Source organism: Loxodonta africana, chromosome 22, assembly GCF_030014295.1.
Source record: "Loxodonta africana isolate mLoxAfr1 chromosome 22, mLoxAfr1.hap2, whole genome shotgun sequence".
Lineage (NCBI taxonomy): Eukaryota > Metazoa > Chordata > Mammalia > Proboscidea > Elephantidae > Loxodonta > Loxodonta africana.
This window is the reverse complement of record NC_087363.1, coordinates 24,075,610-24,347,993: the sequence shown is the minus strand read 5'-3', so window position 1 is coordinate 24,347,993 and position 272,384 is coordinate 24,075,610. Positions and strand designations below refer to the sequence as shown.

The window sequence follows — 272,384 nt, the reverse complement described above, 5'->3', positions numbered from 1 at the left end:
GGCCCCCAGGCCCTCTGTTAGCCCAAGACTAGAACAATTCGTTAAGCCAACTCTTCAGACAAGGATTGGACTGGACTGTAAGACAAAAATGATACCGGTGAGGAATGAGCTTCTTGGCTCAAGTAGGCACATGAGACTATGTGGGGGATTCCTGTCTGGAGGTAAGATGGTAAGGCAGAGGGGGACAGGAGCTGATTGAGTGGACATGGGGAATATAGGGTGGAGAGAAGGAGTGTGCTGTTACATTAGGGGGAGAACAGCTAGGGTTACATTTCAAGGTGTGTGTAAGTTTTTGCACGAGAGACTGACATGATTTGTAAAGTTTCACTTAAAGCACAATTTTAAAAAAAGTCTTTCTCAATGTATCGTTAAGTGAGAAAACAGACACAGAGAAGTGGACATGATTCCATTTTAATAAAAAGTGTTTTAAAAACAAAACAAAAAGTCTGTGCCCGGATATATAGTAAGATGTGTTCTCAAGAACCAAAACTATATATGGGTGGCTCGTTAGTTAAGAGATCGGCTGCTAACCAAAAGGTCAGCAGTTCAAATCTACTAGCTGCTCCTTGGAAACCCTATGGGGCAGTTCTACTCTGTCCTATAGGATCGCTATGAGTCGGTATCAATGCGACAGCAATGACTTTGGTATATGCTTCACTGGTTTTGGTCCTCTGTAGAACCCAGCCTAAGACTTTTGGTACCGAGAGTGGGGTGCTGCTCTAACAAACACCTACAATGTGGAAGTGGTTTTTTAATTGGATAATGAGAGGCTGGAAGAGTTTTAAGGTGCCTAAATGGGTTTAATAGTAAGAGCCTAGATTGCCTTGAAGAGACTGTTGGTAGAACTATGAACATCAAAGGCAATTCTGGCAAGGGCTCAGAAGGAAGTGAGGAGACCCACAGAGAAAATCCCTATCATCGTAAAGAATATATATGGCTCCAGCAAGAGAAAGTTTATAGAAATGTGGGTGTTAAATGTGCTTCTGGGGAGGCTTTAAAGGGAAATGATGAACATGTGATTAGGCAATGGAGGAAGGGTGACGCTTGTCAGAGAACAGAGGGGCCCCCAAATCTGCAAATAAAGTAACAGGAAATGGGCCAGGGCACAGAAACAAAGCCAGTCCCCAGAACAATGGGGCAGGGTATCAGAAAACAGCCCACAAACTTCTTTAAAGTTCCCTTTCAGAAGCAGCTGGAAAAAACCAGCCCCAGAGACACGCGCAGAATATCCACCTGTGACCGCTGTGTGACCTTCCACCAGGGGCAGTGAGGGGCTGCAACTGCAGCCGGGGAACCAAACTTGGGGAGCGGGAGACTGCGCAGGCACAACACCCCATAATAAGTCCTGCTATGAATCCCAGAGACCTCCAGGACAGGAGCCATCTTAGAAAGCTGCTGCACGTGCACCATAGTTAACATATCCCTGCCTAAGCCTATGAATAAACATGAATCTTTCCCCCCTCAAAAAACTTTTAAAAACTCAGACAAGTCTTTTGTTCTGTGAGACTGGGGTATACGTTGCTTAGGCCCTCCTCATTTCCGCTTGCAAGCCTCTTCAGTAAAGCTTTGCTTGTGTGGAAAATTCTGCGTGCCTTACCTGTTCATTCTCGACCAGTGAGAGGCAAGAACCTTATTCAATTCTGGCAATAGTTTTTCATGTGATAGCACAGGACTTGTTTGAATTATGTTTGGTCAAAGGTAGAACTTGTAAGTAATGAACTTAGATATTTTGCTGAGGAAATTTCTAAGCAAGATCTTAAAGGGCCATGTGGTTTCTCCCTGCCCCTTACAGTAAAATATAAGAGGAAAGAGACGGACTTAACAATGAACTGTGCAAAATGAAAGCAGAGCTTAAAGATTTGGAGAATTCTGTCGTACAAACTAAGGACTTGTGTCCTACAATGTTCACCAAGGATGTGGCTACATAATCTTTTCTTAAAGAGATTAATCCTACGACTGATAGATCTAACCAACTAACACAGTTAAAAAACGACTGAAGGAGACAAAGAATGGCAGGAAAGAATGCTGTCTGTCTCTTGGAATTCTACAGGCAGGAACACGTCAAAAAATCTGCATCTGTTGTCCTCCAAGAAAAGAAAAGAACAATCCCTGGAGCAGCTCAGAGATCAGCAGAATTGTTGGAAGGAGCACAGGAAGCAAGGCCTTCTCAGTTTCAAAGAGCGGGACTGCAGTCTCCTGGATCTCAAAGGGTGGGGCCACAGCCTCCCAGGTTTCAGAGTCGGATCTTCACCAACTTAGCTCCAGAGTGTGGGGCTGCTGTTAAGGTGTGCCGGGGGATGGGGCCACCATCCAAAGCTGAGGGGTGGGGCTGCCATGCCGAAGGGGCAGAGGAACAGGGCCTGCTGGGGCCGCAGGGGTGGGATTGCCAGTCAGATGCACTAGGAGAATAGGGCTGCCTAAAGCTGAGGGAGCGGAGTTGCTGTCCCAAAGGGCCTGGAAGATGGAGCTGAAGCCCAGGGCCAAGGGGTCTGCACCCAGAATCCCGAGGCCGTGTCCAACACCCAGAGTTTGGATGACAGGGTCATTGCCCAGATGTTTACAGAGAACAGAGGATTATTTTCAAGCCTTGAGAGCTAATGTAATTTGTTCCGCTGAGTTTTGGACTTGCTTGGTGCCTGTTATCCTTTCTTTCTCTCCAATTTCTCCCATTTGTAATGGAAATGTCTACCTTGTGCCTGTCCCACCATTGTACTTTGGAAGCAGATAACTTGTAGTCTAGATTTCACAGGTTCACAGGTGAAGAGAAACTTTGCCCCAGGATGGAATACACTGAAAGTCTCACTCACATTTTAGATGATTCAGAAGATGAGACTTTGGACTTGGAGTTGGTTTAAGACTTTTGGGATGATGCGATGGAGTGAATGTGTTTTGCATGTGAGCAGGACATGAATTTTGGGGGGCTAAAGGGTGGAATGTTATGGATTGCACTGTGTCCACCAGAAATATGTGTTGTAAATCCTAACCTCTACTCCTGTGGTTATAATCACTTTTGGTAATGGGTTGTCTTTGTTATGTTACTGAGGCAAGATTAGTGTAGGGTATATTTTGAATCAATCTATTTTGAGATTTAAAAGCAAGCTGGCAAGAAGAGATGGGTGGCAAGAAGAATAAGCTAGTAAGATAGATGCCAAGACACATGGAGAATCTCCAAGGAACCAGAAAGCAGAAGCTGAAGAGACAAGGACGTCCCTCCAAAGCCGGTGGAAAGAGAAAGCCTTTGCCTAGAGCCAGCACTATGAATTCAGACTTCTAGTCTCCTAAGCTGTGAGAAAATTTCTGTTTGTTAAAACCATTCACTTGTAATATTTCTGTTACAGCAGCGGTAGATAACAAAGACAGTGGACTTGAACCTCCAACCTTTCAGTTAGCAGCCTAGTGTGTTAACACTTTGCAGCACCCAGTGGCTCTGTGCTAGCCACTAGGGATACAGAAAAAGCCTGAGCTCCCTTCAGCCATCACTATATGCCAGACGCAGTGCTGAGTGTTTTACCTACATCCCTCACTTAATTCTCACGCAGGTCTTTGAGGCTGGTTTTCTTATTTTACTCATTTTACAGATGAGGAGACTGAGGCTTAGGATGGCTAAGTACCTGCCCAAATCCCCAGCTTGTAATCGGTGGAGATGCAGTTTGGAGTCCTTGCTGCCTGTCTGAATGAGAGATGCTCACTGTCTGCAAGGTGGGTAAAGAGAGAGCTAATAATACTTGTCAAATACAACAATGTAAAGCTAGAAAGATGCTGGTTTCTTTGCCTTCCCCACTGGCTGGAATGCCCTCAGGTGATGGCTATCCTGGGACTTCTTACTTTAGGACTGTTGCATGAGGGGAAATATAATTTTATATTTTTAAGATACCATTATTTGAATATTTTTGTAGCAATCAAATTTTGTTCTAACTCAGTGTTCCCCAAGGTTTTTCCCATCTTGGATGATGTGAAAAATGACAGAATATTGTCTATATAACATATTAGGGTAAACTCAAGACTTGAGGATATTTTCATAGGGCTTGGTGAACATACTAATTGTATTTTTATATGACATAATATAAAAAGAAATAAAATACAAAGTATTTAGGAAGATAGTAAATAGTGAATTTGAATAAAACTTCCGAATAGTGTCTTTTTTAAATTTTTGCAAAGAAATTAGCTGGCTTCCATGAACACATTTTTTTAAAATGTGGTAAAAATATATATAACAAAACATTTGCCAATTTAGCAATTTTTATATGTGTGATTCAGTGACAACATACTTTTTTTGTATTAGACTTTATACCTGAAATGGCCATAAAATTCCTAATAATGTTTTTCTAATTATGTTCTCTTTCAATTCATGATCATCACCACTGACAAGAAACTTTGCACCAGTAGATGGTGTGAATGACAGCAATATCCTTCTTTTTTCCATCCGATTGTCAGAAAAGCCTTTCTTGCTTATTAAATCAGGATCCTTGGAATCTTATTTTAACAATGCAATTATTCTCTAAATCTAACAGTTGTGCCTTTTCTTTCATTGACAAAAATGTAATGGTGAAATTTCTTGTAATAATATAAAGGGCTTTCAAATACAATAGTATTTTTTCATGCCAAGTCTTAGTCACCTAGTGCTGCCATAACAGAAATACCACAAGTGGATGGCTTTAACAGAGAAATTTTTTTTTCTTGCAGTCTAGTAGGTTCAGGGCGTCGGGTCAAGGGGAAGGCTTTCTCTCTCTTGGCTCTGGAGGAAGGTCCTTGTCCTCAAATCTTCCCCTGGTCAAAGAGCTTCTCAGGCACAGGGACCCGGTATCCAAAGGACACACTCTGCTCCTGGTGCTGCTTTCTTGGTGGTACGAAGTCCCCAACTCTCTGCTTGCTTCCCTTTCCTTTTATCTCTTGAGAGATAAAAGGTGGTGCAGGTTCCCACTTTGAAGAGTGGCATCTGGGGTCTTAAACGCTAGCAAGCAGCCATCTAAGATGCATCAATTGGTCTCAACCCACCTGGATCAAAGGAGAATGAAGAACACTAAGGACACAAGGCGATCACGAGCCCAAGAGACAGAAAGGGCCACATGAACCAGAGACTACATCATCCTGAGACCAGAAGAACTAGATAGTGCCCAGCTACAACCGATGACTGCCCTGACAGGGAACACAACAGAGAACACCTGAGAGAGCAGGAGAGCAGTGGGATGCAGACCCCAAATTCTCATATGACCAGACTTAATGGTCTGACTGAGACTGGAAGGACCCCCGTGATCGTGGTCCCCAGACATTCTGTTGGCCCAGGACAGGAACCATTCCCGAAGCCAACTCTTCAGACATGGATTGGACTGGACAATGGGTTGGAGAGGGATGCTGGTGAGGAGTGACCTTCTTGGATCAGGTGGACACTTGAGACTATGTTGGCATCTCCTGCCTGGAGGGGAGATGAGAGGGTGGAGGGGGTTAGAAGCCGGTGAAAAGAACATGAAAAGAGAGAGTGGAGGGAGAGAGTGGGCTGTCTCGTTAGAGGGAGAATAATTGGGAGTGTGTAGCAAGGTGTATATGGGTTTTTGTGTTAGAGACTGACTTGATTTGTAAACTTTCACTTAAAGCACAATAAAAATTATAAAACAAAAAAAGGTGGTGCAGGTCACACCCCAGGGAAACTCCCTTTACCTTGGATCAGGGAGGTGTTAAAATACCACCCTAATCCTCTCAACATAAAATTACAATCATAAAATGGAGGACAATCACACATGGTCTTAACCAAGTTGATACACATTTTTGGGGGGACACAATTTAATCCATTGAGACAGATAGGGTTAACTGTGCACCAGCAGAACAAAAGAGCTGTTAAAAGTTTGCCATCTAGATAGAAGTTGGGTAAACAGGAACCCACCCTGTCAACATAAGATAAGATTAAAACAACCCATGAATTACTGTCTCCTTCTTAGTGTTTTTCTTCTCCCCTTCTCCTTCACAGGCTCCACGTGTGCAGAAGAACAAACTGTGACCACTGTTTAACCTTCCTTAGCCCTCCGAGGAAACCCTGGTGGCATAGTGGTTAAGTGCTACGACTGCTAACCAAAGGGTCGGCAGTTCAAATCCACCAGGCGCTCCTTGGAAGCTCTATGGGGCAGTTCTACTCTGTCCTACGGGGCCGCTATGGGGTCGCTATGAGTCGGAATCAACTCGATGGCACTGGGTTTGGTTTTCTGGGTTTAGCCCTCCGAAGATGCCAATGTAGTGCCGAAGATCGAGTGTGCTTGCTCTGTATCCCATAATAAGTGATGCCAAGGGCTACCGAGAGGACTCCATCTTGAATATCAGCGGGTTCCATCTTAGATTCCAGATGCGGGCACAACCTACACCACAATTCTGAGAAGTACCCGCCCCTTGAAAGAAGACCACTAAATATTCATTACTCTTTTGTCTCCACTGAACTGGTACAAGCCCTAGCCTTCCTTCCCTTTTTGAGTCAGTCTTTTTGAGAGGCTTAGATCCCCGCTGACTCCTTTTGCTTGACTCAAGCAAAATAAAGCTTGCTGTAGATAAAGTTTGTCTTCCGCGTGTATTCTTACTCGTGAAAAGACAAGGACCCTTTCTGTCAGGTTGGCAACTGGTAACACCATGACACCAAGTACTTTAAAGTTATGATGAAATTTCCTTCCAGCATAAATAGATGTTGCTCTATTCATCTTAATTTTTCTTTGGGATTCAAATGATAGTTCCAACTGGATTCACTGGTAAACCATTTGTATTTTCACTTCTCCAAAGGTGAATTTTTTTCGTTGAATCCATATATGTTGTTAGCATATATTAATATACTTTCATGTGATTCTTAGTTTTTGATCAAGTTCATTCAGATTCAAAAATGTCAATTAAGTAAATCAGATTTTGAAGTCAATTGCTGTCCTTCAGCAAATTGCAAAGTGAGACTGATTCACAATTTATAAATTCTATTTTTATTATTTTTTAAGCTCATGAACTCTTTTTTCTTCGACAATTTCTACATGTGTAATTCAGTGACGTTGATTACGTTCAAGCTCAGCAACTCTTGCCAAACTCTTCCTTTGGAGAGCCAATCCATTACTGTATGAAACTGCAAAGAGTAGTTTTCTTTTCCTATTTCTTCACAGGAAACTGAAAACATACAGAACGGAGAGACTTGGGTTTAATTCACCATTTTGATCACATCATTTTTTGTGGAGTTCAGATCTTCAAGGAGACTTTTACATACGAAGCAAGGTGGCCAGGCCATTTCTACCTGCGCCTAAAAGCAAATTATTCAGCTTCTGCAGGAAAATATTTAACCCTTGGTAAATGTCTGTAATTGCAAAACAAGAAACAATGTTTTTTTTTTTTAACGAGATCTGTTACAACACTTTCAAGCACAGCTCAAGAAACTGTTCGTAAGGTCTTGCATTAAATAGCCAAAGCCAAAAATCTCACGCAAATGCAGAATTGCTCTTTTTACTAGTCCATGTGAAAATCAACACCAAGTTTGGGAACAAAGAAGCAAAAGAAAAGCAGTTACTTTCAAAGACTCCCGTGAATACATTGAAAACATCTTAGATGACGTAGAACCAAAGCTAATCTAGAAGCTGAAGAAAACTTTCGTGGATGAATCTACAAATATCACTTACTATGGTCAGCTAGAAGCACCTGGAAGGAGCCCCAGCGGCCCAGTGTTTAATCACTACGGTCCTAACTGAAAGGCTTTAGTTTGAACCCACCAGCCGCTCGGAGGGAGAAAAATATGGCAGTCTGCTTCCGTAAAGATTACAGCCTTGGAAACCCTAGGGGGCAGTTCCACTCTGTCCTGTAGGGTTGTTAGGAGTCGGAATGGACTCCGTTGCAATGCGTTTAGAAACATAAGCAGAAATCTCGAAGACCAGTGAGGAGGAGGATCCTTGGTGGTGAAACAGATAAATGCTCTGTTAACCAAAAGGTCAGCGGTTCAAACCCACCAAGTGGTTCCTTGGGAGAAAGACGTGCTGATCTGCTTCTGTAAAGATTAGAGTCAGGAAAACCCTATAGGGCAGTCCTACTCTGTCACATGGGGTATCTATGAGTCAGAATTGACTTGACAGTACCCAACATCAGCAACAACAGTGAAGAGGAAAGAGAGATACATGAACACCCTAAATCGACTAAGGTATGTTACAACACTGGGTCTTTTCCATGACATAAGATTTATGGGCCAAAGGATAGAACTGGGAGGGCCCCAGAGTCCAAATGTGAGGACACCCTTGGTATATTTATTGCTTGCTGATATATAACAATTTATTTATTCATTCATCTGTTGATGGACATTTGGGTTGCTTCTAGTTTGGGGCTATAATCAATAAAGCTGCTACGAACATGCTTGTATATGTCTTCTTGTAGACATACAAACTCACTTCTATTGGGTAAATAAATACCTAGTGCAAATGGTTAACAAGCTCAGCTGCTAACCAAAAGTTTGGTGGTTTGAATCCACCCAGGGGTGCCTCAGAAGAAAGGCTTGGCAATCTACTTCCAAAACATCAGCCACTGAAAACCCTGTGGAGCACAGTCCTGCTCTGGCACACGTTGGGCTGCCCTAAGTTGGGATCCACTGGACGGCAACTGGTTTTAGAAACTCTGGGTCATAGAGTTCATATTTTAACTTTAGAAAGATTTTCTTATTTTTCAAAGCTAACAGTAACTCATTCTGAAATCCCATCAAGAATCAAACTATGTTAAATGTTAACGTTAAAAATCAAAAGTTGCTCACTCAATCAGAAATGACAATTGAGAAAATGAGCTACATAAATTATTTTCTATATGGAAACACTTAACATTAAGTAATAATAATACTACTAATATTCATACTTCTCTGTTAGAAAAGGAAACCCTGGTGGTGCAGTGGTTAAGAGCTACAGTTGCTAACCAAAAAAGGCGGCAATTCAAATCCCCCAGGCGCTCCTTGGACACAGTATGGGACAGTTTTACTCTGTCCTATAGGGTCACTCTGAGTCGGAATTGACTCGATGACAATGGGATTAATGTTAGAAAGAATGTGAAAAATAAGAGAGAATTAAGTTAAAGGAAAACCAATATTTTACATGTACTTGAAAAATAGACTGTCATAGATGGTAAATAAATCATAATTAGGCTAATAATCAAATTACTTGGACTGATCTGATGGGCACCTCTGGGTCGTGTTACATTCTGTGGCCACAACAGAGCCTTTCTGGTAGTTAGTGCCTTGCATAAAATCTTAGCCACCAAAATAATTATTACCAAATTCAAGAAGTTTACAGAGGGAATATACAATAGTGCTCAAATGTATTTTCAGCTGTGATAAATTTTTGAGTGTTGAACAGGTCAATATACCTATAGCCCATTCATGGTACACCAGTTAGGAAGCTCTTTCCTAATCAACAGAAATAGGGATTCCAAGACAAACCACGTTCTATGGTCAGATAATTTTTGAGGCTTCTGTGCTGTTGTCACTGTGGTTAGGTGTTAGGCTGCTAATCAAAAGGTCGGCAGTTTGAATCCACCAGCCGCTCCTTGGAAACCGTATGGGGCAGTTCTACCCTGTCCTTATAGTGTCGCTATGAGTTGGAATCAACTCGACAGCAATGGGTTTGGGTTTCTTTGTTTGTTTGTTTTGTTTTGTTTTCTGTGCTAAAGCTAAACTGCAGGTTTGATACTATAGGAATTCTTGGAACTTTTAAAATGCCAATACTCATCGTGAATTTTTTTTGGCCCCCAAACGAAAATAGGCAAAGCACAGAAACCAGTAGTTCTCATAAACTAAACACAAACATTCAGTAAACATATAAAAATGGTCAATCTCAATCGTAACTAAATAAATGCACAATAAAACAAGATAGAATTTGTCACACAAAATTGGCAAACCTGATAAAGCTTTATAACATCCAGTGAACTTGGGTGGGCACAGGTGCTCTCATATATGGTGGGAGGTTGGGTAGATCCCTAAAGACCTGAAGGAGTATCCGTTAGAGATCATGCCCGGCTGCTGTAACAGAAAGCCAGTGACTTCATTGATAGGGACTTATTATCTTACCCAAAACTAAGTCCGGAGATAGGCATTCCAGGTTGGGGCAGCTCTCCACGACATCACCAAGGCCTCAGGCCCTTTCTGTCTTTCTACTCCACCATCCTTAGCATGAGACTATTTGTCTCATACTTGCCTCATTGTGACCTCATGGTTACCTTATGGCTGCTTTACCTCCTTCCTCAAGTTCACATTCCAGGCAAGAAGAAGGGGCATTAAGGAGGAAAAGGTGGTGACTCTATTAGGAAATTGACACTTTCTCAGAACCCCCCAGCAGACTTTTCTTTTTGAAATGTATAACATACTGTTATTTTTTTTTAATTGTGGTGAAAATATACACACCAGAACATTCACCAATACGACAATTTTTACAGTTACAATTCAACAACATTAATTACATTTTTCATCTTGTGCAACCACTCCTGACATCCTTTACAAAGTATTCCACCACCATGAACATAAACTCAATGCCCCAGAAGCAAAAACTTTCCCTTTCCACCCCATGACAATTATCTTAGGTTTCCACATATTTGCTTATTTCGTATAAGTGAGATCATACAGTATTTGTTCCTTTGCAACCGATTTATTTCCCTCAGCATAGTGTTTTCAAGGTTCGTACATGTTGTAGCATGCATCCTAACTTCATTTCTCTTTATGGCTGAGTAGTATTCCATTGTGTGTATACACCACGTTTTGTTTATTCATTCATCTGTTGATGGACATTTTGGTTGTTTCCACCTCCTAGCAGACTTTTACTTACATCTCTTTGTCTAGAACTGGCCACCCCCAGATGCAAGGAAGATTGGGAAATGTAGGTTTTTAGCTTGGCACATTGCCTCTTTGAGCAACATCAGATGATTGGTTTCCCTGACCTGGCCTCCCTGGCTCTCTAATCTCATCTCTCTCATTTCTTAGGATTCTGCCCCTTGGCTTCTGCTCTTCAGCCCCATTGACTCTAAAGGATGATGTTAATGCCCCACCCAGATGCCTTCAGGCTCACCTTACCCCCCATGTTTTGTGAGTTCCCCAGCTTTGTTATACTTTTGCTTCCAACACCCAGAACCGGTAGCTCTTTTTCCGGGGGGCTGCTTTCAGGCTACTGGAGACCACTTTGCCCACATGACCAGATCCAGAAGTGCCTGAGAATTTACATCTCCCTGGCGTGGCCCTTAACCAGAGATCAGTGGCACGGAGAATATGACAAACACTGGGGTGTAACTTCCACTCCAGAGCTCCCCTGCAGGATCAGGCTGAGATCACTGTCTGAAGGATCTTGCCTGAAATCACGCCCTTGCTTGGCTTGCTCCCTTTCCCTGCCCTGCTTGCCTTACTCCTTTACCAGTTACCCCTACTCCCCTGACCAAGGAAGCAGTGCCTTTATAAATCACTTGCACGCGAATCCTCATCTGAGTCTGCTTCTGGGTTCCCTGACCTAATACGCTGAACTTCTTGCTGTTCCTAGAATATGACAAGCATGCTCCTGCTCCAGGATCTTTGCATACTCTTAGGAATGCCTTCCCCCAGTGCTACGGATTTGGTTGTGTCCCCCCAAAATATATGTTGAAATCTTGGTCCCTACCTGTAGAGCCACTATGAGTTGGAACTGACTTGATGGCAACGGGTTTTATACCTGTAAATATGATCCCATCTGGAAATAGGGTTTTCTTTGTTATCTTAATTAGGTCATACCTGAGTAGGGTGAATTCTAAATCTAATTGCTTTTGAGTTATAAAAGAGCAGAATGGACACACACACACACACACGCAGACAGGTGGTATGTGGGGATTGTCTACAAAGGAACGCCTAGGATCACCGGCAAACTCCAGAACTAGGACAGAGGTCCGCAGAAGGAATCGATATGGCTGAGACTCTGATATGGACGTTTATCCTCCTTCAGAACTGTGAGAAAATTAATTTCCATTCTTTACTTTTCTTTCTCTTTTTTTAAAACTTTCTTTTCCATTCTGGGTTAACAGTGTATATGGGGGCCATCGTGTCAGGGATTCCTCTGGCCTCTGTCAGACCATTAAGTCTGGTCTTTTTATGTGAATTTGAGTTCTGTGCCATACTTCTCTCCTGCTCTGTCCAGGACTCTCTGTTGTGTTCCCTGTCAGGGCAGTCATTGGTGGTAGCTCAGGGTCTTAGGCTGGTAGAGTCTCTGGTTCATGTGGTTAAATTTCCATCCTTTAAAGCCACCCACTGGTGGTATTTCTGTTACAGCAGCACTAGGAGACTAAGACACCCAGATATATGCATGGTTCACATCTTCAGTTTGTTCAGATCTTTGTTCAAATGTCACCTCAACTATGAGCATTTTATCAACCACGTTGCTGAAAACAAACCCCTCTGTCAATTTTTATTCCCTTAACCTGTTTAATTTTCTTTAGCTCACTTATCACTACTTAACATTATATAATATACTTATATTTTATGTATTATCTTTCTCCCCCACTAGAATGTAAGCTCAAGGACTAGAAACTTATTTTATTCCGTCTGTGTTCCCTGTATTAGAAATAGTGCCTCCCAGAAGGAAGGTCTCAAATGATCTCTAAAGATCTGTTCAGTCTTAGATATTAGAGAGTATTTTTCAGCTTTGAAAGCATTTTTTTTTTTTTTGGAGGGAGGACCCAGCTTTTTAGATTTCATAAGCATTTATCGAGACACCAAAGCTGAGTCAGGAGCCTCCCAGATCTCATGGTCTCAAGGAAGACCCTGACTTCCCAAACAAGCATCTACATACAGTGTGGGGTCTCTGCAGTGGTCTGTGCACAGGGCTATACAGACACAGAGGAAGAAACAAATTCTGCCTGAGAGAGTTCAGGAAGGCTTTATGGAAGAGGTTGCATTTGACATTAAAGGAAGAAAGTTTCTCAGAGGGAGCAGTTGGGGTTGCAGGTGAGTTAGGAGGAGCAATATATGGGAAGGCATGAAAGTGCACGGCCCTAAATGCGTGGATAAAACCGAGGGTGCCCAAGGAGAGCAGCAGGATACTGAGGGGCAGGTGACAAGAGAGATCATAGAGGCTGGGCAGTAAAGGACCTTGAATGCGGGACTTTGTCCAGAAAGCAGTGGAGAGCCACTGGTGGGATTTAAGATGGGGTGGAACAAAGGTGAGTATGGTAAGAACTCTGGGTTTTGTCAGGTTATGTCTGTTGGTGACATGGACCAGGTTGAGAGGGAAAGACTAAGTGCCCCGAAGTCAGCTGGGGAGCTCCCTTCCTGTCACCATGTCCACTTACAGCTCCAGGTGCAGAGCTGAGATATTGGCACTAGGTGGCGCTATGACGTAGGACATGGGCCTCCTACCTTTGTTGACCCCTTCAAGCTTCGCTGGGCATCTCAGCTCCAACTTCAGCTCTCAGAAACCTTTTGGACTTCCAGCCAGGCACACAGAGCCTTGTGCAATCTTTTGTACAGTATGGCATCTTATTTAACTTTATCCTTCCGTGTAATAATAGCTGAGACTGCAGTGCTACTGGGGATGCAGAGAAGAACAAACAGCTAAGATTCTTGCTGTCTTTGTGCACTTGACAAACCAGCGGTTCTCAGAGTGTGGTCCTGGGGCCAGTAGAATCCACATCTCCTGGGAACTGTGAGAAATGCACATTCTCAGGCCCCAATCCAGACCTACTGAACCAGATTCTTTGAAGGAAGAGTGGGCCCAGCAATCTTTGTTTTTTTAACAATCCTTCTGGATGATTCTGATGCACACTCAAGGCTGAGGATCACTGGTCTAAGAAAGCACAGTACAATGTAATGAGTGCCCTCAAAGGGATGAGCCTAGCCAGGCAGAAGGGCCCTGTTATGGAATGAATTGTGTCACCTAAAAATGTGTATCAACTTGGCTAGGTCGTGATTCCCAGTATTGCTATCATTTTGTCATCTGATGTGATGATCCTATGTGCTGTAAATCCTAACCTCTATGATGTTAATGGGGCAGGATTAGAAGCAGTTATGTTAATGAGGCAGGACTCAATCTACAGGATTAGGTTGTATCTTGAGTCAATCTCTTTTGAGATATAAAAGGCAGAATCAAGCAGAGAGGAGAGGGATGTCATGTCACCATTAAATAAGAACCAGAAGGGGAGTGTGTCCTTTGGACCCAGAGTCCCTGTACTGAGAAGCTCCTAGACAAGGGGAAAATTGATGACAAGGACCTTCCCCCAGAGCTGACAGAGAGAGAAAGCCTTCCCCTGAAGCTGGCACCCTGAATTTGGATAGTCTCCTAGACCGTGAGAGAATAAACTTCTCCTTGTTAAAGCCATCCACTTGTGGTATTTCTGTTATAGCAGCACTAACTAGATAGCTAAGACAGGCCCCAACTCAGACTAGGGGACCAGGGAAGGCTTCCTGAAGATGTCACAGTAGAAATCAGCCAGGCAGAGAGGGGAGAGAAAACCATTCCCAGCAGAGAGAATGGTACCAAGGTCCAGAAGAGAGAGTTCAGTTTCTCATTTAGCTCTAGCTCTCAGGGCCTGGTACAGAGGGGCTAAACTTTTGTCCCACCAAGAAACTCTTAGTATTTCTCCACAGTGGGTCTCATGTTTTGAAAGATGATGTCTTCCAAACAAGCTGCTCTGAATAATGAATAATTCATTCGTTTCCTGTTTATTAATCAATATTCACAGATCCAATCAGAGCTTCTGATTAGCACAAGATGTCCAAACTTCCTACTCTGAATTAATAATGATGGTTACTACCACTTGAGGAGGACTGACTCTGGGCCAGGCTAGGTGCCAAGCGCATTACTAGCTCTCTCAGTCTCCACCATAGACCTCTGAGTGAGGTACTCTTAGCACTCCCATTTTACTGAGGAGGAAACTGACACTCAAGTGAGGTTAAGTCACTTGTCCAAAAGAATATGACTGGGTTTGGTGGGGCTGAGATTCTAACTCTGGCCAGTCGCCTCCAGAGCTGATGCTCTTGATCAAATGCTTTCCTGTTCTTGGGAGTGATAGAGGCCCAGCCCCAGAGAAAGATACTTGGCCTGGTAGCACATAGTCCTATCTGCAGCAGATGCATTATTCCCATTATGCGCTTTGAAGTATTAAAATAGATCATGGTACCCGTTTCTATCTCAAGAGTTTCCTGGGGTTCTGGGACTCCAGGGTAGAACCACTGAGCTAGCCCAACATTCTCTCTCTCCTCCCCCAACACTTTCACCCACACACACACACCCACTACCTAGACAAGAATGTGGAAGCCCAAGGAGGGGCAGTGAAGTGGAGGCAACCTTCCTTCCGGGAACCCCTCAAAGCATCTTCTGACACCATGAAACTAGAAAAAGCTCAGTGGTCCTTGGTTCATTGTCCTCAGCTTCTGCCTTCCATTTCCCTCCCTGCCTCCCTCCCTTGTGTTCATCCTTCTACAAGCACCTACTGAGCCCCTGCGCTGTGCCAGCCCCCAGGCAGTTGGGATACAGGAACAAATAAGTACTTCAGGCCATTCTTTCTATTTGTCGTGGATGAAAACATGTTGCTGCTACTTTTTTTTTTTTTTTTAAGCTATCTCCATTGGTGAACGGACATCATAAACGCAGCTTTTCCTGGAGTTCACTGCAGATGTAGGCAGCACCAGCACACACTATATCCTGACCCACTGACTTTGGAGGACAGAGTGCACCTTCCCGACTCCATCGCACCTACCTCTCTACCCTCTGTTCCTAAGGTGAGCAAGCTCCATGGCCCTTTTCCCTACCTGAGACGTTTAAGGCATGCTGGCCTCTTCCCTCTCTCAAAAGGAGCCATCTGGTAAATTGCTTTACAGTAGCTGACCTTTCTCCCTTCTGCCTTCCTGTCTTTGATGGTTTGTTGCTAATCTCTTTTCTAACTTCCTTATGCCAGTTTTATAGCCAGACTTCACCATCTGCCTGATGGGTGAATTCTCTTAATCTATGTTTGTGTTTGGTGGTTTTGTGAACCCTGGGCGGTTCAAATGGATAATGTGCTCCACTGCTAACCAAAAGGTTGGAGGTTCCAATCTACCCAGAGGCAGCTGGAAGAAAGACTTGGTGATCTACTTCCAGAAAATCAGTCATTGAAAACCCTGTGGAGCACAGATGTACTCTGACACACATGTTCATCATGAATCAGAGCTGACTCCTCGGCAGCTGACTTCTTATGTTGGTGTTAATGAATTAGTTCAAGTGACCTTCTATGTGCTGGGCTCTGCGCTGCCTCCTAAAGATACAGAAGACAGCTGAACATGCGTCTGTCCTGGGGAAGCTCACAGCCGGGGGTGGGAAGAGGAAGCTGTAATTACCACACTCTGTGAAAGGGTATTATGAATTTAGTTTTCCTCGAATAAGGTATATTGAAGTCTTAAACACCTCCCCCCGCCCCCCCATAAATGTAACTTGTTTGGAAAATAGGGTCTTTGAAAATGTTATCAGTTAACATAAGGGTGCATGGTAATCCAAAGTAAATGATGTCCTTATAAAAGAGGACAACAGAACAGAGGGAAGACAACACCAAGAGAGAGGCATGGAACAAATTCTCCTCAGAGCCCTCGGAAAGAATCAACTTGGTCGATACCCTGATCCCAAACTCCTAGCTTTCAGAACTGTGAGACATTAAATTTCTGCTCTTACAAGCCACCTACTTTGTGGTACTTCATTACTGCAGCCCTAAGAAACTAGACAAAGGGTTATTGAACAAGGTAGCTTAATTGTTCACCCCAACCGCACTAAGAAATAGTAGGCAAACACAAGAGGCCTCCCTGGTTCTCTCAGAAAAGGGACTAGTCCTTGCAAACTCTAGCTTCAAAAGGAAACCAGGAGTCTTGATGGGAAGTCTTCAATAGCCAGGGGAGGGAAATATGGTCCAGTTGAAAACCCTCTTTGTTAGCAGCCTGGGAATCATTTGTCCTTAGGGGCAGACTTCTAATAACCAGTCACAAACACTGATATATAAACCAAGATATCAGTTAAAATATTTTTAATAAAAAATATTTTTAAATTGTTATAAAAGTAACATGTGTGTCTTAGTTATCTAGTGCTACTATAACAGAAATACCACAAGTGGATGGCTTTAACAAGGGGAAATTTATTCTCTCACAGGCTAAGAGGCTAGAAGTCCAAATTCAGTGTGCCAGCTCCAAGGGAAGGCTTTCTCTGTCAGCTCTGGCGGATGGTCCTTGTCGTCAATCTTCCCCTGGTCTAGAAGTTTCTCAGTGCAGGCACCCTGGATCCAAAGGATGTGCTCCCCTCCTGCTTCTTCATTCTTGGTGGCATGACATCCCTCTCCTCTCTGCTTGATTCTGCCTTTTATATCTCAAAAGAGATTGACTCAAGATATAACCTAATCCTGTAGATTAAGTCCTGCCTCATTAACATAACTGCATTTAATCCTGCCTCATTAACATCATAGAGGTAGGATTTACAACACATAGGCAAATCCCATAAGATGACAAAATGGTAGACAATCACACAATACTGGGAATCATGGCCTAGCCAAGTTGACAGATATTTTGGGGGACATAGTTCAATCCGTGACACTACTCAAACTCTCTGTGCCCCAGTTTCTTCACATTTAAAACCAAACAAACTAACCCAGTTGCCCTGGAGTCAATTCCAACTCATGGTGACCTCCATGTGTTGCAGAGTAGAACTACACTCCATGGGGTTTTTAAGGCTGTGATTTTTGGAAGCAGATTGCTAGGCCTTTCTTCTGAGGTGCTTCTGGGTGGGTTTGAGGGTCCTAGGATCCACGTCATAGGGTTAAATGAGTTAATACTGAGAACACTTAAGAGCAGCTATTAGATGTCAAGTGCCTTTCTATCAGCTACTAGTGGGGAACATAGGCAGAAAAAGTAAGGGACCCTGGGAATAGATAATAGAGGTAAATCAACTAGCTGGAGGCTTCAAAGAAGGCTTCTTGGAAGTAAAAGTGGAAGGAACAGCATGTACAAAGTTCCTGAGGCTGAAGTATTCAAGAAATTACAAGCCAGTACCATTAGAGTCTGAAAACCGAAGGAATAAGAAGAGTGATGAGACTAGAGAAGCAGCAATTTAGATGGTGCAGAGTCTTAGAGGACAGGATTAAGAGTCTGGTCTTTATTCAGGTGCCAATGGGGAAAACTTAAGGGATTCAAGTAGGGGTGTGATGAGATGTGAGTTTAGAAGACTCGTGTGGCTAGTGCCTGGAGAATGGGGACTTGAATGGAAGTGGGCAAGAAGTTGGCAGGTTACTGGAGTTGTCCATATGGAAGATGATGGTGATGATGGTGACCTGGACAAGGGTGGCTGCCTCACTCATCACCTAATTGGTGGCGGTGAAAGGTGTGGAAGAAATGAGACTAGAGTTGACTGAGTATAGCAGATGGAAAAGTCTGGGCAGCCTCCCATAAATGTGAGCAACCGGGCAATTGGTGTTGCCAGCAACTGCGTCGGGTCAGCTGATGGTGTTTTTTGTTTGATTTGCCAAGTGGTGGAGGAGACCATTGGAGCAGCTGAGTTCCTCTTGCACACCTGAGTAAAAAGATTTGAGCCCAGTGCTAATGGAAGGGGCAGAGGTCTTTGCAAGCAGGTGGCTGGGCTCCCTGAGTTGGGGAAAGTCTAGGCACCAAAAATCTGATTTCAGGAAACTATAGTGATAATAAATCAATGTTTCCCAAACTTTGCTGCACATTGGAGTTTTTAAAAACACAGATACTTGGCTCTCATCCCCAGACATTCTCATTTAATTTGCATGAGGTGCGATCTGGGCTTTGGGACCTTCTAACGCTCCTGGGGTAATTCTAATGGGCCTCAAAGTTTGCGAACCACTGTAGTAAATACTCACGTGTTAGCTATGGGCCAGGTATTGTGCTAAATAGATGATGTACCTTAATTTTCATCTTCACGACCTCCTCTCTGATAGTCTGTTGACTCGTCTGTACCACAGAGATGCACTGGGCAAATCTGCTGCAAAAGACCTCTTTAAAGTGCTAAAAAGCAAAGATGTCACTTTGAGGACTAAGGTGTGCCTGACCCAAGCCATGTTATTTTCAATCACTTCATATGCATGTGAAAGCTGGACAATGAATAAAGAAGACCAGAGAAGAACTAATGCCTTTGAACTGTGGTGTTGGTGAAGAATATTGAATATACATGGACTGCCAGAAGAATGAACAAATCTGTTTTGGACGAAGTAGAGCCAGAATGCTCCTTCAAAGCAAGGATGGCGAGCCTTCATCTCACCTACTTTGTATATGTTATCAGGAATGACCAATTCCTGAGGAAGACATGATGCTTGGTAAAGTAGAAGGTGAGCGAAAAAGGAAGACCTTCAACGAGATGGACTGACACAGTGGCTGCAACAATGGGCTCAAGCACAACAACGATGGGAAAGATGGCCCAGGACCTAGCGATGGTTCCTTCTTTTGTACACGGGGTTGCTGTGAGCTAGAATCAACTTGACAGCAGCTAACAACAATCATAGAGAGGTGAGAAACTACTTTGTAAAGTGATGTAACTTGGCCAAAATGACACCTTAGATACATAGATCACGTTTCATATTGAATCGTCTGACTCCAGATGCAAGGTTCACAACCATGATGCTATACTGCCTTCCCACTTTGGGAGAGAGCAGTCCACAGTCAGGTTTTGAAGGGAGAGAGAGAGTGAGAGAGTGTGTGTGTGTGTGTGTGTGTGTGTGTGTTTGTGTGTGTGTGTGTGCGTGTGTGTGCATATGGAGGGAGAGGTTTACTAAGGCTTGCTAGAAGAGGCAGCTCAAGGGCCACCTTGATTAAAGTGTGGGCTATCCTCATAGCAGTCACCCTTACATCTTCATTTTCTGTCTGCTAGTCCATCAACCAGGAATAAAATTCTAACTGGATCATATTCAAAAGAAAGGATAGAATAAACCCAATTAAAGAGAGAAAGGAAAATAGAAAAGGCTAAAATAACAGAATTAGCATAAGAAACTCTCTTAACTATGTGAGGACCCCTAGCTATATGCTCTCAAAGCCCCCTTGCTAGAGCTTCTCCAATAGTCATTGATATTCACTTGAGAACTCTCACAGGTGTATGGGAGAAAGAGTAAAGATGGCTTCTGCCTTATTCAGGACTATATCCCTAGCACCTAGCACAGTGCTGAACACACAGTATGTGCTCAGACCAAAAAAATATACAAACTCATTGCCTTCAAGTTGATTCCAATTGCCCCATAGGGTTTCCAAGGAGCTCCTGGTGGATTTGAACTGCCAACCTTTTTCAGTGGTAGCTCTTAACCACCGAGCCACTAGGGCTCCAGTGTGTGCTCACTAAGTATTTTTCCTCTCCTTGCTTACAATTTTATTCAGCAAAACCCCTAAAACTAAAAATCTCAAATGAAGGGATAAGGTAAACCTTAAAAGCCTGCATAAACCAGAGGCTAAGATGGTAGCCTGGCTCCAGAAGGAAGAAACTTGTCTTTTTTAAGAGCAATTTTATTTATTTATTTTGTTGTTACTGTTGAAAACTTATACAGCAAAACTTATACAAATGCAACAATTTCTACATGTACAGTTCGATAACATTGCTTACCTTCTTCAAGTTGTACATTATCACCCTTCTCTTTCAAATTGTTTCTCCACCATTAACATAAACTCACTGCCCCCTAAGCTTCCTATCTAGCCTTAGAGTTGCTGTTGTCAGTTTGATCCCATATAGACAGTTCTTTATTTATTTTAAAATTTTTTATTGTGCTTTAAGCGGAAGTTTACAAACCAAGTCAGTCTCTCACACAAAAACTTATATACACCTTGGTATATACTCTTGGAAACCCTGGTGGCATAGTGGTTAATGCTACGGCTGCTAACCAAGAGGTCGGCAGTTGAATCCGCTAGGTGCTCCTTGGAAAGTCTATCGGGCAGTTCTACTCTGTCCTACAGAGTTGCTATGAGTTGGAACCCACTCGACGGCAGTGGGGTTTTTATATACCCATAGTTGCTCTCCCTCTAATAAGACAGCACACTCCTTCCCTCCACTCTCTATTTTCGAGTCCATTCAGCCAGTTTCTGACCCTTCTGCCCTCTCCTCTCCTCTCCAGACAGGAGACGCCCACATAGTCTCATATGTCTACTTGATGCAAGAAGCTCACTCTTCACCAGTACCATTTTCTATCCCATAGTCCAGTCCAATCCCTGTTGAAGTGTTGGCTTTGGGAATGGCTTCTGCCTTGGGCTAACAGAAGGTCTGGGGACCATGACCTCTGAGTAGACAGTTCTTTAAAAGAGCACAATAATCAAGGCAGATATTCTTTACTAATTAAGCTAAACTATTATTTGGTTTAAAGAAGACTTAAGAGAATATTGGTTTAAGGTTTAAAGATTATCTCAGGGCAATAGTTTTGGGTTTTATCTAGCCTCTATGGCTCTAGAAAGTCTGGATTCCATGAGAATTTTAAATTCAGTTCCACATTTTCCCCACTTTTCGTCAGGATTTGAAGGAAGAAACTTTTGCTTATCTGGCCTCCTCAAGATTGGAATTCTTAGCCAGAGGCCACTGAGCAGACTTTCTCCTAACTTCCAACCAAGCAGGACCCTTACACCACCCTTACCTCATGCCCCCAGGTGAACTTAGGTGCCCAGCAAGCTAGGTTTGACTTCTCTTGGCAAATTTCTCTCCAACAACCAACCAACAAACAAAACAGGCTTGTTCCCGAGCACAGTTTTCTTGTTGCAATCTCCCTTTTGGAAAATCTCTTCCCTCCTTCCTGGCTTAGGTGGTGGCAGCCTGTTATACCTATTCCTTATTATTCCAGGGCTATCTTCCACTTGAACCAGTTTGTACCAGCCTCAAAATACCCCCAACATTTTCTAGGGGAACATTGGTAGAGGGTGTCTGGACTGGTCAGGGCAGAAAGAAAGGAAGAAAGATGAGTTGGCACTTGACGTCACAGGTCGGTTGCATTTGAACACCCAGAATCATTCATCTATATGCATCAGATGACCCCACTGGAAAAAAGACCCACATATACACAACAATTTATTTTCTCACAGTTCCGGAGGCTAGAAGTCTAAATTCAGGGTGTTGGCAGAGCCATCCACTTTCTGAAGGCACTAGGTGAGTGTCCTTCTTTGTCTCCGATAAGGATGAAGAGAGGTGAATTCTGAACCTTAAACTAATCCTAATGCCTTTGAAAGATCACCCAGCTAGGATGGCGTCCTGCTGGTGACAGACCGCAGGATCAGCCAGCCAAAAGAAGAGGGAAGACTCAGGATCAGGAGCCAATGAAACCAAAGTCAGGGCAGCCAAAGAGGGTGTCTTAGCCTCCTGGTGTTGCTATAACACAAAAACTACAAGTGGGTGGCTTTGAAGAACAGAAATGTATTTTCTCACAGTTCTGGAGGCTAGAAGTCCAGATTAGGGTCTCAGCCATGTGGATTTCTTCCTTGTAGGTTGTTGTTGTACGCCATGGAGTCGATTTCAACTCTTAGTGACTCCACAGGACAGAGTAGAACTGCCCCATAGGGTTTACTACTGGGCTGTAATCTTTATGGGAGCAAATTGCCAGGTCTTTCTTCTGCACAGTCACAGGTGGGTTCAAAACACCAACCTTCCAGTTTGCATTTAACCACTGTGCCGCCAGGGCTTCTCGTAGGTAGCCCTGGGCATTCCTTGGTTCCTGGGCATATATACAGTTCTCAAATGGCGTCCGTCTTCCTCCGTGTAGGCATTCATCTGTGTCTATTCTGCTTTTTTTATAACTCAGAAGTGATTAGATTCAGAACTCACCCTACTTGGGTATAATCTAATCGACAAAGAAAACCTATTTCCAAACAAGATCACATCCACAGGTATAGGGGTTAGAATTGAGCATATATTTTGGGGGGCACATTTAATCCATAACAGGATATCCTTCCCAGCAGGTAAGCAGCCACAAGGAGATGAGGGTCCCCTAAGAAGCTGGAAGTTCAGCAAGTGCCTTTTGAGCACCTACTATGTGCATGTACTGAGAATAGTTTCAAGGGGACTCACTGTCTCAACCGGGAGCAAACCACTGTCTAGTGGGAAGTCAGCATGCAACAAGGACTCCATCTCCGGAGGCTGGGCTTGTGATCTCTCAATGGAAACTCACAGGTGGGACATGGTTCTAGAGTTCTGTTGACCTCTCTGGGGAGCACTCCTTTTCCTGGGGACCTGCATGAGTCACAACCTTCATCAGCTTATAGATGTGCACAAGCTCCCCCTAGTGTTGGACAAGGCCGTCAGGGCTGGGGTACCCGTCTTCCAGCTCCCCTGCCAGAAGAATGAACAAATTCGTCTTGGAAGAAGTACAGCTAGAATGCTCCTTAGAAGCAAGGATGGCAAGGCTTGTCTTACGTACTTTGCACATGTTATCAGGAGGGACTAGTCCCTGGAGAAGGACATCATGCTTGGTAAAGTAGAGGGTCAGTGAAAAAGAGGAAGACCTTCAACAAGATGGATTGACACAGCGGCTGCAACGATGCGCTCAAATATAGCAACTATTGTGAGGATGCTGCAGGACCAGGCAGTGTTTCATTCTGTTGTATATAGGGTCCCTATGAGTCAGAAACGGCTCAATGGCACCTAACGACAACAATGGCTAGCAAAAGAAGCCCTGGGTAAAGTGCTCAGCTGCTAACCAAAAGGTCATAGTTCGAACCCACCAGCTGCTTCTTGGAAGAAAGATGTCCAAGTCTGCTTCCATAAAGATTACAACCTTGGAAACCCTATGGGGCGGTTCTACTCTGCCTTTTAGGGTCGCTAAGAGTTGGAATCAACTCAATGGCAGTGGGTTTTTTTTTTTTCTTGGTTAATGACTAGTGATGATGAACATCATTTCATGTATTTGCCATCTGTATATCCTCTTCACTGAAACATCTATTCATGTCTTTTGCCCGTTTTCTAATTGAATCGTTTCTTACTGTTGATTTTTGAGGTGTCTTTACATAGATATGAGTGGTTTGCAAATATGTGACTTGCAAATATTTTCTCTCATTCTGTAGCTGGTCTTTTCACCCTCTTTTAGCAAGGTCTTTCGTAGAGCAAAAATTCTAAATTTTGAAGAGGTCTAATGAGTTTTTTCTTTTGTGGGTAGTGTTTCTGGTGTCACATCTAAGAACTCTTCACCTACTAGGCGAAGGTATTGTCCTATAAGACATTTATAGTTTTATGCTTTACATTTAAATCTATGGTCATTTTGAGTTTATTTTTGTATAAAGTGTCAGGGTTTAGGTCAAAGTGTCTTTTTTTTTTTGGCCTGTGGATATCCAGTTGTTACAGTACCATTTGTTGAAAAGACTATTTTTCCTTCATTGAGTTATGTTTGCACCTTTGTAAAAAAAAATCAGCTACCATATTTGTGTACGTCTATTCTTTCCCTTGATCTATACGTCTGTCCCTCCACCAACAGCACACTGTCTCGGTTGCTACAGTGACACAAGCCTTAACATTGGGTACAGAGATCTCTTCCATTTTATTCTTACTTTTCAGAATGATTTTAGCTATTCTAGGTTCTTCACTTTTTCATGTAAGTTTTAGAATAAGCTTGCATATGTCTACAGAAATCCCTGCTGATATTTTAACAGAAATTGCACTAAATTTATATATCGATTCAGGGAAAATTCACATCTTTACTATGTTGAGCCTTCCAATCAATAAACATGGCATGTATCTACTATTTTCTCTCTGTTTCTAAGATGTCTGATACATCGTACTCTCTAGTTCTTTCCCTTATACTTACACTGGTGTACCATCCTTGTTCACCACAGTGGAATGTTGTAACCGTTGCACTTCTGCCTTGTGCTAAGGGCAGAGAGTGCTCCACCTGCCAGCGGTGAGGGTTCTTTACTGCCGTCTGGACAGCAGGTGACTCAGCTCCAAACTCCAATCTTAGCATCCAATTCTCTAGGTCACTCACTGTGCCAGCTGTTGCATGTCACGCTCCCCAGTATGGAGTTTAGTTTGGAAGAAGTTTATTAGGAAGTGCTCTCAGTATTAACACCTTTGAAGGGTTGGAAGGAAGCGGTATGTGACAGAGGGAGAAGCTGGGCTGTGGTGCAGTCATGACAAAGGCCTCAGCTAACTCCCTGGCGAGCTTGAAGCTAGGATGGCCAAGTTGGGATATGGGGTGGAAATTTATACCCCTGCATCACCCAGTCACTGGATGTAAGTTGTACTTAGGAAGGGGCAAGACAGCTCTGTTAAGCCAAGGGTATTTCCTGAAGAAGGAGCCCTGGTGGCGCAAACAGTTAAGTGCTCAGGTGCTAACCAAAAAGTTCAGCGGTTCAAATCCACCCAGCAGCTCCGCTGGAGAAAGACCTGGCAATCTTCTTCTGTAACGATTATAGCCTAGAAAACCCTATGAGGCAGTTCTACTCTGTCACATGGAATCACCATGAGTAGGAATTGACTTGAGGACACCTAACAATCGCAACAACATTTCCTGAACAGGACTGTTAGCTGAGGGCTGTCAGCAGACAGCACTCCCGGTAGCTGGGGAATAAGAACTTCAGCCCTGAAAGGGCCTCTAGGTTGGGCAGCATAGTGTCCGCCCCATTCTCTTTATGGTGAATTTTTCATTAGTAAGGTATAATCTACTTGCAGAAAAATCCACCTTACTGTACAGCTCAGTGAGTTTTGCCAGCACATACAGTTTGTAACCATCACCATAATCAAGATATAGAGCAGTTCCGTTATGTATCAATTCCTCAGTACCAAAAAAAATTCCCCAGTGTCCCTCTGTGGTGACTTTTGATAAACAGAAGTTCTTACTTTAATGAAATCCAATTTATGGATCTCTTCTTTAATGGACTGTGCTTTTCCTATTTCAGATACACTCGCCTACCACAGTTAAGATATTATCCTGTACTTTTCATTTGAATATTTGTTGTTTTGACCTTTCGTATTCAAGTCTGTGATTGTTGCAAATTAATTTTTCTGTATGAATATCCAGCTGACGCAGCGCCATATGTTGAAAAGTTCATTCTTTCTCAATTCAATTTCACTGGCATCTCTGTCGAAAATCAGGTATTAATATATGTTGGTCTGTTTCTGCATTCTCTTTTATGTTCCATTGATCTATGTACATAATAAATTTATTCACTTCTGTATCCAGATAGGGAGAAGATTATCTTAATCAGATAATGGACCAAAATGCCAGGATGCAGATTTTTTGTGTTTTAAGATTCCATCTACTTCTGGATCCCCTTTGTGTTACTTCCAGTATGCACCTTGCGATGTCCCAGCCGAAAGTACAGTGGGTTTACCAGGGAGTCCCTCTACTTTGTTGGGTCTTGAAATTCAAGGTTTTCCTCTTCAGTGCTAAAAAATTGTGAGACACTTCACCACATCTTTTAGAGGCTTTCTACCCAGCTTCTCATTTCCCTACTCCAGGACAGTCCAAGAATTTGGCAAATGCTTCAAGAGGAAGGGGAAACAAATCAAACGTTAAGTCACGTCCTCCACTGGAATATTGGTCCTCCAAATCTGGCTCCGTTGTCGTCCATAAACTTTCACTTTACCACTCCATTTTGCTCACTTCTGTCTCTTAGCAACAATTCTGCCCAGACCTCTTGCCTGGATTTTCAGACTCCCATTCCATTCTATTAGTGGCCAGATGCCCTTAGAAAAAATTAAGATGAAGAATTTTGGCTCACCACTCTGTTTCACTTCCTTTCAGCATCCTGTCCACTCAAACCCTAGTTGCCTAGGCAGCACTCTGATGACGTCATACAGATTGATTTTTTTTTTTTTTCTCATCTCCTTTTTATCTGTTCTTCATGGGAGCACGAGTCTTCCACAAACCACTCCATCATCATTAGGAAAGGAAGTCTGGATTCCTGGCTTTAAAGGCTCTCTGTATACTAATGGCACCCATATTTATATGTCCTTCTCCGATTTTGTGTTAAAAACTATGTAACCTGTTGTCTCCTTACCATCTATACTTTGATGCCTAAAAGGCATCTCAAGTTTCACATGTTTAAAGTAGAATTCTTTCTGGTCTCACAAATGTATATTTCCCCTGTTCCCACTTTCAGTGAATGTCACTTATATTCATTCGCTTGCTCAGGCTAAAAATCTAAATGTTTTCCTTGAGCTCTCTTTGCTTGTGATACTACTTCCTCTCATCTTCACTTGCAGTCCTCCGTCACTTTCTTAACCTCTCAGCTCAAGTGCCATCTCCACATAACATTTTTCCAAAAACAGCACTCCACCTCAAACTTGGCCCTTTGTGGTATTTTATTTGTCCTCATTACCCCTATCTGTACCTGTATTTAAGTTGTAAATAAATTTATTTACTTATCTGTTCATTGTCTGTTTCCCTCTATGGAATATAGTTTCTCTGATGAAAGGAATCTGTTTCCCTGATTCGCGTCTGAATCAACATAGTCCAGACTTATTTCTGGCACGTAAAATCGAATTATAAGCTGATAAATGAAGGAATGACTTCTACGCTGATGAGAATTACAACAAATACTCTAAACGCCAAGGTTACTAACAGTCGCCGCTAACACAGGAAAGCTTCTGCCTGACAAGGTAGGAAAAATGACTTCTCTTGAGGCTACATGAATTTTAGACATATTCGAAACATGCTCATTTGTCCCAGAAGCAATCTTCTAAAGGGAAAGATAAACATGAGTCTTACTCCACATAATGAAGATGAAGTAAGAACAAGAGATCCAGATACATGAGTTGGAAGAGGTTTAGTTGGGTTTTATAGTTTCCCACTCTTTCATGAGGAAAAACATTGTAGAATTAGAATTTTTGCTCAATAGATTGTGATATAATATCATATATATATATATATATATATATGCATTGCTACACAATCTCAACCCACATCCTACCTTTTTCTGAACAGATCATTTTTCAGGTAAATATTTGACAAGTCCCTGGAATTAAGGGTGAAGCCTCCATGGGACTTTCTCCAGTCACATCAGTAGTTAATGAACAACTTTATAAAGAGAATGGGCTTTTGCTCTTCTGGGAGAAGATATGCAAATTAGGAAAGGGCTTACTTCTAGACAATTGCTAAAAATCTGACTGTTCATGGGTAGTTGTTTCTAGGGAGAGAAGGAGAAAACTCCAGATTTGTGGTAGGTTGCAAAAATAGGCACAGTTTATCCATGCCTACTTGTAAGCATGCTCCTTTACAAGGAAGTCTTTGTAGCTCCTCCCATCAAGATGAGGTCTATTTCTCTACTCCTTGAATCAGGTCTAGCCTTGTGACTTTCTCTGCCCAACAGAAAGGATTAAAAGTGACATTGTGCCATCTCAGAGCCTATGCCTCAAGAGGACATGCCTCCTCCCTGCCCCCACCATGGAAGCCATGCCCATCCAACCCTGGGCTAGCCTGTTGGATGATAGAGACACATAGCCTCTTTACTGCCATCACATGGGCAGGTGGACTGTCACCCATCCTTCAGAAATATGAGTGCTTCCACTCAGGACAAGCAGCCTCCAAGTGACTTGCCACCTAGCTGTAGGTGCATGTGAGCCCAGCTGAGATGGAGCAGTGCCATAAAGTGATTAGGAGAACAGCCCAGCTGAGCCAAGCCCAAATTGCCAACCCATAAAAACATGAGCTAAATAAACGGTTATTTAAAGCTGGAACATTTTGGGGTGGTTTGTATGCACCATTATATAGCTGATAAAATAACGTTAGACACTGGTATGCCTCTGGAATAAATTTCATATTTAAATTTACCTTCTAAGTGTTCGCTATGATTTCAAAAACTTTTTTTTAATTCATTGTTTTCAAAATAAAAATAAAAACTTGCTGTGAGTTTGCATGTCCAATATTTAAGAAGAGAGAAAATATCCTCTGCTGACTAGAACATGAAAATAAACAAGAACTTGCAAAACAGCAGGAAAATTATGTCCTATCTAAAGCATAATCATTCCAATATGATACAATATCTGACGTTTCTCTTGCTTTCCTCTGCACATTTCCATGAGGTGAGATGTGGGGACCACATGGACCTTATTGAATCAGACAGTCATATCCCAAGAGCCATTATTTCAGTTGAGAGTTATTTCCTGTGTCCGTGAGGGTTATTCTAGTTTCTGAAAATATGAGCACCACACTTCAGTGAGGTAACATAAGAAAAGTTTATCTCCCACTGGCATAGCAGTCTGATGTGGTTCCACCATTCTATATAGCCTCAGAGTCCACTATATGCTGGTGGGGTAGAAAGAAACACTGAAGAACACACAACCACTCCTCAACCACTCAGGTCCAGCAGTCACTGTGGTGACTTGTGTCTTAGTTATCCAGTGTTGCTATAACAGAATAACCACAAGCGGATGGTTTTAACAAACAGAAATTTGTTTTCTCACTGTTTAAGACTCTGGAAGTCCGAATTCAGAGCAGCAGCTCTAGGGGAAGGCTTGATCTCTCTCTGTCAGCTCTGAGGGAAGGTTCTTGCCTCTTCAGCCTCTGTTTCCTGGTTCCATGGAAATCTCCATGTGGCTTGGCATCTGTCTTCCCCCATCTCTGCTTTGCTTGCTTGTTTGTTTAATCTCTTTTATATCTCAAAAGAGATTGACTCAAAACACACCCTATAACTAACCCTGCCTCATTTAACGTAACAAAGACAATCCATTCCCAAATGGGATTATAACCACAGGCATAGAGGTTAGGATTTACAACGCTTACTTTTGGGATACATAATTCAATCCGTGACAACTTGGTTTCACAACCTATGGGTGGTCACTACTCACATGGCCCCACTTAGATGCAAGGAGGATTGAAAAATATGATTCCGGCCTAGGCAGCTGTGTGATGATGACTCTAGTCTCCAAGCAGCATCTGTTGAAACTATTTCATTTTTTTTCTGGTGGAAAATTCTGCCTCTCTATTGCAAATTTGTACTCAAATTGTCCCTCAGAACTATACCTATGATTTCCCAAAGTATTTTTTCTTAATATCAGTGCTTTTTTAACTGTAATTCTACTTATAACTGATATACAACCTCTCCTATAGAAAAATAATTTAGGAAAATTCACAATTCCTCCCCACAAGTAGGCATTTCAGCCTGTCTCAGTTTGGTCTGCCTCATCCTCCTAGTGAAAGTAAATCAACAACTCTGACCCCACGTGAGTGTAGGTTGCCCATGGCTAACATATACAATTGCATAATCTTGAGGAACCCTATTAAATGCCTTCCATGGACAAAATGTCTTTGCCTGAAATGAATAAAGATTTGGAGAAAATATGATTCTCTGAATTTGCTCCATTCTTTGAGCAAATTTATAAGCAATAGGGCAAATTTCTTAGGTCCACAATTAAGAGGAACAGAGTGGTTCCATTGATCCTCCTTTTAGGAATGCAATCTCTGATTTTAGGAATGCAATCATTAGATTGTATCCAGGCGACGTAGGGGACACTGCTGATGTTCCCTCTACATTCCCTGGGTCCACCCAAGTTCACCAACAGCTGTAAGGTAAAAAAGCTTCCCAGTGTGCTGTTATACTTGCACATCCCAGGGATGAATGTTCCTTTGCTGCCTGAAGTTTTCTTTGTCACCACATGTGCTTGCTTGACCACACACAGACAGGTACCAGGTTGAGGGCGTAAAAGTTTCTGGGGGCCCCCTCTAACAATGGAGCATAGAAATTGGTGGATAGATGCCACAGCCTCACATACTCAGCTAGGAAGATTCTTAGCTTGTTCCACACAGTTTCTCTGAGATTTCGCCAGTGGGAATGAGTCGTAACCTTCTCATTAATGTCATCTTGGATGGCTTTTCTATCTTCCTTGTCTTATTTTCCTACATCCTCACTTTTGTTTCTTGGGATCATTTCCTAATAAAGTCTTTGTCTCAGGATCTTCTCTGGGAAGCCGAATTTAAGACCATTGGTACAGTAAGCCGTCAACTGTAAATCAGATGAGAATAAAAACTGCTTTGCTGGATATAAGTGCCATGCTGGAACACTGGAAAGTCCTGTGGTGCATTAAGATAAGGTATAGATTGGGGTTGGGGGGGTGGGGGGGATGTGAAACAGCGTTTCAAATTCTCAATGGAATTCAGACTTTCTGGAGCCATTGAGGCTAGATGAACCCCTAAAACTATTGCCCTGAAATAATCTTTAAACCTTAAACCTCAAACCAAAACTATCTCCTGAGGTCTTCTTTGAACCAAACAATAGTTTACCTTCATTACCAAAGTATGTCTGCCTTGAGCATTGTGGTCTTTTAAAGAATTACACATATGGGATCAAACTGACAACAGCAACTGGAAAGGTTAGATGAGAAGCTTAAGGGGCAGTGAGTTTATGTTAATAGTAGTGAAGTAATTTGGAAAGGGATAGTAAGAATCGTTACACAGCTTGAATGTGATCTATGTCATTGAATGGTACATGTAGAAATTGTTGAAATGAAATAACTTGCTGTTTATATTTTCATCAATAATAATAAAAATTAAAAATTTTAAAGACTAAAAGAAAAAAAAGATGAATGTAGATGGAAATGGAAGCACTAGTTTATGTAGCACTTCTAGCATTTGAAATATATGGGGCTAAGAGTTAGTTAAAAAAAAAAAGAAATTTTTTAATTTTTTTAAGAGTTATAAGAAGGATCTTGGAGTTGGGTGTTTGGCCAACCACAACCTAAGGGCATGCTATAAAAGCCAGAATCCCTCCACAGGCCCATTTAAATAGACTCTCATCTCTTGTATCAAGAAGGTAAACTGCGCTAATTGTAAGTACGGCAGAGTTAAAAAAAAAAAAAAAAGATGCTGTATGCACAGATCTTACCAGTCTTCTCCGCTAAATCAGGACCCTAAATTTAAAGGAGCAAGACCTTGATACCAAAGATGGGGACATATATATGTGGATTTTCTTGAGAACAATGAACCTCCAGAATTCGCTAAAAAGAAAAAAACCTTCAGGCCTATAGAAGTAACTCCCTTCCAAAGGCCTCCTGAAGAGGTTGCCTCACGAAATGATGTGTGCCCAAGTCAAATTCCACATTTGCTCCTCCTCGTGGCCTCTAGACCAATAACTAGGTTTAGGTTTTAGCAGAGCTTTGTTGAGGAAATACAATCACTGCCACAGGTGGAAATAATCCCTTTACCAGATAAGCTGCACAATGTGTATTGCAGGAATCGGGGGAACAGGTGCAGAAGTGGATTGTGAGGGTTTTCATCCGCTGTGGAATATAAGGCTGTGTACGGAAGTGTTTATTGATATGACTTAGGATTTAACATTCTGTGAAGACACAGGAAGCTGGCTGTAAACCCTGCTGGGAGGGCTCTTTGAAGATTTAGCATGATGGCGCCACAAGAAATGATGCGGAGATGCTGCAACTATCTTGGCAAATACTGAGGGAGGGGTCAGGAGTTTCAGCAAAGGGACATGTAAGAATTGAATTATTATGTGATTCCAGAGAACCCACTAACTGATAATGCTCTTCTAGAGGGCCCAGAGGATAGTGCCCTCACAAAAGCAATATGGAACACACGAGTAAGGCGGGCGTCAGCGTCATCGAGAAGCTTAGTGGTGAGCTTCTGTCCTCTAAGGTGCTGGGTGAGAGAAAAAGATGCCGCTAAGAAAGTGAGTTCCATAGTGTCAGTGTGGATAGTAGAATTCCATATAACAGGGGTCAGGTGGTAACACTTCAGTGTCAGAAGCAAACTGGGTTCAATTGCTTTAAAGGGAGACAAGGCTGGCAATTGCAACCTAGGAAGCTTGATCCACAAGGATTTGTGTCACTGGCAAATAGCCTTGTGGTTCCTAGGGATGAGATTACATGGTCAGCCAGTGATGGTATTGCTCATTTTCTAGAACAAAAAAGGTTGAAGAGCGGGAATCCAGAAGACTCCTGTCAGCCACCAAGCAGAAAATCATGATCTCTAATACAATTTTGATATCGGAACCAGATCCCAGACACAGAACACATTGTTTGAACAAGAACATGGGTGTCCTTGAGCATGGGACAAACAAAGTCCCTACAAGTATGTAAAACAAATATCCCCCTTGTCCTTGCCCTATGGGACTTAAACCCATAAAGCCAAGTAACTGTACATTAGGGATAGGGGTATACACAGATCTATTGCTTGTTTATTTTCCTTCTACTCTTCTGCTCTTATTCTAGTGCTGCTACCCTGGCTTTTCTCTCCACTATAGACCCTTCGGTAGATTTTTTCTTATACTTTTTAGATATAATTTTTTAATTTTGTATCATTCATTACTTAGTCTTTCATCTAGTGTTATTGATTTCACCTAAAAAAACCTTTCAATAGACACATAAAATTAAATACCTTCCTTATTTTTATAGAAAAGCAAGATTTCTTAATATTCTATCTCTGCAATTAGTCTGTGTGTCTCTAACCATTTGCTCACTTCTCTCCTCTCCTCTCCTCTCTTCTCTGCTTGTTTTCAAATATGCTATCTATCTACTATATGGCAAAATATAGTGTTTATGTCCCAAACACGAACTATTTTCTGATTCAAAATTTCCCCTCATGTTAAATAGTCCATTAAATGTGTGGTTTGAGACTGAGCTAATTTTTATTTCAATGAGCATACGCATTTGATATTCTGTGTCTTACCACTTCCTGAGAACATAAGGAGAACGAAATCTTCTACAGTATGGGTTAGACTTGGGAAAGGGTTCAGATACTCTGAACTTGTCTGTCCCTAAATATTTAAGAAATAACAATCCCAGCAAGTGGACTATATGAAGAGGAATGGGGCAACAGGATTGGAGGAAGGCTCATTAACAACCTGTATTATGCAGATGACACAACTTTGCTTACTGAAAGCAAAGACGACTTCAAGCACTTACTGATGAAGATCAAAGACTACAGTCTTCACCTCAACATAAAGAAAATAAAAATCCTCACAATTAGACCAATAAACGACATCATGACAAATGGAGAAAAGATTGAAATTGTCAAGGATTTCATTTTACTTGGATCCACAATGAATGCCCATGGAAGCAGCAGTCAAGAAATCAAACGACGCACTGCATTGGGAAAATTTGCAGCAAATCTGCTGCAAAAGACCTCTTCAAAGTGTTCAATAGCAAAGATGTCACTTTAAGGACTACAGTGCATCTGACACAAGCAATGGTGTTTTCAATCGCTTCATATGCATGCAAAAGCTGAGAAATGAATAAGGAAGACCAAGGAAGAATTGATGCCTTCAAATTATGGTGTTGGCAAAGAATGTTCAATATACCATGGACTGCCAAAAGAACAAACAAATCTGTGTTGGAAGAAGTACAGCCAGAATGCTCCTTACAGGCAAAGACGACGAGACTTTGTCTCATGGACTTTAGACATGTTATCAGGAGGGACCAGTCCCTGCAGAAGGACATCACGCTTGGTAAAGTAGAGGGTCAGCGAAAAAGACAAAGACCCTCAATGAGATGGATTGACACAGTGGCTGCAACAATGGGCTCAAGTACAACGATTGTGAGGATGGCACAAGACTGGGCAGTGTTTCATTCTTTTGTACATGAGGTCGCTATGAGCTGGAACCACCTTGACAGCACCTAACAACAACTGTGTCTCTTATCCAAAGTGCTGGTGGTCAGAGACTGTCTACTTTCTTTTCTTCAGCACATAATTGAAGACATATTTAAATATAGTAAAACCTGCAAAAGGCACAATCTGTGTAAGGTGGGACCCTGTCAGAGAAGAAAAACTCAAATATTTTCCACTAAAATGAGCAACAGAAAAGTGGTAAGGCTGTACCTCGTCAAAGGTGGAAAACTTGCGAGATCCAGAAAAACCAGGCAGTTCCGTCGAGTTCCAGCTCTCACAGGTTTCACTGTACATATTTTTTCCCAAGCCAGATTTACTGTAGACCTTTATGCGATTTGGCTCATCTGCTTTCCTACCTGCACCACCTTGGACCACATCTTGATCTCGTTTGATGATAAGCACAACTGCAGCCTCTGCGGACACTGATGATGCTCCTGGGTCTGAGTGTCACTCCTCCTCTGGGGTCCCAGGCCGGCTGGGGCACAGAATTCACCCTGCCAATCATCATAGAGCCGAGAAGCAGAATAAGTGCAGCCCCTGTGCAAACTTGCTGACTCTTTTCTATTCTCTTCTGATTTTGTTTCACATGAGCCCAGAAAGCCCATCAATTCAGGATCAGGAAATGATGAAAGCCGTATTTCTGTTTAGCGATGACAGGCTTCTCATGGGACTCTGACTACCTTGAGACAGCTGGGGACAGGCAAAAATGAGAAGCAGCAGCAGAGCGCTCGGAACTGAGGTACCAAGCACCTCCCCAGCTTCTAATGCATTGGAGCCTTCTTTCCATTGCTTACTTTCTTGTATGTACACAGACTTCAGGAGCTCCAGGTGTGGAAGAGTGACTGGCAGGGGAGGGACAGCCAGGATTTGTTTTTATGGCAAGTATCTCTATTCACTCCCCAAACAAAGCTGAACTTCAATTAAGGCCCTAGAAAAATCAGAGAGCTTGTGGTATTTCTGTTGTAGCAACACTAATAACTGAAACAGCTGCTATAACAGAAATACCACAAGCGGGTGGCTTTGTTGTTGTTAGGTGCCGTCGAGGCGGTTCCAACTCATAGCGACCTTATGTTCAACAGAATGAAACACTGCCCGGTCCTGCACCACCCTCACAATCGTTGTTATGCTTGAGCCCATTGTTGCAGCCACCGTTTCAACCCATCTCGTTGAGGGTCTTCCTCTTTTTCGCTGATCCTCTACATTACCAAGCATGATATCCTTCTCCAGGGACTGGTCCCTCCTGATAACATGTCCAAAGTATATGAGAGAAGTCTCACCATCCTTGTTTCTAAGGAGCATTCTGGCTGTACTTCTTCCGAGACAGTTTTGTTAGTTCTTTTGGCAGTCCATGGTGTATTTGACATTCTTTGCCAACACCATAATTCAAAGGCATCAATTCTTCTTTGGTCTTCCTTATTCACTGACCAGCTTTTGCTTGCACATGAGCTGACTGAAAACACCATGGCTTCGGCTGGGCGCACTTTAGTCCTTAAAGTGACATTTTTGCTTTTTAACACTTTGAAGGGGTCTTTCACAGCAGATTTTCCCAATGCAATGCATCGTTTGATTTCTTGACTGCTGTTTCCATGGGCATTCATTATGGATCCAAATAAAATGAAATCCTTGACAACTTAAATCTTTTCTCCATTTGTCATGATGTCGCTTATTGGTCTAGTTGTGAGGATTTTTATTTTATGTTGAGGTGCAATCCACACTGAAGGCTGTGATCTTTGATCTTCATCAGTAAGTACTTGAAGTCCTCTTCACTTTCAGGAAGCAAAGTTGTGTCATCTGCATAACGCAGGTTCTTAATGAGTCTTCCTCCAATCCTGATGCCCTGTTCTTCATATAGTCCAGCTTTTTTTTTTTTATTGAGCTTTAAGTGAACGTTTACAAATCAAGTCAGTCTGTCACATATAAGCTTATATACACCTTACTCCATACTCCCACTTACTCTCCCCCTAATGAGTCAGCCCTTCTAGTCTCTCCTTTCGTGACAATTTTGCCAGTTTCTAACCCTCTCTACCCTCCTATCTCCCCTCCAGACAGGAGATGCCAACACAGTCTCAAGTGTCCACCCAATACAAGTAGCTCACTCTTCATCAGCATCTCTCTCCAACCCATTGTCCAGTCCCTTCCATGTCTGATGAGTTGTCTTTGGGAATGGTTCCTGTCCTGGGCCAACAGAAGGTTTGGGGACCATGACCACCGGGATTCCTCTAGTCTCAGTCAGACCATTAACTATGGTCTTTTTATGAGAATTTGGGGTCTGCATCCCACTGTTCTCCTGATCCCTCGGGGGTTCTCTGTTGTGCTTCCTGTCAGGGCAGTCATCGGTTGTGGCCAGGCACCATCTAGTTCTTCTGGTCTCAGGATGATGTAAGTCTCTGGTTCATGTGGCCCTTTCTGTCTCTTGGGCTCATAGTTGTCGTGTGACCTTGGTGTTCTTCATTCTCCTTTGATCCAGGTGGGTTGAGACCAATTGATGCATCTTAGATGGCCGCTTGTTAGCATTTAAGACCCCAGACGCCACAGTTCGAAGTGGGATGCAGAATGTTTTCATAATGGTATTATTTTGCCAATTGACTTAGAAGTCCCCAAACCTCCGCCCTTGCTCCGCTGACCTTTGAAGCATTCATTTTATCCCGGCAACTTCTTTGCTTTTGGTCCAGTCCATTTGAGATGACCTTCTGTGTATTGAGTATTGTCCTTCCCTTCACCTAAAGTAGTTCTTATCTACTAACTAATCAGTAAATAACCCTCTCCCAACCTCCCTCCCTCCCCTCCTCGTAACCACAAAAGTGTGTGTTCTTCTCAGTTTATACTATTTCTCAAGATCTTATAATAGTGGTCTTATACAATATTTGTCCTTTTGCCTCTGACTAATTTCACTTAGCATAAAGTCCAGCTTTTTGAATTATTGGCTGAGAATACAGATTGAGTAAGTATGGTGAAAGGATACAACCCTGACGCATATCTTTCCTGACTTTAAACCATACAGTATCCACTTGTTCTGTCCAAATGACTGCTTCTTGGTCTATGTACAGGTTCCTCATGAGCACAATTAAGTGTTCTAGAATTCTAATTCTTCATAATGTTATCCATAATTTGTTATGATCCACAGAGTTGAATTGCTTTGTGTAGTCAATGAAACACAGGTAAACATCTTTCTGGTATTCTCAGCTTTTAGCCAGGATCCATCTGACATTAGCAATGATATCCTACATTCCATGTCCTCTTCTGAATCTGGCTTGAATTTCTGGCAGTTTAGTTCCCTGTTGATATACTGCTGCAATTGCTTTTGAACGATTTTTTTTCAGCAAAATTTTACTTGCGTGTGAAATTAATGATGTGGTTCAATAACTGCCACATTCGGTTGGATCACTTTTCTTTGGAATAATATGCATAAATATGGATCTCTTCCAGCTGGTTTACCAGGTAGCTGTCTTCCAAATTTCTTGGCAGAGATGAGTGAGGACTTCCAGTGTTGCATCCATTGGTTGAAACATCTCAATTAGCATTCCTTCAACTCCTGGAGTGTTGCTTTCCACCAATGTCTTCAGTGCAGCTTGGACTTCTTCCTTGAGTACCATCGGTTCTTGATCATATGCTACCTCCTGAAATGGTTCAACACTGACCAATTCTTTTTGGTACAGTGACTCTATGTATTCCTTCCATCTGTTTGTTTGTTTTTAATAATTTTTATTGTGCTTTAAGTGAAAGTTTACAAATCAAGTCAGTCTCTCACACAGAAACCCATATACACCTTGCTACACATTCCCAATTACTCTCCCCATAATGAGACAGCCTGCTCTCTCCCTCCACTCTCTCTTTTCGTGTCCTTTTCACCGGCTTCTAACCCCTTCCACCTTCTCATCTTCCCTCCAGGCAGGAGATGCCAACATAGTTTCAAGTGTCCACCTGATCCAAGAAGCTCACTCCTCACCAGCATCCCTCTCCAACCCATTGTCCAGTCCAATCCGTGTCTGAAGAGTTGGATTTGGGAATGGTTCCTGTCCTGGGCCAACAGAAGGTCTGGGGGCCATGACCACCGGGGTCCTTCCAGTCTCAGTCAGACCATTAAGTCTGGTCTTATGAGAATTTGGGGTCTGCATCCCACTGCTCTCCTGCTCCCTCAGGGCTTCTCTGTTGTGTTCCCTGTCAGGGCAGTCATCGGTTGTAGCCAGGCACCATCTAGTTCTTCTGGTCTCAGGATGATGTAGTCGCTGGTTCGTGTGGCCCTTTCTGTCTCTTGGGCTCGTAATCGCCTTGTGTCCTTGGTATTCTTCATTCTCCTTTGATCCAGGTGGGTTGAGACCAATTGATGCATCTTAGATGGCTGCTTGCTAGCGTTTAAGACCCCAGACGCCACTCTTCAAAGTGGGATGCAGGATGTTTTCTTAATAGATTTTATTATGCCAGTTGACTTAAGATGTCCCCTGAAACCATGGTGCCCAGACCCCTGCCCCTGCTACGCTGGCCTTCAAAGCTTTCAGTTTATTCAGGAAACTTCTTTGCTTTTTGTTTAGTCCAATTGTGCTGACCTCCCCTGTATTGTGTACTGTCTTTCCCTTCACCTAAAGTAGTTCTTATCTACTATCTAATTAGTGAATACCCCTCTCCCTCCCTACCTCCCTGCCCCTTCTCATAACCACAAAAGAATGTTTTCTTCTCAGTTTAAACTATTTCTCAAGTTCTTATAATGCTCTTATTTCTCTAGGATATATTCCAAGGAGTGGGATTGCTGGATCGTATGGTAGTTCTATTTCTAACTTTTTAAGGAAGCGCCAAATCGATTTCCAAAGTGGTTGTACCATTTGACATTCCCACCAGCAGTGTAGAAGTGTTCCAATCTCTCCACAGTCTCTCCAACATTTATTATTTTGTTTTTTGGATTAATGCCAGCCTTGTTGGAGTGAGATGAAATCTCATTGTAGTTTTGATCTGCATTTCTCTAATGGCTAATGATCGTGAACATTTCCTCATATATCTGTTAGCTACCTGAATGTCTTCTTTAGTGAAGTGTCTATTCATATCTTTTGCCCATTTTTTAATTGGGTTATTTGTCTTTTTGCAGAAGTATATAGATTTTAGAGATCAGGCACTGATCAGAAATGTCATAGCTAAAAACTTTTTCCCAGTCTGTAGGTAGTCTTTTTACTCTTTGGTGAAGTCTATGGATGAGCATACGTGTTTGATTTTTGGGAGCTCCCAGTTATCTAGTTTTTCTTCTACGTTCTTTATAATGTTTTCTATACTGTTTATGCCATGTATTAGAGCTCCTAACGTTGTCCCTATTTTTTCTTCCATGATCTTTATCGTTTTAGATTTTATATTTAGGTCTTTGATCCATTTTGAGTTAGTTTTTGTGCATGGTGTGAGGTATGGGTCTTGTTTCATTTTTTTGCAGATGGGTATCCAGTTATGCCAGCACCATTTGTTAAAAAGACTGTCTTTTCCCCATTTAACTGTTTCGGGGCCTTTGTCAAATATCAACTGCTCATATGTGGATGGATCTATGACTGGATTTTCAATTCTGTTCCATTGGTCCATGTATCTTTTGTTGTATCAGTACCAGGCTGTTTTGACTACTGTGGCGGTAATAATAGGTTCTAAAATCAGGTAAAGTAAGGCCTCCCACTTTGTTCTTCTTTTTCAGTAATGCCTTTTTTATCCGGGGCCTCTTTCCCTTTCATATGAAACTGGTGATTTGTTTCTCCGTCTCATTGAAGAATGTCGTTGGGATTTGGATTGGAATTGCATTAAATGTATAGATCGCTTTTGGTAGAACAGACATTTTTATAATGTTGTCTTCCTATCCGCGAGCAAGGTATGTTCTTCCACTTATGTAAGTCTCTTTTGGTTTCTTGCGTAAGTGTACTATAGTTTTCTTTGTATAAGTCTTTCACATCTCTGGTAAGATTTATTCCTAAGTATTTTATGTTCTTGGGGGCTACTGTAAATGGCATTGATTTGGTGATTTCCTCTTCGATGTTCTTTTTGTTGGTGTAATCAGAGGAATCCAACTGATTTTTGTATGTTTACCTTGTATCCCGATGCACTGCTGAACTCTTCTATTAGTTTCAGTAGTTTTCTGGAGGATTCCTTAGGGTTTTCTGTGTATAAGATCATGTCATCTGCAAATAGAGATACTTTGACTTCTTCCTCACCAATCTGGATGCCCTTTATTTATCTAGCCTAATTGCTCTGGCTAGGACTTCCAGCACGATGTTGAATAAGAGCGGTGACAAAGGGCATCCTTGTCTGGTTCCTGATCTCAATGGGAATGTTTTCAGGCTCTCTCCATTTAGGGTGATGTTGGCTGTTGGCTTTGTATAAATGCCCTTTATTATGTTAAGAAATTTTCCTCTATTCCTATTTTGCTGAGAGTTTTTATCATGAATGAGTGTTGAACTTTGTCAAATGCCTTTTCTGCATCAATTGATAAAATCATGTGATTCCTGTCTTTTGTTTTATTTATGTGGTGGATTACATTGTTTTTCTAATGTTGAACCATCCCTGCATACCTGGTATGAATCCCACCTGGTCATGGTGAATTATTTTTTTGATATGTTGTTGAATTCTATTGGCTAGAATTTTGCTGAGGATTTTTGCATATACATTCATGAGGGATATAGGTCTGTAATTTTCTTGTGGTGTCTTTACCTAGTTTTAGTATCAGGGATATGATGGCTTCATAGAATGAATTTGGTAGTATTCCATCCTTTTCTATGCTCTGAAATACCTTTAGTATTAGTGGTGTTAACTCTTCTCTGAAAGTTTGGTAGAACTCTGCAGTGAAGCCCGTCCGGACCAGGGCTTTTTTGGGGGGGAGTTTTTTAACTACCTTTTCAATCTCTTCCTTTGTTACGGGTCTATTTAGTTGTTCTACCTCTGTTTGTGTTAGTACCTCTGTTTGTGTTAGTTTAGGTAGGTAGCGTGTTTCTAGGAATTCATCCATTTCTTCTAGGTTTTCAAATTTGTTTGAGTATAGCTTTTCATAGTAATCTGATATGATTCTTTTAATTTCAGTTGGGTCTGTTGTAATATCGCCCACCTCATTTCTTATTTGGGTTATTTGCTTCCTCCCCTGTTTTTCTTTTGTCAGTTTGGCCAATGGTTTATCAATTTTGTTGAGTTTTTCAAAAAAACAGCTTTTGGTCTTGTTAATTCTTTCAATGCTTCTCCCTGAGGAAACTGCACCTGAACGCTAGTGCCAGCCCGCTGCCACCACGGCTGCCGCTCCGGGAATGGTGCCTGAGGGCTCCCCGCAATTCAGGTCCGGTAACTCCTCTCTGCTTCTGAACGGTCTCTTCCTTCCCCTCCCCCTCAGTTTGTTGTCTAAGCTTGCCTTTGATGCTCAGGGCTCCCAGCTTGTCACAAATACATTCATTTCACTTGGTTTTTCGGGTCTTTGTTGTAAAGAGGGCTTGAAGGAAGCATCTATCCCGCTATCTTGGCTCCACCCCCTTCCATCTGTTTTTGATGCTTCCTGCATTGTTCAGTACTTTGCCCATAAAATCCTTCACTACTGCAAATCGAAGCCTGAATTTTTTATTCAGTTTTTTCAGCTTGAGAAATGCCGAGCATCTTCTTCCCTTTTGGTTTTCTAACTCCAGGTCTTTGCACATGTACTTTGTCTTCTGGAGCCGCCTTTTGAAATCTTCTATTCAGTTCTTTTATTTCATCATTTCTTCCTTTTGCTTTAATTATTCAACTTTAAAGAGCAAGTTTCAGAGTCTCTTCTGACATTCATTTTGGTCTTTTCTTTCTTTCCTGTCTTTTTAATGACCTCATGCTTTCTACATGTATGATGTCCTTCACGTCATTTCACAACTCGTCTGGTCTTCAGTGATCCATGTTCAATGCATCAAATCTATTCTTGAGACGGTCTCTAAATTCAGGTGAGATATATTCAAGATCATACTTTGGCTCTGGTGGACTTGTTCTAATTTTCTTCAGATTCAGCTTGAACTTGCATATGAGCAATTGATGGCCCCTGCAGTCGGCCCCTGGCTGTGTTCTGACTGATAATATTGAGTTTCCCATCATCTCTTTCCACACACGTAGTTGATTTGATTCCTGTTTATTCCTTCTAGCGAGGTATAGTTGCTGTTTAAGTAGTTGAAAAAAGGTTATTTGGAATGAAGAATTTGTTGGTCTGTCATGCGAACTCCAGCGTTATTTCTATCACCAAGGCCATATTTTCCAGCTACCAATTCTTTGCTTCCAACTTTCTCATTCCAATCGACAGTAATTATCAATGCACCTTGACTGCATGTTTGATTGATTGTATGTTTGATCAATTTCAGACTGCAGATGTTGGTAAAAATCTTCAATTTCTTCATCTTTGGCCTCAGTGGTTGGTGAGTAAATTAGAATAATAGTTGTATTAACCGGTCTTCCTTGTAGGAGTATGGATACAGTCCTATCACTGGCAGCTTTGTATTTCTGGAGAGATCTTGAAATGTTCTTTTTGATGATGAATGCAATGCCATTCCTCTTCAATTTTTCACTCCCAGCATAGTAGACAATATGCTTTTCTGATTCAAAATAGCCAATACCAGTCCATTTCAGCTCACTAATGCCTACGGTATTGTTTATGCATTCCATTTTCATTTTTGACAATTTCATACGTCCCACATTCCTATTATTAATGGGTGTTTGCAGCTATTCTCAGTTTGAGTCGTGCCACATCAGCAAATGAAGGCCCTCGAAGCTTGACTCCATCCACTTCATTAAAGTCGACTCTACTTTGAGGAGGCAGTTCTTCCCCCATAGTCTTTTGAGTGCCTTCCAACCTGAGAGGCTCATCTTCCAGCACCATATCAATGTTTCACTGGTATTCATAAGTTTTCACTGGCTAATTTTTTTCAGAAGTAGACTGCTGGGTCCTTCTTCCTAATCTTAGTCTAGAAGCTGAGCTGAAACCTGTCCACCACGGGTGACCTTGCCCGTGTTTGAATACTGGTGGCATAGCTTCCAGCATCACAGCAACATGCAAGCCCCCACAGTACAACAAGCTGACAGATGCTTCGGGTGGCTTTAACAAACAGAAATTTAGCTTCTGACAGTTTAGGAGGCTAGCAGTCCAAATTCAGGGTGCCATTTCCAGGGGGAAGGCTTTCTCTCTCTGTTGGTTCTGGGGGAGGTCCTTGTCATCAGTTTTCCCCTGGGTCTAGGAGTTTCTCAGCGTAGGGACCCTGGGTCCAAATGATGTGCTCCAATCCTGGCTCTTCTTACTGGATTGTAATGAGGTCCCTTTCCTCTCTGCTCAATTCTCTTTTATACCTCAAAAAAGATTGAAGATACAACCTAATCCTGTAGACTGAGTCCTGCCTTATTAACATAACTGCCTCTAAACCTGCCTCATTAACATCACAGAGGTAAGGATTTATAAGACACAGGATAATCACATCAGATCACAGAATGGTAGACAACCACACAATACTGGGAATCATGGCCTAGCCAAGTTGGTACACATTTTGGGGGGGACACAGTTCAACCCATAGCAGCAGTACTAGATAACTAAGACACTGGGCATGAGAAGAGGAGGCAGAAACCTCTCTGAGGCTGGGGCCACCTTGGAATGGGGCAAGTGGCAGCCCAGGCCAGCCCTGGCTGTTCCTGACCCTTGGATTCACAAACCAGAGTCAGTGATGAAAGGCCCTGTGACATAGTGGGCCTTCCTGCGTGATATGCGTAGGGGCGCTGAGGCCCAGAGGGTACCTGGGACTTCTGGCCCCAGTGTGTGCCCTCTCCATGGGCTCACTCTGCCCTCTGCCTCAGGATAGGCAGGATAAAGTGTGTGCTCTGCTGCTTTGCACCCTCTCCTCTCCTGTCTCCCTTCAGCCTGGCCTCGGCTCCCCAGAGGAGCCATGTCAGGTGCAGGAAGCAGACTGCCTGCCAGTTGCCCCGCTCACCCCTGCCAGGGTCAGGCCTGGCTCCTGGGACATGAAGGGCCAGCTCTTGCTTTGAAGTCTCTCGAAGCCCTGAGGCTTCTCCTGTGACCGCTTTCACAGATACCGCCTCTGAAAAAGTGCCTAAAACCCACATCTTCTAGAAATCCTAGCCTCAGGAAAGAGACAGTATTGCTCCAAGGTGGTCAGTGGCAGGATCCAGCCACAGCCCAGTTCTCAGGCTGAGTCCATGGGGCTTTCCACCAGGACACCCATCTTCAAGAGTCCACAGCCTCTGCCTACTCCCAGTGCCACACAGACACACACAGAGCAACTCACATACACACGTGCACACACACACACACACTAACCCACTCACGCACGCATGCACCAGCTTCCTGGTGAGAGGGGCCCTCTGGGCATGCATGTGGCAGTGACGCACACATTCCTGCTGGTGTGAGAAACACAAATGCACTGGCCCTCGAACCCTGTGCCCTGCCTTGGCTGAATTCTTCTGCCCTGAGATGACACTGTCGACAGGCATGCCTTCCACAGCCTGCAGCTCGGTATCTTCCTTGGGTCCTAATCCCACCCAGCCTGGACAGAAGGCAAGGAGACCAAATCAGTCCTAAGAAACCGGGGTTCAGAAGTTCTTCAGGTGACTGCAGCACCTGCCAAGGAGCACCAGGACGTGGGGTGTGGTGGAAAACAGCTGGGAACTGGGAGGCCAGAAACCAAGTCCTGCTCTGGCAATCACCCCGTGGCCTTGGACGACACGTACCTACTATGTGCCTTATAGGGCAGTAGGGCGTGGTGTTGGATGTGCTGTTAGCCCTCTGGCCCACTCAGCCCCCTTCCACCCTACTCCAGAAGCTGACCCCTGGTCTGCATCAGCCGGGCCCCCTTCCCTCAGGCTTCCATGTGGGCCTGGCCAATGGGAGGTGCTGACAGGAGGCTGGGCACAAGGAGGCAGAGGAGCCAAGGTGCTTATTCCATCAGCATCCTCCCTGCCAAGCTGCAGAGGGGCAGTGGCTGCTGTCTTCCTCCTAAGGCCTTGGTTCGTGAGGGCCCCTCTTTCAGCGACAGCCCCCAGTGGTCCCAATAACTACCCAATCCCAGCCCCTTGAGGCCTAGGGCTGGTAACGACCGTGCTTCACCACCCTTTGTTGGCTTCCTTTATGCCCAGAGCTCTGTAAGGAGTCACCTCGTTAGACTCTCATCTCCTGGGGATGCCATCAGTTTCCTGCCAGAAGCTGGACTAATCCAGCACTTAATGGGCATTTCCTCATTAAATCCTACCAGATGCCAGCTTGAGACGCAAGCCCACAACACAGGTACCCTACCGAGGGCTCCTGCCACATGCCAGGACATCTCTGTCCTTCTCCCCAGAGGCCCAGAGAGGGCCAATCCCAGGTCACACAGCCAGTCAGCACATGAAAAACTGGGGTCCAGGTCTCCTGCCTTCCAGAGCAGGGCTCCTGTCACTCTCTCCCTGGCTTGAGATCGTGGGGAAGACAGGAGACTGGGGATGGAGAAGAAATGAGGAAGGGGGCATGAATCCTGTCCTCACGGTGGCCTCACTCACTGTGGCAACAGGGTGCCCAGGGGCACTGATTCATAGCTTGGGCTTCCAGACTCTTGCAGCAAAATGCTCCAGCCACACAGCTGTCCTGGGCTGCGGGGTAACACCCTTGTCCCCTCCGCCAGCTGAGGGCTGAGAGAGGCTTCCGTAATCACTAATCTAGATAACTGCACTCCCCCTTTGCCCTTCCAACACTTCTGTAACCAATCCCTTTGTATTTAAATGCAATCCCTTTGTATTTAAAGTTCCTCTGTTCAAAACACCTAGAGTGGTTTCTGTTTTCCTGATGGTCACTCACTGTTACCTTATCTCAACTCTCTCCTTAGACGTATTTCAACTCTAAACCCAGAATTAACTTTAGTAACAAGGTAAGATTAGTCAGCCCTAGCTAGCGCTTCTGAATTTGGAATAGGCTGCCCATTGTTCTAACTTTCTAAAGAGCTCCCCACATAGAAACTTCTGCAGCTGATAAATTCCATACTATGACCAGAAGATGGCAACAGGTACCCTCCAACTTCACACTCACCTGTGGCCAGGACACCTGGATGGCCTCTGCTTCACACTCTGACCTGCAGACGGAAGTTCTCTTTATGGCCGCTGGGGCAGCCCACAGATCATTCTGTTTCCTTTCAAGTGTACATATCAACCAGATAACCCAAATAATAGAGCCCCAAATAAATCCCCAGAATCCCAATCATGTAATAAATACCCTTTCAAGCATCATGAGGATAGTTTTGCCTTGGATTTTTGTAAACATTGGGAATTGGATAAACCACCATCCTTATTTAGGACATAACAGTTTTAAAGGGATATCCAGGAAACACCGCCAGTCAGCTAAGCCAGAGGGGTCTGGGTCTGCATTTGTTCTTTAATGTACTGGCCTCAGGGGAGCCTGGGCAGTGGGAGGGGACCTGAAGCACAGCATCAGCAGCCACCAGAGCTGGCCTGGCACAGCTGAAAGCCAGTGGCCAGGAAGATCCAGAGTCCTGCCCATCCCCAAAGACTCAAGTGGTTTTCATCATGATTCTGATATTTATCAGCTCAAATTCAGTGATACATCAATCAGCACATGAGTCTTTCAATGCCAAAAATTAGTAAAAATACAAAATTCCTGCCTCTTCTAACCATTTGGACAATGACCCCAATATTTAAGTTGGTGGGAGTTCTCTTAATACAGCAGATCACTCCATAAACCCCGTAAGGAGTCCCCAGTGAAAACTGGGAGCAAAGTCCCTTCGTACAATAACGTGTTTGTGAAAAACGTAGTAATGAAGGCACACTTCTGTGATCTTGATGAGAAAACAGTAAGAAAAGATTGAGCAAAGTGAATGACAAGTGTCTTACAATGACATCTTAGGCAAGACCCATGTGAACAATCACAAAGTCCTATTAGTGCTGGAATCTCCATTCTGATCCATGGCTTTTAAGTAATGACTTGGAATTTCCTGTCTTATTGTAGAAGGCTTTTTTTCTTTCTAGCTGTTATTATAACAATGTTCTGTGAGGGGTGAGACATGAGAGAGAGCGAATGACTCACGGCTTATGCAGCACTCACTCTCCTGTGTACGTGCCCAGGCGTGCAGGTACGTGGCTCTCTCCCAGAGTCCTCACCTGCCCCCATTACACACCTCCCAGGACCAATGGACCTGAGCCTGGGACAGAGGTACGGGTCTGTCATAGACCCTGTGGTGCTAACCAAGGCTGCCTGTCCTCTGCACCTGCTTGATGTCCACCCTAAGCTGAATTCTCATTGGCCCCACTCCTGAGATAGTCAAGATAGGGGATCAACCCCACGGTTTGGCCAGAGCGGCCAATAGGGAGAATCTGAGCCATTCTGAGTGACTATGCAAACCTTCTGGCTGGGGCCACCCTCTCATCTGAGAGACTGAAGTTCACATGCTCCCAAACTGATGGCACCTGACTGCTCCCCTGTCTCTGTGACACGAATCTGGGTGGGTTCTGACATCAACCAGAATGGGGAAGGAAAGACATTAGAACCAATGCAGAGCAGCAGCTGCAACACCACCTGACATGGACAAGACCAGTGTGGCTCTTGCTGTCGCAGGCACAAGGACTTCGGGGATAAAAAAAAAAAAAAAAATTTCTGTTGTTTAAAGCCACAAGGTGAGGCAGAGGTGACCCCCTGGAATCATATCTGCCTCTGTCTCTTCAAATCCTCAACAAAGATCCCTGAGCAGGAGCTGGGGCCTCTATGTCAGAGGGAGAGGGAGGGTAGGGTCTTAGTTATAGGCAGGGGAAGGAAGTAGAGGGTCAAGGGGGTGGGATTCTGAAGACCTCAGGGCTAAGGGACCCTCAGTGTGCCTGTTTTCAGCAGGCGGGCTTCCTACAGAGGTAGAGGATGGTCTCAGTCAAGGGGACTCCAGCCACACAGGATCCAGCTAGGACAGTCTCAAAGCCCACCTTCAGCTACAAATAATTAAACACACACACACACAAACAAGGTGGCCTTCACGCAGGCAGGCAGCTGTGTTAGGAGGCCCCCACCCCAAGACGCCTTGGTTTAGAAGGCAACCCAGTAACCGGGTAGTCCCTGAAAATGAATGTTCCAGGCTAGAGGGGTTAGGGCAGCCCAGAAACAGGACCACAAAAAAGCACCCGTAAGACCCACTCTGCCTAAAGCCGCCTGTAACGATGCCATCTTTCCCAGTTCCTTGGAAGACAAGTGGAACGCAACTTGCAGAACACTCCAAACTACAGATGAAGCAGGCCCCTCTGAGATGGCAGACCTGTTCACCTTGGGCGGCTGGCCTCCCTACCCTGCCCTAAAGGAACATCTCGCTTCCTTCACAGAAGCTCTGACCCAGGAGGCCCTGCCCAGAGGCTAAGGAGAGTCCAGCCAGCCCTAGGGCCTGGCACAGTACCTGGGGGCCATGAGCCCACACCAGGGTGCAGACACCACCTCCCTCTGGAGCCTGCCAGGCACAGCAGCCACCCTCATACTAGGCGGGGGCTGGGCTAAGCCCATTCACCAAAGCCTGACTCCATGCAGTGTGTTATTCTTTAATGAAGAGCTGGTCAGTGGGCCACCCCTCTCCCCAAGGCACCCTGTAGCAGATGCCCCTCACTGCTGGCTGCCTGTGAGGCAGGGTGGTCCTGAGGCAGCCAGCCCTGCTGAGGCATCAGTTTGTGGCGGCCTAGGAAAGGCGTCCATTTCTCAGGCCTAGGAATGTGGCAGCAGCAACAAGGCCAGAGGCAGCTAATCTCAGGTCAGGGATGATGGAGCAGGGTAGGTGGGGGCTCTCCTCATCCTCTCTGAACCCCGGTGGAACAAAGGCCAGTGTACAGGTGTAGTACAGTCTCCCTTTCTGGCCACTCTCTGGAAGCCCTTGGTCCCCAACTCCCCACAGACAGGCGTCCCATAGGAAGTAGCCCACAGGGCACTGGGCTTGGGGAGCAGGCTGGGTGTCACCCTATGTACCTCAGGGCCTGCAAAATGGGTCCCACAGGGCCCAGGCCAGAGGCACTGGGAGGCTGGGAGCCCACCTTCCACTAACCCTGCTTGTCAGTCACTACAGCATCTAAGAAGGTGGTGTCTCCCCTCATGGCTCCAGACCTGCCTAGGCAGGGCTAAGGCAACAGCGGGCCAGGGCTCATGAAGCCCTACAGATCTGTGACCTTGTTTTCCACAGCGGCTGCAATCTGCTGGAGCCGGTAGCCCAGCTGCATCTTCTGGGCTGTGCCATCCTCCTCCAGGGCCGTGATGATCTGAAATGCAGACACCCACCCAAGTGAGGAGAGCCCTCCTGCCTGTCTGCCGTAGCCTTGAACAGACCTCCTAAGGTGCTATAGCACAGTTGGGGTAGGGGTCCAGAGAAGCTGTGATTCACCTCACTTACTACCTGTGACCTCAGGGCCTCATTGGTGAGAGGAAATCATAATAGCCAAGTTGCCGTGGGTCTTAAGGGAAGTCAGGAAACCCCAGGCAGCCCCTTACTGGCCCCATCATGCCTCCTCCACTCTTGCTCCTAGGCCAGGCTGTGATCCTCCACCGGGACCCCCTCTTTGGCAGCCAAGCAGCCCAGCAGGGCCGGCACCCCAAGAGGTGGCCATGCACAACACACAGCTGACTGCACACCATCACCTCAATCCCCTCCCCTCCACCACACCTACGAGCCCTGCTGAGAAGCTGGCAGGAGCAGTGGGGCAGGTATGAGCCCAGCCAATACCAGGAGCATACCTCATGGATGCACTCCCAAAGTGCCAAGGGGCCCCGCCCTCCCTACTCTGTGTCTGGGGGCGACCCCAAGGCCTCCCAGCCTGGATCACAGGGCCAGACCCCCTCTCACAGCATCCCCTCAGCCTCCCAGGGAATGACCTGAGGTGGGGCCTCCCGATCCCGGCCCACGGTCCTGCCCACCTGGTCGTAGTATTTGTTGATATACTTGTAGAGCTCGTGCAGGGCCACTCGTGCCCCCAGGTCTCCAGAGAAGTTCTAGGGAGGAGGCCAGATGAGAGGTGAGAGGCACAGCCAGCCACCGGAGGAACCCCAGAACCCCAGGGAGGGCGGAGGAGGAGTTCCGGGAAGCGGAGGAAGGGATAGACGCTGCAGTGGGAAGCAGAGCCCCTCTGCAGACCAGGGAGCCCGGCCCAGGGTACGCTCAGCTGGGGACAGGAGAGAGCCACAGGGCCCTTGTTATGAATCGAATTGTGTCCCAAAACGTATGTGTTGGAATCCTAATCCCTCTACCTGTGGATATAATCCCATTTGGGAAGAATGTTTTGTTATGTTAATGAGGCCATATCAATGTATGGTGTGTCTCAGACCTAATGACTTAAACCTAAAGAGCAGATTAGACACAGAGAAACAAACATAAATGGGAAAAACACAGCTGCTACATAGAGATCGCCAAGGAAGGGAGGAAAATTGGGCCTACAGAAACTGAAACAGATCTTCCCCCAGAGACAACAGGGAGCCTCCCCCTAGAGCTGGTGCCCTGAATTCAGACTTGTAGCCTCCTGAACTGTGAGAAAATGACTTTCTGTTCTTTACAGCTACCCACTTGTGGTATTTCTGTTACAGCAGCACTGGGGAGCTGAGACAGGCACCTTGGTCAGGAGAGACCCCAGGTCTGCAGTTTCCTGAGGCTCTTTGGGGCTCCAGTCCCAAACCTTAAAGAAGCCATACCCCCAGCCCCTTCCCACCCACCCAGAGAACTAGGGGGCATGGAATGGGCAAAGTGAGGCGGGCAGAGCTCAGCAGCAGAACCTGCGGTATCCACTGTGGCCCTGCCTCTCTGCCTGCCTCCAGGCTCCAGCTTGGACCCTCTGCCATCCCAGTGTCTACGGAGCCCAGCAGGCCAGATGACGCTCGCAGCAGGCTGTGAGCCCAGTGTGATCCTGCTCTGATCTCACTCCATTCTTTCCTGAGGTCCCTCCCAGGCCCCACAATGGGATGCCTCTGAGCCTCAACCTCCTCATCTGGACAATGGAGTTGGTACCACCTAATCTGTGGAGCTCTCGTGGGGATCAAATGAGATCCTCACAGCACCCCATGAAGGGCTTGACACACAGCAACACTCTCAAATCGTAGCTGCTATGATCATCACGGTGGTGATTAGCGCCATCATCACTTCAGAAAGCTTGTCTATCAAGACCCAGGAGCTTACATTTTTGGGCTGCTTTTTTTTTTAGGAGTAGGTGGGGGCATGTCTAAGACTCTGAGGGGAGCAGACAGTAGGAAGACATGGGTTCCAGACCCACAGTCCTAGAGCTGAATCCCAGTCACCTTTCTGTCTTGGATCTCTCATCCACCCATCCCAAAAAGAGCTGCAGGAATTCAAGCACCTGGCCAAGCCAGGTTAGGTGGCAGCTGCCAGGTTAGGTGACTGCTTGCTCTAAGATATTTGGAGCCCCTGTTCCTTTACAGTGGCAGCTGGAATGTTCTGCACGTATCACAATGGTACGTGTCCTGCCCCGACCAGCTCACAGGGCTACTGAGGGCCCAAGAGCTTCCCTGCAAAGTAGTGATGTGAAGGGGGCAGGGCCCTCATGGCAGAAGGCTTATGCCCAACCCAAGAAGCCAGGGAGAGCCTTACCCGGGACAGCTCAGCCAGGATGGAGTTCATCTCTTGATCACTGGCCGGGATGGCTTGTCTGATGTCTGCATAGTACCTGCCAGAGACCGCAGGGGCTGCAGCAAACAAGGGCACTCCCCAGCCCACCAGTGCCCACCCTTGGGCTTCGGCTGCCACACCCACCAATCCCCACCCACCAATTCCCCTTCTATCCAGTACCTTTCCACCATCTGTTTGTAACGGGGAATGTCCCGAGCATACAGAAGTTTGTTGATGGGGGAGTCCTGGGCGCCAGGAGGAAGGTGGCAAAAGAGGAAACAGGAATGAGAGCCCCTGTTAGGGTAGTTGGCTTCCTTGTGTTCCCAGCACTGAGTTTTAAAACTGAAAGTCCTTGCCCCAGGAACCCCCACCGTCCCAACGCGGCGGGACAGCTGGTCACCCTAGCCCGTTTCCTTCTGCCAAGTCCTCTCCTGCGCTCTCCCTTCCTCCAGTGTCCAGGCTCTGATGTCTTCACCTCAAGCTTCTCCCTGTTAATCTGAGGCCATTTCTCAGCTCTACGTGCCTCCACGTGGATCCTGCATGGAGCCAGCTAGGAGCGGCACATGGTGGGAAAGGTGCAGAGCCATGAGGGGCCCTAATGCTGCTCTTCCATAAGTCTTGTCATTAAGTCCCGTTTAATCATTTTCAAAATGAGAAAACTGACCTAGACAATTATTTAAACTGCCCCAGACCACCTCACTCCCAAATGGCTGAGCTAGAATGTGAGGCAAGTCTCTCAGATGTAGAGCCCACAACTTTTAACACACCCAAGGCACAGCCTCTACCACCAATGTGGTTTGGTTCAAACCCCAGCTCAGCCCCAGCAGCTGTGGCTCTGGGCAGTAAACTTCACTTCTCTCAACCTGCTGTTTCACCCTAAAGCTGCTGGGAGGGTGAAGCAAGACCACGAGGGTGACACCCACCCACCCTCACGTGAACAGGGGCGTGCTTCGTCATCAGTTCTCTGTATGGGGGACCCTTGCCATGCGTGGTTTGGACTATTCCTGAGCTACCCAGGAGCTATTTTCTGTTTTGCTGGAAAGGGAGGCAGTGTGAAGATCAGGCAAAACACTCCACCACCACCTAGCACCCACCCCTGGAGGTGGCCATAGGTCCTGGTGTGGCCCTGGGGTTCTTAGCTCATCAGAGAATGATGATTGCACATGGAACAAAAATGGCTTCCAAAAGACAACACTATGCAGTAAAGCTTTCCATCTTGTTTCCTCACAGAGATCAAGAGACGTATCTATAAAAAGGCCCCAGGCTGGCACTGGCCCAGGGGTCTGAGCTAAGCAGAGCCCCATTGATGGACCTATGATGCCGAGAGGGCCCTGCCCACTGGGCACCTAAGCAGACACTGGTAACCCCACATCTGTCACAGGATTCTCTTGGCTTTGGCTACTGTGACAACACACTCCCACCCTCAGTGCTGCCTGATGGCTCTCTCTGCCTTCCTCCCAGCTTCCCTTCTCAACACATCCCTCCTCACACACGGGCATGCCCTGGACTCTCTTCTCCACCACTCCCACGGAGTCAAACCCACCAGGCAGCTGGGAGCTGCTTTGGGGCGGCAGAGCCACCTCTCTACTTGGAAACCACCTGGTGCCCCACTAATGCCTCAGGCTCACCTCCTCCAAGTCTGAGCTCTCCAAAGCCACAGGCTGGTATTGAATGTGACCCCTCTTCTCCCTCAGACCCTACGTCCAACCTGTCAGCACAACCTACAGATTCCGCCTGCCCTGTACTCTTATAACCAGCTTGAACCTTGTTCCTGCTCGTGCGAGGACAGCTGTAGCTACCTCTTTGGATTTTCAGGCTCTAGTCTGCCCACTGTACGATCACCAGGGTGCTGGGCCTAACTCTCACGTCTGACCAGGCCACTCCACGTTCCCAGCCCTGCAGTGGCTCCCCACTGCCCACAGGGTGAGCCTCACCAAGTCATGGTGGCCTCCACCCACAGCCTGCAGCACTCCAGGCCCTGCCACACCCGGCTGCGCTTGCTGCCCATGTAACTCTGTGAGCTGGCATATGGTGTCCCCAACGCTGCTCATCTCATGACTGAGGCATCACCACCTCCTAGGAAGCCCCCAGAGCAGCCTCTCCTGGGGGTGCCTAGAGTCATTCCAGGGGGTGGCCTTCACCATCCTCCTGGAATCTGTGTGTATATACAGCACTGCCCACGCTGCCCCTCCATGCCCACCCAGAGCATGCTTACCCGGCCCAGCTTGTGGTCGGCCAGGGTGCAGGCATCCATGAAAGTCTGCGCGATGACGAGAAGCACCGCGTCCATGTTGTCAGACGTCTGCACGTCGAACACAAACTGCGGGTTTTTGATTATATTGATCCAGAACCTCAGTGGCAAGCTGCAGGTGGGTCAAGCGCAGCCAGTGAGTGTGGTAGGGGGCAGGGGGTGACTCCCACACAGGCCTCGAGTCTACCCAGCCCCGCCCCCACCTGTTGGTCTTCCAGATGTGGACAGTGTCCTGGTCGGAGATACCGTGCTGCTGGGCCTGCTCATCTAGCAGGTCAAAGAAGTACTTCACAGCAAGCGGCACGGGACGGCTGGTGCTGAGAATCACCTGGAACAGGTCGTCCACGAACTTCTGTAGAGTACCCTGTGCGTAACGGGCCAGGGGAGAGTGGCTGTCAGCAAGGGGACCTCAGCACTAGGCCAGCCTTCTGCCACCTGGTGGCACTCCACCCGTGTGAGCCCCAACCTAACCCCAAGGTCCCCCAGCCCAGACATCACTGCCTGCCCTGGCCCTGCTCCCAGCCCCAACCAGTCTCCCCGCCCACCTTCATGGACAGCAGGCGGGTCAGGTAGATCTCAGGGATGGCCTTGGCTCGCTCTCGCTCCCCGCTCCGAAGGCTGCCCCTCCGAGGCCTGGGTGGTTCCGGTTCGTCACTTGGCTTCACCAGGTGCCAGGGCCGGATGCCCCCCTCATCCACATCCTCTAGCATCGGGGTCCCTGTGCCAGGACCCCACAGCTCATCATCCTCATCAGGCACCACCTTCCCTGGGCCCCCAGTGACCTGCCAACACTCTAGGGGTGGGGGCACCTGGGTGAGGGGATGGGCAAAGCAAGGGTAGAAGACAGTGATGGAGCAGGGGGCACTCACTCTCTCCGGGGACATAATCCTGGTTTTCTCGGAGAACATGTTTGGTGAGGCAGGGGACGAGTGCCACAGTTGCTCCATCCGGGACCTGCTGGCCACAGTTGGTGACCCCTCCACCAGCCCCACCACACCACACCCCTCCTCCAGCTCCCACCTCTCCCACCTTGTAGTGCTGCAAGGTGTTCAGGCGCCTCCACAGTCCCTGGACCTCCGAGGTGACATCCTCGTCAGAAAGAATGAGGTGCCCGGCCACCCCAGACCGCCACTCTGCAATGGCATGATGGGACTTGGTCCAGGGCTTCCAGGACACCCTTCCCACAGTAAGACTGTCTCCTCCTTCACAGGGACACTGGCCTCTCCATCAGGGGGCAGCTCTACCCAGTCTTCCCACCCCACCAGCAGGACCAGGGGCCCCTCACCAGCTGAGAGCTCATCCCTGGAGAGGTGTCCAGAGCCAGCGCCCACCCCAATGGTAGCTCAGGTCCCCAGACTAGCACTCCCCCCACCCTCACCAACATCCAGGGTGCGGGGGTCCGGCCTCTGGGCAAGAGGCACGCCTTTATAAAGCTGCTCCAACATCTTCTCCTTGGCCTGGGAGATGGTGTCACAGTCCAGGACCTTCACAGGCATGCCCTGGGCCTCTCCTGCCCCAGGCCCCACAGCCAACAGCGCATTCAAGGTCTACACAGGACATATGGGAGCCGTCAGGGCCCAGGCCACATGTGGGATGACAAAGACGCATGGCCAGGAACAGGCACAACCCATGAGGAGGCCACGACCTCCTGCCCAGCTCTGACCTCTAAGTGCCAAACAGTCCCTAATTCTTATCTCTTCACCTGCCTACCTTCCTCCAGAGCAGCGACAGTCTCTGCTCTGTGACCCAGCACCTAGCACTGTACCAGTAAATATCTGTGGGGTGAATGGCAGAAAACAATGAGTGATGACGGACCCCTCCCAACTCAGCCTCCAAAGATCCTGTCTCGGCTGGCAGGCTGAGGAAGCTGAGGGGAGTGCATAGAAAGCAAGGATTCCCCCACCCTGACAGAGGAGTAGATTTAGTGGAGACTGAATGGAATTTTCCTGAAGTAACTAAGGAGAAACAACCCCAGAGGGAAATGACAAGCATGTTGGCCACGGTGGCTCCTGAGCCCAGTCTGCCAGCATGGTGGATACACCACTTCCCTGGCCAGATGCTGAGATGGTGGTCTGGCAAACACCCAGGCCCTGGGCACAGCAAGGACTTAGACTGGTCCAGGGCAGAGCCAGCTCCTCCCCAGGTCCTGTGACCACCCTGACTCCATCCCAAGTCTGAGTGCCCTCTGATGTCCTATCCCTAAGCTCTGGCCCTCGAACCTCTATCCTGCTAAGCTAAAGGCCTCTCTCCAGGGACCACAGGTCAGGTTGGCTCTGTCCCCAGACACATATACCAGAAGCTGGGTCAGTCTGCCACCCTGGGGCCTAGGCCCTGCAGCCCTTCTCTGTGGCTGCCCTTCTACCTCCCACACACAAATCTCCACCTCCTGGGCCCTTCCTATAGCCACCAGGATCCCAGGGGATTTCCTGGAGCCAGGACCTCTGTCTCAGCCCCAGGTCTGTCCAGTTCTCGCCAGTCCCTCCTCGGCTTCAGGGACACTGCAGTCAAAGAATGCAGCCCAGCAGCCAAGAGCAACTTGCTTTCGGACCTTGTCTACTACTTATTAACTAGCACTGACTTATTAATTAGCACATGACCTACCAAAAAGCTCTACAAGCCTCAGTTTTGTTCATCTATTAATATATATTTAACAGGGATGCCCTCATGGGGCTTCTGGAAATATTAAATGAAACCAGACGTGCGAAGGCCCGAGTTTGGCCATGTTATGTCTTTCACCAATACCTCAGCCGAAGGGAGCAAGCCAGCCAGGTGTCCTGTCCCCGAGCCCACTCCCTGAGTCCCTGGACCCAGTGACAGACCTTTACCTCCTTCCCCTCCAGCCAAACCCAGAGGGTGACCTTCACCAAGGGCTGGTATCCCTAACCACACACCCACACATCCTCACCTTCATAGACCTCACCAGTGACTGATATTCCAGACCACAAGTCCATGCACGCATGCACGCATGCCCGCATGCACGTATACACGCACACATGCACGCACGCACGCACACACGCACACCCTCACCAGGGGACGGTACTCCACGTCCTCTCTGAGCAGGCGGTTGTCATTCAGGGTGTATTTGGCTTTGCCTGTCACACTGTCCACCGGTCCCTTGTCCACTTGGTGCTTAATTCCTCGGAATAGCATGTAGAGAGGCTCCCCTACTGAGTCCTGGGGGAGTGTCAGGCAGTTAGGGGCCCCCCAGGCAGGTGAAAGGCACAGGACAGAGGTGTACAGGACACACCACACACGGGGGAAGAGGAGAGGACACAGGCTGCTGACAGCTAAGGTGCCTGAGGACACACTGGGTAGGAGTGTCTGACCAGCACAGGTGCACCAGCTTTGTGGGGGCCAAAGGCTTAGCGGTTAGAGTCCTGACCCTCCCTGGGGGGGCCCACCCACCTCCGCCTCCCTCACCCTCACAAAGGTGTAGAGACAGATAGACATCCAGTTGGTGAGTAGCTTCTCCACCACAGTCTCTGTCCTGGGATGACAGGGAACGGGAGGGTCAGGGCCACCAGGCAGGGTTGTGGGGCTCTCTAGTCTGCAGGCCCCAAAGCCCCAGAAGCCCTGCCTCAGCTCCTGGCTCCCACCACCCACAGCCTGCCCAGCCCTGGCACCCACCCCACTGCTTCCCACAGCCACACAGACCTGCGCAGCATCAGCTTGGGGTTCTTGGCCACGTACTGGGCCACTAGATCACTAAGCAGGGTGCGGAGGATGTCAGTGAAGTATTCAAGCTTCCCATGCAGTGCCACTGTGAGCAGGGACGCCACGTAGGCCCGGTCCCGCGCTGAGAAGGTGCGCTGACTCTCCAGTGTGTGGATGAACTGGGCCGGGGACAGGGGACGGGATAGGGGGGCAAATTCAGAAATGGCAGGACAGAAATAGGTGGGGCTGGGAGAGTCCAGGCAGGAGTGAGTTGGGGCCAAGGGTGGGGCCAGAGGGCAAGGGCACCTTGGTGAGGAAGAGCTTGCTGTTGAGCAGGTTAGAGAGCTGCCCTAGCCCTTGTTCCACAGTGGGCCGCCTACTCTCAGGCACACCCAGGTCCCGGTGCAAGGGTGACTCCTGGTGCCCAGGGAAGAAGACCCTCTCAGCGTACACCTTATAGTCGAGGAAGGGGATGCCGCTACCCAGAAGGTCACTGGTGAGATCGGTCATCTCAGTCATGAGGTCTGTCAGAAGAGGCAGGGGTTGGGGCAAGGATTCCATGGGAAGGCAGCTGGCCCAAGCGGCGCCCTGGCAGTGGGGCCTGGCCCCATGGCCTCACCTGTGAACTCCTTCTTGCAGCGGTCTCTCACACTGCTCTCCAGGTTCTCCAGCTGAATCTGCACCTTCTTGTAGTCCCTCAGGGCCTGCTTGCTCTTCCTCCTGCTCAGCACCAAGGAGGTTGACAGAAGGCCAGAGGAGGCCAGAGCCCTTGCTGGCCCACCTAGCCCAGCCCTGCCTAACCCAGCTCCAGCTACAGTCTGACCTATCCACACCCATCCACACACAGCCCAGCCACAGCCTAATCCAGGACAATTTAGCCTGTCCCTAGTGACACAGCGGTTAAGCGCTTAGGTGCTAACTGAAAGGTAGGTGGTTTGAACCCACCATCCACTCCACAGGAAAAAGAGGTGGCAGTCTGCTTCTATAAAGGTTTATACTCTTGGGAACCCTATGGGGCAGCTCTACTCTGTGCTACAGATCACTATGAGTCAGAATTGACTCAAGGCAGTGGGTTTGGTTGGTTTTATCCCAGGCAAGTCACACCCACCCATGCGAGGTCTAACCCAGCACAGTTTAGCACAGGGGTTGGCAAACTACAACCAGGCCAAATCGGGCCCCCTGCCTGTTTTGGTCAATAAAGTTTTGTTGGAACACAGCTGTCATGGCACCACAATGACAGAGTTGTATAGTTGCAACAAAACCACCTGGTCCACAAAGCCTAAAATATTTACTCTCTGGCCCTTTACAGAAAATGTTTGCTGACCCCTGGTCTGGCCTGCCCTTTCCCAATCCAACCACACCCCACTGACTGCCCCAGCCAGCCCAGCTGCTTGTAGCTGCACCAACCTGTACATGAGGACAATAATGAGGACAGCCAGGGCCAGAAGAGAGGTGCCCACTCCCAAGCCCACCTGGGCTGCCACGGGAAAGGCCATGGGGCTCTCGCCATCGTATTGTACACGGCCCAGGGAGAAGCGCAGGTTGCCCATCTGTACCTGCAGGGAGCCAGCTGTGAGCGAGGGCTCACCAAATACCCGAGGCCCAGCCTAGCCGTGGCCTGTCCACTGACCGTGAACTCGGGCAAAGCATCAGGTGCCTCCCGGAAGGCATGGTGCTGGGGCAGAGGCTGCTCTGTGGGAGGTTCGCAGTACAGGTGGTGCCGGGTCAGCGTCTTCACCATGCAAGGACCGTCCCCAATCATGGCCACTACCTCTTCCTTGGACATTGCCAGGTCGAGATTCTCCCCCTGGAACATGGGGTGTCACTGACCACTCAGACCCTCCCCCAAGAGAAGGAGCAGGTGGTCACTCAGATCTTGCCCCCCTACACACACGGGAAAGACGATCCTGGGACCCCTCTCCAGGAGCGGGGCTAATGGCCCCTCAGCACCTCTTCCCCTGGCACAAGGGCTGACAATCAGGGGATGCCCTCCAGGCCCCTCCCCGTGACCGTTCTCTGCCCTTCCCTATCCTTCCTGAGGTCTTAGCTTCTCCATAACTAAAAATCTAGACACCCTTGCTATAAGAGTATCCCCAAAATCGTACCCACCAAAGTCAGAGTCCCTACTCCTTGTCTGATGGCCCACCTAGTACCTGTCAGAACATGAGAGTCATGCTGACAAACGGGTACGGGCCCAGTCACCTACTGTGCTCACACCTTGCAGCAACTCTACTGCATGTGCCGAGCCATTTACACATTATCAGTCAGACAACGTGTGTCACCAGCCCTGCAGCCCTCACTGGACCACCCCCCATGAAAGACAAGGAGCGAGTCCATCTACTGGCCCCTGCCCTACCACGACCCCTAGCAGTGCTGCCCAGCAAGTGAGGGGTGTGGGGCCCACCATGTCCCAGTGGGAGCAGTACCTCCACAGAGAACACGCTCCCAGGCTTGTGCCGGAATGGTGTGGTGGGGTCCTCTGGGTTGAGGGGATGCAGTGTGGGGTCAGCCTCATAGGAGAAAGGCATGGAGTTCAGTGTTGCAAAGTCAAAGACCAGGTTGTCAAGGACAAATTCCACCTGGACCCAGGGGCTCTCGGGCAGGCCCGGGAGGGCAGGCGTGCGGCACGTGATGAGCTGGGACGAGTTCACACGACAGGGCTCCTCAAACTGGTGCGGAGGGAGGGAGGACAGGGGAGGGTCAGCTGAGGGGACGCGAGGCAAGGGAGCCAAGCAGAGCTAGGGAGGGCCTCCTCTGGCACCAGCCATCCATGGCTGTCCACAGGGTGTGGTGTGGGGCAAAGGGTGGGTGGCAGCTAGCCCAGTGCAGGCAGGGGATGCCCAGGGTGTCCTACATGTTGACCACCACAGGAGGCTCCAGGGGGGCACGCTGTCTCCAGGATCATGCGGCGTCTCCGACCAAGCCCCTGGCCAGGCTGCAGTGCTTTTGGAGCCACGGTCACTCGGATTCTTGGTGTCTGCACCACATCCAGATTCTGGCCACGGACCCGTATCTCACGTCCTCCGCTGAAACACAGGCCGGGAGCCACTCGTCATGGCCATGGGACACAGGCAGCTTCCACTCCTCATGGCGTATGTGACCCAGGCTCTAAAGCCCAGCCTGGTCCTGCTGGGGTAGCTCAGCCCTAATCCCAAGCCACATGGGCCCCTCTCCCTACTGGCAGCATCCGATTCCTAACCCCACATAAAGCCCTACAAGCCTCCCTATATGCTGGAGTTGCAACAATTCCCATCACCCCCACCACATGCCATGCACCTGAGGAAGCTCTTGGCGGGGCCGGCAGAGGTGATGTTGGGGTCTGAAGTGTATTGGAACTGGCTATGTTGGAGCCTCCGCTCAGTGGCCCCGAACCACACCGCCACAGGGAGGGTGGCAGGCGCAGGGTGTGGGCTGGTCTCACAGCGCAGCTGCTCTGACTGCTGCTCCGGCAGCCTGGGGAGGAAGATGGGAGTGGAAGGGCTGGCCAGGCATCACTGGAAGGGGCGCAGGAAGGGGAAGGGGAAGATTCAGAACATGGGATCCAGGACCCACTCAAGCCTCAGCTCACTCCCCAGCCTCAGGGGGTCTGGCTGCTGTCAGAGGGAGCCCCCTTGGCCCTTTCCCCCTTTCTTGGCCCTTTCCTCTTTTCTGCCTCCCCATGCCACTGGAGCATATGGATTTTTCCAGGATGAGCAGCAGCTCTCACAGGTGACACAGCTGGTCTCCAACCACTACACGGATGTCCTCCAGGTGACCGGTCAGAAGCTTGGAGCCATGCAGGGTGAGGCAGGTGCCCCCGGCTCTGGGGCCACGGGCTGGGAAGATGGAGTACACCTCTGGATTCTGTGAGGAGGGGGACAGAGAGAGGCAGAAAGGTATCAGCCCACAAACCGCAAGGCAGGGGGAGCCTGAGGCAGAGAAGAGGGCCCTGGGGTGGAGGGGAAGAACTGCCCTATGAAGCAAAATCTGATGGGCCAGGAGGAGCCACCAGAGGGGGTGGCCCCTTGGAAGTGGGGGTGGCTCGGCAGCCAGGCACCTGGTAGGCAAAGTAGTGCTCGGAGACACCATGTCCTCTTCCTGGCACCTCCACGGTTGCAGGGCCTTTCACCTCCTCCCCACTGAGCCCCGTGATGCAGACAAGGCTGTGGGGACATGGTAGGCTGGGGGCCCAGGCTATACCTAGGGCCCCCCAACTGTCCTGGCTGCCCCCTCCCTGCCCCGCAAGGCCAGGCAGTCTCCTCCCTCTTCCCCGACGAGGCTGCTGGATTTGAAGGGAATTCCTTATGGTAGGCTTTCGCATCTGAAGATTCCTACTTGTGATTTCAATCAGCCAACTGCAACCCCCCAGGCCCCCAACAAGCAGGAATTTATCTCTTTGTTGTGGAGCAAATTTATAAGGTAGCCCTGTCAGGCTGGTCGTGAGGGTGAACTGCTGAGCTGAGTGGGCCTGGCCAGCCTCCCGCACCCTTCACCATCACCGTGTGCCAGCAACACCCACAATGTGGTAGAAACATTATTTCCTATGGAAAAAAAGTCCCTGAGAGATCTAGTTAGACCTGGGGACTAACGTGAAGGGAAAGTAAACTCTCTACAAAAATGATGATTCTCAGCCAGAAAACAGAAGTTTGGAGCAAATTAATTTCCAGAATGTTAGGCCTGCGGGGGCTCAACTCTGATATTGCCACAGTCCCTGCAAACGCTCCAGGAAAATTGAATGCATGATGTGTGAACTACTCAGAAGAGGCTTCAGCCAGAGTATGCTTTAATCGTTTTATAAAGTACTTCACAAATTTTACTTAAGTTTATGTTTCTGGAATCATTAACAGCCTAGACAATCACCTGAGGTTTTCAGTCAAAACACATCTGGGGGAAAAACTACATGCTCTAACAAAGTGGCTCCTTGCTAAAAAATACAGATTCTATGGCTTATTAAATCCAGATCTCTGATTGGGGTCTAAGGACTTGCTCTGGGTTGGTTATAGACAGGCGCTCCAGCTAACCCTGAGATTCAGCCTGGTTTGGGACCTGCCGTGAGCAGCAGGGTCCCCGGGACTGGACAGAGGAGCAAGATACTCAGCAAGTGTGCCACACATCCACCCTCCTGTGGGGCTCAGCTCAGGGGAGCGCTTGGGGAAGAATGGTCAGCTGGCAGGGAGACCAGCCCCTGAGCACAGCTATCTGAGGGCTCAGACCTGTTACCATGACTATATCAATGGTCACTCTGAAAGCCAGGTAAGGACACCCACACAGAGCCAGAAGGCAGAGCCACCTGTCAGCCCTGGGCAGCAACCCTGCCCCAGGTAGGTCCAGGGATGAACCAACCCCCTGCCCCAGTAGCCCAGGCCAGGAACTTGCAGGTAGGTGCTCCAAGGTCTCAGTGGCAATCTCAAGCACTGAGGCATTGTCACCAGAGCCAAGGAAAAGGGGAGGGGGAGGGCAGATGGGTAGTCCTGAGCAGGGTATGCCTCCTCTGTTGGGTTCTGCCAGCTCACCTGCTGGAGACCTCATATTCCTGGACGTCCACAGCACAGGGCACACCAGCCACCCTGACCGTGTCCTGCACATCCTGCACATGCTGGCCCAGGTTGGAGCCCCTGATGGTGACACGGGTGCCTCCATCCACAGGCCCAGTCAGTGGCTCCACCTGTTCCAGGACAAGGACTGCTCACCTCTATCCACCTGTCGACCCCTGGAGGCCTGGAGAGGCGGCTCCAGCCTCCCACCCTTGGGCCCTCTGCACTCACAGCACCCTTCCTCCCTCCAAGAGCAGCAGTGAGGGAGGGAAGTACCCACGCTTCAACACACCGAGTGGATGAGGGGTGCAGGGCACTGGGTAGCCACAGCCTCAGCCTCGCCACAGGCCTCCTGGGCCACACATCGTGGACGCTCTCCCTCGCACCACACACAGCCATACTGGGGCATGGCAGTTTGGCAGCGGCTGCAGTCCCCGTGTCCCACAAAGCAGTCATAGAGCACGACTGGCGATGGCAGAGATGAGTGTGAGAGGCAGGCATGGAAGAGCCCTGCTGCCTCCTGCCAGCCCCAGCAGCCCCCAGGGGGCTCACCGTGCAGCCCATCGGCACTGTCTATACGCAGGTGGCCGGCCCGGCGCAGAAACAGCTCCACACGGAGCTCTGGCTGTAGAGCCTCATAACTGAGCTAGAGAGATGGTGGTGGGGAAAGACTGCCATCAGAGCCTGGGGCTGGGGGAGGTACCAGGCTGGGCTGAGGAGAGGAAGCGGTACTCAGAGAAAGGACTGAAATGACTAGTTGTGGGGACACAGGGTCAGAGGTCAGAGCAGAGGTACAGGGCCCTCCTGGGTCACAGGGTGACAGGCAGAGCTGGGGTGCAGGAAATTATATGGGCAAAGGGTGCAGTGACCCCATGGGGTCTTGGGGTCGGAGGTTAGAGCTGGAGCATGAGGCCCTTTGAGGACGCAGGGTCAGAGCTTGGGCCAGGATAAGCGTGGTGCAGCCAGCTGAGGTTGGTGGCCAGCCTATGGCCAGTGCCCCCTTGCCACACCGGCACTCGTGGTCTGCACCTGGTACTGTTGGCACGTGACATGACACCGAGTATCTGGAGGTGGCTCACACTCCACCCGGGCTGCAAGCACCACCTCACGGCCCTCCAGCTCCATCACACACTCAGTGTCTCCAGGGCTATCCTGGGGGCAGAGGACACAGCTGTTGGGGCAGCTTCAGTAAGTCCAGTAAACCCCCAGGTTCCCCAGCCACACCCCTGGGCTGATGCCCTGCCCTCTTCCTGCTTCCAGGAGACCCGCCCCCCCCCCGCCCCAGGGTTGATGTACAGTTTGTGAACAGCCACAGAGGCCTCAAGGACACCTGCCAGCAGGACATACTCACCTGGAAGAGGCGCAGGTTCCTGCCTAGCAGGTGGACCTGGCGCTCCACGAGGACCGGCATCAGCATGGAGCCCTGGACGCTCTCCACACAGGGGCAGGCACTCGCACCCCAGCCCACCTCTTCCTGCGGGCCCAAGAGCAATGTGGTCCATGGACCCCACCCCGCCCCTCAGTCCTCTCCAGGCTGGGCCCCAGGGTGAGGCGGCATGGGGCAGCAGACCCCACCCTGCCCTCAGTCCTGCCAACACAGAATTGCCAGGCAAGCAAGGGGCTGCATCTTCCCTTTGACCCTCCCTGGAGGCCCCTTCCTGGGCTTGGCCTCACCAGCTCCCAGAGCCCGGGGGTGTCGTACTGGTAGTCGAGGCTGGACAGGAGGATGAGGGGGGCAGGAGGGCCCTCGTGCTCAGCCGAGTCTCCATCACCTGAGAGGAGGGTGGAAGTGGAGAAGGCGGGCGTGTCACCTCCCGTCCACTCGTCCGCCTCCGGCAGCTCGCCGCCTTCTCTCGTTAGCCAGTCCAGAGCCGGCCTCGTGGAGCTCACGGCCCCTGGGAAAGTGGTGGCAGGAGCAGTGCCATGGGGCTGGTCCAAGGGTATCACAGAAGGGGGGTTCTCAGGGCCAGGGTCTGCAGGGACAGGGGGCAGTGCTGCTGCATCTGAAGGTGGTGGGTGGGGGGCCAGGAGATCCTCAGGTGTGGCCGTGGGTCCGAAGACAGTGGGGATGGACACAGCGGTACCAGGTCTGTTGTGGGGGCCTAGAGGGGAGGGCTCCTCACGGAAAGGCAACTCTGTGGGGGTGGGGGCAGGTATGGGGCCAGGGCCTGTCCCTGGCCCCCAGGGGCTAAGTAGGGAGGGCCTGGCCCCAGGTGGGGTATCTGAAGTTGTGGCCAGGGAGGGAGCCCCAGGTTCCATGGGAAGGGTGTCAGGAGCAGGGGTGACTGCGGTTTTGGGGGTTGTGGGTGGGAAGGGGGTGGGCACATCTCCTGCAGAAGGAGCTGGAGAAAGAAGCGGGCTCTGAAGGGGAGGCAGAGAGAGACAGAATGGGCCACTCAGCAGGCAGGCACAGGAGCAGGTGGCAGGTAGGCAAAGGGTGTGTTAAGAGAAAAGGAGACCAAGGAAAAGAGAAACAAAAACAGCCCGTTAATTCTCCAAAGGAGAAAGGGGGAGGGCAGGCTCCGGGGTGCCTGTGCTGAGCGGGGCCCAAGGCCTAGACCTCCCTGCCTCTCAGCTACAAACGTCCTCTCCCAAAACAGGCAGGACGTATTGGCAGCCGCTTGCCAATGAGTCCGTCACACATACAGCAGCTCAGGTGCCCAGACAGACTCTCACATGGGTAGGCAGGTACACAAACCCCGGGTCGGCAGAGATACCTTCACACGGGGGACCCCACGCCCCCTGTGGAGCCCAGCCTGGGGTCATGCTCACCTGTTGGCTCACCACCATGGGCCCAGCATCGCACAAGGCCTTGTGTGTGCACAGGTGCTGCCAGACACACCAGTTACACCCCCAGCGGCTGCTCACGCAGGCCTGGCACCTGCAAGAGCACAGCCATGGGGCAGGGGTTGCCACAGGGTAGCCCAGGGGCTGGGGGTCAGGGTGAGGAACTCACTGTGCAGACAGGCGGAGCTCGGTGACTGCCACACAGTCATAGAAGGAGAGGGAGGCTTGGGCGATCACAACAGTGCCAAACCTGAGTTCCACACTCACAGAGACGTGGTCTACAAAGGGGCAGGGGGCCGGGCTGAGGAATGGGGAGGGGTGCTCAGACCCACAACCAACACCCCACAATCACACAGACAGCAATCAGCACTCAACATGGGGAGGGTTGGGGGGACACAGCCCACAGGGCACAGACAGGGGACTTCAGAGGGCTGGGATTAGCAGGAACTCAGAGAAGATTCTTTGTCTAGAATCACACCTCACCCAGCCACACCCCTTGGAACAAGACGGGAGCACCGGTTCACCCACCGGCTCCTTTTGGCAGTGCTGGGGACTCGCTAGGATCCGGGGAGTGGCACTTCACCCCAGAGCTGGTCAGCACGGCCAGACTCTGGTGCTCCCCAAAGTGGCAGGAATACGACTCCTCAGGCTGCAAGGGAGGCAGGTCTGCCACCGACAGGAAAATCTGCCAAGAGACCCCAGGACACACCGTTGGGCATCAGGCAGAAGACCAGGGCTCACGTGGATAAGGCACCCACTGTGGGTGGGCACTGTAGCCGCCAGCCCCCAAGTCTTCACAAACACTTCTGGGGTCTGGGTTAGTAAAAGAAGGAAAAATTGAAGTTCCAAGACACATGACTTATGCAAGGACCTGTGCACCTGACACCAAAATCTAAGGTCTCTACCCGTCACCAGGGCCCTCCCCACCAGGGTCCCCGCCCTGCCCTGGTCACTCACCTCCCTCCTCTCCTCTCGGCTGATGTTGGCAGGACTCACGGTTGCCACTCGAAGACAGCTCAGCTCCGGCTGGAAGCTCCACAGCCACCTCTCTGGGCCCTGGCCCCGTGAGCACTCAGAGCGGCGGCTGCACCTGAGCGAGAATGACCACCGTGCACCCGTGACCCTCACAGGGCCACTGGGAGTTCACAGGGCAGGGACACCTATAATCCCAAAGGCTGTCATGAGGGACTTGGGGAGGGTCCTCAAGTGGGCTGTGGCACCAGGGTCCTGTGTCTGCCCGGGCAGGGTACTGATGCCCAAGGTGGAGAACGGGGGCTTGAGAGTAAAGGGCCAAGGATGCCGAATCCCAAGCCAGGCAATTATGCAGGATCATGAGGGTATGAGGCTGGCTTGGAGCTGGAGTCAAGGAAGGGGTCAGGGGTCAGGGGTTGGCAGAGCACTGACCGGCCAAGGAGCACACACCACCCACAGTAAGGGTCCCTCTGAGTAAGACAAGATGCACAGTCCAGGTGCTGGGCACATGAGGCCACAGGAACTTTGAGAAGCTGTGATAGCAAAAAGGACCTGAAGCCAGCAATCCAAACACCAGCAGCTCACCCACATATGGGGCCCCAGCCACACCCAGAGGCCCCTCCCAGCAGCCACGCCCCGACTCTCGCCTGGCACTCACTGTGCTCTGGGTCATGACGTACAGGTGCTCAAAGGCCCCATCAAAGGTGAGGTCCCTGCTCACTGCAGACCCCAGCTGGATGGTCTGTGTGGAGTATGGCTGGCCATCACTGCCCGGGCCCAAGTAAACCTGAGATTAGACACCACAAGGTCTGGGGCCCCAGTCCATGGCCACAGGACTTGGGCCCAGGACCCTCCCAATGAAGCAATGTGCAGGTAGAATTTCTTCCTGGGCACTCACTGTCCAACCCTGGAGGACAAGTCACAGATAAATACCTCCTAGCCCTGGGAGGAGGACAGGTCATACCTCCCAGCCCTGGATTGGGGAGGGAGGCGTCACAGGTCACACCAATCAGTCTTGGGAGGGGGGGTGTCAGATAAATGCCACCCAGTCCTGGGAAGAGGATCACAGGTCCATCCAGGAGGGGCTGGACCCTCCTAGATAGGTCACATACCTCAGCCCCAGGGGTCACAGGGGTAGCTCTGCCCAGGCTGGGTCCCCAGCAGCCCAATTCCTACTCGCCCACTCCCCTAAAGACCCTAAGGGGGCCCAGTGCTTCCTGTGGACTCACCCTGTGAAGCTGCCCTTGACTGTCACCCAGGAAAGCGATAGTGTGTCCATCCTCCATGGTGACTGCCACAGCTGTTAGCTGAACCCCTGGCCACTCCAGAACTGGTGTGGCTTCCAGTGGGATGCGGCTGGCCATGGGGCTGGGCGTATGGTCTGAGCCACAGGGATAGGCATCCAGAGTGTCCTGTGGGCAGCAAAAAGCATCGGCAAGGCCTTCCCTGGGGGACCTCTTCTGCCCCATCCTGTTGGGACAGCTTCATCCCTTTTCCTCATCTCTCCTGGGAACCTCCCTGGACAAGCTCACAGCTGTTCCTGGACTCTCTGCTGGCCCTCCTTGACAACTCCGCCCCTGGACAACAACATCCACAGCCACATCCTTAGCCCGACATCGGTGGGCTTACCTGCAACTACCTTGGACAGTTTCCATTGGCTCCTTCCCCCTTTTCTGATCCCCGCCTTTGTCTGTAGCCACACTCTCTCCCATTCCTGGTCTAGGAGCTGCTCCATCCAGTTTATCTGCTCAGTCTTCTCCTGGACCATTTCTCCAAAGCCTCTCACAGCTTGCACCCTCAACTCCAAGTCTACCCACCCAGACCCCTTCCCCGCCCTATTGGCTCAGGCCCCCTGCCTGCATCTTCTCCCCTTTTCCATCCACCCTGAGGGTACAGCCAAAGAAGCCCCAAACTCACCTTCCTATCTTGATCAAGAACCTAAAGTAGATCCCAGTCCCCCAAAATTCAGTGTCTCTGTCCCATATCCTTGAACCCCAAACACACTCTCAGTTCACCGACACAGATGCCACGCTGTCATTGCCTGGTCCAAGTCCATTCTTGGGCTGCTCTCTGATTCCCCAAATACCATGCTTGTGTTAAGGTACTCCTCCACCACTCAGGCACAAAGGACACACTGAACATCTGGACCTGACCACCCCTGACTCCATCAGCTTACTTTCAGACACCAGGGGCAGCTGCTTGAATGTCTGGTGAGTTGCCTCAAAGATGGGAAAGGACAGGGGCAGTGCCGGAACTCACCACGGGTAGCTGTGCACAGTCAGAATTGACATCATACTCGATGTAGGCCACCTCGGCCCCGTCCTCAGCACGGCCCTCCCGGGTGTAGCAGGCATCTCGTGTGCGATTGGCAAGCCGGTCCACCTCATCCAGGGGGAAGGCACAGAGGGCTGAAGCTCCAGATGCCCCGGCAGCTGCCGATGGGGGCCGACCCACGGCGGGTGGAGCAGCTGAGGAGAAGGCTGCAAAGAGCACCTCCCCACGGGCCACTTCCCCGGACATGGCCACAGCCGCAGCCTGGACCAACCCGTAGCGACCACCCTGGCAAGCCAGGGGCAACTCCACGTAGGAGTAGTAGTGCTGGTCCCGGAGGCACACACGGGACACATAAGGACGGAAAGCTCGAGACTGAGCCTGCAGGTCCCGCCGCAGGAACAAGAAGTAGGCACTGGCCCCTCGTGCAAAGGCGCTCACAAAGTGGTGGCTGTACTCAGACAGGCGGCCCACCGCCAGCTTGGCCGTCTCCTCATAGGAGAAGGCAGCCTGGGGGTCCAGGGGACGCAGGGCCCGCGTTGTGATGGGTGGGATACCACCCCCCACACCCCTGCTGGTGTAACCCCGCCCCACAAACAGGAGAGGATCCCCAGCCAGGTCCTGCGCCACCAGCCCCACTGTGCTGACCACAGGGTCGTTGGCGGCTACATACTGGGTGTCCCCAGGCCGCTCTGGCCGCAGCAGCAGCTGCCCGAGCTGCCCAAGGCGGCGCTGCTCACAGACCCCCTGGTGTACACTCCCGCACACCACCAGGGCCCCTGGGCTCACCAGGAGCAGCTGGTTCGGGTTGTTGGTAAGCTGGGCCTGTGGGCACTCATCAGGCATCACGGGCGGCAGGCAGTCCCTGCTGTCCAGCACAGGGCCAGTGGACACTGTGGCCTCCAGTTGCAGCCCTGGGCTCAGCTGGAACAGGGAGTTGGTGGCCCCTAGGTAGATGGTGCCTGAGGTGGGGTCCTGTGCCAAGTGCTGCAGCTGTGTGCCATTGGGAGTGAAGGCAGCTGGGGGTGGGGGCTGGAGGGCGAGGACCCACCCGGCCCAGAGCGCCTGAAGAAGAGCTGGGCCGAGGACAGGCATGGTCACCTGACAGGGAGAGAGGTTGAGTGGGGCTCAGGTGGCCACCAGAGTTCACTGTCCCACCAGTGAGGGATAGGGCTATGGGCACTGGGAGCACTGACGTAGCCAAGATACCCCCTAACCTAGGGAAGTGAGTAAGGGGGACCACGCTCAGATGAGCACTGTGGTACAGACCGACACATCGCTGGGGGCAAGAAACCTAAGTCTTTCCCTGGAAATGCCAATACTGTCCCTTCTCTGCAAACACCATTCTGTCAGGGGACCTGCAACCCACCCCACCCACACCTTGCACTGCCCATGCCACCACAGAATCAAAGGGTGAGGAGCTGGTGGGGCAGAGACTTGGGAAACAGCCCATCTCCAGGGGCCAGGGCCTGGAAAAGGCAGTAGAGCAGGGCGGTGGGAAGGAGGGGTCTAGACCCTAAGGAGAAGAGGCCCCCTCTGCAGGGATGTCAGTTTTCTGAGCAGGAAGATGAAGGCAGAAGGATGAGGCCCCAAGGACCACCCACATGGCAGGGCTGGGCAGAAGCTGGGTGGAGGACCTTTTAGGCCGGCAGTCCAGAAGGATAATAACCACAGACCTAACTGGCCAAAGAGGAAGGTTAAGGCTGACGGGGTTGGGGCCTGAATCTGGACTCCACTTTAGAGAGCCCTGCCACAATGGGAGTCTCACTACTTGCTGGTATGAGGTCAGGCTCACCTGGCAGGGTCGGCTGGGTCAGGAGATAACAGCATGACCTGCGTGGCGGTCACCTGGCCAGGGAGAAAGCAGAGCATGAAGCTGGGGGCTGGGCTGCAAGCATGTGGGAGCCCTGGGCGCCCCACTCTGGAGGCAAAACAAAGATACCCCCTCCCTGTTGCCCTGCCTGCCGGTGGAGCTGGGCCCAGCCTGGCCGTCAGCCACCAAACACATTCCACAGGGGACGCCTCCTCGGAGCCCACACGGGGAGGGGGAGAGCATCGGAACCAAGCGCTGGCAGGCCCTGGGAAAGGGCAGCTAGGAAGGAGCCCCATGGCTGGCAGGGCCCCATCAGGCCCCCAGCACAGCGCCCTCCCTCTATCCCCGCTCGGCCCCTTCATCTCAGCTCTTTCCCAGTCCCACCCTCTGCCCACACTCGGCTCATCATGGTTCCTGTCCAAACACCACCAGCACATACGCAGATGCACACATACTGAGCACTTACACACACCAAGATGCACACGCCACACAGGCTGCAGGTACACACCCACACACAGCACATGGGCACGTGCACATACACGGATGTGTGCAGATACAATCTGTACACACACCAGAGACACATCTACAAAAACGGAGGCATACACACCACCCAGACACACTGCCCACATACAAACATCTACATAAGGACCCCCCACACACACATACTACCACGCACTCTACACAGGCACACATCACACACACTCACCCGAGACATACACACCACCACCCACATTTAGACAACCACACATACAGATTAACGTACACCTCCCTGGTTCACACCCTGAATCCCAGGGGATCGTGGAAGCCAGACCAGCTCTTGTTATTTCCTCTGCCACAGGTTAGAGCAGAGCTAGGGCCCAGGGTGTGGGGGATGTGAAGGGAAAGGGGTGAAGAGGGAGTTATCCTGGAGGACGTCACCATGCCTGACCATGCCCACATCCCCAGGACTTCCCCAGACCCAGTGCTTTGCCCTCCTTACAGACTCTTCCTTGCAGGCCCCAGTTGAGTCTCTGGACCCAGAAACTGTGGCAGGACCACGTTCCCCAGCCCCCAGTGGTCCCTAGCCAAGAGGCTTGAGGCTGGTGAAGTGCTACCACAGGCCAGGCATCCTAGGCTTGGAGACATTCTCCCTACCTGCCTGTGCCCAGGCCACAGTCTGGCCCCTCCCACTACCCAGCTGTCAGGCTGCGGGCGCAGGCTGTCCTGAGAGCTGACAGCCCAGGTCAGCTCGTCTTAGCAGAGGCTGCAGTGGGTGACCCTGAGGCTGCCTGGGGGCAGGGCTGGGCTCGGAGCTCAAAGGAGGGTCCAGCAGCCCGGTGGGAACAGGGGAGCTGTGGCCACAGCCCAGTGGAGCAGGGGGGCCGTGGCCACAGCCCGGCTGGGCACTGCTCCCAAAATAGCTTGGGGGTTTCCATTTTTAGTGTGCATGGAACAGGGCAGCTCTATGGGAGCAGAAACAAGGCTGCCTCTGTTTGCCACCCAAGGGGGTGGGGGGGGGCAGGAGAGTCACAAACCCGGCGAGAAGCCGAGGGCTGTGGCAAGGCCACGCTGCCCAGAAGCCCCCCACCTTGTTTCCAAGGGTGAGGGAAGAAAGTTTCTCCCCCTGGGAAGACAGGGCCTGCCCAAGGATGGGCAGATGCCAACTCCTGCACTCAGCTCCTGCCCACTCCCTCCTGCCGCCTCATGCCCAGGGACACGCCTGGGGTAGAGGGTCCCTATAGTTAGGCCAGCATTCACTCCTTCACTAGCTTACAAATATTTGCTCAGAGCTTGCACTGTGCCAGGGTTCTCCAGTCCTTAAGGAGCTGTGACCAAACCACTCCCCAAAAGTAAAAGCACAACTTAGCTGAGAGACCCACGGGAAGAGGACAGGGTGGGATCAGAACAGTTCCCAGCCAGGCCACATAGGAGGCTGAGGGCTGGCCCACCCTGGCCCACTCCAAGGAAAGCTATCAGGCTTCTTCAAGCACTGTCCTCCGGGGAAGCCGGGCCTAGCATCCTCGCCCCTCCCCACATACCACGGGTGGGAGTGGGCACTGGGTGGGCGGAGGAGGAAAGGAAGAAGGGCAGTGGCATTTTCTCCTCCACGCTGGGCTGCATGCCATGGTATGTCACTTAAACTCTGCCACAGGCCACAGAGCAGTACCCAGCCCCTCCAGCCTACTCCCCACCCCTTGCCACCTCACAAGCTTCCTCCCTGAGCAAGGGCCTTTGAGGCATCCCAGGGCCTGAGGGATAAAGGTCAAGCTTCTTGATGCCCCCTCCCAGCCCACGGTGCCAATGCTCCCCCACACATGCTCGGCGTTCCTGAAGTGCAGACTTTTCACTCCTCTATGCCTTTTTTTTTTTTTTTATGCCTTTACACAGGGTGTTCCCACTGTCTGGAATGCCCACTCCCTCTCCATCTCGTTAAACCCTACACCCAACCAGCCTCTCCCAGCTCTGGAGGAGAGAGCTCAGTGTGGTGGATAGAATGGACAGACCCAGTCGCCATTGTGGCAGGTACTGCAGCTCTGCCTCGGGCTCTCTGAGCCTCAGAGTTCCCATTGGTAGAATTGGAGGCAGGGCTTCTCTGACCATTAAATGTGATGTGGTGTGTGCCTGCACTAGCGGTCCCCAACCAAGGCCACTTTTCTCCTGTTCCACCCTCCCACTCTGGACTTGAAGCTCCTTGAAGGCAGGGAGTGTGGCTTTTGATTTGGAGGCCCCAGCCACTAGACACTGGCACAAAGCAGGTGTTCCTTGCATGTTAAAAGAACTCCCATTTCACAGCCAAGAAAACGCAGTTGGTGGGGTAAATATAGGCCCCATGCCCCTTGCCAAGCCACTTGACCTCTAAAAGGGCAAGGCATCAACCTTATTTTTCTTAGTGACCAAGCCAGGGCAGACTGAAAAGGCTGGTTTGGGAGCCTCACATCCCTCACTTGCACAGCCAGGCTCTCTGCCCACTCCCCAGATCTCAGGCCCAGACCAGGCTCACAGCCAAAGTCAAACTCCACCTGTGCCCAGGCCTGCCCTGCCCTCTCTTCTGGGCCCACCTTTCTCTGGACCTCTTCGCAGGGTCGAAAGCCACCTAACTTAGTCTGCCAAGAGCAGGCACCTCCCAGGCCCTCCTGGGACTGTCCTCACCAACCAAAGGCGCTAACAAACTCTGCCCTTCCACACCTACAGAGGGCCATACTTCAGCCCACGTTTGCGACGTCTCCGGTGTTGGTGGGAAACTGGCTTTTCCTTTTTGCCCTCCGGCTCCACTCCCAGGATCCACCAAACTGGCGGGTTACTCATTGACGATGCAACGGTACACATCACCCGCCCTGTTTTCTGGGTTAAGGTGGGGTGGGGAGATCCACCGTTCACCACGCGCCCGCGGTGACCCAAGGAGAGTTCATCAATCACCCACCGTCTGTATCTGTGTACGGAGGGTGGGGTGAGTCCCCTCTGCGGGTGCGCGGCAGGAGGATCGTGGTCTGCCTTTGTCAGCCCGGCCGAGCGCAGTTTGGACGGGCTGCTTCTACAAGGGGAAGCCTCGACCTCCCCATTCGGCTCTTCCCCGAACCGTCTCTTTTTCCCCCCGGCCGCGAGGCAAGAACTCCACGAGTGGTCCTGGGAGGGCGGGGAAGGGGCTGTCCGGTCCCCGGCGCCGCGGCGAGGAGGGGGCGCGGAGGAGCAGCTCCACCTCCTCTGTCTCCCAATCGCGTTACAGGCGGAGTCGCCAGTTTCCCCTCGCGCGGAGAAGTGTGGTCCCAACTCTCAGGACCCAAGCCGCCCACCACTCACCCGGACCGTCCCGGCCCAGCGGAGACCGAGGCCTCGGGCCCTCCCACCTCGGGGTCGCCTGCCTCGCCCCGGCGCCCGCCGCCCCGCTCCCGGCCCTGCACTCACCGCCCCGCCGGGCCCGCGGGATGCGCGCGCTAAGGGAGGCGCGGGCTGCTCAGGGCTCGGGATCTGCGCTTGGCGGCCTCGCCCCCCCGGAGGTGGGTCCGGCGGAGCCGCAGCTGTTACCCGGAGACCGAGAGGCGGAAAACTGCGCCCGCTGCCCGCCCCTCCCGCCGCGGCGCTGCCACCGCCGGGAACAAAGAAGACAAAGCCGCGTCGGCCGGGCCGGCTCCGCTCCTTCCCCCCAACCTCTACCGCCGGGCCGCCCTCCCCGCCCCCCCCCGCCGCCCGGGCCAGGCCGGAAGCAGCCGGCGCGCGGCCCCGAGCCGCCCGGGACCCCGCATTCCAGTCCCGCGGGATCCGCTTTTGCCGGGGGCGGGGGGCGCGACCCCTCCCCTCGCGGGGCGTGACTGCGTCGGGGCGGTAGCCATGGCGATGCGGCTCGCGGCGGGGGGTTAGGAGTGGAGCCTGGAGTGCGGGCGGCCCCGCCCCGCCCCCGCCGGCTTCACCTGCGCGCCGCGCTGGAACCGGAATTGAAAGCCTTCCCGGGTTGGGAGGGAGGAGGGTCGCACTCCGCACCCAAGGTACAGCGCCCGGGCCTCTTTCTGCCCTGCCCGCCCCAGGTCGGACCCCCGCCCTTCACCTGCCGGGCCTGTTCGCCAGTCACCACCCCGCCCTGCCCAGCGCCCTTAGCTCCCTCTTTTGCTTTCAGTACCTGGCTCCTGTGATCGTCCTCCCAACTTCCTTTACCTCAACTCCTAGCTGCTCTCATTCTCCCAGCACCTCGTCTTGCCCACTGCCCCTCCTCCCAAGACTCTCCACCAAGCAACCCCTCCTTCCGGCTGGAAGAGCTCGAGCTTTGGGGTTGGGCCTGGGTTTGAGCCTTCCCTAAGCCGAGTAACCTGACCTTCAAGCCTATTTGCTTACCGGCAAATGGGGGTGATACCACGCCTAGCCAGGCTGTTTAAGGAGGGCACGAGCCACAGAGGTGCCCAGCGAGGGAGCATTTCCTTTCCTCCCAGGCCCGTACCTGGTCCTTTCCCAAAAAGTGGCCTGGGCCCACCCCAAGTTGAGAAGCCCTGGGCAAGTCTGGACTTCCTCACTGGCACACACCTGGGCCTTCAGTGGTGATAACGCTGGGCAGGAGGGTTCTCTTCTCAAGGAAGGCCCAGTTGTGCCCTCTGCAGGGGTAAGGGGGGGCTTTACATCCTGGCCTGCCCACTGCAGGACTTGGCCCATTCTGTTAGAGCTTCTCTAGAACTTTGGCTCAAGGCCATTGGGTCAGTCTCCTGGGAGGCAAAACGGCTAGGGGAGGCCTCAACCAGGAGGAGGTTCTAGTAATCCAAACTGGCTACTGCCCAAAGAGGTACCCTCTTCCCATCTCCCACCCCTATCAAGGGGCCTCTTCACCCGCTCATGTACCAGGCTCTGGGTCTTCCAAATTCTCCCTCCCTCCCACCTGAGTCCAGGTACTCAGCATCTCACCTGCACCAGCATCATGCTCCATTCCCAGCTCCCTCACCCCTGGCCTCTGACCCCAGAAATCCCCGGTGACTGCCAACATGGCAGTCCAGGTCCTCACCCCAACCTTATGCTCCACAACTCCCCCATATCCGTCACTTCAACCAGGTCAGTCTGGCTACCAGTCCTCATCCACCTTGGCTCTCCTGCCTCTGCAGCTGGTAGGGCCCCTTCCACATACCTAGAATCCTCCCGGCCAAAATCCATTCACTCAAGTGTGCACCCTTCAGGACCCACGTCACCTCAGAGAGGGACCTAGGACTTCCAACCTCCACAGCCTCTATCAACATGATGCTTCCTGCCCCGCTAGGAGTGTGAATATGCCAAGTACAGGGATCATTTCAGCCCACCCCATCCTGGGGAACCACTACATGAAGAAAATACTTCCAAGGAAGGAATGACCAAATAACCGAGGAACCAGGACTCGAGAGGTTCAGGACACTGTGAGGCCATTTGCGCCATGATCACTGCCCAGGCCTGAGTGAGCACAGGCTCCAGGAGGGGAAGGCACCTCACAGAAAATACTTCTGGCTGAGATCCAGGTGATCCAGCCACTACCCACAGACCCCAAACACAGCTTTGGTGTGCCCTGGAAGGGGTACCATATACCAGACTCACGGATACTCCAATACATGTGTATAGGGTGCCTTCCCACTGTTGCTGTTTACTCAAGGACGCACAAGGCCACCCATGGCTGTTTAGCCTGGGAGGTCAAGGGTCGATGTTCCCCTCTGAAAGCGGGAGAGGTCAGGGATTCTCAGGGCATGCTGTGTCCAGGCCTCACTGTACCTCCCACCTTTGGGAGGCCCCTCCCCATCACTGCCTCTCCATTCACTGTTGGTGGGCTGAGCTCTGCCAGGCCTGTCAGTGCTGTCCCCAGGCTGTATGTGGGAGGACACCCCAAGCCCAGTGGCACACCAGTGCTGCCCAAAGCACTCTCTGCCCCACAGACCCAGACTGGCTATGCCTCCCTGTCATTATGTCCCCAGCAACATTTACCAGCCACTCTCCCAATCCATCTTCCCTCCTCTCCTCTGATCATTCCTCAAGCATTAAAAACCTGTTGCAGTTGAGTTGATTCCAACTCATAGTGACCCTATAGAACAGAGCAGAACTGCCCCATAGGGTTTCCAAGCCTGTAATCTTTACGGAAACAGACTGCCAAGCCTTCCTCCCGCGGAGCAGGTGGTGGGTTCCAACTACTGACCTCTTGGTTAACAGCCCAGAGCTCAACCACTATACCACCAGGGCTCCTTCCTCCAGCAGTAGAATGCCCGACAGCAAAGAACGTAACCCAGAAGAGGGGACGTAACTGTGGTCACCAGTAAGGAGGCAGCAGGCTAGGTTCCCCTCACTAGAACCCCCAGACAATTGGACACAGGAAGGTCAGGCCAGGAAATCCAAAACAAAAGCCCAAGCCCATGGGGTAAGTGCAGAAAAAATGGTCCTAAAGAGGACAAGACCAAGAGAGATGAGAGAGAGCCTAAAAGGGAGCAAATCCCGTAACTCCAGACCCAACCTGTGAGTCACAGACCTCAGTTTTCAATGGACAAAACTCAGTCTGATATAAATTGCTTTAAATAATACAAACTAAAAAATAGTTTTATTGGACATTAACACAAAGTTTTGAGAAATGTCAATGAGCATTACCTAAAAAGCAAAGTATGTCTGCTGGATACTCAGATAAGTATCTCATCTGATACACAGATGGATACTCAGGCTGAGGTTGGGCGCACCCCTAAGGCTCACTTCACTGCTGGGATTCTCTGACTACATTCACGTCCACATCTAACCCCTCAGGCCCCCTGGAGGAGGATATGGGGACTAGCTGGCCCTGAAGAGCATGTAGAGCACAGGCAGCATGGCCGCAAACGTCACACAGGTGACCAGTGTGCTGTAGACAGCATTCCTGTTTACCTGGGCTTCTAGCCTCTGCTCCATGTCCGACAGTGCCAAAAGCACACTCCCCTGCTCCAGCAAGGAGCTGGGCGGAGCCCGGTCTGCCTGCTCAACCAGGCCCGGGTGTGCTGCAGCTTTTGCAAGCTGAATCACCCCAGCCATTTGGCTGAAAGTCTTTTCCAGGCCGTCAAGCTGCTCTTGTAAACCCTCAAGACATGAATGGACCTGCCTGGAATGGCTGAGCTGCTCTTGCAAGGCAGCTGAAAGGACATCTGTGTCTTTGACTTTGGTGGGGGAAGTACCTGTCTGGGACCCAGAGCCCTGCCCCAGCCCAGCATGCACCAAGCCCCTCAGGTCCACCATGAGGTCATGAAGGTCTCTCTGCTGGAGGGAGTAGCTGGACGCCTGCTCCCGGATGACCTCCTGGAGGCTCAGAGGCCCCTTCTGTGCTTCCAGGAGTAAGGCCTTCAGCTCCTGTAGCCGTATGCGGTTCACATAGGTGGAGCCAGCCACACCAATCAGGGCCCCCAGGACTGACCCAATGAGGGACCAGTTCTTGGTCCTCTCGGCTCGAGTGCGTTCCTTCTCATGACTTTCCCGCACAGCCGCAGAGAAGAGGGAGAACTTCTCTCGCTCAGAGTCTTCTGCACGCAAATAGGCCAAACGAAGCCTCTTCTCCTCCTGCAGAAGCAAAGCTGTGTCATACAGCAGCAGTGTGGCTCTGCAGCTGTAGCCGCCAGCAGATGCCCCACTGCCACGTCCCTGGGACTTCGCCTCATGCCTGGCACAGAGTACATGCTCCATAAACATGTGCAGATGGCAAGAAGGTAGCATAAACTTGGTTGGGTAGGGGGGAGCAAAGGAACGGGGGTGATCTAGGTGACCTGCACTATCCTCCCACCTGAGCCGTCCTGGGTTTGACCTGACAAGCACTGGTCTCTACAGCACGTGTCTGTAAGGGCCAGCCCCCCTATGACGCTCCCTCCTCACAATCTGGGTCCCAGACTACACTTCTCTGGACTGTTGGTCCCTGTGCTCCAGGAAGCAGCAGATGGACAGGCCCAGGAAGCCTGGGGTCCTGGCCTTCAGCAGGAGCTTTTGGTTCACCTCCTCATCAGGCCTCTGCCCACCAGACCAGTCAGGGTTCCCACCTCACCGCTCCATGACCTGCCAAGCTAGGGTCCCTGTTTTGGTGGGAAAGGCTGCCTCCAGATGTACCTACCTGCAGCATCCTGTGCTCCAGAGTCGCCAGTTCCAGATACTGGTTGTCCTCCCTGGAGACACGGTCCAAGCGGTCCCTCACTTCCTTCAGTTTGGTCTGCTGAACTTCCAAGTCCCCCTGAGCCTCTCGGACAAGCCCACGAGCCACCATGAACACTTTCTCTGCCTGCGAAGAGAACAATGGAGGCTGTCTGCCCCTTCTCCCCACACCTACACTGGCTCAGCTCTATTCTCAACAAGCCTGTGGCTAAGAGTTCATGGGGATGTCAACTGCAAAGGGTGGAAAGAGAGTCCCTCACACTAATCCTGGCTCCCCTAGTGGTGCTCAAAGTGCAGCCTCGAGCCACACCCATCAGAATCACAGGAGTTATCCGTTCAAATAGGAACAGTGTGGCCCTGAGAAACGAGCAAATAGCTAACAATGCACACAACTTACATCCACCAGACACAGCAACTCTTGTCTGACACAGTAAGGAAGCTAAGCGCTTGCGCTGCTTCCTGTGCTACCTTATTTACCCCCAAAACAACATGATGAGAGGCATTGCTCTGGTCAGTCTCCATTTTTCGGGCTTGGAGACTCAGGCTTGGCCAGGCTCCCTCAGCCTCCAAGAGGAGAGATGGCACTTTGCCTCAAAGCCTCTAGTTGAAGCTTCGGCTCCTCCCATCTCGCTACACCGTATACTGGTCGGCATGCCTACGCATGAGTGGGAACAGTGATAGCAGGGTGCATTTCCGCTACCATAAAGGACTTGACAACTACAGGCAGCTCTGTCCCCCTCGTAGCATGATGTTTCACAGCAGCCTCTACTTTCACAAGGATGTTTTAATTACACACAGGCTCTGAGGATACCAAACTCCTGGGTAACTCTCATCACCAATCCCCTAGTCAAGGAAGGAAGTGTTTGCTGGCCTAACAAAATGGATGTTAATGGTCGGGAATTTATCGGACCCCAATTGCCTTCAGGGAGGGTAGGGAGTACAGTTACACCCAAGTCTTTCACCCTAGTAGTACCAAACCCAGGTTTTCTTGTGAGAAATGAGGCGGGTGCCTCTACCAGTGGTATCTGTTCAAGAAAAGGCAAGTCTGGATGTGGCTTCCCGGCAACACGTGGCTGGTGACTTATTCAGCGAGAGCCTCCAGGCAGCATTTCCCAAGTCAGAAGGTAAGACCAAACATCCCGCTCCCTTCCTCACCTCAGTCACGTTTCCCTGGGCCTCACGAACTTCACTGAGTCCGACAAACTCTTCATATCTGTCCCACCAAGTCTTGGCTGTGGAGGACACATGTCGCTGAATGGTGTGCCCTAGGGCTCTTCCCAGAGTTGTGAGGCGGTGATACAGCCCAAGGGCCACCTCCCCGGGTCTTTTCTCTCTGGGCTGGCTGGGGCCTGGGCTGCAGAGAGTCCTGGTCATAAAGAGGTCCCTTCCAAGGAGGCCTCTCCGCGCCAGTACATGGGGCACAACCACGATGTGCCGCATGGCCAACACAGAGCTGTGCTCTCTCATCGGGAGATCTGTGAGGGGACGCCAGACAGGTCAGCTTGCAGCTGAGAAAGGGCTGTGGGCATAAGTCAGGTCTCAAGGCCTAGGGACAGTTCTGAACTAATTTCCATTAAATACATCTAATCTGAGCACAGTTTAGTTGGCCCAGGGACTGCAGCCACCACAGCAGGAGGGTAGTCAGGTTTGTCCCCAAGTACTCCTGGACAAAGGAACACATTTGGGGAAGGGCATAATTAGAAAATCATGGCTTATGCTTCCCTCCATCCCACCCACCTCCCTGCATTCCCCAGGTCTCTGTTGTGACTTGGATGCACCCTGGCGCCCAGTTTTCTGATAACATCAAGAGAAAGTTCTCAACTCTGAGTCGTGCCCATGCTGACTAAACCCCCACAAAGATTCATAAGACTCCAGGGAAAGTTGTGGAACAGAGGGGGTTTCCAGTGTCTTTTCTGGAAAAAACAAACTCAAAACCAACTTCCCAGACTCCCTAAGGGCGGCCTCAGCACTGGGAAGCAGTTTTGCTCACATATGAGGGCATAGGTCACTCATGTCCCAAAGCAGAGAACTCCCAGCTCTTCTCTGAGAGGACAATTCCAGGAAAAGCACAGATCTTCACAGAAGACAACTTTTCTTAGGTTCAGATCAACCCTCCTCTTTCTGTCCTCCAACCCCAGACTTTCCAGGCTGCCAACTCCCAGTCTCACATTTCTCACCTTCCCTAAGCTTTCTCCCTCCTCCCTGACCTTAGTCACTGCCCAACAGGTTAGGTTTCTTTAATCCTTCCCTTTTCAACCCTGCCTTGGTGTTTGGGTCCCAATGCCTGCCTACTTCACATCTGAACTGCACGGGAGTCTCCCGTTACCCACAGTCAGGCCTGGCCCAAACTCAAGAACAGCAGCCACTCTGAAGACCTTGAAATGGGGGCCAGGTGACCCACCAATCCTGGCAAAACTGGGCCAGCAGTACCCTCCACTGACCAAAGCACAACCCAAGGTCCCTCAAGTACTGACTCCTGCTGTCAGGGCGACACCTGGTGGCCAACCGACCAGGCTAGAGAGAGAAAAGCAAAGGGAGCTGGGGGCAGGAAGGCAGGCCTGAGGATCTCCAGTTACAAAACAGAAAGGGCTTCCTGAGGTAAGCCTCCTCCCCTTCACAACATGCTGGGAGCTGTCTTTGGAGAAGCTCAAGCTCTCTTAAAAACAAAGCCAGTTGAATAGGGACATGCCTCCTGGCCAAAGTGGGCCCAAGCTGAGAGCTATGGAGAGGACACTCCTGTGACAGTGGTTCCAAACTGGTGCCACACCTGGACCCCTGGACCCCATTCATAAGGCTGGGGATCATCGCCCAGCAGAGCACACACCATCCATGAGCAAGGGTCAGGCAAGCCTCCCAGGCCTCAACACCAGTGCCCACTGCCCACAGGTTATGACCCTACAACCCTGCAGGAATGCTCCTCAGCAAAGCAAAGCACAGCACACACCCCTGCAGGCCCTGCACCCACAGCACCCACTCTCCTTCTCAGCAAAGCTCAGCAGAAAAGTGTCCACCATGGCAGTCACCACTTCCGCACCCCCCCTTCTTTCTTAATCTCACACCACCCTGCCTTCCCTTCCACTTCACCACAGAAGTCGCTCTCCCAGAGGCCCCTCAAAGCCTCCACCTTGCCAGATTAGCAGGTGCTTCTCAGATTTCTTCCTCAACCTCTGCAGCTTTCACCACTGTCCTTCTGAGAACACTGCCCCTCTCAGCTTCCTCTGACCTTCTCGGCCCCTTTCTCTGCTCCTCCTTCACCAGCTGGACTCTTGGACCCCAGGAAGGAAACCCATCCAGGGACAGAAGTCAGAGCAAGCAGGGCCCAGAGGGCCATGTTCAGAATCTTCTCCAGCTACATCTAAATGACTGTCTCTTACCAACTGCCCTTTCCTCAAACCTCTATCATCTGTACTTCATCCTCACTTGCAGCTGATGGCTTGCTTCATTTTTACTGAGAAAATATAAAACATTAGAACATTATTCACAAATTCCCATCGCACCTTCACACCTGTCAGTATCTGTCCCATTCCCTCCACCTTCTCTCTTGGTCCTCAGGATGAAACCTCATGCTCCTTGGAAGGCCAACTCTCCATCTGTGCCTCGGGTCTGTGTCCTCTCCCCTCTTCACAGACATTGCTCAGTAACTGATCTGACACCCCTTCTCCAACAACCACCCCATTTCTCTGCTCCTCTTTACAGCCAAACTCCTTGACAGGCTGTACTGTCTCCAGTTCCCCTACTTCCATTCTCTTAAGCCCTCTCTTATCTGGCCTTCACTCCCACCATGCCACTGGAACTGCTCTTGCCAAGGTCCCCTCCACATTAATAAATCCAATAATCTGTTCCCTGTCCTCATCTCACTTGCCCATCAGCAGCCTATGCCTTCCTCCTTGAATCACTTGGTTTCCAGTCCCCACCCATCCCCAACCTCTGAACACCGTAGTGCCCCAAGGCTCAGTCCTCACACTCTTTTCTTCCACCAGTTGTCTCATTCAGTACCGTAACTTTAAAAACCATCTATGAAAATGTTCTAAAATTGATTGTAGCAATGCTTACACAACTGTGAATATACTTAAACGTGGAATTGTATACTCTAAATGTGTGAATTGCATTATATGTGAATTATATCTCGGCAAAGCTGTATATTTAAAAAAAAAAAAAATCTACACTCTGACTTCTCCAGCCCAGACCTCTTCCCTGGACCCCAGGCTCATTTACTCAACTGCCCAATGCACATCTTTGCTTGGAAGGCTGATGGGGATCTCAAACTTGATAGATCCAACACTGAGCTCATCGTCCTGCTTTCCCCACAGCCTTCTCCATTTCAGTTGATAGCAACTCCAAGTGCAAATGCTCAGGCAAAAAACCTTGAACCATCCCTGACTCATTTCTTTCCCACCTCATGTCCGATCTATCAGCAAACGCCACTGCCTTGCTACATCCTGGATCCCTCCTCCTCTTATCCCTGCCATTGCTACCACCTAGTCCCAACCACCATCTCTCCACTGGATTACCACAAGAGTCTTCTAACAGGTCCCTGATTCTACTCTCACCTCTACAGTCTATTCTCACCAGAGCAGCCAACGGTTCTCTCAAAATACAGGTCAGAGCATCTGTCTCACTGCTCAAACCCTGCAATGGTTCCCCATTTCTCTCAAGGTAAAAGCCAAAGTCCTTTCCATGGCTACAGGCATCCACTCCTTGGTTCCCGTTGCTCTCTGACCTCATCTCTCACTAGTCCCCCCTTTCCCTACTCTGCTGCAACTACAGGAACCTTCTTGATGTTGCAGGAACACACTAGGCTACCCCCACCTCAAGGCCTTCAAACCAGCTGCTCACTATGTGCACTGCTTGCTCCCTCTTCAAGTCCTGCTCAGATGTCACCCCCCGCAGAGGCCTTTCTGGACCACAGGATCAGAAATCACCATCCCACCCCTCCCCTAGCACTCTTGACCCCCTCTCCATGCTTTATTTTTCTCTGCATGTATCACGTACCCGGCGATATGTATTTCACTTATGTACTTTGTTTGTGGTCTTATCCACTGGATTGTCAGCTCTGCCAGAACACTCACTTTGTTTTGTTCACTGCTGCATCCCCAATACCTATTCTACTAGCTGCATACAGTACTCAATAAAAATACCCTGGATGAATAACAAACAATTCGCAGTTACATCCCTGATATATTATGAAACTCAAACTCCTCCCGGGCGCCTCCAAAGCTTTCGGATCAGCTTATCCAGCCCCGCCCAATTCTGACACCCCCCGCGCCCTCCTTTCACCCAAGCTGTGCTTTCCTCGGTTCTAAGAACGCGCCAAGCTCGTTCCTGCCTCAAGGTCTTTGCACATGCCCTTCCCTCTACCTGTAGTGCTCTTCCCGTGCACGGAAACAGTCCAGGCGCCTTCCGACTAAATCCCCTTCTCGCGGTTCCACACCCTCCCGGGCTGGACGACCCTACCCCTCGGCTCACTCCAGGCGCGCGTATTGCGCCTGAGCGGCAAGCCCACAGCGCGTCTGCCACCCAGTTGACCTCTGACCCCTTAGCGCCCGCCGCTGGAGGACCACTTCCGGCATCGGAGCGCAACTTCCTGACTAATAGCCAATCAGCGGAGCTGCGAGGCAGTATAGGCACAGGGGAGGTGGGGTCGGGAGCTCTGCTTCCGGTGGCAGAGCTGGGGTAAGGGGCGGCAGGCGCCATGTCCGGCCGCGAAGGTGAGTTCGTGGGGATGGTGGGGCCGGAACGGTCACAGTGGGGACGGGCTGGGTGTAAGTACGCGGCGCGGGCGGCAGGGCCGGGCAGCGCGTGCTTGTGTCGTCCACAGGTGGCAAGAAGAAGCCCCTGAAACAACCCAAGAAGCAGAGCAAGGAAATGGACGAGGTGAGGGCGGGCGCGGAGGCGCGGGCGGGCGCGGAGGGACTGGGAGGCCGGCCTGGAGAGAACCTGCTCTGCGTCTCCCTAGGAAGATAAGGCTTTCAAACAGAAGCAAAAAGAAGAGCAGAAAAAACTCGAGGAGCTAAAAGCGAAGGCCGCGGGGAAGGGCCCCCTGGGTAAGTGAGGTTCGAGTGGAGCTCGATCCGGACTAACGCTTCAAGCACGTACCGAGACGCGGGACTGGGCAGGTCAGCTTCCGGCTCTCTTGGTGAGCTGCGAGGTCGCGTTTTCTCCTACCCGCCCAGGGGGACCCGGGTCAGGTTGGGATTCCCAGCAGTGGAAAAGGGCAGAAGCCAGAACCGGGCCTGGAAACGGAGTCTGTTTCCCAGGGAGTTCACGCTTCCCTTTTGTGGGGAAGTTGCAGAAATAGGAATCCATTTATTGTAGACATGAGTTCATACAGATCTGCATTTCCACGTATTGTCTATATTTACTTCTCTCAAATCATATTTCGTTAGCTGTTTATAATATTTATTTTACTTATGGGTAAAAATATGTGCCTTAAGTCTTTTCACTTCTGCATATGCTTAGACTCAAAGTTAAGGGTCGGGCTCCTTGACTTGCTATTCAGAGGCCTGCAAAAATCAAGCTTCACGTGCCTTTTTCTTTATTTAAGGTAAGAGAAATTGATTGACTGATTACATTTCAAAAGATTTTTCAGGCCTAGTACCTTCTGTGTTTTTAAACACTGTTTACGCACTTAACTAGTGATTAGATTCTTTTCAGTTATCTGTGTCCTATTTGAGCAATGTGAGCCACACTGGGCATGATGGAGGCCTGGATGATGGGAGTGTCAACTAAGGGTTTAAGACTTCTTTACACCAGTGAGTTTGATCCATTATGGTTCACCCATATAGCACTCAGATTCTAGCTGTGGAGATTCCCTTTGGGAATTACGGTAAAACCTGGGAAAGCCAGAATTTGTGTGAGGTGGAAAACTGTCAGAGAAGGAAAACTCAAAATATTTCCCACTAGTAGAGAGCGACAGAGAAGTATAAAACTGCACCCTGTCAAAGGCAGAAAACTTGCAAGACCCGGCTCTCACAGGTTTTGTTGTATGTTAGGTATCTCGCACCTTCCCTTTATACGTGATTCTGTATGTACGGAGAAGATAGTCCTTAGTGGAACCCTATCTACTTCCCATTGAGCGGCATCTCATTTTGTTTTAAGATTTATTTTGTCAGAGGTTTTCTGGAACTTCATTCTTGAATTAGGTATACCTAATTCTACAACTGTTTCTTAAATGATCTGTTGTGTGTCAAGCATCTTGGTATTTGTAAATCGAATTTTAAAATAAAGATAGTGAGTAAGCCGGATCCCAGGATCATAATATGGAAGGTGGTGTAGTACAGTGTGGAAGTTAAGAATGTGGACTTGGAAGTCAGACAACCCAGGTTGGAATCCTGGTTCCATCATATATGAACTTATGACCTTGAATAACACCTGATTCTCAAGACTTCATTTTTGTAAAATGGGTTGATAGGACTTAGAGATTAAATGAGCTATTCGGCGAAGTACACAACACCATGTAGATCTAGACCAGTGCATACCCATTGCGTGTGCCTGTTTCATCCTTATCCCACTTCTGCTAACAGAATAGATAATATTAGTAAAGCCACTGTGCATGCCTGTGTCAAAGAGAACACCCAGTATAAGAGTCAAGCCTTATTAGGAATCCGCATCAGGCCCGTGAGGCTTCTGTCCTAAGAACTATGTTCTTCTCTAGCTGTGACTTTTTTTTTTTTCCCTTTCTTTTGCAGCCACAGGTGGAATTAAGAAATCTGGCAGAAAATAAGCTGTACCTTGTGACTGAGGCGATGGTGACCCTTGATTCCATTCCTGTTTAAACATCTGGATTCCCTGTTATAACATCTGTTGCCACCCGTAGTTAGAATGAAGTGTTGTCTTGAAGCCCGTTGTACATTTAAGAATAAACTTTTGTAAAAAAAAAAAAAAAAAAGACGAAATCATACATGGTTCATCTCTTTAGTTCTTCTCATTTAGCCATTCCTACCTTAGCTGTGTGGTCAGAATAAACTCAGGCCGGAATCCTGCCATAGTCTGCTCTTTGATCTTTGTTATGCCCTGAATTCTGTACTATCTGAAATTAAATGAACTCATTTGAAATACCTGTTGTTCCTGTGTGGTTGTGCCAGATGGAGTACTTTATGCGAGGTTAGTGGAAGAATATGTACTTTGGAAAGAAAACCCCACTTTTCCTGTTGTGCATGCACTGTTTTTGCTCTTAAGGAACTTCTCTATTGTGGGAGCAGGAGCTGGACAAATACATATGATATGCGCTATGAAGAAAAAAAAAGGCAGGGGATAGATACAGAGATTCCTGAATGTTTTCAAGAACCAAACTTGCTCAGAAGCCTATAGGTCAGCACTTCCACTAGGGCTTCAGAAAAGGCCTGGCTGGGTTCCCACATCTTAAACCCCACATCCAATCCGTTAGCAAAATAAAATCTGACTCTTTCATACTCCCTCCAATACCTACCACCCATTCTAACCCTATAATCCCTCACCTGGATTATTGCAAACATACAAATTTGTTTTCCTGCCTTTACCCTGGCCCTCCTGCTGTCTCATCTTCACTTGCACCAGTGATCTGCTAAACTATAAATCAGATGTTGTTACTTCTTGGCTCAAGACTTTTCAGTGGTAAAAGCCAAAGTCCTCACAATGACCAATCAGACCCTAAGGGATTTGGACCCCACACCCTTCCTTCTGGTTACTGCTCATCCCCATGATTATCTCCAGCCACAGTGGCCCATGTTCCAGGCAAGCTACTGCCTCACTGAGTTTTCAGTGATTTCCTCCTTATGCCTGTTGTACTTTTCACCTAGATACTGGAGGCTCCCTCACTTCCTTCAGTTAGAGAACTGAAACAACATTAATGAGCTCCTTCCGGACCACTCTTTACAATATGATGGTCCAGTATCTCTTACCCTGTTTTATTTATTCTCTGGACTGGTTTTCTATTGAACCACTTGATTCAGAGATAATAAGTCCCTTCCAGGCCTTTGATTACAACTATGGGAAAAATGCTAAAGGTTCTCTGAAAACGTGTTTTCAAAAGGACTCCAGAATCATGAGATTTTGCCTGGAAAAGAGACCTGTTTTATGACTGTAGTGTACTTGATAATAAGAAAAAAAACTAAACCCGCTGCTGTTGAGTTGATTCCGACTCAGCGACCCTGTAGGACACAGAAGAACTGCCCCCATCCGGTTTCCAAGGAGTGCCTGTTTGATTCAAACTGCCAGCCTTTTGGTTAGCAGCGGTAGCTCTTAACCGCTACGCTACCAGAGTTTCCAATGTACTTGATAGTAACAAAAAAAAAAAGTTTGATCCTTTTCAAGAAAGTTACACAACCAGCAGCACCTTCTTTGGGTTTAGGCATTCCCTGTGGGGCCTTGCTGCCTGTACCCAACTCCTGTGCTGCTGAGAACAACCTTTCAGGGTTCAGTACCAGCACACTGCCCCTGAGACAAGGTACTGCTCTTTTATTTGGTGGAATATAGTACAATCCTGTCCCTTTCTAGGACTAGAGCTCTGTAGCAATTCTCAGCCTTCAGCATTTAACCAACTATCGGCACAAAACCACCAGTTGCCTCGAAATATTCTAAGCTCCTTAGGTATTCAGGGCCCTCTAAACCCTGACAGCAATCTATCTGCCTTTCATTTACTGCTCTCCCAAACACTGGTAGGACACTCACACGCTAATCTTGGCACTGAGCACAGAAGGGTAGAGTTTTGCCCCTGTTATTCTCCAATACCAAACCGCTATCCTGTTAATTGCCCTACCACGTCTGCTGCCAATAAAACCCTGTCAGTGCTCAAGCCCAGCGCTAATCCTTGTTCCTCTATGAAGCCTTACCTACTCTTTGCCATATATGACTCTTGCTCAGCACTTCTATGGCCTTTGCGTGGCTTCCATTTAGTGTTGAAGTTTTGTATCTGAGAGGCCTTATGTGCCTTTCTCCTACCCCTTTATCTAGCTAACTCCTACTCAACCTGCAGGACAGCCCGGGTGCCCCTTCCAAGGAGCTTTCCTTGACCTAAGCCTCATCCGTTTCTGTAAGACCATTGGTTGGGGCAAAAAATGCTCCAACCCTCTCAGGGATGTATGACCAAATGTTAACCTGAGCAGTTCCCACTCCCCTCCAACAGGCAAACCCTTCTAAGCATCACCTCTTCTTAGCCCTTTTCCTAAGGCCTACTTCAAATACACACACTTGAAAAATTTACTATATTCAAAGATGAATCTGTTCACAAGAGCCCTGTTCTTGCTCCTCGTCTAATCGCACGCTCCTGGCCTCCTCGGTGAGTCTGGCGGGAGGACAGCGAGGTACAGAGGCCGGATCCCCGAATGCTGGCAGCCTCGATTACCTCACGGGGTGCCAGGGAGGGGGCTTAGAGCCGCCTGCGCGGCGAGCATGGTGCGCCTCTGACCCACAACCCGGGTAACTGGGGTCGTGCCGCGCCTGGTCCTCGCGGTAGACCGACTGCATCCCAGCTGCTAGAATCCCAGCGTCGGGCAAGGCGGGGTGCGACCGAGATGGGCGGGGACTCGGCGAAGAAAGGCGAGTCACGGTGGAAGGTAGGGGACCCCGTTGAGCGCAGCGGCGCGCTAGGATGGTGTCATTCCTGCGTGCCCTCTAGCTGGCAGCTAATTGGCCCATGGGCTCGGGGGCGTGGCACCAGCGGCTGAGGCGAGCGGCCGCACGCGGGCGGTTGGTTTAGTCCCCCGCCTCCCAGCCTGGAGACCGTCGGCAGTCCCCTGGCCCTCGGAGCCTTGGGGCCCGCGGGAGGCATGGCTGGGATCTCTGCGCCGGGCAGCAGAAGGAGGAGCGGGCCCCCGGCGCTTCGCCCTGGCCCGCCGCCTGGCGCCGGGCATCCCCCGAGCAAGCGGGCCCGGGGCTACCCCATCGCCGCTCCGGACCCCGAAGACCCATTCGGCGCGCATGGGGACTTCACCGCCGACGACCTGGAGGAGCTCGACATCCTCGCGTCACAGGCCCTGAGCCAATACCCGGCCACGAATCGGGACGCGTCCAGTGAGTGCGCCTCCGGGCCTTTTCCCCAGAGAGTGGTGACGACCCCTGACGGCCGCGGCTTCGGAACTGCACGGCGACCGGTGCCTGAGTCTCTAGCTCCCCACTACCCTTCACCTTTTTAAAAATAGGGACACCCCGATTTAAGGAGAGGTTGTGTTCCAAAAGGCCCTTTGATTTGAGGAGAGCTGTATCAGCAATGTCAAACAGCTGATTTGAAATATAGAAAGCTAGTTTAGAGTTTACTGCAATCTAAAGTTTGGGCCACTCAGTTCTTGGTTTTCAGCAGAGATCCTTGGAACACTAATACCGCCACCACCAAAACCATCACTACCCATTTCCGTGGGCAGGCTTGGAAAGCTTTGGAGCTTACAAAACCCACTGTCCCCCAGGGGGCAGTGCTGGAGGGGAGGGGTGAAAGGGACTTATTTCATAGAACCAATAAATGATTGACCTTGTGCAAGGATTGTGCTAGGTGCCCAAATGTTAGGAACTGCAGTGGACTTAGCAATGAACAAAAGACAACGACCCATCCCTCACGGAGCTTACATTGTAATTGGGGAATGAGAGAAGTCTTGTAGGGCTGCCAGAAGGAGAGGGATTTTGAGGGCACCTAGGTTGCATCTCTACTTGAGTGTCTCACAGGCATCCTAAACTCAACCATTTCCCACAGACCCATTTCCTCTCTAGCACAGTACCTGGCCAAGCAAACATTGAGAAAACATTCAATGACAGAATGTTCCATATGACAGTGACTAGCACGACTCTTCATCCAGTGATACAAGGTGACTCTTCATCTTTCCTCAACCCTATATCTCATTCCATTCCATATCCTGTCAACTTTACCTTCTAAATCCATCTCTGAAATCCATCTTCTTTACATCATCTCTGCCATCTTCCCAATCTATGCTACCATCATCCCTCCCCTGGGCAATAGTCTGCTGAATTGTCTCCCCATTTACTGTCTTGACTTCCTACAAGTCAGACATCACAGGACAGCTAGAGTGTTCTTTTCAAACCTCAAATCTGGCTTTGTCTCACACAGTTACTTGTGAACATCCCTGCTGAAAGCCCTTTAATGATGTCCCGCTGCTTCTATAATAAAGACCAAAATCCTTAACATGGCCTGCAAGGCCTGACATGGTCCAGCTCTTCCACGCACTCTCTAGGTTCTAGCCACACTGAGCATCCTTTATTCCTTGGATTTTCTCCGCTTCCTTACAGCACAGGCACTTTGCACACTGCTGTTTCTTACACAGTGAGTATTCTTTCCATCCGTTCCCCATCCCCACTCATGTGGTGTAATGGGTTGAATTGTGTCTCCTGAAAAGTTATGTTGAAGTCTTCAGCCCTGTACCTGTAAATATGAGCCTGTTTGGAAATAGAGGTTTTTGCTTGTTATGTAATGATATCATACCAGAGTAGGGTGAGTCCTAAACCTAATGTCTCTGAGTGGTATCTTATAGAAAGAGTAGGACATACAGTCACACACAGGGAGAAGAGACCTGCGAGGAATCAGCTGCAAGCCAAAGAACACCTGGCGCCACCAACAAGGAAGGACCCTCCCCTAGAGTTGGTGCCCTGATTTGGACTTCTAGCCTCCACAGCTGAGTTTTTTAAAGCCACCTACTTGTATTTTTTGTTATGGCAGCATTAGGAAACTAAGACATTGGGTTAAGTCCTGCTTGTTCTTCAGCTCTCCGCTTAATCATCACTTCCTTAGAGAAGCCTTCCAGTCATTCCAGTTGGGTCAAATCTTCCTATTATGGGCTTCCTTGTATTCTCTGCAGCCCTCATCACAGTCGTAATTTTACATTTATTTGTGTGATTATTTGTTGAATGTCCTGTGAGTTCCGTGAGTGTAAGGACTGTATCCATTTTTGCTCACCTTTGTACTTTTAGAGCCTAACTTTGTGCCTTGCATATTGTAGGTGCTCAGTAAATATTGAATAATAGATCACTGATTTCTGGCCAGTGAGTTACCCACATTACCCTTTAGCCCTTTTATGAGACTCTTGGGGTTGGGTGGAGGGTAGAGAGTGGGGGCCAAAAACCAAACCTATGGCTGCCAAGTTGATTCCGACTCATAGCAAGCCTATAGGACAGAGGAGAACTGCCCCATAGGGTTTCCAGGGAGTGGCTAGTAGATTCAAACTGCCGACCTTTTGGTTAGCAGCCAAGCTTTTAACCACTGTACCAGGGCAGAAAATGTTATTTCATGTGTATCATTTATGAGTTTGAATCATGTTCTTTGGTTGGAAAATACTGTATTGCTTACTAGATCTTTCTCTAATTTCCTTTGAAGAGTGACTCTTTTCAGCATTGTCTGGCAAAAGTGGCGAAATGTTGGGTCCTGACATGTATATGGGAACTATTTTTTACAGGTGTTCATAAGGTCCCCAGAATAGATGGGATGGCAAAAAATAAAAATCCTACAGGAAAAAGCAGAGAAAGTATGCCAGTTAAAGATAATTTTGAATTAGAGGTACTTCAGGCACAATACAGAGAACTTAAAGAAAAGGTAAGTAAGTTGACTTATCCTTGTAGCTAATTCATTTATTCATTATGAAGTATCGTACAATAAAATGTACGAAAGTTTTTAAACAAGGGCCCAGATTCATCAACTGAGGAGTGAAATGAGCGAAGGCTGGGAAAAGAAAGCCAGAACGTTTAGGCTAAAATAAACTAAATCATTAGATTCCTAACATCCAAGGCAAGAAAGGAAACACTGTATACCAGTTCCAAAAAGAGATACAAACTTTTTCTGTTACAGCACCGAGACAGATTTATAGTTTATATCTTTATATGATGTGCACAACATCATTAATGGTGCTATATTCATTAGCAGCTTTGCAAGAAAGTAGTCATCTCTCATATGATCATTGTTCTATAGATCTTTAGGGAAACCAGAAATATAATGTGGTATTTAAGTTCTGTGAAATACGCGGCCCAGATTGTTTATCACAGCCTAAAGAATCTGTGTATATGAGTGACAAGTGTGTCCCTAGGCTGTCCTGCTGAATATCAGCTGTCCCATGAACAGGCCTAGCAGACCATGGTGAAGTCTGGTTGGCATAGATATGTTTTGAGCAGTCATTGGTCCACAGGACATGTTTTTCTGTGCTTTCTCCCCCTCCCCAGCTACATATTAAAAAACCAGAAAACGGTTACTATGGAGTCAGTTCTAACTCATGGCAACACCGTGTGTATCAGAGTAGACCTTTGCTCCATGGGTTTTCAGTGGCTGATTTTTCAGTAGATTGCCCGACCATTCTTCTAAGGCTCCTCTAGGTGGACTCGAACCTCCAACCTTTCGGTTCACATCTGAGTGCATTAACCATTTGCACCATCTAGGGACTCCTTACATGTTAAAACAACACTTTAAAACAGGTATATATGTAATTTTCCCTTACAAACGTTTCACAAGATTTATTTGGGATTTACAGCTGAAGGCAATGGAAGAAGACGTCCTCATTAAAAATGGAGAAATTAAAATTTTGCGGGACTCATTACATCAAACAGAGTCCATTCTGGAGGAACAGAGAAGATCACATTTCCTTCTTGAGCAAGAGAGAGCGCAAGCACTGAGTGACAAAGAAAAGGAATTCTCCAAAAAGGTGACCCAGAATGTTGTGCCTATTATGGACACTAGCTTTGCCTGTTCACTGAGCTCCTTTAGAAGCAATGACCAAAGTTGCCTGTGAATCTGCCCGGGAGATTTCAACGGTTGTTTAAGTTCTTGTGCCATCAGCTACTTGCCATGCACTTTTCTTCCAGGTAGTACGTGTGATTTGGAAAAGGACTTAGATGAAACTCAGCTTTGCAGTGGCAGTTGGTCTTGGCACGAATAAATCACTAGCTTAGAGTTTTGAGGTGCAGGCTTAACTTAGGGCTCCTTCGGTAGATCAGGAACTCGGTTGACCTAGCTTAGGCCAAAAGGGAATGTATTGCCTTCCATAACCAAGTCTGGGAAAAGTGCAGTGGGCCTTGAATGACTCAGACATTGCCAGGACTCATCTTTATTCTTTACACTATAGACAGACTTCATCCTTATGGTAGGGGATGTGGTCTCCAGAAGCTCCTGGGCTCACATTTCATAGCTCTAGAGCAAAGTTAAGACCTGGGCTCCCTCATCTCAGGTTTTAAAATTCTGGGGAAGGCTCTGATTGGTCTAACTTGTGTCAGTTACCTATCCCTTGACCAGTGTCTGTAACCAAAGAGTTGGCAACTCCCACCCACATCACACAGTCAGAGGTAGGAAAATGAGTGTTTCCCAGGGGAAAGAAGATGCTGTTCTGGGAAGGAAAACAGCAGGTGTCCAGTAGTATAAATACGGCATGGGGCCAGTGTCTGACCGCCCCCCCTCCAGCCCCACAATGGGGAAGGAGAACCAAGATCAACAGTCCAAGGCTGATTCTTACGAGACAGATCAGACATGCCTTCTCTCTCCACCATTTTTACCAACTCTGACACCAGCCGTTCCTCCCACAGCACTGTCTGCTGGGCTCGATAATTCACTGCAGTGGCCTCACAGAACTCACAGTCAGTTCTCACAATTATGGGGTTTATTAGGGAAGTAAGAGTTACAGTTAAGGCTCAGGAACACTCAGGATACAGTTCTTCCATCAGGGTAGCCTCTTCCTAACCATTCTCACCGGCACACCTCTCCCTGGCCCTAGGCCTTTTTCCAAATGCATTCAGCTTTCTCTTTCCATGGGCCACAAAGCCCACCTCACCGTCTCCTGCTGCTAGGTCTCTGCTGCTGGTTCTTTCCTGCCACTGCTTCTCACCATCTTCAGGGTTACAACTTGCTTTCTCCCTGGGTCTCCCGCTTCCAGGAACTTCTCAGCGCAGGGATCCTGGGTCTAAAGGATGTGCTTTCTGCTCCTGGCTGTTCTTCCTTGGTGGTGATAGGATCCTTCCCTCTCCTTTGGAACTGGCTCTCTTTGAAAGCAAAACTGACCAACCCCCTTGGTGGGCCACAGTTATCCCATATACCGATCACCTGGGTGGGAGTTACAAGACCATGGCTAGAACAGCCACATAAAAATAATCAATCACACCACAAGTATGTACCACAACTTTTCCTTCAGTGTTGCCCAATGTTTCACTCTCAAGGACACGGAGTCTTACTCTACTGTTACTTCATTCAGCAAACTTAGTAAACTTTAAATCAGCATCTACCTAAAAAAAAAAAAACCTAAGGCTGGCATTAATAGCAGCAATTGACTTTCCACATAAGTGATGAAGAGCCAGGGAATTTGTAGTCAGACAAACCGGAGTTTGGATCCAGGCCTCATCACATCCAAACTCCATGACTCATTTTCTTTACCTGTTCTAGGAAATAACCAGAAGGTTTGTTGGGAAAATAAGAGCTCCTGTACTTACTGTGTCTGGTGCTGTGCCTGGCCCAGAGTGCTTGGTGAATGACAGCAGTTACTGTTGGCCATAGTAGGCCCTTGGGGCCAAAGCATCAGGTCTCCTCATGCCCCACAGGGTTTTGGTAAAACTATTCCAAATGCTCTGCCCAGACTTGCAAGAACACCTGGAATTGTACACCACGTTATTCTTATTTAAGTCCCCCAACCATGATGAAGCTAAAGATTGTCTTTAATGTTACAGATAAGCTAAGATTCGGAGAGGCTAAGTAAGTGGTAGGGCTGGTATTTGAACCCTCACAAACTATCCTCCCAAGAGTTTGGGTCAAAGAAAGTATCTTTCTAGAGCACCATGCTGTCTTTCAGGAGGAAGGCTGAAATTTGACATTTTAGAACATTATGTCACAGCAGACTTTCATACTTAATTTCTGTTGTTTTTCCTTTATTAACTTGAGATTTTGAAGTCCAGAGATATTTTTGTATATGTAATAGGACCACGACATGCATAGTTTGTATGTTTCTTTTGTCTTCCAGCTCCAGTCATTGCAGTCTGAACTCCAGTTTAAAGATGCAGAGATGAATGAATTAAGGACAAAGCTTCAAAGCAGTGAACGAGCAAATAAACTGGCTGCACCCAGCATTTCCCACCTCAGGTAATGATGGTGCTGGAGGAGAGCTCAGTTTTGTGTTGTTTAATAAACAGCCTAAATAGCAATGTCAGGGTAGTGCTGAATGAAGGCCAGGACTTCTGCCACCTGGGCAGAGATCCTCTTTCCTGAAGGACTCAAAGGCAATTTGGATGAAGTTTAAATGGTTTGGGGCATTATATCACAAAGGCCCAGCACTCTAGAAGTGATTCCTTTCTATGGGACTTGATAAACACAGCTGCTTGGGATTAGATTTGTTTGAGCTAAACTAGAAAAAGTTAGAAATTTTTGGCCCAAGCACGAGTGTATCTCATGTCAGCTACTTGGGATATTTTTTCTCATATGCTACCGTGGGACTGTTGTCCAAGAGCCCCTGCTTTTGTTGCCGGGTGTGATCAGCTTGTTAGTGGTCTGTGTCCTGCCCTTTGTGCTTAGCTGCTAGAGAAGTCTAGCACACTGTCATTGTCAGCTTTGAAATGTGAACAGTGTGGTCAAGGCATCTTTCTCTAGTCTTGAACATTTTGCTGCCACTGGGTAGGCCTTTGCTTGTAACAGGCAGGACGTGCAATTGAATTCTTGCCTGTACGTAGTCTGTAAGACACGAGAGTTAAAGGGGTGCATCCTCACCACTTCACATATCACGAACAGAAGGGCCTCAGCATTTCCACCCAGCTTGACTGGCGCTGAGGAATTTGCTTAGTTTTCAAGCTGCAAGACACAACCCAGCTTCTGATAGACCTTCTTTCTATTGGTAGTCTTTGGATTCAGTCTTTGACTATGAAAAAGAGGTTGTTCCACATTGACAAGATGTTTTGTGAAATTGGAAATAGTAAATTAGAAATTATGGCTGCTATTTTGGGGGTGATTAGAAGAATAGGGAAATAAATGAAAGACTTTTCCAACCACTTGGATCAAAATGCCTTGAACTTTGCACTGCTTTCTTGACAAAGAATGACATACATAAAATATAAAACCTTTCATCAAAATAGCTAGACATGAGAAGGTTTAAAGCTTGTTGTTACAAGTTTTATAACTAGGTATTTTAAGTGGTTTTAGCAGAATCATTACTTTGCTTTTATAGTTAACTTTTTCCAGTCCTAGGAAAAGTCCTTCCATGGTTATAAAGCCAGAAGCATGTTCACCACATTTTGGAAAAACATCTTTCCCTACAAAGGAGTCTTTTGGCGCTAACATGTCCCTTCCCCATCCCTGCCAGACAGAGCAAGGATACAAGTCTCTGGTGGGCAGAGAGGGTAAGTCAATATATTAGTCATCTATTGCTATGTAACAGATTACCCAAATTTGTAGCTTAAAACAACAATAATCGTTTACTATCTCTATGGGTCAGCAGTTCTAATGGCAGAGTGGGGACAGCTTGTCCCTGCTATGGTGGGACTCAGCTGAAGGCTTCAGTGTGGCTGGCGGATCTGTTTCCAAGGTGACTCACTCACATGAATTCTCTCCACACATGGGTGGCTCCACAGGGCTACTCGAATGTCCTCATGACATGGCTGATGGGTTCCTATAGAGTGAGCAAACCCGGAGAGAACCATTGGAAGTTAGGTTTTTATGGCCTAGCCCGGGAAGTCACATAGCATCACTTCTGTCACATTCTATTCATGAGAAGCGAGTTACTCTGGGCCATATTCAAGGGGAAGGAAACTAGACTTTACCTTTTGAAGGGAGGCGTAGCAAAGAATTTTGCAGGCGTATTTTAAAACTACCAAAGTCCACATCCGTTGACCAGGCTAGAAACACAGCTAGTATTCAGGGAAGCAGTGGTTAAGAGCTTGGCTGCTAACCAAAAGGTCAGCAGTTCAAATCCACCACCCGCTCCTTGGAAACGCTGTGGGGCAGTTCTCCTCTGTCGTGTAGGGTCGCTATGAGTCGGATTTGACTCGATGGTAATGGGTTTGGTTTTTTTTTTTAGGCTCTTTTCAGCCTTGAGTTTGTATAGCTCAGTCCAGACTAAGGGAATGCAGCTGCTTTCTAGAGACAGGCAGTTAAACACTAGATTTTCACACTGAGACTGTGCTCTGCCAGTTTATCTTGTGATTCAGGTACATTGCTCCTCCTTTTTAAATCATTGGCCATTGCACCACTTCTGAGAAACTGCATCCCATTCACGTTTTTGGCATCTAGTAATTAACAATATACTGGCCACTTTTTATGCCCCTGGACTTCATAAGTAAGGCGTTATTCTGGTTCTAATGCGTTTAGCGTCAAGGTGGGTCCCTTTTGAAATACGTGAAGCTCAGCAGTCCTGAGTTGAAGCCTCCTTGTTGTGCAGGTTGAGCATTCTCTTAGGTGATGCTTCCTGGATGTGTTAGTTTTGTAAATTTTTATAAACTTTTGCCTTGTTTTCCTTTATTTCTGTGAGATAAGGCTTGGAAGCATGATTATGGATTTCCTGTGTGATAGGGAGTGCTGATGGGTTTGTTTTGGTTTTTCTGTGTTGTATTTGGAAAACCAGAGGTTCCCCATGTAACCTAATGGACAGGCACGCTCAATAAATTATTCATCTAGCTCTCATTGGTATGTTATTTTACCACAGATCAGTGGCACCACAGTGCCACTCACCTCATTGGTAGCTTGTATCACCGAATTATATTTCTCAAAATCCATACTACCAAACAAAAATTTAAACACATTCAGTTAGTAGGCATCCATTCCAATACTGAAAACACATGCCATCCAAAAAAATTAAGGAGAAAAAAATGTAGTAGCAAAAGGGTTTTGAAGAAGCAGTGTCAGGTAGTGTCACAACCAGGCAGTGGAGCCCAGCAGCCTGGATGTGAGCCCCAGCCACACCACTTACTGGCTAGTGTGACTCTGGGAAGTCCCTTAACCTCTGTACCTGTTTCTCATTACCAAGGCTAATGATAACCCCTCCTCTGTGATGAACAAATGAACTAATACGTATAAAATTCGCAGAACAGTGTCTGGCACGTGTAATTGCCAGTAGTTACTGTTTTTTATCTTGTTGCCTCGTTTTGTAGTGGGGCAAACAATTTCTTTTCCTGGGGAAGTTCTTGTTTTACATAAGGAAGAGAAAACATGTGAGGGTTCTTGAGTCATTCTAGCTTTTGTTTTGATCCAAGGTTGAAGAAGTAAAACGATTTACTTGTGTTTTAAATGCATTACGTGTAAGAGTTCTGAAATGCCTGTGCTTTTATGCTCAAGTTTTGATTCACATTTTATCTAATTTCAGAAAATAAGGCCCATAATCTGGGAGGTGAATCCATAAAACAAGAAGAAGCCCCCAAAATTCTTGTTGACAGTTGGATGCAGAGATCAGACACTCAAGGTACTAGAATGCCTGCTCTGTCTGCTTGGCTCTGATTGTCCTTTGCAAAGGCTGGCTCCACAGTAGAATCCCTGGGAACTGTCCGGGGCTCTGAAAACCACAGCACCAGGCACTCCTTCAGAGTCAAGAGGAGTGGTAATTTGTGACTTACGCAGAAGACTTTGTAAAATGGAAAAGGGCCAAGAGCAAGTGTGTCCCAGAGCCTTCAGGCATCTCAGTGGGCCCTTAGCTTAGAAGGTACTTAGCATCTAAGGAGCCCTAAATTTTCCTTCTAGAAAAAGCCTCACCTGTCGGAACTTTCTAGAATCACCTTGTTTTCTGCAGGTTCCATTTTGATAAACCTGCTTCTGAAGCAGCCTTTGATCCCAGGGACATCCCTAGGTCTGTGCCACCTCCTGAGCAGTTGTTCCGAGGCTCCTACTGGCACCCTTTTACAGCCGCCAGGATTTGGCAGGTAAGCATAAGGCTCCTAAAAAGCTCGACTGATAAGGAGTTACCTGGAAGCAAGCTCCTCTCTGGCCCTGACCAGCTGGGAGGTCTGTGGGCTGGGCTGGCTGGGAGACTAGAGTTTGGCAGGGAGGTTGTTTGGGGCCCTTGACCTTCTCTCCATCCCACAGTTGTCTCTTTTCTTTTGTGTTTGTTGCCAGTGCCTTGTCTGGGATTTCAGGCCTCAGGACCACAGGTTTTCGTGAAGGGTCGTTTTCCTTGTCAGCCCTGAGAGAAGCACAGAGCCTGGCATCCACTGGACTGAATCTGGTTGCCAGGAGTGAAGGTTCATGTGACCAAGACCCAGCAGAGGGGGGCAGAAGGACCTTCCCACTCTGCCAGCTTCCTGGAGCTGTGCATCTCCTCCCTCTTGTACAGTTCTTCATTGGCTTACATGGCCAGGCTCTGCAGGATTTGGCAGCAGCCAAGAGAAGTGGAGCACCTGGGGACTCACCAACACATTCCTCCTGCGTGAGCTCAGGGGTAGAGGCCAGCCCCGAGGACTCACTTTGCAACCTAGAAGGTTTCTCTGTGGCTTCACTTAGCATTCTTCAGCACCTGGTATGCCACAGTGGAGCAGTCGTCTGCCTGTTACTGTCAGGAGTAGGGGCAGATACTGCTTCTGGGGAAGGAAACAAGAGCCAGCTTCACAGACATGGTCATGGAGATGTGACCTCAGCCCCTAAGGGGATTGCCGATGACCAGGCCCAACATCCTCTACTGAATATGCTTCTTCACCTGTTGGCTTTTTCTTCTGCAGCAACAGGTCACCTTCGAGCCAGCATCCTGAGCCAGAGCCTTAAGGTTTTGGTGAAGTTAGCAGAAAATGCTTCCTTTGATTTGTTGCCCAGGTATAAAGCAGCATAGGAGTCATGGTACTTTGTGGGTCTTCCCTGACCTCTGAAGGTCTGTCTTGTGGTCACATCCTTCACTTGCTTACACTACTCAGTTCAGGGAGTACTAAAGTGATGGGAAGTGGGGCCAGGTATTGGGAGAACCAAGGAAGTGGTTTATTTGGTTTAATTCTGCCTCTGTACAGCAGGTAAGCAGAAGGCACACGTGATAAAAGGAGGCTGTTAGCTACCATAGAAGAATGCCCTGCACCCCAGGACAGCAAAGGCTGAACCAAGAGGCCTTTGAACCTGGGACATGGATCAGGTGAAGGCCACGTAGCCACAGCCACATTTAAGTTGATGATTCCCTAAGGAGGCACCAAGGGTGTGGGGAGGGTCTGCAGCTCCCAGACCTGCGGGGAGTCGGAACCTCATTGTTGTGCTCACTGCTGGCATGAGCCACAGGTTGCTTGCTCCTCTTGAGGTTTGTCGGAAGTGGTAATATAGTGAAGCTAGCTAATGAGCACTGTAGTCACATATTCCTAGCTTAGGATTCCAGGGCCTCAGGACTGGCAGGAACTGTAAACACCATTCAGCCCACCTCCATCCAGTAATCCAGTCCCCCCTCAGCACTCCACCCAAGGGCCAGTTGGAATGACTCTACCAGCTTGGGTGTATTTTAAATTGTCTTGTCTCTGAGTTCAGCATTCCCATTTCCTAAAACTCTGGATCCTGGTTTCCATCCAAATAGCTTCTGTTTGGTCTCGTCATCCTGCAGGTGGTGCTCAGGACTGGCCACAGTACTGCAGTGCAGTGTGGGCAGCATGGTGGGGGACAGAGCTGTCGTCCAGGTGCCTGCAGGAGCCCAGCTCATAGTAGCTGATTGCTTGTTTCATGCTCGTTAAACAAATACACCAACATTCCATTCCTAGTGAGCTTGTCCACGGGACATTCAAAAACAGCCATCAAGTGGGTGCACTGTAAGCCAGATACTGTGACAGATGCTTTCCACTCACAGCTCATGTGACCCCCTTATAGCCCTGCATCCTCAGACCTAGCGCAGAGCCTGGCTCACTGTAAGCACTCAGGCATTATTTGTTGAGTGAATAAACCCTGTTTTAAGGTAGGGAAACTTGTCTGCAGCTCCATGGGGAGCATGCTGGTGGAGAAGGGTGGCTTTCAGGCCATCTGTCAGTCTCCTGAAACATTGCCCTTCATCGCTGTCTCATACCACCTCGACTCAGTGATTCTTTTCAGAATTCCTTTATGCTTTCCATGCTTAAGCTGAACCCCCCTACACGCAGCTTCCTGTCTACCTTGGGCTTAAAGCTTGGGTCAGGAGGCTGTCGAGGCTCGAAAGCAGCGTGATGCAGTACAGGTAACCAGGAAGGCTGCGGCACCTTCTGTTCCTCGATAGCCTTAAAAGGGAGGTCGTCGCCCATCCAGTCTTTAAAGCGATCATCCCTCTTATCCTTGTCTTGTTCCTACTGCATCTGTTACAGCCCTAGGGGTCCAGGGTTGTCCCCCAGGGACTGGGACAGCAGGGGGTTCTGAGCAAATAGGACTCACCCCCTTCGAATATAAAATTTCATTTAAAAAGAAGGTTCTGATGCTATCAAAAAGTAGGTTGGAAACCACTGTGTTGTATATAAAGGGGTTTTTTTCCTTGAAGATAGTTTCAGGGGCTATAGTGCACTAGTTTGGAGCCCTGGTGGTACAGTGGTTAAGAGCTCAGCTGCTAACCAAAAGGTCAGCAGTTCAAATCCATCAGCTGCTCCTTGGAAACCCTATGGGGTAGTTCTATTCTGTCCTATAGGGTCTCTATGAGTCAGAATCGACTCGACAGCTTGCCTAATGAAATCAGGTAACAACCAGGTTAAATTTCAATCTCCCACAAAGTCCCACACTCCCTGGCCATTGAAGACCGTTTCTCACACCATGTTATGACATCATGCCTGTTTGGGGGCAGAGGCAGGAAAGCCTGGGAGCTGAGTGTGGGCCAGGCTCCAGGTCCAGGGAGTCCTCCCATTCTCTGAAGAATGCTGGGCCAGGTGAGGGCCTGACAGCCTTCCACCTCAGCAGACCTGCGGGGAAGGTTAGTCCCCACATTTTCACATGACGAGTTTTGTAACAAGTGGGTGGTGGTCAGGCCAGCGTTTGAATCCAGGTCTGAACATTGTCTCTTCATTCTGCCCTACTCAGGTTTTAAAGGAGCCCTGGTAGCACAGTGGTTAAGTACTTGGCTACTAACTGAAAGGTTGGTAGTTTGAACCCGCCAGCCACTGGCAGGAGGAAGACATGTCAGTCTGCTGTAAAGATTTACAGCCTTGGAAACCCTATGGGACAGTTCTACTCTGTCCTCTAGGGTCACTATGAGTCGGAATTGACTCGACAGCAATGGGAACAGGTACTCTGATTTTTGACCACTAGTGAAAAGCAAGGGTGATGAACTATGGAATTGGGGTTGGGGAGTGTCATGTCTCTCTGGACCTGTTTTTTAGATTCCAGTGTGTGTTCCGGGTGCTGCCACAGTGCCTCAGCCCAGAAACGCCCATCCCCAGCGTGCTGCTGACTGTAGAGCTCCTCTCCCTGCTGGTGGACCACGAGAAGCTTGCCCCTCAGCTCTGTGCCCATTCGGGTAAAGCCAGGCGGGGCGGACAGCTGGACTTCGGCGGACTGGAGGGAGGGTTGGGACAGAGTCAGGGGCCTCCTGAGGCGCCTGCAGCTTGTCCCCCAGCTCTGGGTGAGAAGGGCACCCTGAGTGAGAAGTGGGGCATCCTTTGCAGAGGGCTGCCTCCTCCTGCTGCTGTACATGTACATCACGTCAAGGCCTGACAAAGTGGCCTCGGAGAGACAGTGGCTCCAGCTGGAACAAGAGGTAAAAGTTCCAGACCCCACTGTGGACTGCTCACCACCTCTGCCTCAGGGCCCACAAGCCTCCTTTCTCTATCCTTCCCGGCCCAGGGAGAAAGGGACCTTTAACTCATTTTGGTAATCAGCTTATCAAGCATCTAAGGAGGTGAAGTCAGTTTGGGGTTGCCACACCACACAGATAGGATAAAGGTGCATCCCAGTTGTCCTGGGACTTGGCAGACCTGCCTGGTGACTGATCCTATCCTGGCTTTGAGTCCTGGTAGCCAAAACAACCTGGGGGCAGGTGGGTTGTTGGTGAGACACAGGCGTGGGTCCTGAGTCTGGCCTGGGAAGGCCCCACGACACCACACCTGGACCCCATTTGTGCAGATAAGCAGTTGCCAAAGCAACTGGAGCTCTTAGGAGAAGCCAGGCAAGGCCCTGTCTGTCTTGGTCTCACTCCGCTGGGGATGGAACTGCCTCATTCTTCTTCTAGGTGGTGTGGCTCCTGGCAAAGCTTGGTGTGCAGAGCCCCTCCCCAGTCACTGGCTCCAACTGCCAGTGCAACATGGAGGTGAGTGGCCAGGGGCAGGTAGCAGCCAACAATGTGGCAGCTCTGCAAGTGGGCAAGGTGGCCCTGTGCAAGGACTCCGTACTCCTAAACCTGGTGCCCACCACTCAGAAACCTCCTCACCTGGGATGCTGGGAAATGTGCTGCCCAGCTGAGCAGGTTTTTAGGCACAGGAAGCTAGGAGACTTGACCCCCTCCCCCATCAGGTGGTGAGAGCGCTCACGGTGATGCTGCACAGACAGTGGCTGACAGTACGGAGGGCAGAGGGGCCCCCAAGGACTGACCAGCAGAAGCGGACAGTGCGGTGTCTGCGGGACACAGTGCTGTTGCTGCACAGCCTGTCCCAGAAGGACAAACTCTTCACTGTGCACTGCGTGGAAGTCCTGCATCAGTATGACCAGGTGATGCCAGGGGTCAGCACACTGATCCGAGGGCTCCCTGATGTGACAGACTGTGAAGGTGAGCAGGCAAGAGGATCTACTCACACGTGGGGTTTTCCCTGAAGCTTATGGACAAGGTCGACTTCCTGGCCTCACTTAGCAGTCCCCTCCCCCATCTGTCACAGCCTTTCCTGCCCTGGGGACATGCTCATTGTCTTCCTGCTTTGGTTCTTCTCTGATCACACTGGGCTGCCTTTTGCTTGCATCTGTTGAGTTGGCCTGGCAAAGCCACGGTTTTTCCAGAAGTATCCCTGTCTGAATTGCCTTTGTATCACTTTGCTTGCAGTAGCTGAGGGAGCAAGGCCTGGGCTTGGAAGGGACTGGTTAGTTCCTGCCTGCGCTGGGGGAAGAGAGGCGGGACCTCCCCCAGCCCCCAGCACCTTCCCATCTTCACCATAGAACCCTTTTCTTTCTGGCTCAGAGGCAGCCCTGGATGACCTCTGTGCTGCCGAGACCGATGTGGATGACCCCGAGATGGACTGTGCCTGAGGCCCGTGAGCATTGCCAGCACCACCATTTTCCTCCCTTCATTAACTGATTAAAAGCAGTGAGGGGCTGTTGGGCCGAGAACACCAGCTTCGGTGTTGTGTTTCCTGAGTCTTCTTGGCTGAGTGGGCGGGATGGCACAGGGACCCAGAGAAGAAAGGCTGAGATCCTTCCTTCTGTCCCTGGCTAGAGCTGAGATCCCATCCCCATGGTAACTAATCTGCCATAAAGAGCCCTGCCCTGCTTATAGAATTGCCCTGAGTCATTGTTTTGGGCTAGGGCCATGGGAAGAAACCTTCGTGTGGCAGAGGAGGGCCCCTCACCCTAGACGTAAACTAGGGAGGCCTGGGAAAGTGGGCCAAGGTGTGGGTGCAAAAGGGCCAGGCCAGGGGCTCCCAGCAGTGCCAGAGCTAGTCTTGGAGCTAGCCTCCCGGGACTGCCTGGGCACGGTGTCCTCAGCTGGCGCTCTCACTGGGGTGAGCACCCTGGTGCACTGTGCACAGGCCCACAGCTGTGCATCTGAGAAGTCCTTGGGGCGCCACTGCAGGGAGGGAAGGAATGACTGGGAAGCGAAGGGCGCTGGTGGGTGGCCTAAACCCAGCCGGCTTAAGAACTGGGCGGGCCTTGCTCACGTGGGCACGTAGGCGGGTCTTAGTCCTGCGGCGGGGAGGGGGCAGGGCCTAGGCTGCGTTTCACTTCCCGCCACTGCTGGCCAGCCCCAGAACCAGACGGAGGGTGTGCGCCCTGATTGCGGCTTGTTTGCGGTGAGTGCAGACCCCCAGGGAGATCTGCGGGAGGAGGAGAAGGCTGTGTAAGATGTCCATGGGTGCTACCCCCGAGGTGGGCATTAGGGGAGGCCCCAAACTCATATGAAGGAGACCCCCACACACAAACCCACAGTTGAGTGCTTTTGGCACTGAGGAAGCCACCCCACCCTCTCTGAGCCAGCTTCCTGCCCCCACCCCACCCCCACTATCGATCTTTCTACTGGGGCACTCACCCACCCCACCCCTACCCCATGTTCCTCCCCAGGCTCAGCAGCAGGTACCAGTCCCTTCCATGGGCTCACAGGCCCCATCCTGGGGTCCTATGCAGACTCTCATCTTCTTGGACCTGGAGGCCACTGGCCTGCCCTTCTCCCAGCCCAAGGTCACGGAACTATGCATGCTGGCCATCCACAGATGTGCCCTGGAGAACACCCCCAGCCCCCAGGGGCCGCCTCCCACCGTACCTCCGCTGCCGCGCGTGGTAGACAAGCTCTCCCTATGCGTGGCTCCTGGGAAGGCCTGTAGCCCTGCGGCCAGCGACATCACGGGCCTGAGCACAGCTGCACTGGCAGCACATGGGCGTCAGCGCTTCAGTGCCAACCTGGTCAACCTGCTCCGAGCCTTCCTACAGCGCCAGCCACAGCCCTGGTGCCTCGTGGCACACAACGGGGACCGCTATGACTTCCCCCTGCTCCAGGCAGAGCTGGCTGCACTGGGCCTTGCCAGTGCTCTGGACGGCGCCTTCTGTGTGGACAGCATCACTGCCCTGAAGGCCCTGGAGCATGCCAGCAGCCCCTCCGAGCGCGGCCTAAGGAAGAGCTACAGCCTGGGCAGCATCTACACACGCCTCTTCGGGCAGACCCCACCAGACTCACATACAGCTGAGGGGGACGTCCTGGCCCTGGTCAGCATCTGTCAGTGGAGGCCGCAGGCCCTGCTGCAGTGGGTAGATGCTCATGCCAGGCCTTTCAGCACTGTCGTGCCCATGTATAGGGTTGATGCCTCCACTGGGACCGACCCAAGGCCATCAGCTGCCACAGCCACTGTGACCCTGGTCACAACCAGGGACACTAGTCCCAACCTTGGTGGGGACAGGAGCCCCAAGAGTCTTCTTCACTTGGAGGGCCCTGGAATCCTACCCAAGGAGGGGCTGCTGGCCCCACTGGGCCTGCTGGCCTTCCTGACCTTGGCAGTAGCCACACTGTATGGGCTGTCCCTGGCCACAACTGGACAGTAGGGCTGAGGAAGAAAATCTAATAAAGACCCCCAGCGCCAGTGAGTGGTCATTTGCTTCCTGACACACTGTCCTCTGGGGTGGGGAACACAGAAGGGGACAAGTTTCTGTTTCTCCCCAGCAGGAAGTCTGAGCCCAATAAAAGTAGGAAGAAACTTGGTCAAAATCACGGAAAATCCAAGTGGTGGGAAGAAATGGTACACAGCCTAATGCCCAATCCCTGCAGCCAAGGCTATGAAGAAAGAGGGAAGCAGTTCCAAATGTTGGCATTTATTATAAACAAGGGTGCAGACCCCACAACATTTCTCAGAAACATAGCAGCAGATACAAAGCTAAGACATTTCTGGTGAAACAACAGAAGATAAGAACACCAAGTTACTCATGTCTGGGCCTGAGTTGCCACCCGCAGCCCCGCCCCACCTTTGGTCCAGAGAGCCTCTCGGTCCAGGTGTCCCGCTGCCAGGATGAATTGTGGACTGAGGTACAAGGAGCTCAATGTTCCGGGGGGCTGGTGTCAGGGGAGTAGGGACAGAAAGGTCAGACCACACCTCTCTGTCGGCCAATTTCCCCCCAGGACCCAAGAGTTTCAGCCTCAAGCAACTGTCACGCACGTTACCAACCAGAACATGGGACAAAATACTTGGCCAAAAATAAAAACAGAGCAGGGAGGAGACCTGAGTCTGTTTTTGGACAGAGGCCATCCTGCCCACTATGGCAAGGGCCAGGGCCAACAAGGGCAAGAGAGCTTCTCCACAGGCAGCTAGAACTGTGGGTGGACATGGGCCTCCAGGTGGTCCCAGGGAGGGTGCAAGGACAGTCCAGGCAGACAGCTCTCAGGTGCTGAAACTGGCCCTGAGAACGATGTGAGGTGGTGGGCCTGTGCCTGAGGTGTTTTGATACCACCAACCCCCACTGGGCATGGCACAGGCTCCAGGAAGCTGTGGGACCTCTGCCCAAAGGATCAAAACCCAACTAAGCCAAATCCCAATTTCACCTACTTGCCTGCAGCATGTGTCTGACTCGGAGAAGGGTAGGTACCCCACACCCTGGGAAGCCGTAGCCTCAAGCAGTGGCTGGCCACTCTGCCGAAACCAGGACACAGAATACTGGACACACTGTGCTGAAATTCTTGCCGACAGAATGCTGTGCTATCCTAGTGTGACGAGCCCCACCCAACCCCCCCCCCCAGGGTGTCTAGAAAGAACCCCTCCCCATTCTTTGAAGTTTAGATTTCAGAAAGCATAATTTCAGTTTCAAGTAAGGAAGAGGACAAAGATTTTGGTCCCAGCCCACTCTGGCAAGGGTTGTTCCCTACCTCGTCGGCATCAGAGGAAGCCACATGTACAGAGAGTGTATACACACACACACACACACACACACACACACACACACCGTGGGGTAGGAAAGAACTGTGCCAGCATAACCATTCATATACACACAGCATGATCACATTGGCAGCCAGAGAGGCAAGGGCATGCTCAGGGGGCTGCCTTTGGGGAATCCATGTAGGCTGGGTTGTAAGGAGGCTGGCTGGCAGTGTAGGGCATGGCTGCACCTCCTGAAAAGAGAGAGAGGACACAGTTTGCTGTGGGCAGAAAGGGGTTGAGCGCCTGTTCAGTGATGTACTCTGGGATTGATGCCCTGGGAGGGAGCAGAAGCAGGAGCCCCAGGTCCGGGGGCCAGGCAGGGTCACAGAGGTGGCAGTGGTACTCACCAGCAAATGTCTCGTGATAGGCAGGTGGCCCCATGGGCTGGGCTGGGTAGGGTGGCGGGTACTGTGTTGGGTAGGGTGCTGCCGCCATCCCTGGCTGAGGGGGCATGGGGTGGTAGCCCTGGTAAGTCGGTCCAGGGTAGCTGGGCGGCACGCTTGGAGGCTGTGGGTAAGGGGTATGCACCACGGTGGTGGATGTGGTGGTGGTCACGACCGCTGGAATGAGAATCCCAGTCAGGACCCTCCATCTCCCCAGGCCTTGGGGGCCAGGCCTGCTGCCCCTCCCTCCGGTGTAGCCAAAGCAGGGCCCTGGTCAGCCCCTCCTGCCCACCCAGGGGTCTGCACCGCACACAGGGGCTCACTGTTGGGCAAGTGAGGTGGGCATGCTTACGACGGGGTTGGCAGCACATCTTGTACAAACAGCAGCATGAGCAGGTGAAGCAGATGATGATGGTGACAATGAACAGCACAAAGACGGTCAGGCCAATGGCCACAGTCGCCCCGAACCTGCCAAAGGGCCAGTCATGACCAGGGGCATCTCACCCCTCCCCAGGACCAGCAGTCCACACCTTACCCATTCCCAGGGGCCTCCCTACTTGCTGCCAGAGACTGGACAGTAGATACAACAATAGCCAAGGTGCAGCCTGAACCTGTTTTTAGCCCGTTTCCTCATGTGTAAAATGGGGTTCTCTGTGGGTAACTGTAAAGCACTTCACCCAGGTCCATCCTCCCTTGTCACCACCCTCAGATGCATGGGAGGGAGTTCTTCAAGCGCCCCCCCCAGACATGCAGCTTGTCCACTGCCATCTGCCCATCAGTAGGTGATCATAGAGCACGTGCTACAAGCCACACACTGCGATTTGAGCCAAAAACTCAACAGTGGATGAGAAAGACCAACCCCCCACCTCTGGGAGCCCACAATCGAGTGGACAAGGCAGCCGTTAACTCTGAGTGACTCAGGAAGCACAGGGGACAGAGGGGGAGAAGTTCAGGAGAGAGGAGGCAGTGCGGCCAGAGCCAGGGGCCAGGCAGACAGGAAACACAGCCTCTGCACTCCCCGAGGGTGACACTGACAGCTGCCATCATCTCAAGTCTGCTGTGTGCCAAGCGCCCTGCCAGGTGTCCACACACCCCCTTGGGCACCCCACAGTCTAATGGACATGGCTACTCTACAGGTGAGGAAACTGAGCGCTAAGGGGGTGATATGGAGGGGCTGGAGGTGGTGGTGCTTTCTGGAAGAAGAACCTGTCCTCCCAGCCTGACCCAGGCCCCCCCGCAGCAAAGACCCCCAGAGAGTGGAAGCCTTGCCCTTTGAGAAAGCTGGTCCCAGACTGGAAGTTCAGCAACACTGACTTTCAAAGGCAGGCAGAGCACCTCACGCTCCTCCCAAGCTCCCAGAGTGAAGCTTTTATTATTCTAATAAAAAGCAAGTGCTGGGTAACTATACCAAGCAGATTCAAAAATTGAAGATGCTTTGTCAGCTGTAGGACATTCGCCTCTCTGAGGCTTTTGGGGAGGGTGTGGGCCTTACCCTGCCACCCAGGGCCAGGGGCTTCCACTCACCACCCCACAGAGGCAGCACAACCTCAGCAGGCCCCACCTGCAGCCTAGAGACAGGATAGATGCTCCACACTCCAGACACAATCAAAAGTACCCTACCACATTCGCAAAATGGGAGCCATAGGCTGCTGTGAGGCCCAGGACAAGCCCAAGGCCTTCCTGCCCAACTGGAGGCAACCCCTCACCTGCTCCTCCTCCCCACAAGCTCCTCCCAGGCCCTTTGCTGCGGAAACATAAAACACAGAATGAAAGACACCAATCCCTCCGTCTGTCTCTGTCATGCACATCTCTCTCATGCATGTCTCTCTCTCTGTCACTCACACACACACACACACACACACACACACACACAGAGCATGGCGACCAAGCTCACCCCATGTTAGCCTCTGCCTTCATCCAGGGGCTTCCTGCCCTGGACTTCCCCTCTTCCCATCATGGGCCACTCAGCCTCAATCGCCTCCCCTTTCAGGAAAAGGAAAGTAAGCCTCCTGGCTCCTCCTCCTGATCTCTGACATCATAGCAGAAAGGCAAGACACATGTGGCCCCAGCACCACCCTCTTAAAGGCATGTGTGTGTATCTTTCTGTCCTTTCTGTATACATGTTATAGTTACAACAAAAGGAGAAAAGAGATCTGGGGTGTCCCTCACCAGATAGTAAAGTTTATAATAAAGTAAAATTTAGTCTGCAATTAAAAATAAGTGAAATAAAATTCCTCACCAGCACCACCCACTCTATCTCCTCTGCCTTCAGCCATGTCCTTTCTTTCCTTCTTTTCAACTTTCAAAAGTAAATACTCTGTCCTGCCTCAGGGCCTTTGTACAAGCACTTCTTTGTGCCTGGGGCCCTTCTCTCCCTCCTCACCTACCCCTCCACCTAATTAACTCCTGCTCACCCTCAGACTTCAGCTCAAAGGATCCCTTCCTCTGGGACACCTTTCTGATCACAAAGATGAGGAGCCTGACTTCCTTTCAGAATCCAATTCCTTTCTCCCTCAGTTTATAAATCCACCCCTTTGTGTGTGCATTTAACTAAAGGGCATTTCACCTCTGGCTATGGATTTCCTGGGGTCACAGCCTGTGCCTACTTTGGGCCATCACTCTATCTCCGGCACCTGGCATTCAGTAGGTGCTCAATAAATATCTGACAGATGAATGAATAAATTCACTCAGGGATTCCCATGGGCAGTACCCAGTAGCATAAGCAGGCATGATTCTCTAAGAATGCACAACAGTTGAGGGGTGGTCTCAGAATGTGACAAGGGCACATAACCACCCCAGGCCACAGTACAAATGGAACCATGGCTTCCAGAGACCAGGACTGAGGAAGAAATGGGACCTCCCAAGGCTGGGGGTACCTCCCATGTCAAGGAGTTAGAGGGCAAGCTCAGAAGGCAGGGTCAGTCCGAGGGCAGGAGCAAAAGCCCAGGGATGCAATAGCCCCAGAGGGGAGCTTGTGGCGGGACTGTCTGGCCTGGGGAGAACAGGACACCTCCAGGAGGCCAAAGACTCAGCTGTTTCTGAAACTGGGACACCAGCACACTCACGACACCGGGAAGGCATGAGGCAGGCCGCAATACAGCCAGTCTGAGGGCCGCAGAGAGGTCGCTGAGGGGGCTAGGAGCCAGCTCCGGCTCACCTCCCTGCCTTTCCTCTGCATTGTCACGTGGGGTCAGGACAGAGGGTCAGTAGTGGCCTGCCTGGGGGTCTGTGGTTGGAGGGTCTACCACTGGTGCTTAAAAACATACCAGTCCTGCCTGGCAGCCCTGTGAATAGCAAACAGCTGGAGGGGACAATGACATGGGGATCCAAAAGAACCATGATGGGGGACCAAGAAAGCTCTGGAATCGGGAACAAGCCAAGAATGGACATGAGGCCAATGACCGTGTAAGAAGGCAGGACAGGATTCACCTGCCGAAGCCTGGAGGGGTGTAGGCAGGAGACGAGGGCCAGCCCGAGAAAATGTGGCCACACTGTGTAGTCCAGAGGCAGAGAGCTGAGGGCCAGGATCTAGAACGAGGAAAGGGGAGGGGAAGGCAGAGCTGGCACAAGCCCCTTCCTCTGTCAGGGATTCCCCCAAGCTTCCTGATGTCACATGGGCAACATGGACTGGACCTTTGCCAAAGAGCCAACCCTCTGTGGACAAACAACAGTGCCCTTGGCCGACCGAGGGCACAGAGCACAGATGTCCTTGGGGTCCTGAGGGTGGTCATTGAAGACCTGGTCCCTCTACCCTCCCAGCACCTGCTTCTTATCCCCTAAGCCTTTATACACCAAGAACAAAGCAGAAAAGGAGAAGAGCGTGGAAGTAGAAGGATGGGAAGAATGGGACAGTGGGGGGACAGCACTGATCTAGTCATATGCACTTCCCAGTGAGTGGGCAAAGTGCCCCGGGGGAGGCATGAGGGCCACACGCTCCAACTGCAGAGAACACGGATGCACAGCCCTAGGGGCACGGTAGGCAGTGGGGTTGACCTGGTTGGCTCTCCATCAGGAAGAGGTGCTCCAGAGCTGGCCCAGCCCTGCCCATGCCACAGGCCACCCAGGGAAGACATTCCTCCTCCTCTGGCCCCAGAGACCTGGCTCTGCACTACCCCCTCTCCACTGTCCCAGCTCAATGCTTTATCATTGCAAAAAAAATCCCTTCTTCACACTGATTCTTCCTCCACCTCCCACCTGCTTGCTCAACCATCCACAGTCAGACCTCCACACAGAGCTGTCTGTGCTCACTGTGCACACTTCTGATATGATTCTTTTAATTTCAGTTGGGTCTGTTGTGATGTGGCCCATCTCGTTTCTTATTTGGGTTATTTGTTTCCTTTCCTGTATTTCTTTAGTCAGTCTGGCCAATGGTTTATCAATTTTATTAATTTTTTCAAAGAACCAGCTTTTGGCTTTGTTAATTCTTCCAGTCGTTTTTCTGTTCTCTAATTCATTTAGTTCAGCTCTAATTTTTATTATTTGTTTTCTTCTGGTGCCTGATGGATTCTTTTGTTGCTCACTTTCTACTTGTTCAAGTTGTAGGGACAGTTCTCTGACTTTAGCTCTTTCTTCTTTTTGTATGTGTGCATTTATCAATACAAATTGACCTCTGAGCACTGCTTTTGCTGTGTCCCAGAGGTTTTGATAGGAAGTATTTTCATTCTCGTTGCATTCTATGAATTTCTTTATTCCCTCCCTAATGTCTTCTATAACCCAATCTTTTTTCAGCAGGGTATTGTTCAGTTTCCAAGTATTTGATTTCTTTTCCCTAATTTTTCTGTTATTGATTTCCACTTTTATGGCCTTGTGGTCTGAGAAGATGCTTTGTAATATTTCAATGTTTTGGATTCTGCAAAGGTTTGTTTTATGACCTAATATGTGGTCTATTCTAGAGAATGTTCCATGTCACTGCACACTCTTCTACTCAGCAACTCTGAGCAGCTCTGTCCAAGGGCACCCTGACATCCCTGGTGTGAAGCCAGCATCTCTCCTTGAAGCTCCACAGCCTGGGCTCTTTCCCAGTTTACTCCCACCTCTCTGAACCAAACCCTCCTCTCATCTCCTGCCATTGTTCCTTAAACGCTGCTGACCCTCAGTCAGTCCCCCACACTCTCATCTCACCACCGTGTAGGGCTGGACCTTGGGAGCAGAAACTGGGGCACCCCCGCCCTTGTACCCCCTCAGCCCCCTTCCTAACAGGCAGTGCTCAATGCCCAGTGTCCATCCGCCCCTCTCCCCTCCAGGCCCAGCCTCCCTCACCTCAAGCCTTCTGACCAGGAAGCCACATGGCCTTCCTGCTGCCCACCCTCTCCCACCTGCTATACCTGCTCTCCCCATCCCCCTTGCAGCAGCCAGAGTGAGCGCCTTCCTAAAATACCTCAGCACTGCCCAGAGCCCACCCACCCCATGGTGCCCACCGTCTGCTCCTGGGTCCTGACCCTGGTTGGGGTCAGAATCTCCCGTGGGGCTATCTGAAAACCACATCTCTGGGCCTTAGCATAGGATGGGTGTTCCCTGCATGTGGGAAAGGAGCACACTGCAGCCCCAGACCAGCCCAGGAGCAGGAACAGCCAGCAGAGCAGAGGGAAGAGGCCCATACACAGGATGCTGAGGAGGGGACACAGGGTACCAGAAAGGACACAGCGTGCTGAGGTGGGCACACGGTGTGCTGAGAGGGGCACAGGCTACACTTTTATCCCTCCACTCCAGGAGCCCTGCCCTGATTCCACTGCTGCCAGTGAAGCCCCGCACCTGCCAAGGCACACAGGGTGGCATGGGGCAGGACAAGAACCCAAACCCACCACATGGGCCAGGAGCCCCAAGTTCCCTCCCCCAAGGGGCAGTTAGGCCTGGGTGGGCCTTCCATCAAGAAGGCTTCTAAATCCAACAGGACAGGGGGCAGACAGCACATGGAGCAGACACCAGCCCTGACACGCCAGTGTGCGGGGCTGTATGCCCATCCCATCCACATGAAATGTGGCTCACGCCTCCCACGGTGGCAACAAGACAGCAGGAACCTGGGCAAGGGGACTGGAGCTTAGGGGTCTGGGTTGTTCCCTGGGCCCCTGATCAGAGGGCCCTGACACAGTAATCACAACCCACAAATCTTGACACAGAGACTGTGGCATCATCAGGTGTCCCAGCACCTTTGCCCACCACTGTCATCATATCAGCATGACCCGCCCTCATCGGCCAGTGCCAGCACCCTCCACCACCATCACCCCATCACCACACACCCACCACTGTCACCATCACTATATATCTGCCACTGCTGCCCTCACCACACCCTCACTGCCACTGCCCCCTCACCATGTGCCCACCACCACCTATCACTTCATCTCTGCCACCATCACCCCACCATTGTTGCCCTATCACCATCACCACTGCCCCATCACGTCATCCCTGCCACCACTGCCCCATCACCATCACCCCACCATCACCATCACTCTTCACCATCATCACCCCCATCACCTTCATCTCCTACCCTATCACCTTCACCTGTCAGTCACCTGCTGCCTATACCATCACCTATATCAATATGGGCCCCCACCACGGACCCTTCAATTTTCAATGCTAACCACAGTCACCCCCATCATTGCCACCCAAGCACACGGATGAAGACACAATTTACCAACATAAGTATCAAGGATCCTGGTGGTCAAACATGGTGAGAGCTTCTCCAGGATCCTACTCCAAGGACTCTTCACCACTCCACAGCCCTCCCTCCACCCCCCAGTCCCCTTGTCACCTCTGCCAGGAAGATGTACCCAGCCTACAGGCCTTATTTACCCTGACTTGGGGTCACTGTCAAAGTCAGAGGCAATCTTCATCAACAGCTCTTTCGTTTTCTTGATGTTGCTGTCCAGGCTGCAAAGAGGTAAACTCATGATGAGTACATTCAAGCCACACCCAGTACACCAGGAAATGGCAAACACTGCCTTAGGGCACATAGACAGCAGTGGTGACAGCTTCTCCAGGACCCTACTCCAATGACTCTTTACCACCCCACAGCCCTCCCTCCACCCCCCAATCCCCTTGTCACCTCTGCCAGGAAGATGTACCCAGCCTACAGGCCTTATTTACCCTGACATGTGGTCACTGTCAAAGTCAGAGGCAATCTTCATCGACGAGGCCAGATCTTTAATTCTCTTGATGCTGCCGTCCAGGCTGCAAAGAGGGAAACTCCTGATGAGTACATTCAAGCCACATCCAGTACACCAGGAAATGGCAAACACTGCCTTAGGGCACATGGACAGCAGACCTCCTACTGGGCCACACAGCTGCCTCAAGGACTTCCTGAGAATGGAGATCACAGACCAGGATCTCAGATCACAATGCCACAAAGTTAAAGGACCAGAACTGGATGGTGCCTAGCTACCATTACTGAACATTTTGATCAAAGATTCTATAGAAGAATCCTGATCAAAAGAGGGGAAATAAAGAACATAATTTCAAATACTAATGGACTCCAGACTTTCTGGAGCCATGGGGCCTGGACAAACCCCCGAAACTACTGCCCTGAGATAATCTTTAAACCTTGAAACAAAAATATCCCCTGAAGTCTTCTTAAAACCAAACAATAGTTTAGCTTAACTAGTAAAGAATGTGTGCCTTGGGCTTTGTGCTCTTTTAAGATCTCTCTGTATGGGATCAAATGGACACCAACAACTAGAAAGATTAGATAGGAACCTTAGGAAGCAGTGAGTTTATGTTAATGAAGGAGGAACTACTTGAAAAAGGAGAGTGGGAATGGTTACACAACTTGAAGAATGTAACCAATGTCACTGAATTGTACATGTAGAAACGGTTGCATTGGTATATGTTCTGCTATACATATTCTTAACAACAAAAATATTCTTTTTAAAAAGACCAAAAAAAGGAAGCACTAGAAAAAAAAAAAATCTCATATCTTATAAAGCTAATTGACATATTACAAAAAACAAACTAACAAAAACCTGGGCACTAAATAAGAAATCATAAAGGAAATTTAGAAAAATATAGAACTTAATGAAAATACTACAGGTCAAAATTTATAAAACACAGCTGAGGTAGTTCTTAGAGGGAATTTTATATTGACTCGATGGCACTGGGTTTTTTTTTGGGTAGTACATTATGGTAAATAAATTACAGTACATTTATTTAGATAAATATATCAGGAAATAAGGAAGACAAACTATTGAATAAGTCATACAGCAAATGCAAAAAAAAAGGAAGGAATTAAGAAAGGTAAGTGTTTGCTGGGGCTGAGGGCTGGGGACCATGGTCTTAGAAGACATCTAGGTCAACTGGCATAACAAAGTTCATTAAAAAATGTTCTATATCCTAGTTGGATGAGTAGCATCTGGGGTCTTAAAAGCTTGAAAGTGGCCATCTAAGATCATCTATTGATCCCATCCCGTCTATAACAAAGGAGAATGAAGAAAACCAAAGGCACAGGAAAATATTAGCCCAAAGGACTAAAGGACCACATGAACCACAGCATCCAGTACCCTGACCCCAGAAGAGCTAGTTGGTGCCCGGCTGTGACCACTGACAGCTCTGACAGGGATCACAACAGGGGGTCCTGGACAGAGCAGGAGATAAATGTAGAGCAAAATTCAAGTTCACAAAAAAAGACCAGACTTATTGATCTGATAGAGATTGAAGGAACCCCTGAGACACCCTGCTAACTTAGAACTGAAGCCCCTCCAGAAGCCTACTTTCCAGCCAAAGATTAGACTGACCTACAAAACAAACAATAACCCATATGAGGAACCTGCTTTTTAGTTCCATCAAGTATACGAGACAAAATGGGCAACTCCGGCACAAAGGCAAGGCAACACAGGAAGGCAGGAAGGGACAGGAAAACTAGACAAATGGACACGTGGAAAGGGGGAGAGTGCTGATACATTGTGGTGACTGCAACCAATGTCACGAAATAATCTGTGTATAAATTTTTGAATGAGAAACTAATTTGGGCTGCAAACTTTCACCTAAAGCACAATAAAATTTAAATAAAGGTAAATGAAAGACTAAAACATAACAACAGCAACAGAAAACAACAGAGATTAACAAAACCAAAGCTAGTAACCCGTTGGGAAGACGAATTAAAAAAAAGAAACGATACAAAAAGATGAAAAAGGGGAAATAACTATAGGAACAGTAGATTTAAAAAATAGTAATAACCTTGTTTGAATTCTGATTTGAACCAACCAACCATGAAAAGGCAGTTTTGAAATAAGTGGAAGAAACTAAAGATAGACTAGTTTTGAAAGCTATTAATGAATTACTGATAATTGTGCCAAATGCATTACTGATATAGTAGTTACATAAAAAAAGAAAGAAGCCTCATTGTTAATGATTAAAAACTAACATATTTCAGGGGAAATTTTTATAATGTCTGAGATTTCTTTAAACAATCAGAAAAGAGAAGCAGTGAGAAGGCTATGGAACAACAGTCAGAGTGTTGCGAACTGTGGAAGCGGGGGATAGGCACCTGGAGTTACTAGATTATTCTCTGTGCTTTTGTATTTTCCAAAATAAAATGTAAAACACAATACAATTTAAAAATATTAGGAACAAGTAAGGCCTAATAAATTTGAAAGACATCCAGTAAAGCTGAGGAGAAAATATGGGGGGAAAAAAAAATCAGTGAAAAGACTTTTGAGAACCATGACATAGTGAAGAACAAGCATCTAGAGTGCAGTGCAGGTAGGTCTGGGAACAAAGATCCTGGGTACGAGCCCGGCATTCAAGACTCTTTTTATCCTGAGGGTATTAAGTCAATTTCCAAGGGACACCTGAGAGTCATTAGTGCAGTCATTGGGCTGAGGCCTGGAACAGCATTCGCAGCCTCAAGAAGCCAGGGTGATAGGGATTAGATCCAGAGCCAACCAGGTGGGGAGGCCCTGATAACTCCCACTCACTTCGACTCCAATCTGAAAAACTGCACTCCGAGAGGAGGTGAGAACCTGAGTAGACAGATGAGCTTCTAATCAACCCAGTCTCTGCAATTAGGCCAAAGTGATCTTAGAGTGTTAATATCTCTGGCAGACCCAATATAATTTTCCCCTGTAGGGAAGTGCTGAGCTCCAAATTATTTCTACAGTTCTGCAAAATGCACTGTCAGGGGCACAATCAAAAATCATCAGGACACCACAATGAGATACTACTTCACACCCACTAGGATGGCCATAATTTTAAAACATGGAAAATAAAATAAAAGGTATCCAGATAGGAAAAGAAGAATTATCTTTATTCGAGGATGACATAATCCTATATATAGAAAATCACAGTCTAGAGCTAACAGAGGAATTCAGCAAAGTTGCAAGGTACAAGAACAACAAACAAAAATCAGATGGATTTCTAAACACCGGCAATGAGAAATCTGCAAGGGAAATTAGGAAAACAATTCTACTTACTATAGCATCTAAGAGAATAAAATACCTAGGAATAAATCTAACCAGGACATGATGGATTTACACAACACTGTTGAAAGAGATTAAAGACTTACATAAATGGAAAGATGTTCCGTGTTCATGAATTGGAAGACTTAATATTGTTAAGATATTGTCATGGCTTGAATTGTGGCCCCCAAAACTATCTGTCAACTTGGCTAGGTCACAGTTCTCTTGTATGATTGTCTACCATTTTATCTTCTGATGTGATTTCCCTATATGTTGTAAATCCTATCACTATGATGTAATAAAATGGATTAGCGACAATTATACTGATTAGGTAGTGTCTTAAGCCAATCTCTTTTGAGAGATAAAAGACAGAAACAAGCAGAGAGACATGGGGACCTCATACCACCAAGAAAGCAGTGCCTGAAGCAGAGCGCATCCTTTGGCCCTGAGGTTCCTATGCTGAGATGCCCTCAGACCAAGTGAAGACTGACGCATTACAAGGACCTTCCTCCAGAGCCGATAGAGACAGAAAGCCTTCCCCTGAGCTGACGTCCTGAATTTGGACTTGTAGCCTACTGGACTGTGAAAGAATAAACTTATTTTGTTAAAGCCATCCACTTGTGGTATTTCTGCTATAGCAGCACTAGATGATTAAGACAGATATCAATACTACCCAAAGCAATCTAAGGATTCAACACAATCCCAATCAAAATTCCAACAGCCTTCCTTACAGAAACAGAAAAACCAATTCTCAACTTTACATGGAAAGACAAGAGGCCCTGAATAGCTAAAACAATGCTGAAAGAGAACAAAGTAGGAGGACTCTCACTTCCTGATTTGAAAATATACTATACGGCTACAGTAATCAAAACAGCCTGGTACTGGCATAACAATAGATACATAGACCAGTGGAGTAAAATTCAGAGTGCAGAAATAAAACTACACATTTATGGTCAACTGATTCTTGACAAAGGTGCTAACTCCATTTGATGGGGAGAGAAGAGTGTCTTCAAAAAATGGTCTTGGGAAAATTAGATTTCCACATGCAGAAAAATGAAACAGGACCCATGCCTCACATCACACACAAAAGCAAATTTAAAATGGATTAAGGACCTAAATATGCAATTTAAAAACACAAAATTCTGAGAAGAATAGGCAGGGGCAACACTGTCAGGCCTAGATTTCAACAGTGGATTATCTAATATAATAACAAAAGCACAAATAGCAAAAGACAAAATAATAAATTGAACCTCATAAAAATTAAAAACTGTTCAACATAAGACTTTACGAAAACAGTGAAAAGACACGCTAGTGACTGGGAGAATATCTTCGGAAACCATATATCCAACAAGAATCTAATAACCAATATATATACATAAAACTTCAAAAACTTAACAAAAAGACAAATAACCCAATCATAAAATGGGCAAAGGACTTGAATAGATATTTCACCAAAGAGGACATGCAAACGGTCACCAAAAATATGAAAAGATGCTCAAAGTCATTATCTATCAGAGAAATGCAAATCAAACCCACGATGAGACACCATTTAACTCCCACTAGGACAGCTAAAAGAAAAAGCAAATAACAAATGTTGGTAAGTGTTGTGGATTGAATTATATCCCCCAAAAATGTGTGTCAGCTTGGCTAGGCTATGATTCCTAGTATTGTATGGCTGTCCTCCATTTTGTGATCTGATATAGTTATCCTACTATTATAAATCCTACCCTCTATGATGTTAACGAGGCAGGATTAGAGGCAGTTATGTTAATGAGGCAGGACACAATCTACAGGATTAGGTTGTCTCCTGAGTCAATCTCTTTTGAGATGTAAAAAGAGAGAAGCAAACAGAGAGCAGAGGCACCTCATTGACATCAAGCAAGAAGAGCCAGAATCAGAGTGCTTCCTCTGGAACCGGGGTCCCTGTGCTGAGAAGCTGCTAGATCCAGGGGAAGACTGATGACAAGGACCTTCCCCCAGAGCCAACAGAGGGAGAAAGCATTCCCCTGGAGCTGGTGCCCAGAATTCAGACTTCTAGCTTCCTAGACTGTGAGAGAATAAATATCTGTTTGTTAAAGCCATTCATCCACTTGTGTTATTTCTGTTATTGCAGCACTAGATAACTAAGACAGCGAGGATGTGGAGAAATTGAAACCCTTATCCATTGCTGGTGGGAATGCAAAATGGTACAGACATCGTGAAAAAGTGTGGTGGTTCCTCAAAAAACTAAGAATAAAACTAACATACCACATATGACCCAGCAATTCCACTCCTAGGCATGTACCCAAAAGACTTGAAAACAGAGACTCAAAAAGAGACTTGTACACCAATGGTCACTACAGCGCTATTCACAAGAGCCAAAAGGTGGAAACAACTTAAATGCGCATCAACGGATGAATGGATAAACAAAATGTGGTACATACATACAGTGGAGTACTACTACTCAGCCAGGAGGAGAAATGAAGTCTTGATACATGCTACAGTACGGATGGAGCTTGAAGACATTATGCTGAGTGAAATAAGCCTATCACAGAAGGACAAATACTGTATGACCTCACTTATATAAAAATGACAAGAAAAGGCAAAGGTACAGACCAAAGTTTATTAGTGGTTACCAGGGGTGGGAAGGAGAGGGGAAAAGGGGGTTAACGGTGAAGGAAAAATTACATTGAAAAAGGGCAGGGCTGCATAGCTGATTATTGTAATTGCTGTCAATAAATTTTGCACCTGTAAAAAACTGAATTGGCAAAAGTTGTGTGATAGATATATTTACAACAACAACAACAACAACAAAAGAGTAGCTGCTAGGGGGCTTATGTACAAGCAAACACCTCACGGAATTTGGTTCCTTGGTTTGGAGGTTTAGGGTCACGGTTTCATGGGACATCCCAGTTAATTGGTCTGATGGTGTGTTTAGTGCTTCTGTTCTACCTCCTACTTCATCGTGTAGGGCCTGGACTCTTAAAGCTTGCAAGCGGCCATCCAAGACACAGCAATTGGTCTCTATTCACCTGGAGCAACAGAGGAAGAAGGAGAGTCAGGAATAGGAGGAGGATATGGAATGTGTGGCTAACTGATTGCCTCCATGAACAACTGCCCCTTTGCCATGTGAACAGAACTGGATGGTGCCCGGCTACCATTACTGAACATTTTGGTCAAAGATTCTACAGAAGAATCCTGATCAAAAGGGGAGAAATGCTGAACAGAATTTCAAATTCTCATGGACTCTAGACTTTCTGGAGCCATGGAGGCTGGGTGAGCCCCTGAAATTACTGCCCTGAAATAATCTTTAAATCTTAAACCAAAAATATCCCCTGAAGTCTTCTTAAAACTAAACCAAAAAAAAAAAAATAGTTCAGCTTAATTAGTAAAAAGAAAGGTCAGCCTTGAGCATCATGCTCTTTTAAGAACTATCTATATGGGATCAAATTGATAATAACAACTTGAAAGTCAGATAGGAAACTTAGGGGACAGTGATCTTATGTTATTGAGGGAAGAACAACTCAGAAAAAGAGGGTGAGACGGGTTGCACAACTCAGGGAATGTAATCAGTGTCACTGAATTGTACATGTAGAAACTGTTGAATTGGTGTATCTTTTACTCTGTATATTCTAAACAACAACAAAACAAAATTCAAGAAAATAACAAGTGTTGGCAAGGATACAGAGAAATTAGAATCCCCACATATTGCTGGTGGGAATGTATAACGGTACAAGCCACTGTGGAAAACAGTTTGGCAGTTCCTCAAAATGTGAAGTATAGAATTACCATATGACCCAGCAATTCCACTCCTAGGTATATAACCAAAAGAACTGAAAACAGGTGTTCAAACAAAAATTTGTACACAAATGTTCGTAGCAATTCTATTCACAATAGGGCCAAAAACGAAACAACCCAAACGTTCATTAATGAATGAATGGATAAACAAAATGTGGTGTACATACACACACACACACACACACACACACGGAATATTACACAGCCATAAAAAGGAATGAAGATCTGATACATGCTACAACATGGATGAATGTTAAAGACATTATGCTACGTGAAATAAGCCAGACACAAAAGGACAATATTGTATGTTTCCACTTACTTGAGTGTCTTATATAAGTTTCTTAGTGCCGCTATAACAGAAATACCACAAGTGGGAGGCTTCAACAAGCAGAAATTTATTTTCTCACAGGTTAGGAGCCTAGAAGTCCAAATTCAGGGCACTGGTACTAAGGGAAGGCTCTGTCTGTCCATCCACTTTAGGGGAAAATGCTTGTCTCAGCTTTTCTAGCGTTTTTCTCATCATTCCTTGGAGATCTCCACATGACATTTATCTTTCGCCCATTCCTGCTTACTTGCTTCTGTGCCTACTCTGTTCCTTTTATATCTCAAAAGCGAGTGGCTTAAGACACACACTAGGCTGATATGGCCTCATTAACATAACAAAGATTTACTGCACATATTTTGGGGGGACACAATTCAAACCATAACAATGAGGTATGCAGAACAGGCAAATTCATAGCGACAGAAAGCAGATTAGTGGGCTAGAGTAGGGGGTTACAGGGAGTTATTGTTTTACGGACGTAGAGTTTCTGTTTGGGATAATAAAAAAAGATCTGAAATTGATATTAATGATGGTTATACCACATTGTGAAAGCACTTAATGCCACTGAATTGTACACTTAGAAATAGTTAAAATAGTAAACTTTATATTATGTATATTTTACTACAACAACAAAGGAATGAAGTGCTGACATATGCTATAACATGGATGAACCTTGAAAACATTATGCTAAGTAAAAGAAGCCAGACACAAAAAGCCACATATTGTATAATTCCACTTATATAAAATATCCAGAGCAGGGAAACCCATAGAGACAGAAAGCAGATTAGTGGTTGCCAGGGACTGCGAGAGGGGTGAAGGGTAAATGGGGAGTGACAGCTTAATGGGTACAAGATTTCTGTTTGGGGTGATAAAAAAGTTCTGAAACCAGATGGTGGTGATAATTGACAACACTGTCAATGTACTTAACGCCATTGAATTTAGTATACTTTAAAATGGTTAAAATAATGTTTTCTGTTCTGTGTCTCTCTGTGCGCGCACACACACACACACAAAATTATCAGGAATACTGCAGACTAAACAATGTGAATAGAAAACAACAGAAACACCTTACAACAGAAACATCTACAGGTGCTTCAAATATTGGAGGTATCGGGCATGACAATAATAATATACATACTTTTCAAGGATATTACAGAAAACATTAAACAATTCAGAGAAGTTGAAATACGGAGAAGAAACAGACAAAGATTTTAGATCTGAAAAATAAAATAACAAATTAGGAATTAAATAGGTTGATTTAACAGAAGATTAGACACAGTTGAAGAGATAACTAATGAACTGGAGGACGGATCCAAACAAATATATCTAGAATGAATCCTAGAGACAAAAAAGGAGGTAAATACAGAAGAGAGTAGGCAACATAAGGTATACAGTTTACAAAAGGTCCTAAAAGGAGAGGAACAAGAGAATGGCCCAGAAGCAATACTTAAAGAGATAATGGCTGTAAAGTTTCCAAAACTGATGAAAAGCAATAAATCAATGATTCAATAATTAGGATTCATGAACCCTACGGAGCATACATACAAAGAAAACCATGCCTGGGCACATCAGAGTAAAACACCTGAAAAGCAAATACAAAAAGAAAATCTTAAAAGTAGTCAATGAAAAGACATGTTACTTTGTCATCGAGTCTACTCCAACTCATAGTGACCCCACAGGACAGACGGAACTGCCCCAAACGGCTGCCAAAACTGCAATCTTCTCAAAAGCAAACTGCCACTTCTTTTTCCCGCGGAGCAGCTGGTGGGTTCGAACTGCCAACCTTTCAGTTAGTAAACAAGCGCTTAAGCCCAGCGCCACCAGGGTTCCCCAGTTACTTTCAAAGGAACAATAATGAGACTGGCAGTTTATTTCTCAACAGAAACAATGGGTGCCAGATAATGGAATGAAACCTTTAAAGTGCTGAAAGAAGTTAATAATTGCCAACCTAGAAATGTATAACCAGAGAAAATATTCTTTAAAAAGGAAAGTCGACAACTATTACATAAAATACAGATGAATGTTATAAAGGTTGAATGAAAGAAGCTAGATAAAAAAACAGGCATATATACAAAAAGTGAAGGCGTGGTCAGTTATAGTTAAAGAGTGTCGATTGGGAGGGGACATAGGGGGCTTCTGGGGCTATTTCATGACTTGAATGGACAGTGGTTACTTAGGTGTGTTTACTTTGTGATAATTCATTGAATTATATACCTAAAATTTGTGTACTTTTATGTATATATGATATATATCAACTTAAGAAAGCTTTTTAAAAAGCCATAAAAGGCAAAACTAAAATATAGTGTTTAGGGATGTATGCTTTAGTATTACAACTCTAAAGAAAAGCAAGATTATATAAAAGAATAATCGTTACCTTTTTTGAGGGGTAGGAGAAGGGGCAGTGATTGGACGTGGGCTCAATGGAGCTTCTGAGGTGCTAGTAATATTCTGTGTCTTGACTTGCGTGGTGTTTATGCAAGTATTTGCTTTGTGAAAAATTACTCAGTTGTACATTTTTTTTAATTTTTATTGTTATTTAAGTGAAATGTACATGTATTTTTGTGCACTTTTGTATGTGAGTTACATTTCACAACATAGTAAAAATAACAACCTTAGAGGATGGGTTTAAGAGATTAGACACAGCTGAAGAAAGAACTAAGTGAACTGAGAGGTGAGAAGACATTATTCAGAATGCAGCACCCACTAAAAACCCACTGCCGTCGAGTCGATTCTGACTCATAGCAACCCTATAGGACAGAGTAGAACTGCCCCGTAGAGTTTCCAAGGAGCGCCTGGCGGATTCAAACTGCCGACCTCTTGGTTAACAGCCGTAGCACTTAACCACCATGCCACCAGGGTTTGCAAATGCAGCACAGAGTTGAAAATATGTGAGAAGCTAAGAGACATTAACACTTGAGTTAGAAGATGCAGCATGTGTCCAATCAGAGTTCCAGAAGGAAAGGAGAAGAATGGGGAAGAGGCAATATCTAAAAAGGTAATGCCTGGGAACTTTCCAGAACTAATAAGAAGGCTCAACAAATCCATATCAGCATAAATAAAAAGAAACTTAGGAGAGTCAAGAGACTTACAGAAAGATGGCGGCATGAGGAGGTCCATGATCCCAACTCCCCCACACAATCAACAAGGAAAGTAGCTAGAAATCTGTAAACTCAACTCTGTAAGAACTCTGACAAGAATGCAGAGGGCTGCAACTAACTGTGCTGAAATAAGAAAAAAATGACTTTTAAACCATTTGTTATTATGTGCCAATGAGTCGATTCCACTCATAGCAACCCAACAGGACAGAGTACAACTGTCCCATAGGATTCCTAGGCTGTAATCTTTATGGATTACGCCTCAACATAAATAAAACAAAAATCCTCACAACTGCACCAATAAGTAACATCTGATAAAGGGAGAAAAGATTGAAGTTTTCAAGGGTTTCATTTTACTTGGATCCACAATCAATACCCATGGAAGCAGCAGTCAAGAAATCAAATGATTTCTTGCAGATTTTCACTGGGCAAATCTGCTACAAAAGACCTCTTTAAAATGTTAAAAAGCAGAGGTCTCACCCTGAAGACTAAGGTGCGCCTGACCAAAGCCATGGTGTTTTCAATCGCCTCATATGCATGCAAAAGCTGGACAATGAATAAGGACGACCAAAGAAGAATTGATGCCTTTGAATTAAGGTGTTGGCGAAGAGTACTGAATATATCGTGGACTGCCAAAAGAATGAACGAATCTGTTTTGAAAGAAGTACAACCAGAATGCTCCTTAGAAGCAAGGATGGCGAGACTACATCTCACATGCTTTGGACATGTTATCAAGAGGGATCAGTCCCTGGAGAAGGACATCATGCTTTGTAAGTAGAGGGTCAGTGAAAAAGAGGAACGCCCTCAACGAGATGGATTGACACAGTGGCTGCAACAATGGGCTTAAGCACAACAATGATGCTAAGTATGCTGCAGGACCGGGCAGTGATTTGTTCTGTTGTACATAGGGTCACTATGAGTCGGTACTGACTCCGTGGCACCAAACAACAACAATCGTTATGGGAGTAGGTCGCCATGTCTTTTCTCCCATGGAGCAGCTGGTGGGTTTGAAACACCAACCTTTCAGTTAGCATTCGAGTGCTTAACTATTTGCTACTACAGCTCCTTTTTATTTTTATTAATTTTTTTATGGGGGGCGTCTTTTGGAAAAAATTGGAAAACCTGCTAGACACATTCTAAAAGAGCTATAGCACTAGGGCTGCTTTTTAAATGGTAGGAAAACTTTTTTTCTCTCTACTGTCTCCACCCACTCCTCCTGGCTTGGCAGTGGCCACAGCAGCAAACCGCAGTTCATGCTCTCAGATAGGGGGCCCAATTTCTGGCCCTGGAGTGAGCAGGGCACACTTGGCTGGTAGACTATTCAGTGTATCTGTTTTGATCTGTCTGGGGCTGTCTGAAGGACTGAAGCCTCAATTTGGACTGACTCAGCACTCAAACAGGGTGAGGGAGGGAGTTGCAAGCAACAGCTAAAGGCTGTGAGTGCCCTCAATTGCCTGGGACTAAATGGTGAAACTGAAGCAGACAATAAACTCCTAAGAACTGAAGGAGAACCCAGGGTGATAGTTTCTTGCAGAAATTAGTGCTTTCGAAAACACCACGTATACAGGAAACTGAAATACTAACATGCATGCTCACGAAAAACTCATCATAATAGTCTAACATCTCAGTTTCAACAAAACATCATAAGACATACAAAGAAACAGCAAATGATAGCCCATTCAAAAGAACAAGACGAAGTGAGAGAACTCATCTCTACCAAAGCCCAGATAAAGGACAAAGAAGATGAATTTAAGACAACAGTATTAAACATTCTCAAAGAACTAAAGAAAATCAGGAAAATGATACATGAAACAAAATAAAAATATAGAAATAGACACTATTAAAAAAAACAGTTACTGGAGATGAAAAATACAATGACTGAAATGAAAAGTTAAATGGAGGTGTGCAACAGCAGATCTGAACTGGCAGAAGAATCAGCAAACTAGTGGATAAGACATTTGAAATTATTGCATATGAAGAGCAAAAAGAAAAAAACTGATGAAAAGCGAGCAAAGTCTAATGGAATTACGAGACACCATCAAGCAAGCGAACATATACATCATGGGAATCCCAAAAGGAGATGAGAAAGAGACAGAATATTTGATGACATAATGGCATTAAAATACCCAAATTTTATGAAGGACATGAATCTACACAGGCAAAAAGCTCAACAAACTCCAAGTAGCATAAATCCAAAGAGATTCACACCAAGACAGTGTATAATCAAACTCTTGAAAACAAAAGATAAAGAGAAAATCCTGAAAGCAGCAAGTAAGAAGCAAATTGTCACATACAAGGGATCCTCAATAAGATTAAGTGCCAATTTCCACACAGAGACCTTGGAGGCCAGAACGCAATGGGATGAAATATATAAAGTGCTGAAAAAAAAAAAAAATATCAATCAAGAATTCTACATTTGAAAAAATTGTCTTTCAAGAATGCGGACAAAATTAAGACATTCCTAGATAAACAAAAGCTGAGGGAGTTTATGATGACTAGATCTGCCCTTGTCCTATAGGGTTGCTATGAGTCGGAATCAACTCGACAGCACTGGATTTTTGGGTTTTTAGATCTGCCCTACAAGAAATGCTAAAGGGAGTTCTTCAGAGAGAACTGAAAGGACACTAGACAATAACTCACAGACACAGATAGAAAAAAAAAGATCTCCAATAAAGATCTCATTGGCAAATTATAAGAGCCAGTTTGTTTGCTTATTTTTTTATTGTGCTTTAGGTGAAAGTTTACAGCTCAAGTGAATTTCTCATACAAAAATTTATACACATATTGTTATGTTACACTAGTTGCAATCCCTATAATGTGACACCACACTCCCCCTTTCCACCCCAGTTTCCCGTGTCCATCCATCCAGCTCCTGTCCCTTCCTGCCTTCTCATCCTGCCTCTGGACAGAAGCCACCCATTTGGCCTCATATATCTGCCTGAACTAAGAACCATACTCTTCACGAGTATTATTTTATGTTGGCTTTGGGAATAATCAGGAATGGTTTTAGTTCTGGGTTAACAGAGCATCCAGGGACCATAGCTTCAAGGGGTCCTCCAGTCTCAGTCAGACCATTACGGCTGGTCTTTTCACATGAATTTGAGTTCTGCACCACACTTTTCTCCTGCTTTGTCAGGGACTCTCTGTCATGTTCCCTGTCACAGCGGTCACTGGTGGTAGTCAGGCACCATCTAGTTCTTCTGGTCTCAAGATGATGGAGTCTCTGGTTTATGTGGCCCTTTTGTCTCTTGGGCTAATATTTTCCTTGAGTCTTTGGTGGTCTTCATTCTCCTTTGCTCCAAGTGGGTTGGGACCAATTGATGCATTGTAGATGGCTGCTCTCAAGCTTTTAAGACCCTGGACACCACTCACCAAAGTGGAATGTGGTACATTTTAATAATGTTTGTTATGCCAATTGACCTAGATGTCTCCAGAAACCATGGTTCCCAGACCCCAGCTCCTGATACTCTGGTCCCTGTGTTTGGTTGTGTTCAGGAAACTTCTTAGCTTTCTGTTTAGGCCAGTTGTGCTGACTTTCCTGAATTGTATATTGTCCTTCCCTTCACATAAGATGATTCTTGTCTACTAACTAGTTAGTGAATTCCTTTCTCCCTCCCTCCCTCCCTCGTAACCATCAAAGAATGTTTTCTTCTGTGTTTAAACCTTTTCTTGAGTTCTTATAATAGTGGTCTCATACAATATTTGTCCTTTTGTGACATAATGCCTTCCAGGTTCATCCATGTTGAGATGTTTCGTGGATTCATCATTGTTCTTTCCTGTTGTACAGTATTCCATTGTATACACGTACCATAATTTGTTTATCCATTTATCGATTGATGGGCACCTAGATTGCTTCCATCTTTCTACTATTGTGAACAGTGCTGCAATAAACATGGTGTGCATATACGTATTCGTGTGATGGCTCTTACTTCTCTAGGATATATTCCAAGGAGTGGGACTGCTGGATCATGTGGTACTTCTATTTCTAGCTTTTTAAGGAAGTGCCAGGTCAATTTCCAAAGTGGTTGTACCATTTTACATTCCCTCCAGCAGTGTATAAGTGTTCCAGTCTCTCCATAACATCTCCAACATTTATTATTTTGTGTTTTTTGGATTAGTGCTAGTCTTGGGGTGAGATGGTATCTCACTGTAGTTTTCATAAGAGCCAGTTTTATGGTATTTTGGGTTTTTAACTCTAGTAGTTATAGCCTACATTATTCAAAAAGATAAATATATAAAATATAATAATAAATTCATGTTATTGAGCACATGAGGTATAAAGACGTAAATTTTAATAGCAACAACATAAAGGAAAGGAGGAGCAGAATAGTTTTGTTTGTTACTGAAGTTAAGTTGGCAATCAATTTAAAGTAGGGTGTTAAGATGTTAAATGTAATCTTCTGGAAATCAAAATAGAAAATATCTTAAAAACACACACAAAAGGAAAGGAGGCAGGAATCAAAATAGTATGCTACAAAAAATTAAACACAAGTGATAGCAGTATTGGAGGAAATGAGAAACAAAAAAGGTATGACATATAAAAAAAAAGCAAATAGCAGAAGTCCTTCCATATTGGCAAATTAAACGTAAACAGATTAAACTCTCCAATCAAAAGGCACAGGGTGGCAGAATGCCTTAAAAAAATAATAATAATCCATCTATATACTGTCTATATGAGACCCAAAGACATAAATTACTTGAAAGTAAAATGACAGGAAAATATTCCATGTAAATAGTAACCTAAAGAGAGCTGGGTAACGATTTTGATATCAGACAAACCAGAAACTAAACCCTATGCTGTGGAGTCAATTCTGACTCACAGTGAACCTGCAGGACAGAACAGAACTGCCCCATAGGGTTTCCAAGGAGCGCCTGGTGGATTCAAACTGCTGACCTTTTGGCTTCCGTATCAGACAAGGCAGACTTTAAATCAAAATCTGTTACAAGAGACAAAGAAGGGCACTATATAATAATAAAAGGATCAATTCATCAAGGAGATACGACAATAACTATACAGACACCTAACGTCAGAGCCCCAAAATATATCAAGCAAACACAGAACTGAAGTGAGAGTTAGCAAATTCTACAGTAATAGTTGGAGACTTTAATACACCACTTTCAATAATGGACAGAGTATCTAGAAAGAAGATCAGCTAACAAACAGCCCAATCAAAAAATGGGCAAAGGACTTGAATAGACATTTTATCAAAGAAGACATATAAATGGCCAATAAACACATATGCTCAACATCATTAATCATTAGGGAAATGCAAATCAAAACCACAATGAGATACCATTTCACATCCACTAGGACTGATGGCTAGTATTAGAAAAATGAAAAATAAGAAGTGTTGGTGAGAATATGAGAATGTGGAGAAACTGGAACACTCATCCATTGCTGGTGGGAACATAAAATGGTACGGTCACTGTAGAAAAAAGTGTGGTAGTTCCTCAAAAGGTAAACATTGAATTACCAAATGACCTAACAGTTCCACTCTGTCTTAGTCATCTAGGGCTGCTATAACAGAAACACCACAAGTAGATGGCTTTAACAAAGAGAAATTTATTCTCTCACAGTCTAATAGGTTACAAGTCCAAATTCAGGGTCTCAGCTCCAGAGGACGGTTTCTCTGTCAGCTCCGGAAGAAGATTCCTTGTCGTCAATCTTCCCCTGGTCGACGAGCTTCTCAGGCGCAGGGACCCCAGGTCCAAAGGACACGCTCTGCTCCTGGTGCTGCTTTCTTGGTGGAATGAGGTCCCCAACAATCTGCTTGCGCCCCTTTCCTTTTTATCTCTTGACAGATAAAAGGTGGTGCAGGCCACACCCCAGGGAAACTCCCTTTGCACTGGATCAGAAATGTGACCTGGGTAAACCAAAACCAAACCCATTGCTGCTGAGTCGATTCGGACTCATTGCGACCCTATAGGACAAAGTCGAACTGCCCCATAGAGTTTCCAAGGACCGCCTGGTGGATCTGAACTGCTGGTCTTTTGGTTTGCAGCCATAGCACTGAAGCACTATGCCACCAGGGTTTCCATGACCTGGGTAAAGGTGTTACGATCCCACCCTAATCCTCTTTAACACAAAATTACGATCAAAAAATGGAGGACAACCACACGATACTGGAAATCATGGCCCAGCCAAACTGATACACACATTTTTGGGGGACCAATTCAATCCATGACACACTCCTAGATACACATCTGAAAGAACTGAAAGCAGGGACTCAAACAGATAGTTGTACACCAATGTTCACTGCAGTATTATTCAAAATAGCCAAAAGGTGAAAACAACCCAAGTGTCCATCAACAGATTGATGGAGAAACAAAATATGCTATATGCATAGAATACTATTCAGTCTTAAAGAAAAATGAAGTTCTGAAACATGCTATAATATGAATGAACCTTGAAAATATGCTGAGTAAAATAAGTGAGTCACAAAAGGACAAGTATTGTGTGATCTCACTTATATGAAATAACTAGAATAGGCAAATGTAGAGACCAAAGTTTATTAGTGCTTACCAAGGACGGCTGGAAAGGGGAAAAGGGGGTTACTTCTTAAGATGTACTGAGTTTCTGACAAGAGTGATGAAAACAAATTAAAAATGAATAGTGGTGATGGCTGCACAACATGGTGAATTTAATTAATGTCACTGGCGGAGCCAAGATGGCGGACTAGACAGACGCTACCTCGGATCCCTCTTACAACAAAGACACGGAAAAACAAGTGAATCGATCACATACATAACAATCTACGAACTCTGAACAACAAACACAGATTTAGAGACAGAGAACGAACTAATACGGGGAAGCAGCGATTGTTTTCAGAGCCTGGAGCCAGTGTACCAGTCAGGAACGGCACAAGCACAGAGAGCTGCTCCACCCCCCTCAACTAACCCCAGGAGGGGGACCAGCCGGTTCCGTGGGCGGCGTGGGACGCAGCCGGTAGAAGAAGTCCCCGGGAGGCAGTGACTGGTCTTGGAACGGGGAGAGCAGCGTCCCAGCCAGGGAACCATCCCGCCAGGATTTGGACTGGACGCAGGTACGGCATAAACACGGAGAGCTCCTCCACCCCCCTGAACTAACCCCGGGAGGGGGCCCAGTTGGGTCGCGTGAGCGGCGTGGGACGCAGCCAGTAGGAGAAGTCCTCAGGAGACAGCGACTGGTATTGGAGTAGGGAGAACAGCATCCCAGCCGGGACACTCGGTCACGGCACAACCACAGGGAGCTGCTCCACCCACCTGAACTAACCCCGGGAGGCGGCCCAACTGGTTCTCGGAGGCGGCACGGCAACGCGGCTGGAGGGACGAGAAGTCCCTGGGAGGCAGCGACTGATTTTGGAGTCGAGAGTGCACCGTCTCAGTAGGGGAGCCTTGACGCTGGGTGTGGGGCTGGAAGCGGAGGATCTGACCTTGACTCCAGCGGGCCAGACCCCCCGGGGGCAATCTCCACACAGCTGGCACACATAGGTGACGCGCCCGCGGGAATCTCAGATATAATAGTCATTCCAAGCAAGACAAGCAACTCTGGCTATATTCTGAGGTGCTACTATCCTATCTCTCTGTTCCCTCCCCCACCCTCCCCAGGCGGCTTCATTAACATCTGAATAGCCTGAGCCAGAGGGAGAACACTGATAGGGATCTGACTGCATTTTTTTTTTAGCGGATTTTCTGGAAAAACTAGTTTCCCAGTGATGGCTTGGAGACAACAATCCATATCAAACCACTTAAAGAAGCAGACCATGACAGCTTCTACAACCCCCCAAACAAAAGAATCAAAATCTTTCCCAAATGAAGATACAATCCTGGAATTATCAGATACAGAATATAAAAAACTAATTTACAGAATGCTTCAAGACATCACAAATAAAATAAGGCAAACTGCAGAAAAAGCCAAGGAACACACTGATAAAACTGTTGAAGAACTCAAAAAGATTATTCAAGAACATAGTGGAAAAATTAATAAGTTGCAAGAATCCATAGAGAGACAGCATGTAGAAATCCAAAAGATTAACAATAAAATTACAGAATTAGACAACGCAATAGGAAGTCAGAGGAGCAGACTCGAGCAATTAGAATGCAGACTGGGACATCTGGAGGACCAGAGAATCAACACCAACATAGCTGAAAAAAAAATCTGATAAAAGAATTAAAAAAAATGAAGAAACCCTAAAAATCATGTGGGACCCTATCAAGAAGGATAACCTGCAGGTGATTGGAGTCCCAGAACTGGGAGGGGGGACAGAAAACACAGAGAAAATAGTTGAAGAACTCCTGACACAAAACTTCCCTGACATCATGAAAGACGAAAGGATATCTATCCAAGATGCTCATCGAACCCCATTTAAGATTGATCCAAAAAGAAAAACACCAAGACATATTATCATCAAACTCACCAAAACCAAAGATAAACAGAAAATTTTAAAAGCAGCCAGGGAGAAAAGAATGGTTTCCTTCAAGGGAGAATCAATAAGAATAAGTTCAGACTACTCAGCAGAAACCATGTAGGCAAGAAGGGAATGGGACGACATATACAGAACACTGAAGGAGAAAAACTGCCAGCCAAGGATCATATATCCAGCAAAACTCTCTCTGAAATATGAAGGCGAAATTAAGATATTTACAGATAAACACAAGTTTAGAGAATTTGCAAAAACCAAACCAAAGCTACAAGAAATACTAAAGGATATTGTTTGGTCAGAGAACCAATAATATCAGATATCAGCACAACACAAGGTCACAAAACAGAACGTCCTGATATCAACTCAAATAGGGAAAGCACAAAAACAAACAAATTAAGATTAATTAAAAAAAAAAAATACACATAACAGGGAATCATGGAAGTCAATAGGTAAAAGATCACAATAATCAAAAAGAGGGACTAAATACAGGAGGCATTGAACTGCCATATGGAGAGTGATACAAGGCGATATAGAACAATACAAGTTAGGTTTTTACTTAGAAAAATAGGGGTAAATAATAAGGTAACCACAAAAAGGTATAACAACTCTATAACTCAAGATAAAAGCCAAGAAAAACGTAACGACTCAACTAACATAAAGTGAAACACTATGAAAATGAGGATCTCACAATTTACTAAGAAAAACGCCTCAGCACAAAAAAGTAGGTGGAAAAATGAAATTGTCAACAACACACATGAAAAGGCATCAAAATGACAGCACTAAAAACTTATTTATCTATAATTACGCTGAATGTAAATGGACTAAATGCACCAATAAAGAGACAGACAGTCACGGACTGGATAAAGAAACACTATCCATCTATATGCTGCCTACAAGAGACACACCTTACACTTAGAGACACAAACAAACTAAAACTCAAAGGATGGAAAAAAATACATCAAGCAAACAACAAGCAAAAAAGAAGAGGAGTAGCAATATTAATTTCTGACAAAATAGACTTTAGACTTAAATCCACCACAAAGGATAAAGAAGGACACTATATAATGATAAAAGGGACAATTGATCAGGAAGACATAACCATATTAAATATTTATGCACCCAATGACAGGGCTGCAAGATACATAAATCAAATTTTAACAGAATTGAAAAGTGAGATAGACACCTCCACAATTATAGTGGGAGACTTCAACACACCACTTTCGGAGAAGGACAGGACATCCAGTAAGAAGCTCAATAGAGACACGGAAGATCTAATTACAACGATCAACGAACTTGACCTCATTGACTTATACAGAACTCTCCACCCAACTGCTGCAAAATATACTTTTTTTTCTAGCGCACATGGAACATTCTCTAGAATAGACCACATATTAGGTCATAAAACAAACCTTCGCAGAGTCCAAAACATCGAAATATTACAAAGCATCTTCTCAGACCACAAGGCAATAAAACTAGACATCAATAACAGAAAAACTAGGGAAAAGAAATCAAATACTTGGAAACTGAACAATACCCTCCTGAAAAAAGACTGGGTTATAGAAGACATCAAGGAGGGAATAAGGAAATTCTTAGAAAGCAACGAGAATGAAAATACTTCCTATCAAAACCTCTGGGACACAGCAAAAGCAGTGCTCAGAGGCCAATTTATATCGATAAATGCACACATACAAAAAGAAGAAAGAGCCAAAATCAGAGAACTGTCCCTACAACTTGAACAAATAGAAACTGAGCAACAAAAGAATCCATCAGGCACCAGAAGAAAACAAATAATAAAAATTAGAGCTGAACTAAATGAATTAGAGAACAGAAAAACAATTGAAAGAATTAACAAAGCCAAAAGCTGGTTCTTTGAAAAAATTAACAAAATTGATAAACCATTGGCTAGACTGACTAAAGAAATACACGAAAGGAAACAAATAACCGGAATAAGAAACGAGAAGGACCACATCACAACAGAATCAAATGAAATTAAAAGAATCATTTCAGATTATTATGAAAAATTGTACTCTAACAAATTTGAAAACCTAGAAGAAATGGATGAATTCCTGGAAAAACACTACCTACCTAAACTAACACATTCAGAAGTAGAACAACTAAATAGACCCATAACAAAAAAAGAGATTGAAACGGTAATCAAAAAACTCCCAACAAAAAAAAGCCCTGGCCCGGACGGCTTCACTGCAGAGTTCTACCAAACTTTCAGAGAAGAGTTAACACCACTACTTCTGAAGGTATTCCCAAGCATAGAAAATGACGGAATACTACCCAACTCATTCTATGAAGCCACCATCTCCCTGATACCAAAACCAGGTAAAGACATTACAAAAAAAGAAAATTATAGACCTATATCCCTCATGAACATAGATGCAAAAATCCTCAACAAAATTCTAGCCAATAGAATCCAACAACATATAAAAAAAATAATTCACCATGATCAAGTGGGATTTATACCAGGTATGCAAGGCTGGTTTAATATCAGAAAAACCATTAAAGTAATCCATCACATAAATAAAACAAAAGACAAAAATCACATGATCTTATCAATTGATGCAGAAAAGGCATTTGACAAAGTCCAACACCCATTTATGATAAAAACTCTTACCAAAATAGGAATTGAAGGAAAATTCCTCAACATAATAAAGGGTATTTACGCAAAGCCAACAGCCAACATCACTCTAAATGGAGAGAACCTGAAAGCATTTCCCTTGAGAACGGGAACCAGACAAGGATGCCCTTTATCACCACTCTTATTCAACATCGTGCTGGAAGTCCTAGCCAGGGCAATTAGGCTAGACAAAGAAATAAAAGGTATCTGGATTGGCAAGGAGGAAGTAAAGTTATCACTATTTGCAGATGACATGATTATATACACAGAAAACCCTAAGGAATTCTCCAGAAAACTACTGAAACTAATAGAAGAGTTTGGAAGAGTCTCAGGTTATAAAATAAACATACAAAAATCACTTAGATTCCTCTACATCAACAAAAACAACACCGAAGAGGAAATCACCAAATCAATACCATTCACAGTAGCCCCCAAGAAGATAAGATACTTAGGAATAAATCTTACCAAGGATGTAAAAGACCTATACAAAGAAAACTACAAAGCTCTACTACAAGAAATTCAAAAGGACATACTTAAGTGGAAAAACATACCTTGCTCATGGATAGGAAGACTTAACATAGTAAAAATGTCTATTCTACCAAAAGCCATCTATACATTTAACGCACTTCCGATCCAAATTCCAATGTCATATTTTAAGGGGATAGAGAAACAAATCACCAATTTCATATGGAAGGGAAAGAAGCCCCGGCTAAGCAAAGCACTACTGAAAAAGAAGAAGAAAGTGGGAGGCCTCACTTTACCTGATTTCAGAACCTATTATACAGCCACAGTAGTCAAAACAGCCTGGTACTGGTACAACAACAGGCACATAGACCAATGGAACAGAACTGAGAACCCAGACATAGATCCATCCACGTATGAGCAGCTGATATTTGACAAAGGACCAGTGTCAATTAATTGGGGAAAAGAAAGCCTTTTTAACAAATGGTGCTGGCATAACTGGATATCCATTTGCAAAAAAATGAAACAGGACCCATACCTTACACCATGCACAAAAACTAACTCCAAGTGGATCAAAGACCTAAACATAAAGACTAAAACGATAAAGATCATGGAAGAAAAAATTGGGACAACCCTAGGAGCCCTAATACAAGGTATAAACAGAATACAAAACATTACCAAAAATGATGAAGAGAAACCCGATAACTGGGAGCTCCTAAAAATCAAACACCTATGCTCATCTAAAGACTTCACCAAAAGAGTAAAAAGACCACCTACAGACTGGGAAAGAATTTTCAGCTATGACATCTCCGACCAGCGCCTGATCTCTAAAATCTACGTGATTCTGTCAAAACTCAACCACAAAAAGACAAACAACCCAATCAAGAAGTGGGCAAAGGATATGAACACACATTTCTCTAAAGAAGATATTCAGGCAGCCAACAGACACATGAGAAAATGCTCACGATCATTAGCCATTAGAGAAATGCAAATTAAAACTACGATGAGATTCCATCTCACACCAGCAAGGCTGGCATTAATCCAAAAAACACAAAATAATAAATGTTGGAGAGGCTGCGGAGAGATTGGAACTCTTATACACTGCTGCTGGGAATGTAAAATGGTACAACCACTTTGGAAATCTATCTGGCGTTATCTTAAACAGTTAGAAATAGAACTACCATAAAAAAATACAACCCAGAAATCCCACTCCTGGGAATATACCCTAAAGATACAAGAGTCTTCATACAAACAGATATATGCACACCCATGTTTATTGCAGCTCTGTTTACAATAGCAAAAAGTTGGAAGCAACCAAGGTGTCCATCAACGGATGAATGGGTAAATAAATTGTGGTATATTCACACAATGGAATACTACGCATCGATAAAGAACAGTGACGAATCTGTGAAACATTTCATAACATGGAGGAACCTGGAAGGCATTATGCTGAGCGAAATCAGTCAGAGGCAAAAGGACAAATATTGTATAAGACCACTATTATAAGATCTTGAGTAATAGTAAACCTGAGAAGAACACATACTTTTGTGGTTACGAGGGGGGGAGGGAGGGAGGGTGGGAGAGGGTTTTTTATTGATTAATCAGTAGATAAGAAATGCTTTAGGTGAAGGGAAAGACAACACTCAATACATGGAAGGTCAGCTCAATTGGACTGGACCAAAAGCAAAGAAGTTGCCGGGATAAAATGAATGCTTCAAAGGTCAGCGGAGCAAGGGCGGGGGTCTGGGGAACATGGTTTGCGGGGACTTCTAAGTCAATTGGCAAAATAATTCTATTATGAAATCATTCTGCATCCCACTTTGAAATGTGGCGTCTGGGGTCTTAAATGCTAACAAGCGGCCATCTAAGATGCAGCAATTGGTCTCAACCCACCTGGAGCAAAGAAAAATGAAGAACACCAAGGCCACACGACAACTAAGAGCCCAAGAGACAGAAAGGGCCACATGAACCGGAGACCTACATCATCCTGAGACCAGAAGAACTAGTTGGTGCCCGGCCACAATCGATGACTGCCCTGACAGGGAGCACAGCAGAGGACCCCTGAGGGAGCAGGAGATCAGTGGGATACAGACCCCAAATTCTCATAAAAAGACCAAACTTAATGGTCTGACTGAGACTAGAGGAATCCCGGCAGCCATGGTCCCCAGACCTTCTGTTGGCACAGGACAGGAACCATCCCCAAAGACAACTCATCAGACATGAAAGGGACTGGTCAGCGGGTGGGAGAGAGATGCTGATGAAGAGTGAGCTAATTATATCAGGTGGACACTTGAGACTGTGTTGGCAACTCTTGTCTGGAGGGGGATGGGAGGATAGAGAGAGAGAGAAGCTGGCAAAATTGTCACGAAAGGAGAGACTGAAAGGGCTGACTCAAGAGGGGGAGAGCAAGTGGGAGTAGGGAGTGAGATGTATGTAAACTTATATGTGACAGACTGATTGGATTTGTAAACATTCACTTGAAGCTTAATAAAAGTTAATAAAAAAAAAAAGAAAGAAAAAAAAATTTCAAAAGAAAGAAAGCATCCATACCTAGATACAGCATAATGCAACCGTAGAACACCAAAGACAAGAAAATATCTTAAAAAGCAGTCGGGGGAAAAAAGATTTCTTTTAAATGATGGAGAAACTGACAACTGACTTCTGAACAGAAATAATGGAATGGAACCTTCAATGCGCTAAGAGAAAATAATCATTTACCTAAGGTCTATGCTCAAATAAAACATTTCTTGAAGAATGAAATCAATGTAATTCACCACATTGTTGTTGTTAGCTGCCGTCGAGTCGGTTCCAACTCATAGCGGCCCTCTGCACAACAGAACGAAACACTGCGCGGTCCTGCGCCATCCTTACAATCATTGTTATGCTTGAGCCCACTGTTGCAGCCACTGTGTCAATCCATCTCATTGAGGGTCTTCCTCTTTTCCGCTGACCCTGTACTTTGCCAAGCACGATGCCCTTCTCCAGAGACTGACCCTCCTAACAACATGTCCAAAGTATGTAAGACACATTATCACCATCCTTGCTCCTAGGGAGCATTCTCGTTGTACTTCTTCCAAGACACATTTATTCGTTCTTCTGGCAGTCCATGGTATATTTAATATTCTTCGCCAACACCACAATTCAAAGGCATCAATTCTTCTTCAGTCTTCCTTATTCATTGTCCAGCTTTCACATACATATGATGCGAATGAAAGTACCTTAGTCTTCAAGGTGACATCTTTGCTCTTCAACACTTTAAAGAGGTCCTTTGCAGCAGATTAACCCAATGCGATGTGTCTTTTGATTTCTTGACTGCTGCTTCCGTGGCTGTTGATAGTGGATCCAAGTAAAATGAAATCCTTGACAACTTCAATCTTTTCTCTGTTTATCATGACGTTGCTCTTTGGTCCAGTTGTGAGGATTTTTGTTTTCTTCGTGTTGAGATGCAATCCATACCGAAGGCTGTGGTCTTTGATCTTCATTAGTAAATGCTTCAAGTCCTCTTCACTTTCAGCAACCAAGGTTGTGTCATCTGCGTAACACAGGTTGTTAATGAGTCTTCCTCCAATCCTGATGCCCCATTCTTCTTCATATAGTCCAGCTTCTCGTATTATTTGCTCAGCATACAGATTGAATAGGTATGGTGAAAGAATATAACCCTGACGTAAACCTTTCCTGACTTTAAACCAGTCGGTATCCCCTTGTTCTGTTCAAACAACTGCCTCTTGATCTATGTAAAGGTTCCTCATGAGCACAATTAAGTGTTCTGGAATTCCCATTCTTCACAATGTTATCCATAATTTGTTATGATCCACACAGTCCGATGCCTTTGCATAGTCAATGAAACACAGGTAAACATCCTTCTGGTATTCTCTGCTTTCAGCCAGGATCCATCTGACATCAGCAATGATATCCCTGGTTCCACGTCCTCTTCTGAAACCAGCCTGAGTTTCTGGAAGTTCCCTGTCGATATACTGCTGCAGCCGTTTTTGAATGATCTTCAGCAAAATTTTGCTTGCGTGTGATATTAATGATATTGTTCTATAATTTCCACATTTGGTTGGATCACCTTTCTTGGGAATAGGCATAAATATGGACCTCTTCCAGTCAGTTGGCCAGGAAGCTGTCTTCCATATTTCTTGGCATAGATGAGTGAGCACCTCCAGAGCTGCCTCCGTTTGTTGAAACATCTCAATTAATATTCCATCAATTCCTGGAGCCTTGTTTTTCGCCAGTGCCTTCAGAGCAGCTTGGACTTCTTCCTTCAGTACCGTCGGTTCCTGATCATATGCTACCTCTTGAAATGGCTGAGCATTGACTAATTATTTTTGGTTTAATGACTCTGTGTATTCCTTCCATCTTCTTTTGAAGCTTCCTGCATCCTTTAATATTTTCCTCCATAGAATCCTTCACTATTGCAACTCAAGGCTTGAAATTTTTTTTCAGTTCCTTCAGCTTGAGAAACACCGAGTGTGTTCTTCCCTTTCGGTTTTCCATTTCCAGCTCTTTGCACGTCATTATAATACTTTCCTTTGTGCTCTCGAGCCACCCTTTGAAATCTTCTGTTCAGTTCTTTTACTTCATCAATTCTTCCTTTTGCTTTAGCTGCTCGACATTCGAGAGCAGGTTTCAGAGTCTCCTCCAACATCCATCTTGATCTTTTCTTTCTTTCCTGTCTTTTCAGTGACCTCTTGCTTTCTTCATGTATGATGTCCTTGATGTCATTCCACAACTCGTCTGGTCTTTGGTCACCACTGTTCAATGCATCAAATCTATTCTTCAGATGGTCTCTAAATTCAGGTGGGATATACTCAAGGTCATATTTTGGCTCTCGTGGACTTTCTCTGATTTTCTTCAGTTTCAGCTTGAACTTGCATATGAGCAATTGATGGTCTGTTCCACAGTCAGCCCCTGGCTTCATTCTGACTGATGATATTGAGCTTTTTCATTGTCTCTTTCCACAGATGTAGTCAATTTGATTTCTGTGTGTTCCACCTGGCAAGGTCCATGTGTAGAGTTGCCGTTTATGTTGGTGAAAGAAGGTATTTGCAATGAAAAAGTCGTTGGTCTTGCAAAATTCTATCATTCGATCTCCGGCATTGCTTCTATCACTAAGGCCATAGTTTCCAACTACTGATCCTTCTTCTTTGTTTCCAACTTTCGCATTAAAATCACCAGTATTTATCAATGCATCTTGATTGCATGTTCGATCAATTTCAGACTGCAGCAGCTGATAAAAATCTATTTCTTCATCTTTGGCCCTAGTGGTTGGTGTGTAAATTTGAATAATAGTCATATTAACTGGTCTTCCTTGTAGGTGTATGGATATTATCCTATCACTGACAGCATTGTACTTCAGGATAGATCTTGAAATGTTCTTTTTGATGATGAAAGCAACACCATTCCTCTTCAACTTGTTGGTTATTGGTCCAATTGTGAGGATTTCTGTTTTATGTTGAGGTGTAATCCATACTGAAGGCTGGAGTCTTTGATCTCCATCAGTAAGTGCTTCAAGTCTTCTTCGCTTTCACCAAGGAAGGCTGTGTCATCTGTGCCCTGATAGTAGACTATATGATTGTCCGATTCAAAATGGCCAATACCAGTCCATTTTAGCTCACTAATGCCTAGGATATCGATGTTTATGCGTTCCATTTCATTTTTGACGATTTCTAATTTTCCTAGATTCATGCTTCATACATTCCAGGTTCCAATTATTAATGGATGTTTGCAGCTGTTTCTTCTCATTTTGAGTCGTGCCACATCAGCAAATGAAGGTCCTGAAAGCTTGCCTCCATCTACATCATTAAGGTCGACTCTACTTTGAGGAGGCAGCTCTTCCCCAGTCATCTTTTGAGTGCCTTCCAACCTGGGGGCTCATCTTCCAGCGCTATATCAGACAATGTTCCGCTGCTATTCATAAGGTTTTCACTGGCTAATACTTTTCAGAAGTAGACTGCCAGGTCCTTCTTCCTAGTCTGTCTTAGTCTGGAAGCTCAGCTGAAACCTGTCCTCCATGGGTGACCCTGCTGGTATCTGAATACTGGTGGCATAGCTTCCAGCATCACAGCAACACGCAAGCCCCCACAGTATGACAAACTTTCAGACACGCGGGGGATTCACCATATTAGCAGAATAAAAATAGAAGAACCATATGGCCATCTCTACAGATGCAGAGAAGCATTTGACAAAATTCAACACCCTTCATGATTAAAAATTCTGAGTAAACTAGGGGATGAGCAAACTTCTTCAATCTGATATAGGACATTTATGACAAACCTACAGCTAACATCATACTTAATGGCGAAAGACTGGATTCCTTTCACCTAAAGTTGGGTATAGTACAAGAATGTCAGCTCTAACAACTCCTGTTCAACATTATGCTGGAGGTTCTGGCCAATACAATAGGCAAGAAAAAAATAAAAGGCATATAGATTGAAAAAGAAGTATACAGTAGATGAAAAAGTAAAGTAAAAACAATACAGGAAATAAAAAAGAAATACAGGTCAGGCGAGACAAATAGAAAGCACAAAACAAAATGGCAAATATATATGTTGTTATTCAAAGAGGAAGTCTTGCCATCCTCGATTCTAAGGAGCATTCTCGCTGTACTTCTTCCAAGAGAGATTTGTTCATTCTTCTGGCAATCCATGGTATATTCAATATTCTTCACCAACACCATAATTCAAATACCTCACTTCTTCAGTCTTCCTTGTTCCTTTTCCAGCTTTTGCATGCCTGTGAGGCAAATTGAAAATACCATGGCTTGAGTCAGGTGCACCTCAGTGCTCAGAGTGACATCTTTGCCTTTTAACACTTTAAAGACGTTTTTTGCAGCAGATCTGCCCAATTCAATATATCATTTGATTTCTTGACTGCTGTTTCCATGGGTGTCGATTGTGGATCCAAGTAAAATGAAATCCTTGACACCTTCAATATTTTCTCTGTTTATCATGATGTTGCTTATTGGTCCAATTGTGAGGATTTCTGTTTTATATTGAGGTGTAATCCATACTGAAGGCTGGAGTCTTTGATCTTCATCAGTAAGTGCTTCAAGTCTTCTTCGCTTTCACCAAGCAAGGCTGTGTCATCTGCATATCACAGGCTGTTAATGAGTCCTCCTCCAATCCTGATACCACATTCTTCTTCTTCGTATAGTCCAGCTCCTCGGATTATATGCAGAACATACAGATTGAATAAGTACGGTGAAAGGATACAACCCTGATGCACACCTTTCCTGATTTTAAACCACACAGTATCCCGTTATTCTGTTTGAACAACTGACTCTTAATCAGTGCACAAGTTCTGCATGAGCAAAGTGAAGTGTTCTGGAATTCCCATTTTTCTCGATGTTATTCATAATTTGTTATGATCCACAGTCGAATGCCTTTGCACAGTCAATGAAACACTGGTATTCTCTGCTTTCAGCCAAGATCCATCTGGCATCAGCAATGATATTCCTGGTTCCACATCCTCTTCTGAATCTGGCTTGAATTTCTGACAATTCACTCTCGATATACTGCTTCAAATATTTTTTAACTATCTTCAGCAAAATTTTGCTTGCATATGATATTAGTGATACTGTGTGATATTTCTGCATTTTTTTGGATCACCTTTCTTTGAAATGGGCACAAATATGGATCTACTCCAGTCAGTTGACCAGGTAGTTGTCTTCCATGTTTCTTGGCCTAGATGAGCGAGTGCTTCCAGAGTTGCATCTGTTTGTGGAAACATCTCGACTGACAGTCTGTCAATTCCTGGGGCCTTGTTTTTCACCAATGCCTTCAGTACAGCTTGGATTTCTTCCTTCAATACCATCGGTTCTTGATCATATGCTACCTATTGAAATGGCTGAATGTCGACCGATTATTTTTGGTACAGTGATTCTGTGTATACTTTCCATCTTCTTTTGATGCTTCCTTTGTCAGTCAGTATTTTGCCCGTAGAATCCTTCAGTATTGCAACTTGAGGCTTGAATTTTTTCTTCAGTTCTTTTGACTTGAGAAATGCCGAGTATGTTCTTCCCTTTTGGTTTTCTATCTCTAGCTCTTTGCACGTATTATTATAATACTTTACTTTGTCTTCTTGAACGGCCCTTTGAAATCTTCTGTTCAGCTCTTTTACTTCATAATTTTCTTCCTTTTGCTTTAGCTACTCTACATTCAAGAGCAAGTTTCAGAGTCTGTTCTGACATCCATTTTGGTCTTTTCTTTCTTTCCCATCTTTTTAATGACCTCTTGCCTTCTTCATGTATGATGTTCTTGATGTCATCCCACAACTCATCTGAGCTTCAGTCTTTCGTGTTCAATGCATCAACTCTATTCTTGAGATGGTCTCTAAATTCAGGTGGGATATACTCAAGGTCAATTGGCTCTCGTGGACTTGTTTTAATCTTCTTCAGCTGCATATAAGCAACTGATGGTCTGGTCCACAGTCAGCCCCCAGCCTTGTTCTGAGTGATGATTATGAACTTCTCCATTGTCTCTTTCTACAGACGTAGTCTATTTGATTCCTGTGTATTCCATCCAGCAAGGTCCCTGTGTATAGTCGCCATTTATGTTGTTGAAGAAAGGTATTTGCAATGAATACATTGTTGGTCTTGGAAAATTCTAACACGCAATTTCCAGCGTCATTTCTATCACCAAGACCACATTTTCAAACTACTCATCCTTCTTTGTTTCTAACTTTCACATTCCAATCACCAGTATATATCAACGCATCTTGATTGCATGTTTGATCAATTTCATACTGCAGAAGTTGGTAAGTCTTCCACTTCTGCATCTTTGGTATTAGCGGTTGTGTGTAAATTTAAATAACAGTAATATTAACTGCTCTTCCTTGTAGGCATATGGATATTATGCTATCACTGACAGTGTTGTACTTCAGGATAGATCTTGAAATGTTCTTTTAGATGATGAATGCAGCACTGTTCATCTTCAATTTGTCATTCCCGGCAAAGTAGACCATATGATTCTCTGATTCAAAATGGCCAATACCAGTCCATTTCAGCTCACTCGTGCCAAAAATATCTATGTTTAAGTGTTCCATTTCATTTTTGACAACTTCCAATTTTCCTAGATTCATACTTTGCACATTCCATGTTTCAATAATTAGTGGATGTTTGCAGCTTTTTCTTCTCATTTTGAGTCATTCCACATCAGCAAATGAAGGTCTCGAAAGCTTCACTCATCCATATCATTAAGATCGGACTCTACTCTGAGGAGGCAGCTCCTCCCCAGTTGTGTTTTGAGTGCCTTCCAACCTGAGGGGCTCATCTTTCGGCACTACACTAGACAGTGTTCCCCTGCTATTCAGAAGGTTTTCACCGGCTGATTTTTGTAGAAGTAGATTGCCAGGTCCTTCTTCCTAGTCTTAGTCTGGAAGCTCAGCTTAAACCTGTCCAACATGGATGGCCCTGCTGGTATTTGAAATACCAGTGGCATAGCTTCCAGCATCACAGCAACATGCAATCCATCACAGAATGACAAAGTGATGGACAAGTGGTGGCAAAGACATATATCAATAGTTTTTCTTTAAACAGGAGCATTTATTCCATTTCTATTTAATTATCGATATAACCCTTGCAAATATATATCAATAATTATATTAAATAGAAATTTAATAAATGCTCCTTTTTAAAAAAAAATACCAGTATGGATTAAGAAAACAAAAATTAAATAATAAAAAAAAAAAACAGCTAAACTGTTTAAAGAAAAAAAAACCAATGCCGTCAAGTAAATTCTGACTCATAGTGACCCTATAAGATAGAGAAGCACTGCCCCATAGAGTTTCCAAGGAACGCTTGGTGGATTTGAACTGCCAACCTTTTGGTTAGCAGCCGTAGCTCTTAAGCACTACGCCACCAGGGTTTCCATTAAAATGTTTAAAAAGGATACCAAAAGGCTGAAAGGAAAGGGATGGAATATGATCCATCAGGAATCCTCCAGCATGGCTGGCAGTGTGTGGGATGTGCAACCCTTCCCAAGAGACTGTGGGAAGTCCTTAGTTAGTAACTACATGCACCTCTGCTGTTAAGTGCCACAGAATTGATTTCAACTCATATTGACCCCATGTGACATAGTTAGAAATGCCCCATAGGGTTTTCTAGGCTGTAAATCTTTACAGAGGAGCTCTAGTGGCACAGTGGCAGCTCGAACCCACTAGCCACTCCGTGGGAGAAAGGTGTGATGTGGCAGTCTGCTTCTGTAAAGATTTCAGCCTTGGAAACTCTATGAGGCAATTCTACTCTGTCCTACAGGCTCACTGTGAGTTAGAATTGACTTGACAGCAATGGATTTAGTTTTGGGTTTTGGAATCTTTACAGGAGCGGATTGCCAGGTCCTTTTCTCACAGAGCCACTAGGTGGGTTCAAACCACCAACCTTTCAGTTAGCAGACAAGCACTTAGCCATTTGTACCACCAGGGCTCCTTCATGTATCTCTAACCAACCAACCAACCCAGTGCTGTGGAGTTGATTCCGACTCATAGCGACCCTATAGGACAGAGTAGAACTGCCCCACAGAGTTTCCAAGGAGCGCCTAGCAGATTCGAACTGCCGACCCTTTGGTTAGCAGCCGTAGCACTTAACCACTACGCCACCAGGGTTTCCTCGTGTATCTCTATGACTGGCAATTCCACTCATAGGGATTGCCATGGATTGAACTGTGTCCTCCCAAAAATATATGTCTACTTGGTTAAGCCATGATTCCCAGTTTTATGGTTGTCCTCCATTTTGTGATTGTAATTTTTTGTTAAGAGGATTAGGGTGGGACGTAACACCCTTACTCAGGTCGCCTCCCTGAACCAATGTAAAGGGAGCTTCCCTGGGGTGTGGCCTGCACCACTCTCTCTCTCAAGAGATAAAAGGAAAGGAAAGCAAGCAGAGAGTTCTGGACCTCAAACCACCAAGAAAGAGGCACTAGGAGCAGAGCGTGTCCTTTGGACACGGGGTTCCTGTGCCTGAGAAGCTCCTCGATCATGGGAAGATTGAGGACAAGGGCCTTCCTCCAGAGCCGACAGAGAGAAACCCTTCCCCTGGAGCTGACACCTTGAATTTGGACTTGTAGCCTACTTTACTGTGAGGAAATAAACTTCTCTTTGTTAAAGCCATCCACTTGTGGTATTTCTATTATAGCAGCACTAGATGACTAAGACATGGATACTTTCAACAACTTTTCACAGGGCTCCACAAAAGGAGGTAGGAAAAAGTATACAAGGATGCCAACTACAGTTATCTATGTGGCAACAGTTTGGACTCACACATGGAGAATGACACAGCTGTGGTGGGCATGGGCCAGTTGTGTCAGATGGAGGGGTCTTACAGACATTGCACTGAATACAAAAAGTCAGGAGGTTTGTTGTACCCTAAAATGTGTCCACTAAACAAGATAGACTTTGCAAGAACACAGTCAATCCAAAGGATACACTTTAAACACAGTAGACTGGTTGCTTACAGGGCAGGAGGGGAATGGGAGTGGGTACAGGAGCTTCAAGTAAATACATAAGATGGAGGGGAGGTGGTCATGTCTACACTAATGATGATCACTTACCATGAGCTGGGGAATATGACCATCTCGACCCTCTCCAGCTGAGACCAAACACAGAGCGTGGTAAAGGGAGACACACACATGGAACAGTCCACTCCCCCAACGCACAGTGCAAATCCATGGGCCATGCCAACAGAACGCAAGCATGACTCACACTGGGGCACATGCCCATGCACGCCCTCCAGGGCCCACAAGCTGGCACCTGTGCAAGTCACTCACCCACCCCCCAGGTACACACACATACTATAGAGTACACTCACACCAAGACACCCACCCTGAGGACATGCTGATACAAGTATATGTCCAGGGGCAAGCCCCCCGGATTGGGGAAGACAGGGGCCAGGGACTAACTGAGCAGGGTCTGGGGAGTCCAGTGCAGAACAGAGGTTCCCCAGCCCCTCCTGGTCCAATGCTCCAAGTGATGATCGAGAGGACTGAGATTACAGAGGGGCAAAGTTATTTCTCTTCTACGTGTTCTCCAGCTGGGGACAGACTCAGGCTGCCCACCCTGTGATCCATTAGTGCACCCACCTGTCCTTAGGCGTGGGACACTGTTCCTTGTTCCACACGAATTTCTTCAGCACATCAGCACAGCAGTACTGGTTGTAACAGGTACCACAGCAGAACACAGGACAGGACTTGAGAAAGAGGCTGTGTACACACAGCTCACCATGGACTGGAGCAGAGAAACACACCTGTTGACCTGTGACCTCAGCCATGCCCCAGCCAGCACAGCAGCAGGCACCAGCATACTGGGCATCTCTAAGCCATCCTACCCATTGATGCCTCTCCACCCTGTTCAGCCTTGTCCTCTCCCCTGGGCCACAGCAAAGGCCCCCTAAATGGGCTCCCTCTCTCCCCGACCAGTCTGCTTGCCATCTGATGGGACAGTGAACTTCCTGAACGTGAGTCTGATCTTCCCTGGTAGAGTCCATGAAGCAGTGTCTAGACTACAAAGGGCCTTGAAGGTCACATCAATTTTCCAGCTCACCCACATTCTGCCCATATTCTTGCCTGTTTCCCTTCCCCCACATTCTACTCATCCTTCAAAGCCTTACTCAAAGGCTACCTCCTATAGAAGCTACCTGAGCCCAGCAGTCACATGGCTGAAGAGTATCACCCCCAGCTACCTGCTGGGGGCCAGGCACGGGACTATCTAGCTCTTAACCCTCATTCCCTTGGCCCATCATCCAGCCACAGCATCCTCAGCCTCTGATGGACATTACAACTTCTGGGACTTGACCCTCACAGGTCACCCCATAACCTATACAGGCTGTCTCCTAACCAATTCACTGTCAGCCACAGTCACACCCACCGACACATACACAGACATTCCCTAGAACAACAGAAAGAGCTTAACCCCAGGCCAGGCCAGCAGCAGGTGCCCGGAAAATGTCTGTGTCCTCAGTGGCCAGGGCTCTGAAGCAGCTGCACCATCTAAAGGCAGTGGCACAACCCCCAGAGCCATCACAAGGCTCATAGCCACAATGTTAGGATCTAGGGACACCCTTATAGGCCAGGGTGAGAACAGAGCCCCGTATATAAGACCATGCTGGGGAGACCCAGCAAACAAGTATGAAAAATGACTCAGGGCTTTGGGTGGCCACAAGGTTTGCAAACCTCACAGGAAGACACTATGTCCCCATGCATCATTAGGTTACATTAGCAGAGATCTAGTGCCCACAAGTGGGGAGGGGATAGTCACTGGGCCTCTGCCTAAGCAGACCCCACATGGAACACCCAGGCCAGCAGGGTATAGATGACTATGGCAGGCTGGGAATGGGTCTGATGATAACCCCTGAGATGGGGGGTACATCATCCTGGAAACAGTCCTGGCACAGTACATAGACGCTGGAGACCCAGCCTGGCCAGGCCGTGGGCAGCATGTGGTGTCTGAAGACCCAGTCTGGTCAGTGTATCACACACCCTGGGGCCATCCGTAGACAGAGGCCCAAAGTGGCAGGTCCTGACAGATCCCTGCTTTGGGCAAAGCTGCGGGGCAGAGGATGGAACCACCAACAGGCTCAGACCAGCCAGCTGACCACCTGCCAGCAGGTAAAATCATAATGGCCCACACTATCCATATGGCTCAGAGAAACCCATTTTCAGCAGGGTCCTTACAGGAGCAGCCACAGGCCAGCTGGAGGCTCTGGGCTGGGGCTGAAGACACACACCAGTGAGTTTGTTTGGGCCAAGTGACCATGGTACAAAAGCTCTTCTTCTGATCCCCAGATGCTCTCAACAAGCCTCTCCAGACCTCACCAGCCCAGGGACTCTCCTACAGGTTCACTCAAGGGGTCTGCTGATTCTGATCTCAGGACTCCCGATTCTCACTCTCCCACCCCCAGGAACCCACTCACCCCGGAGGGTTCTGGAGGGTTCTTTGTCTTCCCAAGGCTGAGGCTGGAGACTGTTCCAATTCCCAACCCTGAAAGGCCCCCAGCCAGCACTCCCCCATCTGTGAATCATCGGGCTACAGTCAACAACCATAGCTGTGTCTCCTCCAACCAGAGGCTCCATCCTCACTGCCTAGCATTTCCATGAGCACAAGGGCCATGAAAGTAGAAAATCCTACCAGTAAAAAAAATAGAGCCCCAAAATTCTGGGGGTACACCCCCTGGGAACATCAGAGAGAACGCAAACCCCTCCCCACCATCCCAGGTCAGAACAAAGGTGGCATCTCCTGGAGTCTGGGTAGTGTCAGTTCAGGCATAAAAGGGTGCTGGGGTGGAGGAGAGGTCAGTCCTGGAGGTTCGCTGACTGCCTCGGGGTTATTAGAGGTCGGTGGGGGACACTGTGGGTCTGGTGCTGCCTGGACTGGTTCCAGGGACAGGGTGGACGAGCCTGTCCCCAACCCCCAAACGTGGCCAGGACGCCCCTCCCCCCACAGGCTCACCACCGGGAGGCGGCGGGAGCAGCAGCAGTAACAGCACGACTCGCAGCGCGGGGACCGGCGCAGCCATCGCGGGGCGGGCGGGCGGACGGACGGACAGACTGACCGACAGACAAGGGTCGCGGTGGTTCAGCGGCCTCAGCAGCCCGCACGACCTGGCCGCTTCCTCGCCCCGCCCGGCGGGTTCCCGGAACTCCCGCCCGGGAGGCCGAGGAGGGGAACGGGGGGAGAGGACACCCCTCGCCGCCTCCGGGTAGGTTCCACGCCCGGGGCCTGTGAGAACGTTCGGGCCCGTTTCCGGGACTGGGGCAGGCGCCGGCGACGCACCGAAGTTGCCGTCTGCTCACCGAGTACTTTCTGAGTCCCCAACCTTGGGGGCTCTGAGGGGGACCCAGCGGGAATCTGCATCTTAACACTGGAGCCTCTGCTGTGTGCAGCAGGATGCCGACCACAGCCTCTCCCCGCGCCTCATTTACCTCACCTGCCCAGTAGATCCTCGCTCACCCGAGCGTTACCCGAGGACCAGGTGAAGTGGCGTGGAAACAGTGCCCAGAGCAGACCTTGGCATACATTAGTGCAGACAGAAGCTTTTAAACTTGGAGACACTCACCTTAGGACAGGAATGGCAGGATCTACATGCATTCCCAGGAAACAAAAGGTCGAGATGTAGGTAGTCAAACCAGCTGGCGCTACCCCCCAGGTGGTGACCCACTCCCTCCTAGCCAAAAGGACAATCTTTACATTTTAAAGAACTTCAAGCTGAAGCTGATCTCATCTACAATCAACCATTAATCCCCTACCCTTCCTTTGTTCTCAGTGTATAAATACACCTTTCTCCCCTTGGAGCCCTGGTGGCTCAGTGGTTAAGCATTTTGCTGCTAACCAAAAGGTCCACCAGCTGCTCCTTGGAAACCCTATGGGGCAGTTCGACTGTGTCCTATAGGGTCACTATGAATCTCAATCTACTCGAAGGCAATGGGTTTGGGTTTTTGGTTTCTCCCCTTGAAGGACCAAGCACTTTGTATTTTTACCTAGTGCAGCCCAGCTATAGCTGTTCTATTCCTCAATAAAACTCCTTTTCTTTTACTCCTCACAGAGCACAAGATTTTCTTCATTGACAGTAGATGCCAGTAGTAGTACTGCTGAAAACCCCAATCAGCACCCCTTCTGCCCCTTTCTTTGTCTTGCTAACCACAAGCTTGTTTTGAGCAACATTTTTCAGGAAGTCACAGCAGGTAGTGGCTCCATCCACTGAACTAGCCCAAGCTACACCTTGAAGCATGTGCAAATTGGAGAGATCAGGTCCTTCAACCCACCCTGGACTTGATTGTCACCGGAAAGAATGATATTTCTCAGCCCATGATTTCACCCGATTCCATTTCAGAAGCAAGGGGTTCCACTGCACATGTAGCCAACAAAAGATGATTTAATATCCAGACCTCCAAGTATGGACATGGGAGGGCTAAGGGTGGAGAGTTCCAGGTACCAAACCCAACCCCCGACGCCATTGGAAACAAAAAGGTCCCCAGCCCCCTTAGACGGTGAGCACGTGGCCTTATGGTCACTAGACCCTGCGTTGCTCCTTGTCTGCCCAGACAATAAATTTCCACTTTCTGTTTCCCTTGCAACTGGTGGTGTGGCATCCGTCTTATTTAGATCAGCTAATAGGACAGGACAAGAACCTTCGTTCGGCTACAATGCCAGTTCCCTTCTGGAAGCCCAGTACAGAGGCTGCCCAGGACTGGCTCTGAGGACATTTCATCCCCCGAGTCCCCTGAGGCAACACCTCCACCCCATGGGGATGGGCCTGCCTGGTTCAGGTGGTCTGGTCTGAGGGTAGAAACTGGCCCAGGGCACACACTGGGCCACCTCCTGACACAGGGAAGCAGAGCTAGTCTTCATCCTTGTCTGTGTGGGGAGCATGTGCTCTCACAAGACACACTGAGATGGGACAATGGTGAACAGGCCAGCGGAACCTTCTTGCTGTGGGGCTGGTGTCTGGGCACAGCCAGGGAAAGAGAATTGGAGCAATCTTCCCTTCCTGCCCAGGGTTCCTGGCCTGCTGCCCACCCTGTGCTTGGCACACGAAACATCATATTAACAAGGCAGCTGACCTGGCATTTACACCCCGTGTACCACCACATCGTTCTCACCTGAGGGCAGGGGCATCTCTGTGGACAAAGAAGCAGGCCTGAGAGAACAGCCTGGGATGTGCCCAGGGCCGGTTTCTGGACTCTGGGGTGTGAGAACAGGAAGAAGAAGGGCAGACTTTCCCATAAGCTCCCATCACCACCTGGTAAAGCAAGAAGAAAGATTTTATTCCCCATATGTCCCAAGAGGCAAAAGTGGGAAACAGACAAGCATGCTGCCAGAGCTATGTTTGTCTGAGTCTGAGGAATGTAACAGAAATCATCCATATATGTAGACATTACAAGTGGGGCTCAATGGCAGTAGGTATTTTTTTAAATCATCTAAGCTTCACCTTTTCACAGATTGGCTAAAAACTGCTGAATCATGGTTCTATATTTTGAACTGTCTTTCTTAATAATCACTGCACAGATTGGCTAAAAACGCTGAATCATGGTTCTATATTTTGAACTGTCTTTCTTAATAATCACTGGTACAAGTTTCAATAATGACAGTCAGGAGGGTCTTCACTGGTCCAACAAATATTACTATTTACTAAATGCTAATATTTTTTTAATAGAAAAATAGGGTTGCTATGAATCAGAATTGACTCAACAACACACAAAAATAACGACAATAGAAGAAGATAAAAGTGGAAAATATGTCAGTCTTTTGTACTGTTTCTGGATTGAATTGGGTCCCCCAAAAATGTGTATCAACTTGGCTAGGCCATGATTCCCAGTATTGTGTGGTTTCCACCATTTTGTGATCTGATGTGATTATCCTATGTGCTGTAAATCCTAACTTCTATGATGTTAATGGGGAAGGATTAGAGGGAGTTATGTTAATGAGGCAGGACTCAATCTACAAGAGTAGGGTGTATCTGGAGTCAATCTCTTTTGAGATATAAAAAGAGACAAGCAAGCAGAGAGGAGGAGGATCTTCTACCACCCGGAATGAAAAACCACAAGGGGACCAAGTCTGTTGGACCCAAGGTCCCTGCGCTGGAGAAGCTCCTAAACCAGGGGAAGACTTATGATGAGGACCTCCCCCAAGAGCTGACAGAGAGAGAAAGCCTTCCCCTGAGCTGGCACCCTTGAATTTGGACTTCTAGCCTCCTAGACTGGGAGAGAATAAATTTCTCTTTGTTAAAGTCATCCACTTGCGGTATTCTGTTATAGCAACACTAGATAACTAAGACAGTGCTCTATCTAAGTATTTGTTTATGTGAAAGATTTCCTAGAAGATGTTTTCCAAGATCATCCTAGCTATTGTTTTTATACTTCAGGACACATCAACTGGGTCCTTGTGGCTCCAGCTGGGTCACATTCTTTATACTCCATGACAGGGAATAATCGTTCCAATTTTAACTCCTAAGCCAGGGATGAGGGTGACTGTCCCCAGGTAGGGTCCCTTCTATGCAGTCCCTAAAATTGGGTGACGTGAAGGTCTGGTAGAAGGATCACAATGAGGGACCTGAGCCACATACTCCCTGAACAGCCTAGCCTCACCCAGCCAAGCTACCTCAGTTCCACTCTCAGCAGCTTAACACCACAACCCAGGTCCCCTGCCCCATGAAAAATGGCCACCACATACTCCCCTGGCTTCTCCTTGTTCCAAGCCCCAGGTGCCCACCCTAGTGATTCCTTATTGCATTTGGTACCCTTGCTCACAAACTTGATTCTGCTTCATTATCAAGTCCCTCCACCCATCCCCTCATCGAGATCCTAAGAGTTAGCCTTTCTCACTTCCCATCACCTGCCGTTAGCCTCTCTGCTCTGACGCCCTCATTCTCCTCCTCCCTGACCTTTTCAGTATGGGGTTCTCCCACGCCCCCTCACCTGCCCATACCTGTCATAGAGCAAAATCATGAAGCCTGGTTAAAATTGAAAGTAAAGAGTTTTATTGAGGGGACAGAGACAGCTGCAGCACAAAAGAATACTGCAATGGGGAAATGTGAAGTCCCAGCAAATGGAACACATGTATTCAAGACGGAACGTCTTAGTTATCTAGTGCTGCTGTAACAGAAATACCACAAGTGGATGGTTTTAACAAAGAGAAATTTATTCTCTCACAGTCTAGGAGGCTAGAAGTCTGAATTTAGGGTGCCAGCTCCAGGGGAAGGCTTTCTGTCTCTGTCGACCCTGAGGGAAGGTCCTTGTCATCAATTTTCCCCTGGTCTAGGAGCACCTCAGCACAGGAACCCAGGTCCAAAGGATGCACGCATACTCCTGGCTCTCCTTGCTTGGTGGTAATGAGGTCCCCCAGACTTTCTGCTTGCTTCTCTCTTTTTATCTCAAAAGAGATTGACTCAAGATGCAACCTAATCTTGCAGATCAAGTCCTGACTCGTTAACATAACCTCTGCCTCTAATCCTGCCTCATTAACATCGTAGAGGTAGGATTTACAACACCTAGAAAAATCACGTCAGTTGATAAAATGGTGGACAATCACACAATACTGGGAACCATGGCCTAGCCAAATTGCTACACATTTTGCGGGGGACACAATTCAACCCATAACAGGCAGTAAATGGGGGCACATGGTTATAGGGCTAGAGGAGGAAGTACAAAACATAATATTCTGATTGGTTTACAGTGACTAAGGTCAGTCGAAGATGAGACAAAGCATAATCTTTGGCATTATTGGTTACGTGAATACTTTGATTGGCTAACAGACATAGTTGAAAGACGTGGGGTCAAGGGGGATCTTCATATTGGTTACAAACCAATGACATGACAGAAATTTTCTGGAGTGGTCTGTTAAAAGTTACCTTACCCCAAAGGAGATTGGGAACAAAGAGTTTCCATCAGGGAACAAATGAGTTTCCATGAGGTATCCACATTCTTTAAACTGGCCATAAAGATACTTATTTCCTTAACAATAATAGGGGTTGGATCCTAGGAGAGTAGAGTCTAGGAGAAAGGTTATGTGACCCTAATAATATTCCCCAGCATGTTTTCTCCTTTTTCAAAAGGCAGGACTGAGAACTTGACATAACTAATGCCATGATGAACCTGTAAGTTTTTCTCCTTCTTCTGTCTGCCTCCTCCTTCGCATACCTTTGTTAATGATCTTGTTTTGACCCAGTGCTAATGACAGTTGTTCTTTGTTTTATCTGATGCAAAGAACTTTGTTTTGTTCTATGACTTACAACCCCCCACCCCCAGGAAAATCAGAGCTCCGGTGTCTGATATGTATGTCTTTAGCCTGATAAAGAGATGTCCGGCATGTATCTTTCTTGTCTGATAAAGTCTTTTGTCACTATTTTGTAATGAAAGGCTCTTCCTCTGGCCATCTGCACACTAGAATGACACTTCTAACCCCTGTAAAAATTCTATATAAGCTCTAATATAAAACTGTTCTTTGGGACTCCAGAGAGACAGCCTGTGTTGCTTCCAGGTCCCCGGTGATATATATATATATATATCCTGAATAAATTTTCTCACTCTTTTTGACTTAGAGTACCTTTCATTGGCCCAACTGCTCCAGGGCACAGACCCTAATTGGGTAACAGGTTACACTGAACTCTTACAGTTAGCTCAGCCTTTTTATAAATAGGTCCCATGCTCTGTTTTGATTTTATCCCTTATCATACCTCACAGACAAGATCCTGTGAAAAACTTCAGGAGGGGCTCAAGAACCCATCCAGGGCTGTGTATGGGCAGGAGGGGTTGGAGGCCAAGAACACAGTACCCACTGCCGTCGAGTCAATTCCGACTCACAGCGACCCGATAGGACAGAGAAGAACTGCCCCATAGAGTTTCTAAGGAGCGCATGGAGATTTGAACTGCCGACCTTTTGGTTAGCAACCATAACACTTAACCACTACACCACCAGGGTTTCCAAGTGGATTGGAAATCACAGTCCATGCATGTTCCCTATGGGCCAGGTCTTCCTCAAATGACCACTCCAAGGCAGAAACCACCTCTGTGTCAAATGTGGGAGGTCTCATCAAGATTGAGGGGACACAAACCCAGGCAAAGACACATGATATAAGGACCCAGACTAGCTGGACCAGGCAATGCCAGGCCACAGGGAAAAGATGGAGAGGACAGGGGCAGTTAGAGACTGATACACCGGTCCCACCCCCTCAGTCATTTTTCACTGGGCCTCTCTCCACCTGCCTTTTCCCTTCAGCAGGTATGACCCCCACTGCTTGGAGGAAATCAGCTCTACCTTAAATTCTACCCTTCCCCCCAGGCTTTCTGAAACAGCTCACACCTCATATCAGAGCACAGCCCCACGCACCCCTTGCTTGAGGCCAATGGTACTCCAGGGCCCTCCCTTGTATCCCCATCCTCTCCCTCTACATTTCAGTGTTTTACTGCCTGCAGGAATCCTACACCATCTGTTTGTTGACTTCTTTATCTCCCACCCATGCCTCAGCCCCTGCCCCCTAAAATTTGAGGCACTTGAGAAGAAGACTTGAGGTTCGAGTGTGATTCCTCTGTAGCTAGTTCTGTTTCCACCCTAGCAACAGCCATCTTCTGCGCAGGAATAATCATGAAACTAAGAAATGTCCAGCGATGATGATGCAACTACACCGTGACTCCCCTGAGAGAGAAATGTCTGGTAATGGTCATGTAACTACCCTGTGATGCCCCCACTGTCACATACCCTTATGATTGCCACATTGTAACCAATCTAAGAAAGACACATATATCCTTTTAAGCCAATCGCCTTATGAGCTTCTGCCACAGGAAGTCCTGCCTTACTAGTTCCCACCACAGGAAGTCCTGCCTTAAAATGATCTACACTACCAATTGAGTAATGTCTTTCAATGATCTAAGTCTGTAATTACCAATCAAGTAATGTCTTTCAATGATCTCAGTTTGTAAATACCAATCAAGTACTGTACTTCATGTCCTTTGTTTCCCCCTTATAAAATGTCACTGCTGAGTCACCATATTGGATTACTGGGTTCCACTGCATAGAATTCAATCTATCTCTAGCTTGATCTCTTTACTTACAATAAACTCCTCAATTTTACATTAATCAGAGTACGGACACAGTACACTATAATATTTCAATGGCATAGTTTGCAGGATTTTGAAGAAATATTCATCTTTAGCATTCCTGAGAAGTTGTGGAGCCAGTTTGCCCTGGTATCAGCAAGGGCCCTTTGTGCCCAGAACCATCTTCTTGAATTCTTGGGGCCCACTGGAGGTAAGCCTCTCAGACTGAAGCCTCCACTTATTGCAAAGATGGCTCTTTAAGAGGTTTATTGGCTATCTTTTCTCTGCACCTTCATTTTCTGCTCATCTCCTGAGCATTATTATTGAACTTTATTTTTGGTGCATCATAAGGTTTTCACACGCATTTAGGTTTTTAATACTTGGAAGTTTCTCAGTAAGACTGGAAATGCCACATCCAAAACTGGGGCCGGCCACCCTAATGGGACCCTTGCAGCTCCTTCTGGCCCAGGTTCAGTCTTGTATTTAGGCTGATGGCATGCACTCACTGAAGGAAATTTAAAAGACCAATGTTCATTGTAGGGATTATTTAACTAAACTAATCTGCACAGTAGATTTTTTTTTTTTTTAATCTGCACAGTAGATTAATGGCTAAGGGCTCCCATATAAAACAAAACTAATAAGATACATTTTTTTTTATTAGTACTTGGAAGGTTCTAAAATAAATCAAAATATTAAATTTGCCTTCTTACAGGAGACCATTTCAAAACAAGCTAAACGAATTAAAAGTTACAGAGTCAAAGCTCTGTAACCTCACCAGATACCTACCTGGCAACAGTCCCTATAGTCTCCCTTTCCCAAAACGGCAGAGGCCCCAGCACCTATAATCCACCCTTAGCCTCACTCAGCTTCCTTACCCTCCCTCCACCCTTCCAGCAGCCACTCCTCTTTACCCACATTTACTGTCCTACCATCCAAAAATACTTTATCCCAACTCTCATAATTCCCTAAAGAACTATTAGAAGAAGAAAAATGTATTTCTGAGATGTCCTTTAAAATACCCGGAAGAGGCTGAGGAACTTCCTCATGTTACATTCATCCCATAGTCTAAAGTGGAACTACACGCCATTGTAAAGAAGTTTCCCAATCCATGCAAAAATCCCTGCAAGTTAAGCCAGGAATTTAAAATTTTAACTGACACTTATAAACCGGGCCTGGCTGACTTACATAATTTAATAAAATATATTAATCAGACCAAATGAATATATGCTTCCTTTGTCCTACCTCCCAACTGGCCTGCTCATTAAACTAAGAGAGAATGCCCCAGAGAGAATGCGCCTCAGTATCTCCTATGTGCTCTGTGTGGAAACTGCTGCCAGGAGTGGTGGTGTTCTACAGGCAGAAGGGAAGGAGACAGTAGGAAGGCTGTGCACTGGCTGCTTCTCTTCGTCCCCCTGCCTTATCCCTAGTGGGGCTGGATAGGCAAGGTAAGCATGATGGGTCCAGCCCCGGTGGTGGCAACGGCTGGAGGCAACAGCACTTACTCCTCCTAACGCCAGCTCCTGTGGCCCTGATAAAACTATTCACAGGCTGGCTGTGCCTGAGCCTGGTGTCTTTGTGGCTGGTGCGGAGGTTATGGACATTCCATTCACCCCCTCCCTGCATGTAAACATAACAAGTGGCTCAGGCAGGTTGGCAGAGGCTGCAGGCAGAAAGAGGAGAAAAAAAAAAAGGCCACCAGGTATGGGACCCAATCCAGGGCAGGGATCATGGCAGGAACCTGGCAGCCCAGTCTTCTTGCACTTGGCCCAACTATTGTGCTGAGTGGTGCAGTGTGCAGGCAGCCAGGCCCTCACCCCACCATGCTGGTCTTTTGGAAAGTTCTCCCCACAATCCCCAGGTGGTTGGCTCTAGCCATGCAGCACATCTTGTTGCCTAGCACGGGCAGTGAACAGCTTCCCCTCTCCCCCTCTCCAGGCCCCAGATCATGGGTGCCTAGGAGCTGTGCATTGTTCCCAGACCCCCAGCAGTAATTGCAGAAGCTCACCCCCTCCCAGAGTTTGCTCCTGGCAGCAGAATGCGAGGAACTTTAGACTGATGCATGGTGAAAGGTATCCATCTGACACTGAGGCCTGGGATTTAAGGACTAGACCAAATCTATTATCCCAGACAGCCTTCATAACCTCTGACCAACAAAATAAAAAGCTGGTTCCTCTTTCTGTTTAGTTGAATCTCTGAACATACAAAGGGTCTACATTGTTGCAATAAATTAATAATTTACTGGGCTGTTCTAACTCTCAACAGTTATGTCTTACCAATAGTGTCCTGTTGAAAAATTACAGTTAGCCCAACTTCTGTTACGTACTTGAGACACATTATCTCAGCAAAGAGAGACAGTGTAAACCCCAAAATAAACAAGAGACTATCTTAGCTTATTCTGTCCCAACTACAAAAAAAAAAAAAAAAATTAAACAGAATTGTTAGAATTCTGTGGTTACTACGGAACTCGGATGTCAAATATTTCTTTAGTGACTCAACCTCTTTACCATTATCTTAAGAATTCGAAGCCTAACCCCTTTCAACTATCCAAGGATGGCCAAAAAAGCCATCACTCAAATAAAAGGAGTATTAACACTTCTAGAGTAAAAAAAAATACATAAATTTTTTTTTTTTTTTTTTTTTACTCTAGGGTTTCCTGATTATAATTCAATCTTTTCACTTTTTGTCCACAGGACTTTTAAGAATACTCCACAAATTCTCATTCAAAAATACAGAGCGCAATAGAAACTCATTGGTTATTATAGTTATTATAGTATCCAGCTGAACCTCCTTGCCCTAGAGCAGTCACTACAACTGCTAGACTAATTAAGACCACAGAAGGTATAGTTTTGAGTAATTTTTTTTTAACATTTACATTCCTCAGTGTTAGCCATTCTAAATTCAACGTTAACTCAACATCTTCTTACAAAGTTCTCCTTTTGGCAGCTTCTGATATTCAGTTACATACTGTAACCTCTCTGAATCCAGCTACGTGGTTACGTTTACCTAGTGATCCTTAAATCCTACTAAACGGCTTTTGTCTCCTAGGCAACATTTACAAAAAAAAAAAAAGACCCATTATCAAATCCTGCATTAATCCTATTTGTTGATGGGTCATATTTAAAGGTTAAACCCTCCAGCTGTCATTACCAGGGAGGATATGCCATGACCACTTCCACTGAGGTCCTCGAAAGTGGCATCCTTTCTGACGTCACTTCAGCTCAGCCAGCTGAACTGATCACACTCGCAACAGCTTGCAACTGGCTTCTAGACAAGCAGTAATTATTTACATAGATTTGCAGTATGGTTTTTTTTTAACTACTCGTGATTCTGGCATGTTATGGAAATAAAGAGGGTTCCTAACTTCTTCTAGGACCTAAGTTAAAAATAGCCCTTTAGTAGCAGAACTCCTGGAAGCTCTTTTGCTACCTTGTGAGATCACTGTAATTAAAATTCAGGCCTATCAACCCAAAGGGGTTTCATGAACAGGGAATCATTAAAATAAACAACTTAGCTGATAGAGCAGCTAAACAGGCTGCTTCCCAATCTCTAATTTGAAAGACCGAAACATGGGATCTCGGGTCGAGTTGGTATCTCAGGACACCAGAGTCTCACATGTATGGCTCACCTAAAAGTGATGCTTGCCTGCCCTCAGTAGCCATCACTCTCGCCTTCTCCCATCCTCTCTGACTCATTCTTTTGGGTCTCAGCTAAACATCACCTCTTCCAGGCAGTCTCCCAAGATGCCAAGTCTAGGTTAGAGCTCCCCTGCGTGTTCTCACAGCCCCTGGGCTCCCCCAAACCAACATCAACCCTGGGTCATGTAGGTGTCTTCTGTTACTTTGGGACTTGGTCAGGTTGGGACCCATTTGTTTCCTGTATCCAGCCTGGGGCTGTGTTCACTGTAGCTGCTTGAGAACAGGAACAGTGAATAAAGAGTCCCCTTCAGCCCACCAGCCACTAGCCCCAGATCATGCACCCAGAGGATGGGCTGCCCTCAGTGCCCCAGCTCTCTGTGCGCCACCCTACCCCATCCCCAGTATTGAGCATGATGGATTTTAGCTGTTTATGAATCTGCCTCCCTAAGAACTGTGGCAACTTTAGTCACGTGCCTCTTGTATCCACTCAGGGCCTGGCACACAGTAGTGTCCTGTCCCAGGTTGTCTTCCACTCTCCCCTCCTGGTCCATCCTCCACCCAACTCTGTCCTAGGGGATCCCTTGCCATCCTCTGTTTCTTGTTGGGCACAGCCAATAGAAGGCAGTGGCAGGAGGTCAGAGAGTGGGAGGAGAGTGAACATGGAAGCTTGTTACCCACTCCTTCCCTGTGGGCAGTAACCCCCCACCAGCTACAGCTTTCACTGGGTGCACCCAGAGCCTTAAGGCTGAGGAATTAGAACCTTATCTTGAAGGTTACAGGGAGCCACTAATCTGGATTTAGGAAGATCCCTCTGGTGGACAGATTATAGAAACTGAAACTGGAAGTAGGGGGCCATTAGGGGAACTGGAGGTGGTGGTCCCACCAGGTTCCAATAACCATTCCTTGCCTTGCCCCTACTGGCCTAGAAGTGGAACGGCTCTCTGGTGACACCACCCTGGGTGCAGCACCAAGTTATTACCAGGGGTGGGTGGGAGGAGAAAAGGGGGAGTTATTGCTTAAGGGGTACTAAGTTTCTGTTAAGGGTGATGAAAAAAAAATTGGAAACAGTGTTGATGGTTGCACAATACAGTGAACATAATGTCACTTAACTGTACACGTGAAAATGGTTGAAATGGCAAATGTTTTGTTACATACACTTGTCATGGGTTGTGTACCCCAAAAAGGTGTCAACTGGGTCAGGCCATGATTCCCAGTATTCTTTGGTTGTCCTCTATTTTGCCATTGTAATTTTATGTTAAAGATGATTAGGGTGGGATTTTAACACCCTTACCAGGTCACATCCCTGATCCATCCAATGTAAAGGGAGTTTCCCTGGGGCTTGGCCTGCACCACCTTTTATCTCTCAAGAGATAAAAAGGAAAGGGATATATGAAAGAACTCAGAGGAATCAGATGACCACCAACTCCAGCCTCTTCTGCACCACTCCCTGAAGACCTCATAAGGTAAGAGAAAATCAACATTTCTCACACCCCACTCCCCAACTTAATATCTCCAGTGCCTTGAATTAGAGATAGATTCCAGCATGTTGGAGGACCCTATTACAAAGTCAAGCCAAGAGGGAATGGCTTTTATGTATCAAAAGAATCATAAGACTATGTTAGTTTATGCTGGCCAAAATATGAAGAATATGTTTGGGAATAGATTCTCCGAGGTATTAGACCAAGGAGATAAGAATGTAAATTCGGATTGGATGGAATTTAGGACTGCACTTAGCTGAAACTTTGATTGTGCTGGGTCAAGCCTTTGGGGGTTGTTCTAATTTTCATTGGTTGGCTGAATGAAAGCTGAGTCTCACTAAATGAAGTCGATATGCCAAAAGCTCTGTGGTGTAATGCAGAGGAAAGAATCCAAAGGCTTAGGAAGAATCATTCATTTGTTCAAGATAAATGTTGGATTGAATTTTTCATAGACAAATCACTTACCTTTTCCCAAAATGAGTCCCTGGAGAAGGCCCAGAAGATATTCCCTTCACCAAAGGCCTTCGAAGTTCAGCGTCCCTGAAAAGCACTGTTCTCTGTGGGTCAGGGATTCTAGTGGAAGGCACTACAGTCAAAACAGCTCCTTGATACAAGAACCCTGGGGCAACAGGGGCCAAGTAGCAGTGCTGAGTTGTCAGAAGAGAGGCAGGTGTGGTGACCTTCACATGCCAGTGGGACTTACAGGTAATAGGAATGGTCAGACCTGAAGGGATCTTTGGCAGTAGGTCCCTGATCACCAGGCCCCTAGGACCAAAATAGAGAGAGAGGACAGTACAGTTCTATTTGATGTACATATCAAAAGAACTTAGGTCTAACCAGCAGAGGCCTGACCAAAACAGAAAGGACCATGTACCAATCTTTCAGACAAGATCAGTTCACAAACCCAGGGGCCCTTGAAGGAAGTGGGGTGGGTGCCCTTTAAGAACAGCCCTGTGAAAATGGCATAGGTTCATGCTAGCACTTTCCTCATGATGCTCCCCAGAGACCTTCAGCCATTAATCATGGTGTGACAGACACTATTTCTGGTCTACCACAAAGCCATTTTTCCCTTTTAATAATTTTGTTCAAATAATAATGTGCCCAGCTCCAGGAGATAACTAATGATTGGTCTAAATCAAACATGACAACACTCCCCTGTGCTACTGTATGGTTTAACAGTGGTATCCAAATACATTATAAGTCAAGTGTTGTTGAAACCTATGTCTTTGCAACACATTCCAGTCTATTGAAATATCCCCAATCCTATCTAATGGCTATTGTTTCCTTGCAACCCACAATACCACAGAATTCCTTAACATGACAATAATATAACTGCCCTTTCTAGGTTGTTAGGACAATGGACTTGAAAAAAAATTCTGGTAGTGGATTCTCCCACAAATGTGCCTCTTGCTCAGAGGTAAGGGCCCACACCCTAGACAGCCCAGAAAAAGCTTGGGACCTGCTTGGGAGCCAGGCCCAGGGCTCATTTCAGGGCAAGACAATGCCCTCACCAGAGACGGATAAGCTCGGGGTGGGAGCTAAACCAAAGACCACGACACACCTAGGACAAAGATCAAAACGTGGAGAGTCTACAGAGCTGGCCAGAAAGAACACCCCACAAATGAAGAGCTGGTTGCAAGATATAACCTTAAATTATTGTGTTTTAAAGAAGTGTTTATTGCAAAGAATGCTGGACATAGTGTGATGTATGGCTGAGGTTCGACGCCATCCATTCCAGGAAACGTAGGAAAACGTCTGCAACATGAGCAGATTAACCATCACAGCTACAACATGGCACCCAATGACCCAGCATGGGGTGGCCCATGCAGAGCCCACTCCAGGGCAGAGGCCAGAGAGAGGCACTGTACTAAGTAGTCCATGCTGTGACCCCTGACCCCCCAGATACCATCTGTGTGCAGAGGGGAGGCCTCGGTGGTCTCACCTCAGCCAGCTAGAGGTCCTGGGAGAAGTGGTAACATGCGGATCCCCATGCCCTGCCGCTGACTAAAGGGACTTGGCTATGGCTCACAAGTGAGTGCGTTCCGGTGACCAAAAGTCACCAAAATCCAAGGGGCACAGAAGCAGAGGCCACAGTCCCCACGTCCCAAAGGCAGGGGCATGGTCCTCTGGCCCCAGGTCTAAGCAAGGGGCCCTCGGGGACACGGAGTGCTACCCCCTCCCTGCTGAGAGGGGCTTGGGTCTCTGAGAGGAGTCCCAGAGGATGACCCCGCCCATCCACAGCTGCTGCTGCACACGAGGCGGCGGGACCACTAGCTTGGATGGTGATGCCGACTCCTCTCAGAAGCAGTGGTACCTGCAGGCTACGAAGCCCTGGAGGGCTGGGAAGGGTGGGCTGCTCTGCCTGAAATAGCCCAAGAAAGGTTCTGGGGACAAAGTAGACTTCAAGATCCTGGGGCCTGGCTTCTTCAAGGTCTACCTGCAGACAGCTGGGTACCCGACTGCAAATCCAGCCACTTTCTGACCTAGCTCCATAACTTGCTGGCCAGCAAGTCACCCCCTTGGATGGTCTGTTTGCCCAGCTGTATAACAGAGCTGGGCCCCACTGCCCAGCCTGCCTCTCTGGGCCCAGAGGAACACAGGGGCATAACAGACACCAGGCCTCACAGGCCCATTTTCACCAGGCTCACAGGACCAGGAATCAAAAGCTGTGGCATGCTTGGGACTGCCTCCAGGCTCTGTCCCTTCCCCTCCCCAGTCTCAGAGGTAGGGGTCCGCAAACACCAGGACAGGCTATACCGGTCCATGCCTAGCTCTTCTGAGGAACGCAGGGCAAACGCCTGTGCCTGCCCCCACTGTATGTACCTGTGTGGATACAGCAGCAGGTATGGGCCGCTGCCTCCCAGCTCTCAGCATGCATGGCGGGGAAGGGAGGCTGGACAGCATTCTCTACCTGAGCACGGGGAAGGGAACTCAGACAACTGCCCATCTTTAAGTGGTTTCACCACAAGAGCAGCTGGGAGGAGCAGCCTTGGCTGCTGGTGTCCCCAGTATTTCAGTGGAAGCCCAACTGGGAAGGGGTGACCACGATGCCCCCTCCTTGAGTGTTTCTGTGCGTCTGAAGTGCTGAAAGCACGCTGCTTTCATGAAGGCCCACATATGTAAGGCCTGGCCAGCGGCTGTCCTGGGAAGCATCTGCCTGGACTGAGACCCTTCAGTTCCTGGTGGGGAAGGATGAGGTGGCAGAAGCTCTGAATCCTGTGAAGCCCTTGCCTCTGGCTCAGGAAGTGGCTCAGGAGGACAGCAGAGGCCCTATAAGGGGTTGTCAGGGCCACCCCAGGCAGGTCAGCCACAGTGGGTACAGCACAACAGTGAAGCACTTTCCATTTCACATTTCAGGGGTTCACACTTTACAAAGCCAGCCGGACCCAGTGAGAGAGAACACCTAAAAGCCGCAACAGGACCAGGCGCTGGGAAAACTCTCACTAGACTGCGCAGATCCGGTCTGGCTGAGCGATTCTTAGCAGCAGGTCAGGAACCACATACAGCCCAGTCACTGACTGTCAACAAGGAGGCAGGTGGGCTGGGGCAGGAGCTCTGGGCACCGCCAGCACACACTGCTTCAAGAGCACTCCTGCATGATGACTGTCACACAGACCAGGGGGCCTGGAATGACCTCGTCGGCAGAGATCAATGCCTGCCCAGGGTCGCAGTGGATGAGACACGGTCACTGGTGAGCAGGGACTGTGACGAGGGCTTCCTCTGGTGGCCTTGAGATATCTACATTCTGGAAAACACAGAATATCACCTGTGGCAAGAATAGGCGGGCAGACCACTGCCTGCGTTTGTCATCACTGCAACTGGCTGGGCTCACATTCTCACCCAAGACCCCTATCTCCCCCAAGAATGCTCGCTGGGTCAAGGGACTCTCAACACGTAAGGGAGGGGCAAATGAACACAGGCGGGTGGGGGATGCACTCGCTTGCACCCTGTCCTCAGCTAAACATGGCACCGCTGGGCCAGAGATAGACACATGTTATGCCCTCCACTGTAGACAGGTCAGGTGTTAACCAGAGCGGGGCCACCCCCACCTTCTGCCTCAGGGTTTTGGTCACCTGGGAGGGAACACCTGGCTTGGAGCTTACATCCTCGTCAGTGGGGGCAGGAAAGCGGGGACCAGCTCCTGAGGGTGCTGCTCTCCTGGCTCTAGGTGTTGGTGGACGAGTGTCAGATGTAGCCCCGGCAGCCTGCAGACATCTAGTCTGCAACCTGGCTGTCCCCTCAGGGCCAGGACACAGCTCCCACCCCTGAGGCCCTCAGCTGCAGTCAGCCCCACCAAGCTGCGGAGCCCAGAACCGTCCACAGCCTGCGGAGCTCAGGGCACCTCAGGCCTGAGGAAGTGGGGCCTTGAGACTTCCCTCAGCCCTATGAGCTTGTGACCCCAGTCCTGGCGGCCCATCCTCCCAGCCAGGGGCCCTCACAGCCAGCACCTGCAGGAGCAGGTTACTGATGACCTGGGCGGCAGCCCCATGTAGTGCGACACGCCAGATCTGCAGGTAGGGAGGCCTGGCTCCTGCAGCCCATACCCAGGTTCATAGGGCCGACACCAGAATTGCAGGGGTGGGTGCCATTTTCACTGGGGAGACCAGCTTCCTGAGAACCCTCTTTCCCACCACAGCTTGCCCCCAAGAATGAACCAGGAGACCCTGGGATTCTGCCCACCCGAAAAAAAACTATCTGGAAACACGGTGGTCAGCAGAAGTGTGCCTCTCAGAGGGACCACACAGAAGTGGGCAGAGTGGCTGTCAGCTGCTGCCCTGAGGAGCAGCCTTTCACCATCACCCTGTCAGTGCTGCGGCCTATGCTGCCTGGGCTTTCCTCAGCACAAGAGATGCCTGTTAGGACACGCCTTCCCTTGTGACCTGGGGTGCCAGACCGGGGCTGGATCAGACTTGGCCAAGACGTGGACAAGACCAGACTCTCAAGGCAAATGGGGAAGTCCAGCAGAGTGACTGGCCCTAGCTAGGGGTAGCAGCCTTGGAAGAAAGGGGACATATGCACATGTCTCTGCCTGCAGGGGTTAAGGCCAAGGGGCTTCAGGGGAGCAGGGGCACCTGGCAAGCCAGGCAGGACGTCCTGGTCCAGCCCAAGGCCTGTACCCTTGGCACGAACCCAGGGCCTAAGCAGGACCCACCACAGATGGCAACAGTCAGGACTGAGGCCCCAGGAGTCTCCTCTGTGCAGTGGACTCTGGAAACTGGGACTGGGGTCCCAGAAGGGGCAGTCCTGCCCTCAGCCTCAGTGGGAAGGGGAGCCAGCATGGGGGCAGGGCCCCACATGGGCAGTGAAAGTGGTCTGGCCAACACTGGGAGGAGCTTCTGCCTTAAACAAGGCACCTGGGGAACACAGGGTGATGAATGGCTCTCGGCACATGCTTGGCCCTGGTCCCAAAAAAGCATGTTACTGGTGTAATTTTTAAGGGTGCATGAGTTGGAAAAAGTGCTCATGAGGTCTGAGGGAGGAGGGTGGGAGAATGGCCACCTGTGCCCTTGCAAGCCCCCAGCCTCTTCCCAGCTGGGACCACAGTCCTCGACTCAGATCTCATAGGGGGCCACTGGGGAGCCCCTCATGTACCAGGAACTACCACACCCAGGCTCAGGTACATCCCAGCCTGGCAGCCCACCTCCAAGGATCTCTCCACCCCCAGGGCAGCAGGCTTTGGGGAAGTGCCCACCTCAGGCTTATCCCCAGAGCCATGGTCCTACTAACAATAGAATAGCCTTGGGAGAGAACAACCCTGACAGACAACTCCAGCTTAATCTGGCAGGCGTCCCAGCTAGGCCTGGCCCTGGGTGATGCTATGTCTGGGTATCCCTGGGAATATGTCCACTACCCCAGCAGTGACTCCATAGCTACCTGAGGCCTGTCCCGGTGCGTGTTCACGGCCTCCACATTCAGGAATATGGACTCCACTTTACAACCTGCCAAAGGGAAGATGCAAATCCATTCCACCTCCAGAAAAGCACCTGGAGCCACAGGGTAGAGACATCTCCCAGGAGGTGGCTTGGGCATCGTGGAATGGAGCAGACCTCTTACCTTCACCCAAGTCCTCCCATGGGGTGCCCGGCGAGGAAGGCAGCCCGTCAGGCCTGTGCTTACCCACATGTGACGGCCCAGTGCAGCCTTGGCGTGGAGCCAATACTCAGACATGGCCACACTGAAGCTCCAAGCTGCTACCCAACCCGGGACTGAGAGCAGTCTGAGGAGTAACTGGCCTAAGCTCCACACGGGCCACTTAATCAATAGAGCCCCCAAACCATCCATACCCCAACCCTGCCATACGAGGCCAAATCAACTGCTGAAACATCGTACCAGGTGCTCAATGCCACGGGAGGCAAGAGGATTATCATGCGTTGGAATGACGCCAGCCACCAGTGAGCTTTACTCTCTCCCAGAACCACAGCAGGACCACCTGAGCCGGGCCTGGCGGACTGTGTTCAAGACGGTGATGCCAAGGTCAGGGATGAGCAAGTGTGCAGAGTGAGTGAGGGCACAGGAGGCTCAAACTACTCTGCAGCCAGGGTATTTTAAGGTCTGGGCTCTGGGAGCTATGGGGCTATGCAGAGGAAAAGCTCTTCACATGGGTGGGAGAGGGTGGAAGGTCACTAGGGAGGCTTTCTGTGGCCACATATGGGTCCCATGGGCATCTTTTAAAAAGTAGATCCTTAAAGGCAGTGGGGTAGTGGAGGAAGAGTTGGCTCTAACTTGAATTTTTAAGGGATTTACTGAAAACCAGGGAACCAAGGTCAATGTACAGGATGCTTCCTTACCATAAGCCATGGGGGTCAACTTCAGGACTGTGTGCAGCGGACACTTGAGGTAGGGCAGCTGTTCTGTGGACACAGACAGGGAGAGCTGGCATGCCAGGGAAGCTCTGCTGACAGTCCCCGCCCCCACCCACTTACACATACCCTCCTCCCTGGGGGCAGGGCACTCACCTGCCGCCTTGTCAAGGAAGTAGGCCAGGAGGCAGCGCATCACAGCCTGGTGGCAGATGACCAGCACATTTTCCTGCCTCTCCAGCTCCATGATGACAGGCTCCAGTCGCTGGACCAGGTCTTCATAGGACTGCAAGGGCAAGCAGGGGAGGGTCCCTCAGGCCTAGAAGTGCCCCCTAAACCTGGTCCTTAATGCTTAGAGCCCCCTTTCCCCCCCCCCCAGCACAGGGCTGATCTCTCAGGCTTGGCGTGGGAGCTGGGATGGCCACAGTGTCTCCCCAGGGGGTAGAGATGGAGACATTTGGATAATAAGTCACCTTCCCACTCTTGGAACTCCTCATAGGAGGCTGTGGCTGAGTCTCCTCAGGCCTAGCTCTTAAGGGAGTGGGGGCAGGCGGCTCAATGCACAGCCCAGGAGACTGGTGTCCAGCTTGGCAGGGAGTAGGGGGGCAGTGGGTGGCCTGGGGAAGGGGCCACCTCCCCCATCCTAGGGCCAGGCCCTTGCAGGACTCTGAGGGTAAGGCTAGGTTGCCTCAGGCCTCAATCCAGAGGGGCCACCTCTGTGCCTCACCCATGTGGCCCTAGTCTGAACCCACCCACCCTCAGCACCTAGAATTCACATGCAGGCAACTGATGATTGGTGGAAAAGATACTGCTAACCTCCAACCCACAGCAGACAGAGTGGGCAGGAAAAGTGGTGAAGGCAGGGAGAGCAAGCGCCCCTGGAACTCTGAGAGTGCAGCCTGCCTGAAGCATCTGATGTCGTTTGCTGCCCTGTACCTCCCGCGGCTGATGTAGCTGGTGAGGGAGAGACCTTGGTCTTATGTCTGTCCTTTGGCCAAACCACAGTATGGGGTTTTCACCAGGAGATGGAGCCTAAGCCCTAGGTCAAGTTTCATCCCTCTTTGCACCCACAGTTCCTTGCACACAAGCATTCCTTCAAAAAAAGGCCCAGCGCAGCTCCTGTCTAGAGGGGAGATGAGAGGGCAGAGGAGGTCAGAAGCTGGCTGAATGGACACGAAAACAGAGAGTGGAGGGAAGGAGTGTGCTGTCTCATTAGGGGGAAAGCAACCAGGAGTATACACCAAGGTGTACATAAATTTTTGTATGAGAGACTGACTTGATTTGTAAACTTTCTCTTAAAGCACAATAAAAAAAAAAAAGGCCCAGCAGTTGGAACTGGATTTGCCCCATGCTTTGATTATGGAGCAATACCTACAGGTGGATTTGTGCTGACCCCTGGTATTTCTGGAAAAATCTTAAATCAATTCTTCTTGTAACTGTAATTTCCCTGCCAATTTTTTTTCCCTTGTATCCTCAAGTTTGAATAGCCAGCTGCTTTGTTTCTGTTTACTTTCATCTGGGTTAGTTCTAAATCTGAACTCTGTTTACCTCATAGCATGATGTGGGGAAATAATTCATGTTACCCAAGGCTCATTGCCAGGGAAGAGTTCAAAAAAGGTGCCTGTGAGACTAGCGTCTGTGTGGCAGTACGTCTGCGTGTGTATGTGCGTACATGAGTCTATGGAGGGCATTTTTAGTCGGCTACTGCCCCAGGCTACCTCCCGGAAGTAGGGGTAGATGCAGGAGCCTGGGCTGACGAGGGAGTCTGAGGGAAAGTGAAAAGTATGGGTGGCTTGTGGTGGCCATGACTAATCTGCGGAAGGTCTCCTTGGGCCTGGACTCAGGGCTGGGGGTAATGCCTGAAGCAGAAGGAGGACAGGATCACCCTGTGACAAGAGGAAGCATCAGGAGGAAGTCAAAGCTCAGGACAGAGATGTGGGTGAGGTAAGAGCCAAGGCTCAGACTGGGCACAGTGTCCCCGACTCCCCGACCACTTGAGCCCTCCATGAAGGGCTGACAACTTCTTAGGAAAGGAGCTGGCCTGCGGGTGCCAGGAAGCTGTGAGCCATCTACGGGTGTCCTAGGAAAGGTAAGCCACGCAGAGCCAGGACCCTCAGCTCAGACCCTGGCCCTTCACAAATGCCACCCTTGGGAAGGAGGAAGGCATTGATGGGGAGCAGGGATCCGATGGGTCTCAGGGTTGGGAGTCGTATGCAGCACTGTACACCTACCACCCAAGGAGAGGCCTGTGGCCTGGGTCATTCAGCTGGGTATGGCGGAGCTGAAACACACCCAGGCTGGCCTGCCTCTGAGGCCAGACTCCTTCTGCTGCCCACGTAGCCTTGGCAGAGCCCCATGGGGCCCTCAGCCTCAGGCAGCACTTCCAGGCAGGCAGAAGGCAGCTGGTCCTAAATCTCAGAACCTACTTACCTCCCCCTTGGGGTACCGGTACCGGTACTTGTCCTGGTCCCGCAGGGCAAACTCCAGTGGATAATGGTCCTGAATCTCCTCGTAGGTCATTTCCTCACAGACGCCCTGGGGAGACACCAATTCATCATACCTTCCAGGCCAGAGAGACCAACTCTGTGGGTGGGTAGGTGGGGTTCCAGGTTTAGGAAACACTTCCTGGACAAAGGGGACCCTCCCAGCCTAGAGCTTAGGATCTGTCTGGAGACAGCAGCCCTTCTGGGAACACTGGGCATGGAGCAGCTACCTCATTTGTAAAAAGCTACCACATCAGTTTTGCCCACCCATTCATCCAACCATCTAACCATTCATCCGCCCATTTAGTTTATGCCACAAAGATAAACACAGAAATGTTAACTATGTGCCTTTTCTGTGCTGTGGAAATATCACTTCTAAGCATGGACTGTTGTACAAACTATAAAGCAAGAAGACACCACTGTGTCATTTGGAATATACACACACATAGAACACAGATTCTCTTCTACAAATGCCATTAGAAAAGAGCAGAGACGAATGCTGGTTGAAAACACTATGTGTCACTTAAGGGCCTGGAGAGGCTTAGAGTGAGCTGAGCCATCATTTCATTAGCCATGACCACCCCTGACTGAGCCCACCTTATGAGTGGCATGATGGACCACCTCCCAAGAGCCTGTGGAGAGTGACAACCCCAATCCCCCAATTCAATCCTCTGCCAAAGAGCCCTGAAAGATGCCTGAACTGACCAGTGTCCATCTTTTCTGGTTCAAACCAAGAGCCAGCAGAGAGGACACGGCCAGGAGAGGAAGAAGCAATAAAATGCCCTTAATAAAAAACTGCTGGTCCAGAGCAGCGGTGGGGGTCTGGGGAACATGGTTTGAGGGGACTTCTAAGTCAACTGGCAAAATAATTCTATTATGAAAACGTTCTGCAACCCACTTTGAAATGTGGCGTCTGAGGTCTTAAATGCTAACAAGCGGCCATCTAAGATGCATCAATTGGTCTCAACCCACCTGGAGCAAAGGAAAATGAAGAACACCAAGGTCACATGACAACTAGGAGCCCAAGAGACAGAAAGGGCCACATGAACCAGAGACCTACATCATCCTGAGACCAGAAGAACTAGTTGGTGCCCGGCCACAATCGATGACTGCCCTGACAGGGAGCACAACAGAGAACTCCTGAGGGAACAGGAGATCAGTGGGATACAGACCCCAAATTCTCATAAAAAGACCATACTAAATGGTCTGACTGAGACTGGAGGAATCCCGGCGGCTATGCTCCCCAGACCTTCTGTCAGCACAGGACAGGAACCATCCCCGAAGACAACTCATCAGACATGAAAGGGACTGGTCAGCGGGTGGGAGAGAGATGCTGATGAAGAGTGAGCTAATTATATCAGGTGGACACTTGAGAGTGTGTTGGCAGCTCTTGTCTGGAGGGGGGATGGGAGGATAGAGAGAGAGGGAAGCTGGCAAAATTGTCACGAAAGGAGAGACTGAAAGGGCTGACTCAATAGGGGAAGAGCAGGTGGGAGTACGGAGTAAGATGTCTGTAAACTTATATGTGACAGACTGATTGGATTTGTAAACATTCACTTGAAGCTTAATAAAAGTTAATAAAAAAAAAAAACTGCTGGTCTCTGCCTTTGTTCTAGGTTTTCTTCTACAAAGCATTGATATTATGGTTAAGTTAATAAAAAAAGAATCTTTAACTTACTTTCAGAGACACATACTGAAATGAAATATTATGTCTGAGATTTCCTTTAAAATAACCCAGTGGGGAGGAAGAAGGGGAGGGGGTGTAGAGTTATGGATTGAACTGTATTCCCCAAAAATACGTGTTGTAAATCCTAACCTCTATGCCTGTGGTTATAACCCAATTTGGGAATGGTTTATCTTTGTTATGTTAATAAGGCAGGATTAGTGTTTGGTTTATCTTGAGTCAATCTCCTTTGAGCTATAAAAGAGATTAAACAAGCAAGCAAGCAAAGCAGACATGGCAGAAAATGAATGCCAAGCTACAGGGAGATCTCCAAGGAACTAAGCTGAGGCACCAAGAGAGAGAAAGCCTTTCCCTAGAGCCAGTGCACTGAATTTGAACTTCTAGCCTCCAGACTACAAGAAAATAAATTTCTGTTTGTTAAAGCCACCCACTTGTGGTATTTCTGTTACAGCAGCACTAGATAACCAAGAATTTGGTACCAGAAGAGTGGGGTGCTGCTCTAACAGATGCCTAAAGTGTGGAAACGGTTTTGGAAGTGGGTAATGGGTAGAGGCTGGAAGAGTTTTAAGGGGCCTAATAGCAAATTTTTAATAGCAAAAGCCTAGATTGCCCTGAAGAGACTGTTGGTAGAATTATGGATGTCAAAGGCAATTCCAGCAAGGGCTCAGAAGGAAGTGAGGTCAGCCTCAGAGGAAGTCTATCATCTTAGAGAATACATATGACCCCAGCAAAAGAATGCTGCTAGAAATGTAGATGTTAAATGTGCCTCTGGTAAGGTTTTAAAACGAAATGACAAACACGTGATTGGACAATGGAGGAAGGGCAATAATTTTTATGCACTGGCAAAGAACTTGACTGAATTATGTTCAAATGTTTGGTGGAAGGTATAATTTGTAAGTGATGAACTTGGATTTATCTGGATGATGAGATTTCTAAGCAAGATCTTTAAGGGGCCACTTGGTTTCTCCATGCCCCTTACAGTAAAATGTGAGAGAAAACAGATGGGCTTAAAAATGAACTGTGCAAAATGAAAGCAGAACTTAAAAGATTTAGAAAGTTCTCTTATGCAAACTAACGACACATGTTCTAGAATGTTCAGCAAGGACATGGCTACACAACTTTTTGTTAAAGAGATTAAGGCTGTGACTGATGGAGCTAACCAACTACCACAGCAGAAAACCCATCAGTTTCAACTGAAGAGGACAAAGAACAGAAGAAGAGAACAATGCCTGACTCTTAGAATTCTCCAGGAAGGAAACAGGCCAAAGGAGCTACATCTGTTGTCCTCCAAGAGAAGGAAAGGACCATCCCTGGAGCTTCTTGGAGATGAGCAAAACTGTTGGAAGGAGCATGGGGAGCAGACCTGCCTCGGACTCAAAGGGTGGGGTCGTGACCTCTGGGTCTCAAAGGGTGAGGCTATGGCCTCTGGGGTGTCAAAGGGTAGAGACACAGCCTGTTAGGTTTCAAAGAGTCAGATCTTCACCAAATCGTTTCTGGAATGTGGGGCTGCCATTCAGCTGGGTCAAGAGGATGGGGCCACCACCCAAAACTGAGGGAGTGGGGTTGCCGTGCCCAAGGGACAGAAGACTGGGACCTGCCGGGGCTGAAGGAGTGGGGTCATCAGTCAGATGGACTAGGAGAACGCGACTTTCCAAAGCTGAAAGAGCAGAGTCGCCATCCCAGTGGGCTTGGAAGGCGGAGCTGAAGCCCAGGGCAGAGGGGCCTCTACCCACAAACCACAGAGAATGGCCAATACTCAGAGTCTAGAAGACAGGGCTATTGTCCAAATGGTCCCAAAGAACAGAGCATTATTTTCAAGACTTGAGAGCTAATGTAGTTTGTTCTGATGAATTCTGGACTTGCTTGGCACTCGTTATTCCTTCTTTAACTCCAATTTCTCCCATCTGTAATGGAAATGTCTACCTTGTGCCTGTTCTACCACTGTATTCTGGAAACAGATAACTTGTAGTCTAGATTTCACAGGTTCACAGATGAAGAGGAATTTTGCCCCAGGATGGAGTATGTCTAAAGTCTCACCCATATTTGATTTAAAATATTCAGAAGATGAGATATTGGACTTGGAGTTGATTTAAGACTTTTGGTATGATGTGATAGGGTGAATGTGTTTTGCATGTGGGAAGGACGTGAATTTTGGGGGGCCAAGGGGTGGAATGTATGGATTAAATTATGTCTCCAAAAAACATGTGTTGCAAATCCTAACCTCTATGCCTGTGGTTATAATCCCATTAGGGAATAGGTTGTCTCTGTTATGTTAATAAGGCAGGATTAGTGTAGCGTATACCTTGAATCAATCTGTTTTGAGATATAAAAGAGATTAAACAAGCAGGCAAGCAAAGCAGACATGGGGAAGGATTGATGCCAAACTACGTGGAGATCTCCAAGGAACTAGGAAATAAGCTGAGGAGACAAGGACCTTCTCCTAGAGCCAACAAAGAGAGAAAGCCTTCCCCTAGAGCCAGTGCACTGAATTTGAACTTCTAGCCTCCAGACTACAAGAAAAAAAATTTCTGTTTCTTAAAGCCACCCACTTGTGGTATTTCTGTTATAGATGCCCTAGATAACTAAGACACTGAATCAATACTGACCATTTGTTGATCATTACTAAAGCTGATACTGGGTAGATTGGGATTCACTATAATATTCTCTTTAGTTTTCTACATAATTAATAATTTTCTATAATAAAGTTAAAAAGACAAAACAGGAACTAGATCAGCTTAGTACTATCATCATTCCAAAGGACAGTATCCCAAGAGGTAGGCCCAGTAAAAACGATAAAACAAGTACACCCAACTTGTCCATCCCTTGTTACTGCCAATGCAATATGAAACAGAAACACAAGGTATGTACATTGAGAAGGTAAAAATCAGAATATCCTTATTTCTGAGGATATGACAGCTCATCAAGGAAACCCAAGAGGGAAAGGGAAATTAGGGAACAATTCCATCTAAGAGAATAAAATACCTAGGAATAAATTTAATGAGAGAGATAAGGAATTTATTCAACGAAAATTATAAAACACTGCTGGAAGAGATTAAAGAAGACTTAAATAAGTGGAAAGTTGTCCCATATTCATAGATTAGAAAACTTAATATCATTAAAAACATCAATACTACCCAAAGCAATATACAGATTCAATGCAATCCCAATCAAAATTCCACAAGCCTTCTTTACAGATATGGAAAAACCAATCCTCAACTTTATATGGAAAGGCAAGAGGCCCAAAATAGCTAAAGAAATTTTGAAAGGGAAGAACAAAGTAGGAGGACTCGCACTTCTTGATTTTAAAACCTACTGCACAGCAGAAATTAAAATAGCCTGGTACCGGTATAACAATAGACACATAGACCAATGGAATAGAATTGTGAATCCAGAATAAACCCACATATCTAAGGCCAACTTATTCTTGATGAGGGTGTTAAGTCTATTCAATGGGGAAGGAAAAGTCTCTTCAATAAATGGTGTTGGGAAAATTGAATTTACACAAGCAAAACAATGAAACAGGATCCATGCCTCACACTATACACAAAAACAAATTCGAAATGGATTAGTGGCCTAAATGTGCAAACTAAAATCGTAAAATTCTTAGAAGAAAATTCAGGGACAGTGCCCTCGGGCCTAGCTTTCAACAATGAATTGTTATTGTTAGGTGCCGTCAAGTCGGTTCTGACTCATAGCGAATCCTATGCACAACAGAAAGAAAAATTGCCCGGTCCTGTGCCATCCTTACAATCGTCGTTATACTTGAGCCCATTGTTGCAGCCACCGTGCCAATCAACCTTGTTCAGGGTCTTCTTCTTTTCCACTGACCCTGTACTTTACCAAGCATGATGTCCTTCTCCAGGGACTGATCCTTCCTGACAATCTATTGTTTCAAAGCTTTCATTTATTAGATAATATAACAAATGCACAAACAACAAAATATAAAACAAATAAATGGGAACTCATAAAAATTAAAAACTTTTGTTCACCAAAAGACTTTACCGAAAAAGTTAAAAGACAAGCTACAAACTCGAAGAGTATCTTTCGAAGCCATATATTTGATAAGAATCTAACAACCAACATACACATAAAACTTTGACAACTTTACAACAAAAAGACAAATAACCCAATCATAAAATAAGCAAAGAACTTGAATAGACATTTCACCAAAGAGAACATTCAAACGGCCAGGAAACACGTGGAAAGACGCTCAGTGTCATTAGCCATCAGAGGGACGCAAATCAAATCTACAATGAGATACTATTTCACCCCCACTTGGATGGCTAAGATTAAGAAAAAGAAAATAACAAACGTTGGCAAGGATGTGGAGAAACTGGAACTCTTACCTATCACTGGTGGGAATGCAAAACAGTAGAGCCAGCACAAAAAACAAAGTGGAGGTTCCTCAAAAAACTAGAAATAGAACTAACATATGACCCAGCAATTCCACTCCTAGGTATATACCCAAAAAACTTGAAAGCAGAGACTCAAACAGAGACTTGTACACCAATGTTCACTGCAGCACTATTCACAATAGCCAGAAGGTAGAAATAACCTAAACGCCTACAAATCGATGAGTGGATAAACAAAATGTGGTACGATAAACAAAATGTGGTACATACACACAATGGAATACTACTCAGCCAGTAGGAGAAATGAAGTTTCGATACATGCTACAATATGGATGGAGCTTGAGACATAATGCAAGTGAGGTAAGTTAATCACAAGATGACAAATATTACATAACCTCACTTATATAAAAAGACAAGAAAAAGCAAATGTATAGAGACCAAAGTTTATTAGTGGTTACCAGGGGCAGGAAGGAGAAGGAAGCGGAGGTTATTGCTTATGGAATACTAAGTTTTGGTTTACAGTGATGAAAAAAATCACACTGATTAAGGGTAGGGTTGCACAGCCAGTTATTGTAAGTGCTTTCAATAAGTTGTGTATCTGTAAAAAGCTGAATTGGCAAAGGTTGTGTGATAGACTTACAACAACAACAAAAAAAGAGCAGCTGCTGGGGCTGCTTATGTACAACCAAACACCTCATGGGACTTGGCTCCCTGATTTGGAGGTTTAGGGTCATGGTTTCACGGGAAACTCCAGTTAATTGGCCTCATAACGTGTTTAGCGCTTCTGTTCTACCTCCTAGTTTGCTGCATAGTGTCTGGGGTCTTAAACGTTTGCAAGCAGCCATCCAAGGCACGATGATTGGTCTCTATTCACCTGGAGCAATTCACCTGGAGCAATCGTGGAAGAAGGGGAGTCAGGAATAGGAGAAGGAAATGAAATGTGTGGCTAATTTCCTCCATGAGCATCTGCCTCCTTTGCCATGAGACCAGAAACACTGGATGGTGCCCCGCTACCACTACTGAACATTTTGATCAAAGATTCTATAGAAGAATTCTGATCAAAAGGGGGAAAGTGCAGAACATAATTTCAAATTCTCATGGACTCCAGACTTTCTGGAGCCATGGAGGCTGGATGAGCCCCTGAAACTACAGCCTTAAACCAAAAATATCGCCTGAAGTCTTCTTAAAAACCAAACAGCAGTTTAACTTAAACTAGTGAAGAATATCTGCCTTGAGCATCGTGCTCTTTTAAGAACTATCTATATGGGATCAAACTGACAATAGCAACTTGAAAGATTACATAGGAACCTAAGGGGGCAGTGAGTTTAGGTTAAATGGGGAGGGAAAGCTCAAAAAAGGAGGGTGAGAATGGTTGTACAACTTGAAGAATGTAACCAATGTCACTGAATTGTACATGTAGAAGCTGTTGAATCAGTGTATGTTTTGCTGTGTATATACTCAACAACAACTAAAAGTAAAATAAATTATATAAAAAAAGAAAATTCAAGAGAATCAACTGGAAAAATGACGAAACAAATATTTGGCGATGGCTTTTCTGTGGACCAACAGTAACCAAGCAGGGAGTGGGGGAGAGACAAGACCTTATGCAGAGAAACTACAAGGAGTCTTCCTCCATGTGGCCAAGTAGCCAAATCTGCTGCTGGGCCCTCTGGAGCTGCCTCCTTTGTTAATCGTCCCCTCCCTTGGCCTGGTTGCCTCCACTGATGCTGCCCCCCGACACTCCTTCCATTTCACAATGCCATGGACAACTCTTCCACTCCCAACAGGATATGTGTGGTATACCCCAGCCAGCATTACACTCCTCCCAACTCCTCATCTCCCCTGTCCCACCACGCTTCCATCATATCTACACAGACAAGATGACCTCAAGTTGAATGAACAGTCTCTTTTCCATGGCTGCATCCAATCTGCTGGGGGCTAGAGGACAAGTAATGCCTGGGGCACAGACAAAGTTGCCCCAGTGGACTTCTGGTCTCCAGCCAGGCATCGAAACCCCCTCAGCTACCTTCCATTTGAAACTTCTTCCTCTCACCCTCAAGCAAAAACCTCCATGAGATTCTGAGGAAAAAGACACCAGACATGATTCTCCATGTCTACCTGCAACCATCTCCCCTCCTGATGCCCTGAAATCTGGGCCTCTGCCACCTCTCAGAGCCTCACCCAATGGTATGGCTGGCTCCTATACCCTAGCTCTCTCCCTTTCTACCAGCCTCTCACCATCAGTACATGGCCAAGTGTAACCACAGGGTCAAGTCTCCCTAGACTCTGAGCCCCCTTGCTCCCACTCACTCCTCTGCCCACTCCTGTTGGGCATCAGTCCCACCAGGCTCAGGTCAAGAGCCCCAGTGACCTTGTCATGACACTCCAATGGTCAGTTTGGAGCTTGGTCTCACTCCTCACCCTGTGCAATCTGCCTTGATTTTCATGACTCCCACTCACCTGTTTCACTTCCACCTCATTGGATACCCAACTACATATGGCCTTCTCTGTAGGCCTTTAAATGCTGGGGCTCCCCAGGGCTTTGTCCTGAGCCCCACCTCTCCTCCCTCAGCCACCTCATTCATTCCCATTGTCTCAAGTACCGTGTCTGTGGAGGGATGCCCAAGCCCCAACTTCAGAGATCAGATTGTCTCCTGGGTATCTGCTCTTGAACATCTCCTGGGAACTTCTTCCCTTCATCCAGCATATATTTATTGAGCACCTACCATGTGGTGAATAAAGCAGACATAGTTCCGGCCCTGATGTGAGTGCTCCACCCTCCTCACCCCAGGATCCCATCCCAGTCATCCTGGATGCTTCCCTCCTTTTCATCCCCACAGCCAGTCACCACCAGTATCTCAGTCCCCAGTTCCTGGCACAGTTCCTAGCACTGGGTAGGCTCACGTAAATGCTGAATGAATAAACGTTCCTCAAATCAACCCACTCCTCTCCCTCCCACCGCCACCACCCATGTTCGAGATGTCATCAACTTCACCAGACCACTGCAAACACCCTCTAACTAATCTCCTTTCTCCAACTCATCTCCCCATCTCAACCCAGCACAACCATTTTCAAGCCCAGTTGGGGTGCTCTTTCTAAGATTCAAATCTGATCCCATTAGAGACTTCCACTTTAGGCAACGGTGGGCTATCTTGTTTCAGACCAACCCTCCAATAAGAGCAACCAGAAAAGCTAGGCAGAATATTTTTTTGAATCTGTTTGATGTCATCAGAGAGCTACCAAGACAGAGAGTACTTAAGAAGCCAAGATCTTGGAGGAGAAGGAAGCCCAAAGAGTGAACTTGATATATGGTATCACCTTTCCCTTTGAGGTTTTGCAGATTCAAAGGTGGCAGGTAAAAGGCTGAGAAGTCAAGCAGATAGCGGGACTGAGTGGGCAGAAGCTTGGCAGAGCTGTCAGCAGTTTTGACAGAAGTACAGGGCCCACAGGTTTTCACTCAAAACTTTAAAGGCTACTCCCTAGGAGAATGATCAACTGAAAATTGAGTAGCCTCCACAAAGATCAAAACCCACCTTTGAATCAGACTGATCCCTTACTATTTTAAGGTGATTCACCCTCTAGCTGGTTGCCAGAAGAAAAGTGAATCCCCTCTGGAGGAAGATAATGTTAACCAGAGCCTCAAACTAGACCTACAATTATTGATACAAAATGTCCAGCAATAAACAAAAAATTACCATGTATGCATCTTATCCAGAACATATAAAAAAAACTCCTAAAAATCAATAAGGCAGACAATCCAATTAAAAAAAAAAAAAGAGCAAAAGGACTCGCAAAAGATGTCCAAATGGCCAATAAACACAGCAAAAAACTGCCATAATTAAAACAGTGTGATACTGGGATATAAACAGATACATAAATTATATGTATGAGCTTTACAGAAGTAGAGAAAATAAATCAACAGGGAAAGGATGGATAGAAGGATATAACAAAATGAGTTAACTGGGAAAAGATCAGATTTAAAGCTTATGTCAGAACATCAAAATAAATCTGATGATCTAGAGACTTAAATGAGAAAGAAAGGAGAGGAGGGATGGCAGTTACCGCATCTATCTCATTGAGGACCTTCCACTGCTCATAGGGTACGCCCAGAGCCTCAGCCGTCTGGATAGTCCTCTTCATCTGGCTTGTCCAGACCTTCAGGTCCTTGATGTTCTGGTCACTGATGAACTGGGCCAGACTCTTGGCAAACTGAAACATACCACAAGCAAATTCAGATCCATGGGTCCTGAGCTGTCCTCCAAGGACCCCACAGCCATGGGATCCACAGGGTCATACCAGTCTCAGAGAATACAAGTTTGCTGAAAAACACGAACTAACTTCTTAATGACACAAACACCCACAGGTGCTGTACTGTGCATCTTCCCAGGCTCTCCTCTGTGGCTCATCACGTCCTCTACCCACATTGTGCCATGTGCCCTAGGCTGCTTGACCTCCCCACTGAGGCCTCAATATCTCCCCTGGCTGTGGCACAACCACCAGTTGTCCTGTGGGGACTTGGGTCTCTCCTAGGGTGGCAAGCCTCTCCGAGGGGCTCAGTCAGCAGCGACAGCTCACATGGAGGCCAGAGGTCCAGGCATTTGCCTGGTGTTTGGTGACTGCCTCCCTGTGTGATGGAAACATTCTAAACTGAATGAAGGTCATCTACCTGACCACCGAGCATTGTGGGGTTGCACATTAGCTATGAAAGCTGGAGCCCAGTGTATGTACACCCACGCACACAGCTACCCAGAGATACCAATGTCCCCTCCCCACCCCACACACTGACCTCTCTGCCCCGGGGGGATAGTCCCGTGTCCCCGCCGATCCTGCCCTTGAGGTTGAGCTCACTCTCCCCATGCCGGCAGAGATAGATGGAGCGGGGGGTCACATGGATGTTCATGAGGTAGTACACGATGCGGCTCTGGATGTGGTCAGCCACTCGGTTCACCACATAACTCTGCCCCACGTCCATGATCTTGATGTAGGACAGATCCCTTTGCAGAGAGAAGGTAGAGCGAGGCCTGGGAGTGTGGCCAGGATCCCACAGAGGGCACATCTGTCCAGCTCCAGGAACCAGAGTGCTCTGTGCACACACACTTCCATGCCTGCAGAACCTGCATCTCAGACCATCAGGCTTGAGATCACAGCACACAGGCCCATTAGCTGGTGTGTGTGTGTGTGTGCATGTGAGTGAGTGAGTGGGGTGGGGGGCGTGAGGCAGGAGCAACACGACACGTGTGACACACACAAACCCTATGAGAGGTGCTCAAGCATCACCATGCATCACGATCATGCTTCCAGAAGGTAACATCCACAGTGGTGGGTCAGTCAGACCACATCATCACTTCCCCACTGCTCATGCAGCTCCCAGGCCCCTTCTCACCTACTTCTGAGCTCTCAACGCACTGTCTGTAAGTTGAACCGAGAGACAGTTTTCTCCAGGATTGACAAATGCTCCACTTCCCCAGCCTTCCTGGTCAGTTGTCCACGGACCTGACCTTCATTTCCCCCAGTGGCCCTCTCCCGAGAACCCAGTCCAGGTCATCTATGTGTGCAGAGCAACTACCACGCCCCACATCGGATGACAGATGGACAGGACAAGATGCACAGGAGGATGGCACTGGGGGCAGCAGCCGATAAACCTAGCTCAGCTGCTGCCTCCCACTTTGGACATGTGCCACACTGCAGCTTGGAGAACACTCTTATCTGCTTATGTTTGGGAGGGGAGCCAGAGGAAAAGGTAGGGCTTCCCAGGCATCAGGCTCTGGCTCAGCCTTGGAGCCCTCCTGTCGTCTGCATTCTCACTATCTGGACTGCTGGACTTTGGTTTACCACTGCTGTTCTCACCCACCAATAAACCAGGAGAGATGTTTACTGACACAGCCAAGAGGAGCCACTTCAGATAACCCCTCCCAACACATAGGGTCACCAGGCATCAAAAGCGGCTCAAAGGCAACGAGTTTGGGCTTTGGTTAATGAGGTCACGTCACAGAACTAGGGGAAGAAATCGTGTGCTGTGGAGACTAGGGAAAACACCAAAGCCACAGGGAGGCCCAGGCTGCAAGCACCATCTGGCCCCAGACCAGCCTAGGCTGGCTCGGAGTCCAGCTGGAGGGGAAGTTTATGGCCAGTTCAGGGACTATTCTGTAAACACCCCCAAAAACCATCCGTCCAACAATCACTTGTTTTCCTTGGTTCAGATGCATTACATATTTTTATGTAATTACAAATGACCCAAGCATGAATTTATATCCCAGCCTTTTCACTTACTGTTGTATAACATACACTCACCTGTGTCTCTCCGTGACGATTTGTCACGACTATGTAATATTGTACCAAGGGGCCACACTTTTATTTACTTAACCACTGGCCTATTTATCTTGTAAAATACAAGTTAGTAAACTATGGCCCACAAGTCAAATTCAGCCCACAGTCTGTTTTTATAAATAGGTTTTTTGGAACACAGCCATGCTCATTTATTTACATATCGTCTGTTCCTCACTAAATTGGCTGAGTTAAGTAGTTGCAACTGAGACCCTATGGTTGCCTTAAATATTTACTACCTGACCCTTCACAGGCAAGTCTACCAGTGCCTGCTGTAAGACCCTCAACTGATGCTCCTTCTGGGCCTAAAGAAACCCCTCACACTCACTCCTGCTTGATCCTCCACCCAGAGGGAACAGACGGAACCAGCAAGCATGGACCACTGCCAGCTGTTCAGAGGCAAGATCTGAGCACCGCTTTCCAAATAGCAGGCTGCACATTTAAAGAAAAGCACAGAATTTTGCAAATGCCTTGTGGGAAGACCCTCTGTGTAGAAATTGGCCTTGATTTTATGATGGAATAGCAGAAAATCCTGACTCACAGAGTTCCAGGTGGGGTAGTAGAGGTTCTGCAAGTCATTGCTGGCTCACAATTTCTGTCCCAAGGAAAGCAACAAAAAACGCCAGACCATCTCTACCTTTTGGAGTGACCCTCCCAGCTGCCACCACAAGCTGCATCAAGGCAGGTGCTAAAACCTCACTGTGGACTTTTCAGAGCTTCAGGGCTTCTGATCTGACCAGGCCTAGGGGTGCCACAGAGAGCAGGGCAAGCCTGGGAAGCCAAAGGAGGCAGACGAGCCCCTCACAGCTGCAGGACATCGTGCTGTCCTCACTCACCTGTCCAGGTCCTCATCCAGCGACTCATACGAGTTCTCATAGCACTCGATGCGCCGCATAAAATCCTCCGTGGCCTCGTCACTGTCACGGTCGACATAGTCAGGGCTGCCCAGCTTCACTTGCTGCCAGAGCCAGACACACAGCAAGGACATATCAGGGCTGGAGGCCAGAAAGGACCAGGGGCCACAGAGAATGCCAGGCAGGAGGGGACGGTGTGGAGGCCAGGCCAGCACAGGGGGCCTAAGCCTAAACCAGGTGGGGTCTGCTGATCAGTCATGGACTGAAGGCTGGGTTAGTCTGGAGGCTAGGCTAGGACCTTGGAGGCCAGGGGAAGCAAACTCCAGAGGCGCTGGTCTCATTCCAAGAGTCCAGTGGCTCCCTGGTCCAAGTTCTCATACTAGTTCAGGAGGGTATTACTGAGCCCCTTGAGGTTGGAGCTCCACACCTTTGTGGTACAGGAGGAGGTGAGGCTAGAAAGGCAAGGGGCCTGGAAGTCCCTCCCCTACCTCAACTATCTCTCTGAACCGAGATGTGTGTTCCCTGGATAAATGGGGGGGGGGGGGGGCAGGGAGGGGTAGAGGGTGCAGCACACTTGAGTCTTTCTCTCAAAATATAAACACTACCCCTACCACAGAGCTGAAGCTGCTTTCCCATCACCCAGGAATTACATGGGGAGGGCGGCAGGGTAAGGGCAAAGAGGACAGAGGGCAACCATCTGCCACACCCCCTCAACATAAGGGGTCCTCGGAACAGCTAGACTCACCTGGCCCAGCATTTGAAGTTACACTGCTTCCCCACCCCCAAGGCTCAAGAAGGCCAAAGGAAGGCCAGCCAAGACCCCAGCCCCAACCTGCAGAGGGACCTCACTGTCACATGCCAACTTCAGTTTGATTACTGCCCCTGACAAGACCAGATACTCTACTCACCACGATGTTGGCAGCTATGACCTCAGGATCCACACAGATGGACTCAACAAAAAACATCTTTCCACCCAGAAGCACCAAGATGGGCAGGAGGGAAGGAAGCACAGACACATTTAGGGCTCTGCACCTAACTCCACAGAACTCCCCACCCCACTGAGCGCCATGCTGATCAGCAGCCCAGGTCCCTGGAGGCCCTTCTTCTGGGGGCACCAGGTTGAGGAGCATAGAGCTAAAAAGCAGGTGCCACCCTATCCAGGACTCTCCCCTCAATATGCTCCCCCCTCCACAAAAGGCCCACAGCTGGAGAGAAAAGAGCAGCCCTTCTTGTTCCAAACCACACACAGCAACCAGGTGCCCTGCTCACATCAGGGGCCCATGGAAGGAGCCCCGGGGGCCCGACAGGATGTCCATAACCCAAACAAAGTAGAGAAATGGGGAGGCCTCACCTTGTAACCATTCTGTTCCCCAAAATTAAAGATGGTCTCTCTCCGTTCTCGGGTGGTATTTGTTGCATCAAAAACCTAGGACCAAACTGGGGTTAACTCGGCCTCTGGTCCTTGGGAAGGTAGGAGGCCACTGAAGGGCTGAGCACAGGCATCTCTGAGGACTGGCTGTCTGGCCAGGACCAGCTGCCACCTGGGCCACCCACCTGGACAGCCACCTTCACACCTGCAAGGCCTGGGCTTGAGAACGAGGATGCCCCAAGGAAGCTGGAGGGAGTGGGTGCCTGTATTCCTAGGGGAGCACACCCTTGGCACAGAGGAATGCACTCAGCACTGCTCTGCATGCAGCAGGCACTCAGCTCGGGTCTGACTGCCAGGAGTTCCAGCTAAGCTAGCTAAACATGGTGAACTGAACCTACATTTAGTTCCACTCCATTCTGAGACCCCTGTAAAATGGGAACAGAAACAGCATAAACCCATAAAGATGAAGAGAACAGGAGAGGAGAGGGCAGCAGACGTGAGACGGCACTGGAATTTGCCAAGACAGTTGTGCGCTGAATGACTCGGAGGGATGGAGAAAGCCAAAATGCAAATGCTCACAGAGGCAGGAGAGGCCAACCAGAGCACATCCGCTTGCACAGAAACAGGAAACTTGGGAATGGAGGCACAGGCACCACTGAAAAAAGAGACGGGGTGCAGAGGAAACGGGAGGACTGGCTGGATGGCCGACAGAGAGCAGCGGGAGCCCCAGGCCTTCCTCACCCCAGCCAGCTAGGCACTGATCAACCTGGGGCTCTTCGTGAAGGACCTGGGGCTTGCCCAAGCACCCTACATACAATACAGTACCGTGAGCCCACACACCAGCATGATCCAGCAGCTTTTTTTTTTTTTTCCTTAAATTTTATTTGTTTTTGTTGTTGGGAATACACACAACAAAAATTGGTGCATACCAATTCAACAGTTTCTACATGTATAATTTAGTGACACTGATTACATTTTTAAGTCGTACAACCATTCTCATCTTCCTTTTCTGAGTTGTTCCTCTCTCATTAACATAAACTCATTGTCCCTAGGGTTCCTAGCTAATCTTTCAAGTTGCTGTTGTCAATTGGATCCCATACAGAACGTAGCAGCTCGTAAAATATCACTTTTAAGAAAGGGCATCCAGCCAAGGTTCACCTGAGACTCCAAAAAAACTTCTAATGTGAAAAACAGGCACAGAAGCAATCAAACAGAAAAAAGGAACTTGGGGAAAAAATGGAGACAGGACATAGAACAGAAAAAAAATGTCAAAAAACTTACAGTTAATATCCCGAGAGATACAAGAGGATACAGTATCCATGAAACAAGAGTTCTAAAACTCAGAGAACAAGAAACAAACTTTTGGGAATTAAAAATGAGATCACAGAAATTTTTCAATTCAACTGAGCACTTGCAAGATAATACTGACGAAGTCTCCCTGAAAGTAGAACAAAAAAAAGATAAGAGAGACAGAAAATAAGCAGGGAAAAAAAAGATAAAATTAGGGATTAATTAGCATTCACCACGAGGAATTCTAGAAAAAGAAGCTCAGAAAGTGGGAGTGGAATGGGGAATGACTTGTCAGAAAAAATGAGGGGGGTATAGATCAAAGAATAATACATGACAATTTCCCTGTTCTGGAGGACAAGAGTTCCTCAGTGAAAAGAGCCCACCCAGGACTCAGCATACATCCTTTAGGGTCACTTTGAAGACCTTAAAAGCCTCCCCAGAGGCAGGGACAGGAGAAAGCCCCTCTACCCCAAGGAAGCTTTCAGGAAGGCCAGGAAATCAGAATAGCATTGGACTTATTCACAACTATGCCAGTGCCAGAATACAACAGCGATGTCATGGTGATTTTGAGGAAGATGTACTTCCAGCCAAGAATTCTATACCCAACCATCAAACGGGAGGATTAAAAAAAAAAGACACGCAATTTATCTCCCACACACCTTTCTCAGAAAGTTACTGGAGGATGTGCTCCACCAAAACAAGTCAGTTCATCAAGGAAGAGGAAGATGTGGGATCAGGAGCAGGGCATTCCACTGGGAGGGAAGAGAAGGGAATGTCCAGGTGATAGCTATGCCACAGATTTAGAGGGCGACTAATCCAGACTGGAGCTGGGGGCCTGAGAGCTCCAGGAGCCACAACTCCAAGAGAAAAAAGGAAGGGAATGAACAACTTCTGTGTTTGATTGCATAAGGCTGGGGTAGTGCCCCTGCCTGCAGCACCGCTGCCCCAGCCTTTTCCCACCCTTTCAGCTGACTGGAGGTGCTGGCACACAGGTAGAATTCCCTTACTCAGGAGTCAGCTGGTTCCTGGAACGGCCAGTAAATGCTGGACAGAGTTCTCCACACACCAGGAGAAATCACATTTGCCAAAGACTTTGGTAACACAATACCCCTGGCTTCTGTGGTGGCCAACAATGTGAGTATTCAGTGGGACAAGACTACACAGTGTCAAATGCAACCACAAGCCCAAAGAGAAATTCCTGGCCCAGACCCAGCCTCTGGCTTCTTCCTACATAGCTGTCATGGGCTTTCACCCAAGGGCTGGCATCTGGGGTATCCGGGGGCACACACACACACTCTGCCTTGCCGTCCAGATGCCTGATGAGCAAAGGGACAGACCTGTGTGGGCTCCATGGGTCAGTCCCAGATGTCACCAGGGTGTCACACTCACCGCCACATGTCCCCCCTCCTCACTAAGGAACCGGCGGACGTCACAGAGGGCTGCCAGGGCACACTGCCTTCAGGAGAGAAAACACAGGGTCAGCCCAGCACCCGACCCTCGCTGTAGGAGGTCAGTGGGTCAGGGACACGTTCTACCCCAGACAGGAAAGGGGACAGCTCCTGGGTCCCCTTCTCTCCTTTCTCTTGACTGGCATTTGGAAACTTGAAAGGTAAACAGTTCCTTACACTGATATAAAATTCTCCCTGAATAAAAGAGTGGCTCAGTGTGTCTAGATGTGTGCACAATGTGGTTTATGCCAATTTCCTTCTGAGTGTCTGGAATTTTGGTACATGCTAGGCAGAGAGTACCTACATGATCAGTCCCCAGTAAAAATCTTGGGCACTGAGTCTCTAATGAGCTTCCTTAGTAGACGACACTTCACATGTGTTGTCAACATTCAGTGCTGGAGGAATTGAGCCCTGTGTGACTCTGACTCTATGAGGAGACCACTCTCGGACACTTGAGCCTGGTTTTCTCTGGACTTCTTCACCCCATGCACCATTCCCTTTGCTGATTTTGCTTTGTTTCCTTTTGTTATAATAAATCTAAGCAGTGAATCCCACTTGACGCTAAGTCCTGTGGCTCTTCCCACCAAATCACTGAACCTGAAGGTGTTCTTGGGGACCCTCAACACACAACATGTATGAGTGTGCTCGAGTGTATACTAGTGCATACAGGGTGAGCACATGTGTACCCATGTGTGTATGTATGATGTATGTAACTGTGTACACTGGCCCTTGTGTGGGGGGTGTGACTGCAAGTGACTGCACGTGTATGAGTGTGTAGGCACAAACGTGTGCACATGGACTGTGTGAGCATGTGTGCACACATTCATGTATGCAAATGGGATGTGTATGTGTGCCCACACATGCACACGGGGTATACAAATGTGTGAACATGCCCTCACATGTGGTATGGGATTGTGTGCACAAGTATGTATATGCCTGATGGTATACTGGTCACATGCCCTTGCATGTGCATGCATGACTATGCGTGCCCTTTTCCAGACCTTTCACTGTGTCTATTATCAGGGACTGACCTCAATGTTGGGTGAGCAATAGGGCATCTGGGAGATGCAGTTAGCCCTCTCTTCCTGGTTTCCCATTTTTTAAATTTTGATCCTTTTATTTTGCCAATTATTTATGGGAAATTTTGGGCTGGTTTATGAGAAATGACCCTGTAGCCCAGTGGCCAGACTCTGGCTTTGGATGCAGGCAGGAGGGTTTCTAGGAGCAGAGGGTGTGCCAGTAGACAGCCAGGCCTCCAGCTTCTGCTGCTGAGTCCTCCACTCAAGTTGGACAACCCTGGGCCAGCTTCCCAACCTCTCTGGGAGCCTGAGTTTCCCTATCTGAATGAATCTCAATATTTCTACCTTCCAGGGGTAGCCTGAGCAGAATGGCTGGCAGGCCCTGGGAATACCAACTCCCTTGCTCTTCCAATAAACAATTTGGATTCAGACAGGCCTGGGTTCAAAATCAAACCCTGAGTGATGCAGACAATGCCATCACTTTGTGACCTCAGTCTCAGCATCAGGGAGAACAGACACCATCACCCACCATGGAGGCTGTAGGCAAGGCCAAATGAGCTAGTTTAGCAGTGCCCACAACTTGGGGTTGCTTTAGAATTTGCATTTGATCTGTCTTTCGACCTACTAAAAAGACAGAAGAGTTTTTAGTGGCAGATACGCCTGGATTCAAGTCTGGGCTCTACAAAGTAGTTCACTGTTATCTTGAGAGCCTCTTGGCCTCTCAGAACCTGTTTCCTCATCTATAAAATAAGCTGAAGAGAGGGTAACAACAGGTGTCAAGCACCCAGCACACTGTAGGAGTTCAACTATCAGTCCCCTCCCTTTTGTCTGGCTCAGTTTAACCTACAGATAGTTTGGTCTCGAGTTTAACCTACAACTTGGCCACAGAGGTCTGAATGTCAATCTCCCTTTCTTGGTGCAGCTGCCTGTCCAGGCTCATTGTCTAATTGACCCAAGAGAGTAAGTACCCTGAGGGGCCAAGCCCCACAGTGGAGAGCTCCTGCCCCCTGGTGGCCAGAGAGGGAACAAGCAGCCTATGTTCAGACCTGGCAGCAGACTGGTGGCAGCCTGGTGGCCTCTGGCCTGTTGCACCCTGGGTTGGCAAGGAGTTAGTTGATCCCAACCTGACACTTGCCAAGAAGAGTATAGCTCCCAGCTCCTTAGATACAAGCCAGGGCTCAGTTCTTCTGCTGAAAGCCTAAGTCAGAGTTTATCATATGCAAATTTCCTTCTCATGAAAGTGAGCATAAATGTGAACTGCTCACCCAGCAGCATAGAGGCCACTTCAAAGCCAAGCCAAGGCCTACCCTGCACACACCAAGAACACGCTAGGCACATGGCAAGCACACTCCAAACACACAAACCCAACCCAAACCCCAAACCCACTACCATCGAGTTAACTCCGACCCATAGTGACCCTATACGACAGGGTAGAACAGCCCAGTAAGGTTATCAAGGCTGCAATCTTTTTGGAAACAGGCTGTCACACCTTTCTTCCATACAGCGGCTGGTGGGTTCAAACCCTCAACCTCTCGGTTAGCAGCTGAGCACTTAACCAAATACACTAGAGTGGGCTTAACCTGGCTTAACGCCCAGATCCTGGCCTGGTCCTTCTGGCTTTGTGAGAAGGTGCCAGAGGGTGACCCAGCCCCATCCCCGAGGCCTGTATCCCCTGAACCCACTTGGGGTCCCCTCTCCACCACCAGCCAGTCCCCGAGAAATGAGTGAGTGGTCTCCACACAGCCAGCCCCAGATCTGCCCTGGCTAAGCTGGGCTTTTGCCCAAGCCTCTCTTATCTCCCTGAAGCTCTCCCCTCTCCTCCCAAAGATGTTGCTCCCTACAGCTCAGTGGCAGGTCAGGGCCAGCCACCAGGAGGCTTACATACATGTTCCCCTCATCCCCAGCCTTATGACATCCCCAACCCACAGCCCAAGAGGTCAAGAGACCAATTCTGTCACACAGCTGTCAGGGCAAGACAGCCAGGACTCCTAGTAACTCATCATTCACTAGCAACTTAGCTCCAGGTGCCTCAGTACACAGCAGCAATTTGTTAGCCTTCCTGACAGCCATCTCCGCTCCACACACACACACACACACACACACACTTACTTCCTGATTCTCAGGCCTTCTTCATTGTCTGGGAGGAAAAACTCAAAAGATTTGTATGTCTTGACCATATCTCGGCGATACTGGCCAACGTTGAATTCTGGGGGGAAACAAAGGTTCTGCTTTTCACAGCCACAGCAGCTCCTGTCAATTCCTGGCCTCCACCCGCCTCCCCAACCCCAGGCCCTGCACACACTGCACCCTTCTCTCCTCTCCTCCCCCTCTCCCAGAAAGCCCCAACAGGCCCTTGGACAGCTGGGCTGAGCCTTACCTCGTGTGGGCACACCAATCCAGTTCAGGTAGCGAGTCAGCTTCTTGGAGATGTAGGTCTTGCCCCGGGCAGGCAGGCCCACCATGACAATAAGCGTGGGGCAGTTGGTCATGCACACTGAAAGGCAAAGGAGTACATGGCTTCAGACAAGGGTTAGGGCCCTCCCAGTGAGCACCCCACTCTGTCATGTATTGAATTGTGTCCCCCCAAAAATATGTGTCAACTTGGTTAGGCTATGATTCCCAGTATTGTGTGGTTGTCTTCCACTTAGAGGTTGTAATTTTATGTTAAGGAGGATTAGGGTGAGATTATAACACCCTTACTAAGGTCACATTCCTGATCCAATGTAAAGGGAATTTCCCTGGAGTGTGACCTGCACCACCTTTTATCTTACAAGAGATAAAAAGAAAGGGAAGCAAGCAGGGTGACCTCATACCACCAAGAAAGCAGAGTGTGTCCTTTGGACCCGGGGTTCCTGCGTTTAAGAAGCTCCTCGACCAGGGGAAGATTGATGACAAGTGGCCTTCCTCCAGAGCCAACAGAGAAAGCCTACCCCTGAGCTGATGCCCTGAATTTGGACTTTTAGCCTGCTTTAGTGTGAGAGAACAGCCTTCTCTTTGTTAAAACTATTCACTTGTGGTATTTCTGTTAGAGCAGCACTAGATGACCAAGATACCCTCTCTGTCTGTGGTCCTTAGCCTCAGGGCACAGGGCTGGGCATCAGATGTGCCTTCCTGGTCTCTTCACCTGAGACAGCTCCTGGCAGGTCCCCAGGCCCTGGGTTCAAGCCACTACTAGCATGCCCTCCTTCCCCAGGCCTCTCTGGACTCTGGCAGACACAGTGGGATCTCCCCAGCCCATCTCATCCTGATGTGCACCACCAGATACAAAGCTGGACCTGCCACACTCCTGGCTAAACACTGCTGGAGAGTTCTCCAACTCATGTGGGACAAAAGCCCTGTCATCTAGGAACCCAGACCCTAATGTCACACACACAAGCCCCAATCACTCAATGTTCCTAGTACACACAGTCCACTGTCTACTGCTTCCCTCTCTGTGGTGAACTTCTCTTCATCCGACAAAGCCCAGCTCAGAAGCTGGTTCCTTCATGAGTCCCTTCTCCAAGGTACCTCCATGCCTACCTGGTACACCCTCACCCTCAATCCCAGTCATCTGGCCCACGTCCCTGCTCCCCCCAGATTGATCCTGTGGAGCAGAGGCAGCCCCACAGGGTCTGAGCCATTCGACTCGGGTCCTGGGGCCTGGCACAGAGTTGGTGTTCAGGAATTATGGGCAGGAGGGGAAAGGGGGGCACCTAGAAGCCCACTAGAGCAAGGGCCACAAAGCCCTCTGGTAGACCACCCACCACTTTCACATGTACTACAGGTCAGTGTGCCAATTAGAGAAGCTGGCGAGGCTGGAGGGGTGGATGGGTCTGACCACAGCCCCTCCATTCCCCGCCCGTCAGGACAGACACTCAGGTAACAGAATTGCCAGCCTCAAGTGGGCCAGCTTTCACTGTGACCTCACCTCCAAAGACTCAGAGAACCTGAGGGCTGGGTCAGGTAAAACCACAGCAGACAGATGGACAGAGGCGGGGACCTGTCATTGCTCCCCTCCACCACCCACCTAGTTTTGTGTATGCCTTCACCTGGTAGTCTGCCGGGCCCCACCCCTCCATCTGGCTCCCTTGCTGCAGGGCAGAGAGGCCCTAGGGGCAGCCCTGCCTGGGGGTCAGGGGTCAGACAGGCCTGGGTTCCAATATTGACTCTAACACTTACTGGCAACTCTGGGCCTCAGTGTCCTCACCTGTAAAATGGGATGACAATCCCTCAGTAAGGTCTAGCACCATCTCTGTGTAAAAGCACAAGCACCTCAGGGAGGCTGTGCCCTGCCCTGGTGGCACATCTGCCTGAGGAGGCAGCTGACTGCAGGTGGGCATGGAGGCACCTGTCCATCCCCAGGCAGGCCTTGCAGAAAAGCAAAGGGCCCTGCTTGCCAGCCGGGGATCCATCATTCCCAAAGCATGACCTTTTGGACAGATGGGGCCCAACTGTGAGCCCCAGGGGAAGGGGGAGGGATCCCAACAGAATACAGAACACAGGCTGGTACTGAGCAAGAGAGAGGAATCCTGCAGAAAACCTCAGGATTAGCTGAAGAGAGAAAAACAAGTTAGGCAAGGCCCGATGTTCCAAGGGTGGCTGGGGTCTGCGTGGCTTGCACAATTACCAGCCAGCTGACCAGGGCTCGCAGCGACAGAGAGGCAGGGCATCGGCCCCTAATGTGGGGGCTCACCCACCCTGCTCCCCAACACAAGACCACCCCTACCCACTGCTCCCTCATGGGCACACCCATGCCCTCGGGCTGGGGTTCTGTACCCCCTCTTCACATCCGTCTTCCCAGAGATGCCCCTGGACTTTCCCCACAGTGTTTGGTGACAGCATGCCCCTTCCCTCACCTCACCTAAACACACAGCCCAAGGTGCGAAGGGCAGCAAATCAGCTGGGTGCAAAACAAGGACAATAAATGGCCCCTTACCTCCGCTCCTCAGAGATAAGCTCCCAAGGAAATGACCCAGAAGAAAAACCAAAGTTCAAGTATGTTCACAACAGCTTACCACAGCAAAACACTGGAAAAATCCCAGCAGAGGAGAAACTGCAAACTGAAGCACACAAGGGGGGAATGCACAGCGCGTGGACCAAGTGGGCTGGGAAAGGGAGGGCCGCTAAGTACAGCCCCGAGCCTGCCAGGACCTGGCATTGAGCAAACAGCCACTTTCGACACAAACCACGCGCAGAAGGAAATTTGAAGACATGTCAGCCCAGCTGCCCTTGCTGGTTCCTTTTCCTGAAAATCTGCTCAAGGCCAGAGGAGCCCTAGAAGCCAAGAGGCCTGAGACATGCCTGGTGCTGGTCAGAGCCTACTTTCTGGGAGCACCACGAAGAAGCCAGCCAGAGTCCCTGGAGTGGGCTCCAGAACCGACTACTGAACTGCACCTGCTCTCACCTCTTTGGGCTGGGGAAGGAAGAGCTCTTTAAAATGAGTCAACTTGGCATTATGGTCCCCGTCAGAGGGGTTAGAAAGTCATCTCCTGTACTCCTATGCACATAACAATTGTGTCCTCACCCCGGAAGACTCTCGCCACCTTTTGGCTGAGAAAAGCCACCAGACAAACACTGTCCCTTCTTCTACGCTCTCTGGGTCTCCTCTTCATCCCTTACCCTGCCTTCCCCCAGGGCTCCTCCAGGTGTGAGCTGAGGAGCCAGTGATGAAGGTGGCAGCTTCCTGGCCCTCAAATATGGCACTGGATTTCATCAAGTGGGGGAAAAATTGCTAATGAAGAGTGGGGGTGGAGGAGGCCCAGAACACTGCTGTCAACCAGCCCCTAGTGCCCTGAGGTGCGAGGGTCTAGGGACCCCCCAGCTGACTCCCCATCCCCACTGGTCAGCACAGACCAGTCCTGGGCTCTGCTTTCTTCTCCCCACAGGGCCCTGTGATCAAGCCAACTTCCACCCGTACCACCCCCACCCTCAGGGTTGGGGCTGGAGGCACTGTGCGGAAGGCTCCAGGTTCCTTCACTGCTTACTTACTCCTTGCTGTGAACTCCGGGGACCCTAGCCTGGAGCCCAAACCCCACCTAAACTGCAGGTCTCATCCTTGGCCTCTAGGGTGCCTCCTCCTCCAGGAGGCCCTCCTCAGGTCTCTTGCACAGTCCAGGTGATTTCTCTCATCACACCCTGCACTGTAGTCTCCTGGTCACTATCAGTCCACCTGTCTCCCCAACTAGACTGTGATCTCTGTGAGGGCACAAGCCAGGAGGGAAGTCACGAACCCAGCCGGAACCAAGCCATCTGAGCAAGTCTGCACAAGGTAGACAATGTTCTGAAAATGTGCAGCCAAGAATATCCCCTCAGCACTGCTAGAGAGAAACCACTCAGGAAGGTGACAGCTGGGGGAAATCGGAGAAGATAACCTTTGAAGAGGTGTTCTAAGGCCGGAAAAGGCATTTTAAACCCCAATCTTAGGTGCCTCACATTTGAAAGCTGAGATAGCCAAGGACCCCCAAACGCAGGGAGGCCCTAGCAAATCCAGGAGCCATCATCATGACACTGCCCACAGCCCCAGCTTTGGCTCTGCTCTGCGCTGGCTGCCTCACCATCTTTCCAGTCAGGACCTCAGAATGGTGCTTACGTCACTGACAAATAAAATGCGGGAAATGAGTTACTCCTAAGCCAGTGTAATTTGGGGGATAATTTTTCAGAACATGGGGTTTAACTGGGGGAAATATCATAAAGAGGGTCGAGGGTATTAAGACATCTGGCAATGCAGGGATGGTCAAACACTCTCTGGAGTGGAGGATACCAGGTCCAGAGGTAAGATGAAATGTGGCCAAAATGGCAGAGCAGGTTGGGTGGGGCTGGAGTAGGAGTCCAGCTCCCTGACTCCCAGGTCCACCGTGCTGCTCCAGGCCCCCTGGTTCCATAAACCCCCATGCACTTCTCATCAAGGAGCCCCAGAACATGTGGCCACTTGTCCCATGCAGGCATGGATAGTATGAGAGGCTTTCAGGAGCTATTGGCCACAGCCAGACATGGCATCGAGTTACCTATGCTGGAATAGCCCACAGCCTCACCCACTCCGACACCCTGAGACTTTCAGACCTAGAGCCAGGTTTTAATCCCATATCTGGAGCTTGGAGAAACACAGGCCCTGCTGTGAGACCTGCGCAGGTCCCCTCCCCGTTGGGCCTCAGCTCCCTTCTTCCCAGAATGGGGGGTTGGCTAGGAGCTGATGCTTCAATCCCTGACTGCAGTACCAAAAAGCAGAGATGGTGGTGGTAATGATGAAATTCTTGCTACCACTTATCAAGCACCTGCTCAACTGAGGGTCACACAGCATCACAGAGCAGGGATGATGACGGCTTCCATCCCACAGATGAGGGACTGGATGCCTGGAGGGCCAGCTCCTGGCCCAAGGTCACACAGTGTTCCTGCTTCCAAAGTCTAGGTTCTCGTTTTTTCCTTTTTATGTAGTAACAGCAGCATCCCCCTAGTTAGGACCACACCACCCTAACAGACTGGATGGCAGCAAAAGAGAGAAGCGCCTTGGTCCCCCCACCTCCAGAAAAGTGTCAAAGGAGTCCTGTGGCCAGAGCTCCTCAGAACTCAGGGCATGGACAGTGGTCATAGCCCCAGGGCTAAGAGAATGGTCACAGCCTTGGCCCCCAACCAGGACCTAGCTCCTGATCAGAGATACACCCTCCTCCCACAGGATTCACATCATGGTCAAAGCCATGGCCCCAGGGGAGGACTCTTCTCTCCCTTATCATGTCCAAGCAGAGGCCAGGAGCGCAGGGAGACTGTGGCATATTACACAATCGCCAAACTGCCATTTCCATATTGTGCTGTACGTTAACAAGATGTTCTCTGAGGTTCTTGGCAACTTGCAATTTCATTACAATGTTGCAGATACTCCTAAAACAAATATTTTTTTTCATGGTAATAAAACTCTGCAGACTCATTTAAGAATAGAAAATCAAGGAAAGGATAAATACCTAAGAGTCCAGGAGGGGTGAGTCTGTCTATTAACAATGCCACTAGCCTCCTCCAAGCTTCACCCCCCAGTTTCACAATACACACATGACCCCACATGGATACTTAAATACCAATGGACACAAAGACAGGCTCCCCACGGCACAGTATTCTTGCTGTCCCTATTCTGAGCATATGTGCACATCCCTTAAATCGCTCCCAAAACTCAGTTTTAGGCCCAGGGGTGGGTCCAAAAGGCCAAGGGGCACCCTTCCTCCCGCTGGAGGATGAGCTCACACTCAGACCTTTGAAAAGTCTGTGCTCAGAGAGGCCAAGAGACTGACCCAGGGCCACACAGCTCAGGCCCGGCCAAGTCTCTCTACCCCAAAGACAGGGATCAAGGTAGGTCCGAGGCATCGTTTGGCCGGCAGCGGTGGGGACAGGGTAGGGTGTGGGCGGATTGGCGCCCTCCCCGAGGTGATGGCGGCCAGACTAGCCCCCGCCAAGCCGAGACGCCACCACACACCTGTCCCAGCCCCCCTGCTTTGCCATGCCTGTCCCTGGTCCTCCACCATTACGGCCGCCTCACCTGCCCCCGGCCCTCTCTGCACCAGAGACCACCGCCCAGGCGGTCCTACCCACCAACCCCGCGCACCTCCCTCCCCCATCCCCGCGGACCCCGCCTCACCACCGCGCTGGCAGGCGTGCAGGGCGGGCCGCCCATTGCTGTACGGCATCCAGATCTTCTTCAAGGGGTTCTGGGTCAGCTCCCGCGGGGACGCCATCCCGGCACCGGGCTGAGTCGGACTGCTTGGTTTCTGACCCAGCTGCCGGGCCACCGAGGCCCCGCCCCTCGATCCCCGCCCCTCCTCAAGCCGCGACGACGCAGCTGCAACTCCCCGCAGGCCCCGCCCCAGGTCGGGTAGGCTCCACCCTAACCGGAGAGGGCGGGCCATAGACCACGCATGCCCAGTTCGCCTCCGTGCCACTTAGGGACCCAGCAAGTTCCGCCCCTCAGGTTAGGATCGAGAACGCGCAAGTCCAGCTCCTCACGCGCTCAAGGCCGGGGTCTGGAGGCCTCGCCCTGGATGAACAATCCATCTCTTCCAACCCGACCGCGCTGACGTGCATACGCCTCACCCACGGGCCCCGCCCTAGAGCCGCCTTCCCCTCAGGGTTCGCCGCACGGGGCTACGGATGGCCTCAGGGACCCCCAGGAAGGAGGGCTTTGCGCGCAGTGGGGCGGGGCCCGAGTGACCCGCTGGGCCGGATTGGTCAGGACGCATCCTGGAGTCCGCGTTGCCGCGCCTTGCCCGCCTTGCACCGGGACCCCCTCTCCTGCTCCGCGCCCCGCGACCCTCCCCGGCCCACAGAAGCGGCCTGCTCAACCACGCTGGAAAAGCTCCTTTATCTCATGAACAAGGATACAGGACGAATCTCAAAATTGATCGCCGTTTCCTCTTTGCCTTGGCTTCTGGGGAGCACCTGCTAAGCGCCAGGCCACCAGAAGCAAGTGCGGGAGACCTTGTAATCACACTAGTCCCAGCGGTACGTCTCCTTCCAGGATTTCATTTTTACCAATTAAATTTTTAATCATGAGCTTTCACTTTTTTTTTAATGAGCTTCAGTCTTTTTATCAGGAAAATGGGATGCACAAGTCATTAATCTTACAAGATCTGCTATAAATTAAATGCGTCAGTCTCTGAGAAATCCTTTCTTAAAGCATGTTAGTGTTACCAGTTGCTATGGAATCGACCCCAACTCATGGCGACACCGTGTCAAAGTAGAACTGTGCTCCATAGGGTTTTCAATGATTTTTTTTCAGAAGTGGATTGCCAGGCCTTTCTTCAGAGGTGCCCCTGGATGGACTTGAACCGCCAACCTTTTAGCAGCTGAGCCCATTAACTGTTTGCACCACCCAGGGACTCCATGTTAGTGTTATTTTAAAAAAAAGAAAAACCCATTGCTATCAAGTCAATTCCAACTCATCGTGACCCTACAGGACAGAGTAGAGCTGCCCCATGGAGTTTCCAAGGAGCCCTTGGTGGATTCGAACTGCTGACCCTTTGGTTAGCAAGCCGTAGCACTTAACCACACCACCACCGCCACCAGGGGTTCCAGTGTTATTATATATTGTATAATTTATATCCCTCTTGTCTGTGAAAATGCAGTAGGAGCAGGGGGCAAGGGAGAGATCCAGAAGTTCAGGAATCCCTGGCTCACTTGCTTGGTCCCCATCCAACCCCCACAGGCTCCTACCTCCTCTCTGTGTCCCTCCCTGTTTCTGCCCTGGCCCCCAGCAACACTGCTCTAACCTGAGTCACACTGCCCTCTAGCGATGTTTTCATCACTTCCCTGGCAGGGTCCCTTCATCCTCCAGTTCTCTGCAAAGTTCCTGGCATGTCCAGCCAGGAGCCAAGGGCAGTAGAACAGGGCTGACCCCATGTGCTGGAGGAGCAGTGCCTCCTCCCTTTGCCCTCCTGTCCCACCCTGCCTTGGGTTAGCCTTCTAGGCCGCCATTCAGGCCTTGAGAGCCTGGCACAGACCTTAAGATGACTCTGACAAAGATGTTTCACTTACTTCACAAGAAATAAAAGCTCATCAGGTCCATGTGCTGGAGGCCCACCTGGACTGAACCCTGCCTAAAACCAATTCTAGCTGGGGAATGCCCTGCACCAGCAGGGCCAACCACTTCCTCCTTCCTTGTCCTCTTTCTGCAGGGTCCACCCCCTGCCTCATGCCCAGGAGCTCTGAGCACACCCATGGGTGGCCCCTGATGAGCAGGGTGCCTCTTGTGACTACCCGTCTGCTCCCTACTTCCCCAAAGTTGCTCATTCTGTTCCTGACACAGTCATGCCCTCCTGCCTCCTGGCCACTGTGCCAAGGCTATCCTGGGGCCAACCTGCCCTCAGAGACCTCATTGCCACATGCCTACACCCTGTCCAACGCCCCGCACAGCAGCCATAGCAAAGGCTCCCTCCTCTAACATCCACAGACCCCAGCACCTGCCCAGGCTGCCCATCTCTCCTTTCCCGGCCCTCCTGGAATGTTAGTCAAGGGCTGAGGGTAGGGGACATCCAGGTTGGGGCAGGGAATTGCAGTCATCTCTGGGCGGCCAACCCACACCCAGTGAGTCTGAGTCTGGCTTCCAAAGAAAAGCAGCTGCTCTGCAACTCCCACTCTTCCCCAAAAAGTCTGACCCTGGGCTGACCCTGACACACCCTCCCAAGTCCATATATCCAGTTAAGAGGCAAGGAGTTAAGGACCAGAGGAGCCTAGGGCCCCTCTCCAAGGCCTGAGTCTGCATCTTCTCTGAAGATGTTCTCCATGGCCCCTCCCATGTGGGGCAGGAAACTGAGGATCAGGAAGGAGAGAAAAGCCCAGAGTCACCGAGTCAGCCCACAGTGTGGAATGGACTCAGCTTAACTTCCAGTCCTTCAGAATCTCCCCTCCCACACCTTGCACTGTCACCACATTTCCCATCTCCACACCTGGGCTCCTGCCTGTTCTCGCCATCGAAGTGTTTTGTATGCATCAGTAGATACCCGAGAGAATAACTGGCTCTCCTGGCTTTTCCCTCCTCGGGAGTATCCCAAAGTGAGCCAGCTATCCTGCCCCAGGGGTGGGTGAGTATGCCCAGATGTCAGTGTGCACTTATGTGTGAACATGTCCTGCTCAGCCTCTCCCCACCAGGAACCTGACCAGCCTGGCCCTGAGAGTCTCCCACGGTGCCCTCTGCACTGACCACTGGGCCACTTCCTAGTGTCCCAGGCTACAAGCTGTAAGGAGGCCAGAGTGCTCAATCCCTGGTTCTCGATGCTCAGATTCCCCTTGGTCCCTGTCTCTAACAGGCAGGCCTGGCAAACCACCAAGCCACCCTTTGCAGCATACAGACCCAGACCTCAGTGCATGCCACACAGACCCCCACGCCAGTGCACACAAACAGAGCATGCAGGTGCGCAGACATACTTGCACAGCCACATGTGTACACAGAGAGATGCATGCACAAAAGCACACACACAAACAAGCACTGCACCCAGGCACATGCACAGAGGCAGGCTGACTGCAGCAGGCCTGGGGCTCTCTGCTGCCTCCCTCCCCTTTGAGTCCCCCTTCTCCTCTCTTCTCTGAAGTCACTGGGATGTTCCCAAGAGTTCTAGCCTCCTCTGGCCATTTCCAGCCAGAGATCATACCCAGCACCTGCCTGGACCCAGGGGTCACAAAGGGGCAAAGAGCCATGTGACCAAGCAGCCTTTTGAACCCTGGGCTGCACCTCCTGATTCAGGCCTGGCACAGAACACACAGTAGGTGCTAAGAACAGCTTGGGATTAGCCAGGGCACACAGATGTTCAGAGTGGCTCAGGACCGGTGTGATCAAAATTACAGAGTAAGTGCTCAGGGAGACTCCTGACCAGGACAGAGCACACAGTAGGTGCTTAGAACAGCTCAAGACTGGCACAGGGCACACAGCAGACACCTAGAAATGCTGGTTTAAGGGCCAGAGCCACGCCGTATCAAGAACTTCCAAAATGAGCCTCTGAACTGGTGTGACCTCTGGGAGGGTCCTGCCTGACACGACCCCTTGGAAGCCAGCAAAGGGCAGAGTGGGAGGGCCTGAGACAGCTTCAGCTGGCTGTCCCTTCCCCTGGGCTGAAGGAAGATGCTATTTATAGCTCCCCTGGGCCCAGCCCCCTCTCCCCTGAAAGGCAAGTGTTCCCCCTCCTCCCTGCCACTGACAGACTGACGTCCCCTCAGAGCACCCCTATAACCGGAGAGATCCCCCAATGTCCTAGCGCCCCCTCCACCGCCACCCACACTTCGCCCAGGTCTCTCCCCAATCCTGCCACCCTCTCCACGCCTCCCCGCGCCTACCCCGCCCGCGGCTCCCTGGCTCCGGCTCTGTCATAGAGCTGCCTCCTTCTGTACCTCTGTCCATCCTGCCAGCGAACTGACCCGAGCCGCCGCCCCCTGACTTCAGAGTCTGGGCAACCCCGCCCGCCGGGCTGCTGGGAAGACAGTCGCAGGCTGCCTACGGCCCCGCCCTTCCCAGCCCCGCCCTAGGCCCGCCCCCCCAGGGCTGCTCCAGCATCGTCTACACGCGTGGAGGGCTATGCCTTGGGCCACCACCGCAGGCAGCCCGGCTCCCTCCAGTACGGCCTCTCTAGCCGGCCAGAGCTGTCCACACTTCCCAGTGTCTGCCCTCATCTCCGGCTGGGGTTGTGTTGTGTACACTGCCCAGAGCTTCTGCCCCATCCCCAGGTAAGCCTGTCCACACTGTGCAGAAAGTCAGTCCCATCCACCGTCTCCAGTCAGGGTGGTCCGCACTGCCCAGCAGTGGAGCTGGGAGGTGTGAGATAAGGCAAACTCTACTGCTCTCAAACCAAGGGACCACCATCAGTGGAATAGGGATGAGGGGAAGGCAGAGGGGCAGTGCAGCCAGCCCTCATGTGGCACTGGATACACATGGCTATGAGATCTTCACCCATCCCATCTTTTAATCACTTTACATTTATTGAGCACCTGCTGCATGCCAGAACTTTCATATACACTCTATTACCCAACGTTCATCAGAAGATTGGTGGCATCACTCTGCCTTCCGGATAAGGAAATTGAGGCTTAGAAAGGTGAGCACCTTTGCTCAGGACAATTCAGTGATGAATTGGGCCCCTTCTTCCCTGGAGCCATGTATCCAACTCCAAGGCTGGGTGTGCAGGGCTACAGGACGCCTGTGGCTGGCTTTGTGCTGTGGGGGCTTCCTGCAGAGTTGAGGGGCAAGCCCTTCCCTCAGTCACACACACTCATAGATGTAAAATACACGAAGACTCATAACAGAGGCAGCATACAAAGGCTCAGCCACTCATACACCACTCCACTCAAGGCAAGAACACCACAGCCACAAACTTCCCACGTTTGGCCAACCTGGGAGATGGCCTGGAGATGGTACTGATGGCCCCATTCGTCTGGGTAGGTGCTGCTTCATGGGACACAAAACCTGTGACCTTCATCAGCATTTCCCTGTGGTAACCTGTGTGGTGGGGCCCAGACCTACGGGGCTGAGATGGACTGAGTCTGGCTCAGGAGCAGACGGGGCTGGGTGTGACTGTATGAAGTGGCCCTCACATGCAATGTGTCTCTCTGTGTTGGGGCTCCTGAAAGTGGCATAACGGTGGCCACAAGTGGCAGTGTCCAGATGCTGTGACTGTGGGGTGCCCAGACATGGCAAGATTCCACATAGCAGTGACTTGCCATGGTGAAGTGCAGGCTGTCGAGACACTGTAACTCTGTGGGGCACCCAGACACCACATAGCAGTGATTCCATATGGCAGTGTACAGGTGCACTGTGCCCAGATATGGTGCCAGCGAGCCCCACTGCTGCTCTCTGACTCTTCTCATCCACATGTGGCCCCATAATTTGGTCCTTGGGACCCCTCCCTCAGGCTCAGCGGCGACCAACATGGGCCAGGATGCGAGCATTGGCAGCAGCCTGCTCCCTGGCAGCCCTGATCCGGGCCTGCTCCAGCAAGATCTGCAGGAGGCCAAGGGGGACATCCAGCGAGAGGGTGATGTGAGGGCCAGAGCAGGGGCCAGGGCTGGACTGGTCCCAGGCAGCTGAGGGGCCTGTGGTGGTGGCTGGGGGCCTCTCCAAGGCCACAGGGCAGGGAGTGGCTTGGGAACAATTGTGAGAGGAGAGCTGGAAGCCTGGGATAGGGGTCGCTGGGATGACCAGGACCCTGGCCAGCATCAGAACCAGCAGCACCAGCAGACTCCACCTGGTCATTGCGTGGCCAGGCTGTGAGGAGAAAACAGGCTCAGGCCAGGGCTACTCCGGTCAGCTATGAGCCATAGACAGAGACAGGTAATGGGACAGAGAGATGGAGAGGGTGAGGGTGATGGAGAGAATGAGACGGAGAGGCCAAGAGAGAGATTAGAGAGGCCAGACTGGGGACAAAAAGAGAGAGAGACAGAGAGATGAAGAGACAAAAGAGAGCCAGAGACAGTGCGAGACAGAGAAAATCAAAACAGAGAAAGGGGCCAGAGAGACAAAAAGAGTGAGAGAAGAATGAGAGAGAGATAAAGAGATGGAGAGATAGAAGCACAGAGACAGAGAGCAACAAAGATAAAAATAGAGATCCAGAGAGAGAGAAGGGAATGAGATGAAAGAGAGACAGAGAAAAGTGAGGGAGACTGGAAGAGAAAGACAAAGAGACAGGAGCCATTCCAGAGACACGCAGAATGATGGAAATAAAAAGGTTCAAAGAAACAGGGAGAAGCACAGAGAGACAAAAGAAGAGACCGAGGTTCCGAGCAAGAGAGCTTGCAGCAGATCCAGTTCAGAGAAGGGCAGGACCAGGAGCCTCTGAGGCACAGAAGCAGTCAGAGATCCCAGACCATCCACCCCAGGCTCAGAGACCTCCACTAACCCAATCCCCGGGTCCACTCAACCCCAAGACCCTGCCCATCCCAATCAGATACCAGTCCTACCTTGACCAGCCTCCTCTGGGGTAAGTTGGGGGCCTCTGGATCTGCCTGGGACTGGGGCCCGGCAATGCTGTCCTGTGGTCTGAACCTCTGCCCCACTTCAGGGCCCATTTATCTCCTTCTGCCTCCTGGGCTGGGGACTGGGCCATGTTTCCTGGCATGAGGCAGCCCCCCACCTGTGACTCATCCCCTCTGGGGGTGCAGCCAGGACACATGCTCAGCCCCCACCCTATCTGTTACTTTCTGGGGACCAGCTGAGGACTAAGGGTCACAGTGATCAAGGTTGGGCAGGGGGGCTCTGCACCCACACAGGACAGTACTGACCCCCTGGGGAAGCCCTGTCCAAACATCTCCCCAAAGAATCACGACAGGGGTCTTTGAAAACAGCAGCTTTAATGCCCCCCAGAATCAGCACCATGTCATCACAGGCTTGGGTCAAAGGGCGGGTCGAATGCCAGTCACATCCGCTCACTGCCCATAGCCACCCCCATAGTGAGTCAGGTGCCAGGGAGGCAGGAGCCACAATGGGGGTTTGTCCACAGGGGGCAAGGCCAGACCCACGGGACCAAGTCACTGAAATAACGGACACGCACGTGCACGCTCACGTGCACACAGGCCTCTAGCACCAAGGGGAGGGACCGTGGGGCCTTGCTGGGACCCAGACTCCTCCGGGGGATGCTGAACTTCAGCTCATCGTCTGGGCCTCAGCTCTGGGCAGCACCTGGGTGGGGTGGAGCAGAGCGGTCTTCAGTCATCTTCTCACCCAACATATAGGTCCGAGAAACACATAGGCAAAGGCATCAGTGGAGGAGGGAGCTGAGGCCACAGCAGGGAGTGGGGCTCTAGTCTCAGAGGGGCTCCACATTCAGGTCCTTAAAGGAGAGAGTGTGGAGGGGGACCAACTGGGGACTCTACAGCTGGGCTTCTGTGTTCACTTCTCTGTATCTGGTGGTCTGTCCCAGGTCCCCCAGTCAGAGGGGGTCCGGGATCTTACCTAGGATTCCGGTCTGGGGGCTCCTCATAGGGGAGCTGATCTGGACAGGCTCAGTGCTCAGTCCCCAACTGAAGCAGGGGTAGGCCCATACCTGTTCCCTGGCTCTGGACCACTCGGGGCAGGCAGCGGAGCTCACAAGCTTCACGGGTCCCGAAACGGTTGGCATTGCCTCCACAGCCGCCGTAGACGAAGGGGCGACAGGCTCCCGGGCCACCTGCCACAGCCCGGTGATACCAGCGCAGAGTGTAGGCAGTACAGGAGCCCTCATCCAGTGGTAGCGAGCAGGAATCTGGGGCCAGTGGGGGTCAGAGGTCAGCAGGGGTGGTAGGAAGTATAATGGGATCAGAGAGAGACTGGGGGTCAGTGAGAGATCAGCAGAGACGAGATGGAAGCAAAGATGGCTGCCTGCCCCTACTCCTAAACCTCCATAGGCTCAGCGCCCCCATCCTCACCATCACCTTCCCAGAGAGCCTCAAGGTCCTCGTATTCATCCACAGAATACTCAGAGTACTCTGAGTACTCGTCATCCTCGGGGGGCAGCCGACCTGGGCACAGGGTGGGGTGTGCTGTGAGTGGGGCTGCTGCTGGGCCAGGTTCACGCTGCCCGACCTTGGTCCTCAGGGCAGGGCGGGCAGTATGCACCTCCCCAAGTGTGTGCACAAGAGTGCTCATGCATGCACCCTGCATATGGGTCTTTGTACGGGGCATGTGCACTGCCTGCACACGAGTACCCACGTGTGTGTCAGTCTGTACCCCACCCACACATGTACCATGGGCCCAGCATCCTCACCTTCTTCCTCTGCATGAGAGACCCGGAGCACGGGCACACGGTGAGGCCGGGGGCCGGCGGTGTCTGCAGCATAACTAGGGAGGGGCCCTGGAGCAAAGAGCAAGGGGCACGGGGCCCTGGGGTCAGCATGGCAACCCTGCAACCATGCCCCTGCTGAGAGCACCCAGGTGATGGGCAGGGCCTAAGGTGAGGAAAACCCAAGAGCAGGGACTCCAGAAAACTACTCACGTGATCCAGATGTGATGAACTGACCCTGGCAAGCTAGAGGAGGCAGAAAGGGCAGAGAGAGACAATGACAGAGACCAAGAGACAGAGAAAGATGGAGAAAAGCAGAGATGTATATAGAGAGAGACGGACAGAAGGAAGTAGAGAGGAACAGAGAGACAGCCAGAGACAAAGAGAGATAGAAGGGAAGAGGAAAAGAGAGAGGGTGGGAAGCAGAGAGACAGGGAGAAAGAGAAGAAGAAAGACAGAGTAAGAAGAAACAGACAAACAACAGAGAAGTTGGAAAGAGGCCAACAAATGGCAAGAGACACAGAAAAAGAGAGTCAGAAACAAGATACGGGGGTTGGGGGGAGACAAGTGTCAGAATCAGAGAGAGCAAAAGCAGTGGCAGGTAGAGAGAGGTGGGAAGAGAAGAGCTTCACTCTCTGATGACCCTCAGGGCCATCACCGCCCCATCTGGCTCCGTGTCAGGCCCAGAGGGACCAGCTCTGCTCCCACCCCATCCCTCCCCCCGCCACACCATACCCACACTGGGCATCTAGGAACAAGGAGGCCCAGCAGCCCATGTGTCTACCTCTCTGTCTGTTGGGTATGGCCATCTATCATGGCATGTGTCTTCCTGCGCATCCGTGTGTGGTTCTGCCTGTGTGTTTATGTCCCCGCTCCAACAACATGGGTGCCACCCGTGAGTCTGTCAGGCCCATCTCCCCTTGGGAGTCCACCTATTACTGCAGGCACCAGTAAGTGTCCTATGTGTCCATCCACATCTGCCTATGTGTCTTTGTTTGAGGAAAAGTCTGTCAGCATGTCTGTCCTTAAATGTGTCCACCTGCCTGTCTGTCTATTAGTGTGTGTCTGGCTGGGGGTGTTCTGTCAGCATATCTGCCCTTTAGCAAATGCATCCTTCTGAGTAACCATCCATGTCCACTCATCTCCTTGGCTGCTTGCTGCTTGTAAGTCCTGGGGACCGTGCCTGCCCCTGTCTAGGCATGCTGCGGTGAGGTGGGAATGGGTCCCAGGAGACTCTGGGCTTAGCCCCACTCACCACAATGCTGACTCATCTCCTGACGCACAAAGCCCCGAATGTCATCCTCCTGGGAGACAAAACCACATGCAACATGAAGAACCCAAGGCTCACAGGAAGGACGTGGGGCACATCATGCAGGGATCATGGAGGGAGAGCAGCAAGTCAGGGGCCCACAGCCCAGGGGTCTTTCCATGGGGACAAGAGCCATCATGGGCAGGAAGTCACCATGTGGGTAGAACCTCAGAGCCACCAGGCCCACACTCACAGTCAGTGCAGCTTCTCCTTTTTCACCACGGGGACCAGCGGGCCCCGGCAGCCCCTGTGTGACAGGGACTAGACTGTGACCTCTGATCTCAGGGACACCAAAGTTCACTCCAATCCCTGACCCCACACCTGAGAATCCCCACTCACCTGCTCTCCCCTCTCACCAGGGGCCCCAGGGGCTCCAGGGGCCCCCACCACGCTCTCTCCAGGGGGTCCTCGCTCACCCTGTCAGACACAAGAACCAAGTGAGCAGGGGCAGAGGCTGTAGGGGTCAGAAGTCAGGAATGTTGGGGATCATGGGTTCAGGGAGATTGGGAGATGAGTTGCAGGGTCAGGGGTCAGCAAGGTTATACGGGTCAGGGTGGTTCAGGGGTCAGGGGTCAGGGGTCAGAGTTGGGGCCTCTAACCTTCTGGCCCTGAAGTCCTTCAGGACCTTTGGGACCAACACTGCCAGGTGGCCCAGGTGGACCACTGGAGCCATCACTGCCTTTAGGGCCCGGGAAGCCCCCAGTTCCTGGGGGCCCCTAGGGAGAGAAAGGCCAAGGTAAATGATCAGAGCGCCCAAAGATGGACCCATTCCCAGGAAGCATGCTTCCCTCAATTCACCATGACCTTGGCTGCAACTCACCCGCTCCCCTTTCTCTCCCTGGTCACCCTTGGGTCCTGGCTGCCCATCAAAGCCTCGGTCGCCCTAGGGACAGAAGACGTGTGAGAGACCTTTCACCCAGCCCTCCCTCAGTTCAACCCCCAAGATGTTTGATGCCCACAACTTTCTCAACCCAACTGCCTATGACCCCACCAGCACAGCACCATCAATTTGCCATGATCCCCAACACCCTATTGTAACACCCCCTGCCCTGAATCTACCTGTTCCCCTTAAACTGACACTCCAACCTCCCCTACACTGGTCACATGCTCCTACTGCCCCACATTCTATCCTTTAATCCTAAATCTCTGTGACCCCTGCCTCTAGGACCCCAACACACCCTGAAACCTCAAGACCAGCCCCACTCCATTCCCCAAGTGCCCCAACCCACCACAGGCTTCATTGGCCCCAAAAAACCCATGACCCTTCCATGACCTCCTCTGCCTCACCCTGACCTCCCATGATATCCACTGTCCAGAGACCCTGTACCTTGGGACCGATCAGGCCCTCCTTTCCGGGAGTCCCCGACTGGCCGGGCATACCTGGCTCCCCCTGGAGAAGAGGCAACATGAGCTGGGCCCTGGTCCATACACTCCTCCCACACCCTGGGTGTGCCCCACACTCACCATCTCTCCTTTGCGTCCTGCTAGCCCAGGGCGGCCTGGGGAACCAGTTTCTCCCTGCAGGTGCCAGGTGGAAGGGTCAGACTTAGGCCCCAGGCCCTGTGGCCCCTCACCTCCCCCATCACCTCTGTACCTTGTCTCCCTTCTCTCCATCCTGGCCACAGGCGCCCTTCACTCCCCGTTCCCCCTGAGGGGGAAAAACAGGTGAAAAGCCAACTTCCAGATATCTCACCCTATGACCCCTTGATCCTGAACCCAAATCTCCAAGGTGGCCCCAGATACTCCGACCTCTGACCTAACACCCCACATTGAACCCCGGATACCCCACCATCTGAACCCAGATCTCTGGCCTCTGACTCCAGATACCTCACCCTCCAATGTCAGGCCCTCCAACAGGAAAAAAAACAAAATCCATTTCTCTTCTCACCTTGAGGCCCCGGGGACCGATGAAGCCAGCATCTCCTTTGTCTCCTTGGACACCAGGGGCTCCATCCTTTCCTGGAGGTCCCTGAGGGGAGAGGAGTCAATGTGGGGCCGGGGAAGGTCAATGAGGGACCAAACAGAATCACCCTGGATTTAATGGGAGAGGAACACCATGGGGGCAGGAGTCACATCAGAGGCCAGGGCCACTGGGAGAGCAGGGTTTTCCACAGGGACAAGAGTCATCTTGGGCAGGAGGTCACCACACGGGTAGAACCTCAGACGGCTACTGCAGAGGTGGGGTCCCTGGGCAACATGAGGACACCATGAGAGCAGTAGGCTACTGTAAGGTTAGAGGCTACCACATGGGCAGCAGCCACCATGGGAATGGGGCCTGTAGGGACAGAGGGTTCCCTGTGGGAGCAGGGGCATCTTACCAGGTCACCAGGAATCCCTGCAACACCAGGCTCGCCCTGTGGGAAATACAGTCAGAGGGGGCTGGGGGCGGCCGTTTAATGTGAGCATTCCCATTTGTTGGCATATCTGCTGCACATTCAGTCACTGGGTGACTCTTTGGCCAGCGACCAGGCCACATACAGATCACACGTGAACACACATGTGGACAAGAGGGAGGGAGGCTGGAAACCCTCAACACTCAGAGGACACCCATGGGACAGGTGTGTGTGGCACGTGGCTCTGGGCTTGTGCCTGGGGGATGGCTTGCCTTGGGTCCCGTGAGTCCACGCGCTCCCAGCGATCCTGCTGAGCCCTTGTCACCAGGCTCCCCCTTGATGCCCTGTGGAGTGAGGAAGAGAGGGACATAGTCAGGACTAGAGCAGGCTGGAGGTTGGGAGTAGAGCTGGAACCACCAGCTGGGGCAGGATCAGTGTCATTCCCAAGACTGTCCGGCTCCGCACCCCTTCCTGTTGTGCCAGTGCAGGGTGGGGCTGGGGGCTGCGGCCCATGGAATGGTGCATTCATCTTCCCCAGGACCCCTAGGTCCTGCCCCCTCCCCATACCACTGGCCCCCTAATCCCACCTGTAATATCCCTAACACTCAAGGAACCATGCTCCTGTTCCCTCAGGGCCCCTCACAGAGCCCCATGGCCCACAGAGCTCCTCTCCTGAGCTTTCATCCAGGCCCTCCAGCCCTCTTTAGAGCCCCCATCCTCATAGCACCCCACAGAGCTGCTGCAGCCCACAGAGGCTCCTCCCCTGTGACTCCAATAAAGCCCCTCTCCTGCCCTCAAAGACCCCCTGGAGAGCTCCCACAACCCACAGAACCCCCACTCCTCGTCCAATATAGAGCACCCCGCCTCTTCCCTCTTCCTCATACCTTTTCTCCAGGGATCCCGCTGTCTCCCCGAGGTCCTTTGTCACCATCTATGCCCTGAGGCCCTCGTTCACCCTGGGTTAGGGGTCAGAAGGCAGGGTCAGGGGCTGGGGCTCCCTCCCTCTTTGGGCCTTTGTGTTCTCAGGTCCCTGGGCCCAGCCCCACAGGAGCCCCTCACAAACCCTGGGGAGACCCATTTTCCACATGGACCAGGCCCACTCACCGTGTCCCCTTTGGCACCCCGTGGTCCCGGAGGCCCCACAATCATGGCTGAGTCACCCTGGGGGAAAAGGGGCAGTCAGAGGAATCAGGGACACCCTTAGTTTCCCACCCATGCCCTCCCCCATGCCCACACTCACCTTGTCACCCTTTAGCCCTGCGGTTCCAGTGTCACCCTATTGGGTGGAAGAATGTGAGTCCTACCCAAACCGGGAAGCCCCAGCCCTGAAATACAAGATCCATCCCCACACCCATTCATCCCCTGGGACCTTCTCCCCACACTCTTACCTTCTCCCCACGCTCCCCGCGGCTGCCTGGGGGCCCCTGTGTGAGGGAAGAAGACTGTGAGCTGAGGGAATATGGGGGCCTAGTAGACAGGCAACTCAGGAGGTAGGGGAGGCCTAGGGAGGTCTGGGGGAATGAGGGAGAGAAAGAGGACTAGAGAGGTGACAAGGAGGATGGGGGTGGGGGGACTAGGGAAGGACTACAGACAGTGTCCTAGGAGGTAAGGTCAGGGGGGACTAGCAGGGTGTGGGAGCAGACTGCTGAGTGTGCCCTGAGCGCACGGAGGGCAGGAGCAGGGGACTGGAGTCATACCACAGGGTGTTCTCCCCAAGGGGACCCACCATAAGTCCTCGGGGTCCCTCCTGGCCGGGCCGGCCATCTTCACCCTGGATGGAGACATCAGGTTCCTTGACTCAGAGGTTGGGAATCAGAGGCAAGAACACTGACAAAGGAAGCCCGATGTGCTCCCCAGCAGTGGACTGTGCCAGAGCGGGACATACGTACCCGGACACCTGGCTCCCCACGCTCGCCTCGGGCTCCGGGCAGGCCTGCTCCAGGGTCTCCCTGCAGACCATCAGCAGGACGCCAGGGTGAGAGAGGGGGATGGAGGGGAGCCGGAGTTCAGTGCAAGGTCGTTATGGTCAGGGAGGTCATGGAAAGTCAGTGAGGGTCATGGGGGACAAAGGGTTATGTGGCTCAAGGAAGGCTGCACAGGCCAGGAGTAAGGGGCCAGCAGAAGTCAGAGGGAGGCAGCAGAGCCATAAGAAAGAGCCAGCAGCATTGCCCCACCTACCTTGTCTCCTTTGAGTCCAGGGGCCCCGGATGCTCCCTGCGGGTCAGAGTAAGTGAGGGGAGGGTCCTGCTGTCCCTCAGGACCTGCTCGCACATACCCAGCAGTACAGTGTGGCAGAGTCCCTGGCAGAAGCGCTCACACGGAAGACTCCAACACGTGGGGAATTGGACATGTGGGGCCTTGGGGTGCTTCTACTCACCACTGACCCCGGGGGTCCAGGTGGCCCCAAAGGGCCTGGGGCTCCTTCTCTCCCAGGAAGGCCTGCCAGTCCCTACAGGAAAAATGGGGCAAGAGGCAGAAAGTGACTTGGGAACCCTCCTTCTCCTGCATCCCCCAAGACTGAGAGTCCCCAAGACAGGGCCTGGGTCCTTTCCTCCTCCTTACCCGCCCCTGGATTCAGAGGTCCTGAAGCCAGTCCCAAGTCCCCCCATACTGCTCCCGGCCCCTCACCCGCTCTCCGCTGGGGCCTGGCTGACCCATCTCTCCTCGAGGGCCTGTCTGACCAGGGAACCCAACGACACCAGGAGCGCCAGGGGGCCCAGGGAGGCCCAAGTCTCCCTGAAACAGAGATAGCAAAGGGATGAGTGTCCCTGTAGGCTGCCCCCCAAAACTGATCCCAGAACCCCCTGTTCCTCCACCTCCAGGGGCCTCTCTGTCCGCTGCCGCCACCACTGGTGATGGGCATCAACTTACCTTTATACCTGGAAGACCAGCTGGCCCAGGGGGGCCCTGGATTCCAACTCCTGGGTCCCCCTGTGAGTGAAACGAGGGTCAGATCAGACTCAGGGAGTCTCAAGGCCATGACACCCCAGCAGGGACTCTTTAGAGTACATGTACCTTCTGACCCTTCAGTCCTGGAGCCCCTTTCTGACCCTAAAAAGAAAGCAAACAGCAGTTCAGAGGGTCAGAACATGACCACAGACCCGGGACATGGCCCAAATATTCCCAGGGGAGCTTGGATGTGATCACAGACACATGGGAGCACAGACACGTGACCAAAGATTGGCTCACAGAGTCTCGAATGTGACCACAGGGCCGTGGGAGTTCAGGCAAGACTACAGACACATGGCACCCACACAGGAGCACAGATATATGGGACCACAGATGTAAGCATGGATACATGGGCACTCAGACAGGAGCACATGAATGCAGACAGACTCAGACATGTCTGCTCACGGGGAGCTTAGACATGACCGTGAACTCAGATACATGGGAACACAGATAGGGGTAGGGGAGGATTATAAACACATGGCCCAGGATCAGCCCCAAAGAACTCAGATGTGTCGTGAGACCCAGGAGATCAGACAGGAGCACACACGTGTGCTCAGACCTGGTGAGGAACACAGACCAAGGACAGACACATGGAAGCAAAGATAGGGTTCCCAACTGCTGGCAGTGTGGGAGACAAGGATGCATGACCCCTATATGCCCTAAGGAGTGGGGTCCTGAACACTGGAAGACGCGGCCAGATTTAGGGGTTCAGACATGTATGTGCACAGCCCCCAGAACGGCCCCTCATATCCACAATGGTGTTCCTCCCTCCACCTGGGCTCAGACTGGCCCAGACCCCAGACTCACGTCTTCCCCAGGGTCTCCAGGTTCCCCTGCACGGCCGGCATCACCCTACACAGAAAGGATGGTGAGGGGGTCTGCGCCCAGTCTCACCCCTCTCTGCCCAGCGCACAGGCCCGGAGCCAGGCCCACCTCACCTTCTCCCCCCGTGGCCCTGGCAGTCCTCGATCACCTTTGGCTCCCTGTAAAGATGGGGGTCAGGAGACAACGAAAGCATCAGGGCTACAGGCAGATGAGACTCAAGGAGGGCAGCATGAGGCCAGCGGTCAGATGTGGGGCAGATTACGGAGGTTAAGGGTCATGAGGGGTGGGTAAGCTATGGGTCAAAAGTCATCTGCTGTCAGAGGTTCCACACTCACCGGCTCACCCACCAGGTCTCCGGCAAGGCCTCCAGGGGCTCCCTGATAAGAGAGAAGGTTCAGGGGGCTCCTTGGCCCCCACCACTTGGCCCCTCCACCCAAGACCCCACGTACTCACCTTCTCTCCCTTTGCTCCAGGGGGCCCGACCACTGCCTGGGGGGAAATGCCTAGTGAAGTACCAGTCACCTCCCTTCTCCCACCCCTCTGCAGTCTCCAGAGGGCAAGAAGAAACTAAAGAAGTGGGGCAGAGGAGTCAGTGCCAAAGATCACCTGTCCAGGGGCCCCCATGGGTCCAGACTCTCCTTTGGGTCCGACAAGGCCGGGCAGACCTGGTGGCCCCTGTGGCAAAGCAGTGTGAAGAACGCGTGCTTCTCCAGCACCCTGTCCCTGCTGCCACGCCCCTCCTCCTCCAGGCACACAGCTCGGTACAGGGCCCCGTGACAGGCCTGCAGCACACTCCCCCCAGAACACACCGGCACACCAGGGGCTCCTCTGTCTCCATCTTTTCCACTGGCACCATCTCGACCTGGGGCTCCCGGCTTCCCTGTCTCCCCCTGAGAAGAAGGAGCTCCGTCAGAAGCCTGTCCACTGACCCCTGACCAAGGGAGCCCAGCCACTAGCCCCCAGGACTCACCACTTGTCCAGGCAAACCCGGTGCTCCCTGTGGTCCCTGAGGAGGAACAAGTCAGATGTGACAGGGGAAATGGGGTAAGGGACAAAGGAGGACTTGGGATAGAACATGGGACCCAGGGGGCAGGGATATGGTGTCCCTGCAGGAGCCACAGGGGACACACTTACCACAAGGCCTGAAGGGCCAGGGGGACCAGGCAGTCCCACAGCCCCAATAGGTCCAGGCACGCCCTGGGGGGAAAAAAAGTTCAGGGCAGCCCCAACCCCACACATCCCCCTGTGATCCTAACCCATGAGTGGGGCCACTCACCCGTCCTGGTGGTCCTGTCTCTCCAGGCTCCCCCTGCAAAGGTCCAGAGATTCCATGATTCCACAGATGGACAAGAGACTCCTCCACCAAGTCCACTCCCAGGCCATATGCACAGGTCAGGGGGGCACCTTGGTGCTCAGCCTCACTCCGGGGCAGTGACACCCCAGGAGGTTGGCAGATATCCGAGATGCAGACATAGCTCAATGGAGCCTCCTCCCATCCACATACCTGTACACGTCTGAACTCACCTTCAGGCCAGAAGGTCCCTGGGGGCCAGCAGGGCCAGCGAGACCCTAGAGAAAAGTATCAAGGACAGGGGACAGGGGTCAGAGTTCTGGGTCTGGGCTCAGGGATTGACATAAACCAGGCCTGGCCCATGGGGTCTAATGCCTGTGCCATCCTCCCTGACCCCCACCGGGCAGTCCTCTCTCTGTCACTCACTGGGGCACCCGGCGGTCCAGGGTCTCCACGGCCACCCTGTTGGGGAGAGAAAGTCTGAAGAAGACTGAAGAGTCTGAGAAGAATCAGCCCCACCCCACCAGGGAAACTGAGGCAGCACTGTGCATTGTAGAGGCTGGGCACAGGATGGGGGCAAGAAGGGTGAGGGTTCTGGGGCACTCACCGTGGGGCCAGGGGCTCCTCTCTCACCCTGCAGGCCCTAGATAGAGAAGGGGGCTGCTGAACCACAATCTGGGCCTTATTGGAACCTGTCTCCACCCTCAGGGGGCCTTTGCCACCCCACCCAGACACAGCTCTTCACTAGGCTGGTCACTGCCGAGATCACCAGGCACCCGTAGGCATGGTAACATCTGCACATACACAGACACAGCCCACCTCACGGATGGCAGCCGGCACCCAGCAGAGAGTGGGAGAGGCTTAGGTTCCTCAAGGCTGCTATTCCCCAGAGCCTGGGCCAGGCCACCTCTCCCACCACTCACCGGCTTCCCTTCAGGCCCAGCCACGCCCCGCTCTCCTGGTAGACCCTGGAGAGAATAGGTTTCAGGCCACAGTGCCCCTGCCCCCCAGCCCCAGCTTCTCCTCCACCCTCCACCCCCCTAGACAGTCCCAGGCAGCCCAGACCCTGCCCTGCACACAGGACAGCACACGTAAGAGCCGTGTCCCTGCACACCTGTGACCTGTGGGCAAGGACTCACCTGGCTGCCAGCAAGACCCCTCTCTCCAGACTCTCCCCGGTCTCCCTTGACGCCTGGTAAGCCCTGCAAGTGGAGCGTCATGCCTGAGCCCCCAGTTCCCTCCATGCACCATGTACATACCCACCCGCAGAGGAGGGGAAACACATGGTGGGTGGGAGGTCTCACCCTGTCTCCTTTGGGGCCTCGGTCACCATCATTGCCTGGCTCCCCCTGTGGGTATGAGGTATCAAGTCAGGCCCTGGTGCCATGACAGGGGGACTCCCAGGTTGATCCCACACACTGACCTTGGCGCCCTTGAGTCCAGGGGGTCCTTGTTTTTCATACAGTCCAGGACCTGGCTCGTCCACAGTCACCTACAAGCACAAAGTCAAAGTCACAGAGACATCAAGGGGTCATCGCAGATCACAGGGTTGCAGAGAGTTCTGAGGCCAGAGACACATGGAAGCTTCTGGGGCCCAGGCCAAGGTTGGCCTCCTGGTGACTGAAGACACAGACCCAGGGCAGGGCTAGGGTGATCACCTTGGGGCCAGGGGGGCCGGGGGGTCCAGGAAGGCCGGGAGGGCCATCTCTGCCCTGCAAAGAAGAAGGAAATGTGGTGGTTGCCTCAGCAGAGCCTCCAGACAGCCCCTGCCCAAGCAGCCCCATCCCAGCTTACCTGTTCTCCACGCTCTCCTTTCTCTCCCCGTTCTCCCTGAAACGCAAATATAGCAGGGTGCAGGCTACATCCATGAGGGGTCCAGCCATTCCTGACCCCGCTTCCCCGGCCCTCCCTGGGCCAGTCCCAGCTCACCCTCTCTCCTGGCCTTCCTGCTTCCCCCACACTCCCAGCCCGACCTGGGAGTCCAGGAATACCAGGTTTTCCAGGCTCCCCGGCAAGGCCGGGAGGCCCAGGGAGGCCCCTCTCCCCAAGGGCCAGGCCTGGTGGGCCCTGAGGTCCAGGGTCTCCACGATCTCCCTTCAGCCCACGTTCTCCAGGAAAGCCGATGGGGCCCTGGAGGAGCAGAAGAGTGAACGCTGGTGGCCATACAACCATACCCTCCATGGGGCACACCCCACTGAATGGCCACCAGTTACCTCCTTGCCCAAGGGTCCCCGCTCTCCTGGCTCCCCCTTGGGGCCACGACGCCGCTCAGGCACAGGCAGGAAGCTGCCGGAGCTCTCATCCCAGGTGTCCACAATCTCCCGCAGAGCAGACATCTGAGAGATGGCAACGAGTCAGAGAAGCAAGGTTCGAAACTGCAAGCACCCACCCCCTGGGTCCTGTGGGTACTACTTGGCCCAAGGGGTCCCCACTTGCCCCTATCCCCAGTCCCTAAACAACCTACCTTGATGCCAACTGCCTCCAGTGACCGCTCCACATTCTGGGGACACAGGCTGGATGAGGAGCTGCCCACGGAGAAGTCCCTGCCCCCTGTCCCACACTACCCCCAGAAACAGACCGCATGCCCACCTCACCAGGCCTCATGCTCATACTGCCCTTTACTTCTTGGTTGAGGCCTCGCTCAGGACCGCTGTAAGCTGGGGGCCCCTTGCTGGCATGTCCCTATTGCCCAGATTCCCCTGGGTGTAGGCTACAGGACCCCCAGTGGGGTAGGGAGCCGAGCACACAGGACAGGACCAGGGGCCTCATGGCAAGGGGAAGGGGATGGAGAGGAGGCCCATATGGGTATGCAGATAAGCGTCAAGAGCCGGGTCCCAAGGTTCGCTCACCGCTATGCTCCCAGGTTCTCCTCTCAGGCCACGCTCTCCAGGCGGGCCCTGGAGAGACCAAGAGACAAGCTGCTGGGACCAGCGTGTGGGGCATGTGCATGCATATATGGGAGCTGTGGCCACCTGGACAAGTGAAAAAGGTGGGGCTTCACCTGTTCTCCTTTGGATCCAGTCTCTCCACGGTCACCCTGAGAACAGAGAATAATCAGCCAGGTGGGGGAAATGCTCCCCAGCTCTGGTCAGCCCCTCACCACACCCCTACCCAACATATGCACACTCACCTTAGGGCCCACATTTCCTGGGACACCAGGAAAACCCTGAGACATGACAGAAGACAGAGTGGGTCGCACAGGATCATAACATTTCAGTGGCCCCCGTTGCTCCCAAGTCCCAGAACTACCCTGGACACTCACCTGGCCAGAGGGGCCAATCTGCCCCGGGAGGCCTGGGGGGCCCTGGAGTCCAGGGCTACCAGGAGCTCCACGCTCACCCTTGGGGCCATCATAACCCTGTGGAGGGTGCAGCCAGCATCAGGACCCTGAGACCCCAGGAAGGGTGGAGCCATATCTCTCAGCATTAGGGTCAGGAGTCGGAGGGCACAGGAAGGTCCAGTACTTACGTCTCTCCCAGGGGCACCTGAATCTCCCTTCTCTCCCTAAGGAAAACAAGAGAGCTTCAGACACGGCTGCAGTCTGAGGTAGGTCAGAGCAGACCCCAGGTGGAAGGACTTTACCTTCCTCCCGTCTTCTCCAGGGTCCCCGGCTTCTCCCTGTGGGCAGAGGACACAGCACATCAGCCCAAATGTTCCCCAGTGGCTGGCTGCAAGACTCTGTCTTGGCAGATTTCAGATGACTGTCTGTCTGTGCCTGTTGCTTCATGCCTCTGCGTGTCTTAGAGTGTGACCTGCGACTATCTGAGTGAGCTGGTTCACATCTAAGGGTGTGTCTGTGTGGGTCTGCTCATCTCAGCATGTCACTGCACATGGCCTCTGGACTCTGGGTTTCTGGATAGAACCCCACATCTATGCATTTCTGGGTTGGTAAGCATCTGCATGTGCTGGGTGTGTGCGTATTGTGTGTCTTAGCATGTGTACACATGGGTCTGTTATCCTGGTGGGCGACTGTGTCTCAGCCCATCTGCACATTTTGGCACAGACTTATATGTGTATACATGGGACGGACATGTGTCTGCATGTCTCTGTTACCTGGAGAGTTGTCTGTGTGTCTGGGGATCTGTCTGCAAGTCTTGTGTGGACCTCCATATGCATTGCATGTGTATGTGGGTATAAATGCATGGGTCAGCATGTCCCAGCGTGGGTCACATGTCAGGGCCATGGATGTGGTCTTGCCATGTCTTGGCATGGATCTGTATGTGGCTCTGAGTTTGTGTCTTAGCACACATCTGTAAGCCTAGGTGGAGATGTCTGAGTGTCAACGTGTCTCCAGGTGTCCCTGAATGGATCTTCATGCTAGTGTCTGCCCGCCTCAGCCTGCATCTATGGCTTTTAGCCCATACCTGCATCTGCGGCTTATCTCAGCGTGTGTAGGTTCACCCAGGCACGAGCCGGCATGTTCACCTTATCCATTATGTGACTGTCTGCAAGGCTGCATGTCTGTGCACTTCAAAGTGTGTTTTGGGACATGTCTGTGTGTCTGGGCTGGGCACGCAGCGTGGGCCCACAGGTCTGCAGGTGTGCCTCATGTGTATCTGCACACCTGGGCTGTGCACATGTGCTGGTGTTTCTCAGCAAGTTTCACTGTGGCTGCCCCGGACACTCACGTTTTTCCCATTCAGGCCAGGTTTGCCATCCTCTCCTGGCTTGCCCTGTGGGAACAAATCACAGGTCAGAGGTCAGAGCTGGAGCGAAGGTAATCATGGGGCAAGAAGGTAAGATGAAAGCCTGGACTCACCAGTGCTCCAGGAGGTCCTGGGGGGCCAGGGGGACCCTGTTCTCCTCGGAGGCCCGGAAGCCCCTGGAAAAAGTCTCTGCTAGGATTTAGAGGGCCACTGAAATATCCCCTGGGGCACATCCCATGGCCTGGGAGGAACGCACTAAGATCCTCCCTCAGTGCAGAGACCCTCAGGATTCGGAAGGTCCCACTGAGATCTCCTGAGGCAGAGACTCCCGAGGGAAGAAACCCCAGAACTTGAGGTCTTGCTAAGACCCCCAAGACAGAGAAAGTCAGAAAGGGGGACCATACTGTCAGGGACTGAGACTCCACCCAAGGTCAGGGCTAAACCAACTTCCCCTACTCTTGCTGATGTTGTGACAACAATGACCTGGCAGAGCTCACATCTGAACCTCTGAGCCACCCTCCAACCCCAGGAGCTCCCTTCACTTACGTCTCTCCCTGGGTCCCCGGCTTTGCCTGTAGTGCCCTGAGGAGAAACTCAAAGTCAGAGAGTTCACCGTGGTCGTGGGGTCAGGGACACTGACCACTGACAGGGCCATTTAAAAAAAAAAAAAACAGTTGCCCTTGAGGCAGCCCTTATTCACAGTGACTCCATGTGTGTCACAGTAGAACTGTGCTCCAATAGGGTTTTCAATGGCTGATTTTTTGGAAGTAGATTACCAGACCTTTCTTTCAATGAACCTCTGGGGGGACTTGAACCACCAACCTTTTGGTTAGCAGCCAAGTGCATTAACCCATTTGCACCACCCAGGGACTCTGACAGGGCCATTAGTTCCTGTGAACCCAAGGCCACATGACAGCAACATCCCCCATCCAGGCAGCATTCTAGGAAGAGACATAACTCAAGTGGCCCCAGAGCTCATCGAGGCCAAGAAAATCCAGATAAGGCTGGGTTCTCATGTGAAGGGGTAAGGGGAGGGGCACAAACAGGCAGTGACCACCATGACTCACTTGCAGCCCAGGGGGGCCAGCAGCTCCTGGTTTCCCATCCAGTCCGTTCCGGCCATCCAGCCCAGGAGGGCCCCGGTCCCCCTGGGGAGGAAAGAGTGGTGAGGGGCCTCGAAGGCTGAGACAGATGAAGAGCCCAGACTCACTCCCCAAAAAGCCTTCACACCCTCTTACCTTTTCTCCTGCTGGGCCTCGGACACCTGTATCTCCCTGGAGGGAACAAGGTCAAATGAGAGGTGGGGCAAGATGCGGACTGTAGGCTGATGAGGCAAAGCACATCACTTACCTGTGGGCCCGGAAGCCCCCGAAGTCCTTCGATGCCCTGAGGACAGGGGTAGGAGGGAGTTAAAGCAGCTTCCCCAGGCCCACACCTCCCCCAGGGCCAGCCACACTCACCCTCTCCCCGGGGGGCCCAGGGGGCCCAGGGTCACCCTTGGGTCCTCGAGGACCCTCCTGTCCACGGTCCCCAGGCTCTCCCTGTAGCAGAGAAAAGCCTAATGAGAGACTAGCACTGGGCCATAGGGCATGTCGAGGCAGAACCTGTCATGAGACACTGGAGTCCTTTTCTATCAAAGCTTCATTCCACCCACGGACCCTGATACCTTCTCCCTGGCTCCAAGCCCCGTGTCTACCTGTAGGAGGGAATGACCAGTGAGAAGAATGGTTCAACAGGAGAGGTAGGGTGGGTGGGGAGGTGGGGTCAAGGAGGGGGCTGCAGGGATCAATGGAGGTATCAGAGGGGGCAGTAGGGGAAGTAGGAGTCAGTAGAGGGAACAAGGGGACACAGTGTGGAGCCAATAGGGACAAGTGAGGGAGATGACAGTGGCTGACAGAGGACCAGACCCAGCTCGACCCTTACCAGCCGTCCAGGGGGTCCTGGGGGACCCTGGGAAAGGAAATGATTATGGTCAACAGGTGCCCCGAGATCCCAAGGCATGGCTCACGTTTGCCCCCAGGCTCCACTCTGGCTCCAGATTCCCTGCAGCACCCCAATACCAAGCCCTTGAAGGCAGGCCAGTCCTGGGGTGGCCCTCGGTGTTCCCCACCTTGACCTCCAGTTCCCTTGTGAGGTGTGGGCCAGGGCACTGGCAGCAGCACCAGGGAAACCTCCATCCCTCCCAAGCTCAGAGCCCTGGCACTACTCACTGGTTCCCCACGGTCACCCTTGGGTCCAGAGGGTCCAGGACTGCCCTGCAAAAAGTCAGAAGGTCAGGGTCATTCAGGGTTGGCAGCAGTTTGGGGAAGCACTGGAAGCACCATAAGGACTCACAGGGTCTTTGCTGGGTTGTGATGAAGGGGTCATAGGAAGTGAGGATTGTGAAGATTTAGCATCACAGATTTAGCAGGACTAGGGGATGGGAAATGGATGGTCGAGTGGTTGAGGTTGAAGTCGGGGGTCAGAGATTGGGACTTACATTTCGTCCATCCTCTCCAGGATCTCCCTGGTCTCCCTTCTCTCCCACAGGCCCCCGAGCTCCAGGTGTCCCCTGGGAAGAGCGGCTAGTCTGAGATAGACCTCCCTTGCATTTTGCAGCCTCTCCCCTAAGCCCCATATTGCTCCAGATTCCTCATCACTCTCAAAATCCATGCCGGAGTTTCCCATCATCTCATGCCTCCATGCAGGGTCTCCTGTCGCCTCCAGCCCCTCCGTATTGTCCCATTGCCCCTTGTCTCCCTCAGTTTCCCATTGTCTTTGTGCCCACTTTCTATAGGTTCTCCCATCACCCTCCTTTCTTCCCCCCTGACAAGCCTCACCCGAAGGCCACGCTCGCCAGCTTTTCCAGGCAAACCTGGGTCACCCTGGTGATGAGAATGCAGGGACTTAGGATCAGACTAACTCAGGCAGTGAGGCAAAGAAGGGACTGAACATAGGCTGGACAGGAGGCAGGGGATGGACTAGATGACCTGGTGGAGGCCCAGCCCATCGGGATCACAGTGAAGGGTAAAGGACCAGAAACCACAGTGGGGAGGAATCTCACCGGAAGGCCCTCATCACCTTTCTCTCCAACTTCACCCTGTGAGACATGAGAGTCAGCCCTGGCCCCAAAAGCCCCAGTGATGCCAGCTACTCCCCTATTCCCCATAACTCCCCCAACCTCAGTCCACTTACATCTCGTCCTCGGGGGCCAACAGGTCCTGGGGGTCCAGGCCGCCCAGGGTCTCCTTTCTCTCCAGGAGGCCCTGAGTCACCCTGTAGAGGAGGCAGGAGTGAAGTGACACAGGACAAACACGGCAGCCAGCCCTTGAGACCCCAGAAACAAAATCACAGGTACTCACTGGGGGTCCTGCTCTCCCAGTGAGGCCAATGGGACCCTGGAGGGGGTAGGGAAGAGAACAGAGAACAGGACTTAATCAGGGCTCCCAGGCTCCCATGTCATCCCGCCCTTCCTTGCTCCCAGCCCCACCTTTACTTACCCTCTCTCCAGGATCTCCCTTGGGGCCAGGGTCTCCAGGAAGAACCAATCCAGGTGGTCCCTGTAGATGAAAGGATCAGATATCAGGAGGGTTACAGCCTTCCCTCCCTACTCCCTCAACACTTTCCCTTCACTTACCCGCTCCCCTTTGACTCCAGGAGCTCCTCTGGGCCCAGTGAGCCCCACTTCTCCCTGGAGGTAATAAAGACCATCAGCGCCAGCCTCAGGCTCCAGAGACTCCCATAGCCCAGCAATCATACTGCAACCCTTGTGACCTCCAGGGCAGGCCTGAAGACCTCAACCCTGTAACACCCTCTCCTCACTTACACCAGGCTTACCTTCTCTCCTTTGGCTCCAGCACCAATAGGTCCCTGAAAACAAGCAAGAAAGACACAGCTCAGTCTTCTCTGGGGACCACAGGACCACAGCCTGGTTTGGCATAAGGGTTATATAGAACTGGGAGTCACAGAGCTTCACCCCTGCCCAGAGGTCACAGGATCACAGCTGGGAGCAGGCAGGCGTAATGGGAAATGGGGATGACACAGAGTTCATGCCCTGTATGGAGTCATGGGGTCATCGGATCAGAGCCAGGAGTTGGGAGGTAGGCTATAGCATAAGGAGAATCGAAGAGCTCTGAGCCTGCCCAGGGTCTCAGGGTTTTGGGGTCACAGTCTGACACCAGTTGACAGGTACATCACTGCTCAAGCAGCTGTGCTATGCTCAGAGTTCCATCCTGTCTTTACCTACCACCACTGCAGGGTCCCCAGGGGGACCAGGCTCCCCCTGTGGAGAGAGCAAAGAGAAAGGAATGAGTCAGAGACCCACTGTTATGGATTGAATTGTGTCCACTGAATATATGTGTTGTAAATCCTAACCTCTACGCCTATGGAAACCTTGGTAGCATGGTGCTTAAGAGCTACGGCTGCTAACCAAAAGCTCGGCAGTTCGAATCCACCAAGTACTCCTCGGAAACTCTATGGGGCAGTTCTACCCTGTCTTATAGGGCCACTATGAGTCAGAATCAGAATTGACTCGAGGGCAAAGGGTTTTGGTTATGCTTATGGTTATAATCCCATTTGGAATGGGTTGTCTTTGTTATGGCAATTAAGCAGGATTAGTATAGGGTGCATCTTGAGTCAATCTCTTTTGAGATATAAAAGAGATTAAACGCAAGCTGAAGATTCTCGTTTCAGCAAGGAGAGACGAGAGAAGAGAGATGCAAGCACATGAAGACTGCCCAGCAGCAGAAGCTCAGAAGAGACAAGGACCTTCCTCCAGAGCCAACAGAGAAAGAAAGAGTTCCCCTAGACCCGGCACCCTGATTTCGGACATCTAGCCTCCTAAACTGTGAGAAAATAAATTCTGTTTGTTAAAGCCATCCACTTGTGGTATTTCTGTTATGGGAGCACTAGATAACTAGGACAGAATTTGGTACCGGAAGAGTGGGGTGCTGGTCTAACAGATACCTAAAATGTAGAAGCAGTTTTGGAAGTGGGTAATGGGTAGAGGCTGGAAAAGTTTTAAGGTGCCTAATAGTAAAAGCCTAGATTGCCTTGAAGAGACAGTTGGTGAAATTATGGTCATCAAAGGCAATTCTGGCGAGGGCTCAGAAGGAAGTGAGGAGCGCCTCAGAGAAAGTTTCTATCGTCACAGAGAATATATATGGTGCCAGCAACAGAAGGTTGCTAAAAATGTGGAAGTTAAATGTGCTTCTGGTGAGGCTTTAAAAGAAAATGATGAAGATATGATTGGACAATGGAGGAAGGGCACTGTTTTTTATACATTGGCAAAGAATTTGTCTAAACTATGTTCAAATGTTTGGTCAAAGGTAGAACTTGCAAGTGATGAACTGGAATACCTAGACGATGAGATTTCTAAGCAAGACCTTTAAGGGGCCACTTGGTTTCTCCCTGCCCCTCACAGTAAAATGTGAGAGGAAAGAGATGGACTTAAAAATGAACTACACAAAATGCAAGCAGAACTTAAAGATTTGGAAAATTCTGTTGTACAAACTAAGGATACATGTTCTAGAATGTTCATCAAGAACAGGCTACACAATCTTTTGTTAAAGAGATAAAGCCTGTGACTGATGGATCTAACCAATTACCACAGCAGAAAACCCAGAAGCTTAGACTGAAGGGGACAGAGAAAGAACAAAAAGAGAGAATGCTGCCTGCCTCTAGGAATTCTACAGGCAAGAAACAGATCAAAGGAGCTACATCTATTGTCCTTCAAGAAAAGAACCATCCCTGGAGCAGCTCAGAGATCAGCAGAACTGTTGGACGGAGCACAGGAAGCAGAGCTGCCTTGGTCCCAAAGGGTGGGACTGTGGACTCTGAGATCTCAAAGGGTGGGGCCACGGACTCTGGGGTGTCAAAGGGTAGAGACATAGTCTCTTAGGTTTCAAAGAGTCAGATCTTCACCAACTCAGTTCTGGTGTGTGGGGCTGCCATTCAATTTGGCCTTTCAAAAGATGAGATATCGGACTTGAAGTTGATTTAAGAATTTTGGGATGATGTGATATGGTGAATGTGTTTTGCATGTGGGAAGAACATGAATTTTTCAGAGGCCAAAGGGTGGAATGTTAAGGATTGAATTGTGTTTCCCAAAAATATGTGTTGTAAATCCTAACCTCTATGCCTGTGGTTATAATCCCATTTGGGAATGGGTTGTCTTTGTTATGTTAATGAGGCAAGATTAGTGTAGGGTATATCTTGAGTCAATGTCTTTTGAGATATAAAAGAGATTAAATGCAAGCTAGAGACAGGCGATAGAGATGCCAAGCATATGAAGATTGCCCAGAAAAAGAAGCTCAGAAGAAACAAGGACCTTCCTCCAGATCTGAAAGAGAGAAAGCCTTCCCCTAGATCCAGTGCCCTGAATTCAGACTTCTAGGCTCTAGCCTCCTAAACTGTGAGAAAACAAATTTCTGTGTGTTAAAGCCATCTACTTGTGCTACTTCTATTATAATAGCACCAGATAACTAAGACATCCACCTAGGAACCCAGTGTCCCACTTGCCACGTCCCTGGCACCAGAGGCACTGGTACCCAGATGATAACTCACCTTTTCTCCTCGGCGGCCAGTGGGTCCTGGTGGCCCCTGCACATGGAGAAAGTATGAGCCCACAAGGGTTGAAGTAGGGAAGGAATGCATGAGAGCCCCACTCCTGGTTCCCCACATTTGTAGACTCACCTCAGGACCCTCAAGTCCAGGACGCCCTGCAACACCCGGCAGGCCCTGGAAAAGAGGAACCGAAATGCTGATCTAAGTGAGTGGGGGTAGGGATTATGGAAAAACAAGGGCAGGAGGTTGGGGGTGGGGCTGGAGAGGGGTCACAGAAGGTCAGGATTTAGGTCAGCAGGGGTCAAACTCGGTAGGAGGACAGAGACTGGGTCAGTGGAAGTCAAGATCAGTTCAGCAGGTTTGGGTCAGCAGGGGTTAGAAGGTTAGAAGTTGGGTCCCGGAGACTGAGGGTCAGAAGCTTTCAGGAGTCATGTAAAGAAGGGTGGAGGAGCACAGGGACAGCAAGGGTCAAGGACAAGAAGTCAGAACCCAAAGGGGACACAGAGCCCAGGTCAGCTGACATTGGGGTCAGTAGACTCACCTGGGGCCCCGCTGGGCCAGGGGGTCCACGTTCGCCCTAATGGAACAAAAGAGGTCAGAGCTGAGTCCAGCCCTGACCCTCCAAGGCCTTGAGAGCTCCCTGGGCTGCACTCACCTTTTCTCCAGGCTCACCCACGTTCCCTGGTAGCCCTCGGTCACCCTGAGGAGAGGTGGGTCACACTGTCAAACCCTGGACAAAGCGTCTCAAACTCTGATCATGCCCCACTCTGAAACCGCAAGCTTTGATCTGGAAAGAACTCTTATCTCCAAACCCTGACCCTCCATCCTCCCCAAGCCCCATTGCCCCCAACTGGCACTCACTTTAGGGCCAGCATCTCCAGGAAGTCCCTGTAGACCCTGCAAGGGATGAATTTGGGTTTGGGCATAAGGATGGGGTGAGGGGTTGACGGTTGAGGGTAGGGGCTAGAGCTGTGCCCACCACACTCAGAATTCCTGGACCCTACACTCACCCGCTGACCCGGGGTCCCAGGTGGTCCTGTAAGACCTGGGGCACCATCCTCACTGTCACCCTAAAGGAGAAACATTTGAGTGGGAAGGCCCAGGGGAGACCCTGCCTCCCAGCTCCCAGAGCCCCCCAGTCTAGTACTAGAACACCAAGAGGTCAGGCTTCCTACCTTCTCTCCTTTCTCTCCAGGGGGGCCAGCTGGGCCTTGAGGTCCAGGACTTCCAGGAAGGCCCTAGGAAGAAGTCAGCGAAAATGTGAGCCCTGAACTATGAGGCCCAGGACCCAATCGCCACCCTGGCAAAGCCCCGAGCCCCTCTACCCACATCCCTGAGCATAGCCCCTGGTTCCACAATAGAGGCCTAAGGCCCTCTCACCGGCAGCCCTGGCTCCCCTGTACTAGTGCCACCATAACCTGGTCCAGGGGGGCCCTGGAAGAGAATACCAGGTCAAGAGAGTGACAAGGGAATCAGACCCCAAGCCATCCCCAGCCTACCTTGTCCCACTTACCCGTTCCCCACGATCTCCTTTGTCACCCTGGAAGACAGACCATGACCCAATGATTCTGGACCACACTTCCCCAAGATAACAGGAGGGGTGAGAGGTCACAAGGTCAAATTGGGTTAAAAGATCCTAAGGGAACTGAGGAGTTATTGGGGGGATGGGTCAAAGGGTTACATGGGCTCAGAGCAACCAGCAGGGTTCATATGGGGTTCAAATGGAGTCATCAAGTCACTGGATTACATGGAGGATATGAGACCATCTGGGGGTCATGCTGTCACCTTCAAGGATGCCCCAGGAGGTCCTGGGGGACCACGGGGTCCTGGGTCGCCCAGTGGGCCACGAGGTCCAGGGGGGCCCTGATGGAGAAGAGAAGGTATAAGATACAACCCCAGGGAGCCTCACTCTTGCCTCATCTTGATGGTCCCCCCAACCACACAGCACCCGCCCCTATACACCCTGGAACTTACTGAAGGTCCAGGGTTTCCTTTTGGTCCAGGAAGCCCTGGGACCTCTCCTCCAATGATTTTTCCAGGCTCTCCCTGTGGACAGAGAGCAGTGGGCAGGATTCAGGGCATGGTAACTTTGAGGCTGGGTACTTATCACGACTTAGGTGCCACACAAAGTCTGGCCTGGGGCACCCCTCCTCCTCCCTAGAACACCCTGGTTCCCCCTTTCCCTTTCACCTACTGGCTCTCCTTTTGGGCCTCGAAGCCCTCGCTCTCCCTGGAGACAAAACAGAGCAGAGAGTGGTGCTTGGGCTTAGGTGAGTCTCAGGGCAACCCCCATGGGCCAACACTGGTCCACCCCCGAGGTTCCCCACCTTACAGAAAGATCCCTGGGAATATACCAGGAGAGCAAGGGAGGGGAAGGAGCCTTACCGTTTCTCCACGAGGGCCAGGCCAACCTGGAGAGCCCTGCAAATGGATGTCAGAGTCAGAACCACCTCTCCCCCACACCCTCCTCAGGCAGAGTGTCCCTCAGATGAAGTCATGAGTCCACCATGTGACCCACAAGTGCAAGGCTTGCTCACCTTTGGCCCAGGGTTCCCAGGAGTTCCAGGGCGGCCAGGGCTGCCTGGAGGTCCATCTGCTCCAGGAAAGCCCTAAGGAGGCAAAGAGGTCAGGGCAAACAGTGATGCTCCTCCAGTGCCCCTGGTTTGGTGAAGAAGCCCAGGCTGTTCTTCATCTGGACCCCTTACCCCAAAGGCCCCTGAGTCTTGTCAGAGGTGAAAGAGTAGGGTAGAGAAATAGCCCCTCAGAACTGTATAGAGCCCAATCCCATAAGGACAGTGATGAGGCAGAAGGCCTGCCCTTCCTCTGGGACTTAGAACTGCCACCCAGGCTCTCCAGGGGACCACAAAAGCCCATGGGCCTCCCTACTTCAGAGCCTCCCCCAAAGGCTCTGATGTGGTTTATAATCTCCACTTAGGCTTCTAGGAATACCCTGTAATTCTAACTCTGCTTTTCCCTTCTCTGTTCTGAAAACTTTGAGGAGGGCACTAGGGGAACCTCCATGGTCTCCACACTCACCCTCTCGCCCTTTGCAGTGATGCTTCCAGGAGGGCCCTGGGGGCCTGGAGCCCCAGTCCTGCCCTGAGAGAAGACAGCAGGTGAGGGGGTGGTAAGCCAGTCAGGGCACAGAGGAAGAGTGTGGGGAGGCACTTACCGGGAGGCCGGGGGGCCCAGGGGGCCCAGCTTGTCCTGTCAGGCCCTAGGAAGAGTGATCTGTGAGCCCTGTGCTGCCAATCTCCCCCCACCACACTGACCCCCAACCCATTCTCTAACCCCCCGCCAGGACCACTCACTGTCTCTCCAGGTTCTCCCTTCTGGCCCTAAGGAAAGACATGTTGATGAGGATCAGAGTTGGCTGGCCCACTGTGGCTCTCACCCACTCTCTCAGCCCTGGACACTTACCTTTGGACAATGAACCGTGCAAGGCCCTGGCTGTGGCTGTGGATATAGGGTCTCGCTGAGGCCAGGTAGTTCTACCAAGAGGTCCCAGATCCCCTTCTTTTCCCCCCACCTAGCCCCCGACTGGCCTCTTCCAAACCTGGGTGCCTGAGGCTGCCTGACACAAGGCTGTTGCCAAATCACTGACTGCCCGGTCCAGGCTTGGACCGTCATTCACGGCAAAGAAAGTCTGGACGGGGTCCATGCCTGGTACCAAGCGACGCAGCTGCTCTCGGTCAGCTCCCGCCAGGCCCAATATCATCACGTTGAGCCCTAAGGAAGGGGTCCAGAAGCCAGCATGATAACACTGCTGGGGCCGCCTCTACCCCCAGACTCCATTCCCACCAGCCCCACTCCTCACCAGCAGCCTGGGCTTCACGGATGGAGCCAAAGATGTCGCCTCTCAAGGGCTCATCCACTAACAGAACCATCATCCCTGGGACATGCTGGCGGCGCCCAGGAGCATCTGGTGCCAACAGATGCCTGTGAGTTGTCACCACGGCAGCACCTGAGAGGAAGGACAGGTCAGAACCCTGGGCACTGAGCTCCCAGTGGGGGAGCCTCAAGAGCCCATGCCCACTGCAGTCCTCACCCAGGTTGTTCCCACTTGGGTCCATGTAAGGGATGTCACGGATCTTCTGCAGGATGATGCCAAGATCATGGGAGCTGTTCAGCGGGAACAGTGGGGAGGGCCGGTGACTGTAGGACAGGAGGCCAACCTGGGGAGTGGGGGGATACAGATACTGGGGGCGATGACAGAGAAGGGATGGGGGCACAGAGCCTGGGGGATGATAGAGCAGGGATGGAGGACACAGAGACTGGGGGAATGGCAGGGCAGGGACAGAGGACACAGAGCCTGGGGGATGATAGAGCAGGGGTGGAGGACACAGAGCCTGGCAGATGATAGAGGAGGGGTGGGGGAACATGGAGGGTGGGACAGGACACACAGAGCCTGGGAGCATGTGAGTAAACCTAAACTATTAGGGGTCAGCAAAGACAGTAAGATAGGGAGTCAACAAGCAGGTGAAATCAGGAGTCTGGGGGGAGCTGCGAGAAAACCTGAACCACTGGTGGGATGGAAGGGTGGTAGCTGGTGTGGAGTCTGGGCAGGGAGAGGTAGGTGTCTAGACTGTCTCTGGGGCCAAACCTGGACTGCCTGTGGCCCAAGGGGCCCAAGTGCAGACACCAGACGCTCAAGGACCCTCCTCACAGCCTCTGAACGATGAGCATTGTCCCGAGTGGCGTGCAGTAGGAATACCACGTCCATCAGGCCGTGGGGACACCCTGCAGGAAGGGGGCTGAGTCACTAAAGTGGTCAGCACATCCAGCCACCCTCTGAGGCCCCTCCTACTATGTCCACCATACCTGAGCTCTGTGTGACAGAAGCCTCAGGGCCCTGCATACCTCCCTGGACAGGTGTCAGGGAGAAGATGTAGGAGACACCAGGCTCTAGCCCTGTCACCCGCTGGGAGTTTGAGATCCCCGGCAGTGTCTGTGGGGTCCCAGGCAGCTCTGCAGAGGAAAGAGCTCAGCTAAACAGTAGGCCCTCCATGGGGTCCCAAATGCCAGCCCACCCCCATCTTGGCCCCCCCCTCACCCTGACCAGAGCCTCTGAGTGGCCGCCAGGACAAAATGTAGCTGGATGCCCCAGACACTGGGGTCCAGGCCAGAGTCACTGAATCTATCGAGGTGTCCACCACACGCAGGTCAGTGCTTGGGACGCGAGGTGACTCTGAAGGAGAAATCAAAGATCAGGGATCAGAAGCTATAGCCTGGGTGTTATTTGGAGAGATGAGATACCTGGGGTGGATTGCCTTAGTGAAGGAAGTGTCATGGAAGGGTATGCTGGGGTCACCCTGGCACCAGGGTTGGTAGGGAGGCACAGCAGGAGTCACTCAGGGTCATGGGGCCCAGAAAATCAGGGTGGGTCATCAGTAGGGGAGGTCACACCTAGGCAGAGGAGGCCACCCCAAGGCGAGGGAGGTCACCCCAAGGCAGGAAAGGTTAGCCCAAGGTGGAGGAGGACACACAGAGGCTGGCGAGGTCACCCCAAGGCAGGGGAAGTCACACCAAGATGGGGGTGGACCCTGTCTGCTCACCTGTGTTCGCAGTCACCTCTGTGGGGGGCCCTTCTCCAGCCGGCCCCAGGACACTCAGCCACACGTGGTACAGGGTCCCTGGTTCCAAACCATCCAGGTGGTAGCTGCTGAGCTCGGGGCCCAGTTCCTGGAACTGCTCCTGGCCACCTGGGGCAGGTGTCAGAGGAGGGGTAGGGGGGTGAGGCCAAGGGTGGTACAGATGCTATTGACCGCACTAATGACTCTACCTCTACCTACCTGACTGATCCTACTGACCCCATCCACCCTTCTGACCTCTTCTGCCCGTTCTCCCTGACCCTGCCCACTTCACTTCACTGACCCTGCCCACCTTACTGGCTGATCCCATCCACCTCGCTGATCCTGTCTGCCATCACTGACCCCTCAGACCTCCACTGACAGACCCTGCCCACCCTCATTGACTTCAGCCACTTCACCAGTCCCGCTCACCCACTGACCGACCCCCTACATTCCTGACCCCAGTGGTCCCTGACCCCCTGCCAGGGGAGCCCCTCACCCTCCGGTCGCCAGCGCAGACGGAAGCCGCGCGCCTCGGGCACTGGCTCCCAGCGCAGCCTCAGCGAGTGCTCTCCGCGTTGCACTACGCGAAGGGTCCTCAGGGACAGCGGAGCCTCAGGTGCTTAAGAGAAAACACGGGAATCAGAGAGGCTCGGCCCCCACAGACCCCTGAGCCAATCCCAGACAGATTCTGGCACGCGCCCCGCCCTCAACTGGCCCCTCTGCCTATCCCAGGCTTCATCCCTCCCCCTCAGACCCCGCCCCCACAGGTTTACTACCAATCCCGGCTTCCTTTTCTAATACCAAACACAAGCCCGGTTCCCAAACCGTCCAGGCCACCAATCCAAGGCTCGCCCTGGCCCAAACTCCGCCTACGTGTGGTGACGACAATGGAGACTGGCGCGCCCTCCCGATCCCCGACAAGCGCAGTCACGCGAACCGAGTAGCTGACGCCGCCTTCGAGGCCCCGGATCTCTGCGGAGTCCGTGTTTCCTGGGAGTATCTGGTCTCTTGTAGGGCCACCTGGCCAGGACAGCATAAGGCAAGAGTCAGGGTGAGGGTGGTGGCTGACCGAAAGAAGCAATCCTAGCCAGAAAGGACAAGGGCGACACCTGGGGGCCATACCCTCACTCCGGCCCCAGGAGAGTCTGTAGTTTGTGGCTCCAGCGACGCCCACCCAGGTAACTCGCAGAACATCGCTGGAAGCCTTGAGAATCTGCAGCTTTGACACTCTACCCACGGGCTCAGGGGCTGGAGGTGGAGGCAGGGTAAGGGGTCAGGGGCCAGTAGGTGGCGGGAAGAAAACAGGGTGACAGTATGGCGGGTCAACCCAGGAGCTGTCTGCAGGTCTGCAGGAGGTTAGTGTAGACAGGTCAGTGTAGACAACCCTAGAGAGGGAGAGGGTCAGCGCCTTGGAGTGGGCAGTGTGGGGTGATCAGGAGGTCATTGAGAGTGGACATTGGTCAGTGTGGGGGTGGGTCAGTGTGGGCAGGGTAGTCACAGGAGTGGGCAGCAGGAGCAGCGAGGAATACAGAGTAGGGCAGGGTAGCCAATGAGGCATGGCTAGCAGCTGGCCAGGATTCACTCACCGGTCCTAACAACCACAGAGGCGGGGGGCCCATCCACACCAGCCATGTGGGCCCTCACGTGCACTGTGTACTCTGTATCCGGTTTCAGCCCATCCAGCTCAGCCACCGTGGCCTCCCCAGAGACCAGCTGGGATTTCTCTGGGCCTGGGGGCAGGGACGAGGGCAGCTCCAGGATCAGCCAGACTCTGCTTCCAGTGTCCCACCTGGACCCCGAGACACCCAGTCCCCATTCCAGCCAGATCTGCTTCCCATGACACCCCCAAGCCCATGGTCCCCACCGTGGCCTGAGTGCCAGGAGACTCTGTATCCTGTGGCTCCAGGAACTCTGGTCCAGGTGATGGTGACAGATGAGCTGCCAGACTGAGTCACGTCAACTGTCCTCACTGGGCCCAGTGGGTCTGGGGAGAGAGGCAGTGGGGAGTCTGACAGTAGGGGTCTAATGGAGAAGCAGAGGAGGTCTAATGGGGGAGGCGGTGGGGGTCTAATGGGGAGGCAGTAATCTGATGGAAGAGGAGGTGGAGGGTCTAATGGCAGAGGAAGTGGGAGGGTGTGAAGGGGAAGGTAGTGGGGGCCATCTGATAAGGGTTACAGGAGTCTAACAGGAAGCAGGGTTGTGATAGTGAAGGGCTCAGATGGGGGAAGGAGTGGGGTTTCTGACAGAGGAGGTAGTGGGAACCTGAGAGACAACAGGGTCTGAGAGAGAAGGTAAGTGGGGATCTGATGGCAGTATGTGGCAGTGAGGGGGTCTAACAAAGGAGAAAGTGTACATCTAAGAGGAGAGGGAGGGGTCCAGCAGAAAAGGTACTTGGGGTCTGAGATATAGAGATCTGAGGGCAAAGATAGTGAGGATCTGAGGAGAGAGGAAGGGACTGAAGGAGAGAGAGGGGACTTAAGAGGAGGCAAGAGGGGTTGAAGGGGGAAGCAGGGGCTCTAAGGGAGGAGGCAGTAGGAATCTGAAGGGGGAGACGGAAGTCCTGCAGAGAGGCAGGGGTCTGACCCGGGGGGCATGGGGTCTGAAGGGGCACTGGAGACAGAGAGCCAAGGCATTTGGTCAGACCCTGACCAGTTCGAGCCACGATGACCACAGGGGGACCTTCCTCTCTGCCACGCAGTGCCAACACAGCCACCTGGTAGGAGGTCCCAGGCTGCAGCCCCGTGATGTCTGTGACAGTAGAGCCTGGAGACAAGGTCTGGCTGGACTCTGGACCTAGAGTCAGGAGAAAGAATTGGCCTGGGCTCCTGCCTGCCTCCTCAGTCCCTGCACCATGACTATTCCCCTCAGCAACCCTCCCACACACTCCACACTGACCACTGCCTGTCCTCCAGCTGATTCGAAATCCACTGGCTCCAGGAACAGGTCCCCAGGCCACCCTTACTCGCGTCGCATCTGATGCCACGACCCGCAGCCCTGGGATGGCAAGCGTGGTTTCCAGCTCTGGGGTTCAGAGACAGAGGTCAGGGGTCAGAACCAGGACCAGAGGAGCCAGGCTGCTGTCCCCCACAACCTTCCTGCAGTGCTCACCACGGCGGACAGTGAGGATGCTGGCAGCACCCTCGCGGGTGCCCACTCGAGCAGACACCCGCACAGTGTAGCTAAGTCCTGCCCGGACATCATCCAAGTCGAAGGTGGTCTGACTCCCAGGAAGCACCAGGGTCCTCTCAACCCCTGAGGGAGAAGGTGGGGTGGGCGGGCAGGGGTCAGAGATGGATAGGGATATGGGATAACAGCCTCAGTGAGAGAGAGGGATGTGGGATGATGGTGGCCAGTGATGGACAGGGATGCGGGATGAAAGGGTTGTCGGGGGCGGGGATATGGGGATGATGGGGGTCAGCAAGAAATGAGACACAGGATGAAACAGTGAGTGAGAGATGGGGAAAAAGGATGAAAGCGGTCAGGGATGGGTGGGAACAGGATGACAAAGGTCAGTGGTGGGCGGGAACCGGGATGATAGGGGTTACTGCTGAACAGTGTAGGGACGACAGGGCTTAATGATGGATGGGGACACAGGATGGCAGGGGTCAATGGATAGAGACGTGAGAAGTAGGATGACACGGGTCAGTGGACAGCAACATGAGTTGACAGGTTGGGGTGCAGATGACAGGGATCCACCATTGATAGGAAGGCCATGTGACAGTTCTGGGCTCAGTGCCGTCTTGGGAGGTGGATGGACAAGAAGATCGGGAGGAGGACATAGGAACCCAGTAGTGGAAGGGGCTGGGGCAGGGGTACAAGCAGGCTCTGAGGGCTGGAACTTTAATGGAAAGGGGCAGTGCTGGCTGTGTCCACCTCACCCTGGGTGCTGCGCACAGTGATACGGTACTCAGTGGCACTGGGGACTGGGCTCCAGGACACTCGCACTCGCTGCCCAGGCAGCTCGACTGCTTGTAGGTCCGTCACAAGGCCCACGGGCAGCTCTGGCCCTATTGGAGGGCACAGTGTGAGAGGCAGCCTGGAGCCCCTGTACCTTCCCCACTCGCTTGGCCAGGGCCACAAAGCCCTTACCAGTGGGGACCACAGCTGCAGGTGTGGCCACCTCACGGCCCTCCAGCAGAGTGTAGAGTGTGAGGCGATACTCAGTGCCTGGCTGCAGCCCTTCCAACTGGTAGCGGGTTACATCAGCAGGAAGCTCCACTTTCTTTGTTGGCTCTAAGCCTGGAAGATGATGGGGTCAGGCCAGCTGAGGCCCAGCCCCACGCCCTACCTGCCCACCTCCCCTGCACTGACCGCTCTCGCGCCGCCATTCCAGTCGGTAGCCTCGGGCCTCAGGCACCAGGTTCCAGGACAGCAGAATGGATGTGGGGCCCAGAATGACTGGGTGCAGGGTCTGCTCAATGGAGGTGTCTGCCCAGGGCACATGGGGCATCAGTCACCTTGCCCTGCCTACCCCACCCCAACCATGAAAGCACCCAGCCTTCTCACCAGTACGGGCAGTCAGGGTGGTGGCAGGCCCCACACTACGGCCATGCAGTGTGCTCACCGTCACCTCATAGTCTGTGCCAGGCTCCAGGCCACGCAGCAACACTGACCGCTGCCCAGAGCCCAGCTCCTGCTGCTCTGCAGCCCCACCTGGTGAGGGTGCACAGCACGATTAGTGGGCCTTGAAGACTCAGGACTCTACGATCCTGCCTGAGGCGCAGGGACTCCACCCAGCCTACACATCTCACTCACCACTAAGGACCCGCCATGCCACACGGTAGCCAGTGGCACCTGGCACACTACGCCAGGCCACCAGGAGGCTGTGGGTTGTGGTGTTCTGGACAGTCAGCTCTGGCCTCTCTAGGGAAGCTGGGGGAAGATACCACCAGAGATTAGGGGGTCAGGAGTAGGAAGGGTTATTGGGATGGGTGGTTAGGTGAGTGGGGTCAGAGGTTGGCGCCATTGCTTACTGGTCCGAGCTGTCCCGCTCACAGCCTCCCCGATGCTGTTGGCATAGAGAGCAATCACAGTCACCTGGTACTCGGTCAGTGGCCGGAGGCCCTGCAGCCGCATGCTGGTCTCACCAGCTGGAACACTCACCTGCCCAGGGTCAGAGGTCACCTCATTTTGTCCAGCCAAGTCCCCAGCCCCCACTTCCCACTCCTTCCATCCTCACCTCCCGCCGCTCGCTTGGCAATGGCTGCCCCAGTCCTGTCAGAGGAGTGTACTGGACCTTGTAGCCAGTCACAGGGCCACTGGCTGCCGTCCACTGTACTCGTAGGGATTGACTCTCCTCCTCAGACAGCACCAAGTCCCGTGGGCCAGAGGTCACATCATCAGCTGGAAGTGGAGGGAATCGTGGGGCACCAAGGCAGGAGAGTCAAAGGTCAGCACTCATGAGACAGGGTTAGGGTCATAGGTCAGAAGCACATGGTGTGGGGTCAGCACCTCTAGGTCAGGATCAGGGGACAGCACTCCCAGCTTGGAGTCAAGATCCAGGGGCACTTGGGATAGAATCAGCACTCCCAGGTCAGGGTCAGGGTCAGAGTCCAGATCAGGGCACACAATGTGGGCAGGAACTCACAGGGCAGGGTCACAGGCACACCACCCACGGTCGTGCACACTTGGCGGGAAACGAGGGGCAGTAGCGTCCTTAAGATGCTGAAGTCATTGACGAAGAAGAAGAAATCACTGGTTGGCTGTGAAGCAACTCGTTTCAGCTCCTCAGGGTCAGCATTCTTGATCCCTGAAGTGATGCCCAATCAGAGGTCAGCTGCCACATGCCCTCTGACTGGTTCTTGCCCGAGGTGACCTCTCACCCCAGCTTGGTACTCACCCACAGCAAACAGCTTCACCCCCTGCCCCTTTAGCCTCTGGGCAGCTGTGTCCACAAAGTCCTGGGACTTCCCATCTGTGATCAGGATGCAGACCTGGGGCAGATGCAGAGGTCAAATCAGGGCTGCCTGGGACACTTGATTTGAGTCACCTGGGGAGGCGTGGTGAGATCAGGGATTACCTTGGGGATACCAGGTCGGGCTAGCTGGGGCAGGAAGATGCGGTCAGCCACATGGAGAATCGCAGCTCCAGTGCGTGTGTTGCCCCCCTTGTAGGTGAGCTCACGGATGGCACGGATTGTATCTCCCCCTGAGCCAAGTGCATCCAGGCTGAATTCTGTCCTGTGGGGTTGGGGGGTGGCAACAATTTAGGGGTCACGGCTTCTTCTGGCCCGAGCCTCTAGGAGGCCTCTAAGGCAAGGATCGTGGGTATCAGGCTCCCTTGAGGGCTCCCTTGGTTCTGTGGTTCCTTTCCCCACCTCCGGGAGCCCCTAAGTCATGGGTCCCCCTTTGGGCCCCGCCTATGGCAGGGCCCAGGCCAGCCTGGAGCTCTTGGAGCTCACAGCCTGAGGGGAGGGGAGGCTGGAGGTCTGTTTAACTTAAAAATTACAGGGGAAGGGCCCAGTTTGAGGGGCGGTTTGGTGGACAGCAGCCAGACAAGAAGGCTCTCTGGTTAAATGGAGGGGCTGAATAGGTCAGAGGGGTAGAACACGGAGTGTCCAGCAGACATGGGGCATCTGGGGGCTCCACCTCCAGATCAGAAAACACTGCCATGTCTTTTGGCAGGTCATTAGCCTGGGGGATGTCTCAGAGGGCAAGGGCTCTACCTACAGGACCTCTGCCTTTGTGGGCACAAGGGGGCCTGCTTGGGGGGGTCTCTGGGTTCTCCAAAGTTTATTTCTGGAGCAGCCTAGCTTGTGGGTTTCTGGGCTTCCAGACCCTGGGTGGGGAGGGATTGTGGCGGCGTCTCTAGGTCCCCAGCCCCAGTCGACCCCCACTCACTGTGGGTCGTCGCTGTACTGCACCGCGGCAAAGCGCACGCCCTGAGCACCGACTGCCCCAGAGAAAGGCAGCACCAGCCCTTCTAGGAAGCCGCGGACTTCTCGGAAGTTGTTGCGGCCAATAGAAGAGGAGCCGTCCAGCAGGAACACTATGTCAGCCGCGTAAAGACGCGTGCAAGTCACTGGGACGGAGAGGAGGCGTCACGACTTGTCCTTGGAGCCCACTACTCCCCATCCCGCACCGGGGTCTTTGGGCACTGGGGGGCGGCCTCACCCATTTTTGTAAACCCAGCCCTGGCGGCTGGGAGGGAGCCGCGGTGGGCCCGGAGCGGACTCAGCCCGGAGGGTTGGGGCATGCAAGGGCGGGGAAGGGGGAGCGGGGACCGGGACAGGTGTGAATCTGGGATAGAGGTCGGCCACTGGGAACCCGTACAGGTTTAAGAGGGACCTGCGCAGGGTGGCGGAGGGTAGGGGACCCAGAGAGCTTTTGGGTAGCCAGAATTGGGGACTGACGGGGATAGCGGTTTGGGGGACCCAGCGCAGGTCCACGGAGGCTTTGGGAAGTTCGGGACGAGTTAGGAAGAATCCACGCGGGCCGTGGAAGTGGGGTGGGGGGGAACCAGGATGGAGGCCCGGTGGAGCTGCGGGTGTCGGGGTGCAACCCCCCTGGACTGGGTCCTTCCCGCGCCGCGCGCACCTCTCTCCCCGTGCTGGGCCCGCACTCGGGGCGCCCCCGCCAGGACCCCAATGCAGAGCGCCGCCACCAGGAGTCGCAGCCTCATCCTGGGTGAGCGAAGTGGTTAACTAGGCCCTCGCCCCCCGCGGCCTCAATGGGTCCGAACCCAGCGGCTACTCTACCCCCCTCCAACCAGCTGCCGGGCCCGGCCTTGCCTGCGCGTCCCCGGGCTCCGGCTGCCACCGCCGCTGCCGCCGCTGCAGTCCAGCCGTCACAGCAGAGAAAAGTCCCTGATCCCAGGGGGTGGAGCAGCGGGCGGGGACCCAGGCGGCCCGCCCCCACCCACCGCCCCGCAGGTCGCCAGCCCCCGCCACCCCTCCCCGGCCAGATGATCTGACTCTACTTGGATGTAAAGACCCCCTTCTGTGGGCTCTGGAATGCCCCCACAGGTTTCCCCGCCAGAACTGATGCTTGAGGGAGACTCCCCAGCCCCTGGAGGGTCAGAGGACTTGGCTAATTTTGGTCAATCACAGACTGGTGAAATGGCTTCTGGAGGCTGGGATGCAAACAAATTCCTGGCGGCAGAAGAGGCAACAGCAGAGGTGGATAGGGGAGGCAACAGCTGGAGATGACTCACCCCCATCCTGTGGGGGGGCCCAGACGAGCCCTCAGGCCATGGGTCCCGCCGGCCACTTCTATGATTCAGCCACCCCTCTGTCTGTCAGACCTCCTGTGCCCCACCCGATCCCCCTTACCGGTTGTAGCAACCCCAGCAATTGCAGAGCTCTGGGGGCACAGTGGTTAAGTGTTTGTCTGCTAACTGAAAGGCTGGCAGTTCAAATTCATCTGCAGCTCCTTGGAAACCATAGGGCAGTTCTACTCTGTCCTATAGGGTTGTTATGAGTCGGAATTGACTCAATGGCAATTGGGTTTTTTTTGTTTTGTTTTTTGGTTTGGGAGCATCCCAGGGAAACCCAGACCCAACTGGGCTGGGCCCAGATAATGCCCTACCCCCCACTTGTAAGGGGAAGCCAGGAAAAGAACCTGTGTTATGCTTGTGCATACGTGTTTATCCCAGTGCCCCACACCCCCTACTGTGTCCCAGGCAGATGCCATCCAGCTGTGCTTGCAGGAAGGGGGGCTGCCCAGATGCAGAGGGAGGGACCACCTACCGAGACAACTCATCCCTCAGGAATCTACATCCTCCCTGCTCACAACTACACTGGTGGGGTGTCCGGGACCCAGGCTGGGTTACCCCCCAGGGCCACACGTCCTCATTCTGGCTTGTCAGACTCCCGTCCTTCAGTCGACTCTTCTTGAAGACCTCCTTCCACCCATCACCCCCACCAGGCCCAGCCATCACCCTGGACCCTTCCCTCCTTTCCTCTCCTCATACACTCTCATGGTCATCAGAACCATCCGTTGCCCCACCACCTCTTCCCTTACCCAGTCTGACTTCCCGTCTCCCTTCCCTGACTGGCTTCTGTGACTGCAGTCTCCCCAGTGCCCCCTTCCCCAGTTCAGGGAACTCTCCTCAGGATGTGCATTTTCTTTAGAGAGGGCAACACCAAGGCAGAAAGGTATTCCAAAAAAGAGCAGGTCCCCATCCAGCCCTGCCCAGTTCTTTGCCCTCTAGTCCTGAGTGGTTCAGGGCAGGCCAGAAAGCACACCTCCTCACACTACCACCTGCCCCTTCCCACATGGGGATCCACAGGCTGAATGGGGAGAGATGGGGACAGCGCTCCTGTTGAACTCAGGCCTGAGGACTCTCCAGTATGGCCAGAGCTGGGGGCGGTGGAGACCACCCATGCTGCCTAAGATCAGAGCTGCAGGGACAGCCTCTTACGACTCCCACAGGAGAGGGTGTTACAGAGGCTGCCCCTGCCCCCTGTACAGTAAGCGTGGGTGGGAGCAGGGTGGGCAGGAGCAGGGCAGAGCTGTTGTGTGGGTCCAGCCTTTGGGGGAGAGACTGGAGGCCCAGCTGAGAGGGCGTTAAGGCAAAACTCTGAGGTACCCGCAAAAGAAAGAAGGGCTGCTGTGAGGAAGTCACTGGGAGAGGTGGCTGTTGGGAGGTTGAAACAGGGCTGGGATACGTACTAGCCTAGAGCCCCTATGAGGCTTATGAGCGGGGCATGACCTTCCAAGGCCACTGGCTCCAGCCTCCCAGCAGGCATACCACCTGTGGCACAGCCCCAGAGGTCAGCATCTCCCTCAGCTCCTTCCATCAGGGCAGTGGGTTCCCAGGGCACAGTCCTTCCTGCATGCTCCACACTCCCCTAGACATTCTCTCACACCCACCCCCAACCTGGCTTCAGGGCAAGATGGCACCATATTTGTCTCTAGCTGGGTTTTCTGGGACTCCATCTCCACACATTCTGCTGCCTCTCAGGCACCCCCAGACTCATCACCAGAACCATGGCCAAAGCTGGGCAGTTCATCCTCTTACAACCTACCCCTCCTCCAGGGTTCCCCAGCCCTGCTGCGGGTGCTGTCCTGCTTGTGTCCCCCTGTGGCTCTTCTATGCTGGTGACCTATGCTCTGCTAGTGCGGCTCCCCAGCACTGCCACAGAAATCCATGCCCATCTTGGCTCTGACAACATCCCTTATGTTCATAGTAACCTGATGCCCCACCCCCAACATGCCTCCAGGGTAAAACCAAACTACCAGGCTTCACTTTCAAGGTCCATTGAGGCTAGATCACTCCCAGCGGGCAGAGCTCTCATGTGCTCAGTGTGTCTGTAGCCTTTGAGGGTCAGACCTGGGCACTGAAACTTGGGGCATCAGACTTGGCACCTACTGTTCCCTCTGCCCGGTGTGCGGCATCTACTTGTCCTTCCATGTACCTACAAGCACCCAGGGGTGGCTGTCAGGGTTCTGCCCTGTCTAGCGGCTTCTCTCCAGCTGGTCAGACAGTAGAAAGATGAGCTAGCGAATCCACCAGCCAATTTCTGGGCTCTAGAGGCACTTGACAAAGGTTTCCTGATTGACATCTGTAGCAGCAAATGGGAGTCCTTGGGTGGTGCAAATGATTAACACACTCGGCAGCTAAGTGAAAGGCTGGAGGCTTGAGTCCACCCAGAAAGGCCTGGCAATATACTTCAAAAAAATCAGTCATTGAAAACCCTACGGAGCACAGTTCTACCCTGACACACGGGGTCACCATGAGTCGACATCAACTCCATAGCAGCCGGTGGTGGTGGTGGTGGTAGCAGCAAACAGGAGGTGAAGAAAGGCACTGGAGCAGGTGGGAGCAAGCAAGGCCTGTTTTGGCGGGCTCCAGGCTAGGATGCTGGGGGAACTTCTGAGTGGATCCTCTTCTTGGCCCCTTGCCAGTCAGCAACTTCCTCATAGGAGAATCGGGCCCCCACTTTCATCTCCCCCTGGGCTTCCCAGAGAATCTGTGGAAGCACCTGGGGGCGTAGGAAAAGGGCCTACCTGCCCACCTGCCTTGGGGACCAGGGACCAAAGGGGTGGCAGGGGGACTAGACAGCTGAGTGTTCTATTAGGTCCAGGCCTCCACAGGGAGATGGGGAGGGGATCATCGGGCCGGGAGCTCAGGACTCGCCTGGGACAGACCTAGCCGAGGGAGGGGGCTCAGGCCCCACTGAGCTCAGGACTATTCTTGGAGCCTGAGTCAGCGGCAAATAGAGGCAAAAGATTCCTGCCCTGCCTGTCCAGGCAGCAGTTAGAAACCAAATGGGAACACTGCCCCAGGCTATCCTCCTCTCAGAATCTAGAGTAAACACAATGAAGAGGTTTCCTCAAAGACAGCCCCTCAAAGGCCCACCCCAGGGAACTGGCAGAGACCTCCAGATGACAACTCTACAGGGTCCACAGTGAGGAGTTTTCTACATAACCCCTGAGTTTCCAGGCTGGGACCCCTCCCAGGGCAAAGGCCGGGTCTGCAGTTCACAGACTCCCATGGACAGGCCAGCTGAGCAAAGTCCCCCATGTGGCTGAGTGGGAACATCTGGGCTTAGCTCCCCACAGGCATCAAAGGCTTCTGGCCTCCATGCTGCAACCCCCACACGTGCCCCTGGCTGAGGACACATAAGCCTGTGGAAAGGCAAAAAGGATTCAGGGGATGAAGAATTGGGAGGAAGTCCCTGCTCCCCGTCCGGACTCAATGCCAATGCCAAGAAAGAGACAACGCAGCTCTCAACACTGGACTTTATTGGTGCTAATGCGCAGCACACCCTCTTCTTGGAAGGGTTTGGGAGCGAGGGTGGTATGTGTGTGCTTGGTGGGGACCATGAGCCCCAGCTCCGCCCTCCCGCCTGCACAGGCTTCCTGCCTAGAAGCGCAGCCAGAACATGCCACTACGGATCCGGTTATAGTCTGGAAGCTGCTCGATGGGGCCTGTGGGGAGAAGGTGGGGCGTCAGGGTGGGGTCCCTGGCCTGCACAAGGACACCTGGCCCTGTGCCGCACCCAGCTCAGAGATGCCCAGAGCTGCAGACAGGCTTTGAATGGAAAGAGGGAAAAGAACATTCCTCCAGGGGTGCCGAGCCTGTTCCTTCATGTTCAGGCGCTCAGAGCCGCACCCCCCACACAGAGGTGCCCGTTACCTGGCGGGCTTGGAGTATTGATGGAAGCACCTTGGCAGGGAGTCAGGGAGCTGCTGCGACAGGTTTATGGAGCAAGAACTCCCTGGCAGCCAGGCTATTGGGGAGAGCCTCTTGGAGGCTTCAACTTGCTGTTCCCAGTGAAGGCTGGGGGTGGGGTAGCAGAGGTAGAAGGAGAGGCCAAGAGAATGGCCCAAAGAGGACAACGAGCAGGCCCTCTAGGCCACTCACCGAATCCAGCCACTGCTGGACACTGGTCATAGAAGTACTTGGAGCAGACGTCACGTACTACACCGGCATCCACCTCCTGCAGGACGAAGCAGAGGCCACGCTGACCCACAGGCACCTGGGGACCACCTTGGCCGGCCAACATTACCCAGCTGGCCATGCTCTACCATCCAGACCAGGGAGCTCCCCACCAACCCAAAAGGGAAAGGTGCAGGGTTCTCCCTACTGTAGGCTTCCATGGCCCCACCCATCCCCAGTCATCAGCACCTCTGCCCCGCCCTCCAACTATACCCCTCTGTGGAGATGGCTGCCTAGGACACCAGGGATGCATACCAGAGTGGTCTCTACTTTGTCAGGCCCCAACTCCCCACCTCCCAGGGCCTGCCAGGCCAAGCCTCCAGAACCTCTCCCAGGGGGCCTGTGTTACCGAAATCCGGGTCTCCCACTCAGACAGGGGAACGCGGCGGCCATAGGTCAGGAGGCTGCGTCCAATGTCCTCACACACAGGGGTGGTGCCTGCAGGGTGGGAGGTGGTTTAAGGCCTGGCCAGTCCAGGCCTGGACCACAGGTGCACTCAGAACCCCCAGCCCTAGCCTGAGCCCTGGATCCTGCTCTGACCCCAGATCACCACAACCCTCTCTTCTACAACCACCTGTTACCGAAACAATGGGCTGTCGACCTGGCCCACCCCTACCTGCCTCTGAAGTCAAGGCCTTACGGGGTGGGCTCAGTGTTTTCCTTTCCAGCCATGGTTAGAATGTGGCCATCCCGGGGCTGTCAAGGCTAGCACACCCCGCCCACCTGCCCCACAGGACTACAGAGCTCACCGTCCAGATGAGACACCAGCGCATTTCTGAGGATGTTCTTGCCCCGTGCCACCTCGCTCTCTGTGGCACTGGTACATAGGCGCATCCTAAAGCCGGGGCCGGGGGTGGATTCTGAGAGATTGTGCGTGTCTCTCAGCCTCCCACGACCCTGCTCACAGCCCCCCATCCCACCCAGCCCTCGGCGGCCGCTCACCACTGGCCTTGCAGGAAGAACATCATATCATCAATGGCCATGCGGTCGCAGACAAAGTGCGCGCCTAGCAGCCCTGTTTCCGCGTAGCAGATGTGGAAGGTCTGGAAGCTCTGGCACAGCTTGTTGGCCACCGCAACTGAAGCCAGTTGGCTAGACAGGTGCTGCCAGGGGCAAAGGTAGTCAGTGGCCACCCTCCTGTCTGCGGCCCACGCCCTCGGCCCCACAGCACCAGAGCCCAGCACTCTCTCCTCTCTGAAGGCAAGGTCCCATGCTTGCCCCAACACTCACCTTGCCGCCTCCGTAAGTGCAGTCATAATGACCGACGATGGCGTTGGCCACTTCAAGGGCCACATTGTCTGGGCTGGCCCAACCAGGCCCCTCTACAGCAATGGCCACATGGGCCAGGGGCAGGGCATCATCACGGTGGCGGATCTGAAACGGTATATGGTGAGGCTGGTAGACAGTCACACTGCCCAGTTGACCACACTAGAGCATATGCATGCACGTCGGAACGTGTCTGCTTTCGAGGCAGTGCCCTCAGAGCCAGTTCCCAACTCCTGAGGCATCTCCGGAAGTCACACAGATGACCATGCATACCACAGTCCTCCCAGAGGCCCCAGCTGAGAACACTACCCCTGCCCATCAGACACCACACCTCACTGCCAGTGAAGCGGCACGGCTCAATAGTGGGCACCGCGTCCTCCACATATGTCCCAGACACACTGCTGAAGTGCTTCTGGGCGAGGTCAAGCAGCTGACGGTGTTCCACCCCTGCCGAGACAGAAAGCAGTGTTACTGGCCAGCCAGGGTCCCAGGAACAGGCAGAGGACTCTCGTGTCCTGTCTTAGTGAGAGACACCAAAAGGCAGACAGGACATCAGGACAGAACAAGGGAAGAGAATCCTCCACCAACACACCCTGCTTTGTGGGCAAGGCAGGCATCTCTGAGCCAAACAGCTCTCCTTGCCTTAGCCATGGGAGAGAAGCAGTGCGGCGAGCTTCACCCACAGGTTCCCGTTTGACACAGTGCTGATTCTCACCCTAGAAGAGCATCTCATCTCCATCAAGGGCGAGACTGGTGCTCGCTGGGCACAAGGCCACCTTCCCAGTCCTGTCCCTCTAGCCTTTCCCCAAGTAGATCCTGGCTGCTGCCCACAGGAGTGCAGGTGGGATAGTGAGTGCAAGGGCACAAAGAGGTGCTACTGCAGGCCTGTGATTAGCTCTGGGGTCCCCTGGGAGCTGAGGACAAGTCACATTACAAACCCATGCCCTCAGGACCCCTTGCAGGACCTCACCTCCTCAACTCCACAAGAGGTGGCCTGCGCTGCCCCAGCACCCTGACTGGGGAGCACTGGGGCAGCAGGGAGCTGGCCCCAGGGCAACAGTCTGCCAGCTGTCTTGGCCTTCTAGTCTCACCACCCCTGAGCTCAGGCCCCGCTCTGACTCAACAAAGTCTGACACATCAGTAGCTCAAACTGTTCTTAGTCCCCAGGTTCCCCAGCTCCAAGGCCCCCAGTCATGCTCTTCCTATCAGTCTTTTTCCCCCACCCAGCTGCAAAGGTCGTAAACCAATGGAAGCATCCTTGACCCTGCTCCCCCACCCACCATGTCCAGGCCCCTGCCAAGTTTCCATCTATAAACCATCTCGAGTGTATCCACTTCTCCCCTTGCTCCTGCTGTTCCCCACTGGTTATCTGTCCCAGCCCTCCCTTGTTCTGCCTGCCTCAACTCTGGTCCCCACATGGCAGCAGAGCAAGCCTTAAAGTAAACATCAGACTACAACATTGCCCCTCCCCTCCACTTAGGTCCCTCATGTCCCAGCTAACTAACTTACACCACCCTTTAGGCCTCTGTTCAAACACGCTTCAGCCCAGCCTCTAAGTAAGTCTCCCTTTCAGGGCACCTTCCAGCTTGTTATCAAGTGTGCATCATCACATGTCCAATGTCTGGCTTGCCCACTGGCGAGGCCATGAGGAACAAGGCTGGGGGCTTGCCTCCCTCAGCCCACATACTGGGTATAATCTCTCCTGGGACCAGGTTGGGCTAGAAAAGGCCTGAGGTCCAAGGATGGGCCAGGAGCCCAACTGAGGCCAGTGCTAAAGAGGCTCGTCCCAGTGCGGGTAATAGAGTAGAACCTTATCATGTCTCAGAGAGCATGGGAGAGGTGCTCCCCTCACAGGCAGGGTGGGAACAAGGTCCCCAGGAGTGGAAGGGGATTAAAACCAGGAGCCCTGGGCCCTGATAACCACGACCTGTGCCCACCCACCCATCACCACAGGGCTTTACCTCCAGCTGCTGCCAGCACCATTCGAGGCGCCTTGTAATGCCTGCTGAGGTACTCTGTCAGGTCTGCACGCGACAGCTTCCTGCAAGACATATGCCAGTGGGTTGACACCTCTCCCAAACCAGAGCAGGTTGGGTTGCACAAAATGGACTGAGGAGCAGATAAGGAGAGGCATGGCTTCTCTGGAGAGCAGGCTGTATGTACCCTGGCACACTCCTCAATCCCCTCCCCCCATCTCTGCTACCCACTCCTCCAGGGCCCAAAGGACAGGCTCACAGTCTTCTGAGGAGGGTGTGAGCTGATGCTGTGGAGACCCTCACAATCCACCCCCTGCCAGGGGACAAGAAGCCGTATAAGTGGGATACCCAGAAGCCCACTTTCTTAGGTTGTCAGAACATATGTGGAAACATATCCTAAAACAAACCCACAACTTTAGTGAAAACCACACAGCCATTGAAAAACTCACAAAGACCACACAACAACGCAGAAAAAGTCTCCAATCATGACAATTAGGAAAATAAACACATAGTACAAGCAGCCAGCGAACTATACACGAACTCATGCAGACATACAGGGCCTGGAAGGGATCTGGCCCAGGCCTAGATGAGGGGACACATTTGCCACAGGCCCAGCTGACCCTCACCTGACGTTCTCACTGGGCCCCTCCACAGCCTGGCCCAGGGGCGTGCCCTGGAACGCTGTGGCATGCAAGTAGTCAAAGACCACATCCCGCTGGGACGCATCATTCTCCTGCAGCTCCCGCAGGATCACATCACGCTCCTTCTCGATCTGGGAGTCTTCCAGGCTGCAGTTCTGCACAATGTCAGCCAGGAGCTCCACAGCTGAACACAAGAGGGACTTGTCTGGAGTGCGAAGGTGCTAGAGACTGGTGACAGCACAAAATCCCAGCCCAGCACCTCCTGCTACTGCCAGGCCATACCATACAGGTAACTTGACGCCATGGCCAGGCCAGGTGTTCTGGGAAGCCTGGCCTCTGCTCTGCTGGAGGCTTTCCCCTCCCTCCCTCCACTCCATCTCCAGGCTGTTACCTTTTGGCAGATCCTTGGACAGCGCCTTAATGTAGTAAGCTGTGTGCTCCCGAGTACTGTAAGCATTAAGATGGGCCCCCATGCTCTCAACCTCCTTTTCCAGAGCACTGCCAGGCCGATTTTTTGTTCCCTGCAACCAGACATCAACAGGACCAATCAGGAGCCATGTAGGAGCCCACCCTGTCCTCACAGGATAAGGTCCCAAAAGGACCACTGATCCACAAGTACCTCTCTCAGCCACAAGGGCTCTGGGGGTATGAGGCCCAGAGTCTGTGCTCACCAAGTGCTAAGGAGGCCTTGAGCTGACTGAGGCTGCAGCACCATGGGCCAAGAGGAGGGACACAGCCAGGGGCCAGGACAAAAGACCATGGTGAGAGCAAGTGTTGCCAGAAGTCCAGTGTTCCCATGACAGTCTGGCTATGCCAGGTGTCCCTCCCCTTACTGACAGCCATGGTCAGGTAAGCTCACACCTGTGTTCAGGTGATTCCACCCCCTGGCCCATCGTTCACATGGCTCTGTGTATATGTGTTAGTGGCCACCTCCGTGGGACTCAGTCACAGTGTCATGCCAGGGTGTGTTGCAGGGTGGCTTTGTCTCATTACACACATACACGCATGTTAAGACTGATACTCACACCCATGATCCTGCAGCTGGTTGGGTTGAATACTCCTGCCTCATACCCTCGCCCATGTGAGTATAGGAGGGACCTTCCCTCCATACCTCCTTCCTTCATCCATTTCTTTCGTTTAAAATACTCGGTCTCTACTCTGTGCCAGCAGGGGCTGTCTGAGGAACTACAGTGGTGGCAGTCACCACCTTCAAGAAAGCTCAGTGCTCACTTCTATGGCCAAGAGACGGCCAGGGAGCAGGACATTTCACAAGCACGCACGCCGAAAGGCCTTGCCTCGCTTGTAAAATGTGAGGCTCCTGTGGCTCCCTGGATCTCTGTTGGCTCTGGGACCTGGTGGTGCGGCTCATCAGAAGGGTACTCAGCCATGAGAGGCTAAGCCGGTGGGACTGCTTCCAGAAAGGCCAGTAGAGTTCCCCCTCCCCAGCTGAGACCCATAACTGAGGAGGCTGACTTTCTGGCCTGCATTCTCAGGAGGAAAAACAGGCAATCCCAAGCCTAAGGGAGACACAGGAATTCCAGAGTCTCACCTTGAAAGCCAGGTGCTCCACAAAGTAGCCTGCCCCATTGTTCTTCTCAGTCTCGTAACGGCTGCCAGCATCAATCCACACTCCCACCTAGACAAGAAGGCACCAACAAAGGTAACAAACAAACTATCCTAGTCCCCCCTTGATCTTGGGGAATATCTGCCTCAGTTGGCATGACACAGTTTATAAAGAATATGTTCTACATTCTACTTTGATGAGTAGTGTCTGGGGTCTTAAAAGCCTGTGAGCGGACATCTAGGATACTCCACTGGTCTCACCCCTTCGGGGGTAAGGAATAATGAAGAAAACTAAAGACATGAGGGAAAGATTAGTCCAAAAGACAAATGGACCACATCTACCAAGGTCTCTACCAGACTGAGTCCAGTACAAAGAGATGGTGCCCGGCTACAACCACTGACTGCTCTGACGGGGATCACAACAGAGGGTCTCAGACAGACCTGGAGAAAAATGTAGAACAAAATTCTAACTCAAAAAGAAAGACCAGACTTGCTGACCTGATAGAGACTGGAGAAACCCTGAGAGTATGGCCCCCAGCATCCTTTCAGCTTAGTAATGAGGTCACTCCTGAGGCTCACCCTTCAGCCAAAGACTGAACAGGCCTATGGAACAAAACAAGACTAAAGGGGCACACCAGCCCTGGGTCATGGACCTCAAGGCAGGAGAGAACAGGAAAGCTGGTAATAGGTAACCCAGGGCTGAGAAGGAAAAGCGTTGACATGTCATTAGATTGTTAACCTATGTCATAGAATAATGTATGTACTACCTGTTTGATGAGAAACTAGTTTGTTCTGTAAGGCTTCATCTAAAGTACTACATATATATCTCTCTAAAAAAAAAAATCCCAGTCCCCACTTATGCCTCACCCTGGGTGACTCAGCACAAGCCCCTGGTAGGGGCTCATGGGTGCCAGCTCATGGGTCTTGGAGCACGGGTGGGGAGGGCTGCTCAGGCAGGACCTCTGAGCTCAGAGAGGCAGCAGTGCCCTGGGCATAGGGCACGGGCTGAGTGACGAGTCACACAGCGTCACCTCTCCTTCCTGCCCTGACCGGTTACTGAGGACACCCAAGGAAGTTTCTAACTTTGCATACTATCCTGGTTCCACCACCGTACAAAATTCTTAGATTCAGTCTCACTCTCAGTTGATTCTTTGGGCTTTTCTTGGCATGCAACGCATCATTTGCAAACAACATCAATTTCTTTTTCTCCTTTCCAAAAATTATACCCTGCCTTTATTTTGGCTTTCATCCTTTATCATTAAGAAAAACCAAAAAACCAAACCCGTTGCCGCCGAGTTGATTCCAACTCATAAGAAACCAAAAAAACAAAACAAAACAAAACAAAAAAACCATTACTGTCAATTCTGACTCACATAGCAACCCTACAGGACAGAGTAGAACTGCCCCCTAAGGCTTTCAAGGAGCCCACTGGTGAATTTGAACTGCCAACCTTTTGCTTAGCTGTCATAGCCCTTAACCACTACACCACCCAGGTTTCTACTCATAAGAAAAACAGGTTACCAAAAAGAAAAGAGGCTACTAATTTAGATGCTGCACATTTTGTCTTGTCCTATTCGCATTTCTTTTTAATAATTTTTATTGTGCTTTAAGTGAAAGTTTACAAATCAAGTCAGTCTCTCACACAAAAACCCATATACACCTTGCTACACACTCCCAATTACTCTCCCCCTAATGAGACAGCCCTCTCTCTCCCTCCACTCTCTCTTTTTGTGTCCATTTCACCAGCTTCTAACTCCCTCCACCCTCTCATCTCCCTTCCAGGCAGGAGATGCAAACACAGTCTCAAGTGTCCACCTGATCCAAGAAGCTCACTCCTCACCAGCATCCCTCTCCAACCCATTGTCCAGTCCAATCCATGTCTGAAGAGTTGACTTCAGGAATGGTTCCTGTCCTGGGCCAACAGAAGGTCTGGGGGCCATGATCTCCGGGGTCCTTCCAGTCTCAGTCACACCATTAAGTCTGGTCTTATCGTTTTTTTTTTTTTAAGTTTTTAAACAGACCTGGACACCAAATATTGCCAAATGTCTACTTGGCACACAATGAGAATCCTGGGATCCACATGATCACAATGATCTAGTCTATTCATTTACTGTTTGTTCATAGCTGATTTCTTCCACACATCTATCAGTTTGTCATACTGTGGGAGCCTGTGTGTTGCTGTGATGCTGGAAGCTATGCCACCAGTATTCAGATACCAGCAGGGTCACCCATGGAGGACAGGTTTCAGCCGAACTTCCAGACTAAGACAGACTAGGAAGAAGGACCTGGCAGTCTACTTCTGGAAAGAATTAGCCAGTGAAAACGTTATGAATAGCAGCGGAACACTGTCTTATATAGTGCTAGAATATGAGCCCCTCAAGTTGGAAGGCACCCAATATACAATTGGGGAAGAGCTGCCTCCTCAAAGTAGAATCGACCTTAACGATGTAGATGGGGTCAAGCTTTCAGGACCTTCATTTGCTGATTTGGCACAACTCAAAATGAGAAGAAACCGCCGCAAGCATCCATTAATAATAGTAATGTGGAATGTATGGAGTACGCATCTAGAAAAACTGGAAATCATCAAAAATGAAATGGAACACATAAACATCAATATCCTAGGCATTAGTGAGCTGAAATGGACTGGTACGGCCATTTTAAATCAATCACATGGTCTATTTTGCCGGGAATGACAACTTGAAGAGGAATGGCGTTGCATTCATTGTCAAAAAGAACATTTCAAGATCTATCCTGAAGTGTGCTGTCAGGGATAGGATAATATCCATACACCCATGAGGAAAAACAGTTAATACAACTATTATTCAAATTTACACACCAACCACTATGGCCCAAAGATGAAGAAATTGAAGATTTTTACTAACTTCTGTAGTCTGAAATTGATCAGGATGAGTGCATAATTACTGGTGATTGGAATGCAAAAGTTGGAAACAAAGATGGATCAACAATTGGAAAATATGGTCTTGGTGAAAGAAATGACTCCAGAGATCATGTGATAGAATTTTTTAAGACCAAAGACTTCTTCACTGCAAATACTTTTTTGCAACAACATAAACGGTAACTATACTTTTTTATACATGTGGACCTCACCAGATGGAATACACAGGAATCAATTTGACTGCATCTGTGGAAAGAGACAAAGGAAAAGCTCAATATCATCAGTCCAAACAAGGCCAGGATCTGACTGTGGAAAAGACCATAGATTGCTCATATCCAAGTTCAAGTTGAAGCGGAAAGAAAATTAGAACAAGTCCACCGAGAGCCAAAGTCTGACCTTGAGTATATACCACCTTGAATATATCCCACCTGAATTTAGAGACCATCTGAAGAATAGACTTGACGCATTGAACACTAATGACCAAAGACCAGACATGTTGTACAATAACATCAAGAACATCATACATGAAAAAAGCAAGAGGTCATTAAAAAGACAGTAAAGAAAGAAAAGACCAAAATGGATGTCAAAAGAGACTCCGAAACTTGCTCTTGAACATCGAGTAGTTAAAGCAAATGGAAGAAATGATGAAGTAAAACAGCTCAACAGAAGATTTCAAAGGGTGGCTCGAAAAGACAAAGTAAAGTATCATAATGACATGTGCAAAGAGCTGGAGGTAGAAAACCAAAAGGGAAGAACACGCTCAGCATTTCTCAAGCTGCAAGAACTGAAGAAAAAATTCAAGTCTCACGTTGCAATATTGAAGGATTCTATGGGGAAAATACTAAACGACTCAGGAAGCATCAAAAGCAGATAGAAGGAATACACAGTGTCACTACACCAAAAAAGAATTGGTCAACGTTCAACCATTTCAGGAGGTAGCATATGATCAGGAACTGATGGTACTGAAGGAAGAGGTCCAGGCTGCACTGAAGGCACTGGCAAAAAACAAGGCTCCAGGAACTGACAGAATACCAATTGAGATGTTTTACCAAACAGATGCAACACTGGAAGTGCTCATTCGTCTACGCCAAGAAATCTGAAAGACAGCTAGGTACCTGGCCAACCCACTGGGAAAGATTCATATTTTATGCCTATTCCAAAGAAAGGTGATCCAATCAAATGTGAATATTATCAAACAATATCATTAATATCACGTGCAAGTAAAATTTCGCTGAAGATCATTCAAAAGCAGCTGCAACATAGATAGGGAACTGCTAGAAATTAAGCCAAGTTCAGAAGAGGACGCGGAACGAAGGATATCAGTGTTGATATCAGATGGATCTGGCTGAAAGCAGGGAATACCAGAAAGATGTTTACCTGTGTTTCATTGGCTATGCAAAGGCATTCGACTGTATGGATAACAAATTATGGATAACATTGCAAAGAATGGGAATTCTAGAAAACTGTGCTCATAAGGAACCTGTACATAGATCAAGAGGCAGTCATTCAAACAGAACATGGGGATACTACATGGTTTAAAGTCACAAAAGGTATATCACAGTTGTATTCTTTCACCATACTTATTAAATCTGTACGCTGAGCAAAGAATCCAAGAAGCTGGACTATATGAAGAAGAACAGAGCACCAGGATTGGAGGAAGACTCATTAACAACCTCAGTTATGCAGATGACATAACCTTGCTTGGTTTAAGTGAAGAAGACTTGAGCACTTACTGATGAAGATCAAAGACTACAGCCTTCAGTATGGATTACACCTCAACACAAAGTTAACGAAAATCCTCACAACTGGACCAATAAACAGCATTACAATAAATGGAGAAAAGACTGAAGTTGTCAATGATTTCATTTTACTTGGATCCACAATCAATGCCCATGGAAGCAGCAGTCAAGAAATCAAAAGACACATTGCACTGGGTAAATCTACTGCAAAAGACCTCTCGAAAGGGTTAAAAAGCAAAGATGTCACCTTGAAGACTAAGGTGTGCCTGACTCAAGCCATGACGTTTTCAATCACCTTACATGCATGTAAAAGCTGGCCAATGAATAAGGAAGACCTAAGAAGAACCAACACTTCTGAATTATGGTGTTGGTGAAAAATATTGAATATACCATGGACGGCCAGAAGAACAAACAAATCTGTCCTGGAGGAAATACAGCCAGAATGCTCCTTAGAAGGATGGCAAGACTACATCTCACATACTCAGGACATTCTATCAGGAGGGATCAGTCCCTGGAGAAGGACATCATGCTTGGTAAAGTAGAGGGTCATTGAAAAAGAGGAAGACCTCCAGTGAGATGGATTGACACAGTGGGTGAAACAATTGACTCAAGCATAACAATGACTGTGAGGATGGTGCAGGACCGGGCAGTGTTTCATTCTGTTGTACACAGGGTCCCTATAAGTCGGAACCCACTTGACGGCACCTAACAACAACATAGTTAATTTAAGTTTTTCACATCTACTTTGCTAAGACATGTTGGTATACAAATCTTATGCCATATTCTTAGATGAACATTTACTTCACATCTAACATCTGGGAAAGAAAGATACATTTTATAATCTGTGATATCCTTTCACTATAATTAGCAGCCTTGTGTCTGGCACTGGAGCACAATGGTGCTCAGTATAATATGGAGCATCTTAGGTTCCATGAAACATAGCATTCTCTACTGAGTTTTCTTAACAGGCTTTGGGATGGTTTATGAGCGTGTCATGTAACAAGTTGCCTAACATCTTTTCCTGTATTTCAGTAACTTACACTGCAGCACATTATTTGTTTCTAGAAGAAAACTGAAAGAATTTACCAACGAAACCACCTGGCTCTGAAGCTTCTTGAGGCCAGGATTAATTCTTGGGAAACTTCTCACCTATTCATGTATCTATTCAAGATTTCCATCCTTGAGTCAAGTTTAAAGATTTGTACTTTTTGGAAAATCATCCATTTCAACTAGAATCTCCAAATGCATTTCTTCATCAAGTGTGCTCCCAGTGTAGCCTGGAGCTTAGGACCTTAGGCTGTGAAGCTGAGAGACCTGGACCCCTGAAAATCATGTAACTTCTTTGAACCGCATTTTTCCTCGTTGTAAAACGGAAACACGACCATTACACAAAAAAAAGCTGGAAAAGAACTTGGTCTCCGGCTTGGCAGGCATCGTATGTTAAACGAACGTTGGTTCTCAGAATTGCCCCAAGAAATCAAGGGATGGCTGGGATCAGGATTCGGGTGTAAAGGGCAATCCAGCAGTGAGAAAGCCAGAGTCTGAATTAAAACCACAGACACGAGCACTCGAGTCAGAGAGAAGCCCGAGGACTCCTCCCAGACAGTGCCCCCGACTCACCGTGCAGGTGGGCTGGGGGGACTGCTCCGAGGCCACGCGCAGCCCGTTGTCCAGAAGGCTGACCTGCGTCTCAGGTATGTTCTGGAGAGCCTGGGCAAACGTGGCCGTGCCCCGCAGAGCAGAAGCCCTCAGCAGGGCCGGCTAAGAAAGGAGGGTGATCATGAGTGAGGGCCGAGTCGAGGGGAAGCTCCCCACAGGGACCCTCCAGACAGGCATCTCTCGCAACGGGGCCCTCATCCCGGTCACCAGGCCCCGGCGAAACCCCGGTCCACGCCCTCGGCCGTGACCTTCCCGCGGCCCTGACCCTGCAACCTCTCCACCTCGATCCGCCGCCGCTAACCGCCCGCTCCCCGTCCGTCTTTTGAAACCTCGAGCCCCTCTTCCCTGTGCCCTGCATTCTTGCGCTCCGGCCACAGCCTCACCGAGCCACGGGCATGCAGCAGCACCCGCGCCCCAGCGCCAGCAGTCCGGCAGACCATGGACGCCGCCATCTTCTTGCTCACGTCAGCGCCGAGCTGCGGCGCACATGCGCGGAGCAGGAACAGCAGCGCCCGAGGCGCAGGCGCAGTTCTGCCGATTCGGCACTCGGCTGTCCTCTGGCGGAGGCTGTGGGTATCCTCTCGCCACTGGTCGCCTGGTCAATCTCTGCGTCCGCCGGCCCCTTCACTAGTCAGTCCACCCCTCTGTACATCGACCGCCGCGGGCCCGCCCGCGGTCCATCTCGGTTCATCTGTGGGAGGCAGAGTGAGAGATGTTTCTCACGAACCGCGGCCCCCCGGATTGTTTACGTGGGTGGAGCGGACGGCGTAGGCCGGAGTCTCAGCCACAGACTGGCCGCGGGTTCGAGTCCAGGGTCTGAAGCACCGGCGGGAATCCTGGAGCTGTTAGGCAGCCGCTCAAAGTCACGGTTTTCTCTTTAAAAGAAAGAAGTAGATTCAGACGGTTAACATGGAAGTTTATTAGGATATTGCTAAGAAAAAGGGAGCAACTCGGAGAGTAATTTGTGAAGTAGGATTCCTTGTTTGGGAAAAAAAAAAAAAAAACGCGCTGTGCCAATTCTGACACAATACATAGGAAAAAAAATCCGGAGGAGCACAATCCGAACTTTCAGCCGAGTGACTTACGGGAAATGGATAGAGGGGAAGGGAAGGAACCTACCATTTTTACATTTCTGTATTCTTTAATACACAGTTTTTAATTCTTTTGCAAAATGCTATTTTTGAAGTGGCAGAGAATAACTTTGAATTCTACTTCCTTTTACAGGTACTGTATATGTTATTTATTTTCATCTATTTTTGGGATCTCCCTAAAAAGATGGACAAAAGATGGATGTGTGGATTAATATTTTGTGAACTAAAATTATTACGATTTTTGACATGAAAATTAAAGTGGGTTAGAGAGAACCGTTTAACGGTCCATCTTTCCTGATTTTTTTTTTTCTCTTTTAACTTTATTTTTCAGAATAGTTTTAGATTAACAGAAAATTGAGCAGATAGTACAGAGAGTTCCATATAACCCTCCCCCCGCCACACACAGAGAGCTTTCCCTATTATTAACCATCTGACATTAGCACAGGTGGGGGGGGCACAGACTTAAAGGTGGGCAATTCAAATCCACTCAGTGGTGCCAGGGAAGAAAGGCCTGGCAACCTGCTTCTGTACAGATTAAGCCCCCCCCCCAAAAAACCCAAACCCGTTGCTATTGAATCGATTCCAATTCCAATTCATGACAATTCTATAGGACAGGGTAGAACTGCCTCATAGGGTTTACAAGGCTGTAATCTTTATGGAAGCTGACTGCCTCATCTTTCTCCCTGTGAAGATCATAGCCAAGAAAACTTTATGGAGCATTTCTACTCTGTAACACATGGGGTCGCCATGAACTGGAATCCACTCATTGGTAGTGAGTTTTTATTAGTATGGCACATTTGTTAAAATTAATGAACCGGTATTGATCCATTATTATTGACTAAAGTCCATAGTTTATTCAGATTTCCTTAGTGTTTATTTAATGTCTTTTTTCTGTTCCAGGATCCCATCCAGGATAACATATTACATTTCATTGTCATGTCTCCTTAGACACCTCTTGGCTGTGGCACGTGTGTTTTTAACACAATTATTCATCACTTGAGGAGCCCTGGTGACGCAGTCGTTAAGGTGCTGGGCTGCTAACCAAAAGGTTGGTGGTCTGAACCTACCACTCACTCCCTGGGAGAAAGATGTGGTAGTCTGCTTCCATAAAAATTTACAGCCTTGGAAACTCTATGCAGCAGTTCTATTCCGTCCTACAGGATCTCGTTTGAGTCAGAGTCGACTCTATGGCAGGAGTTTGGTGGGGTTTTTTAATTCATCACTTTAAAGTAACAGACATTTAGACGTGTTCATTTACTTTGTAACTGGATCAAGTGCATGCCTCGAACAAGATAGAATGGAAAACGTTCAAGCATCAAACAAAATGGGTGTCTTGAAGATTGGCATGTGGAATATCATAGTAATGATAAGAACTTTGCAGATATATGAAAATAGAGCTGCTCTATCTAGTTCCCAATGGGAAGGAAATGTCTGAAATGGTGAACACCAGACTTGTGAAAGGCACGTGAAACCACCAAGTCCAGATGGGCAAGCAGTCCCTCCAAGGAGTGGAATACTGTGACCCTGATTCCATGAAAATGGATCGTTAACAAATGGGTCTTAATTCAGACTGGCTTTGGGCAGATTGACTTTTAGGTGAAACTTCTTCAGGGAGAATTATTTTTGTCTGGTACTTCCCCCCTCCCTTGGAAGCTTTTTTTATTATTGTGGTGAAAGTATACACAAGAAAACATATGCCATCTCAACAATTCTACGTATACAATTCAGCGACATTGATTACATTCTTCAAGTTGTGCAACCATTCCCTGTCTACTACTTCTTTATTAGAAAGTCCTTTTCCAAGTGTTTAAAACAACTTTTTTCATTAGTTCAGTTTAATTTTTTTCACACTAACTCTTCATTCATTCATTTTTTTTTAATAACTTTTATTAAGCTTCAAGTGAACGTTTACAAATCCAATCAGTCTGTCACATATAAGTTTACATACATCTCACTCCCTACTCCCACTTGCTATCCCCCTCTTGAGTCAGCCCTTTCAGTCTCTCCTTTCTTGACAATGTTGCCGGCTTCCCTCTCTCTCTATCCTCCCATCCCCCCTCCAGACAAGAGTTGCCAACACAGTCTCAAGTGTCCACCTGATATAATTAGCTCACTCTTCATCAGCGTCTCTCTCCCACCCGCTGACCAGTCCCTTTCATTTCTGATGAGTTGTCTTCCAGGATGGTTCCTCTCCTGTGTCAACTGAAGGTGTGGGGAGCATAGCGGCCGGGATTCCTCTAGTCTCAGTCAGACCATTAAGTTTGGTCTTTTTATGAGAATTTGGGGTCTGTATCCCACTGATCTCCTGCTCCCTCAGGGGTCCTCTGCTGTGCTCCCTGTCAGGGCAGTCATCGATTGTGGCCGGGCACCAACTAGTTCTTCTGGTCTCAGGATGATGTAGGTCTCCGGTTCATGTGGCCCTTTCTGTCTCTTGGGCTCTTAGTTGTCGTGTGACCTTGGTGTTCTTCATTTTCCTTTGCTCCAGGTGGGTTGAGACCAATTGATGCATCTTAGATGGCCGCTTGTTAGCATTTAAGACCCCAGACCCCACATTTCAAAGTGGGATGCAGAATGATTTCGTAATAGAATTATTTTGCCAATTGACTTAGAAGTCCCCGCAAACCATGTTCCCCAGACCCCCGCACTTGCTCCACTGACCTTTGAAGCATTCATTTTATCCCGGCAACTTCTTTGCTTTTGGTCCAGTCCAATTGAGCTGACCTTCCATGTATTGAGTGTTGTCTTCCCTTCACCTAAAGCAGTTCTTATCTACTGACTAATCAATAAAAAACCCTCTCCCACCCTCCCTCCCTCCCCCCCTCGTAACCACAAAAGTATGTGTTCTTCTCAGTTTTTACTATTTCTCAAGATCTTATAATAGTGGTCTTATACAATATTTGTCCTTTTGCCTCTGACTAATTTCGCTCAGCATAATGCCTTCCAGGTTCCTCCATGTTATGAAATGTTTCAGAGATTCGTCACTGTTCTTTATCGATGAGTAGTATTCCATTGTGTGAATATACCACAATTTATTTACCCATTCATCCGTTGATGGACACCTTGTTTGCTTCCAGCTTTTTGCTATTGTAAACAGAGCTGCAATAAACATGGGTGTGCATATATCTGTTTGTATGAAGGCTCTTGTATCTCTAGGGTATATTCCTAGGAGTGGGATTTCTGGGTTGTATGGTAGTTCTATTTCTAACTGTTTAAGATAACGCCAGATGGATTTCCAAAGTGGTTGTACCATTTTACATTCCCACCAGCAGTGTATGAGAGTTCCAATCTCTCCGCAGCCTCTCCAACATTTATTATTTTGTGTTTTTTGGATTAATGCCAGCCTTGCTGGTGTGAGATGGAATCTCATCGTAGTTTTAATTTGCATTTCTCTAATGGCTAATGATTGAGAGCATTTTCTCATGTGTCTGTTGGCTGCCTGAATATCTTCTTTAGTGAAATGTGTGTTCATATCCTTTGCCCACTTCTTGATTGGGTTGTTTGTCTTTTTGTGGTTGAGTTTTGACAGAATCATGTAGATTTTAGAGATCAGGCGCTGGTCGGAGATGTCATAGCTGAAAATTCTTTCCCAATCTGTAGGTGGTCTTTTTACTCTTTTGGAGAAGTCTTTAGATGAGCATAGGTGTTTGATTTTTAGGAGCTCCCAGTTATCGGGTTTCTCTTCATCATTTTTGGTAATGTTTTGTATTCTGTTTATACCTTGTATTAGGGCTCCTAGGGTTGTCCCAATTTTTTCTTCCATGATCTTTATTGTTTTAGTCTTTATGTTTAGGTCTTTGATCCACTTGGAGTTAGTTTTTGTGCATGGTGTGAGGTATGGGTCCTGTTTCATTTTTTTGCAAATGGATATCCAGTTATGCCAGCACCATTTGTTAAAAAGGCTATCTTTTCCCCAGTTAATTGACACTGGTCCTTTGTCAAATATCAGCAGCTCATACGTGGATGGATCTATGTCTGGGTTCTCAATTCTGTTCCATTGGTCTATGTGTCTGTTGTTGTACCAATACCAGGCTGTTTTGACTACTGTGGCTGTATAATAGGTTCTGAAGTCAGGTAAGGTGAGGCCTCCCACTTTTTTCTTCTTTTTCAGTAGTGCTTTGCTTATCCGGGGCTTCTTTCCCTTCCATATGAAATCGGTGATTTGTTTCTCTATCCCCTTAAAATATGACATTGGAATTTGGATCGGAAGTGCGTTAAATGTATAGATGGCTTTTGGTAGAATAGACATTTTTACTATGTTAAGTCTTCCTGTCCATGAGCAAGGTATGTTTTTCCACTTAAGTATGTCCTTTTGAATTTCTTGTAGTAGAGCTTTGTAGTTTTCTTTGTATAGGTCTTTTACATCCTTGGTAAGATTTATTCCTAAGTATCTTATCTTCTTGGGGGCTACTGTGAATGGTATTGATTTGGTGATTTCCTCTTCGATGTTCTTTTTGTTGATGTAGAGGAATCCAAGTGATTTTTGTATGTTTATTTTATAACCTGAGACTCTGCCAAACTCTTCTATTAGTTTCAGTAGTTTTCTGGAGGATTCCTTAGGGTTTTCTGTGTATATAATCATGTCATCTGCAAATAGTGATAACTTTACTTCTTCCTTGCCAATCCGGATACCTTTTATTTCTTTGTCTAGCCTAATTGCCCTGGCTAGGACTTCCAACACGATGTTGAATAAGAGCGGTGATAAAGGGCATCCTTGTCTGGTTCCCGTTCTCAAGGGAAATGCTTTCAGGTTCTCTCCATTTAGAGTGATATTGGCTGTTGGCTTTGCATAGATGCCCTTTATTATGTTGAGGAATTTTCCTTCAATTCCTATTTTGGTAAGAGTTTTTATCATAAATGGGTGTTGGACTTTGTCAAATGCCTTTTCTGCATCAATTGATAAGATCATGTGGTTTTTGTCTTTTGTTTTATTTATGTGATGGATTACATTAATGGTTTTTCTGATATTAAACCAGCCTTGCATACCTGGTATAAATCCCACTTGATCAGGGTGAATTATTTTTTTGATGTGTTGTTGGATTCTATTGGCTAGAATTTTGTTGAGGATTTTTGCATCAATGTTCATGAGGGATATAGGTCTATAATTTTCTTTTTTTGTAATGTCTTTACCTGGTTTTGGTATCAGGGAGATGGTGGCTTCATAGAATGAGTTGGGTAGTATTCCGTCATTTTCTATGCTTTGGAATACCTTTAGTAGTAGTGGTGTTAACTCTTCTCTGAAAGTTTGGTAGAACTGCAGTGAAGCCGTCCAGGCCAGGGCTTTTTTTTGTTGGGAGTTTTTTGATTACCGTTTCAATCTCTTTTTTTGTTATGCGTCTATTTAGTTGTTCTACTTCTGAATGTGTTAGTTTAGGTAGGTAGTGTTTTTCCAGGAATTCATCCATTTCTTCTAGGTTTTCAAATTTGTTAGAGTACAATTTTTCATAATAATCTGAAATGATTCTTTTAATTTCATTTGGTTCTGTTGTGATGTAGTCCTTCTCGTTTCTTATTCGGGTTATTTGTTTCCTTTCGTGTATTTCTTTAGTCAGTCTAGCCAATGGTTTATCAATTTTGTTAATTTTTTCAAAGAACCAGCTTTTGGCTTTGTTAATTCTTTCAATTGTTTTTCTGTTCTCTTAATTCATTTAGTTCAGCTCTAATTTTTATTATTTGTTTTCTTCTGGTGCCTGATGGATTCTTTTGTTGCTCACTTTCTATTTGTTCAAGTTGTAGGGACAGTTCTCTGATTTTGGCTCTTTCTTCCTTTTGTATGTGTGCATTTATTGATATAAATTGGCCTCTGAGCACTGCTTTTGCTGTGTCCCAGAGGTTTTGATAGGAAGTATTTTCATTCTCTTTGCTTTCTATGAATTTCCTTATTCCCTCCTTGATGTCTTCTATAACCCAGTCTTTTTTCAGGAGGGTATTGTTCATTTTCCAAGTATTTGATTTCTTTTCCCTAGTTTTTCTGTTATTGATCTCTAGTTTTATTGCCTTGTGGTCTGAGAAGATACTTTGTAATATTTCGATGTTTTGGACTCTGCAAAGGTTTGTTTTATGACCTAATATGTGGTCTATTCTAGAGAATGTTCCATGTGCGCTAGAAAAAAAAAGTATATTTTGCAGCAGTTGGGTGGAGAGTTCTGTATAAGTCAATGAGGTCAAGTTGGTTGATTGTCGTAATTAGTTCTTCCGTGTCTCTGTTGAGCTTCTTACTGGATGTCCTGTCCTTCTCCGAAAGTGGTGTGTTGAAGTCTCCTACTATAATTGTGGAGGTATCTATCTCGCTTTTCAATTCTGTTAAAATTTGATTTATGTATCTTGCAGCCCTGTCATTGGGTGCATAAATATTTAATATGGTTATGTCTTCCTGGTCAATTGTCCCTTTTATCATTATACAGTGTCCTTCTTTATCCTTTGTGGTGGATTTAAGTCTAAAGTCTATTTTGTCAGAAATTAATATTGCTACTCCTCTTCTTTTTTGCTTGTTGTTTGCTTGATATACTTTTTTCCATCCTTTGAGTTTTAGTTTGTTTGTGTCTCTAAGTCTAAGGTGTGTCTCTTGTAGGCAGCATATAGATGGATCGTGTTTCTTTATCCAGTCTGTGACTCTCTGTCTCTTTATTGGTGCATTTAGTCCATTTACATTCAGGGTAATTATAGATAAATAAGTTTTTAGTGCTGTCATTTTGATGCCTTTTTATGTGTGTTGTTGACAATTTCATTTTTCCACATACTTTTTTGTGCTGAGGCGTTTTTCTTAGTAAATTGTGAGATCCTCATTTTCATAGTGCTTGACTTCATGTTAGTTGAGTCGTTACGTTTTTCTTGGTTTTTATCTTGAGTTATAGAGTTGTTATACCTTTTTGTGGTTACCTTATTATTTACCCCTATTTTTCTAAGTAAAAACCTAACTTGTATTGTTCTATATCGCCTTGTATCACTCTCCATATGGCAGTTCAATGCCTCCTGTATTTACTCCCTCTTTTTGATTATTGTGATCTTTTACCTATTGACTTCCATGATTCCCTGTTATGTGTATTTTTTTTGTTTAATTAATCTTAATTTGTTTGTTTTTGTGATTTCCCTATTTGAGTTGATATCAGGACGTTCTGTTTTGTGACCTTGTGTTGTGCTGATATCTGATATTATTGGTTCTCTGACCAAACAATATCCTTTAGTATTTCTTGTAGCTTTGGTTTGGTTTTTGCAAATTCTCTAAACTTGTGTTTGTCTGTAAATATCTTAATTTCGCCTTCATATTTCAGAGAGAGTTTTGCTGGATATATGATCCTTGGCTGGCAGTTTTTCTCCTTCAGTGTTCTGTATATGTCGTCCCATTCCCTTCTTGCCTGCATGGTTTCTGCTGAGTAGTCAGAACATATTCTTATTGATTCTCCCTTGAAGGAAACCTTTCTTTTCTCCCTGGCTGCTTTTAAAATTTTCTGTTTATCTTTGGTTTTGGTGAGTTTGATGATAATATGTCTTGGTGTTTTTCTTTTTGTATCAATCTTAAATGGGGTTCAGTGAGCATCTTGGATAGACATCCTTTCGTCTTTCATGATGTCAGGGAAGTTTTCTGTCAGGAGTTCTTCAACTATTTTCTCTGTGTTTTCTGTCCCCCGTCCCTGTTCTGGGACTCCAATCACCCGCAGGTTATCCTTCTTGATAGAGTCCCACATAATTCTTAGGGTTTCTTCATTTTTTTTATTTCTTTTATCTGATTTTTTTTCAGCTATGTTGGTGTTGATTCTCTGGTCCTCCAGATGTCCCAGTCTGCATTCTAATTGCTCGAGTCTGCTCCTCTGACTTCCTAGTGCGTTGTCTAATTCTGTTATTTTATTGTTAATCTTTTGGATTTCTACATGTTGTCTCTCTATGGATTCTTGCAACTTATTAATTTTTCCACTATGTTCTTGAATAATCTTTTTGAGTTCTTCAACAGTTTTATCAGTGTGTTCCTTGGCTTTTTCTGCAGTTATCTTAATTTCATTTGTGATATCATTAAGCATTCTGTAAATTAGTTTTTTATATTCTGTATCTGATAATTCCAAGATTGTATCTTCATTTGGGAAAGATTTTGATTCTTTTGTTTGGGGGGTTGGAGAAGCTGTCATGGTCTGCTTCTTTAAGTGGTTTGATATGGATTGTTGTCTCCGAGCCATCACTGGGAAACTAGTTTTTCCAGAAAATCCGCTAAAAAAAAAATGCAGTCAGATCCCTATCAGAGTTCTCCCTCTGGCTCAGGCTATTCGGATGTTAATGAAGCCGCCTGGGGAGGGTGGGGGAGGGAACAGAGAGATAGGAGAGTAGCACCTCAGAACATAGCCAGAGTTGCTTGTCTTGCTTGGAATGACTATTATATCTGAGATTCCCGCGGGCGCGTCACCTATGTGTGCCAGCTGTGTGGAGATTGCCCCCGGGGGGTCTGGCCCGCTGGAGTCACGGTCAGATCCTCCGCTTCCAGCCCCACGCCCAGCGTCAAGGCTCCCCTACTGAGACGGTGCACTCTCGACTCCAAAATCAGTCGCTGCCTCCCGGGGACTTCTCGTCCCTCCAGCCGCGTTGCCGTGCCGCCTCTGAGAACCAGTTGGGCCTCCTCCCGGGGTTAGTTCAGATGGGTGGAGCAGCTCCCCGTGCTTGTGCCGTGACCGAGTGTCCCGGCTGGGACGCTGTTCTCCCCGCTCCAATACCAGTCGCTGCCTCCCGGGGACTTCTCCTACCGGCTGCGTCCCACGCCGCCCGCGCGACCCGGCTGGTCCCGTTCCCGGGGTTAGTTCAGGGGGGTGGAGCAGCTCTCCGTGTTTATGCCCTACCTGCGTCCAGTCCAAATCCCTGCGGGACGGTTCCCTGGCTCGGACGCTGCTCTTTCCGCTCCAAGACCATTCACTGCCTCCCGGGGACTTCTCCCACCGGCTGCATCCCAGGCCGCCTGCGGAACCGGCTGGTCCCCCTCCCGGGGTTAGTTCAGGGGGGTGGAGCAGCTCTCTGTGCTTGTGCCGTACCTGACTGGTACGCTGGCTCCAGGCTCTGGAAACAATCGCTGCTTCCCCGTATTAGTTCGTTCTCCATCTCTAAATCTGTGTTTGTTGTTCAGGGTTCGTAGATTGTTATGTATGTGATCGATTCACTTGTTTTTCCGTGTCTTTGTTGTAAGAGGGATCCGAGGTAGCGTCTGCCTAGTCCGCCATCTTGGCTCCGCCCCCCCATTCATTTTTTTTAAATAATATTTTGTGTTTTCAGTGAAAGTTTACACAACAAATTAGGTTCCCATTTGACAATTTCTGTACAAATCGTTCAGTGACATTAGTTACGTTTTCATAATGTGTCAACATTCTCTTTAATTACATTCCATTTGTTCCATTTCCAGTACTCTAGTTTCCCTACCCTCTTATCCTCTCATCTTTGCTTTAATAGCTGACCTTTTGATCTTGTATGGTTTTTTAGTGGAGCACCATACTCACAAGTAATGCCCTTTATTTTATGTGCCAATCTGTTATTTCACTAAAAGGTGACCTCAGAGAATAGTTTCAGTTCAAGGTTTAAAGACTGTCTCACGGCAATAGTCTCAGAGAGTCCCCTAGTTTCAACTGGTCCACAAAGTCCAGACTTTTTAAGAGTTTTAGTTATGTTCCGTGTTATTCTCCCATTCCATCAGGGTCCATCTATTGTGGCCCTGATCAGAAGGATCAGTAGTGGTAGCTGGGCACCATCTAGTTCTTCTGGTCTCAGGGTAGATGAGACCATGGCTCTTGTAGGCTGTTAGCTCTGTTTTAGACTAGTTTCTTCTCTGAGACTTTGGTTTCCTTCTTTCTCTTTTGTTCCTGATAAGTGGAGACCAATAGTTGTATCTTAAGTGGCTGCTTGTAAGCTTTTAAGACCCCATACACTACTCATTTCACTAGGATGCATAACATGCTCCCTGTGAACTATATGAGACTAAGGTCCTAAACCTTCAAATCCAGAAAACTAATCTCACGAAGTATTTGGTTATGTCTGAGAAGTATCTGAAAATGTGTCTTCTATGAATATATATATGTGCACACACATAGCTGTATATACATGTACCTATAGATACTTTGATCTGCACACATATGTGCATATTCGTACCTACCCAAAAGTGCCCTGGTAGCACAGTGGTTAAGTGCTCAACTGCTAACCAAAAGGTTGGCGGTTCAAACTCACCAGCCACTCCAAGGAAGAAAGATTTACAGACTTGGAAGCCCACTGGGGCATTTCTACTCTGTCCTACAGGGCTGTTAAGAGTCAGAATCAGCTCAACGACAGTGGGTTTGGTTGGTTTGGGTACCTGCTCATACACATATATGCCTATATACATACATATGTGTCCATACACTGATTTTTTGGTTATTTTTGGTGTCTCTTCATTCATTCTGACAACAATTATTTGCTGAGCACCTGCTATGTTCTGGGCATGTTCTAGGCACCAGGGATGCAGGGCACCCACAGGGAGGAACAAGTGAAAGATACGTATATAATAATATTTCAGATAGTGAGAGGGCTCTGAGGAAAAATAGAGCAGTGTAAGCATGAAAGGATCAGGGGGTCTCTCTGAGAAGGCCATGTTTGAGCCAAGGCCTGATTGATGAGGGTCACATGAATATATGGGGAAAAACAATCCAAGCAGAGGGAACAGCAAGTACAAAAGCTCTGAGGTGGGAACAAGCTTGGAGTTTTCAAGACTGAAGAAGGACTTGTGTGGCTGGAGCACAGTGAGCAGCAGGGATGGATGGGCAATGATGGATGTAGCCAGAGGGGCAGTCAGGGGCTGGATCCTCAGGACTTTATAGGCCATGGTCTGTGGCTGGGCTTCATCCTACAGGCAGTGGGGGGACCACTGGAGCTTTTAAGTGGGGGAGTGATGGGCTCTGGTTTATGTTTTAAATCAATCCCTTTTTTCTCTAGTGTAGAAAAGCTAGATAACATCAACCACATGAAAATGAAAAATGTGAGGAAAAACACCAGTTACATACACTGGGAAAAACATTTGTAAGTTATATCACAAAGGACCTCGTTCCCTAATGTATTAAGACCTCTTACAAACCCATAATAATGGCCTTCAATCCAATAAAGAAAAATCCAAACACATGACAAAGAGTTCACTGACAAGGAAATTTGAATAGCTCCTAAACGTTTGAAAATGTGCTCAGTCTCACCCCCAATAAGAGAAATGGAAATTAAAACTCACTGAGGAAAAGAGGATAAGCAAATGACCAATCAACACGTGAAAAGGCACACAACAGCATTAGTCATCAGGGAGATGGAAATCAAACCACGAGGAGATACCATTGCATGCCCACCACAGGGTAAAGAGACCAGCCATACCAAGTTTTAGCCAGGACATGGAGCGACTGGAACTCTCATACACTTCAGGTTGGGAGTAAATGGTATAACCACTTGGGAAAACCTTTTTAGCAGAATCTGCTAAAACTGAACATACAATATGTACAGCCAACGCACAAGTCTACTCATAGGTATGCACCTTAAAGAAATGTGTGAACGCTGGCACCAAGAGTCTTGTGCAGAAATGTTCATAGTAGCTTTATTTGTAACAATCCCAAACTGGACATAACCCAAATGTCCACCAACAGGAGAGTAGAACCATACA

At 49.5% G+C, this 272,384-nt stretch overlaps 10 protein-coding genes and 1 non-coding gene across 33 annotated transcripts; 3 read left to right on the top strand and 8 right to left on the bottom strand.

Annotated features, from left to right (window-relative positions):
• Positions 1 to 44,297: 44,297 nt before the first annotated feature.
• Positions 44,298 to 76,052, bottom strand: PLXNB1 (plexin B1). 4 transcript variants are annotated; one of them, XM_064274582.1, is made up of 38 exons: positions 75,857 to 76,052; positions 71,248 to 71,300; positions 69,441 to 70,553; positions 68,411 to 68,593; positions 67,840 to 67,968; positions 67,614 to 67,714; positions 67,167 to 67,299; positions 66,738 to 66,894; positions 66,379 to 66,487; positions 66,195 to 66,303; positions 65,097 to 65,783; positions 64,774 to 64,896; positions 64,452 to 64,574; positions 63,975 to 64,068; positions 63,715 to 63,887; positions 63,402 to 63,553; positions 61,946 to 62,051; positions 61,616 to 61,752; positions 61,186 to 61,362; positions 60,764 to 60,935; positions 60,336 to 60,578; positions 59,540 to 59,716; positions 59,317 to 59,465; positions 58,529 to 58,629; positions 58,216 to 58,433; positions 57,910 to 58,088; positions 57,676 to 57,742; positions 57,283 to 57,429; positions 55,634 to 55,802; positions 55,285 to 55,388; positions 55,125 to 55,209; positions 54,801 to 54,973; positions 54,459 to 54,619; positions 54,220 to 54,367; positions 52,185 to 52,249; positions 51,987 to 52,062; positions 50,309 to 50,383; positions 44,298 to 49,656 (listed from the first exon to the last, which is right to left on the bottom strand). In XM_064274582.1, exons 3-38 carry the CDS (start codon positions 70,545 to 70,547, stop codon positions 49,552 to 49,554), a joined length of 6,414 nt encoding a protein of 2,137 aa, XP_064130652.1. In that variant the 5' UTR covers positions 70,548 to 70,553; positions 71,248 to 71,300; positions 75,857 to 76,052; the 3' UTR covers positions 44,298 to 49,551. The 4 variants fall into 4 exon arrangements, with proteins under 4 accessions (XP_064130652.1, XP_064130653.1, XP_064130651.1 ...); XM_064274583.1 differs by lacking the exon at positions 75,857 to 76,052 and adding an exon at positions 75,148 to 75,367; XM_064274581.1 differs by lacking the exon at positions 75,857 to 76,052 and adding an exon at positions 74,666 to 75,011.
• A 2,185-nt stretch (positions 76,053 to 78,237) lies between these two features.
• On the bottom strand, positions 78,238 to 85,369 carry CCDC51 (coiled-coil domain containing 51). 8 transcript variants are annotated; one of them, XM_064274588.1, is made up of 5 exons: positions 85,180 to 85,369; positions 83,196 to 83,269; positions 80,977 to 81,296; positions 79,784 to 79,948; positions 78,238 to 79,242 (listed from the first exon to the last, which is right to left on the bottom strand). In XM_064274588.1, the coding sequence occupies exons 3-5, from the start codon at positions 81,286 to 81,288 to the stop codon at positions 78,487 to 78,489; spliced, it is 1,233 nt and encodes a 410-aa protein (XP_064130658.1). In that variant the 5' UTR covers positions 81,289 to 81,296; positions 83,196 to 83,269; positions 85,180 to 85,369; the 3' UTR covers positions 78,238 to 78,486. The 8 variants fall into 8 exon arrangements, with proteins under 8 accessions (XP_064130658.1, XP_064130657.1, XP_064130659.1 ...); XM_064274587.1 differs by having other exon boundaries at positions 80,977 to 81,484; positions 85,180 to 85,368; XM_064274589.1 differs by having other exon boundaries at positions 80,977 to 81,053; positions 85,180 to 85,368.
• Positions 85,370 to 85,428: 59 nt separating this feature from the next.
• Positions 85,429 to 87,716, top strand: TMA7 (translation machinery associated 7 homolog). Of its 2 annotated transcripts, XM_064274594.1 has the most exons (5): positions 85,429 to 85,529; positions 85,640 to 85,695; positions 85,778 to 85,865; positions 86,281 to 86,365; positions 87,510 to 87,716. In XM_064274594.1, the coding sequence occupies exons 1-5, from the start codon at positions 85,514 to 85,516 to the stop codon at positions 87,523 to 87,525; spliced, it is 261 nt and encodes an 86-aa protein (XP_064130664.1). In that variant the 5' UTR covers positions 85,429 to 85,513; the 3' UTR covers positions 87,526 to 87,716. The 2 variants fall into 2 exon arrangements, 1 of the variants encoding a protein (XP_064130664.1); XR_010318995.1 differs by lacking the exon at positions 86,281 to 86,365 and having other exon boundaries at positions 85,447 to 85,529.
• Positions 87,717 to 90,490: 2,774 nt separating this feature from the next.
• On the top strand, positions 90,491 to 105,897 carry ATRIP (ATR interacting protein). 3 transcript variants are annotated; one of them, XM_064274585.1, is made up of 14 exons: positions 90,698 to 90,810; positions 91,481 to 91,592; positions 93,192 to 93,328; positions 94,254 to 94,424; positions 96,720 to 96,838; positions 97,928 to 98,085; positions 100,044 to 100,139; positions 100,464 to 100,593; positions 100,787 to 101,476; positions 103,960 to 104,096; positions 104,245 to 104,336; positions 104,808 to 104,885; positions 105,089 to 105,341; positions 105,744 to 105,897. In XM_064274585.1, the coding sequence occupies exons 2-14, from the start codon at positions 91,544 to 91,546 to the stop codon at positions 105,809 to 105,811; spliced, it is 2,178 nt and encodes a 725-aa protein (XP_064130655.1). In that variant the 5' UTR covers positions 90,698 to 90,810; positions 91,481 to 91,543; the 3' UTR covers positions 105,812 to 105,897. The 3 variants fall into 3 exon arrangements, with proteins under 3 accessions (XP_003409935.1, XP_010588135.1, XP_064130655.1); XM_003409887.4 differs by lacking the exon at positions 91,481 to 91,592 and having other exon boundaries at positions 90,491 to 90,810; XM_010589833.3 differs by having other exon boundaries at positions 90,697 to 91,592.
• A 970-nt stretch (positions 105,898 to 106,867) lies between these two features.
• TREX1 (three prime repair exonuclease 1) lies at positions 106,868 to 107,977 on the top strand. The gene has a single exon (XM_010589834.3). It carries the CDS (start codon positions 106,868 to 106,870, stop codon positions 107,810 to 107,812), a length of 945 nt encoding a protein of 314 aa, XP_010588136.1. The 3' UTR covers positions 107,813 to 107,977.
• Positions 107,978 to 108,059: 82 nt separating this feature from the next.
• SHISA5 (shisa family member 5) lies at positions 108,060 to 153,230 on the bottom strand. Of its 3 annotated transcripts, none has more exons than XM_064274592.1 (7): positions 153,171 to 153,230; positions 150,703 to 150,847; positions 116,643 to 116,726; positions 116,349 to 116,426; positions 109,912 to 110,027; positions 109,524 to 109,736; positions 108,060 to 109,367 (listed from the first exon to the last, which is right to left on the bottom strand). In XM_064274592.1, exons 3-7 carry the CDS (start codon positions 116,681 to 116,683, stop codon positions 109,288 to 109,290), a joined length of 528 nt encoding a protein of 175 aa, XP_064130662.1. In that variant the 5' UTR covers positions 116,684 to 116,726; positions 150,703 to 150,847; positions 153,171 to 153,230; the 3' UTR covers positions 108,060 to 109,287. The 3 variants fall into 3 exon arrangements, with proteins under 3 accessions (XP_064130662.1, XP_064130661.1, XP_064130663.1); XM_064274591.1 differs by lacking the exon at positions 153,171 to 153,230 and adding an exon at positions 153,068 to 153,149; XM_064274593.1 differs by lacking the exons at positions 116,349 to 116,426; positions 116,643 to 116,726; positions 150,703 to 150,847; positions 153,171 to 153,230 and adding an exon at positions 111,454 to 111,565.
• Positions 128,231 to 128,294, bottom strand: LOC111750640 (U7 small nuclear RNA). The gene has a single exon (XR_002785742.1). It is a non-coding gene; the product is annotated as a U7 small nuclear RNA (small nuclear RNA).
• An 11,357-nt stretch (positions 153,231 to 164,587) lies between the features above and the next one.
• PFKFB4 (6-phosphofructo-2-kinase/fructose-2,6-biphosphatase 4) lies at positions 164,588 to 205,780 on the bottom strand. Of its 8 annotated transcripts, none has more exons than XM_010589830.3 (14): positions 205,666 to 205,748; positions 195,263 to 195,379; positions 194,995 to 195,091; positions 191,808 to 191,874; positions 189,111 to 189,185; positions 188,668 to 188,724; positions 187,742 to 187,863; positions 185,368 to 185,575; positions 184,644 to 184,790; positions 174,493 to 174,597; positions 172,219 to 172,348; positions 172,051 to 172,113; positions 171,137 to 171,201; positions 164,590 to 169,007 (listed from the first exon to the last, which is right to left on the bottom strand). In XM_010589830.3, exons 1-14 carry the CDS (start codon positions 205,727 to 205,729, stop codon positions 168,948 to 168,950), a joined length of 1,377 nt encoding a protein of 458 aa, XP_010588132.1. In that variant the 5' UTR covers positions 205,730 to 205,748; the 3' UTR covers positions 164,590 to 168,947. The 8 variants fall into 8 exon arrangements, 7 of the variants coding, with proteins under 7 accessions (XP_064130650.1, XP_023403526.1, XP_010588132.1 ...); XM_023547755.2 differs by having other exon boundaries at positions 164,591 to 169,007; positions 205,720 to 205,780; XM_023547756.2 differs by lacking the exon at positions 205,666 to 205,748 and adding an exon at positions 203,374 to 203,420 and having other exon boundaries at positions 164,591 to 169,007.
• Positions 205,781 to 207,096: 1,316 nt separating this feature from the next.
• UCN2 (urocortin 2) lies at positions 207,097 to 208,656 on the bottom strand. The gene has a single exon (XM_064274577.1). The coding sequence runs from the start codon at positions 207,569 to 207,571 to the stop codon at positions 207,233 to 207,235; it is 339 nt and encodes a 112-aa protein (XP_064130647.1). The 5' UTR covers positions 207,572 to 208,656; the 3' UTR covers positions 207,097 to 207,232.
• A 195-nt stretch (positions 208,657 to 208,851) lies between these two features.
• Positions 208,852 to 242,656, bottom strand: COL7A1 (collagen type VII alpha 1 chain). The gene is given in 120 exon segments (XM_064274243.1): positions 208,852 to 208,993; positions 209,358 to 209,555; positions 209,719 to 209,811; positions 210,057 to 210,143; positions 210,285 to 210,317; positions 211,327 to 211,375; positions 211,574 to 211,627; positions 211,720 to 211,797; positions 211,980 to 212,096; positions 212,201 to 212,263; positions 212,708 to 212,770; positions 212,845 to 212,898; positions 212,975 to 213,028; positions 213,269 to 213,349; positions 213,699 to 213,734; positions 213,986 to 214,057; positions 214,598 to 214,669; positions 214,818 to 214,874; positions 214,954 to 214,989; positions 215,102 to 215,137; positions 215,440 to 215,484; positions 215,603 to 215,662; positions 215,892 to 215,927; positions 216,091 to 216,162; positions 216,342 to 216,449; positions 216,585 to 216,644; positions 216,729 to 216,764; positions 217,470 to 217,514; positions 217,601 to 217,645; positions 217,823 to 217,864; positions 217,941 to 217,976; positions 218,094 to 218,162; positions 218,297 to 218,377; positions 218,458 to 218,493; positions 218,622 to 218,684; positions 218,764 to 218,796; positions 219,012 to 219,056; positions 219,205 to 219,240; positions 219,386 to 219,421; positions 219,702 to 219,746; positions 219,918 to 219,980; positions 220,083 to 220,127; positions 220,202 to 220,270; positions 220,437 to 220,490; positions 220,573 to 220,608; positions 220,708 to 220,908; positions 220,992 to 221,114; positions 221,243 to 221,278; positions 221,628 to 221,675; positions 221,780 to 221,815; positions 221,909 to 221,944; positions 222,041 to 222,136; positions 222,247 to 222,282; positions 222,361 to 222,396; positions 223,407 to 223,451; positions 223,538 to 223,600; positions 223,971 to 224,006; positions 224,492 to 224,572; positions 224,663 to 224,698; positions 224,775 to 224,810; positions 224,885 to 224,965; positions 225,091 to 225,120; positions 225,348 to 225,374; positions 225,635 to 225,679; positions 225,904 to 225,975; positions 226,244 to 226,288; positions 226,468 to 226,503; positions 226,599 to 226,679; positions 226,766 to 226,801; positions 226,904 to 226,963; positions 227,041 to 227,094; positions 227,241 to 227,273; positions 227,650 to 227,685; positions 229,968 to 230,003; positions 230,097 to 230,141; positions 230,509 to 230,544; positions 230,623 to 230,667; positions 230,829 to 230,864; positions 230,978 to 231,037; positions 231,143 to 231,205; positions 231,348 to 231,401; positions 231,481 to 231,507; positions 231,753 to 231,830; positions 231,942 to 232,013; positions 232,162 to 232,197; positions 232,353 to 232,388; positions 232,505 to 232,576; positions 233,004 to 233,066; positions 233,140 to 233,184; positions 233,279 to 233,305; positions 233,388 to 233,423; positions 233,524 to 233,696; positions 233,785 to 233,931; positions 234,016 to 234,142; positions 234,571 to 234,707; positions 234,789 to 234,935; positions 235,021 to 235,155; positions 235,523 to 235,669; positions 236,037 to 236,159; positions 236,414 to 236,560; positions 236,663 to 236,788; positions 237,127 to 237,270; positions 237,405 to 237,524; positions 238,190 to 238,561; positions 238,649 to 238,792; positions 239,419 to 239,485; positions 239,487 to 239,547; positions 239,630 to 239,655; positions 239,657 to 239,710; positions 239,712 to 239,779; positions 239,852 to 239,968; positions 240,047 to 240,193; positions 240,296 to 240,412; positions 240,514 to 240,643; positions 240,720 to 240,883; positions 241,128 to 241,289; positions 241,380 to 241,473; positions 241,560 to 241,719; positions 242,380 to 242,560; positions 242,653 to 242,656. Coding segments are annotated over 120 exon segments (8,835 nt in total). The 3' UTR covers positions 208,852 to 208,976.
• Positions 242,657 to 247,210: 4,554 nt separating this feature from the next.
• LOC100674803 (cytochrome b-c1 complex subunit 1, mitochondrial) lies at positions 247,211 to 260,136 on the bottom strand. The gene is made up of 13 exons (XM_010589828.2): positions 260,048 to 260,136; positions 259,626 to 259,766; positions 253,357 to 253,443; positions 252,199 to 252,328; positions 251,793 to 251,991; positions 251,152 to 251,231; positions 249,522 to 249,637; positions 249,155 to 249,298; positions 248,867 to 249,027; positions 248,674 to 248,759; positions 248,274 to 248,362; positions 247,850 to 247,925; positions 247,211 to 247,413 (listed from the first exon to the last, which is right to left on the bottom strand). The coding sequence occupies exons 1-13, from the start codon at positions 260,114 to 260,116 to the stop codon at positions 247,349 to 247,351; spliced, it is 1,443 nt and encodes a 480-aa protein (XP_010588130.2). The 5' UTR covers positions 260,117 to 260,136; the 3' UTR covers positions 247,211 to 247,348.
• Between the last annotated feature and the right edge of the window lie 12,248 nt (positions 260,137 to 272,384).

Coding starts and splice junctions, on each gene's coding strand:
- ATRIP (XM_003409887.4), top strand. CDS start 90,567: ATGGCTGGGATCTCTGCGCCGGGCAGCAGAAGGAGGAGCGGGCCCCCG. Junction 100,594..100,786: donor CAGCCGCCAGGATTTGGCAG/GTAAGCATAAGG, acceptor GTTTGTTGCCAG/TGCCTTGTCTGGGATTTCAG. Junction 104,337..104,807: donor GGCTCCAGCTGGAACAAGAG/GTAAAAGTTCCA, acceptor TTCTTCTTCTAG/GTGGTGTGGCTCCTGGCAAA.
- TREX1 (XM_010589834.3), top strand. CDS start 106,868: ATGGGCTCACAGGCCCCATCCTGGGGTCCTATGCAGACTCTCATCTTC.
- PLXNB1 (XM_064274582.1), bottom strand. CDS start 70,547: ATGCCTGTCCTCGGCCCAGCTCTTCTTCAGGCGCTCTGGGCCGGGTGG. Junction 60,579..60,763: donor CCTCCTGTGGTGGTCAACAT/GTAGGACACCCT, acceptor CCTCCGCACCAG/TTTGAGGAGCCCTGTCGTGT. Junction 55,803..57,282: donor ACGTGGAGTACCGTCCCCTG/GTGAGGGTGTGC, acceptor TGTCCTGTGTAG/ACCTTGAATGCGCTGTTGGC.
- UCN2 (XM_064274577.1), bottom strand. CDS start 207,571: ATGACCAGGTGGAGTCTGCTGGTGCTGCTGGTTCTGATGCTGGCCAGG.
- CCDC51 (XM_064274588.1), bottom strand. CDS start 81,288: ATGAGAGAGCACAGCTCTGTGTTGGCCATGCGGCACATCGTGGTTGTG. Junction 79,949..80,976: donor CCCAGGGAAACGTGACTGAG/GTGAGGAAGGGA, acceptor TTCTCTTCGCAG/GCAGAGAAAGTGTTCATGGT. Junction 79,243..79,783: donor TGGAGCACAGGATGCTGCAG/GTAGGTACATCT, acceptor TTGCTTCTGCAG/GAGGAGAAGAGGCTTCGTTT.
- PFKFB4 (XM_003409680.4), bottom strand. CDS start 201,578: ATGGCGTCCCCGCGGGAGCTGACCCAGAACCCCTTGAAGAAGATCTGG. Junction 185,576..187,741: donor CTGGATGAGGACCTGGACAG/GTGAGTGAGGAC, acceptor CTCTCTGCAAAG/GGATCTGTCCTACATCAAGA. Junction 172,349..174,492: donor ACCGGTACCCCAAGGGGGAG/GTAAGTAGGTTC, acceptor TTGCCCTTGCAG/TCCTATGAAGACCTGGTCCA.
- LOC100674803 (XM_010589828.2), bottom strand. CDS start 260,116: ATGGCGGCGTCCATGGTCTGCCGGACTGCTGGCGCTGGGGCGCGGGTG. Junction 253,444..259,625: donor CCCCCCAGCCCACCTGCACG/GTGAGTCGGGGG, acceptor CTTCTTGTCTAG/GTGGGAGTGTGGATTGATGC. Junction 248,363..248,673: donor GCTGGTGTCTCATCTGGACG/GTGAGCTCTGTA, acceptor CCCACCCTGCAG/GCACCACCCCTGTGTGTGAG.
- SHISA5 (XM_064274591.1), bottom strand. CDS start 153,134: ATGGCTGCGCCGGTCCCCGCGCTGCGAGTCGTGCTGTTACTGCTGCTG. Junction 116,727..150,702: donor TGTCCCACGCCTAAGGACAG/GTGGGTGCACTA, acceptor CCCTCTTTGCAG/CCTGGACGGCAGCATCAAGA. Junction 109,368..109,523: donor CTATCACGAGACATTTGCTG/GTGAGTACCACT, acceptor CTCTCTTTTCAG/GAGGTGCAGCCATGCCCTAC.
- TMA7 (XM_064274594.1), top strand. Junction 85,696..85,777: donor AGAGCAAGGAAATGGACGAG/GTGAGGGCGGGC, acceptor GCGTCTCCCTAG/GAAGATAAGGCTTTCAAACA. Junction 85,866..86,280: donor CGCGGGGAAGGGCCCCCTGG/GTAAGTGAGGTT, acceptor GCATATGCTTAG/ACTCAAAGTTAAGGGTCGGG.